Raw genomic sequence first — 277,188 nt, 5'->3', positions numbered from 1 at the left:
CTAGCTGCTTGGCATAACTGCACACGTATTGTTCACTGTACTTTAGATTAGTACTGATTTGCACTTCTCAAACCAAGACCTGAACTGAAATGGCTATTCTTTGAAATTTCCCCTTCACCTGATTTCTCAGTGGAGTTCTCCAACTAATGTATGTGTCCAAAGATGCATGCATTAGGAGGAAATGTGCACACAGATGCCTATTTTTGTGAGAATAACATGCAAAAATGCATTATATGGGGGGCGCTTGCTAAAATGTGTACTTTAGTCCAAACAGCATACAAAAACATGCATATTAAGAGAGCTGTGTATTTATTGGGAATTGTTCCCAGTTGCTGGGAATCACAGGTAGGCAGAATGCTGCTGTTGTGCTTGGGTCTTGCTTCTGGGCTTCCTATTAAAGCACCTGGTGAAAACAAGATGCTAGGCTAGTTGAGTCCAGCTGCAGTTCTGAGAAATTTGCACTTGAGTGTTGATGAATTGTCAAGAGGGTTTCAAAAATCAAAGCAAGCAAGGTCTTTGCGAATTGCTGCTGAAGTGTGGATAACTAACTGGGGGGCAGGAGAGAGTATGAGGAACAGTGAGAGCCAGACTGGACAGAGGCCTTCCATCCCTCACTTCCATTCCTTCCCAAAGGGAGAGATGTTCCCACACACCTTGGCCCTGCCAATTCTGGACTCTGTCTCTCTCTGCCTGCCTTTTCTCTCTCTGGGCTGTGCCTGGTGCTGCTGCTGCTGCTGCTGCTGCTGCTGCTGCCTCCTTCTCCTCCTGGAGCCTTGACTTCTGTTTGCTACTGGCTGGTGCAGCTGAGAGGAGGCGTGCGCTGCCTGCGAGGAGAGGCTCCCTCCGTGCCTGTGGTCAGTCATGAAACATTTCTCTTTTCCTCCGCAGATTACTAAGCAACTGCACAGCGCAAGGCACTCACTGGATTTGCCTGTCTGCCTGCCTCTGCCTTTCCAGAGCTGCTACCAGCCTCCCCCTCCCAGGCCAGTCCCTCCAAAGGCTCAGCCTTGCAGCACTCTGCAACTCTATAATGAGGTAAGCCTCCTTCCCTTTGTCTCTGGTGCAGTGGAAATGCTCTGTGAGGTTGTATGTATGAGAGAGGAGTACAGTAGGGACTGATGTTGCAGCTCATCTCCCCCCCCCCAGTATATGAGGTTTGGGGTTCTGTCCTCAGATCTTCCAGGTTTTGCTCTCAGAGTTATTTATTTATTGTAATTTTTTTACAAATTGTGGTGCAGTTATTATCCTCCTCTCTGTCTTTCTCTTTCTGCATTCTGCAATAAAAAAGTTGCATCAGTATTTTGGCAGGAAGGGGGGGGAATGAGTTGCTCTGTGCAGTCTGTTGAACTTTTTCATTCAGTCTCCCACCAAAAAAATGGGAAGGAGACTTTGCAGGAGTTAAAAGAGCAGAGCCAGGGGATGTGTCTCTCTCACGCACCCCTGAAATATTCGAGCTATTTGTGTCATCTCTCTCAGACCTCTGCAAGAAAGTAGACCAACCCTTCCATATGCCCCCTTGGCATAGAAGTGTGTGAGTTCTTGGAGGAGCTCAGGCTCTTGAGTATGGCACCAAGAGGAGCTTGACTTGTACTGCTGAGGTCTACCAGGAAGAGGGTTCTCAGAAATGCTTAGAGACCCCTCCCTTCTCCCCCCACCCCGTGGATCTGTGGGTGTGAGGTTGCTGGGAGGTGAGGAGTTAATACCTCATCTTTCCTCTCCTCCCTCCCCCTTCCCATCTCTTGGATTCATCTGTAAAAAATAAAAAGTGAAGATAGATCTGATCATCTGCTGAGCAGAGAAGCTGCCTTTGATCTGAGCTGTTCCTCCTCTTCTTTTTCTCTATGGGTGTCTCTCATTTTAACCCTTTTTCCTGGTGGTTTCTGGTTGTGTTTAAGGAACCACATAATTTGCATCAGTAATCTTAGATCACACAGGTGGGAGTAGGGTCCTAGTTTGCACAGAGCTGCCAGGGGACAGTCCTCTGTCTCAAAGCATCTTATATTGGAAGGGCTGTGTCCAGTCTGAAGATAAGGAACCCCAAGAAGGGAGAGCAGGAGGGAGTCTTGACGTTCCCCATCCGCAGTGGGTACCTGGGTGGCAGACAGGCACTCAGCTAGTCACCTGCTCACAGCCTTACCAGCCCAGCCCACCCTGGTGAGATGTATTGTATTTCTATTTCAATCATAGTAATTCTTTATAAATTTGCATCTAGACATACCTATAAGCATATACATATTTTATGCAATTCCATGTGACCTTTGGTTCTTTTAGTGGTTGGGCATTAGTGACTTTTTGGCTATGTGACGTTTTAAGGCTCAGTGTAATATCTTAGCACATAAATACATTTAAAGTGCTGGGAGTTGGTTTGGGGGCAGCAGAGAGGATCCAGGATGCATGATTCCTGCATGTTTCTTTACAGTGCTAAATAAGAGAATTCCTCTGAGCATGTACAGAGAGTGGACAGGCACTGCTGGCTGCCATGAACCTAGGGTTGGAGGGAGATTATTTTGATTAGCAAGCTCTAAGTATGTTTGAATGCCAGCACCTGTTTGTTCATGGTGGTTTTTAGGAACTAAACACTGTGACAATGAGATGAGTTTCCATCATATTGTGTTTTTCACAGTTCTAGAAGAAGCCAAATAAAATATACCCTTGTCATTGCAAATGTGTACAAACCTACTAGTACAAATGGTAGATTGACAGAACAAGCTTATATATGGCTGCTCAGAAGTGAGTCCCATGGAGTTCAACAGAGCTTTCTTCTGGGGAAGAGTGTATAGGATTGCACCCTAACTTGCTCTTTCATTCAAACAATCAGGGCAAATGAACAAATTGCTTTGTGCATTACTAGTCCCTCCCATTCACCTTTTATACCATTGAACTCAGTGGGATTCACTTCTGTTCTGAGTAGCAGGCACATCTAGTATTGCACTGTAAAGCTGTGCCTTTGCACTTTATTACATTTCTATCTCACCTTCCCTCCCTTTACCTGCACAACAACCCTGCAAGGTAGGTGAGGCTAAAACATCAGGTCACTAGCCCAAGGTTGCCCAGTCCTAGTCCAGCATTTCAACCACTGTGCTGGACTCACCCAGATCAAACTCGATCTTGTGAATAACCTGGCCACGTCTGTACCAACCTCTGTACCTCAAATAAAATAAAGTAAAAAGCAAAAAAGCAAAACAGGGTTGATGTGGAAGGAGAGCTTGCCAAGAGCTCCTCTCTCAATGCCATGCAAACACCAGAACCACCTTTTGATTGCCACAGCCTGCAATGTGGTCTCTAAAACTTGATGTCGGAGTCTTGTGGGCCACTGGGTAGCCCATGTAGAAGCAGCCTGTGTAAGGGCACCAATGAGTGGAATGCTGAAGGAATATCTATCCCACCACCCTCATCCAATACATGGTCTAGCTTATAGATCCTCATAGTGCTTCATTCCTAAATCAGGAGATGCCACCAAGGCCCCCACTGGCCTAGAATAGACTGACTCCCTTCCACAAGTCTGTGATTGCATCCCAGGTTAGGGTGGCCACTTACGCATCACCACCCCCAATGGAAATGCATCCTCAAAATGAAGAGAAAATATGGCACAGACTTGCAAAAAAACAAAAAACAAAAAGGTGTATATGAACTTAAATGTATGACTGTAGATTTAGAAATGCTCACCCTAATTTAGTAAGAAATGCTGTATATCTTACCATGGTGGGAAAGACTATGAGAAGCTGAGATGTGTGTGCTGGCTCAGTCCACTCTCCAGGTGCTCCCTGTTGATGGGCAACTTCCAGTTTTGCCTCCCTGTCCCCAGTGCTCTCCCTTCGTAGGAGTCTTTATTCTATAAACCAAAGTTAGACGGGAGTGGCCTTCAGATCAAGGATTGTCCTCTCTCTAGTTGGACACATATCTGGAGTTTGATTGCAGGGGGGTGGAAGTGGGAAATATGATCTGCACATGCTCAGGGATACTATCTTCCTTACTTTACGTGATCCAGGGTTGAACTTCTGCATTGGTCCAATGCTGGCTTTACATTGTCAAGGGCTGTGGTTTGGAAAGCACCTTCCTGGGTCAAGTTCTGAGGATGTTTGACAACCATCTGTATGCACCCCAGTGTGTGGTACAGTGTATTGTAGAGCCAGGATGGTGCAGTGGTTTGAGAGTGTCATACTAGAACCTGGGAGACCAGAGTTCAGATCCCCCACTCAGCCATGAAGCTCACTTGGGCCAGACACAGCCTCTCAGCCTAACCTACCTCATAAGGTGGTTGTGAGGATAAAATGAGGAGGGGGAGAAACATGCACACCACCATGAGTACTTTGGAGAGAGAGAGAGAGAGAGAAAGCTGGAATGTAAATGCAATAAGTGTGAAATGTGAAGCAGTGCTTCCAAGGAGACACCTTCCCTCCAGACCCTGCGTGGATGCTCATAATCCTGTAAGCCGTCTCCTCCTGCAGATGTCTCTGGATCTAGAGGAGCACTCAGAGAGATAAGATAGCAAAGAGAGGCAGACAGGGGGCTTTGGCACTGGGCCGCCGTGAACCTGTTTTGCCTTTGCTCATTGCAACACTGTGCAACAGTGAACCTGCTGTGGTCGCACCGTTCCCTGTTGCTGCACTTCTCCTTGACCAGGGAAACAGGGCCCTGCCACTTTAATGCGGAATCCCCCTTTAAGTGACTTTCCATTTGCTGCGCGCAGAGTGCTGAGAAGTGTGGTTTTACAGATATCTTTTGAATTGTGAGCTACGGAGCAGAAAGAAAGAAAGAAAGAAAGAAAGAGAAAGAAAGAAAGAAAGAAAGAAAGTCTTGCTCAACCACTGTTGTAGTACTCATAATCCTTCACTCCCACCAGGCTGGCGGGGAATGGGGGAGGCATCCTGGGGCAGAGGGATCCTCCTGACTAGTCACTTGGCATCTGTCCTTTTATGTGGGCCGAAGAGTAGATGGGAACACTGCGATTCAGAGGCCCTAGAAAACAGTTTAAACACAGGTCAAGCAATCTGTGCCTTAAACATACCAATAAGAAGACCCTGAAGGAGATAAATGGTCAGTTAAATTGTGTTTATTTTGTCTCCCTCACCTCCCCAGTGTTGTAAATTCCAGATGTTTTTACTTTGCTCTTACTGGTTCCCCTCTGTTTTTATTGCCTTGTTTGATAGTGTGACCTAGCAGTTAGAATTGTCAAGCCGGAAGTGGGGAGACCTGGGCACAAACCGTCACTGAGCCACAAACCTGCCTGGCTGATGTTGGGCCAGCTGTTAAGCTGAACCTACCTGACAGGGTTGTTGTGAGGAAAAAAGGGGCAAGGGGCCATGTCTGCAGACTGGAGCTCTCTATAAAGGACAGGATAAAAATGTTGGCCTGCCATGTGTCAGTGAAGCTGTCATTGCAAATCCTGTGCTGAGGAGCAGGGTTGGGGTTGATGACTTTAAGGACCCTTCCAGCTCTATAATTTTATGATTCTGTGATCATCAGCCCCTTCCCCTTTCCTGGCCAAAAGAGAAGTGGCAGAAACTGCTCACTGCAAAGGGCCCATTTGGGCCTGTTTCTTTTAAAAAAAGAGAAGGGTGGACTCTTTGCCCCTCATAGATCAGGTGTGCTTCTGCGGTGTTGTGTTTCGTGGTGGCGGCATGCACCCAGGGTTTGTGCGTTGCTGGCAAGAGCCAAGTTCCCACCAGCTGGAATGTGTCATAAATTACTTGAGGGTTGACCAAAATTAATTTTCATTTTATTTTCATAATGTCTGCTGCTGGAAACTGAGCAGGCAGCTCGGCAGAGGCAGCGGATGAGGCTGAGGGAAGGGTTCTGTTTCCTCACTTAACTAGGATTTGCCTTCCTCCCCCTGACAAACGGAAGGCAGCCCTTTCAGCCTCTGGATTTGTGAAACTTTCTCCGAGTGCCAGCTCTGCTTAGATGGGGGGACTTCTGAGTGTTAGTGGGAGAAATCTGAGTCTTCGGCTTTTTGCTTAACTCTTTCGAGGCTTGGCTGTCTCTGTGCACCACCTTTTTAAAGGAAGAATTGGCAACATGCTTGAGGATTTGGCAGGGAACACTTGGGACTGAATTTCACCAGGGTTAGGCCTGATCTAGCAAAGGATCAGACATTTTTATTCATTTGTTTATTTCAGAATTTATATGCTGCCTTTCAGGGCAAAACCCTACCAATAATGCAATAATGGAGAAATACGAAACTTGCTAAAACTGGTTGTTTTTTTGCTTTTAAAAGGGAAAAGGGGGAAGGGAAGGGCCATGGCTCAATGGCAGAGTGCCTGCTTTACATACAGAATGTCTCAGGTTCAAGCCTTGGCATCTCTAGGTAGGGCTGGGAAGGTACCCTGCCTGAAGTCCAGGAGTGCTGCTGCCAGTCAGTGTAGAAAATGCTGAGGTGGATGGACTCAATATACACCTGATATTTCACCTGTTTTCATTATAGGGCTGATGTGTTTAAACTTTTTGTTAGGTCAGGACTGTTGCTCAGTGGTAGAGCACCTACTTTGAATGCAAAAGGTCCCAGATTCAATTCCTGGCATCTTCATGTAGTGCTGAGGACAAGCCTGAACCTCTGGAGAGCTGCTGCCAGACCATGTAGACTGGGCTAGATGGACCAGTAGTCTGATTCTGTATAAGGCTGCTACCCTTTGTTGCTAGGCAAAGCTAATTATTTCACAGGTGCATACAGAGAACTTCCAGTGGATAGTGCCCTTCCATGTTTATTAAAGTATCTCTCTACCAAGAATGGGCAATGTTGGAGCAAGGAGATGCAAGCTGGCAGTCAGCTTGATGGCCCAGTAGGAGCAGCACATTCAGAGCCACCCTCCTGACACTGTCATTGCTGCTACTTACCTGGATGGGGTGGGGCAGCAGAGAAACCAAGGCCACGTGGTTGCACTGGAAGGAGTACTGGATTACCCAGCAGCAATCCTGCCATGCAACCACCTCCGTGGAAGTAGCAGCACGCTGGTGTTGGGAGGGCAGCTTTGCTCCACCCCCAGACCACTACTGAGATGGAGAAGAGTATGGCTCAGTGGTAGACACCTGCCTTGCATGCAGAAGGTCTCAAGTTAAATCCCTGGCCGCTCCAGGTAGGACTGGGAAATATTCCTGTCTGGAACGCTCGCAAGCCTAAAATCCTGACAATACTGAGCTAGATGGAACAGTGGTATAAAGCAACTCCCTACGTCCCAATGAAGTGCCCCTTCTCTGAATGGAAGTTCTTCTTCACACAGCACATAGATGGCTTTCCATGGCTTTTGATGGCTTTTAGACAACTTAATGGAGGAGAAGGCAACCAGTAGCTACTAACCCTGATGGCTGTGTCCTGCCTTCACTGTTGGAGGCAGCATGCTTCTGAATACCAGTTGCTGGAAACTGCAGAAGGAGAGAGCTGCTGTGGCGCTCAGGTGTAGCTTGTAGGCTTCACATTGGGGCACTTGGTTGGCCTCTATGAGAATGATGATGGGTATTTAAAATTCTGCAATTCACAATTTCTCCTTTAAAGAACATAAGATATGATTTTTAAATACCATGGTGATTTTTTAAAAATGCATAAAATTAACACTGAAAAACTTTTGCAATAACTGAGCTTTGTAAACTTCGTAAAACTGGGCAGGCCGGGCCTTCCTGTTTGGGATTGACAGGGCATCTGACCCTCACCTGAAACTCATAGCTCTCCTGACGAGTGCTTTGGTCTGTTAGAATCCCCTTCTCAATTAAGTAATCAATTTTAATCTAGAATTTAAATTCTCAAAACTTCCCTATTTGTTAATTCAAGCAAGTAAACTACGGCTCTCACTTCATTACAAACAGTATTTCCACCTGCAACACACTTGCAATTAACCAACTAGAAGGATTACTGTTAATAGCACCAGTTTTCCTATAACTTGATATTGCTGGATAGTTTTGATGAACTGCAAAAGCATTTTTAGTTTGCTTTCTGTTGCCACCCTAGAACTTTTCTTCATTACAGTAGTGCCACTTTGTTTTGTACGATTCCTTGCAAATGAAGGGAAACAACTTTTCTGCTTGTGTATGTCGATAATATAATTTCCGTTACTGAGGACAAACAATATTGTACAAAAACAAGATTGGGTGCAGGCCTGGCCAGGACATAGGCATCCTGACTGTGACAAAGGTGACCTGTGTGCTTTCTTGCTCAACAGCTGTTAGGAACTTCAAGGTCTCTGCTCTCCCTTCTTATGGTCTTTGTACTGGACATGGAGACTCCAATAGAGAGCATTCCATGTGAAGAAGCAGGGCAAGTGGGCATCCTATCAAATGACAGGGCAGGAGCTACACGGAGCAGGGCCTTTTCACTGGTGGTGCCCATTGTATGCCTTGCTCTTCCCAGACCTACCTGCTCTCTTTTGGCCTGTATTTTGGAGCTTTATAATTTAGGAAGACCTTGGAAGAACTGGTTGACAAGTCTTATCAATCGCTGACGTATGAGCAGATTTTATTTGCTGCTATTCTGGGCTTCTGGTGCACCAGGGTTTGCACCAGCGTAATAGATACAGGTAGGTAGCCTTGTTGGTCTGCCATAGTCAAAACAAAAGAAAATAAAAAATTCCTTCCAGTAGCACCTTAGAGACCAACTAAGTTAGTTCTTGGTATGAGCTTTCGTGTGCATGCACACTTCTTCAGCGTAATAGAGTTGGCCAGGATGCCAGAAGGGATACTATTTACGAGCTTTCTCCATTATCTGCACAGCAGGGGGTGTTCAGTCAACAGTGCAAAGGCTAAGCTGAAGCATTCCCTGCTGGTTACCTGCTTTCAGCAATAGGGGTCGCTGTTTGGTAGTACCCAATTGGTTAGCTGTCAGATTCTAGAGCTCCCTATTGGTGACTCTTAGGTAATTCACAAAATACAGAGTCCATTCATAAAACACAGTGTTTATTCATAAAGCAGTAACATAAATCTCCATTGCTACATATTGGGTGTATATTTCAGCGGTTGAACGTACAGGTTTATGGCCATGCTTTAGTGTAGTGCTTATGTGGCTGTGAATAAAAGGTGGCTGGGCTCATTGTCTCAGGGTTTGGGGGGGGGAGAGGTGACAAAACTGATTTCCAATAAGTGACCCCCCTTTATTTCCATAACAAGTCCTTGAGTCTGTACTATTTACAGTGACACCAGGGACCTAGAAGGTGCAGGGCTTGTCAGTCCAACCCCTGCACAGTCTCATCAGGGCTGACCTTAAGGCAATTGGAGCAATTTGGCCAAATTGGGCCCTGCGTGCTGCTCCTAAGGGGCCCCACACACCAGGGCAATCTAGATGGATTTTATTTATATCTATAAGATTTTGCAGACTTTGGCTGTGAACTTGGGCCCTACAAAAAAAATTCAAGTTGCGCCCCACTGCTTCAAATTGGGCCCCACTGGCTAGCCCTGAGTCTTATAGTTGCTGTACCTGAGTTGGCCTGCCCTTGCATGAAGTCTTGGGTTTACAATTTTGGGAGAGGGGAGACTGCAGCACTGGGGAGCGCGCAGGCTGGCAAGGCCCCCTAGATTTAGAGGCCCAAGTTGTCCTGCCCTCACATGAAATATTGGGTTTGCAATTTTGGGAGAGGGGAGACTGTGGCACTGGGGAGAGGGCTGGTGAGGTCCCCTAGATTTAGAGGCCTGAGTTGCTCTGCCCTTGCATGAAGTCTTGGGTTTGCAATTTTGGGAGAGGGGAGACTGTGGCGCTGGGGAGCAGGCAGGCTGGCGAGGCCCCCTAGATTTAGAGGCCCTAGGCTTCAGCCTACTTAGCCTATACATAAATCTGGCACTGACTGCCAGCCCCACTGTGGCTTTGCCCACACCACTGCTGTTGCCACCATTGCACCCTTGCCCTCAATGCTAAGGCTGCACCTTCACTGCTGCATTGTGGGGCCAGTCTAGCTGCGAGCAAGGGTGCAGTTGCAGCAACAGGGCCAGCAACAGCACAGGTGCAATGACAGGGGCAGAGTTTAGAATACCCTACGACATTTCCCAGACATCCAATGAAGCTGAATGTTGGACAGACAAGAGAAAGTACTTCCTTCATGCAGTGCATACTTAAACTGTGAAGTTTGCTTTCTGCAGGAGGCAGTAATGGCTGCCAACTTGGATAATAAGGTTCTCAAAGGGTACTACTAATGATGGCTATGCTATGCCTTCACGGTCAGTTGGAGGCAGTAATGCTTCTGAACACCAGTTGCTGGAAACCCCAAAAGGGGAGAGGCCTGTTGTGCTTAGGTCCTGCATGCAGGTTTTCCACTGAGGCATCTGGTTGCCACTGTGAGAACAGGATGCTGGACAAGATGGGCCTGATCCAGCAGACTCTTCTTACATTCTTAAGGTGTGTGTGACTCCATGTATCACTGTGTGGGCTACTATTAGGGTATGCTCACATGACCACTTCCACATCCGGTGTGCTCCCACTGTTAGATTCTGAAGCCGAATTCACACATATTGATCCTGTACAGTGGTACCCCGCTAGACGAATGCCTCGCAAGACGAAAAACTCGCTAGACGAAGGCATTCGTCTAGCGGAAGGCTGCCCCGCAAGACGAAAAAGTCTATGGGGCTGCCTCGCAAGACGAAAAATTTTCGTCTTTTTTTTTTCGTTTTGCAGAGCGCGGCTGTCATTGCCGCTCCGCAAGACGAAAAACCCGCTAGACGAAAATTTTCGCAGAACGAATTATTTTCGTCTAGCGGGGCACCACTGTAGTTTCTTGACTAATACTGCTGCTTGACGCTTTCTTTTCCTCAACCCAGCTTCAATCCAACTCGAAAACTAGACGCAGAGTAATGTGAATGTACCTATGCAGCTGTTGCACATGTGCAGATGAGCACACACCGTAGATGACAGCTCAATGAATAGGACTTCTGTGGGGAACAGGATGCAGGGGCAGGGAAACCCAAAATGTCATGCGTGTCAGGCGGAGACATCCCTGCCCCTCTCTGATGCCAGCAGTTCCATGCAAATGTGGCTTGAAATGCAGCAGGGGGAAACGTCCTTGTTGCATTTCAAGCCACATACCCTTACATGCTTATTTGTTAAGGGAGATGGGAATTGTTAGGAGGCTCCTGGATGCCTGGCCCCCTCCCAGAGCTAAAATTCCCAGTCCCCTGGGAAGAGGTATTGATCATTAATCGCCTCTGGGAATTGTAGCACTGTGAAGGGAATATGGGATCTCCTAAGAACTCTCAACACCCTTAACAAATTCCAGCTCCCATAATTCGTCTGTTTAAAGTGGTATCATAGTCCTTTAAATGAAAGGTGTGAATGTTGGCCCATATCTTTTTTTGTGTGTCCTTTAATCTAAGAACATAATAATAACCCTCCTGGGTCAGACCAGCACCCTGCTCTCTCATATCCAACCAGATGCCCTAGAGTGGTTCCCAAGTCTGTTTTTTATTATACCTAAAATCATTTGCTTATTAGGGGCTACCCCACATTTTGTTCAAAAAAATGCTTTGCAGAGGTAACTAGCATAAGAGTTAACAAAAATTTCAAAAGTAGGGGGTCTGTGCCATAGCTTTTGAAAAATTGGGGGTCCTCAGTAATTAGCTAATTGGGAACCACTGCCCTAAAGTGAAGCCCCCAAGCAGGAACTGGGTGCAATAACTCATTCATAACTTGTGATTCTCACCAGTTGTTATTCTAATTGTTGTCTTCTTTTTGCCCTTCAGCCTAGTGCAGTGAGCATGGTGGCTGCTTCCTTGGTGGTGCCGAAGGGGCAGCTGTCTGCTTTTCAGTTGCAGGAGAGGTCCAGGCAGGACACATGTCTACCATTCCATTGATTTAGAGACTTATAAGTAACATGAATGAGAAGTGAAAGCAAGCAGGGTGGGGGAAAGCAAAAATGCCTTCTGTGTGCATTTCTTTTCTCAAACAAGACCTAAGAGACACCCAATAAAAATCTGCAGACTGTAGAAAACAGGCCACTCGTTCAGCAACCAACCACCTCCTTTGTCCTGCCATGAACTCAGTATATGGGCTTCATTTGTCTTGGGTTGCTGACTAGCAGCTTCTGATTCAGGCAACCCAAATCCCACCAGCCTGGAACACAGGAAGAGGCCATATATTTTTCTGTATACCTCTTCACATAGCACATAGTTAAACTAGGGAATTCCATCCGAGAAAATGTACTGTTGGCCCCCAACTAGGAAGGCTTTAAAAGGGGATTAGACAAATTCATGGAGGGTAAGGCTAGCAATGACTTCCAGCCATGATGGGTATGTTCCATTGTTGGAGACTGGATGCCTTTGATTACTAGTTGCTGGGATTCACAAGTGGGGAGAGTGCTGTTGTGCTCAAGTCCTACTTTCAAGCTTCTCCCTGGGGCATCTGGTTGGCCACTGTGAGAACAGGATGTTTGACTAGATAGGCCTTGTCCTGATCTAGCTGCAGGGCTCTCCTTGTTTTCTTATCTAGACTAGATATTTCTCTTTTGACTGGCAGGGTTGCTACTCAAGAGCCTTGTAACTTGAGACACTAGGCAGGGATAGAACCTGGGACCTCTTGCATGCAAAACAGGTGCTCTGTTACACTGAGCTGTGGTCTTTAACTCCCCTTTCCCCTCTGCAGTGCCAAGGCTCTTCCTGTATTGTGCTGAATATTTGTAGAATGAGATTGCAGTGCAAAACCGTTCTCTGTAATCTCCCATGAAGGTCACTTATTGCCAGACAGCAGAAGCCTGATTGTGCGATACCAGCCGCCTTAATAGCTGCTTCCAACATTACCTTTTTCACTTTTCATTTTTCAAAAGTGTGTAGGGAGGTGACTAGGCATAACCCACCTTTGTAACCACAGGAATTATTCAATGTAGGTATGAAGCAGGCGTTAATTAGACCTTCTCTGGAGTTTGTGAACAGGGTACTTGGATCAGTTCTAGTCAGTTTCATTTGTCATCCACCGTGCAGTCAATGCAGGTTCCTCCAGCAAAGCTCTTGAAGGAAAGTTCCTGGAAGCTGGTTTGCAAAATGAAATATTAGCATACTGCTCTTTGCAAGGAGCTCATCTGTGCTGTTGAAAAGCTGCCTTGCAAGAGATCTGGCAATTCAGGGCTGCACAAAGTTCACTTCACAAACTGACTTCTCAGGAAGCCCTTGACTGTGATGGTTTAAAGCAGGGCCAGCCCAACACATTTTGGCACCTGAGGCAGACCCCAAAATGGTGTTCCTCTCCCCACCAGGGAAGGATGGAGTCAGGGAAAATCTACATCAGGAACAAGGGTGAGGAAGAAAGAAAGATTGACATTGGGATCTGCTGCCCCTGTGGACCCTGCTGCTTAGGGTGGTTGCCTCACCTTGCCTAATGGGTGAGTCAGCCCTGGTTTAAAGATAAAACTGCAAATTAAGACAAGTTAGTCTAGTTGTTTATTTTGCATACATGTATGCAGATTGCAGAGTTCAACTTTTTGGCACAGAATTCTGAGTGCAGAATTTGAATGTGTTCTATATGCAGTCATGTCCACTGAGCAGTGTTCAATTTTTACAGGGACAGGTGTTGCTTCCCTAGCTTTTGCAATGCCCTCTTTCTGCTAGTGGTTTAGAAGGCTATGGGGAACATGATGCGCCTGCTACCTGTATTCCAGGCTTCGGTGTGTGCCTGCACTCCCACTGCCCAGAGCTACACCATGTCTTCCTGTGTTCTTGCACCTGTCTGCATTGATTTCTTTTCTCAGGTTGCCAACTCAGAATTCCAGATCCACCCAAGTTCAGTCAGTGCCTGAATTCCAAGGGAAACTGTCCTCCCCCATTACCTACTTTTGAGAATGCAACGAAGGCTCAAAATTTTTCTAAGACCTTGAACAGCCAGGGGTTGGAGTTTGTAGATTTCTCTAAGACCTTCCTCCACCTTTCCCCCACCCACTATTTAAAACACGGCTCTGGATTACTTCCAGTTGTATGTCAGTGGTAGAGCATTTGCTTTACATGCAGAAGGTTCCAGATTCAGTCCCCAGCATCTCCAGAGAGGAAACCCACATTTGAAACCCTGAAGAGCCACTGCCAGTCAGTGTAGACAACACTAAGCTAGATGGTCCAATGATCTGATCTGTATAAGGCAGCTTCCTATTTCCCTTTGCCAACCATTCCATTACAGTGTTTTAATGGGTCTGTGTAGGACGCAGCATAGAGGCCGTGTGGTCTCTGGGCCGTAGCACACAACGACCCAGTGGAGGTTTCAGCGGAAAAACCTTCCCTCAAATGAGCTGAGTTCCAAACAATTCTTCATTATCTCGCTTTCCTGTCGTTCAGAGCTGCAAATCGCTCTGGCTCTAAATCGTTGAGGATGATGAGTCATATTGCAAGATGGGGTTTGGCGTTTTTAATGATGCTCTCCGGGGTTTTACGCCCCCTCCCTTAATAGTGACTTCCTGGGAAATTTGATACAGATTTTGCATCTTTGTTATCGTAAATGAAACAAAGGGATTTTCTTGTGTTGGTGCGGGTGGGGGTGGGGGATGGTGAAACAAAACAGCCTCCTTCTTCCAACTTCCTTTTGGACTGAAGAACTGTGTTCATGAGCATCTCAGACTGATTCTCATCTCTCCACCCACCCAAATCATTTGGGCCCTACAACATTGGAGGTCTTCTGGGAATGTTTGGTAATATTTTTCCCTTATTGAACTCTGCAGGCTCTTTCAGGCCTTCTGACATTTTACAAATGAATCGCCTGAGCCATAAATGTTGAACCGGGCTTTGGAGGTCATCTTGACCAACCCGTTGCTCAGTGCAGAACCCGCAATCTCAGCGGCAACAGAGAACAGAGTCTGCTCCATCTTTTGTGAGAGGAAAGCTTGTTTTACAATGCAAATTGTAGTGATGTAGTGAGAGGGGCTCCACCTACATTCTGAAGTGACTTCAACAGAGGGCAAAGAGTTAAATTTCCCAACCTCTGTAATGGGGCCTGATATGCTCTCTCTCTCTCTCTCTCTCTCTCTCTCTCTCTCTCTCTCTCTGTGTGTGTGTGTGTGAGAGAGAGAGAGAGAGAGAGAGAGAGAGAGAGAGAGAGAGAATATGACCTAGCTTTCAAGGGCAAAACTCTGCACAATTAAGGCCACATGTAATTTGGCTCTAAGACTGTATACATATTCTCCCGTTCATTCTGCATCGAGCATTCCCACCACTGGCTTAGAAAGTAATGTATACATGGCGTTAGCTACAATCCATATCTATCTTATATCTTTCCTGCTGTTTCTTGCAGAAGTCTGAAGGATTTGGTTGAGATTCTGCCCTCTTCCTGACTCCCAGATATCCCACTGATATGACCTCTGTTGGTTTTCTGCGGATTGAAAGAGCATTGTGTCATTAAAGGATTTTTTATTTTGGTGGAGGGAATTAGGGCAATGGTAAAATGTCCCTTTGGAAAAGGGGTGTTTTCTTCCAGCTGTTTTTGAGTGGCAAGTTTATTAAGCCCCCTCTCCATTGCAAATAGCAATAGCATCTTCCTTTGTCACACCCCCAGGGGTCAACAGGCATTTAATTGCCAGCCTGTCAACCTGTCCTATTTAATGAGCACCCTTCTGACTCATGTGCAGATTTAAAAGCATATTTTGTCAAAGATGTAGTGGTAGATTTTGAAGTGCAGAAGCTCATCACGACAGCTCCATAGCAACACACTCCAAAGGAGTGTCCAAAAACTCTACCAGCTGTGTTGCTCCATTATTACGCACATGCATACAATCCTTAAAGAGCATCAGTACATATAATACCCAGTTTTATTAGGATCAGCATGGCTGCAATCCCATGCATAGTAAACTACTTTGGCTCTAACTTCTGGCTGCAGGGAGTCAGGGTACAAAACTCACCACGTTTTAAGCAAAGATCTTCCGCCAGTTGAAATCCAATCTGTAGCTTTTAATTAGAGATGTGAACAATTTTGCAAAGAAGTGTTTCCATTTCATCTGCTAGCATGGGGTAGGAACCCTATCAAAGGAAAGGAAAGAAGTAGCCAGCCCCTGCTTTTTCTCCTTCCCTGACATCCTCTGTGCTAATCTGTCATGAACAGTAGTCAAAAGTGAAAGCCTTACCATCACCTCATTCATTTGCCAGGGCACTGGAAGAGGTGTCAGTCAGTTACTGTGGCACTGGGAGGTAGCACTTTGCACACCTCTGCCTTCCCCTCCCCTCCGCTATACTCTTCTGCCTTGGTGACAGATTAGGTTGTGTTATTCTGGGGGTCTCTCACTTGGGCCTTGAGGAAATCCCTCCAAGGGCCATGGGATATAAGGTAGCACAGTACTTGATTCACCTTTTCAGCAGCAAAGAGAAGCCAGCAGTCCTCTAAAGGGGAAAGAAGCCTGCTCAGATCCACCCTTGCCAGCTGACCCTGAGCTAGTTGACTGCAGACCAATAAATCACTCATATTTGTGCTTCCCCCCTAAACAAAGTCCTCCTTTTTTTCCTTTTTAGCAGCAACAAAGCCTTGAACTGTACTTCAAAGTTGGGTTTTCGGAGAGAGTTGCATACCTTTTTAAAAATAGCTTCCACCCATTGCCAAGTGCTAAATGAGTTGCAGGGAGATGAGGAGGGGGTGAGGGAAGATGAGTTCTTTCACATGGCGCTTTAATACAACCAGTCTGGAAGGGGGCTGTGTCACAGTCTCTCTTTTTCTGCAACCTAAAGCTTAGAAAGTTAATGTTTAGCTGCCCCATCCCACATATAAAGAGAATTCTACAAATGTACTGACTTTGTCATTTCCATGCCATGGAATCATATGGTGGTGGTGGCTGATGGGGTGCCATCAGTTGAAACTAAGCCAACTAACCTATTGCAGCCCTTTGGTGTGCAGCTTCTGAATCTGGCTCTGACTTTACCTGTTGCAGCCACACACAGAGAGGTGCTTGTTTAGTAGGAAAACTACAGAGTAGTCTATTATAGGAAGTACATAACTTGGATAGAAAAAGGTTGCTAGTTCTCACCTAACTGATCTAGAGAAGGCAAAGGCACCAATGCTTGCTCCTTTGTTCTCAGAGGGCAGATCCAAGGTGACCTCTCATCTTGAGGTCTGGGAGAAAAGTGTGAGGAGGAGCGCCTATGCATGCCTTGCTGCTAAGTTCCTTAAGGGAAAAGGGAGTGCTGTTGGACACACTCTCTCTCATGTCCAGGGTGGGGCAGGTTACCAACAGAAGTGAATACTTCTGGCTTTGAATAAGGGCCTTCAAAACCAACACCGGCAAATTGCTATCTGCCCTCAGTGGAGCTTGGCTCCCGAGGAAGAGGGAGACTGCATTTAAGTCTGGGAACAGCTCTCCCAGCCTGCCGTCTGCTTTTCTTGGAAGGCTATGCTGTACTTATGTAGGCTAGTATGTTGAATAGTAATTAGAATCTCATCCTGGGCTCTCGGCGGATGGCTTTTCCATCTGAGATGTTGACAACTTGGACGAATGAGCTACCTATGCCCCTTGTAGCCAGAAGCTTTCCAAACAAGAGCAAGAACAAGCCGGATCTCCTGGGGGTGCAGATGACTCTTAAAGGGCTGATCTGGGCATGTGGGTGCATCCCCTGGCTTCTCATCACTTGGGTTCTTAGCATTTGATGACTTGTATCTGATGGTATAGCTTGTGCATCAATGGGGAAGGGCCATAGTTCAGTAGGGCAGCACATGCCTTACATGGAGAAGATCCCAGGTTCAGTCCTGTCAATCAGGTAGCATCCCTCTCTGAAACCTGGAGAGCTGCTGCCGCTGGTCTTCATTGCAAGCAGTTCTGTGCTTCATGGACCATTGGTCTGACTTGGGTATAATGCGGCATCTCCTAAATTCCTAGAAAAGTCCAGGCAGGATCTGTAAAAGAGATGATCACATAATGCATGGCAGTGGAGGAAGGGCCATAGATCAGTGGCTGAGTATCTGCTTCTCATGCAAATGGTCCCCAGATGAATCTCCAGGCAGGGCTGAAATCCTGGGAGAGATGCTGCCAGTCAGGGCAGGCAGTTACTGAGCCAGTTGTCCTAAGGGTCTGATCTGGTACAAAGCAGCTTCCTATGTAACTCAGGGGTGAGATTACAGTGGTACCTCAGATTACATACGCTTCAGGTTACATACGCTTCAGGTTACATACTCTGCTAACCCAGAAATAACGCTTCTGGTTAAGAACTTTGCTTCAGGATAAGAACAGAAATTGTGCTCTGGCGGCGCAGCAGCAGTGGGAGGTCCCATTAGCTAAAGTGGTGCTTCAGGTTAAGAACAGTTTCAGGTTAAGAACGGACCTCCGGAACAAATTAAGTTCTTAACCCGAGGTACCACTGTATTCCCTTTGTTCAGTTTCTGTTGTCTCAAAGGTTTGCTCAGCCTTGTGTTCCCAGTACTAATGAAGTAACTAGGAGGATTTCTTTTCATGAAATGTAGAGTGCACAGCTCTCCGTTCGTGGACATATTTGTTCTCTGCTGTATTACTGATACATTAATAAAAACTGCAAAGAGAGAGAAAGAAACATTCTCAATGGGATTGAGCATACAATTGTATAAGAATTATATTTTGTGTGGTGTTTTATGAATATGTACACACTATCCTGCACTTTGGTAAAGCAGCACAGAATTGTGTCATTCTTGCTTTCTCATTTGTTGCTCGATCAGTGTGCACAACTGTGCATGTGTAAAACTGTGCATCTGTAAACACCACACAAAAAGGACCTTGGTGCAGTTGTGTGTATCACTGCCTTAAGATTCCAGGCTGCAACACCTTGAGCCACTTGTGTGTCTGGTATGTGCGAAACTGAGCATGGATTAGTGGAGGACCTAGGGGTGAAAAGGTCTCCCTTGGCATGCCAGAAGTCTCCAGTCCTGCGTGGTGAGTGTAGTGGGTATTCAGGAGTGTACTATACCCACCATCCGTATATTTGTGGACTAGCTCAGAACCAGCTCTGTGCCCACTCTAGAAACACATCCATCCTTGATCTGACTTAGGTCTATAATCTGTTTGAGAGGAAAATCTAGTGGATCCATCTGCCTCCTTTTAACAAGAATAGAGACCCAGTTTTCATGGTGCTTGCTGTTAGTGCAAGTTGCTTTTCTTCAGGACCTCATTTCCTCCTAGGATCATACCTTGGGTTACAACCGCTTCAGGTTGCGCGTTTTCGGGTTGCGCACCGCACCAAACCCGGAAGTACCGGAACGGGTTACTTCCGGGTTCGGCGCTTCGCGTATGCGCAGAAGCGCTAAATCACACTTTGCATGTGCGCAGAAGCAGTGCTGTGGGTTATGGATGCTGTGGGTTGCGAACGCGCCTCCCACACAGATCACGTTCACAACCCAAGCATCCACTGTAATTTTTTTCCTAGTCCACATGTAAGACCATGTAACATGCACCCTAATATTAGAGACACAGCTGCCACTGAGGCATATTTTGAACTGAGTACTAACATACTGGAGGCAGTAGCCTTTTTACATTGTGGCATTTTTAAGCAAAAAAATGAAAGCCCCCTTGGTTTTTAAATCAGAGGAGGGCAGGGTGACTGCAGAATAAATGAATACAGCAGGCAGAAGTTAGAACATAGCCTCTGATGTTATGTAGTATTGGGGTACAGGGCTTGGGCCCTGCTCCTGGGTATTAGAATTGGTAGGTGTTACAGAAGTATGCCCCCATTGTTCATTTGTGAACTGTCACAGTGTCTGCGCATCTGTTTTCACATGCACAATCTCAACATCAATCAGCTAGGGTGAACACTTATGCATTGCCAGAAAAGTGGAAAGGTATCACCCCCCCAAAAAAGAGGGCACAGATTTGCATAAAAAGTGTGTGTGTGTGTGTGTGTGTGTGTGAGAGAGAGAGAGAGAGAGAGAGAGAGAGAGAGAGAGAGAGAGAGAGCAGATGTACAGAGGCAAATTTAGAAATAACAACTATAATTTAAATAGGAATACAGGACATCTCACTGTACTTGAGATTACTCAGGGACCTGGTGACCGGTCTCTGCCAGCTCAGTCTGCTTCCAGGTGTTGCTAACAGTTGATGTGCAACTTCAATGCCTCTGATGGTCTCCCTTCTTAGGGATTTCTAAACCAGACTTGGATCACAGACCCCTTCAAATAGAGGACTCCTTTACACAGAGGGATTTCTACAGTGAAGTAGGCCGCAGAATAAAAAGAGCAGCATTTTAGGTGGTAAGCTCTAATCATAGAATCATATAATTATAGGGTCAAGAGGGACACCAAGGGCCATCTAGTCCAACCCCCCACAATGCAGGAATCAAACATCAGTACTTCCTGAGTTCCACCCACAGGACAGAGGGCCACGCAGCTGGCTGAATATCAGGTGTTAACCTCAGAATGTGCTGATGAAAAAAGCAGTTCTACTATTGGGGCCATGTGAGTGTAGGAGGAATCAAGGAAGAGCTGGTCACAGGAAAACTTGACGTGCACAAACAACTGCTTCTCCCCACCTGCCATACTGATGGGGTGACACCCTGGCCTGTATCTGTCGTCGTCATCCTCTCACACTTTCTCTCTCACTCTCCAAAGGTTCCCCTTTGCAAGCCCACAGGCTGAGGCAGGATGCCCAGATGGAATGTATTAAACATCTGTTCTGCTGTAGCCTCTGATTAAGACAGTGTGCTGATGGGGGGCTGCGGAGCTGGAGGAGAAGACAGTAGCTTGATGATCAAAACAGCAAGGCAGGCGTCTTGGGGTGGAAGAAGGCAGCTGCTAGAATGACCAGGTTTGCCATCACTTGAAAACCAAACTTCTGGTGCCAGCATGCAAGGCATGTGCACAGAATGCGTAGCTTTGGGGCAGGGAAACTTTGTAATTTTGATTGGTCTAGGATAGGGGTGAGGGAGAGCTTTGATTCAGTTCACATTTCAAGGTGAAACCAACCACATGTGCACTTTCCATAACAATACAAGAACCAAAATACAGTCATTTCTGGAATTTTGCGCTTCTCCAGATTTGGCAATGCAGTTCTGCAGCCAAGTAATATGTGCATTAAACTGTATATATTCATAGAATTAACATGCAGAAATGCATTATATTAGGGGGAACTGCTTGACAAAAATGTGTATATTAGGAAAAATGCACGCTAAAATGTTAATGAATTTTCACAATGGGTTTTTTAAAAAAACAAAAACAAAATCACAAACTGCTATGGGGATCTGGAGAACTAAACTTAAGACTGGAAAAATGAGAAACAGAGAAACCAAAATTCTCCTAACACTGTATGCACATTTTTGTATGCAATTGTGCCTAACAAACACATTTTGTAAAGCAATGTCACCAAATGTAAGCCACTTTTGTATGTTATTTTCTTATCTATTTTTGTATGCATTACTTTGCTGTAGAATGGCATTGCAAACTTCAGAGAAGTGTGAAATTTTGAAAAAGGGCTGTGTTTCAGTTGGCACATTGTGTCAGAAAGTTTGAATTATGAAGGTTCTCCTTTAAATGTAAACTGAATCAAATGTCTCCCCTTCCCTATGCATGAAGCAACTACCTCTCTCTGCCTCATAGTAGGGGCAGCCCTCTTCCTCTCCATCTCCCCCACCCTCCCAGATGAATACTTTTATGACTCTGTACTATTTCCAACTCACTCCATCACACTTTTTGGAGGGGAAGTTCCAAAGCCCTGAATGTTCTTTTGTCTTTCCTTTTAGGGAAGGTGCACTGGTCATTTGGGTTGCTCTTTGCTGCATCCACCTGCCTGCAAGGGCAAGAGCCTGATGTATGTATGTCATCTGAGCCAACTTGCAGTGCCTACCTGTGGCCAGCAGGGGATGTCTGCAGTGGTCCAGCAACCCTTGTCGAAGCCCAGTAATAAGTGCAATATATACCAACAGCATTCTGTCTTTTTGAAAAATCCTTGTGCTTTTTTTTAAAATAGGTGATACAAAACTCACTTTTATTGTCATAGATCTGTAATTCCCTGAAGGTCATGTCCTTTTGTGATTCAGTGCTAAAAAACATTGTGGCATTTCTCTTAGTGGGTATTTTTGCAAGGAGAGAGTTAGATTCTGATTGTACGTTAGCGTTTCTCTGTCAATTGCTGGTCAGGTCTTGCATTACTAATGGAGGTCAAAGAAAGTTCAGGAAGGGTGGAGAACCCAGGATTCTTTTCTGTTTTACCTGGTGAAGTGTCTTATGTGACTCACAAATGTATGTATTCATATTGCAACAGAAAGAAATATATAAGGTATCACAACAGCCATTTTGCATTGATTAGTTTGGACAGTGGCAAAACTAGCAAATCTTGCCTGAATAGACTGCTTTCCTCCATGCCTGAAATTTAGCCACCGTAGCATCCTGCCTGACAAAGACTTCTGTGTAACTCAAAAGCTTGCAATGATCAGTCTACCTAATGATAGATATTACCTTCCTCCTCTTTCCTCCAAGGAGCTCAGGATAGTGTACCTAGCTCTTCCCCAACTCATTTTATCCTCTCCATTTCAACCACAGTGGGCTTTGTGCCTAAGCAGAGATTGAATCTGGGGCTTCTTGGTCCTAGTCTTACATTCCAACTTCCACACTATGGATTTAAGGGGGTTTTCTTTCAGTTTTGGGATCTAATAACAGACAGCTGTTAATTTATAGCCTAGGAGTGCACTTTTCATATATCTTCTGTCTCCCCTGCCTCCTTAATAATGCATATTTCAATCAGCGTCTTGTCGCCACTGCTCATGTCTCTTTACGTTGATTTGGTGGTTTCCTTGCGCTGACCTTCTTCCGAAGTGTAGCGGTTGAGATTTTAATAAGACCAAGCGAATTATAGATGTCAAACGGAGGGAATTGGTTAAAATATTAGTCCTTTGCTTTCATGGAATTGCTTTTATGCTGCAGACAAGGTCCCTGTGGGGCTATAATAACTTGGTTCTCAGGACTTTGCTTCTCTTCAGAATCTGCTCTGCAAGTTTTCTCTACTTGCCAACAGGCTCCAGTGGGGGAAAGTTGACCTGCCTTGCACCTACTGCTCATCTCTTGCTGCAGAAGCCCAAGGCCGAAAGGCTCTGCATCTGGGGGCCCTTTATCAAAAGCCTGATCTCAAGGGCAGCTTGCATTTCTCGTTTGCATTGTACCTATGTTGAGTAAGATGCAAAGTACAAATTTGAACCCAGGTCTTGCCAGTCCAGATCCAACGATGCTGGTCTTTCATGGGTGGATCATCGCCTGACTTAAGGTGGGCCAGGCTCGGGTAGGAACACCAGTTTCTTTTTTGTTTGTTGGTATGTTTTTAAAAAGAAGCATCAACATGGAGAAAGGTGAATGCAAAAGAGAGAGAGAAAGGAAGAGGATTGGACACTAAACTCCTTTACTAAAAAGAGTTTAAGCAGGGGTATGGCAAACAGCGTCAATTAACTTGTAGAACTCACTGCCACAGGAGGTGCTGATGTATTTTTTTAAAGGGTTAGGCGTATGCTTGGAAAAGGATAGTCAAGTCAATCATCACTTGATCGAATGACTTATATGATCAATCAGTTTCCACATGGGTTTCAGACATGCTCATCTCTTTTAACAAATATGACAAGCGGGTTTACTCTGATTAGAACATTCTTTGATACAACTGTGGCATAGTTATTACAGCAAATGTGTTTGTGAACAACAGTCTTCTTCATCAGATGCATAGTGTGAGATCCTCAGTTGTGCTGGCTATGTATACAGTATAGATAAGTTTTTGTGGGGTGAGGGGAGAGACTGTAAACAGTGATATCAGAGGGCCTTCTTCGTAGCTGCCCCCAGACTTGGGAATTTTGGAACTCCTCATGAGGCTCGACAACTCCCTCCTGCATTGTCCTTCCAGTGGCAGGGGAAGACTCTCTTCTTCCAACAGGCTTTATGTAATTAACAGTGGCCATTCAAAACAACAACAACAATTGTTGGTAACGCAGATTAAGGTATATTTAAACTGGTGGTGAAAAATTCAAACATGTCAGCAGATATTTAAGCCATGTCAGGCGTTCAACTCAGGCTGCAGTCTTGTAGGTCAAACTGTTGAATGCCTGCCTGCATGAGCTTCTTGTCCTCCACCCTGGTCCTCTGAAAGTTGCATCTTCCCACCTCTGGTATCTTGCCTTGCAGTTTTAAAGAAATTCTTTGAGCAGTCTTCTAACTTGTAACGCCTTGGGGGAAACTCTGTGGAAAGGTCAAGTATTTATTTTGGATTATTTCATTGCAAATGCCCCAGCTAGCTTGGGATGGCAAAGCTTCTCTACTTTTTCTTCTTCCCCTGAGAGATTACCAATTTACCCTTGTCACTGAACGTTAGCATTTGCTTTGTCATCCGTATCATCTCACCAAGTTGACAGTTCATTAGAGCCTCCCCACCCCCCACCAAGCAGCCTGCCTGGTCCTGCTGTTCATTTGCTGCTGGGACTTGGGAATGGGGCAAGGAGAGACTTAGGAACAGCTTTTGCTGGGAAGGTGGAATGGCATGTCCGAAAATCCTTTTCAGTAGCGGCTCCTTGCAATCGGAAACATCTGTTTAAAAGGCAGCCGGTGATAGCTTTTAGGCTGACGAAAACGAAAGGCTCCCTAGGTAACCGCTCTGTATGCAGTTATCATTCCTACAGCATCTAATGTGAAACATGAATTATGTGCAAGCGTCTGATTATTGGCATTTCTCGTGGGCTCCTGTCAGGCAGTTCCTTTGCTTGGATATACAGAAGGCTCATTCAATTACGGAACCGCCTCCCCAGGGTGATCTCCACAGTAGCCCCACTTGAAGGAATCCATGCCTTCCCTTAAGCTCCTGAGTTCAACCCTGTGTCCCGTCCCCCCCGCTTCACCCCCAGCCATTGTCAGCTTTGATTTGCAGCAAGATTCCTGGCATCTGTTTTTCATATGAGGTATTTTGAATACGGAGATACTGTCTGCTCTCACTGCTGCTGCCACAGCTGCTACTGCCCAGATCTATTCAACTGGGCAGTTGGAGCAGGGCTCGCACCAAGGTTAGGGATAGCCAGGCATCTGCCAAGGGGCCACACCCCAGTTCCAACAGTCCGCCCCCCCGGAAACCGAATCCTGCTTTTCACCATAGCAACCTTCTGGCTTGTTCATCCACCTCTCACCTTGACTCAGATAAGGATGGTGGGGAAAAGGAGCAAAGTGCCTATGTCCACTTTGGTTGAAATGTCTCTGCCTAAGCCAGGACCTGATGGGGATGCAAATCAACCCTTGACAGCCTTCCTAGCTGATTTGTCCATATCAGCTGAGGGTGGTGTGTGTGTGTGTGTAAGAGTATGGGGTGACCAGAGTCACCACTAGCATGTGACCCCTGGAAGGTTTGAATGTGGCCAGAAAAAAGGCTAATCACCTCTGGACTATGGCTTCAAAGGCCAACAGTATATGGTAAAAAATTAAGAAAGGGGTCCCCAAATGCACGTTTGGGTTAAAGGTGGTCTGTTTATTTGAAAATGTTGAAGACTACTGTTCTGTCTAATATACCATGAATGTGGCTCACTGAGTCCTTACTGGTAAAGAGGTAAGAGGTAGTTTCCATTCTGACCTATATTCACAATCACAATCAGCACTGTTTCCATTCTGCTGCAGTTCAGTTTCCACCAAATTCTACATTATACATTTCGCTGTCTGCTTTGTAATGCAATTTACGTACCGGTAACTATTTAGGTATCTTATGTAACTTATATCTATTGCACTGTAAAGGAAACATCAAAACAGTGTAAGAAAGAATAATTAATTACATACCATCTATGAATTTAAAAACAACAACAATGGTGTGAATGAATACCAATATTTGCTAGACCAATTTTCATTCCTGATCACAGACAAACACCCAAACTGCAGCAATTTCCACTTCCTTTTCTGTTTGGGTTGGAATTCTCTGACATCCCTATTCATCAGCTTGCTATATCGAGGTCATCAGCAGAGGCTTGTGTCTGTGCACCTGCCTGAATGCGCCTTGCATCTTTGGGGTTTCCCAAAATTGGCAGTTATGCAATGCCTTTGCTATCACAGCTGTTAACAACTGCTGGAGAGGGAACAAGCCAGAGAGAAAAAAACAGTGACTGCCCCAGCAGGAAAGGTTTGCTTCTTCTCTTTTTGGGGGAGAAAATCCCTGTTTTTTGACACTTTAATTAGTGGCCTGATCCATGTGGCTGCAGCATTGTGAGACTTACCCCCTTGCAAAGCACTGGATGAGTAATACTGGCTCTGCCTATGGAGCAGGCCTCCAATTTGTCCAATTTGTCATTTGTTATTAAAGGTCAGATTCCTTAAGGAAGCCTCTCCTGCGCTGAGGCCCTCTTAAGTGAGGCAAGAGTCTACATTATCCTGACGATAATTTGCAGTTGAGAGTAGATTTCCCTTGCGTGTGCAGAACCAATTTCTTCAGATCTTTTCCAACCAGGGCAAAATGCTCAGAATACAGAAAGCTTCTCCAGTCTGATCTTACAGCTGAGCCCCAACCATATGTCCAGATTAAGTGGAGAGGCTTCTGGGAGTACATTCACTCCCCTTTTTTTTTGGAGAACCAGGCTGAGCCGAGGGCCAGCGGAGGTAGTGGTGCAACAAGCTTTGTTGACAGTGCTGCTCTGTTTCCTCCTCAATATGGGAAGTGTCTTCTCATGGTTATCTGAGTAACAGAGACCGTTTTAGTTCTCCTTATGATGGTGTCAGATTGTTTCATTGCCTTACCTGGGAACCTTCCAAGGTGATTGTAATCATTGCTGGGTTGAGTTGCTCAGTCAGAGCAAATGCTTTGTATGGCATAGTTAACCTATGACTTTTGCTTCCCAAAGCTATTGTGATGGCCACAGCTTTAGATGGAGGACAAATCTTATCAGCAGCTACTGGACATGGTGGTTGTGTCATACTTCCAGTATGAAAGTCAGCCTGCCTCTGGATGCCAGTTGTTGGGGAGCATGGATGCGGAAAAGGCTAATGCGCACATATCCAACTTATGGGCTTCCCATTAAACCTGGGCAATTGGAGTATCTGGCTGGCAGTTGTGGGAACGGGATGCTGGATGGGATAGGTCTTTGGTCTGATCCTGCATGGCTCTACTCAGGGTTCATATGTACTTGAAAAATGTGAGGTTAGTAATGCTGCTGAAATCAAACTTAGCTTGTTTGTAAGTTGAATCTAATACGTTTGGAGTTCTAGAATGTATAATGAGCCATGACTTGGATCCAACTTCATTATTTTTATAATTTTAACAGAGAATGATTACGAATTAACTTACCATTTAGGCGAGGTCTTGGTAAAGTTACAGAAATACAGGACATTAAAGGGCATTTAAACCATTTCTCACTTATTTTCCTTCACCTTCCTTAAACTTGGATTGCTTTAAAGGAGGATTAAACAGATTTAGGGAAGACAGGACTGTCCATAGCTGCAAGCCATGATTGTTATGTCTACCTTCACTGTCAGTTGCCTCTGAATATCAGTTTCTGGGAATCACAGGCAGGAAGAGTGCTGTTGCTCTCAGGTCCTGCTTGTGGGCTTCCCATTGTGGCATCTGGTTGGCTACTTTGAGAGCAGGGTGGGCTTTAGGCCTGATCCGGCAGGACTTCTCTTATGTTCCTATGTAAGGAGGAGCATTCAGTCATGCAAGGACCCCACCTGTCATCTGCAAGTGACACAGTCCAGACACAACTTTGCCTCCCCATTTTCTTTTTGTGAAAACCTCAGCCTGAGATGAACAGCTTTTCCTGGTGTGTTTTGACCTGTGCTGTCATCACCATGCTTTGAAAATCAGTAGGAACACTTCACCTGATGAGTTATGGGCTTCAAAGCCAGCAGCCAATCTGAGCAGCTTATCCGGTAGGCCTTGGCTGTGGAGTTTATTGCATAATATTGGTTGCTACAAATTATTGAAAGTATGCACACTGGAGACGGGAGTATAAACAAAGCAATGTTACTCTTAACCCTGACATGCCAGTTAACTTAGCTCCTGTCTGATGTCGTTCCATTTACTGGAAGTTCACTTAGGTCCATCTACCTGTACTACTAGACACTTTAATTCTTATATTGCCAGAGCAATCCTCAATGTGTTTGCTCAGAGGTACGTCTCACTGAGTTTATTTCCCAGTAAGTGTGTATAAGTAGGTGTGGCTTAGCAGGCTCTTAGCAGGATCTGCTCCCCACCTTCTCAGTCTCTTCCTGATTCCAGGGACAAGTAAAGAAGGAGCCGTTCAGAAAGAGCAGAAAGAGAAAGGGTATTAGCTTCCCCATCAATGGAGGAAAGGGCACCACCACCACCACACCCACCACATTCACAGAGAAAAGTGTGTTGCCCCTCTCCTCAGATTAGAAGGGAAGGTGGGTGCCCAGTCCTGGCATCCACTGAAATGCAAGCATGTTTAAGGGGACATGTTTTAATGTAGGAGAGGCCAAGCCAGGGCAAACAGGAAACTGAGGAGGAAGAACAAAATGCCCCTCATGCACTGTGAATTTTTGAGGAGATAATAACTGAGGACTTTTGTGGAAGTCATCAGTGCCAAATTTAGGGTGGTGTGGGTGGTTCACCTCAAGAGGGCGCTGAGCTGAGGGGGCACAAAATAGTAGTAGCAGCAGTAGTAGTAATACCTACATTTACATGAGTACCTGATGAGAAGATCCATATAAAGCAACTGTACCAAAAGGAATTATTGTGGAAATTGAAATATTTGCGGGGGTGCCAAATTTTGTGTTCGCTCAGGGCACCATATTACCAAGGTCCACCCCCAGAAGCCATAGGGAAGTACCAGTGGGCACCTTGGCACCTGAGGGCCCTGTGTTGTCAACCCCTGTCTAAAAATACAAATGAAAGTGATTTGAAATAACTGATCCCTCGTTTTTAAAGTACAATGAAAAAATAATAGGAGAGGTTGATTCAAGAGATGTCTACATGTCGGTATCTGTATGGGCAATGACCAATTGATAATCCTGTGATGAGAAAGTGGGACAGATTTTGACACCCCGGCCTCCTTTATTTAGGCCTGTGCTGTCCTTTTTGGCCAACTGGAGAGCTTTAAAGGAACAGATTTTATTTTTGGCCTTTTCCTCTATTGGGGCCCCGAGAAAGAAGCCTTTGATTCTACCTCCTGATGTTATCGGGTAGGAAGCTGCAGTTCTTTGAAGTGGTTCTATTTAAGGGATTCTCATTATTATCTTTGAACTATCCGGGGGCTTCCAAGGCTTCGGTCAAAGGCATGTTCTTCCAGGAATATCCTTGCGCCATCAGATTTTGTTTGTGAGGGGGACCCAAACTGGGACTCAGGGGGCAGACTTGAGGAAGGGGCCTGAAAGAGGTTGGACACCAGCCGGGGAAGATGGAGCTTAGTCTCTTTAATTGAGCCAAACACCTTGAAGAAGATGAGAGTTCATTTGTAATTCTTCAAGGCTAATTACCATAATGTACTCTATGTGGGGCATTTTTTCAAGGCAGGGAGGAAACATTTGGGAACCACTGCTCAGCACCACACTGGAAAGACATGCTGCCCTCTCAATGTGCCTTTAGCAAGCCTGAGATCAGACCACACCGAGTCACCTCTGGTCAGAGTATACGTCCCTAGTCTAGATGGACTAATGGTCCCACTCAGTCTGTCTGTTTCATCAGTTCACATGTGTCTCCAGTTGCAGATGTCCCTGGGGGAAGGTGAACACATGACTGGAGAATAGAGGATGATCAGCACATGGCACACATTCCTTTCTCCCAATGTTTATTGCACAGACAATGAAAAGAGTGCTCAGGTAGCCTGGTTTTCAGGGGGCCTCCCGCTGTTTGCAGGGCTCCCTGGTCGAAGCCTGGTTTAAATATAAAGGATGCAAAGAAGGATGACATGTTTTGGTTCGTGTACTGTTTCACAAAGTGTGAATTAAGTAGGTTTGATGCAAACTGAAGCGAAATTCTCCTCCGCGGCACATGGCAGTCTGGATAGAATGGGTGGGTCTCTTTGGGAGAGGGCTGGCAGCAGGTCTGTGCCTCTTCCAGGCAGCTCCCTTGTTCTGTGAATTCTGTTACTGACCTCTCTTATGGCCTTCTTATTCTCCCATTTTACCCTCACAACAACCCTCTGTGGTAAGTTAGGGAGATAGTGACTGGCCCAAGACCACCCAATGAGTGATTCACAGATAAGATGTGTGATTAGAACTCGAGTTCTTCCCTAACCTAAACTTCCTCTATCTAGAGCCCTCCAAGTGCTTTGAACTACAACTCCCATCAGCACCAGTCTTCATGGCCATATGATTCTGGGGCAGATGGGATCTGTCCAAATCATTTGCTCTGTAGACTGATAGTTGTTCAAGTGAGAGCTTCCCTTCTGCCAGCATTCTGGGCTTTCCATTGAGTACTAAGTGGAAGCAAATGGTTTAAGAGGAAATTAAATTTACAGCTCTATTTTTTTCTTCCTTTCTTTAAAAAAAAAATGCATTTTATTGCTTTGCCTTTGTCATTCCATCAAGGCCGGGAGATAAAGGAATGTTCTGCATTTGTTCCTCATTTAGCAGCCCAGAGGCAAAAAATGAAATAAAAAAGTTTTTTTTAAAAAAAAATACCCACCCCACCCCCAGTCACACAATGATGGGGGCATTGCCAAAAACGCAATTCCGAAAAGGACAATGGCTACTCTTTGTTGACTAAGTGCTGTGATTTTCCAACTTTGTAGCTTCAGGGTATGCTTTCCACATTGATTTATCTGCTGACATATATCTGCGGGTCTTGGGCGGAGGGAAGGACTCTGGGATATGGTCCCAGGGTCATTCTCATACCATGTGAGGAACTAGCCTGGCTTGCGGAGCCTCACGACACCTATCTGTGGCCACGTTCACACCACTATGATACCACTTTAACTAGTCATGGTTTCTCCCAAGGAATCCTGGGAGCTGTAGTTTGTTACAGGTGCTGAGAGTTGTTAGGAGGCTCCCCTATTCCCCTCATAGAATTACAATTCCTGGAGTGGTTTAACTATCAGTTCTTGTTCCCAGGTAACTCTGGGGATTGTAGGTCAGTGTAGGACTATGGGACTCCTGACACCTCTTGGCACCCTTAATAGACTGCAGCTCCCAGAATTCTTTGGAGGAAGCCATGACTGTTTAAAGTGGTAGCATGGTGCTTTGAATGTATAGAGTGAATGTGGCCTGTAACAGGACTGGGTAGCTTGTGGTCCTCCAGATGTTGCAGCAATCCATCTCCCATCATCATTCCTGACCACTGGCCATGCCCCTGGGGCTGGTGAGAGTTAGTCTAGCAGCATCCATATGGCCAGTGTTGGTTCCAGTGCTTTCAAAGAGCTAGCTTCTTCTTTTCTGAAGAAAGGAGCCAATGCTTTGAATATGCTTTGCATTTATCAACTATCCCTTGATTCTGAATGGGGCACCTATAATAAAGCTACTACCTCAAATTACATTGGAGGCAGGGAGCGAGAATAATTATATACAGAGCACATTTTTTATTCATTTTTAGAAGGGAATCTAAATGTTGCCAAATGATAGATGTCTCCTATTAAAATGTCACAGTATTCATAATGCTTCTTCAAGAAAATAATGATTATTTTATTTTTGCTGGGGTGGGGGGTTGATAATGTTAGGAAGCCACAGTGGTAGGAGGCTTGTTTCACTTGCAGACAGGTGGAGGATTCCTACCCCCCCCCAAAAAAAATCCCTTTGTGGAATAAGCTACTGGATGCACTGCCAGACTCCATGGGAGGTGCTTGTTCACACTGCTGGGGTGCTGTACCCCACTCTAAAGAGCTTCTCTCATTCCTGTAATGCAAGCCAGGTGTGCTTCTTTTCATCTGGTCAGCCTTGGGAGGGTTATGCATGCAGGCTATGGTGCAGAGAATGAACATCTGGTTGTTTTCTGTCATCGGCATCCTGCTGTTCCAGACACAGACAAAGATGAGACTTAAGGGCAAGGGTTAATTTGAGCCAGGACTCACCGGGACTTAGACCCATCACATTTTCCCCATGCTTGCAAAAAGAAGAAGCCCTTAGCCCCAGGATGTGCCTGAGCATGTGCAAAGTGCATTTTTTTTTACACAGAATGAAAACACAACCATGCATTTGGGATGGTAGATTGTTACCACAGCATCTGTTTTGCATGCAAAAGGTCCCAAGTTCAGTACCCCAGCATCCCCAAGTAGGGCTCAGAAAGAACCCTTTGTCTGCAACCCCAGAGAGCTGCTGCCAGTCACTGTCGACAGTGCTGAACTAGATGGACTCATGGTCTGGCTCTGTATAAGGCAGCAATACGTGAAAGGGAAGGGCCAGAGTTCAGGGGTAGAACACTTTCTTTACTTATAAAATTTCACTTCTAGCATCTCCAGTGAGCCAGTGTGGTGTGGTGGTTAAGAGCGGTGAACTTGTAATCTGGTGAACTGGGTTTGTGTCCCCGCTCCTCCACATGCAGCTGCTGGTGACCTTGGGCTAGTCACACTTCTCTGAAGTCTCTCAGCCTCACTCACTTCACAAGAGTGTTTGTTGTGGGGGAGGAAGAGAAAGGAGATTATTAGCCTCTTTGAGACTCCTTCGGGTAGTGAAAAAGCGGGATATCAAATCCAAACTCCTCCTCCTCCTCCTCCTCCTCCTCTTCTTCTCTTCTTCTTCTTCTTCTTCCTCCTCCTCCTCCTCCAGGTAGGACTGGTCACCTAGCCCTGATCCAACAGGATTCATCTGGCATAGACCACCATATTCGCACCATAAACACTATGATATCACTTCAAACAGTCATGGCTTCCCCCAAAGAATTCTGAGACCTGTAGTTCATTAAGGGTGCTGCTGAGAGTTGTTCAGAAATGCTTGTTCTCCTCCCAGAGGTATGGTTGCCAGAGTGGTTTAACCATCAGTCCCTCTTTGCTGGGAATTTTAGCTCGGGGAGATAAACGGGGGCCTCCAAACTTCTTCCCAGTGTGCTTTGGGGAAAATCATGAGTGTCTAAAGTGGTATTGTAGAGCTTCAAATATATGGTGTGAATATGGCCACACTTAAGCCTGGTGATGGCATTGGCTTAGATCTAAGAAGGAACAGCATGGTGTTTTCCCCATTCCCCAGCACACTTGGAGGTTCAGATCACCTCCCAGTCCCCTTCTTTGATGAGGAGGAAGAGGGAGGTCTTCTGGGTGCATTATACAGGAGAGCAAGAGAGATGGGCTGCCGTACAGAGCAGCTGGGCGTGGACGCCCACCACGTGGGACGAGGAACGCCTCTGCCTCAGCTCCTGTTCCTCCTTCCCAGCTGTGTCAATAGACTCGGAGGAAACAGAGCACTCTGTCTTCTTTTGTTTGGATGGCGGGGCGGTTGGGTTGTGACATTCGCTGGCCAGCAGAGCCACGCGCTGGAGTTGGCCTGGACAGCTGCGTCCTTCGGGGAGCCCTCGAACAATGGGAACCATAGCTGTGCCGTATAAGGGGAGGGGGAGGCCCACATATGTTTCATATCTTTAGTGCAAAGAGAGGCGATGCCGGGACATCAAAAGGAGTGCCAGGGTGCAGGATAAGGGCACCACCGCCTCCTACGCATGCACATGCAAAGCTTTCAAACTAACCACAGGTTGCAGCTGGGTAGGAAGCAGCGGGCAAGGCAAACTTTATAGGGCAGCTGCAACATCGGCTCTCACTGGCCCCTCACCCCCCGCTGGTGCTGTTTCACCCCTCCTGTTGTTGGTTCTGGCCTCAGATGACTCGGGACGGTTGCGGGCTCTATTGCCCCCTCCCACAACTGATGCAGCAAATTGTTTTTGTGTCTATTTAAAAATGGCCATCTTTTTTCTTTTGCTTCCAGGTTACAGCCATTTGAACTTGTGCATCTAACCCAGAAGTAATATGTTGCATGCTTTGGGTAGTGGGCTTATGCATTAGAATAATAAAATCATAGAACTGTAGAGCTGGAAGGGACCACGAGGGTCATCTAGTCCAACCTCCTGCAATGCAGGGATATTTTGCTCACCGTGGGGCTTGAATCCACAACCCTGACATTAAGGGTCTTGTTCTCTACCAACTGAGCTATTAGTTTGTAGGGTGTGCTGGTAACATGGCCAGTCTTAATTTGTTTTTGTGTGAAGTTGTGAGCAGTGCTCAACATTAGAAGAAATTTCCTAAAGGCAAGAGTTGTTTGACAGTGGAGCAGATTGCCAAGAAGGGGCACCTTTTCCAGAGGTGTTTGTGCAATGCCTGGCTGGCCACCACTTGGGATACTGGAGTTGCAAGGTTCCTTCACTGAGCCATGGGCTGGATCAGAGGACTTTCATGGTCCCTCCCAACTCCAAAATACTATGATTCTATAATTGGAGGGGAAATCTGTTTTCAGGACTGATAACCAGCATCTTGCACTTAATCCACAAGTTTACAAATCCATGGTTTGAATGGTTTCCCGTGTTTCCAGATCAATAAGTTATTATTCAGTTTTAAACATGGGTTGTTTAGAACATGCAAACATGACCAGGACCATGCATTTTCAATCTTAGCAGATATGTGTGTGGAAAGCAATCTAGGATTGAAAAGCAAACCTGAGCAAACTGCTATTATCACGTCAGTCTCTCCTGCAGAAGCTCTCCATAGCTGTTTGGACACCTCTGTTTGGACACCAGTCTGTTCAGATTTAGCTATAATCTCCAAATCAGCTGGGCATGCAACATGGCTGCAATCACGAGCCCTCTTCCCAGAACATAGCACTATACCATGTACTTCCTCTGCTTTCTAAGTTTGGTGTCTGTAATTGCAGCTGAAGGATCCAGGGAGCATCTGGGCTCTGCTGCTGGCCTTTCAGGGATTAGGGCTTGGCTGGCTAAGTCTCATGCTGAAACCTGGCACTCTGCACTAAGAAAGGGAAAAGGCAAGGGAGAGTGGGGAGAGAAAAAGAGAGATGTTGTATTTTGGGGGCTGTAATTCCCTGCTGAATCTCCTCCAATGAGTCTGCTGTGCACTGCCCAGTCACAGGAACATATCAAAAAGGGCAACCCTAAATGACCGAGGGGATGGAACAACTGCCCTACGAGGAAAGGTTGCAGCCAGGCTCGTGCAGAGTGGAGGACAGCTGGGTACACTTGTCCCAGGCCTTTGAGGTAAGGTTACCAGACGTCCCCATTTCCCGGGGACAGTCCCCGGATTTACAAATCAGTCCCCTGATAAAATCCATCTATTTAGTAGGAAGTTGAAAAGTGTCCTGGATTCATTGAAAAAAAATCTGGTAACCTTACTTTGAGGGCTACACCAGCCAGGGCCCCCTGCCATGCCTTCTAGGATGAAACTGAAAAGAATCACAGTGGAAGATATAGAACTCCTACCCTGGGCCTCAGACAAGTTTTGCACAGGCCTGGTTGCAGCATTTGGGACTTTTTAGTTTAGAGAAAAGGTGAGCAAGAAGTGACATGATATAAGTGTATAAAATTACGCATGGCACAGGGAAAGTGGATGTAGAAAAGCTCCCCCCCCCCAATAATACTAGTACTCATGGACATCCAACAAAGCTGAATGTTGGAAGATTTAGGACAGATAAAAGAAAGTGCTTCTTCACGCAGTGCATAGGTAAACTATGGAACACTCTCCCACAGGAGGCAGTGATGGCCACCAGCCTAGGTAGCTTTGAAAGAGCATTGGACAAATTCATGGAGGATGAGGCACCAGGCATGATGTCTGTTTTCTGCCACCATGGTTGGAGGAAGTGATGCTTCTGAATATCAGCTGCTGGAAACCACAGAAGGGGAGAATGCTCTTGAGCTTGAGTCCTACCTGAGGACTGCCACAGCCATCTGGATGGCCTCTGAGAGAACAGGATGCTGGACCAGATGGTCCATTGGCCTGATCTAGCAGGCTCTTATGTGATTATGAAACTGGCCAAATGACCAAATGGGAAGGCATGAAGGTAGCTAAACAAAGCTGAGTGGGAAGTGTTTGAGCACTGTTAGGACTTTTTCCGTATCTTCATTGTTTTTTAATGGTGTTGTTGTTAGCCATCTTAGACTCTTTGGGGTAAGGTAGGCTTTATATCTTTTTAATTTAGCAAAGCATTGGGGTGCTTCCATACCTTTGTCAGGTGGGATCCAGTCATATAACGGCAAGTTCAGGTTGCAGAAGATTTTGCTCTCTTGTGTGAGAAAGCTGCTTCCTCAAGAAACGGACTTTGTTCTACTACAATGTTGTCTCGCCTCCCTGCAAACATGTCAATAAATATCCAATGCTGTTTAACCTCCATCACCACCCCAAAGAAAAACCAACAACTTTTGGACAAACATGTCAAAATGAACACTCAATAGACAGGTCATCTGGAAGTGACTATGCTTGTCCTCATGAGAGTGTGATGGTGCCACAATTAATTTGATCGCCTACAAAAAAGTTTTTGGTCTTCATGGCTGTAAGCATGAAAGAAAAATTTGCAGCTGTCAAAAAAAGGGAGGGAGGCAGGGAGGGAGGGAGGAAGGAAGGAAGGAAGGAAGGAAGGAAGGAAGGAAGGAAGGAAGGAAAAGATTTTGGTGCTATCTCTGCCCTGGTTGCTCTTTGTCAATCTCAATTTAGCAACATGCGGAGAGGAAGATTAAAGGGTGCTGTGTGTTGAGGTTGAAGTCAAAGGAGCAGCAGGTCTCTCCAACTCTATTCCTGCCCCAACAGCTGTTGCTCTGAGCAGCTACTTCCCTTCCTTTTCTCTGGGGAGCAAAAAAAGCTTAATTGAATAACTGCCTCTGAGCACTCTTGGCTTGTTGTTCCGGAGACCGTGTGTCCTTTTTATGTTTTCACAGCGGGGTGTGTGTGTGTTAGGAATGAGGGAGAAATTTGTTCCCATTTCAGCACAGGCCTTCCTAATTAGCACTTCCTGGACCACAAGTGAGGAGAGTGCTTAGATCCTGTTTGTGGGCTTCCCTTTGGGGCATCTGGTTGGCCAGTGGGACTAGATGGGCCACTGAACTGATGCACCAGGATCTTCTTGTACTGTTATGTTCCCATAGGCATCCAGGTGGCCACTGTGAGAGTAGGGTGCTGGACTAGACAGACCCCCCCTTTGGCCTGATCCAGCTCCAGAGCTCTTCTGATGTTCTGGCAAATAACAGCAAAGGAGGGGCTCTTGCCTTTATGCCCTATTGTTGGGCTTCCTATTTAGGCATCTGATAAGCTGCTGCACAAACACACCGCTGGACTAGTTGGGCTCACATTGACCTGGTCCAGCAGCCAGGCTCTTCTGAGAAATATCTCATCTTAAGAGGCTTCTAGACTTTAGCTCAGCTTTTAATACTATTGTTCCATCTAAATTGTTTTCTAAATTAATTCATCTTAATGTACCTGCCCCTGTTTGCCAATGGATATACAGCTTTTTAACAGACAGGAGGCAGCAGGTAAGGTTGGGGAAAATTATATTGAGCAACAATACCATCAGTACAGGTGCTCCCCAGGGGTGTGTGCTTTCCCCACTGCTTTTCTCTCTATACACAAATGACTGTACCTCAACTGATCCATCGGTTAAGATCTTGAAATTTGCTGATGACACAACAGTTATTGGGCTTATCCAGGAGGATGATGAATCTGTGTATAGGCGGGAAGTAGACCATCTTGTTTCGTGGTGCACCAGAAATAATTTGGTGCTAAATGCCAAAAAACCCAGTGGAAATGGTAATTGTTTTTAGAAGGCACTCTTCCGTCCTGCTGCCACTTTCCATCCTTGGTAACATGGTTGTAGTAGTGTCCTTTAAGTTCCTGGGTTCTATTATTTCTCATAACTTAAATTGGTCAGGCAACATCAACAGTATTATTAAAAAGGTCCACCAGGGATTGTATTTCCTGCATCAACTAAGGAAATTTAAATTGCCCCAGGAAGTGTTGATCCAATTTTACAGAGGCATCATTGAAACTGTTCTCGGTTATTCTATTACTGCTTGGTATGGCACAGCCTCCAAGATAAACAAGAAAAGGCTCCAACGAGCTGTAAGAATTGCAGAAAGGGTAATTGGTGCTAGCTTGCCTTCAATAGAGACACTCTATGCTACCTGAGTTAGGAAGAGAGCAAAGGGAATTGTCGCAGATCCTTTGCATCCCGGTCATCATCTGTTTGATTTACTTCCATCTGAACGTTGCTACAGGACTTTATACACAAAATTGACCAGGCACAGGAACAGTTTTCCCCCCTTGTGCCATTAAATTGTTAAATTTGTAGTTGTGTAGTGGAAGGGGAGGTCAGTTATGGTGGGGTTTCTTTGCTGTGTCATTGGAACAGTGTTTGCATAAGGTATGTTTACATTGCAATGTAGCTGAATCAAAATTCCAAGTATGTTGGAAAATGTACTTGGCCAATAAATTATTCCTTCCTTCCTTCCTTCCTTCCTTCCTTCCTTCCTTCCTTCCTTCCTTAGAAGACAAAGATCTTCTCAGTAGGCTCTGAAAAAGCAGCAGAGATTGCATGTGTCTAATATTCAAGGGGAAGGAATTCCAGAGGGTAGGTGTCGCCACAATAAAGGCCCAATTCCTACATTGTGTGGAATAGGCCGTCTGAAATACTGTGTCTGCAGGAGGACCTCAGCTGCACTGCACAGTTTGACAGGGCATAGAAGGAGTGAGACAATATTTCAGGTATGTTTCAGATATTGCACATTTGTTTGAGGAAGTTAGAAAGTAAAGAGGAGACTTTATTTCTGCAGAGAGAGATTTTGGGCCCTTCCTGTGCTTGTTTTGCTCACTTTGTTTACTTAGGCCACATTCACACCATTGCTGGCATTCGTCTGTCTTGAGAAACAATGGAAGAGTACACCATCAGGGTTAAAGTCAAGCCATTGGAGAGTTACAGCTCCTGCAGCATGGCGTTCCATTTCTCTGGACTCTTAGTCACCGCTGTGGATATATGACCTGTCTGTCTGTCTCCAGGTACTGCAGTTGGCTGCAAGGGATTCCTACATGGCGGGGTTGATGTTGTCAGCATTCATGTCTCATCTGTAGACATCTTTGTTGCACAGAGTTGGTCTGCCAACAGGCTTGGTACCTGAAGCCAGCTGCCCATACATACTATGATACCAATTTAAACAGTCATAGCTTCCTCAAAGAATTCTGGGAGTTGTGGTTTGTTAAGGTCTTGAGAATTGTTAAGAGACCCCTATATTCCCCTCTCAGAGCTACAGTTTCTAGAGAGGATTGACAATCAATTCCTCTTCACAGGGTTCAATCCCCGGGCTCTCCGGTTCAGCCGAGAGGAAAAGACCTGTTGCCTGACACCACCGGAGAGCTTCTGCCTGTCAGAGTAGACAATGCTGGGATAGATGGAACAATGGCCTGACTTGGTATGAGGCAGGTTCATATGTTGTGAGATCCAAAGCTTATGAAGAAGGTCCCAGGTTCAAGGGTCAAACAGTAACAAGTGGGAAAGGCTGCAGACTGGGACCCGAGAGAGCTGCTCTTTATTCAATATACAATCAAAAGTTTGGCTAGAAAGCAGAAGCGGGAGAGTTAACTTTTAATATAAAAAACCACCCCCTCCTTACCTCCCCACACATCATTACGACACCCAGCCTCCTTCCCCCAACTCTGCTTTGCTACTAGAAATTTTGGGCTGTTTTTTTTTTTTTTTTTTTTTTTTTTTACAGCAAAGAGGTACTTAGGGGTCGAGGCAGGTTTCCCAGAGACTAGTTTGGTTACGTGTTACTTTGCCCAGGCAGGAAGCATCAGGAGGGGAAAGCGATGCCTCCTCCCAGCCTAGTGATATTTTTCAGACACAACCCCCCTCCCATTCTTCAGCCTGACAGCTGGCAGGCGATTAACTAATGACATAAACATCTCCTTTGCGGCAGCCTTGGCAGCATGTGGGGAAGTGATTGGTGACGAAGTCTCCATGGCAACCAAAGGAAGCCTGGTCGGTCAGATTCTGCTCCCTGACTGTTGCCAGAATCCTTCCCAGGGTGATCCGTATCAATTCTGGTAGCTTTGCAAATTCGCCTTTAAATCTTCATCCGGCCAGCCACAGAATTTCAGGACTTGAGCTTTTCTTTGCTGCAAATGAGTTTTTAGAGAGAGGGAATTCTAACCCCATTGGTAGAGTTCAGCTTCAGTTGTGTCACAGACATGAGCCACACTTAAGCATGGAGGAGGGATTTGTTTGCTCTAATTTGCAGTTCTGGAACCCAATTGATGAACTGAAACTCAGCTATCCTCTGAAATTTGCACTTCTCCGACTTTTGTGATGCTGTCCTCCAGTCAAGAAATGTGCATTGTACTAGGAGAAATAGCTTGCAAAAATGTTTTTAGTCAGTGAAATGCACGTGTAAATGTGTACAAAATGTTGTCTAAAAAAACACCCAATAACAACTACTACAAACTGATGTGGAAATGGAGAGAATGAAACTTAGGATTCAAACTGCGAGAAACTGCGAGAAACCTGAAATGGCAGATTCATCCATCCATAGTCACAGTGTTGGAAGAAGGGACTTGTGGAAGCTGGCTCTGACCACCACCATCCCATCAAGACCCTTCTTGAGGGCTTGCTATTATGTATTGCCAGTGCAGATTGGTAATGCCTGCCACAGCCCTTCTGTCCCAGGATTGATTGTCATCTATATAGTGCCATCAATGTGCTTTACAGAACCCAAGAAGACGGATCCCTGCCCTGAGGACCCTGCAAATCTATAAATTTGAGACATGATAGGTGGCAGGCTACATGCGTGCTCTTGCATGATACAGACATTGTGTGGTAAAGGCAAGCAAGCAGCTGTCAGTACCTGAGTAGGCCTGGACAATGGACATAGAGATCCTCTTTGGTGAGGCTGGAGTTCTAAAACAAAAGGAGTCAGGGATTAACCCTCTGCCATGAAACCCTTCCTCCAGTGTGGTTGTGGAAGGAAGGAAAGCACTCTGCTCATGCTCAGAAGCATCATTATATCACATATTTTCTAGGATATCAGGTGGGGGGGGTAGAGACCCCCAATGACCATTCATTCATTCATTCATTCATTTAATATACCACCTTTTTCTTCAAGGAGCTCAGGGTGGCATACATGGTTACCCCCTTCTATTTTAACCCCTACACAGGAACTCTGTGAGGTAGGTTAGGCTGAGAGGCAGCGCCTGGCCTAAAGTCACCCAGTGAGCATCACAGCCAAGTGGAGATTTGAACCCTGGTCTCCCAGTTCCTAAACCAACACTCCAACCACTACACCACACTGGCTCTAATTATATTGCATTCTTTCAGTTACCAGGACTTAAGGCCAGCCTATTGGCCTGCCCATCTGAGTGGGGAGGCATGGGGGAGCCATTCTGAGAGTTGGAGGGGGGGGTGGTAGAGAAAAGCAGCACACAAAATCAGAAGCAGCTTGCCAATTGGGGCAGAGCCACTACACTAGCTCCCTGGCAGGTGGGTCATTGTTGTTTATCAGCAGGGAGAGGGGCCAGGGAGGCCAGTGTAGTGCAGATGCACCAGCAGAGCCAACCTGCTGCTCCTTTCAGTGTCTTTGCACCGTGCCAGTATCCCCTTCCCTGTAAGTAACAGAGACCCACCGGCCGGGAGACGAGCACTTGGTGAGCCATTTCAGCAGAAAATCCTCCATCCTCAGAACAAAGAAGCAGTCCAGAACATGACCCCAGAGGCGTGTGGCGCAGGGTCAGGAATGTGCCATAGTCCTGAGATCACCCTGAGGCCTCACAGAGGGATGTCACCCTGAGCAAAGACAGAACACTCTGGCAACTAGCAGACATGTGGTGGAAGCCTAGTTGTGGTCACTTGGAAGCAAATGCCACCCTGTTCAATGGAGCTTATTCCCTGATAAGCACCTCTGTGTGCACAAGGGTACCTAAGGTTGGGCAGTAAATCTCGTGAATTTCTGGTCCTCAAAACTCTTCCCAGGCCTCATCCCTTGCCCCTCCCAGGCCAGTGGACCATGGAAATGGAATTAGCATCCTGTTGCCACAGTGGGCAACCACAAGTAAGTAAGATTTGAGCACCAGAGCCCTCTCCCCTCATGTGGTTTCCAGCAACTGGTATTCAGAAGCATTGCAACCTCCAACTGGGGAGGCAGAGCATAGCCATTGTAGCTAGTAGCCATCAATAGCCCTCTCCTCCATTAATTTGTCTAATCCATCCAATTGGTGGCCATCACTACCTCCCATAGGATCAAACTCCATGGTTTAACATTGTGCTGCACAAAGAAGTACTTTCTCCTGTCTGTCCCAAATCTGAGTGTTTTTGCCATTTTGGAATGTGTCCTTGCACTCTGAAAATGCATCTTGCTTGCCTGGCTGGAGGAGAGAGAGGGTTGTGTGTGAGTTTGTGTAGAAACAAACCAAGAGTACAGAAGTAAAAATCTGCATTTGTTGCTTCGCCCACTTTTGCCGCTGGCTCTCTGATCTAGAGCTCGAATGTCCAGCTGCAAAGCCCCTACAGGGGAGCAAATGCCCAGCCTGTTGCCCCTCTAGGTGAGATATGAGGACCCAAGGAGGAGCCACTAGTAGATGCGGTTGACTGTTTGGCCTTTTGTGGAAGCCACAAGCAGCAGCCACAACTTGTCAGGAGGACTTGACTTTAGTGGGAAGATGCAGCAAGGAGGGCAGGAAGAGTCATGACATTGTGTGAGCATCGCTGCTGACAACGGTCAGGACCTATTTTTCCTTGGAGTTGCTTTAATTCAGCCTTTTAAATCATTTCTAGATTGACCTCTCCTATTCTTCCTCCCTGCCAGCTCTCCCTCCCTCTCCCCCCCCCCCACACTATGCTTTTCAAAAGGAGGAATGCAGAAGCTGACCTGCACTGCAGCCTCCCGAACAGTGGCCCTTACACAACGCCTGGCGCTCACAGGCCTCCTGCCCTTTATTATCTAACGTCAGGCTTGGCGTGCCGGAATAGAGAGAGTCATCATTGTGCCGAAAATACTTCTTTGGCTTGCGTGGTGGCAGCGCAAGGAAAATATTTTCACAGCCCCCTTTCTCCAGGCCCTCTGAAATATTCCATTTTCATTTTTTGAACCGATGGAAGAAAAATACACAAGGCTGCAAAGGGAGGGGACTTTGATTTGCTAGAGAAAGTAGCCACCCAGCCAAACAGAGAACGGGCTTGTCTGGCTGATGAATATCGGTTTTATTCGATCGCCCTCTCTTGCGGACGGGGCCTGTTTTCAGAAACCCCAGGCATCTCCAGCATTTCCCTTCCTCGGGATCTTTGGGTCTGTAGCGTGCCATTGTTGGGAGATAGTGATTTTATGAAAGGCTGGGTCTGTGCTCGCCTGGTCTGCTGCTGGCAGCCGGGGCAGTTTATGAAGTGTGTGTTTACTTGCCGCGAGAAATGTTTTCCTAGACAGATCTACGATTCACACTTTATTTCATTGATGGACAAGGCGAGTGGCTGGGAGAGAAGGGATCCTTTCCTTGGAAGGGGAGGGGAGGAGGAAGGGCTGCTTAATTGCTGTCACATTTTCTGTTGGAGGAATGGTCTGTGTGTGCTTTTTTGTTGTTGCTGCTTGAGTTTTTGTAGGCTTATGAACCGGCTGGAAGGCACAGAGGTGACTTTTGTGCCATGTGCTCATTGGCTTTGTTTCGATGCCAAGCAAATTGCAGTCTGTAGCCGATTCCTGTCATGCTATGCCCAATGGGCATTGGCCTGCATAGGTTTTCCATGGCCTAATAACCACTAATAAGACTGGGGGGGTTGCTAACTTGGCTACCTATGGCCCCAACTTCCAAGAAGAAGAAGAATAAGCAGGTTGCTGGAGAGCAGGCTGGTGTTTCTGTTTCAGAGGGATGTGTATGTGCCCTCCAGAGAAGCCCCCATTGCCCTTGGGCACCTACCCTTGCTGACTCATTTGGAAACTTGAAACTGGCCACCTGATGTTTGCCCAGTTGCCTTTGCTTTCTGGCTTTCGGTTTTTGGATGCAGTTCCATCATACTTCTGTCCTAAACACCCTTACATTGTGGCACATCAACTGAAAAATGATCCCATTTTGCTAGACCTTCTGCCCTTGATTCTGCTTTGCCTTCAGCTTGGGTCTGCTCATTGCTGGGTTACTCACTGAGGAGCCAAAGCAGGGAACCAGCAAAGCAGGGCACAAAAAAAGAGATTTTTTTTTTTAAGAACTTGACATTTGATTATTATTTTTAAGCATCAAAGTAGTGATTATGGGAAAAATCAAAACTTCGTTAGATTTCCTTACCCCCCAACAACCCCCCCATTTTCTGTTCTCTTTTTGTTACTTATCCCCACCTAAACGGGGGAGGGGGACTCTCACTAACAACGAGGGAAATAATATGAGGAAATCAGATCCTGTCTGTGTTGCACATTTTCAGCATACTCGGAACTTTTGCGTCATTTCAAAGAACAAAATTTTATTTTATTTATTGTTTGTATTTTTAATGATATCCAGGGCAGGGGCACCATAAACCTTTCAGTGCTTAGGCCCTCTAAAGGTCTGAATCTAGCCCTAGGTCTGCTTTTGCACAAAATATGATCCTGCCCACTTTTCTCTGGCCCTGGATTTGTAAAAACCCTGGAGCTGGTTCCCCTAAACCCACCCATAGCACCACATTTGCCAGCCCCATTTTTGGCATGTATTCCCCTCCCCTGCACATTGAAATCATTCCTGTTAACCTCCAGTGTCCTTTTCTGGGATGCTGCTGAAAGGCATCACTGCCTGGTGTTCAGAGTCAGAGTTTGGGGGTTAGGGCTGGATGGCACAGAGCCTGACACTCCATGCTTGTTTTGGACACTGGACTGAGATTCAGCTCAACGTGGGCAGGGCTGCTGATTTGAGGGACCACGTAGGAACCATCAAGTTTGCACAACGGACTTGGCAGGGGCTGCAGCATTCATGGCTAAGCAGGAGATATTGCCCAGCTGAGCCGGCCGTGCAGTATTAATTTTTGGCAGAAGGGGAAAGAGAATTCGACAAATTGCAGAGCTGGAATAGTGTGTGTGCGTGTGTGCATGTGTGAGAGAGTTGCATATAGTGTGCCCTCTTCTCACGCCAGATGATGGTCTGGATATTGTACATAAAAACAGCACAGCAGGGGGGGAAACCTTTTTAAGGGGGAAATGCTCTAAAAGGAAAGCATTGCTGGATCACGTCAAAGCACCTGGAAAACAGACAAAGCTTTCAGGTAGTTCTTAACTGTTAAAATGGAACGAGATTGAGATCTGGAGGAGGAATAGTCTCCAGACTGGGGAGTCTTCTGTAGCAAAGGCCTGATCACTCACTGACTGATAGCATAATTGCACACACACATACTCTCCAAAGTCCAAGCTTTCTAAGAGAGGGGCAAGGAGACCAGAGCATGCCTTAGAGGTGGGTTTGCTCTTTGCCAGGCTAATACTATGTTCCTTCCTTCATAAGAGCTACCCTGTTGAACTGAGCTTCCTGTTTCCTTCCTTGACCTACTAGAAGCCCCCAAAGACCCCACTGATGAAGGCAGCAGTCCTTTCCTGATGCTACCTGCTGGCAAATTGTATTCAGAGGTATACATCTTCTGAACATGAAGGTTCTATTTTGCCATCACAGCTTTCCTCCATGCATTTATTTGCCTGATACCCTTCTAAAGCCATCTCTAAGAATAGTCAGGGATTCCAGTATGCCAGTGGTGAACTTTTCACCAGCAGTGGACTAAACCAGCACACCATGCCAAGAAGCTATTTATTCATTGGTCACAATCTAATAGACACAACATAAAAGGAAAAAACGGAGTCCAGGGAGGAGGGACAGGAAATGAAGGACTGGAGCAGTGATTCTCAAAGGGTGTGGTGCACCACATTGTTGTGGCAAGAGAGGATGGGAAGTGTAGCATGAAGATTCAAGGACAATCAATATCATATTTTGAGAATGATTCATGTTCTTATGTATTTGCATTGTTTTATACTTTCTGGATGCCTCATGATCATATTATAAAGTAGTTGTGTTCTATGTTATAAATCAAGCACTGCTAGGAGTTGTTTCTTTTTGTTGCCCAAGGTATTTCATATCAATTTTTTAAAAAATCAGTGTGGAGCAAGCCATTTTTTATTCTGAAAGTGTGGCCCAGAGAAAAATGTTTTAGAACCACTGGAATAGAGAAACTGTTGTTTCAGTGGCTGAAGGCTGGTGAGCGAATTCCTCTCCATCCACACCATATATAAACTGTGGAACTCACTTCCACAAGAGACAGTGACAGACACTCGCTTGCATAGCTTTAAAAGATTGTTCATGGAGGATAAGGCTATGAATGACTACTAATGATTGTGTTCTCCCTCCACTGTCAGAGGCAGTGTGCTTCTGAATACCAGTTGCTAGGGAAGAGTGTTGCTGTGCTTTTGAGAATAGGATGTTGGACTAGATGGGTCATTGGTGTTATCCATCAGGCCTCCTTTCCTCGTGCAAAACCCTGTTGGAGGTATCCCCTGCCTAAAGTGATCACGCAAAGCGAGAGAAGATAGCAAGGTGCAGGGAGAGGCTGGAATCCAGAGCATGACTTCATTTCCAGTTTTGTATTGTGCCATGGCCCTCCTGCAAAGAAAACAGTCTTGAATTGCTGGGGATTGTCTTTTTGAGAAGGAGCCAGGGAATCACTGGCGAACTCCTAGCATTTACTCCTGCTGATGAGAAGAAAAGATAGCCAAACCAGTTTGTTTATAGCAGGGATGTGGTTGGCCAGTGGCCCTCCAGATGTTGTTTGACTCCAGTTTCCAGCATCCCTGACCACTGACTGCACTGATGGGAGTTGTAATCTAATAACATCTAGAGAACCACAGGCTTCCCACCCCTTGTTTAGAGCATCAGTACAAGTTGGAATGAAGAACAGTAAAGATGGACAGATCATTCTGTCCTGGCCCATGTCAGTTTTGCTTGTGCATGATTCCATTCCTTGGGGAAGGAGCTTAGCTCAGTGTGGTGGAGGAGCATCCACTGAAGGTCCCTGGTTCAATCTCTAGGTAGGGCTGGGAGAGATCCCTGCTTCAAATCCTGGATAGCCTCTGCCAGTCAGTGTAGACAATACTGAGCTAGATGCACCAATAATCTGATCCAGTATAACACACTTTCCTACATTCTCACATTTCTGTTTCCATATCACTCTTTGATTGGAAACCAAGTAAAAAAAAAAGTGTAATTTTTGATGGATTTTTGTCCTACAACATACATTTTTGTGTGCATTTGAATTTAAAATACCCATTTTTATTCATATACTGTACACATTTTGCTATGTTTTAAAGGCAAGAACAGAGGAGTATGAAAACTAAAGGGTAACTGTTCTGATCTGTATTTTAGTCCAGGAATTGTAAATTAGGTCAGTTTTCTTAAGGTTTTAGACCGAACAAAAGCCTTGAATATAGACGAGAACTCCTGCCTCTTGACACCCACTAGGTGTGTTCTGCTTCTCCTCCAAATTCTCCACTCAGCTGAGTCTCAGTTGAAACTTCTCAGAAATGTCTAGGCAGAATTTCTCCTCGCTTTGGTCTTTGGGCCACGGTATGCCAGAGACCACCAGTGTGAGGCAACCGCTGTCAGCCAGATGAAATGAAATGAGATCTAGACAGCCCAAATGAAATGGCAACCCTGTGGGTTTTTTCTGTTTTTCTCTCAGTTTGGGAATTATCTTGGTCTGGATAAAGACCTTGGTTCTTTATATGGAATTCAACAAAGTCCAGCTGGATCTATTATGAAGGAGTGTGCATGGCTTGTGCTGGTGTCAGTGTGCCCCACCAGCTCTGACTTGATGGGAAGTAAACATGTGTGGGGTAGTTTGAGGCTGCCTCAGCAAAAATAATACACATGCTCTGTCCTGCCCCCTATCTGCATATAGAGGAGGAAGCACGGCCAGGGGAGGAGGGGGGAGGAGGGGGAGGGTTAAGCCTCAAACACAACAGTAGGGAATGGCCTAATAAGAAGACCCTGCTGGATGGAGGATGGAGAGACAGAGACAAGAAACTAGACAACTGTACAAAGGGAAAGTGTACATCTGTTGGTCCACCTGCTCTTGCCTCTGACCCTGACCACTACTCAAAAGGTTGCCAAGAAAGGAATGCGTCGCTCAGGCTGAGAAAGGACCCCCACCCTTAGGCTAAATATTGTTCATGTCTCTTTTCAGCACTGACATATTGGAGTCCCAAAATAAAGCCCAGAAAGTATGGGTTTCACCAGCTCGTTTCACCAGGTGCATTGCTGTCATCTGCTCTGACGGCTGTTTGGTGGCAGGGGGCGGGGTAGATTCTGAAGACCTGCTCAAACATCTTCTGCAATCTAGTTTCTTCCAACCCCATGGGCAGAAGGGCTTCAGTCAGGTGCGGAGGCCATTCAGAGGGGCTTGATCTGCAGGGTCCCTGCCTCCACACTTCCCCATCACCTGGAGCGCAAATTCCTTTCCGCACACTCTGCTCTTTCATGGAGAGGGTGAAGTGGGGGCACTGGAGCCATAAATCCACCAGCGCCCAGGCAGGCTGGCCTCACATTCCTTTCAGAAACGGTTGTCATTAAGAGCTTTCCTTCCAGCTGTGACGTGTGCGCTGGCCTCGTGTGGGGCTCTGCTTTCCTTCCTTGCAGAGTTCCTCCACTCTTGGCGCTGTGCTTGCCTAAATGCAGGAGAAATTAGAAGAAGTAGGAGGATGCTAACTGGAGAAGCGGTTAGAAAGAAAAAAAAATCTGAGGACAAGCTATTGGTGGTTGGGGAGTTATTATGCCTTCCTTCTGGATACCTGATTTTTCTCTGTGTGCTACAACAGCAAGCTGCCTTATATTGTGTTTGCCCACTGTCCCATTTAACTCAGTGCTGTTTGCACTGACTGGCGGCTGCTGTCCAGGGCTGAGCTTGAATTGGAGGCCTTTTGCAGGAAAATCAGACTCTTATCACTATCCTTTAACACAGGAAGCTGCTTTGCCCTGAGTCAGACTGGTGGCCCATACAGCTAAGTATTGTTGACACTGGCTGGCAGCAGATCTCCAGGGGTTCTTTTCCAGCCCTGTGTAGTGATGCCAAGGATTGAACCTGGAACCTTCTGCCTGAAAAGCAAGTGTTTTGCCACTGAGCCACGGCCATTTCCACAGGGAGGGGGGTTAAAATTACTTACTCCCACTGAAAGGACCTTTGTGGGGCCACCCCTACCATTATGCAGAGTAAAGTGGTTGTGTCAGATGGAAGGTGCAAAGGGGGTGGAGGTGGTGAGTTGCTGAAGGAAAGAGAGAGTTACTGGAGGACAGAAATATGCTCTCTCGCTCTCTCCTGTACCGAAGTCAGATTAAACACCATTTGTACCATGGGAGGGAGCATCATCTTCCATTGCCTCAGGAAGCAAAAATGTCTTGGGCTAGCCATGTGTGTGCAGCAGAGGCTGTGACTTATTGCTTGTGCATAGTGGCTAACCGCATGGATTGCACCTTTTGCACCAAAAGAGTGTCTATGCCATCACCAGCTGCTGCAGGGAACATCCTGTGATGGAGAGGAAACCAGCAAGGATAGGCAGCATCTGCCCAACAGCTGTTCCATGAATGACAGGCCTGCAAATCCCAGTTGTGTGGGTTTCTAAATCATATTTGCAAAGCACATTTCAGACCATTGAGGCAATGTGAGGAGGGAAGGTGAATACATTCTCCACTTTGCCCAAATGTTCCCACGTGTTTTTGAGACTATGCCTTGGTGGATGTCTTGAGACCACAGAGATCATTGCAATCTGCCCCCCCCCACTTCCTCTGGGTGTGTGTGTGAGTGAAAATGCATAGATAGATAGATAGATAGATAGATATAGAAAAATTCTTTCCACAATTTCCCATAGTGGGAACTTCATTTCAAACTTTTATTGAGGAGTTCTGATTAGTTGATTTGCTAATTGAGTGACTAAAAAGCGGATTAGTGAAATTTCATAGGTTTTCGAAGTTTGCACTAAGAGCAGGAAATTCAATTCAGCTGGCTTTGGTGCCATCTGCTGGAAATGTGTATCAATTGCAATGCTATTCTCCCCCCCCCCCCCCGGCCAAATTTTCTGAGTCTTCTTTATTATTACAGTACCTTCTTATACCACTTTTTCCTTCAAGGAGCTTAAGGTGGTGCATGTGGCTTTCCCCCTTCTCATTTTATCCTCACAACAACCCTGCAAGGGAGATGAGAGCATGAAAGAGTGACTGGTTCTGCAGGAACTGCTGATTCAGTTTAAAATGTGTTTTTTTTAAAGTCAACTTTTCTTTTGTAGACTAAATTATAATCATATTAATTGATTTCCGCCTTCCTTATTTTAAGCTGATAATGTTTTAAGCAAAATTTCTGGGTCAGAATAATTAATGGGGTAATGAAACCACAATTGAAATGCTCATTAATCGTGCTTTATAGAAACAAGTTCTCGAAGAGAGAAACAAAGAAAGCTCACTTACAAAATTGGCAAAAATTATAGGAGCATAATTATGATGGGCATAGCTTGGGATGGGCGTAGCTTAGTATCAGAGGATCTGCTTGGAATGCAGAAGGTCTCTGATTCAATCCTTGGCATCTACAGGAAGAATCACAGAATTGTAGTTTGAAGGGACCCTGAGGGTCATCTAGTCTAACCCCCTGCAATTCAGGAATGAAAGTAGTGCAGAGAAACTCCCATCTGAAATCCTGGCTGTTGCTGCCAGTCAGTGCTGGCAGTACTGACCTAGATGGGAAGGGCTGTAGTCTCGTGGTAGCACATCTACTTTGTGCTGCAGATCTAGCTGGACACAGCCTACAGATCCAAAGGATTGTTTCATCCTCACTGTGACCCTGTGTTAGAATGAGGGTGACTGGCCCAAAGCCCACTAGTGCACTTTATGGTGGAGAAGGGACCTTAAAAACAAAAAACCATTTGTCTTCTTGTATACATAAAAATGTAATGTTGCCGTCATGCTGCTGTTTGTGTGGCTGCCAGTTGGCGGCTGTGACAACTCCAGTGTGATGACAGAACAGCAGGCAGGCGGGTGGCAGGCCGGCCAGGCAAGCTCTTTAACAGATGTGGGAGAGACCCTTCGCAGTGTCCAAACTTTTTTCAAAGAGGGCCAGATTTGATGAAGTGAAGGGCCGTGAGGGCTGACCAACAGGTTGAAGTTGTTGAGGGTTTTTTAGGATTTTACCCCAGGAAATAAACTGCCACAGGGGCCGGATTAAACTGACCAGCGGGCTGGATTAGGCCCTTTAAACGGACTTTGGACACACTGATGCTCCTCCTCCTTTAAACATGGCTATAAAGGTAAAGGTACCACTGACTGTTAGGTCCAGTCACAGATGACTCTGAGGTTGCGGCGCTCATCTCGCTCTATAGGCCGAGGGAGCCGGCATACAGCTTCCGGGTCATGTGGCCAGCATGACTAAGCCGCTTCTGGTGAACCAGAGCAGCGCACGGAAATGCCGTTTACCTTCCTGCCAGAGCGATACCTATTTATCTACTTGCACTTTGACGTGCTTTCGAACTGCTATGTGGGCAGGAGCTTGGAATGAACAACGGGAGCTCACCCCGTCATGGGGATTTGAGGAGCTGACCTTCTGATTGGCAAGCCCTAGGCTCAGTGGTTTAGACCACAGCGCCACCCACGTCCCGAAACATGGCTATAGAATGGTTTAATGGGGGGGGGGGGTTGCTTCAGAGAGCAGTTTGGGAGACTGCTCTCTGAAGCAGCTGCCACCCTCCTTTAAAGGGGGTTGGAGGTTGATGTGAGCTGTGAGAGGATGAGGGTCTTGGGTTACCTGTGAAGGGCAGGGTGGGACGAGATGTGAGCGGTGGGTGGAAAGAGCTGTGAGGGAAGAGGTGGCCAGGTATAAAGGAAGGAATGTTTGACCAGGTGTGGGGAAAGGGGGCTTGGCAAAGGGGTTGGCAGGTAGATGGGGCTGGCCAGCAGAGCAGGCAGGGGTGGCATCCCCTAGTTAAATGTGTAATTGGTAACACAAAACACACCTGAAGCAAAATACAGTGGTACCTCGGGTTACATGCGCTTCAGGTTACATACTCCACTAACCCAGAAATAACGCTTCAGGTTAAGAACTTTGCTTCAGGATAAGAACAGAAATTGTGCTCTGGTGCCGCAGCGGGAGGTCCCATTAGCTAAAGTGGTGCTTCAGGTTAAGAACAGTTTCAGGTTAAGAACGGACCTCCGGAATGAATTAAGTATGTAACCAGAGGTACCACTGTAAAAGAAACCACTACGGGCGGGGGGGGGGGGATTACCCACATGTTTAGCCTTTTCCAACAACGATAACTGAAGAGAAACTCGGTACGATAAGTTATTATTTTACGTCTTATGTGCCAAAGTGGCTTCTAATGGCATCTGAAAAGTATAAAATACAGTGACATAAGCTCAAATAATAGATCCCAGGTGTAGGGGCCATGTTATCCTCACAACAACCCTGTGAGGTAGGTTAACCTGAGAGGGATGGTGACTGCCTCAAAGATACAATGTGAATTTCTTGGCTGAGCAGGGACTTGAACCTCCTTGGTAAAAGAACCAGAGCATATCCTGAGCTGGTACTGAGCACAGCCCCTCTGGTCCCCTCCCAGCACACTCCTTGCTATTTCCCACCCTTGAACTCCACCCGGAGGTCCCCCCCCAACCCCCACCGAAGTCCTGTCCCTTTTATCTCCCTTAAATGATCTCAAATATGTGATATGATAAAGACAAGCGCCCATTCAATTTAACTCACCCTAATGCCAGATTCTACTTTTACCAAAGTAATTAAGATAAATGCAGCTGATAATTTAGGAAGCATTCTTAAATGTACCTTTCCTGGCAGCATCTGAGATATACTTTTACCTTAGAAGATTTATCAGCATACTTAGGTAACAGATAATTCCTTAGCGAATGGCAACATTTAGAAGCAAAATGAGAGATAAATATTTCTTAAATAAATGTCAAAATAACTCAGTCTTTATTACAGTCCCTCAAAGGAGCTGCAGTCAATCCTGCGCCTCTAGACAATTTCTGTACGATATCGAAACCTGCAGCGGTTGGGTGGTGTCATTCGTACCAAATGTAATTGTTTGCACACAGTTCTTTATGGTTTGGGGTTCTGAAATAAATAAAGGAATTAATTTAATGCTGGCAGAAAGTCTTCAAGCCGAGAGCCCTGAAAAATGATCTGTGCGCTACAAACCCTTTCATAATTGCCCTGAGCCAAATGAATTGATCTAAAGTTCAAGACATACCTAACAAGAGAGATGTGTGTTTGTGATTAAAGAGCAGATGACTGTATCGAGGAGGCGAATTAAGCTGCTACTTAATTTATCGTTGAGTCCCAACGTATGTGACTCATTTGCTCACATCTATCCCACCTTCCTCCTCCCCACTGTCAAAAAAAGTAGATGTGAAGTTCCTAAACATTAGGAGGAACTTTCTGACAGCAAAAGCTGTTTGGCAGCAGAACAGACTTACTCAAAAGGTGGAGGACACTCCTTAATTGGAGGTTTTTAGACAGAACCATCTGCCAGGGATTTTTCAGCTGTGGTTCCAGCACTGCACAACGTTGGACTAGATGACTGCCACAGGCTGGTTGGATGCAGACGAATAGTTGGGGGAATGAGCTGGGGAACCCCCAAGGGAAGATGGCTCTGAGCCTAGGAATTGGTGGTGGGACGACGATGAGTGGTCAGAGGGAGAAGAGAGAGCAGACTGGGAGGAGGAGGTCTTAGAAGCTGAAGTGGTAACAGGACTTAGTGAGTGGGGAGAGTCTGTGGCAGAGAGAAGTCCAAAATCAGAGGCAGAAACTGAAGTAGTAGAGTGGGGGGAGATGACTCAGTGTGGTGAAGAGGCACAGCTGTCTCTCCCTCCTGCTGTGAGAAGCTCCCTTCCCCCTGTCTACCAGAACCAGGAGAGGCATTAAGTGTGAGGAGCAAAGACTGGCATACATGCTCAGTCTCAAAAGTCACCCATCCTCTGAAATTCCTTCTCTGAATTTTGTAATGCAGTTCTGCAAACCCTTCCTCCAAAAAAGTGAACCAAAATACATATAATATTAGAGGAAAGGGTGTATAAAAGTGCATATAAGATATAAAAAATGCAAGAGGTGATTGGAAAAGATGTATACACTAGTTAAAATCGCATACAAAAATGTGTAAATTAGGAGAAATGCACACTAAAAAAAACCTGACAGATTTTCATAAAGACTGAATCTGAAATTGACAGCTTTGCCTGTGAAGGACATCCCTCTCTCTGAGCTGGGACAGCCAAGGCTGCCCTGATTTCGCTCTAAAGACTTTGGAAGTGGCTCTGGGAATCAATCAGTACTGTACTGTAAGGTCTCCAGGTCTCCCTTGCCTGTGCTGAAGACAGATGCTCTGAAATGGCAGCCACTGTCAGATTTAAGGGAGAATGGGCAGCCAGCACCTCTGAACTGCCCTGTGGAGTGTGTGCTGAGAAGCCAGCTAAGCTGAATCACTCAGAGCCGGCAGCCGAGCACATCTGTACATTAGTCTCCCGGGAGCACCCATTCCCCGCACGTCCAACAGCACAGCCGGAGGAGAACGCGCCTTTCACGTCCAGCTCTGGCGAGGTGCTTGAATGAGCTTGTGATCTGTGGCGGCCATGGCAGCCAAGCCAAACAAAAATTCCTGACATATTTTTCACTTTTCTTGCAGCCAAGAAATTCATATTTCATGGGAAGTTAAGCCGAGACCAAGCAGTAGCTGAGTGACGGAAGTTTTCCAAGGTATGGCCAGTTGACAAGTAGTGGCTGTGGGAGGGGAAGGGGCTGTTTGACTTTTTAAAGCAAATGTTCTGCATTTCTTTCTTTTTTAATCCCCCAGCAAACTGGAATAATCCCCTTGCGTCTCTCACCCGTATATTTCTCCTTCTAGGGCCCATCAAAAAATAGAAAACCCCATTCAGGGCCTGTTAAAGGATAGACTGATTTAAAAACACACACACCACCACCAACAACAACAACAATTGAGTGTATTTGTGGTGGAATAACCATTTCACAAGTGATTTCCCCCCCCCCCCACAACCATAGCCAAGCTTCAGTTTAACCTGCCTGGATATAATTAAAATCTTGATGAGGCACTCAAATAGTCTTCTGTATACTTGCAATGCACAAAATATAAGGGTTTGCTTCATTATTAACCCTCCCTCCCTTCCTTCCCCCCCCCTTGGGGAAATTGCTTAAAACTAATAAGTTGGTGGAGGAAGTCAAAGAGGCACTCAGAGGCAGCTTTGATTTCAGTGGCTACTTTTCTGCCGCGTGGGATCTGTTTTTTCTCTGCTGAAAAGGCACTGAGCACCTTTTCACCTGGATGGCTGAAGCCTCCTGCCATCTCCCTCCTCAGCATGCTGGCTGATTCAAGCCCCTCCTTGAATCTATGGGGAATGTTTTAGAATCATTCTAAAAGTGCCATTGTTGGAATCAATGGGGAATACTTTCAGAATAATCGATGGGTGTCAGGTTTATCCACCCAGCTACCAGGCTTCTTTTTCAGCTTCCAGAGTGGCAGGTGTCTTAAGTCTGGTGCAGTTGTCAGAGTGGAAAATTGTTCAGAAAAGGGCAACTCGAAATGATCAAGGGGATGGCAACTAGGCAACCGGCAGGCAGGGCACGAGCTCAAGAGTCCTATCCCCTCCTGTGGTTTCCAGCAACTAGTATTCAGCATTACATTACATTACAGCCTCTGGCTGTGGAAGCAGAGCATAGTCACCATGGCTAGCAGCCAGTCGATAGCCCTCTCTTCCATGGATTTGTCTAATCCTCTTTGAAAGCCTTCCAATTTGTTGGCCATCACTGCCTCCTGTGGGACTAAGTTTCATTGTTTAGCTATGTGCAGTGTGAAGAAGCCCTTTCTTCTGTCTGTTGGGTGTCTTCCAACATTCAGCTTCATTGGGTGCCCCAGAGTTCTAGTGTTATGGGAGAGGGAGAAAAAGTTTTCTCTATCCACTTTCTGCATGCCATGCATAATTTTATACCATTCCATCATGTCGCCTCTCACTTCCCTTTTCTCTAAACTAAAAAGTCCCAAATGCTGCGGCCTTCCTTTGTAGAGGAGTCGCTCCATCCCCTTAATAATCTGTGTTGCCCTTTTCCAAATCTTTCCCAACTCTACAACATCATTTTTGCGGTGAGGCAGCCAGGAGCATGCATCATCACTCAGATCCTGCCCTATGTTGCCATCTTTCCCTGTGTTTCTATTCCACATACCCTCCACTTACCCGTTCATGGAATCAACTGCTTGAGTTGGAAGCCAAGCATTTATGTCTTCTGGCTGCCTGCAGAAATGCAACCGTCAGCCTAGGCCCCAGCAATGCTAATGTTGCAAGTTTTATTGAATCCCCACGAGAAGACTTTTTTAAAAAAAACAAAAAGAATCCTTCCAAAAGGCCTTCTTTATGTGGCTGAGTGAACCCAACTGTGATAATGTAACTAACTCTGGTTTTGTTGGTTGTTTTATCTTGGCAAGGTACCTTTGCAAATTTCAGCAGCAGTAAACAGGCTTGCCCGTTGTGGCTCCAAATGGCATATAAGTGGCACATTGTTGGCTGGCAGAGAGGGAGAGTAAAAGGTCCCTCTAAGTCGGGCTGGGATTTATTTTGCTTAGCCAAGTGTGAAACTGTGTGTGTGTGTGTGTGTGTGTGTGTTTTAAGGCTGTCAAGGCTGCATCAGGCTCGGTCCTGGTTGATGGACAGGGCTGATAAAATGGGCAGATCAAAGAGGCAGTGGCCAGTGACCTCAGGCAACCCCTTCTGCAACATTTTGGTTCCCAAGCTGGGAGTAGAAGCAGCAGGAAGGAAAGTGGCCAAGGTTAGATCTCTTGGTGGAGTACTTGTCCATCAGCCCAGTTGCCTAGCTAGAGATTTTGACAGCCCCACATAGGTTCCCCCTCCCACCGAGCTTCAAAATGAGAGCTGAAAGAAAATCCAACTTTGCGGAGAATACACTTGGAAATAACCGATCTAAGCTGTTTTGGCACCTTTGCTTTACACTTAAAGTTAATGTCAGCTGAGGAATTAGCACCAAATTACTCCCGCTCAAATGCTGAGCCTGTAGTAAGGGCAAATGAAGCAGTTAACGCCCACTGCAAATGTCCATAGGAAGTTCTCTTACTGATTTGGACCATTGCTCTATCTAGGTCAGTACTGGCTACACTGGTTGGCAGCAGCTCTACAGGGTTTTAGGCTAGGGACATTCGCAGTCCCACCTGAAGATGCCATGGACTGAATCTGGAGCCTTCTGCATGAAAGGCAGATGCTGTACCACTGAGCTATAGCCTTTCCCCTTCAGCTGTGGTACCCTTGCTAAGAGGAAGCATGAAGTACTTTCCAAATAGCTGTGGGTTCAAGTTGCATATATTTTATCATCATCACAACATGTGACCTCACAGTGCAATTTCGGCTGCAAAATTTAGCATCCTGAGCATCCTTATTTATTTCTTGTTTTAAGGTGCTAGTCCTTAAGATTGCAAAGTTAAGCTGAAAAAGTGTGGGCAGACCCAACCCACTGACAACCAGAAATCTTACTTGGCAATCTCTTTGGCTTCTGAGATTTCACCGTACAGTATCTACACATTGTTGAGTGCCTCCTCAAGACCCTGCTTTGTGCTATTTCTGGGCCAGTCAGGAGCCTAAGCCAGAGACTCTCACAAGATTGATAACAGGAGCCTTTAGCAAAAGAGAATAAATACATTTGAGAAGGGTTACTTATATCTCAAAAAGCAGGCCTTTCGATGCAGTGGGCAGGACTGCTTCGCTCAGACAAAAGCCCTCAGCTGGCTGCATGATGTAAATGCATGTGCCTGTGGTCAAATCCATGCCATACATTCCATACACTCATATGCCACTTCAACAGCTATGGCATCCCCTGGGAACCATAGCTTGTTAAGGGAGCTGAGGGCTCTTACAAGACCCAGAGTAGCTGCCATTCCAAGGATATTTTGGAGGAATACATGACTCTGGTGTAAGAGCTTTAAGTGCATAGTGTAGATGTGACATATGAGCACAAGAAGCTGTGGTCTGCTGAATCAGGCCTTACATCTTTTGGTCTACACCAGAGGTTTTCAACCTTTTTGAGTCCACAGCTCCTTTGATCAACTACATTCTTTCTGTGGCACCCCTGTGGGGCTCAGGAGCCCAGTTATATCACCCCTTGCCTGCAGAGCTGGCAGCCCCTCACCTTTTTTCAAACACCTTTCCTTGTGGAGTGTTCCCTTAGCCTCCTCTCCTCGGGAGTCTTCTGGGCAGCCACAGCTGCCTCCCGGTCTCTGATCTGCCCCCCCCCCCGCCCCAAAGAGAGGTGCCTCCTCACAATGCCCTGCAGGTGCCTGAGAAGCTTCCCCTGGCCAGCCCTAGAGGCACCATTTGCTTGGGGAGCTTGTAGCCAGGGCCCCTGCAATAAACAGCCATGCAAGCCTTTGGGAGCCAGAGATGCAAGAGGGCATCAGAGAAGGGAGGGAAGAGGGACAGAGGTCAATGTTGCCCTTGGCACCCCTGACCATTGTTCAAGGCACCCCAGAGTAAACCAGAAGGAAGCCTTTCCCATCTCCTCCTACCTGATGGTTTCAACCAGAGATGCTGGAGATTGAACCTGGGACCTTTTGCATGAAAATCATGTCTGTCACTATGGGACCCTCCTTTGAGCATCAAACATCAAGGTGGTTGTGGCTTCCCTTGTGTAACCCAGCTGGCTTTTCAACAGCTGTCACCCAACATCTGGAGGTTACTATGTTGGCTAATCCTGGAAAAGAGGATGGCTTTAGGGGAGGCCCCAAATGACCCCCCCAAAAAAGTCAACAGGCAATAAAACACATTATATGCCCCTCTGAGGCCCCATGTCCAGATGTTTGCATTTGGGGGCCTGCCCATCTTTCCGCACATGGTTGTCCAGTGCCCAAGACTGGCACATGTATTTGAGCCAATCCCACAGTCGTAACATCACAGACTAAGAGTCCCTTGGTGCTCATGTGCTGCTTGCAGGCACCCCATTGGAGCATTCCTGTGAGAACAGGATGCTGGACTAGAGGAGACCCTCTTTGGCCTCAGACAGGTGCTGCCGGGCTCTGCAAGTGTCCTTCGCTTTTGCATGCAAGTCAAGTCACCTTGTGCGCAAGGCCTTGCACCAATGGAGGCTGTGCTGCCATTCAGCTGCCAGCAATAAAGCAGAAGAAAAGGGCAGAGCAGCTGTTTCTGGACATAAAACGATGATCAGTGCCAGGAGAGAATCTGGGGGGTGGGGTGGGGGTGAAGGGAGAAATCCAGAGAGCCCAGCTTAAGAAATCAAAGGTAGAGCTTTCCCCTGATTATAAGCCATAGGCGGGGCACTTCTGTCATCTGCTCCTGCTAAGAGAAATATCGTTTTAAGGCAATAAAAATGCCACCCTCAGCAGGTTTTAGCCAGAGGTAAATTACTTATAATAACCTTTGAAGTGCTGGAGGGATGCTGGTGGGGGTGGGAGTGGGGGGCTGATTGCCACAGCTGGATTTGTCTGTCAGGAGTGTGGACTCCCCCCCCCCCTGTAAGGCCTGTAAACAGCTTGGGTTTCTCAGAGGTACTTTTGCACAAAAAAGCTTGGTCCTTCCTACTGTTCTCACCTGGGCTGGATGGAGAGGCCCTAAGCGCTGAAAATATTATGGTACACCCCCCCCCATAAATAATTCAAAATACAAACAATAGTAAATTATAAAATAATCCCCCCCCCAAAAAATGACCCAAATAATACATGTATGCTGAAATGTGCATGCATATAGTTCATGTGCAGCACCTGACAGAATCTGATTTCCTGGCATTATTTCCGCCTATGTTAGTAGGACACCCCACTACTGGTTTAGGTGGGGATAAGTAATAAAATAGAACAGAAAAATGGGGAAAGAATGTGGAGTATAAGGAAGTCTTAGAAAGTTCAGATTTTTCCTGTGATGCTTAAAAAAACCCAAAACCTATTGTCAGATTATTGAGCTTGTGCTTTTTCTGCCTCTTGGGTAACACAGTTCCCTGGTTCTCACCCAGGATGGGGCCAGTGCTACCCCCAGTAGGCAGTAAGTGACAGGTGACTCTGTCCATTTCCTGACATGGCCAACTCTTCCCTCAAAGCACCATGCTGATTCCTGGAATCAACTCATTCCAATCTCAAGCAAAGATTTCAGTCTTGGACATGAGTTAGATATGTTTTTGCTTACATTCTGCTATCAGGGAGAAGAAGCCTTAGTCCTTGGGTTTTGTCACCAAATATTGTAAACGTTTAAATATTTGAGCATTGTAATATAAGACTGCAGAGCTTCTGAATCTCACGAGGCCTTTCTCTCTTGCAGGTCCCATGTGGAATCCTGAGATGAACCCCCAACAGGCCTCATACGCAAGTCCTGCCCCATAGCCAGGATGGAACTGGGAGCTGTCCGAGAGGTTGAGGTGCCTCACAGCTGCTGGAGAAGAAGGGACAATGGTTGCCATGGAGGACTCCTGTGCTGAGGGGCTGAGGGAAACCAGTTCCTTTTAGGCCTGGTCCTTAGTACCATGATGGGAGAGACACAGCATGCTTATGCCACCAACGATACTGAGCCCAGCGCCCAAGACAAAGATATTGGCTTTGAGCAATTTGGCAAGAAAGACGTGGGCGAATTTGATGGTCAGCTCCAGGAAGGCTCAGAGTCATGTCTCAACACTGGGACCGAGAATGGGTCCAGCTTCACTGGTGTCAAAGACAAGGAGCCGCACAATCAAAGGGAAGCTGTGATCCGGCCTCAGCAAGCAGGCAAGATAGACTTCAAGTCCCTCCAGAACAGGCCCAAGTTCCTCAGCGATGGCCCTTGGGGTTCTGTCAAAGGAAGCCCCCAGTCTCCCCCTGGAAAGAGCAGAGCGAGGGATAAGAACAAGCGGTCTGGAAAAGGAGAGCGTGGCCACCAGCAGCTCTATAGACTTACTATCAGCAATGCCAGACCAAACCCCACCATTGGTATTGCTTATCCCCAGCAGAAGGTCACCCCACCCAAGAAGGTCGAAGTGGGCCGGGGACCCATCTCGGGGAGCTACAGGTTCCACGTCCCCAGCATCCCCGAGAGAGAGGTAGAACTGCAGCAGGAAGACCTCAGTTTCACACGGTGTTTTCCTGAGGCCCCCTCAAGCCATATCTCCAGCAACTTTACCTCCCCGACACCAACCGCGCGCCCAGCCCATGGCGCAAAGCTTCAGCTGCCAGCCGGTGTTCCCCACGAAAACTTTGGCACCAATGGGCAGCTGCATTATGTGGAGTTCCAGGGTAATGGGAATAGCTCATGGCCTTTGCCAGAGAAAAACCTCCCAGGTGCTAACAATGGACTCTCTGCCCCCAAAGCTTGCCCCTTGTTCCCCGAGAGCACCAAACCTAGCGCACACTGTGTGGGGCCCTTGTCATTCCAGTACCCCTTCCAGACATTGCACAGCTCTGCTGCGGACCCTTTCCAAGGCGACATTCATGCTCAAGATTACATTGATGTGTCGCTGGCCGCCAGTCAGGCTTCTCATGGTGCTTTTGCCTTCCATCCTTCCTCCAGGGAATGGAAAGAGGAAGTTCTTGCCGGTGGCTCCTATGACCACGGCCCAGAGGGCAGGATGTACGGGTTGGCTCCCCAACCAGCTCCCTTCCTCCCGTCACAGACTCAAGGGCATTTGCCTTGCTACAAAGGAAGGAATGAACATTCCACTGACCACAATGGTGCTATCTCTCCTTCTGGTGCTATCAACCAAACTTCAAGCACTTTCCAAGAAAACCAAGGCGTTTTCCCACCCAGTTTACACGTCTCTAGTTTGCCAAAGCCGATCGGGAAGAGGCAGTCCTTGTTAACAGACAACGTAGCTAGTCAAAGGATACTGGATCCCGGTGGTGCTCTGAGAAGGAACATGCCACAGGTCTCTCTACCCCAAGTGCACTTTCAGAACAAGCCTTATGGCGACCCCACGGCCAGTGCTGCCAGCCTCGGCTCAGTGCCTTTCGAGAAGAGCCTTCCCACTACTGTGCAGGCCCAACCCCGGCTCTTACAGTCCTGGGAGGGAGGCAAGAAGGCTTACCCTCCCGTGGAACAAAGCTCAACTGTGTACCCAAGCCCTGCTGGGAACCAGCTCTCGTTTGGGTGCCACCCAGGGGCAGAACAGAGGCAGCACATAAAGAAGGCCTGGCAGCAGCTGTGCCTCACCTCCACAATGCCCGGCCAAGACCGAATTGAGCTGTCAAGGAAGCTGGCCAGCCAGAAGCCACCTTTCCCCCTTGGGGCATCAGACTGGGACAGCAGCAGCAAGGTTCAGAAGAACTCCACTCCCAGCTATCCGAGTAAAGCCCTGCTGACTGGGGAGGGGGTTGTCATGCAGCAGCATGATCCAGGATCAAAGAACTGCACTCCAGCCAATGCTTTGGGCTTTGATGGGGCAAAGGACACAGAACACCCTGGCATGTGTGTTTCCAGGGGCAAGCCCCTCTTCTTCAGCATGAGCCAAGCACTGCCGCTAACTTCCTCTCGTCTCTCTTCCAGCCCAGCTTTGGTGTTGCCACCGTCAGCCTTGACTGCCTCCCCAGCCGATTCTCCTCTCCCATCGCCTGCCCCCCATCCTGCCAGCAGCGGCAGCACCTGCTCATCCCTTTCACCCACGTCAAGCAGCCCAAACAGCCACAGTTTTGAAGATGGCGCTGTGCTGACCACGTCACCCTTCTTTCACCACCAGTCCCACCCAAAGGATGCCAGTGAGTCTTTCCATGCCTCTGACTCACTGAGCTCCACCGCAGTCCACTACCAGGCAGCGGACCCTCTCAAAGGCTTTCATCTCTCCCACGGTGCCTCAAAGGATGAACTCCTCTACAGAGGCGTCCCTGTGGACAACCACATCCACAAGCCAGAAGCAGATGCCTCCAAAGGGTGTCTGGAGGGTTTTGAGGCTGAGCTGCCTCCACCGCCTTATTCCTCACATCACTTCCTGGCAAGCACACTGAGCAGCACCAGCCTCGACCAGCTGGACGTCTTCCTGACCTGCAAGCAATGTGACCAGAACTTCAGCACTCTCTCCTCTTTCCTGGACCACCGTCAGTTCTGCAGTTCTCACGCAGCTCTTCAGGGCCCATCGAAAGGCTCTTCCCGGGGGGCGGAGATCCGGAGGCAACATCAGGTGCCTCCCGAGTCTGCAAAGCATCCACATGCTGGCCTGGGCCTCCTGCTGCCTCCTGTTGATTTTGCAGATGGAGAGGGCAAAGGGGAATCCAAGGAGGACCCTCTGAAGGCAAGCCAGCTTAATGGCCTTGGCACAAACCCCATGCCACTTAGCGCTTCTGACTTGGAGATAGACGATGCCAAGCTCGACAGTTTGATCACGGAAGCTCTGAACGGACTTGGGTACCAGTCAGATAACCCTGAGATTGACAGCAGCTTCATTGACGTGTTTGCTGATGAAGAATTGGCCTCTGTGAAGGTCACCAATGGTGGGACCACTTACAAAGCAAAAGAGAGCGTTGCTTCAGGGAAGAAAATGAAGCAGCACCCAGGGATGGAGGAGAATGTGAAAATGTTGAGCTGCTATGATGATCATCCCGGCATGGACCTGGCAAAAAGGAAACCACCCGGGAAGCAAAATGGGCATAAAGAGAGAGTAGCGAGCTGGTTTCCAGACCAGGGAGACGAAAGGCTCGAAACACAGAGCAGCAGGGAGTCCGCTCAGAACAAGCCTAGTGACCTGGCAATGCAGGGTGAGGCCAACCTTGATGCAAGTGCCCAAACAAAGGTCAGAAGGAAAAACTGCAGGAGCTCCTTTATGCCCCTGAAGCAGGAGGCCAAAACCATGTCAGAGCTGAAGCAGTCCAAGAGCCTGAACCGCCCTCCTTCTCCAGGGAACAGCCTGCTCTCTGCGAAGGATGCCAAGAAGCGCAAGCTGCGGAGTGGCACCTGGAGCAAGGAGCTCATCCACAAGATTGTCCAGCAGAAGAACAAGCTGCACAAGCTGCACAGCAAGGGCGGCAAAGCCGTGCCGCTTTCCTTGCTTGCTGAGCGGATGCTCCCTGAGGCCAAGGACAGCAAGTTTGGCGAGTACGAATACATCTCGGAATCGGATGACGAGCGTGTGGAATACGCCAAGCGGCACTGCAGGAGGAAGGCGGGGCAGCGGTTCAACGGGAGGCTGAGGAGCAGCCTCAGTCGGAGGCGCCAAGGGAGAGCGGGGAGGGAGAAGGACAAGGAGACAGCGTGGAGGTACGGTCAGAGGAGGGGCAGAGAGGAGCCCCAAAGGGCTGCCAGCAAAGAGCCTGGAAGTAAAAACGAATGCACGGGCAGAGTGTGGCGCAGGTGCAGCCGCTCTTCCACCAGCAGCTGCCAGAGCAGCAGCCTGTCCAGTGAGACGAGCAACAGCCCTCAAAGCACAGAGAGGGCCGATTCTGACACTGAGAAGGAAAGCGAAGAGAGGAAGAAGTTGCTGCATGCCGCACCACATCTACGAGAGCAGCCGGACATTCCTGAGAAAGAAGCGGTAGGAGGAAGAAGCCAAAGAATGACCTCTGAGTTGTCCAGAGAGCGAGGCAGCGTCAACTCACCCCCAGTTCAGGCAGCAGGTTTCCAGGTGCATCAGAGCCCCAGCATGTCCCCAGTCCCTTGCACAAATGGAGACGAAGGTTTGCGCCGGGCCAAGAGGAAGATCTATCACAGCAGTGGCCTTCTTAACCAGAACCCCACTGGGCTCTTTGGCACTGAGGATGCAGAACAGTCCCATGGGGGATCCAGACACAATGATGATAAGCCCCTGGCTGCACCAAAAGATGCTGAGCAGTGTTCGCTGGAAAGGAATCAGTGCTGGCCCCAGTTTGCTGCCTACAATGGAGAGGCCTTGAAATACCACCTGGACGAGCTCAGTGGCCCATCCTCTGATGGCAGCCATGACATTCCCAGTGATAAGAGCAACAGCTATGAACAAGTAGACCTCAAGTGTTCAAAGAAACCATTGATTGTGGCTCCAATCAGCTGTTTCCGAGACAATCCCATGGACATAGGGATAGCCAGGAAAGGAGCTGCTGCACTCGTTGATGCTGCTAGTGCATTTTATGACTGCAAAGGGTTATCTAACAGCTTTGAGTCATCGGGCCTTTTCTCGGATGCCCCAGGTGTGGAACCACCACACAGCAGCAATGTGTTCCTGTGCCAGGGGGGCATTGACCTCAGCTCATTCAAACAGAAGCACCCTGAGATCACGCCCTATGAAGGTGATAATCATGAACAAAGCAAAGTCCCCTCACCTCTTAGCTTTGATTCTTCATCGGTATTCGGGGAGCTGCCTGTTGCTGAGTTCGACGCCACCTTATACGATGGTGTGGTATCGAGCAAGGACAATTACGTGGCCTTTGAGTGTGCTGGCCATCATCAGCTCAGCAAAACCATCCCCTTTGACCAGCAGTATTCTCCATTCCCACAAGAGAAAGACTGGAATCTGATGGAGGAGGCATCCCCAGTTTTGCCAGAAGACATTGCCCAGTTTCACAGCCTCCCTGTTGAAAAAACAGTTGCTAAAAGGTACCCTGGCGAGATCAACCAAATCCCTTTGCCCGAAAGGATGGCTGATTACAGTATGGCTTTCATGAGCACTATCTCAGATGACGAGCTTGAGATCAAAAGGTTAGTCACTGAGTTGGAAAGCCAGCTGCAAGCAAGCAAGCTGAACATGGAAGTATCTGATGAACACCAAGCCCCCGGACAACCTACCAGCACAGATAAGAAGGAAGCCACTCACCAGTTTTCACTCTTAACCCTCAACCAGGAAAGCAATGGGAAAGGGCTGTTCCTAACAGAGGCCGAGTTTGAGAAAGCAAGCCTCCTTTCTACAAAAGCCTGTGTCTGTGAAAACTCAGGGAATGAGAAAAGTCTCCTTGCAACTTTAGATAGCAAGTACAGAAGCCACAGGGACCCTTGGCCATATCCGGTGCCCTTCAGCCCAATACACTCCACCATGCACACACCATCTGCCACTGATCTGATCTTGGGAGGTCCTTTTAGCTCCAAAGAGGACCAAGACAAGCTTCATGACAACCTGAAGGGTATTGAAATCTCCGAGGAAGATGACTTCAGTGAAATGCAGGCTGCACCTGCCAGAATCATGCCAGATCCATGCCATTCAGACATCTCTGACGATTTGCGAGTTCCAAGCTACACAGAGCATTTGATACAAAGCCCTGATCCATTGTTCCCTAAAACTCTGGAGGCAGCTGAGCTAAATGCGCATGAGCCTTTGCCTCTGAGTGGGGAGGCGTTTGCAGAACTGCCACCAAAGGAAAAAACTTTTGATGGTGCTGCTGAGTTGGAAACGTACAGGCAGCAAGTTCTGTGTTTGAAGCCAGATTTTGGACTACAAGATGTTGGTGGTCCAGAGCTTGATGGCAACTTGCCATCTAGTGCCGAAAGCATCAAGGACCCAGAAGGAAGAGCCTTTCCTAAGACCAGGTCTCCTGAAATGCTGGAGAGTATCACACTATTCCCAAGGGATGAGGATGGGTCTGCCCTTCTGGATAAGTCCCAACAGACTGTTTGTCACTCTCCAGCCCTACACGATAAAGCTGGAGATGGGGAAATGCTGGTTTTTGACACATTGCCATTTTCAAAGGAAATGGATGGGGAGGTAGAAGATGTGTCCGCTCCCCAGGAGAAGGCAGGCAACCCATTGCAGCAGCTGCAGTTGTTTGTGGCCAGGACAGCCAAAAGCAATGAGGAGGACTTGCTGATGCCATGCTTCCCAGCCCTGCAGCCCACCTCCCACTTGCCTGCAAGTGTTGACATTCAGTCTGAACAGAAAGAGGCATCTATGGGCCCTGTTGCAAGTGAGGAGGTGGCTGAAAGCTCCACAGTGAAGGAAAGGAAGAGCTCCCTGGCAGACGAATCTGAGAACAGGACCAAGGCATCTGATTCAATTGAACTATTTTTTGAACCAGACAAACAGGCGGAATATCTTGGTGAAAGGGCTCCCTGCACTACAGAGCAATCAGCCCTTCAGAGCCCTGAAAGACACAATCCCATTGCAGAAGAGAAGGAGCAGGAGCAGCACCTAAAAGATGACATTAAACGGTGTGCAGGTGGCATTTCCCTAGAGCACAGTCACCTCTCACCACTCAGCGGCTCAATGGTGACCTCATTGCTAAGGGAAGAGAGAACGCAAGGCTGTCAAAGTACAGGAGAGGTGGTAAAAGATCAGCAGAATGCATTTAGGAGCCACAGAAAATCCCCCCTAAGCTCTGGATCATTTGAAAATGAAACACCAGGCTGTGCTTTGCCAGCCATGCTCAAGGGACTTGTGGCTCACTGCACATCTTGGGGTGAAGCCTGCTGTGAGGATCAAGTGTTGTGTGCTGCAGAAGTCCACCAGATGGAAAGGAGTGGTGATCAGGTGGGACAGTTGCAATGTCATGTGACTTTGGCTCCCAGCAACTCACCTGAAAATCAACATCAGGATGATTACTCCTTGCATGGGAGAGGTTTCTGCTTGGGAACCAGCCCAGTTTCAGAAGAAGGCCAGAACTTGAAGGAGCAAGCCAGCCACTGTGCAGAAGCTTTGTCTCTGGAAGTCAGCTTGGCTAGTCAGAAAGAAGTGCTGAAAAGTGACACAGGCAGTGTTACACTCTCTGACTTTGGAGTACCACCATCTGAAGAGAGTCCGACTGCTGCTGGGGAGCAGCAGATTCCCCTTCTTGTGTGCAGGTGCTCCTCTAGTGCTGAGAAGACTCTTGTTGGGAATCCTATGCAGGATTATTTGGAGCACCAAGAATGGACAGAAGCACCACAATTTTTACCCAGCATGCTCCCTGTGCTGTCAAATATGATCAGTAGTAGTCAACAGCACATTGAAGAAGATGCCACCAGCACCTTGGCAGAACCTGAAAAGGTTGTCCATACACCACCTGACTTTTCCTTGTGCTCTGGTGACCTAGCAGCTCCTCCTGTAGAGATACAAATACCCTTGAAATTACAAGCCAACAGCTGCACATCTCCCAGCCTGCTACCTTCTAAAAATAATGATATTCCCGAAGAACTATCCAAGCATCCAGGTCATGAAGACAGTGACATGTGCTCTGTGACGGATGTGATTACCAGTTCTCAGTCAGCATCCTTGCAAAACATTGTGCTTGACCAGCCTGCATCAGAGACAGATTCTGCTCAGCTTACAAATACAAAGACGAATCAAAACAGGGAGTTAATGTCAAAACCTCAGGGGCCAAAGAAGGCTCAGATTTGCCTCCAGAAAGGCAGCAAAGATCAAGCTCAACCAGAGATCCTTAATGATCAAGAGATGGCCGCTGCTGACCTTGCAGGAACAGCTAATGCCAGTGATGTTCACCTTAGTGCTGGCAAGTTTCCAGAGACCACAGAAACTGGGCTCAAGAAGGCTTCACAAGACATGGACAGCAGAGGCAACAGTTTGAAGAATGAAGGCTCTGAGAGTGTAAAAGGGTACACTAGCTACACAGAACAAGAGGAGGGCAATGATGAAAGTCTGAAAGATGATTTCAAGACCAAGCAACCAAAAGAAAAGAAGGGGAAAGGACTGCAAGTCACCTGTGATATTTGCACAGTTCGTTTTAGAACCAAAACTGGGTTGATGAGGCACAAAACTGTGAAACATCAGGAGAAAAAGACCACTCCATTGCAAGGCCTGGACTGTGCTCCACTGGAAAAGGCATTCATGACAAGCAAGCAACTCTCTTGGAGAAACAGCAGGGCTTCCATCAAAGAGAGAGCAGGCAGCTCACATCTGTCAAAAGCAGGCGTTAGCCAACCATTTCCCAAATCCTGCAGGAGCCAAAGGAAAGATCCCAGTCCAGAGATCCAAGAAGTTGTTAGTAAGGTGCTCAGTGACCTAAGTGTGATTTCATTTGATGTAACCCAAGAACTCCAAAGTACAGATGGTCCAAATGAAGACATGAAAATGACATCGCTAAGCACAGAGGCAGAGAGATTGGGCAACTCAGCACCTGGCTCTAAACCAGGGCCAGACACAGGAGGGAAAGACAAAGAGACTGGTGCTGGTGGGTTGGGCAGTTTTGCCAGGAAGAAATTTAAGGGAAAGGCAAGAAAAGCCAAAGTATTTCCCAATGAAACCATCAGATCTTCTCATCTAGAGAGTGAGATCCCTGAGCTTCACTCCACAATGATTCCCTGCACTGTCAACCTCCTTCTGACCACTGTCTCTAAAGAACTAGAAAGCAGCACTCCATCACCTGGCCTCCAAGAACAGGCCAGGGCACAGTCACCATTGCCACTTCACCCTCCAATAGTTAAGGACTTCGAAGAAGTTGGTGAAAAGACATCATTAGCCCAAGAGATGGCTGGGCAAGAGCTTCTTCAGGATGTAGGGAGCTGTAATGAGCAGTTGGTGGATCCAGGGTTGAAAGGACACTTGCCAGAGAAGTGGATGAGCAGGTACCCAAAACAAGTTGAGGAAAGGTTGAGCAATGTCTGTGAAGAACCAGGTGATGATATCAGCATGGAAAAACCAGAGTCATCTGAAGAGAATCCACCCAAAGAGATTTGCTGTAGAAATCAAAAGAGGGCGTCAATGTATACACCAAGTCCCAACAGCCTCCAGCAGTCCTGCCATGCCAGAGCAGTTGAAGAGGACTTCCCTGAAATCGTATCAGAAAAAGCTTCCAGTGGTGTCCCTTATCCCACAGAGTCTGAGCCTTTGAAGATGGAAGAGCTTCAGATGAGGAATAAATCTCAGGGGGATGAGGGGGATGCCATGGGTCCAGACCTGCAGAGTTTGTTTGATGATGACTCCACATTTTCACAACTTTTCCCCAGGAATGACCGGTTTGCTCGTCGGAAGTGCAGGCGGGTGTATGGAAAGCGGACCAAGAAGCCCAAACCTGTCATAGAGGTGAACCACAGGCCAGAAGGCATGGCGGGTCTCTTTACAACCAGGATGGCTTCAGATCTTGGAGAAACCAACTCTTTCTGTGTCACCAGGGATGACCCTTGTGAGTATGACACTATCTCCATTGATGATGCTCTGACTCTCAACATGTGTCATGGCAGCAAAGCAATAGTAAGTGATGTCAATTCCGGATCTACCAAAAATGTTCTGCAGCCAGACAATACCAGGCAAAGGGAGGACATTACTGATTTGAAGAGCGATGGCACAGTAAGGAGTCCAACAGAGGATCTTCCAAGCTTGAGTAGTTGGGGTAGTCTTGAGAAGAAGACAGAAGGTATTTCTGCTGACAGAACATTGCTCAGCCCATCCATGGAACTGACAAATGGGCAATCATCAATGCCTCCCAGTCCAGAACCTCCTGACCTGGAAGAAGAATCCTATGACACTAGGATGAATGAAAATCCTGGCTTGTCTGAGTTTCATACAATTGATATGGATATGTTGAACACAAAGTTTGAGATGAGAGATGTGTGCTTCTACAGCATTGGGGAAGATCATCTCAGCCACACTGAAGATGAATGCACCTCAGGGTTCAAGCCACCATCACCAGCCCAGCAAGGCAGACCCATCAAAAATAAGCTAGGAGAAGGAAAGCAGGGGAAAACCCGTAGCGACTTGAATCTCAAGGCTAAAGACAAGCAATACAAGTGCAAGGTGTGTTTCCAGTGGTTCCTCACTTTAGGGGAGCTGGACTTCCACAAGCTCACTCACAACCCTTCTCCTCCGCCAACATGCTACATGTGTGTCCAGAGGAAGTTCAGCTCCCGGGAGCAGCTAAGGGACCATTTGAAGGAGAAGCATGCCAAGAACAAAGCCGGCTTGTGGGCCTGTGGGATGTGCCTGAAGGAAATATCTGACGTCTGGATGTACAATGAGCACTTACGAGAGCATGCCACTCAGTTTGCCCGGAAAGGCCAGGCTCAGAAATCTGTCTTGGGTGGGTTGCCCAGCTGCTTCAGTGATGATGATGATGCTGTCACGCATTTCCTGAACTCTATCATGTGCCGGAAACCCAACAAATCAGCCAAGCATGCTGAGCCTGGCAGCAAAGCACCTGCTTGCAAAGAGAGCAAAAGTCCCAAGGAGCCCCAAGGAGGGCAAGAAGTGACTGTCAACAAGGACACCTTGGAGGTCCCACTAAGAACCAAGCCACCTGTTGCCTCTCCCAAAGCAACAGCCCCATCTCCCAACCTTGCCCCTAAAGCTGAAGGGGCTCCAAAATTGGCTCCCATGCACCCAGAATGCAAAGATCCCTCTCGAGATTGCCATCACTGTGGGAAGCAGTTCCCCAAGCCCTTCAAGCTCCAGCGCCACCTGGTGGTGCACAGCTTGCAGAAGATCTACCTGTGCCACAAATGCCCGATGTTCTACCAGGAGACGAAAGAGCTTCGGAACCATCTCAGCCAAGAGCATGGAACGGCCGAGGAAGCAGACATCAAGCACACCACGCTCTACGCCTGTGAGCTCTGTGCGGATGTCATGCATGTCATCAAGAAGTCTTTCATCTGCAGCACCTGCAACTACACCTTCTCCAAAAAGGAGCAGTATGACCGGCACATGGAGAAGCACCTGGTGGGGAGCAGCAAGACCTTCCGGTTCCGAGGAGTGATGCGGCCAGGAGTCTCAGCCAAGGATGGGGATAAGAAAGTAAAAGAGGAAGGACACCTGCGGGAAGACATACCAGCAGCCAAAAAGAAAAAGATGGTCCATCGCAACACCTTGCTTGCACCAGGCTTACCTGTGCAGTCAGGTTGCACCTGTGTCCCCCAACTAGGGAGTGAACCTCTGCTGTCTCCAAATGAGCCTCTATCCACAGCAGCCAATGTGGCCACAATGCCTCGACCCCAGACCTCCATAAAAACAGAAGACCTGGTGGGCCGCTTCTCCAGTCTCCTGGGTGAAATTGCAAAAACCCAGTGTGATTGTCTGCCTCTGCCTCTTCCAGTTTTGCCCCAGGATGAATCAGGTGGCCCAGAACTCAAGCCCACCACTGAACTTTCTACAAGACAGCTGGTGAAAGGAGACTCCCTCGGCGACACTCCACCTCCTTCCATAGACTCTCCTGATGCAGTTAGTATTGATCTGGCCAGCTTAACACATAAGCAAACAGCAGCAGCAGCAACACAAAAGCTGCCTCCAATTCATCTCTCTGAGAAGCACAGCAAGGAGGCAGTGGCCCCAGAAAAAGACACCTCTAATGGCAAACATGCCATGGGAACCTGGGACAGCCCACATTTCCAAGAAGAACCCGTGAGCAAGATGCCTGACCTTTCTGCTGCAAATCTGGAGGCGACAGAATGCAAGGGTACTCCCAAAACAGAGTGGAAAGGCAATCCTGATCTAAATGATACAGCTCCTCAGGAAAGTGCCACCAAGATGCACTTACCTGAAGCGACCTTCCACATGTTCCTGCTGAAGGACAAGACCTCCTCATCTGCCCTCAACCGGTCTGCCAAAGAGATGCCTTCAAAGAAGGTCACAGGTGGGCAGACCTATGCCGAGAATGACCCCAGTGTCCATTGCTCCCTGGGCAGTGCAGAAGAGGCTCAGAAGCCACCACCCTTAAAAGACAAGGCCCTCCCAGAGATGGGTGCTGCTTACTCCAAAGACAACGGCACCAGTGTTGGCATCAAAGAGATGGGAAGCAACCCTGTCAAGCCTGTGAGCGGCCACCTCCGGGGCGAGGCAGGAGGTGCCCAGGCAAAGCACAGCCACCCTGACCTGAGCAAATGCCCAGAGAGACCCATTGCTAATGGGCTGACCAAGCTTCACCCAAAAAAGCGGAAAGAACACAAATCTGCTCACAAAGGAAGCTCAGCCTCCCGCGAGAACATTGAGGGGGATGGCAACAAGAAGAAAAAGGCCCGGACACCGGATGCTGGGAGGAGCGATAACACTGGAGGGTTCAAAAGGGCTGATTGGCCCAACAGCGATGCTTTTGCTCTTTCCCCCCGGAGGAGGGACCCTCACTGCAACAAACTGAGCCCTACGCTCAAGGTGTCCATGGCTGGCGGCCAGCTCAAAAAGATGGTGCTTGACCAATGCTTTCAGAAGAAGGCGGAGATCCGCCACGCCAATGGAGACCTGAAACGCAAGAAGGACCTCTTGGCCAGCAAGGCCTTCCACCACCCCCTTTTAGCCAAAGACCCCTCTGCCTCCCTGCCAGGCTCTTTGAGCCGGCACAGAGCTGTCCAAGGTGCTAAGCTGCCCGACTCTCACAATTACAGGACAGCTGAATCCCAGAACAATCTCCTAAGCCAACTGTTTGGGCAGAAATTAAGTAGCTTTAAAATTCCTTTAAGAAGAGATACTTCTGAGTAATTTATGAAAGTGACTTATGGTGATCCTTCGCTGCTTTCATTGGGGTTTGCAAGGGGGGGGGGAGAGAAATTATCAAAGCATTAAATTCGTTTGTGTAGCGTGATTTCTCTGTCTAGCTTAAATGAACTTGCACTGCAGCCTCTGAAATAGTTTTGCTTTGTGTCTTGCTAATCTACTTTAATTCACCTGATTTATCATGCAAATGCTAGAACTTTGATGTTGCTGATGATGTTCATGAACTAAAACTGTAATCGCTTTGGGCAGAGTGAAGCGTCAAGAGGAAATGCTTTATTGGAGAAGTGCTGAGGTTATAAGGATACTTGCAAATCCCAGCCCCTTTTCAGACTGTGTCTCTGTTATCTTTGTACAAAGTACTTGAAGAGATGAACTTCATTCCAGAGACGTCTTATTCATAAGGTGCAGCACACTGTAGAAAGCATTTTTTTTCCTCCTCCCAAAGATTTTGCACAAATAATCCCGAACGATTTCATTTAATTGGGAGCCAGCCTAAGAAATAACAATTTTAAAAAATTAAATTAAGAAGAAAGCAGGCCACAGTTTTGACAGACAGACATTTCCAAGAATGTGGCATTAAGAACTGCCATGCAGCATTTGGAAAATTACTGCCTTTATTAGACCACTGTAGATGTTGCTAAAAGAGGGTTATATTTTTTATTTTTGCAAAGAGAAATGTACACGCCTTCCCCTCTAACCTAGCTAAACTGCACCTTGAAGATTTGTGACATAGTTTTTTATTATTGTTTTTAATTATTAATATTTTCCAGTGACAAAACTGCCAACTTACATCTTCCCCACTCCCCTGCAGTACTGTGTCTCAAGGACCTGTAAGGTATCATTTTTATATTAAAAACAAACCAACAAACTCTTACTGTATTGAGGTAGTTGCTAGACTTGGTATGGGCTTTACACTATGCAGTTAAACTGGTGCTATTTTTATTTTCATAATGTGAATACAGACAGGAACGAACACACACACACACACACACACACACACACACACACACACACGAGTCAAGGAAGAGGGGGAAACTTGTGAAAGAAGTAAACAGTTGTATAAACCTAACACGGAGAGTACAGGATGGTGTTCTGACAATGCTCCTCCTGCGACGCTAATACTCTGCAGTGTATGCAGCAAAGGTTACATCTTGAGGCTTGAATCTCAGGTGCAAAAGGGGACTTGGAGGATAATCAGCTGTTAATAGGGACCTCCATGTTTGAGAAAGAGGAGGAGACAATGCACTGAAGGGGTTAATGGGGGCACGCTCTCAGAGTACTTTGCGTGTGTCTTGCAAACTATATGTGTTTCATTTTTTTAAAAGGAATTAAATGGCTTTATCCTGTTAATATGTACCTTTACAGTTCTTTGTGTAAAAAAAAAAGTAGGTTAATTATACGTTGGGTGCAATGCATTATGTTAAAAGTTTTTATTTTGATATTTGTCAGAGAACAGAGAAAAGTACAGAAGATGCCATTTTTTAAATAATAAAAAAGATGTTGTAAAGGTGCTATTTGAGCGCCTCTGCCTCTTTTAATATTGTTGAATAAAGTATGAGATGAACATAATGCTGTGGTACTGTAAAATGGGGCCCAGTTTATCTTCTCAAATATAGTTCAATATTTTCACAGAAGCTCACTGGTCTGTGTGGCGTTTTTCAGACAGTCTGCCTTCTATTCATTTCTCATCCTTTGGGGATGCAGTGAGCGTGGGAAGGTGGTTGCCTGGTAGGCGGGACTGGATTACCATGTAACAACTGTATTACAGGGGGTTGGACTAGATGACCCTTGGGGTCCCTTCCAACTCTATATTTCTATGATTTTGTGAAACCATTCTGGGTTAGTGTTCTTCTGTTGACAAAGAGCAGCCAGCACATGACTTGGGATGTTGTGATGCCATTGTCAAATAATAGAAAATGTTTTCAGATGACTTTGTGACACCTCGGTTAGCCAAGAGCAGATCTTCCATTTTCAGAGACAATGGAAAGTTGTGGTGCTAACATGTCGCTCTGAGCCCTAAGAGGAAGGGCAGCCTGGTACAATAACCAGCCCTCACTCCCACTTGCATTGCTAGTGTTCTCCAGCATGCTTGGCCCACAGTTTATTTGTGCTTCTACAACACACCCCAGCATTTCTGAACACTGATTGTCTGGGCTTTGCTGTGTGAGTCTTAATCCTTGCCTGCTTGGCTCCCTGATGGACATCACCCTGACTCCTGTTTCCTAACTCCACCCTTCAAACATCTCTTCCTATCCCTGAAATGCTGTACTTAAAATATCCCCAAATCTGCTTCCCAGCATCCCAAATGCAACACAAGAATCTGCCAATTAATCACATGTGTCCTAATTCTGTCCGTGAGCAATCCCCTGCACAGAGAAGAGAGGAGCAGCTTTGGCTTCCCTTGGTGACTGTCCACTCCCCTGTATTCTCAAGGGGGCATCATGAGCCACTGTCTCATTATTATTATTTTTTTGCTGAAAAACACAAAGAAAAACCACACCAATGCTTCACACATGCAGCTTGTAAAGTTTAGCGATAGGAGCATTCTGTTGCATTAGTGGAATGCAGAAATAATAATAATAATAATAATAATAATAATAATAATAATAATAATAATACCAGCACTTGGTAGAGAAAAGCTTGTCCAGGGCCCTCCTGGTCAGTCTGCCTTTGTCCTCAAGATGACCTCTGTGTGAGTCTCCCTGCGTTCCAAAGACACGGAGGCCGCTGCAAAGCGACGGGTATATTATATTCTTTAATTACTGTTGCAATCATAACATTTAAACACTGTCAATGAGAGATAGCTCATAACCGCAGGCTAGAATCCTGCCACTTGGGGCTTGTAACTCAAACTGCAGGATTAATTTGATTAATTGATAGAATTATTTTCCAAACCACTCTTTTGTTTATGGCGGCTTTAAATGCTCACCGCCCGCACCCTCCCTGAGTGTTGCGAAGGAGAGATAAAGCCAGCTGAAAATAATTAGTATGGCTTAATTTAGGGAGGGGGGGGGGCGTGAGGAAATAACCTCAAAAAGAATTTTGTCAGGAAATTTACAGTGGCGCATATTTTGCAAGCGGGTGCCGGGAGGAAATATGACGGGCTTGAAAATGGAACTCTGGTGCCGCGTCTGTGATATATTTCGCTGTGGATACAAAAGCATCAGGCAGAGGCATAGTTTGTACCTGCTTGTTCCAGATTTCTCCCTCCTCCAGATTAATAGCATTAAGTGCTTTTGAAAACAACAGGCTCCCATGGAAGGAAGTCCTCTGGCAGGCTTAGAAAGAGCCACTTCCAGGTGGCCGGTGACATTTGAAAGCAGCTGGGATCTCATGTTCCTTATCTTATCTGATTATTTTTTAAAAAAGAAACAAATATACTAGGAGAGTGGCAGCTCAAGCTGCCCTGTAAGCCACACCCAACCAATGTTTCTTGTGAGCACCAGCTGGGATTACTCAGCAACAAAGAGAAGGCACTCTGTGTGCGCTTTGGCGCACCCTCGGCTATTACTTCACATTTTCCCAAATTAAACAGGTTCTGGGGTTAAGCCCCGTCAAGTTAACCCTCCTATTGTCTTCATGTTGTGTTTGCAGGGCTCCAACAGGAAACGGATGCTGGCCTAGTTGAGTCCTTGCTCTGATCCAGCGTGGCTCATCTTTCAGTGGAGACTGGCCTCTTAGTCCTAACAGGGCCCTGCCCCACCAGTGTCAGCCTGCAAGTCAGCCAGCCTTCACTTTCCTACCTTCTTGCTTTAAACCAGTCCAGGCAGTGGCACTCCCTGTCCTACCTCCCCATTCTTAGTCTCACTATTGCCCTTGTAGAACTCAGCAAAGAGAAGGGTGGAGACAAAACCTGAATGAGTTGGCTCTGCCTGTCTTTGGCTCTGGTGCCACCCAGTGCCGAGCTCCCTGCCTTCTGCCCTCCCAGTTGCCAAAACTGTTCTTATGAAGGGTCACAGGGAAATCTCAGCACCTATGAGCAGAAAACACCCTAGAGAGCCCTTGAGGAGACACCCAGGAGAACCAGACCATCTTTCATCTCATTGCTGTGTAGCTGTGCAGTTGAGAGACAACGTCCTGGCCCTTGTCACCAGCCGACTAACTCATGCTCAGGTTTCTTCTCCTGCCAAATCCTTTAATGCATAAAACCGAGTAATGGATAGGCAACAGTTAAGGGCACAGCAGGTGGGTTGCATGGCTAAGCGGGAGCCAAGATGTTTTTTATTTCATAAAATGTATACATCTCTTGGTTGTTGTTTTTTTAAAACAACAACAACAACAACAACAACCCTCAAAGCAGTTGACCAACAAGCTCTTCCTTTTGAAGAGTGGGGAAGATATAGTGGTTAGAGTACCAGACTCTTACCTGGTATCTGAAGAAGTGTGCATGCACACGAAAGCTCATACCAAGAACAAACTTAGTTGGTCTCTAAGGTGCTACTGGAAGGGATTTTTTTACTTTTTATTTTGCTTTGACTATGGCAAACCAACACGGCTACCTACCTGTAACTGGGAGACCACAGTTCAACTCCCCTCTCTTAGCCATGAAGTTTACTTGGCGACACAGAGGGAAATTTACCTCATAGGGTTGCTGTGGGATTAAATGAGGTAGGGACAGAACCATGGTTGCCATCTTGAGCTCCTTGGTGGGTAAAGGTGAGCTATAAATGCAATAAAATAATAAACGACAGGCATCTCTTCTCTGGGTCAGCAAGTAGACACTTCTGGGAGTGGACTGGGCCTGTGAGGTTTGTTCACACCAGCACCAGCGTTTCTGTTTCCTTGGTGACAGGAGGTGCCAGCTCAGTATCCTGCTCACTCTCAGGTGCTTCCCATGGAGGAGGCTCCTTACCAACAGGAGTGATGGGGGAGCTGGCAATAGTTGAGGCCTCCTAGGAAATGCCTGGCTAGAGGGTCCAATACCACAGGGTTGGGACACCTCTCTTGACGCTTGAGCCTGCCTCTCCCCAGTTCCTGACTCTTGATCACTGGTCCCCTGCTCCAGCTCAGATATTTATTGGGCCCCAGTTTCGCCTCCCTCAAACCCTCCCCCCAGCTCATTTAACTCCAGCTCTCTGATCTCTCCCCCCCCTTCCTTATGATCTGCGCATCCCCTCCATGACATCTCCACAAGACCCATAACAGACGAACATATCACACAGGTCTGGAAGCATGGTCTGGGGATGTCTTTTGAAGACAGGTGGAGCTCACGGGGCAGGTAGGGGAAGAAACCCTGTGAGACTGTGCAAGACAGTCTTCACCAACCTGCTGCCCTCCAGAAGTTTTGAACTACAACTCCCATCAGCCCCAGCCAGCATGGCTATATGGTGCTGGGGCTGATGGGAGTTGCAGTTCAAAACAACATCTTTGCCATTGTCTTCCCTCCTGTGAGGACCTTGGGCATGTCTGAAAGGCCAGGGAGGTTGCCAACCACATCCCATCTCTTACAGGCCTCAGTAAGTCTGGACACCAAAAAGGCCCCGAGGCGGCTCACAAACAATAAACAAATAAATGCAAATACTCTACAAAAAGAATGCCAATGCAAACCATACAAGTAAGGAACATTCCCAACAAGGTCATGACATTTCCAAAGTAAAAACCCAATACAGCCATGTTCCTGCCAAAAGGACATAGAGCGTTCCCCATAAATATGTTAAGAGAGGACAAAAGTAAATACTTAAACAGCAGCTCTACCTCTTAAAGAACCCAAGTGGGGTTGGGTGGAGCAATGCAGGTGGAAAAGGTTGTCCTTGATAGGTCCAGCACTCCCTGCCCTCTAGTAATGGCTGCCAAGCAGCAGCTGCTCCTTATAAAGTCCAAGTCAGGTGGAAATATTTGTCCCTTGATGGTTCCAGCAGTCTCTTCCCTGCATTTTTGGATCTGAACACCACTGGGCCACTCTTTCCTGATGCTTGAGGGTGGCACCCGGCCACCAAAGGAGGTAAGTGCTTTTGGTACTTATTTCTTACTTTAAACAGCTGTGGGGGGCCTGTGTTGGTGGACCCACCCCCAGCTTCCCTCTCCCCCAGTCAGCATGGCTAGCTATTGGGGATGGTGGCTACTGCAGTCCAGCAACTACCCACTGGTTTAAAACCTATATATCACCCTTTGCCCTTAACCACAGTTTGCATTCACTGTAATTTGTGGTTAACATTAGCTAAGGTTTAGAAACCAGCTACAGACCTTGGTTAATGAGCAATATTTAACCATAGCAAAGAAGCCATAGTTAAACTGCTGGGCTTTGTTCACGCATAATGCTAAGTCATAATTTAGTAAGCCATAGTTTAATAAACCACCATTTAATGTTAAGTCTGAACTGTGCCCCCATGTGCCTTAGAGAACATGCAAAGGCTCCATTGCAGGCAGTAAAGCAAGGAGTTCGTTCGTTTCTAAGGTGCTACTGGAGGGAATTTTTTCAATTTTTAATTTTGTTTTGACTATGGCAGACCAACACCGTTACCTACCTGTAACTTTAAAAACTAAGACACTCTCTTGGACTATCTATCACACTGATTTGGGATGGCTGGGTATTGCCAGCCACTTCCACGGAAGCAGCATACAGGTTTGCATGGAGGCCTCCGTCCATTACTGATGCTACTGTTAATATAGTTTTTGGCTCCTTTGACATTGCTTTGGTATGCCAGACAAGATGATATTTCCAGACTGGGAGCTACTTAGCCTCCCTATTTTCTCTCTGTGCCATTTTTCTCCCCCTGGAAGATATTGATGATCCACGTCTTTTGCAGCTTGGCAGAAATCTGTTGGCGCATAATAAGGAGATTTGCAGGACCTCTGCCAGAGCAGGTGATCTGCCCAGATTGAGCTCTTGCCTGGGAAAAGAGGAAAGGAAAAGAAAGAGAGAGAGAAAGAAAAACCCCTGTCCATCAGTCAGACTCAGCTCCGCAAAGCCCTCAAGTTTGCTGAGCCTTGCTTTATCGCTGAGCATTTCGGGCGCTTTTGACACTTGGAAGATTGCAGGATGCCGCCGTAATTCCAACGAGGAAGGGAAAGCAGGATGGCTTTGAGCGGCTGCAGATTAGCATGAGTTGCGCTGTGGGTGTGCAATGGCCAGGGAGAGAAGAGGAGAGAGAGAAAGTGGGGAATAGGGCCAGGAAAGAAGAAATGGATGGGGATTATTTGGGGTGATGGGGGAGCCACAATGCAACTTGTATAGCAACCAGTGCTCTGCATGCAATAAGAGAGGAGCTGGCCTGGAGCTGAGCCTGACTAAAGATACCCTATCCAGATGATACAGGAGGCCAGAGCCCAAGCTGAGACCTCAGTGGTCTGGATCTGGCCCCTGGGCTGGAGGATCTAAGTGCATGCCCAAAATACAGAGCCTCACAACTGCACCCTGGGTTGATCAGATTGTTTGGCTTACAAATTGTTCAGGCCATAAATACCACTTCCTGCATTACACTACAGTATCTAAGAATTCTGGGCAATATCTAATGCTTATCATACTTAGAGTAGACCCACTGAAATGGATGGTTGTAACTAACTTGGGTGCATTGATTAAATGGAGTCTGGTCTGAGTGAAACTTTGCTTGATACAATCCATTGTTGTTGTTGTTACCAGTAGTAGTACATTTGTAACATTCTCCACATGCATTATGTACAGCAGTTGTAATTCAGACAACAAGCCTGTAAAGTAGGCCAAGTTCATTATCCTCCTGTATTGCAGATGGGGGCACTGAGGCTGAGAGGGACTTGCTTGTCTAACGTCAACTAGTGAGTTCAGGCTGGGTTTTTGAAGCAAAGACTTCCTGCATTCCTGTCTTTTAGCCCCTGCACCAACAATGAGGAACCTGTGGTCCTCCCATCGACCCCAGGTAGCGTGGCCAGTGGCCAGGGGTGGCAGGAGTTGTAACCCAGCAAAAGAGAGTTCTGGGTTCTCTTTCTATGCGCTGCAATTTACCAGCGCACTAGCAGTGTAATGCATGGATTTTCACTCCAAAAACCTCCAGCATGGAGAGGGAATTATGCCATTGCATCTGGCCATTCACACTGGTGTCCTCCAGGGGTTTGATACTACACTTCCCAGAAGTGCTGCTTGCTGGGGATGATGGGAGTTGTATTCCAAAGCCACCAGTTTGAGAAAGGCTGTGGGGCTTTTTTTCAGCAAGAACTCAGTTCCGGCACCTCTCTGGTGGGCACCATTGCCAGGTGGGTGCCATAGGAGAACAAAGGAGGTATTCATTGAGATTTCCAGCACCTCTTTTTCAAGAAAAAAATACTGCTGGAAGGCTGCATTAAATTATAGCTCAATCCTCTAGGCTCCTGTAGCTTCAGCTGAAATCTGTTGTATTGCAATGCCTTCTTGGTGGTGGGGCCCCAGCTTTTGAGACTCTCCCTCCTCCACTGCTCTGAGATATGGCTGGCACCTACTTTTTTCATTTTTTACATCAGCTGAAGACCTGGTAATTTGCACCAAAGCTAGAATTTCCTGGTTTCCAGATCATTCGCTTAGCTACTGTACCAATAATGGGGGTCCTGTGTCCCTCCTGGTGTTGTAGGGATGTAATTTGCCCAAACGTTTAGTGGATTCTGATGCCAGGTTAGCTGGCAGGTTGAAAAATTATCTGCTGCACTTTTAAAATAATTGTTATTATACATGTTAGATTTGTTTTAATTGCAACCCTCTTTGGGATTGCATTTGGAATGAAGAGCAGGTAAAAATGCTTTGATTGAAATATTAATTTAAATAAATGCAATGCTATAAAGAGGCACCTTATACCAAGTCATGCAATTACCTGCTTGAATGAGCAGTATGTCTCCATGGCCTTTTCTAGGCTGGCACCTTCCCAGTAGCTCGGAGGTAGAGAATCTGCTTTACATGCAGAAGGTCCTAGGTTCAATCCCCAGCATCTCCAGGTGGGGCCAAGAGAGACTCCCTTTCTGAAACCCTGGAAAACTGCTGCCAGCCAGTGTAGGTAATAATGAGTTAGATGAATCAATGGTAATGCATGTTTCCTATGTTCAATGCTGCAGGATCCACACATTCCCAAACATGGGCTTGCCATGGTCTTATGTTGCATTTTTAAATGTATGGTACATGTGCCACACATTAAAAAGAAAGGTCATGTGGGAAGAGGCCCAGAACCGCCCTGTGATCATTGGATGAAGGGTGGTATACAAATTTAATAAACAATAATAATAATAACTTAATTTCCCCAGAACTCTGCATATCATTGTCTTCAAACAGTGTAAGAGTCTCTGCCCCAAAAGCTTACAATCTGATTCCCCCCCCCCCACGTAGGGGAATAATGATAGAAATGGGCAGAAGGGGGCAATGAGGGTAACCTGGGAGGAATCCGGAACTTTCAAGTGTTCAAATGAAATAATAAACAAATAGCCAGCCTCAAAGGCAGGTTCCTGAGAAATCACACATTGAGACCTAACCAGTAGGTGGCAGACTAAACTCCTTAACTCCTAACCATTCCCCATCCCATCCTTCCTTTTAAAAACATAAAAAATTCTTGGAGGTGTTTCAAGGATCCTAAACTGCAGCTACACACCTCTGGGTTTCAGAGTCTGTGACTTCCAGACTAAAGAGATTAACTTGAGAACCCCTCTTTGTAAACTGAGAGCTGAATTTGGGCACCTTGTGCTATTCTGCTTATTTTGTATATTTACTTGGAAGATTTGGCCCCGCTCTAGGGGGCAGATATGCGGGCTCTCTGGATTTCTTCCACTGACCAGTGTGCTGGTAAAGACCCCCCCCTCCAATTTTATGACAATAATTAATGAAGGAATAAATAACTATTTCCACATACATTATTTCAGTAGGCCTTACAGCAGCCTTGTAGTGTGTTATTTGTTTGTTTGTTTGTTTATTCATTTATTTAATGAGTCTGATTTCTGCACTCCAGTGCCTCAAAGTGATTTACACAGTAAAAATAAAATAACCAAAGACATTAGAATCAGATAAAACCAGCAAAAAAACTACAACCACAACACTCATCTGACAATACATTTGAAAGGAACAAGTCCTACCTACTCCACTTAACGGAGGGGTGGCTATATTATTCCATAGTTATTAGAACTGCCTTGTCAGGTAGGCTTTATTCATCATCATCATCATCATCATCATCATTATTGTGTATTTATTATTACTTAGTAAATCTTTTTCATCCTTAAGTGATTTTCTGTCCAGACTCCCTATGTCATTAAAAAAAAATCTAATGAAACATCATCTAGTCCAGTGTTATTCAAGGACGGGTCCCAGATGTTGTTGGACTATAACTCCCATCATCCCTGATCATTGGCTAAGCTAGTTAGGGAAGATGAGAGTTGGTAGTCCAACAAAAACTGTTCTAGACCACAGTTCTTCAACCCTGGGTCTCCAGGTGTTGTTGAGCTACAGCTCCCATCATCTTCAGCCAGCTTAGTCCCTTTCCTCAGCCAATGGTCAGGGATGATGGGAGTTGTAGTCCAACAGGATCTGAGGATCCAAGGTGGAAGGGTTTAGACACATACCACATGGCTCCTCTCGGCATATACCGGTAACCCTGATCATATGGCAAATGCCTGAGTGGCTGAAGCCAGCCCTGTTATGTCCTAAGATATCTGACCAAATGGTGTGTGTGTGTGTGTTTGTGTGTGTGTGTTTTGTAGCAGGGCATTCCATCAGAGCATCTCTGGCTTCCAGCTGCCCCTTCCTCTATCTCTCCCCCCCCTTCCCCTTCCCCTTCCCCTTAGCCTTTGGAGCCTTGCATTCCTCTGCTCAGCTGCTCCTTGCCACCCCCAGCCTCCCCCAGCCTCAAGGCACCTTCTCTCTGCGTTGCTTCTAATATCGCCCCTGATTAATTGGCACTAATACAAATGTACACAGCTCCATAAAAAGATGTCACTTTGCACACAATGGGAGTCGCACATTATCTCTCCACTGCAGGCATGTAATTCAGTCCGCGGGAAAACATTCTATTTATTCTGGGGCGTTATGACAATCTCTCTGCAAACACAACTCAAGCAGGGGGACACACACACACACACACACTTTCACATGCTTACACACACACACACACACACACACACATGACAGAGCTATACTAAGTCACTTAAAAAGTGTCATTAGTAGTGGGAGGAAGAACATTCAACCCCACCAGGGATCAGAAGTGCACCACATCCTAGGGATTAAAAGAGTAACCAAATGGAGCAAACAGCCCTGTGGTGATGGTGGGCTCTTGCTGCTAGAAGCTCTGCACAGCAGTTGTTTAAAAGGAGGTGAGTGTGTGGGGCTCATGATGGAAGGGTAAGGGTTCTCCTTACATCAGAACAGTAGAGTCCTCTCCAACAGCGTAGTGGCAAATTCAGACAAGCCACTCCCCACCACCACACCCCCTTCTAAGATTATACAATACGCTCAAAATAATACAATAATAATTATTAGGGATGTATTGAGACGATCAATGCAGATCTTCACGTGTTGCCTTTCAGCTAGATCTACTATTTTCTGTGCATGTACCTGGGCAAATGCTTTGATTGCGTCCCCCTCCTCCATGAATTTGTTTAATCCTCTTTGGAGGATTTCCTACCTCATAGCACACGTTCTTGAAGCATAGTGGTACATCAACTCCAGACCCTCCAAGTGTTTCTCTTTTCCAGGGATGTCCCTGATTTAGAGAAGCCATCCCGGTTTCTGATTTGATCTTGGAATGTCCCACTTTTCCTTAGGATGTCCCTATTATCATTGGATAAATGTTGGAAGGGTATATGGAGTTATCCAACCCCCGAGCCTCCTGAAGGCAATCCTGTACTGTATAGGGAAGGGTTTTTTTAACGTTTAATGTTTTATTATGTTTTTATATATGTTGGAAGCTGCCCAGAGTGGCTGGGCAACCCAGTCAGATGGACGGAGTATAAACAGTAAAATGATCGTTATGGAATGGGACGTCCTTATTTTCATCAGAGAAATGTTGGAGGGTATGCAATTCAAAAAATGTCCTCCTTTCCCTGCTGTGCAACTCCCCAAACAGGATACGGACCTGAAGCACTAAAATCTGGTCCAAAGTTTTATGCCAGTTTGTGCTTTTCTGTCCCTTCCAAAATGGTGGCCATTGGTTTGTCTGGTTTTTTTCCCCACAGCACAAGGAGATTCTTTTCAGATAGCAGCTGCTAAGGAGACCTGCAGGCTGTCATTTCTTTCCAGGAGGGATTCAAGTGCATACCAGAGATTTAGATTTGTGCAATTAAACTTGCTTCAAGGGCTCTGCCACCCTAGCCAATGCAACAAATATACAGTACTTTTTATATTTAAAAAAAACCAACAACTTTTTGTGGTTAGGGAAATGGCAGGGAAATGCACTGAAAAGGGTGAGATGAATATATGATTCATGAGAAGGCACACAAACATTGCAGAAACAAATGAGGGTGAGTGCTCATTGACCCACAATGTCCCCACAAACAAATCAGAGTGAGTGCTCAGTAAAGGCTGGGCATTGTCTAACCCAGGCATAGGCAAACTCCGGCCCTCCAGATGTTTGGGACTACAGTTCCCATCATCCCTGACCACTGGTCCTGTTAGCAAGGGATGATGGGAATTGTAGACCCAAACATCTGGAGGGCCAGAGTTTGCCTATGCCTGGTCTAACCTGTGCATAAGCTTTGTGCAATCAAATCAGGATGAGTGTGTAATGAACAGGTCATCTGGAGGGGCCCTAAGAGACTGTGGACCTCAAAGAAATCAAATGTTCTCCACTGTGTATAGTTAGGCTCTCGGGGCAGGACTTTGGGGGCAGAAGTCCAGTGTTCCACGTAGCAGAATGAGCAGAAAGACTCCTGGACACAGCAGGGCTGACTTCCCACCTGTTGAAGGCATACCCTGCAACATTTCTCTGATGAAAATAGGGAACCCTATTCAATAATAATAATAATAATAATTTACTATGCTATGGGTAGCTCAATGTCAGAGCATCTTTGCATGCAGTAAGGTCACGGGTTCAATCTGCAATGGCATCACCAGGTATGACTGGGAAAGACCCCTGCTTGAAACGCTCGAGAGCCATTGCTGCCAGTCAGTGGAGGCAACACTGAGCTAGTTAATGGTCTGACTTAGTGCAAGGCAGCTGCTATCTATGTTCTAGGCTTGAGGTCCAGCTTCCTGTCTGTTTGCAGAAGGGGAGCGGGCAACATCCTGTCCTTTGCCTCGGACAGCAAAATGTCTTGTGCCACCTCTGGCCTCAACGCCCCTGAAAGGAAACTGTAGGGACCTCTTAAATCTTCTTGGTGAAGGAGGGTGACGAGACTCCCCAGCAGCCTGAGAGCTGGCTCCATTTTGAAGCCTCCTAGCTGCTCCTCTGTTCCTTTTCTCAAGGAAGACGCTCGCCTCCGCAAACGTGCAAGGTGTTCAAGTAAATAATGCTCCGCTCATCTGCATTTATTTATTTATTTATTATGATAAAATGATGGGAAATTTATATGCAAATAGGCCGTAGCCCCTGGGGTTCTGGCACAACGCCAAGGCAGACTGCCTCTCTCCCACCACCTGTCATTCTAGGATTTTTTAAACCTTTGCTGCATTAGCAAGATTCCAGCCTCATCCAAGAGAGACGAACACACACACACGAGAGAGAGAGAGAGAGAGAGAGAGAGAGAGAGAGAGAATATATCTGCATTTCATTTACCCCTCAAAAAGTACCACTGGTCCCTATAACATTATGTCCTAGTCAAGGCAGGGCTATAGCTGCCTAGGAGAGCGCCTGTTTTCAGCCCTTTACATCCCAGAAGGTCCCAGATTTGATCCCTGGCATCTCCAACCACAAAAGATCAGGTGATGGGGAAGGCATAGGAATCTGGGAAGCTGCCTTATACTAGGTCCTTGAGACCAGTATTGGCTGTACAGACTGGCAGCAGCTCTCCAGGTTTTCAGGCAGGGGACATTTCCAGCCTTACCTGCAGATGCTGGGAAGTGCACCTTCTGCATGGAAAGAAGATGCTGTTCTCCCTGGAGAGAGACAGATTGTTGGATAGACAGTACAGGGCTAGGTGGAATAATAGCTTGATCCAGTAAAGGTCCGGGATGTTCATTAGGCTTCTGAGTGGTGGTGGTGGCAGCAGCAACAACAACAACAGCAGCAGCAACAACAACAACAACAACAACAACAGGGGTGTTACCAGTTTGAAAATGAAAGGATGGCCTGGTCTTTGAGGCCTGGAAGCCATTGCCACCAAATTTGGAAAGGGGCTTTGCTTTCCACCAAGAGACCCCTCTCTTGCGTTGCTGCACTTCTCTGCTGGAAACTTTCCCCCTGGTTCCTAACTTAATTTATGTCAAAATCCTCCCTGCGTAGCTTGACCTCTTTCCTGGAGTCATGTGGTGCTTAAAACTCATTATTCATCCATTGAAACAAGAAGTTAATTAAAAACCCTTTATATGTTTTTTTTAAAAAAAAGTTTTGATGAGTTGTCAGCAGTCTTGCCTTGCTGGACTAGAGATAGCACAACATGCAAAAGTTTAGCAGGCGATCAGGAGATGCCTGCATTTCCCGTTGCTTTGCAAGAGGAGTGCTGAGGGCGCAGCGTGCAAAGCCATTTTTGCAGCCGCCATCAGATCCTTGGGCCCATCTCCAGCAGTGCAGATCTCTCAGCTTCTTGCCGTTGGGTGAAGAGCTCTGCTCTCCCTTTCCTCTGAGGTGCCAAGTTCCTAGAGGAACTTCCCAGAGTGCAAAGTTTTTATTTCTGCATCTTTCAGGGTTTTGGAAAGCCAGAAAAACAAACCAAAAATCTCACATCAGGCAGGGTAGCCAGATGTGGTTGGATTGCAGTACCCATCAGACCCAGCCAACAGATACAATGGTCAGGAATGATAGCCCAGCAATGTCCCGGGGGGGCACCACGTTGGCTATCCCTGTGTTACATGTGAGCCCACTTTCCATACCGTTTGCACCTGCAGATGTTTCAGGGTGGACATACTGCTTCATTTCCATGCAAGTCCCAGAACCTGTTGCTGAAATCCTGTAACTTTTCTTACTACAAATGTCCCAGGAGGTTTTTTTTCTTCTTGTTGGGGGGGGGGGTTGTCCCTCTTTCATTGCACTATAGCACAAGAGTGCCCCTCCAGATGGCAAAAATGTGGCAGCAATGGGGAAGCATTGCAGAATGACTCATAAAGCAGAATGATGTGTGGCTGGCCTTTATAAATCCCCTGCTAATGCACTGTTATGGTGTCAATAACGTTGCAGAATATCTCCATTAAGAAGCAACAACCTCTTGAGTCGTTGCTGAGCTTAACCCCAACACACCCAGTGTTGCCTGCTTCTTCCAGCTCTCAGAGAAAAGGGGAGCAGGAGAGTGGAGTGCTGGCTGGTTTAATTTGCACGCCAGCTACCCAGAACCATCTCCAGTCCAATCCACAGCTGTGATTTCAGAGCAGTTTGGCTTCCCAGCTCTGGAAGCAGGTTGTTTTCTTGGCATTGCCTGGAGTTATCCTTCTGTTGCATTATTGCCTTTCTGCGTGGATTGTGTGTCAACAGAAGGCTGCGGGGAAATAAAACATCACACCCCGCCATAAGGAAGAACGTGATTGTTCAGTGTGTCGATCTGGTTGGCAGGAGTTGAGCAGGTTTAGGGTTAACTTTAAAATCTTATATGCAACAGAAACAGCAAGTATAATTTACTGAATTTGGGATTCACCCCAAAGGTTTGAAAGAACTTGTCACTTTAAATCAACACGCTATTCTTTCTTTCTTTAAGCACTGTTTTGATTGTGTGCTACACATGCCAGGTGGCTTGGGAAGCATGTTAAATGAAGCTCAAATTATTTACATTGAACTGATTCCACCTAGGCTCTTGTGATGCCCAATTGCACTTTGGTTGCTAGGCAAAGGCTTTCCCAACAGATTAAGGTGGTGGGTGCACAGCACCCCGTGGTAACTCTTAGTATGCAAAGTCTGTGGGTTTGGGAGCAAGCCTGTCTACTGAAATGATCCTTCCTAGCAGCATTTACCCAGAAAGGGAAGCCCTGTTACTCCAAAGGGATCCATATAAGTGGTGCTCTGTTTATGCTTCGTGAGTATATTGTGATGGGAGGAGCCATAGCTGAGTGCTGGGGCTTCTACTTTGCATGCAGAAGGTCGCAGGTTCAATCCCCAACATCTCCAGGTAGGAGTCCTCTCTCAAACTCCAGAGAGATAGGTAGGGATTGAACCTTGGACCTTCTGCATCCCAAGCAGATGTTCTACCACTGAGCTTTGACCCTTCTCCTCAGCCATGCCAGTATAAATGCAGACTGGGAAAGATACGTCATTGGGAGTATTGAGGGAAGAGGAAGGTCTTCAGCAGGAGTCCCCATTCCACACACCCGGACCATGCAAAGCTGATAATAGGCCCAGACCAGATGGGAGATGGGGACCCCATTTCAATAATTGTAGGCCCATGCCAATTACGCCCACCCAGCCACCCCGTTGTTTTGCCACACACTTACCAGTTTTCTGTTTGGAGGGTGGAAATGAGAGAACTGGCTTCCTCTCTGGTGGTCTTCCTGATTGTGGCATGCCTTCCCCATCTGGCAAAAACCTTATCATCCTTCCTGCACCAGGCAAAGCTGTTTTGATTCTCTCTGGTATTTGGACAGTGCTAATGGTCTGACTTACGAATGTTTATATTTTAATGCTTGTGCAATTGTATTTGATATTTGTAAACCACTTAGAAGCCTATTTCGGCATTCGGCAGTAAATAGTAATGATTTATTAAATCTCTATACCGCCCTTCATCTGAAGATCACAGGGTACTGTACAAATAATAGTAATAGTAATAATCCATAAGAAAATCTTCTGGTTTTATTATGTGCTGAATACGTTTTCCCAAATTGCTCTATAAGAAGGGGAAATGTTCATTCTGAATGGGCAGTGAGGGAACTCTGATAAGGAAGACAGAGAAGAGAAGTGAGTTAGAGAAGAGCTAGGGCGGTTTGCTTTGGTGCATTTCCATTTTGATTCAGGTTGTTCCTCCTCCCCCTTATTTGGTCCCATCTCTAACATCCACATTCTTCTTCCCTTGGGTTAACTCAAGAGTAACACAGCTTGGCAGGCTTGGATTTCTTCACCTGTCCTCATCCTGCCAGACGTCTGCTTTGAGATGTATTATTAATATTAATATTTTGCAGAAGCTGCCTGCACACTTTTGTTTTCTTAAGTCAATGAGGACTAGAAAGCTGCTATTTAAGCTTCTGTGGGTTTTGTATCAACAGGCTAGATTTTAGCATGCAAAAGGGCAATCAGGAGTTATGTGGAGTCCTAAGTGCCTTTGAGCTTGACAGAATATGACTCATTATGATGATTCCAGAATTTCTGGCAATTTTATGATGTCCTTGGGTAGGGTGGAATGACAGATTTTGTTTTGGAAGCAGGTGACTTCCTTCCTGAAATCTCCTGGGCAGTTCATCAGGGCCATGGGAACATTTGCCAAGAGGCATTACTCCATCTGTCCCTGCTTGGCTCTCAGGGGGCACCATTTTTTGCTTGCAGTTTTTGTTTGCTGCTGTTGTAGCTTTTGAAATCACATTTTGTGCTCTTTGAATTTGCCTGCACAAGGCAACTGGGTCACACTCAGCTCCGTTTATTTATAACAGCATCCAGGCCATCTTTAGGTCTCGTAACTGGACTTATTAAGAGTTTATTGAAATTCCTTGCAGAGATGGAGCAAATGAGGGGTGAGGTGAAGTCCCCAGATAGAAAACAGCTTAACGGGGAACATGATCCCCAGTGTCTCTAGGTAGGGCTGGGGAAAGATCCTGAGGCCCTGGGGAGCCCCTGCCCGTCAGTGTAGGCAATGCTGAACTAGATGGACCAATGGACAGTATAATGCAGCTTCCTATGTTTATATCCAGAGCACCAGTTTCTTCAACATACAGCTCAAGATTTTCTTTAACAAGAGAGACCTTTGGAGATTGGGCAATGTTGTATTAATTCAGATCTATTTCTTACCCAACACTTGTTCCTGTCTCCTATTTAGAGCAGCAATCTTTAATCCATCACTTTAATTGGGGATCAGGCAACACCTTTCTAAACAATGTTAATATGTATTCAAAACCCGTAGCTGGGTTGCCAGACCTCTAGGTCTGACCCAAAGTTCCCAGGTTAAGAAGACTGTGTGCATGCAGTTTACAGGCTTCAGTCTGGCTGAAAATTATAGCATAAACACTCAGGCAGGGGGTTGTCCTCTCTCCACTTCCCCTCCTGCCCCTCTCCCAATTAACCTCCATCTCCAGTAACTTCCCCCTAGGTCTGAGTTTGGGATCTGGAATATCGGGGTCTGAGATGCTCCTGACTTTGAATCCCTTTGCATAGCAGGTTCCCATCTTCTTTCCTAGGATTAAGGGTTCATCAAGAGGTTCAGAACCTGTGGCTTGAATCAGGAGGGTAAAGTGTTTAAAATAAGTAATGGCAAACTACAGGTGGTGACCAGTGGGGTGTATGAACTGGGAAGGGGTGGGAATAACCACAGAGAGGCCTCCTTTTGTCCTGTTCTTCCTTGAGAAAGGGTGTGTACAAAATTAAGCCTTGTTCCATTTCCTTTAGGGAGAACAGAAAGGAGGAATGTGTTGCTAAAAGCTGCACTTCCACAATTTGTCTGCCCCATAAACTGGTTTTCAAGAGCAAGGCTCTTGATTCCACTTTTTTTTATTCTTAAAATGATTTTTATTTAAACATTTATTCCAGTTTAAATCCTTCAAAAAAAAAAAAAAAAAACAGCAATAAAAGCACTCTAGCAGAGAACGGGGGGGGGGGATACAGAAAACAAAGGAATATGTAGAGGACAGGAAGAAGGAAAAATAGTATATTAAACATCACAAACCAAAAATGATCACACTGTGAATTAAAACTACCATTCTCTAAGAGATTTTAGGGCAGATGTGGGGAACGTTTGGCCCTCCAGATGTTGGTGAACTACAACTCCCATCACCCCTAGTTTATTGACCATGCTTGCTGGGGCTCATGGGAGTTGTAGTTCAGTAACATCTGGAGGACCAGAGGTTCCCCACAACTGTTTTAGAGAGGACATTTTTACTGATAATTTTATTGGGGTTTTTTGTAAACCATTTTGAGGTTTTATTACAATCAAGGGGTGTATTAATCTTCTGAAACAAATTTGGCTCTATGGAGTCTACATTGGAATGAACAGGTACAGAGCTGCTTTGTGGGTACCCCTCACCTGTAAAAGGTTGTTGGAGCTCCAGGTAACTTCAGTGGCAAAGAGTGTTTGCCCAGCTATACTTGGCTCACCAGCTAAGGCCATTCCCAGATTTGGACAGACTGGTCTCTGTCATCTGTCAATTTCAATGTGTCTACTGTGGGTACAATTTAGTTGGATACAAGGGGGGGATTGTTTGTTTTTGTTGATTGCTTCAAAACTATAGTGTATTGTTTTACTCATTTGCAAATGCATGGAATTTAATTAATGGACTAAAGCATGATTAATCATGTAATGCACAGGTGGGCAACCTGACAGCTCCCTGAAGCTGCCCCTTACCTTCCATCCTATCAGCGTCCCTTCCGTCTTGAGCATTTCCTCATTTTTCCTGGCTTTTAAAACATGCCCCCCCCCTTTCTGTGCAGACCTCAGACACATACACACAATATTTCTTTGAGAGTAACTCATCAAACCCAGAGAGGCTCATTTCTGAGTTGACCTGCACAGGAAGGGGAATTCTCATCTCAGCTAACTGTGGAACAGCTGAAGTGGGACACTCAGTTAATATGGAATTGCTACTTGTTTGCTTTGACTGTGTACCCACAGTCGGCATGTGACGCCAGAAGGAATGCAGCCCTCCACAGAAAGAGGTTCCCTATTCTTGGACTAGAATTTTTTTTTTTTTAATGGTGAAAGGCTTATAGACTGTGGCACTACTTGTTGGGGAGCCAGTGTGGTTTAGTGGTTAGACTGTCGGACTAGGATGTGGGTCAAATCCCGTCTACAAAGCTCGGTCACCATTTCTCAGCCTAGCTAGCCTACCTCACAGGGTTGGTGTGAGGATAAAAGGAGAAAAACCATGAAAGCCAACTCTGATCTCCGCGGAGGAAAGGCAAGATATAGAATGCGAGTAATGAATTAATCAGATGGGTTGAATCACCGCGGAGGGTAGGTCATTCGGGTCCTCACCTCTCCCCAATCCCTAATTTACTCCCCGCGCGGCTGTAGCTCCGCCCACTCCCCCTTCTTGCATCCACCTTATCCGGTGGGCGTGGCTAGGATCCGAGCGGCTGCCCTATGAGCGGCTGCGCCTGTGCCCTGCTCGCCCCGAGACCACGCCCTTTTGGAACGTTCGGCGGTTTTGATACATTTTCAGGTTCCATTGAGAAAAAAACAGGCACGCGCGCAGAAGCCCCCGTAGAAATCTTGCAGAACGGGAGCCGGGAGGGGAAAGAAAGAGAGCGAGAGAGCGGCGCTGCGGGAAGGAAGCCGGAGCCCGCCGAGTGCCGGATCGTCAGTGGGGGACGCCGTCGCTGGCGGCGGCGGGAAGCACTAGAAGACGACGCGGAGGAGAGCGACGGAGGCGCCACCGCCGGGCGAGCAGCCCTTCTTCTCCTTCTCCTCCCGGCCAGCTCGCCCTGCTTGCCCGCCGCCCAGCCCTGGGAGCGCCGGGTGGGCATGAGAGCCGCGAGCCGGCCGCCCCCCGCCAACCTGCCTCTGCAGCCGCCGCCGCGAGAGGAAGACGAAGCCGCCGCCGCCGCCGCCGCCGCCCCGCGATGTCCAGGAGGAAGCAGAGCAAGCCCCGGCAGATCAAACGTGAGCAGCGCCGCCGCCCCGACAACTTTGCTGTCCGCCCGCTCCCCTCCCCCGTACACCCGTTCTTTGCCGCTTCCCTCCCGCCACCCGGGCTCGGAGTAACGTCCCCCCCCATCCCGCTAATTTCTTCCTTATTTGCTTTTCTGTGTCCTGCCCCCCCCCCCCCTGGCCAATGCACCTAAAGTTGGTGGTCGCTGTCAGTTCCTTCACCGCTCCCTCCCCCCCCTTCCCTATTTCCAGATGTACTCAGAGTTGGTGCTTCGAGACTTCTTCCTCTCTCCCCACCCCGCCAAACTCGGAAGGGTTCTCCTTCCCCGGAGGTTTTCTCCCTCCACCCTTCTTGTATATTTGACTGGGAAATACTCCTGCCTTGCGGCGCGCTTAGACCCCCCCCCCCCCGCTGCTGCCAATTATCCAAGAGTGACAAGGCGTGTGTCTGGGGGGCTTTCTGTCCCCAACCCTTTCCACTCGGGGCTAATTGCCAGGGACCGTCCTCTTTTCTGCACTTCCACGCTTCCACCACTTTGGTCTTTGCCTTTTCCCGAAGGCTTCGGGCCAGTTTCACGTCCCACTTCCTTCCATGCAACTCCTGGATTATCGGGTCCTCCCCGCTCCATCCCCCTCCCAATAGTCTTCCTTGCTGGTTTAGGTTTTAGGTCAATCCTAAGAGTCTCAGGGCCTGGAGGGGGGATTGCGCGAACCTATTCCAGTCCCTCCCCCGCTGCTCAACCGCCTGCCTTTTACTTGACCCTCGTGGGAACGAACTTGGCTGTCTGCGGGGTGGGGGGGTGGGGATGAGGCGTCATTTTGACAGCTGCCCTGTAGATGGAAGGGGGGCGGCGGCGGCGTTGTCGCTCCTTGTTTGTCCCCGGATAAGAGGAATTGATACCACCCCACCCTCGCTAGCAATGCTTCTTATTTACACAATGACCATTCTTGGAAGCTCCCCCCCAGCGCCTCCTCAGAAAGCGGCAGCCTGCAAGCCAGACTACCCGGTGAGGGGGTCTCTCGGGCTCCGCGGCAGCAGAAGTGCCCCCTTTTGGGGGTTTGGCAGCGCGATGTCCTTTGCCCCCCCCCATCTCCCTGCTCCATCCCCGCCCCCTCCTCTCCTCCTTCCCTGGTGCGATCGCCAGGCCGATAGAGCCGCCCCTGATGAGAGCCGAGATAAAGGCTTTAAAATATTCCTTTCTGCAAGTCCCGTCCTGATAAGATCGCCCTGTCGGGATGGGCTGAAATTGCGATCTTATCTCGCGCTTGACTCACTCCCATCTCCTCTTGCATTAGGAAGCCTCATCTTGAGGGACTTTTGCAAATGTTGGCGGCGTGTTTTTTTTTAAGGGGAGGGGGCTTGGGAGAGGGTCTTCCTTAGGAAATTTCTTGGAAGGGGGAGAAAGTTGAGGGGCTCAGACCCTCGTTAAGTTTTAACTAGGACATTTGGTGCCTTAAAAATACATGCCTCTTAGTGTCTGCAGAGTGCATTCTGGTACTCATCATTTATATCCTGATGAGCTTGTTGTCCCTGGAGGAGGAATAACAGAAAAAGGAAGTGAGAAGATTATATCTTCTGAACTAGGTGGGTGTAGACTTGTGAGTTTCACAGCACACTTCATCAAAGAAAATGCTTTCGCATGTGCATTGTTCAGGCATTGAGATTTGTATTTGTGGCCTTTGGAGGTGTGGACAGTTGAAGTGCATGCTGTGGAGGTGGTGCTTATTGAAGGAGGACCCCTCTGCATTTGATAGTGTCCGGTACAGAGAATTGTGTTGCTGGAAATCACTGGAAGCGAGGCCCCTGTGAGAATGTACAGTATCCACATGCATGGGGCAGGAGCAAGCTCGCTGCTGACAATGGGTTCCCAACCAGGTGAAGAGTTATGTGAAAGTTGGAAGTTTGCATAGGCCATGCTTGGACCAATCATGGACATTTTCCTATTTTACATCTCCTACTTGGTCATTTCTTAGTAACTATTCCTGCTGCATCCCAACTCTCCCCCACTTTTGTTTTCTCTTTTTTTGCAGTTGTTATATATTGGAAATTAATAAAACTGTTTGTTTTTTAATGGTACATTTTAATACTCTGCTAGGTTGTGGGAAGGGTCATAGAACCATAGAGATGTAGAGAGCTAGAAGGGACCCCTCAAAGGTCATCTCAACACACACTGTCCCCCATCCAATTTGAAACAATACTGGACCCTGCTTAGTTTTGCAAATGCGCCAGCATTTTTTATTGCTGCACCACCAGGGGGTGCTTGCAAGGTTCCAGGTCCAATCCCTGGCACCCTCTGCCTGAAACCCTGGCGAGCTGCTGCCAGTCAGAGTAGACAGTACTGAGTGAACTGGACCCATGTTCTGCTTTCGGATGAAGCACCTTCCTGTGCCCCATTCCCCCAAGTTCTCTTTATGGTTCTTTCTCCTCCTTGCTCTCGTGCTGCTGGTTATCTTGCCCTCCCTGATGCTTCCGCTCCACATATCCATAACCCAAATAAGTTTTGGTGATCCTTGATGATTTCCGTATCCTGGAACATCACTGTTAGGCACCAACCTCTCCGCAAGTTTAAACTGGGCGTTCATATTGGTATCTCTGGATCAAACGGTTCTCTTGAGGTTCTCAAACTGATCAGTCCAAGGTGGTCTGGATTGAGGTCAGCCATCTATGAAAGTGATTGTTTGTTTTGTGTTTTTTTGGGGGGGCACGGGGGATTTTAATATCAACTACTGGAACATTCCCACTGGCAGGTTTGACTGCTTTTTTTCCTGCTCCCTTCCTTCCTGAACAGATCTTAGCCACTGATAAGGCAGAAAGAGAGAGAGAGATGTGTGTGTGGATAGGGAAGCAGGGCCCCATGTGATAATATTGCTTTATCTTCCCCTGGAAATAATTGCTATACTAAGCTGCATCTACCTGTTTGCCTGCCTGAGGTGATTCCTTTTACTGATAAGAACAAAGCAAACTTTTTAAAGGGTGATATTTACCCCTGCGCACACCCCTGCAATTTCCATCAAGTTTTCTGAATATCCAACTTCTTCCTTGCCTCACAACTTTTTTTTTTTTTTGCTTTAGCCACTCCCCTTGTTTGTGGGGGCGGGACTTTCATGCCATCAGCTACTTGTTATTTTGGATGTCCTCTATTTGGGGGAAAAAGCCATAGCTCAATGGGAGAGTATCTGCTTTGCATGCTGGAATTCCCAGGTTCACTCCCCTTCCCAGCATCTCCAGGATGAGAGAGACTGGTGCCTGAAACCTTGGAGAGCTGCTGGCAGTCAGTGTAGACTGTATTGAGCTTGGTGGGGCAACACTTGTTCCTATACAATAATAAGTTTGTAACAATCTGAGATCCTGCTGGGTTGAAAAGTGGGTTCTAAACCCCTTATCTAAGGGGAGTTGGCTCGATTTGACAGATTTCCACCCATCGCAGTGGAAAACCAATGTGAGGAATTTCCCATGTTCAATATGAGCTTAGCTCCCCTCCCCCTTCCCCAGTTCTTCAGTTTCCCCAGGTTTCAGTCCAGGAACATGAGTGCTTTTGCGCACATGCAGAGTGCATCTTTCCCTTGAAATATTTGGGATTAGGCATATGAGCTCCTAGTTAGAAGGAATGGGTTGCAGGTGGGATTACTGTATATCTGGAACGCTGAAAGAGAATGGGAGGGAGGCTAAGCCCCAGGGGTTTCTGCGATGATGTTTTTGGCATTCAGCTGTGCTGTGCGAAATGCTCCCAGATTCCCTCAAATGATCCGGTGACGTGCGCAATGTGTACACGAAGAGTGAAGTTCACGAGGTGGTTGAGGGGCTGGTCACGTTCGCCCATTTCTTTTTCTGTAACCGGAGGATTTGTGGGTCTTTGTGAATTATCCGGTGTTGGATGTGAACCTTTAAAAAAAAAAAAAAGAAGGAAGAGGGAAATTTCTTAATGACAGGCAGGCTGAGGGACTGCAAGGAAGGCCAAATGCTGCTTCAGTTGTGGGCTTAGGAAAGGCGCAAAGTGATCTGCATGCTTCTTTTCTTTGGCCGAGGAAAGTGGCGCCATCCAGGACTGCAGGCCTCTTAGCCGCCCTGTGGCACATGCCTAGCAGAGATCCTGTGGCTTCCATCTTCCGGGAGATGCCGTTTGTTTGGGTGGTGTGTCTTCCTCTCTCTCCTCCCCCCCCCCCGCCCCTTCTCCTTTCAACTTTCCACCCTGTTTTGTCTTGCCAGGAGTTGTTAGGTCTTTGTGAGCTGCTGTTGTGCATTAATTTTCCAGCTCCTTTCTTGTCACCCCCGTGCGCTGTTCTCCGCTTAATAAGGAGCCAAAGGTGATCCGAAGATGGATTGGGATGTTTGCAGGGATGGGCAGCTCTGTGAATACATTAAGCTGACTTGCACTTGAAAGCTCCAGGCTGCTGCTGCGGCTCCTCCTCTGGTTTCTTCAGAGATGCGAAGGGATGATAAAGTGGAGGGTGTTGATGGGAGGCCAGATAGAGATGGCCAGAACTGATGAAGGGGTTGGAGATGGCAGATAGGCACCCTTTATTGTGCCCACCCCACCCTCCGTTGGCATGAAAACGGCAGTCAGCAAGTACACAGGGCAGTGAAATACGTGGGTGTTTAGAAAAAATTGTTCTTTTTGTTACTTTGCTTTCTCTCGAGGGGGAGAAAAGTATGCATGAGTTAAGGCTCTTGTAACTGAGCTGCAGACCTTTTTTTTTCCTTTTCCTTTAAGTAGATGTCAGATCATCTCTGCCTTCCTGATTCATATCTGCTGACTTGAGTTTGCTTCACTGCTTCTTGGCTCCATTTCTATTCTCAACCCCCCCCCCCCAAATGCCTGATGTGAAATGCAGATAAATTTGAAAGAAGGGGGGGATCTACAAGGGGGAGGAAGCCTGGGAGATTGACAGAAAGTGATTACGGTAGATGAAGATGAGACCCTGGATTATATTTAACCAGCTAGTTGGTGTATGTTTTTTTTTATTGTTGTTGTTATTACTATGATAATGAATTGCTTCTCAGGTCACAGATATGCTGCCGTTTGTTTGCATTTTTTTAAATAGGAGAAATACTATACTAGTGGTTCCCAAACATTTTGGGTCCTCTACCTTATTAAAAACATTATTCAAAATAGCAATTTGCCCAGCACACTAAGGAAGATGATAACACACTAAAATTGATTAATTGCACATTTATTCAAAATTCAGTTATAAAAATATTTAGTTTCATTAATTCAACCAAATTCGTGAACTTGGTCCAGTGATGCCAGATTTAAAATTCTGATAGTCGTTTACACCTCCAGCACCCCACTCCAAGCACCCCCTTGCCTCTTAGCGCCCCCTAGGTAATTTCAATGCCCCCAGGGGCTGGTACCACTCACTTTTGGCTTTGCTGCAGGCTACACTTTGCCTGCAGGTCATCTCCAGTAGGACCGGGAGCGAACCCTGCCTGAAGCCCTGGGGAGTCGCTCCTAGTCAACCTGCCGAGGGGAAGTCAAACATTTAAAGCACACAATTTCATTCCAAAGACTCCTGGGAATTGTAGTTTACCCCTCACAGAGCTACAGTTCCCAGCACCTTAACAAACTGAAGTTCCTGGGATTCTTGGGGGGGGGAGGGGGCAGAAGTCATGTGCGTAGGGTGTGCTTTCAGTGTATGGTGTGGATCTGCTCCTATAGATGGCCCAGTGGTCCGACTCATTCTAAGTCACCTTCCTAGGAAGATGTCAGTCAATCAACCTGGTGGGCTTGTATGTGCAAGGCGTCTGTTCTCCTTCTGTCCCATCCTGTGGAGGATGTGCGTGCCTTCCGAAGCACCACAGCAGTTGCTTAGCACCCTTACCACCAGCGGTATGAAAGTCACTCTGATTGCCACTGGAGTTTAACCACATCTGTCGTTTATGGTTTGTTTATTTTGGGGCCACCCCTCAGCTGAAGTGCTTGTGAAGGGAGGGCAGTGCACAATAAAAAAATGATAAAACAATAAAAAGTAAAAGTGCAACCTGAGAAGGGCCCAGCCTTGGAACCAGAGCATTTTCTTTCTTATAGCTCTCAAGAAGAAGAGCAAAGGCTTGTGTAGTGTAGCCTCCCACTTCCCAGGAGTAGCCAAGGCGATGCTCACAAACAGGTGCCAAGAAGCCCTGTTCCTCCTCAGCAAGAGGCTTTTTAAAAGCGTACTGACTTTGATTTTGGAGGTAGAGAATAGCCTTCGTGGCTGCAAACCACCAGTAGCCTTACTTGTGCTGTCTAAAGGAACACTTCCCTTTGTCTGCTCCAAATCGCCCACCACCCAGCGTCAAATCCAAACAGCGGTAAAAGGCCAGCAGAGTGGTTTGAAAGCCAGTGTATGTTATGTGCTGGCCAAAGAAAAACTATTTTGGAAAGAAAATCGTATCACAGCTGACGCCAGGCAGACCCTCTATCTACCCTTATACTGCTCCTCTACCGCACTGTGGCCTTGTAGGGTTCGGGAAGCTTTGACCCTCCAGCGACAGCTGGATTCCATCTTCTTTCAGCACCAGGCAGCATGGACAGTGGTCAGGGATGATGGGAGTTGCAGTCCAGCGTCATCTGGAAGGCTGCAGGTTACCCAGCCCATGCTGCACTGACCGGCAGAAGACCGATGGCTGGCAGAGAGATTATGCCCCTGAATACCAGTTTGCTGGGAGTTGCAGGTGGGCAGGGTGCTGCTGTGCTCAAGTCCAACTTGCAGGCTTCCCACAGGCATGTGATTCACCCCTCTGAGGACAGGATGCTGGACGGGTCACCGGCCTGATCCAGCAAGCTCATTTTCTGTTCTTAAGGAACTTCTAACTAGTATTTGCTGAATGTCAAGAGGTACTAATCTGCCCCTTATTTTTCCTCTGAAAAATATTTCATAAGCTATCATTCAGTTATTGAAACGTTGCAGTCCGATGTGCATAATCCTTTTGGGAGAGATGTCATGGCTTTTGAGAGACAGGTCCCTCCAGCTGAAGGCTGCGGGGCTTGGCTGCTACAGTAAATAGGATAGGGTAGATCACATTTCCTGGACCCTTTTTATTTTTTAATGCCATTTTTCTGCCACAAAGCCCTTTTGAATAGTTCACTGTCTAAAGTTTAAATGTTTGTGAAGGGTTTGTTTAGAGCTCTTGCTTTGTATGCAGAGGGGCTCAGTGTCCAACCCCTGGCATCTCTGGTGAAAGAGGATTCTTGTAGCAGACTCCCTACTAAAAAGGCCCAGACTGTGGCAAAGGATAATGTCACTGTGGCTTGTGGCAGCAGCTTCTTTTCAGACATGCTTTTGTACGTCATGTGTACATATGGTGATACACTTCCGGAATTATCATGGGTTCATAGCATTTAGGGCAGCCTCCCCCAGCTTAGTGTCCTCCAGACCTTTTGGAGAGTTTGGGCTTTCAACTGGCATTTGGTTGACCACTGTGAGAACAGGGTGATTGATGGATTAGGTGGCTCTTGGGTCTGATCCAGCAGGGCTCCTGTTATGTTCTTACAACCACAACTTCCATCATCCCTGTCCATTGGCCATGCAGGCTGGGGGGGGGGGATTTAGGCTGTTAAAGGTGAAGATGCAGGGCCTTCCACTTGACTCAGAAGCAAACTAGAGAAGATCAAAAGGAACTGGTGTGAGGTGAGCACCTGGGGGAAGTTAACACCCTCATTCCAGACCAGCTTCTCACCTGTTTTCAGTGACAAGCCTTGTGTGTGTGGCACATGGCAATGCTCAGGTTGAGAGACACCCAAAGCATGGCTTTGTCAAAAAGCAAGTCCTCCATTGTACAGTGCATAATTAATTGGATAGGTTAGATACATCAAGATGGCATTACCTAAAAGGGATCGGACAAATTCATGGAGGAGGAAAGGGGCTATTGATGGCTACTAGTCATGGCAGTATGGAACCTCCAGGTGCAAAGGTAGTCTATCTCTAAATACCAGCTGTGACCAAACATTTGTAGCTCAGTAGCAGAGCATCTCCATTGCATCAGACGGTCCCTGGTTCGTTCCCTAGCATGTTTAGGAGGGAGTGTAGTGCCCCCCAAATGAAGTCCTGGAAAGCTTCTACCACTGTAGGTGATACTGTGCTTGATGGACCAATAGCTTGATTTGGTAGAAGGCTCTTGTGGTCCTAGCTGCTGTCATGCCCTGCTTCTCCAATTCCTGGAGGCTTCTGGTTGGCTCCAGTGGAAGCAGGATGCTGGATTGGATGCACTTCCTTATTTTCTTCTTCAGAATATGGCTGTGTCTCTAAAAGCCAGAGTATGGTGTGAAGGCGCACAAGGCCACCACCTTGCTAAAACCTGGCACATCTGGATCAGTGTTAGGGTGGGTGACTGCTAAAGAACCATATGTATGCCACCACAATGAGAGGAAGCAGTTAGTGAAAAGCCAGACTGCATCCCGGAGCACTCTTCTCACATTGCAACGTGGTTCTTTGAGAGTGTGCTTCCCGGTCGCACATCCCTGCCCCATATCTAGGTCAACCAACCTGTATAGCATTTGCATCGCTCTCCTGTCTGTCTGGATGTTGGGTTCATCTGTCCTCATCTTATGCTGACTTTGGGCAGTCCATTTCCAGAGCCAAACCAGATGATGAGGGTAAAGGAGAAAATAGAGCTCAGTGTAGGGTGTCATCAGCATAAAGATAAAGGTAAAGGGACCCCTGACCATTAGGTCCAGTCGTGTCCGACTCTGGGGTTGCAGCGCTCATCTTGCATTACTGGCTGAGGGAGCCGGCGTACAGCTTCCGGGTCATGTGGCTAGCATGACTAAGCCGCTTCTGGCAAACCAGAGCAGCGCACAGAAACGCCGTTTACCTTCCTGCCAGAGCAGTACCTATTTATCTACTTGCACTTGACGTGCTTTTGAACTGCTAGGTGGGCAGGAGCAGGGACCGAACAACGGGAGCTCACCCCGTTGCAGGGATTCGAACTGCCGACCTTCTGATCAGCAAGCCCTAGGCTCTGTGGTTTAACCCACAGCGCCACCCGCGTCCTGTGTCATCAGCATACTAGCCCCCTAAATGACCTTGCACAGCAGCAGCAGCCACAGCAGCAGCATGTGGCTGTTGAAAAGCAGGGGAGACAGGATGTGACTCTTCAAAACTCTGTAGGACAGTTCGCACCAGGAACAGGGGAAGGCTCCCAGTATTGCCTTCCTCCGAGGTAGGAGCTGAACCCTGGCCAAGCATAGGCTCCCATCCTGTCCCAAACTGCAGAAGGATACTATGGCTGTTGGTTATTAAAAAGCCATCAAAAGACCCAGGAGAATCAATAGTGCCACAGTCTTTCTCCTGGCCAAGGTCATCTACCAAAGCAAGAAAGGCAGTTGGTGCCCCATAGCCTGATGGAAATAGACCCAGGTAAACAGTTTCCTCCCAAAGTGCTTGAAGATGATAACAACCTAAGAGCTGGTCTGCTGGGGGCCCATATAGTCCAGCATCCCTTGCTGACAGTGGCCAACTTGATGCTGTAATGGGAAGTCCAATTGTGATTCCCTGCAAGCTGGTATTCAGAGGCATTTTGAATCCTCTTTTAAGGTTATCTAAGTTGGGATGCGGGTGGCGCTATGGGTTAAACCTAGGGCTTGCCGATCAGAAGGTCAGCGGTTCAAATCCCTGCGACGGGGTGAGCTCCTGTTGCTCCGTCCCTGCTCCTGCCAACCTAGGAGTTCGAAAGCATGTCAAAGTGCAAGTAGATAAATAGGTACCCAACCCCAGAGTCGTCCGCGACTGGACCTCATGGTCAGGGGTCCCCTTACCTTTAAGTTGGTGGCCACCACTATGTCCTATGGCAGCCAATTACATATTTTAACAAAGTGATGGGTGAAGTATTTCTTTTCGTCTGTCCTGAGTCTCCCACCACCCAACTTTATTGGCTCTGGTATTATGAGAGTGGGAGGAAAATTTGTCTCCGTTGCATCCACTTTTTAAAAAACACAAAGCGCCTAATTTTACAGAACTCTATTTGCCTTCTCCCCTTTTACTTGCCTTCCCAACCGCTTTGGCCACGAATGAAGCCCGTAAAACACAAGGCAACTTAGACCCAGCTAGCTGCTGGATGCTCTTCCCCCCTGCCCCGGTTCAGCCAGCGGTGGCAAGCGCCCTGTGGAGGTTTGGCACGTAATTGCTTTCACTATTAAGGGTTTTCAGAGAGCAGCCTTAAGCTCTCTCTCTCTCTCTCTCTCTCTCTCTCTCTCTCTCTCTCTCTCTCTCTCTCTCTCATTCCTCTTCCTTTTTGGCTGGAGCGTAGATGCTGCGTTGAGTTAAGGCAATAAAAGCTTGATTGTAACTGGGAGCTGATGGTGACTCCGATAAGGGGATCAGAACATCCAGCTATCTGCCCATGCCGGGGCTTTAATTTTTAAACCCACTTTTCTGTGTTCTCCTGGGCTTTTGCCCTGGCAATCGGCTAGCTAGTTGTTGTTGTTGTTTTAGTCCCCCCCCCCCAAGGTTGCTGCAAGTCAATCAGATAACTGCAACCGTAACTATAAAGACTATTTTAATACCTTCGTCCACCCTGCATCCTTCATTTTTGTTTTCTGCTCCTCCCATCAGGTTTTTATTTTCTTTTATGACAAACCTACATAGCAACCTCAAGGTGCACCCTGGCACCAGTTGTTTTGTTTCTCTCTCTCTCCTTCTCTTTTGTTCTGCTGTTTGATAGTTGTGGACAGCTGATAATAAAATAAAAGAGAGGAGAAGTCAGGGAGCTGATCCCTAGCCGAGATAGCTGGTTACATTTATTAACTTCAAACACGGGAGTGTGGGCACACACAGAAAATGATCAAACCTCTTGGCAGCTGTGTATATGCGTTTCTGCAAGCAGTTACAGTCCTGGGCTCTTTAGATTGAGGGGAATGATAAAAGCCTGCAGATTGATCTGGTTGCGATTGGGTGGTTGTGCACATTTAATGTTCTTTAAAAAAAACAAAAACACGCACGCACGCACACCTCTCCAAACAAAGCAAAACTCTCTTGTGAGAGCACGGAGGCAGAAATAGTCTGTAAAGTTTTGTAGGAGCATTTCTCGCCTCCCCACCCCGTTCCCCGAAACCCTCCCCCCCCTTTCCGTTTTTTGCTTTCTGCTGAAGCAGATCTGAGCTGCTGATAAGCAAGGGACTCGATCTCTCCTCTGATAAAGATTGCCAAGTAAGATAAAGGTTTCCTTATCTCTACCAAACAGACGGCAGCAGGATTCGCCTACTACAATAACAGACCCTGGAAAGGGGAGGCAGGAGGGCTCCAACGATTTGTTCCATTGCAAATGTGATTAATGCAGGCATTTTAATTATCTGATTGAGATGGGGGGGGAGAGGTTGGGCCCTTCCCCACACTCCTCTTGCTGTAGCGCGCATATATATATATATGTAATATAATGTGTCCTTTTTCTTTTCTTTTTAAACTTGATTTCTCTTCTGGGTCTGTTTATCAGCCCCAGATGTTGCTTCGTTCGAAGTAAGCTTTTAGATCCTTATCTTCCATTCTGCTAAGTGTAGCAAATATGTCTTTTTAATAAACTCGAAAGGCGAGTCTTAAATGCTTGTGGATAGTCCCTGAGCTGTGGTACGGTGGTGTCGCTTATCTGGCACTTAGGTGACTCCTGTCCTGGGTCTGACCTCTCTGCTGCATTGCTTTAGAGTGGCTCTTGCTTATGGGTTGAGCTTAATCTCTTGCACCCTTACTTGGCTGCCTTGCTGGTAAAGGGTAGTCGGGCAAGTCAGCTTCAAGGAACCTCGGGCAGTTTAGGAGATGAAATATCCCAGATTCTACCACCTCCCAAACACAAACCCACCACATGGTGTAGGATGCTTGTTGAAACAATTTGCATAGTTCCTTTCCCCCACCCCCCATTAACAGACTCTTAAAGCAAACATACTTTTTGGAGGGTACTGCTGAGTGTGGAGCATTTAAGGACATGGGAAGCAGCGACATTTTATTTATTTATATGTTATTTATGAAATTTCTGCTTCAAGGATCACGGGGTGCTTTACAACACAAAAATGAATAACATAGTAACAAACAAAAGCAATATCCCCCCCCCCCCCGCAGTTTAAAAAGCCACAGGCCAAAGGTCTAGAAAAGAGGAAAGTTTTTGTCTGATATGCAATGAAGGTGCCTGACAAGCTTCCCTGGGGAGAGCATTCCACAAGCTGGGAGCCACAGCAAAAAAAGGCCCATTCTTGAGTTGCTACCCTTCCACACCTCTTGCCAAATTCTGCACCTGCTGAAGTTTCCAAAACCGTCTTCAGAAGCAGCCCCACGTATAACACATTGCAGTAATCTAACCTTGAGGCTGATGGAGCATAGACAACAGAAGTTAGGCTATCCCTGTCCAGATAAGGGCACAGCTGGGCGACCGGCCAAAGCTGATGGAAGGCACTCCGCACCACTGAGGGCACCTGAGCCTCAAGAGACAGCAATGGATTCAGAATTACCTCCAAGCTGCGTACTGCGTCCTTCAGAGGGAGCATAACCCCATCAAGAGTAGGCAGCCTCCCATCCATCCAGTCTAGGGAACCACTCATTAACAGTGCCTCTGTCTTAACCTGGATTCAGCTTCAGTTTGTTGGCTCTCCTCTAGCCCATTACCGAGGCAAGACAATGGTGTCTATGTGGACATGCTGGGACCTTCAGCACACCAAGCTGGGGCTACATCACTAAACTATGGAGCCCTTCCCACATGCCCTAAGGGTGTCTGTCTTACATGTACCCCTATGCAGCTGCCTTTTACTGGATCTGACCATTGGTCTTCCTAGCCCTGCCTTTCCTGCTGTGGCTGTCAGAGGCTCTCCAGTCTTTCCTGATCCTTTTTACTTGGAGATATCCGAGACTGAAATTGGGACTGCCTGCCTGCAGAGCATGTACACAGTCACTGAGCTGAGTCACACATGGGCCCTGCCAGCTCCTGAATTTCTTGTTGGTATGAATGTAACTACTTCTTTATTTGATTCCTATTTGATTTATTCTGTCCTGTATATATATGTCTACTCCAACATTAAGTCCTATTTGACTTCAGTGGAGCTATTAGGCAGCAATCTTATTGATTAGAACAGTGTTCATTGATTTAAAAAGATTCTGCCAAGGAGAGTGTGTGTGTGCACATGTATAATTTTTAAAGGAAATAGTTTTAGAAGGTGCAGGCAGGAAGCACCCTCATTCCAATAGGCATTCCAAATTTCCCCTCTGCTTTCAAGATGACGTTCGCTATGAAGCATTAGTAAAATCTCTCACTACATCCATTTCTTCCCCTTCTATTTGCCAGGAGGTGATGGGACCAGTGGCCATGATCTTAGTTTTTTTTTATGTTGAGCTTCAGACCATATTTTGCGCTCTCCACTTTCATCCTCATTAAAAGGTTCTTTAATTCCTCCTTACTATCTGCCATCAAGGTTGTGTCATCAGCATATCTGAGGTTGTTGATATTTCTTCTGGCAATCTTAATTCTGGCTTGGGATTCATCCAGTCCAGCCTTTCGCATGATGAATTCTGCATATAAATTAAATAAGCAGGGAGACAATATACAGCCTTGTCGTACTCCTTTCCCAATTGTGAACCAATCAGTTATTCCATATCCAGTTCTAACTGTAGCTTCTTGTCCCACATAGAGATTTCTCAGGAGATGGATGAGGTGATCAGGCACTCTCATTTCTTTAAGAACTTGCCATAGTTTGCTGTGGTCGACACAGTCAAAAGCTTTTGCGTAGTCAATGAAGCAGAAGTAAATGTTTTTCTGGAACTCTCTAGCTTCCTCCATAATCCCAGCACTTCTGGGAGTTCTCGGTCCACATACTGCTTAAGCCTGCCTTGTAGAATTTTAAGCATAACCTTGCTAGTGTGTGAAATGAGCGCAATTGTGCGGTAGTTGGAGCATTCTTTGGTACAGCCCTTCTTTGGGATTGGGACGTAGACTGATCTTCTCCAATCCTCTGGCCACTGCTGAGTTTTCCAAACTTGCTGGCATATTGAGTGTAGCACCTTAACAGCACCATCTTTTAAAATTTTAAATAGATCAGCTGGAATATCATCACTTCCACTGGCCTTGTTGTTAGCAGTGCTTTCTAAGGCCCATTTGACTTCACTCTCCAGGATGTCTGGCTCAAGGTCAGCAACCACACTACCTGGGGTGTATGAGACCTCCATATCTTTCTGGTATAATTCTTCTGTGTATTCTTGCCACCTCTTCTTGATGTCTTCTGCTTCTGTTAGGTCCTTTCCTCTTTTGTCCTTTATTATGGTAATCTTTGTACGAAATGTTCCTTTCATATCTCCAATTTTCTGGAACAGATCTCTGGTTTTTCCCATTCTGTTGTTTTCCTCTATTTCTTTGCATTGCTCGTTTAAGAAGGCCCTCTTTTCTCTCCTTGCTATTTTTTGGAAATCTGCATTCAGTTTCCTGTATCTTTCACTATCTCCCTTACATTTTGCTAGCCTTCTCTCCCTCACTATTTGTAAGGCCTCATTGGACAGCCACTTTACTTTCTTGCATTTCCTTTTCATTGGGATGGTTTTCATTGCTGCCTCCTGTATAATGTTGTGAGCCTCCATCCATAGTTCTTCAGGCACTCTATCCACCAAATGTAAATTCTTGGGTTTCATGATCACTGCAGATGGTGACAGCAGTCATGAAATTAGAAGACACCTACTTCTTGGTAGAAAAGCAATGACAAACCTAGACAGCATCTTAAAAAGCAGAGACATCAACTTGCTGACAAAAGTCCGTATAGTTAAAGCTATGGTTTTCCCAGTAGTAATGTATGGAAGTGAGAGCTGGACCATAAAGACTGATCGCCATAGAATTGATGCTTTTGAATTATGGTGCTGGAGGAGACTCTTGAGAGTCCCATGGACTGCAAGAAGATCAAACCTATCCATTCTTAAGGAAATCAGGCCTGAGTGCTCACTGGAAGGACAGATCCTGAAGCTGAGGCTCCAATACTTTGGCCACCTCATGAGAAGAGAAGACTCCCTGGAAAAGACCCAGATGTTGGGAAAGATGGAGGGCACAAGGACAAGATGGTTGGACAGTGTTCTTGAAGCTACCAACATGAGTCTGACCATACTGCGGGAGGCAGTGCCATACAGGAGTGCCTGGCATGCTCTGGTCCATGGGGTCACGAAGAGTCGGATACGACTAAACAACAACAACAAATGAAACATTAGTGCATGGTCTAAAAACAAAGGGTGGTTTGTGTGTTAGGAGAATTGTTTTATGCTGGTGCACATTTGACGAACAATTTGACTAAATACCAACTAAATACCAACCAACATTCCTTTAATAAGGTGACAGCACTAATTAAGAGGGAGGTCCTGAGATTTTGGGGTAGGGGAGCAGCGAGCCTTGTTGTAGTTGAGGAAACATCCCACTTCTGGCAGATATTGGGGGAGGAATTTGGTTCAGTTTGTATTTAAAGGCAAACCAACATAATTCACACTTTCCGAAACAACCTGTGAATCGAGATGCGGCTCTCCTTTGAAATTCATACTCCTACAAGTTTTGTAGCAGTTCCCCAGTCAAGAATACATATGGAAATACATACACTGTGATAAAGTGTGCATTATTGGTGAAAATCACTTACAAAAATGCAATCCGTTTGAGAAATTAGGAACATTTGCATATAAAAAGTGCATGTTAGGAGAAATTCACACCAAAATGCAAATGAAATACCATGAGGACTTAAACAAATCTAAAACTGATGTAGAATTATGGAGAAGACTGAAAAAATGAGAAACCGAGAGAAGCCAAAATTGTCATTCTGGCCCAACTCCACCAGTGGGGCCATCCAGAAGTTGTTGGACTGTGATTCCCAGCTTCCCTGATCACATGACATGCTGGTTCTGGGGGTTGCTGGGAGGTGCAGTCCAACAGCATCCAAGGGGCCACGGGTTCTCAGTCAAAGTGTCAGGTGGCACAATGGGTCAGTGTTTCTGGCTGCCCACCCAGGGAGAGCTGTGGGCATTGCAGTGGGTTCCACTAGCACACCCTCAGGGTCCCTTCCAGCTGTATAATTCTATGACAGGTTTCAGCCGAAGAAAATGGGGAAAGGGCTGGTTCCTGCAGCAATTTTTTGCTTAGCTTTGTGGTGCACGGAGGGGTGGGGAACCCCAAATACGTTGCGTTTTCAGTTCTTTCAGTTTCCAGAGCTTTCCTTCTCTCCCCACCCAGCCTCATTGCCATGTGCTCACCAGTTCCAGATTAGCATTTGTTGCCTCGATGCAAATCTGATGTGAGTCTTTGCTTTTGGTATAAGTGTCAGCTCCTGCTACAGACAGACCTCAAGGTCCTGTTTGCTCAGAGGGAGTTTGTGCCGCTGGGGTGAGATGCCTGGAATGGGAAGTTTGGAGGAATAAATTAGGAATCAGTTTGAGAGCATGCTGCTTTCCCCAGACGCTTCATCCTTCAAGGCCTGACCCTTAATTTCACAAGTATAAGAGTGCCATTAGCTGGCCTCATGGTCAAGATGGGACACTTGGTGAGCCCACATTCCCCTGAAGTTTAGCTGACTCTGACCAGGGATCAAGAGTTTAGTGTGGCCGGCCCTGCCCTGTGGAACTCCTTGCTAGTAGAAGTTCAGCAGGAGTCATCCCTGTTGCCTGTCCGATGTCTTCTAAGCACTGTATCATTCAGACAGGCTATTCAAACCTGAGATTATTTGCCAACTAGCTTTACTGATGACTTTGACCCTTTAAATGGTTTTAACTGTAGGGTGGTTGTTGTTTTAGATAGTATACATCCTTGTAATGTTTTACGTGAAAGCGTGGCTTATAAATCTGTAAATAGATAAATGCACACTGCACCATGCATGGGACACCCTTCTTTAATACTACTGCATAATTTCTGAATTCACCTCTGCTGTTACTCTCTCACTCAGTTTGGGGCTACTTTTCGAATCCTGCTTGTGGTCCTAAAGACTGCCACCAGTTCACGTTCAAAATGGCTTTGCCTGTGATTTATACTGGCAATGTTTCTGAGTTCCGTGGTCATGATTGCGTGTGTATGTAATGCCATAGCTCAGTCTAGAGAGAAAGTAAGCAGGGTGGCGTTTTTTCTTCACCCACTCTTTAAAGGCTGCAGTAGCTAGTCTGGCATCTATTTTTAGCTTTAAATTCCCCCTTTGCTCCTTGCTTGCTGCCTGTCACAGGCAGTTCGAGCATTTTCATAGTGTGTTCATGCATGTCCATCCCCCCCCCCCAGTGACCTATCACTTGGCTTGGAACCTTTTATTTGCTTAGGTTAGTTACCTTTCGCAACAATGTGAACTTTTAGACTTTCAAGTCGCTGCATGATACTAGTCCTCAAAAAAGGAAACAACGGGGGGGGGGGAAGGAGGGAGGAGGGAGGGAGGGAGGGAGGGAGGGAAGGAAGGAAGCAACTTTTTCTCAACTAGGCTAGAGAAGGGCCGTAACTCAGTGGTTAGAGTTCTGTGCTCAGATGGACCCAACGGTCTTGAGTTGGTACAAGGCAGCTTCTGATGTTTCCACCTCTTCTTTTTCTTTGTGAGCATGGAGTCAAAGGGAGGCTGTGGGGAAGCATCCTCTATTGCTGCACAATCTGGCTTTGGCAATGCCTGCCTGGTAGCAGAACCCGTTCTGCAGAATTCCAAGCACATGCCCACTGGCAGCTTCTCGGCGCATAAGAGCATTGCAGGGATGGCTCCAAAGTTAATGCTGCTGGTTCCTGATTTGGCTACAACAATGCTGATAGGTACAGTTTCCTGGATATCTTTCCTGGGGGGCCAGAAAGATGCACGCTCGAGCTTTCATTTCTAAACATGTGGGAGGGTCTATTCTATATTTTTAAAAGTGACTTTAAGGATGTACAGAATCCTGGCTGTGCCCTGAATTTTTTGCATTGCCAGCAGGAGGAGACCCATGTCTAGTGTCTTTTCCCCCCTCCCCATTCCTAATTTTCCTCCGCTGCCATTCCCCAAGATCTGGGCAAAATTATTTCTCTCCCATCTACTGTTAGCACAAATTGCCTATTTCCAAGCAGTAGGGATAGGAGAACCGCTTGGAGATGGGTGGAGGGTAACTTGCTGTTTTATGTAGGAAAAAAGATTCTCTTTCCTAAACTCAGGGATGGTGATGTAGTGTAATCTGCCTTCGATAATTTGGTATGAGCCCTCCCCTCCCTTCTCAAAATGTATGAAACCTGTAGGTCATTAAGCAGCTGCTCTTCCATTCATTTACTCCTAATAAGCAGGGGTGCTATTATGGCGTGGCCCAGGAGGACCCTCCTCTCTTTTCTTTTTAATCTCATTTTTCTTTTCTTAGCGGCCAACTTTCCTACTGCCAGTCAGCCGAAACTGGAATCGGCACATATAAATTAGCGCGTGCTAATTTTGTGGCTATGCACAAAGTCTTCCAAGGCTCTAGCAAGGCCCTTGCTAATAAATCAAGTGTGAGTGATTTACTAGCCACAGCAGTCCAACTGTTCATTCAGGAACTGTTCATTCACGAAAGACATTAAAAAACAACAACCACCAAGCCAAACCCTATGCCCTGCCTATTGGGAATCCTGCTCAAATCTGCCTCCCTCTCTCCTCCAGTTTCTAAATTTTTGTTCAATACTATCAAAATGCTTTCAAGTTTACGTGCCACCATAAATTGCTTTTAAATATGAAATTGGGGGTATTGGGGCAATGCAGCCGCTGCCAGGTGATAATTTATGCCCTTACTAGTATGTCCAGAGACTACAATCAACAGTACAAAATCCGGTTGCCCCAGAAACTGTACAAAGAAGCGTCTCTCTCTCTCTCTCTCTCTCTCTCTCTCTCTCTCTCTCTCTCTCTCTCTCTTGTTTGGTAAGAGAGCAGCCTTCTTTTCTCTGAGTCAGCGGCCACCTAGGGAGTAAAAGATTCCTCCAAGGCATATTGCAAGCTGTCCAGGTGAGCTGCAAAGGACTTGGGAAACAGCAAGGAGGGAGATGTTCTGATGGTGCAGAAATGGCAATTAGATTCTTAACTTGCCTTTTCCAGAGGGGAAGTTGGTAGTTTGATCCTCCTCAGTGCATCAGTGATAAAGAGGGCCAGTTACCGGTATTTATACTGGTGGGGTTTCTGGGGAAGCCAGGCTGGTTTTTAGGAGCCTCCAGAAGCTGCTTGGTGCTGTGTTTCTCTACTTGGCACCGTAACTTGACCAGATTCTAAGAATTGCATGGATGGGTCCAGCAGGCCGATGTTGCAACGAGAGCCTTGCGTAATGTACTTTGGCCTCCAACTTGGTTTGTTGATATTTGGGTTCATGAATGGACCCTTTGTATTGGTTTCCTTTTCCAGAGCGTGAGCATGAGCTTCTGTCGGAAGCTATGCGCTCAGAAGGTTCCAGTTAATCATGCTCGACAGCCGTTTTGCATTTTTAAAACCAGACATTGTATCCACAAGGGTTTCTTAATTGGGCCGATTTTGACAATCAGAAGTAGCAGGTAAAATCCTGCTGTCTTCTACTCATGGTAGACCCCAACGGCATTAATGGGCTGGGCTGAGTGGGCCTAGGTTAGTCCTGCCTATTAATGCCAGTGGGTCTACGCTGAGTAAAACTTAATCTGGATGCCACCCAATTATGTGTGCATCAAAGCAGACCTCAGCATTCCAAGGGAACCCTGCCAAGGAAATTTCACATTGTAGATTAACCTGCAGATTTTGTAATGGAGATTGATCACATCTCTGATCTGTGGGAGTCAATTTTAGGATTACAGCATTATGCTACAAGCAAAGTGTTCCAAGTAGTTCACACGGCGTGCTGCAAAGTTCAGGACAGCACCACATTTAACATAATCCCAGACTGTTGCAAGGTTGCACGCTAGTTTCTCAAAACTGGCATCTGATCACTCAAGCCAAAAACTATATTCCAGTAACATTATCAGGGCAGGTATTAAGCTACATCTTAGCAGCATCTGATCATCCTACTGTATGTGTGTGATTTTTGACATTAATTCTGTATAATCTTAAGTCCTGTCTTTAAGGATAACATTAACTTTTTCCTTCCTGGGTGGAAACGAGGAAATGAAGCCAAGGTGTGGGGGCGAATAAATCTCTGTATTGGAATGAAGTGGTGAACTTGTGAAGGGTGAAGCTGGGTATAAAATAGGAGGGGGTTCTCCCCCCCACTCTATATATACAGTTTCAAAGCTCCCAGTCTTTTATTATGTGATCCATTGCTTTTAAAAATGCATCCGTTTGTTTTTAACCACTGGTTTTCTTGGTTAGTTGACCTAGGCCAGGGGTCACCAACTTTTGGACAAGTGGACAGATTTTGAAATTTGAGAAGGTGCTGGAGGTGCCTGTCATTGAAAAGCTGCTGGGAGGGGGCAGGGCATAGCACAGGGGTCAGCAACCTTCGGCTCTCCAGATGTTTCGGACTACAATTCCCATCATCCCTGACCACTGGTCCTGTTAGCTAGGGATCATGGGAGTTGTAGGCCAAAACATCTGGAGAGCCGAAGGTTGCCTATGCCTGGCATAGCAGCACCAGAAGGGCCAAAGCATTTAGGCACCTAAGGCAAACCACAAAATGGCAAACACCCCCCTCCACCTGCCTGCCTGCCTGCCTGCCAGGGAAGAAGGGGTGAGTGACAATCTACATCAGGAACAGAGGGGAATAAAGACCTGGATTGGAAATGGGTGGGTGGGTAGTCAAATCAACCTTATCCGATGGTTGAAGTGGGAATCAAAGGCTGTTGGAGGGTGGGGAAAAAGGGCCCGTTCTGAATCACAGTGAGGTGGTGCAGAGCTCAGGAGACCCCAGAGGGCAGCCCCTGCCATTTCCACTTTAGAGGTGTCAGCAGTGTTCAAAATTAGCCAAGCGCATTTTGCACCTGCCTTTTGACCACTTGCTGCGACCAAGTGAAGATGCCTGGGCATGTGGATGGGGCCTGACATCTCCACCATCTGTAGCTGCATGCCTGCAGAGCATTGGATCGGGACTGTTTTCACACACTAATAAAAGGGGACAGCAAACTTTTTCAGCAGGGGGCCAGTCCACTGTCCCTTAGACCTTGCGGGGGGCCAGACTATATTTTGAAAAAAATAATAATGAACGAATTCCTATGCCCCACAAATAACCCAGAGATACATTTTAAATAAAAGGACACATTTGACTCATGTAAAAACACGCTGATTCCCCCAGGCCTTAGTTTGCCTAAAGATAAAGGTACCCTTGACAGTTAAGTCCAGTCACAAACAACTCTGGGGTTGCCGTGCTCATCTCGCTTTACTGGCCAAGGGATCCGAAGTTTGCCCGCAGACAGTTTTTCAGGGTCATGTGGCCAGCATGACTAAGCCGCTTCTGGCGAAACCAGAGCAGCGCACGGAAATGCCGTTTACCTTCCCGCCGGAGCAGTACCTATTTATCTACTTGCACTTTGACGTGCTTTCAAAATGCTAGGTTGCTAAGAACTGGGACCGGAAAACGGGAGCTCACCCCGTTGCAGGGATTCGAACCGCTGACCTTCTGATCTGCAAGCCCTAGGCTCAGTGGTTTAGACCACAGCACCACTCGTGCTGTTTGCCTACCCATGCACTAATGCCACCCCATCCTGTAGAATTCCATAAGTTGTATTTTATCTGCACAATTGAAACGAATTTCCAGAACCCAAGTGCTTTTCTCTGTGCAGCCTGAGCAGAAGCGGTGAATAACATTATAGTTAATTTTTGTAGCTTGACTTCACTCCCCCCCCCCAACTGCCCTGCTCACAGTTGTGAAGAACATTCTTGCATTATGAATGGTCTGTGTCACCATTAAGAGAAAGAGATAGGAATAGATGGACTGTCCCTGGATCAAGTGACTTTTCTTCTTTAAGTTCTTAAGGTTGTCATCTGAACTTGCCAGGTATTTACCGGTAACCGATAGTCAATCACAGTCATTCGAAAAACAACACTTTAGAGCCATCTTGCCCCCAAATGGCAACTAGACATTCCATTTGGCAACTGTAACCTTGGTTTAAGGAGCCATTTGGCATCTAGCTTATACCCCTGAGTTTCTAATACTGGGTGGGGGAAGGCCACCAGCAGCTCCTATTCACCAAGAGGCTGCTGTAGAACCGGCATGAGGGGCTGCCAAGGAGATCTGGCCTCCAAGGAGCCCACCACAGTTGTCGCTGACACCATAGTAGCAGCAGTGGGCAATGCGTTCCTTGGAGGCTGGACTTGCTGTTCTTATTGATCCAGCCACCTGAGGCAGTCACCTCACCTTGTCTCATAGGTAGGCTGGCCCTAGGCACCAGGTTTGCTAAGGCTAATGCAGATCATATTGAACTCAGTGGGTCCAAAGCTACCCTGAGCTAGATGGACTAATGGAGTGACGTCTTTTGGGGAAGGTTGCTTCCTATGTCCCTTTAGCACTTATATATAAATGTCCAATTTTTAGCCTTTATGACACATTTTATGGACTGTTTAGTTTTTGGGCCATTTGGTATAGCCTCACGGTGGCTGCTTCTTTTATTATTGTTGATCTATGATTACATTGGGACGCTTGCTGTATTTGTCATTAGCTGGTATGTTTTAATGCGTTAATGTGCTTTAATATATTTTAATGATTGCTAGTTTGTTTTATGGTGACTTTAAAATGTCATCATGCCCGCACATTATGCGAGTTATTGATGGATTGTCATGTTAGGCCTTGAAATGATTTAGTGATTGTTACTGTACTGAAGTATTAGTTTATTCATTTTGTTTTGCTGTGAAATGCTTTGAGAACATTTATATGGAAAAGTGGCATTCATATTTAAATATTGATAAATAACTTGAGGAGGGCAGGATCTTCTCAATGGCCACGCGGCCTGATTTGGTCCCATAGAAACCATGCCAAAGCATTCCCATTCACATCCAGCCAATGGAAATAAATTCTCAGAGCCATGTGTTGATTGTCATAGCTGAGAGCCAGTAAATAACTTCTTATTTTCTGATTGGTTTGTTTTGAAGTTTTTTTTTTTATGAAGGACTTTCTTTGCCCTGCCCCACCTGCCAAATCCGTTAGGTCCCTCCTATGGGCATCTTTTAAAAGGTACTCTGTGTATCCACGTGGCCCTCTTCCCTTTTCATTTGAGGAATCTCAGCGAAAGCATCCATGAGAGATGGCCATTCAACCTCTGTTTAGAAAAACTCCCAAGGAAGGAGAGTCCACCACCTCTTGTGGCAGTCTGTTCCACTGCTGAAAAGCTCTTACCATCAGAAAGTTTTCCTGACTGTTTTCTCGACTTTCTTGCAACTTGAAGCCCTTGGTTCGAGTCCTACTCTCCAGATCAGGAGAAAACAAGCATGCCCCCTCCTCTATGTAACAGCCCTTAAGATATTTGAAGATGGCTATTATACCTCCTCTCAGTCTCCTCTTTTCCAGGCTAAACATAACCAGCTCCTTCAAGCGTTCCTAATAAGGTTTAGTTTCTGGACCCTTGATCATCTTGGTTGCCCTCCTCTGCACACATTCCAGCTTGTCAGCATCCTTCTTAAATTGTGGTGCCCAGAACTGGACACAGTATTCCAGGTGCAGTCTGACCAAGGCAGAATAGAGTGGTGCTGTGACTTCCCTTCTGTTGATGCAGCCTAGAATAGCACTAGCTTTTTTTTGCTGCTGCTGCATCACACTTCTGACTCATGTTAAGCTTGTGGTCCACCAAGACCCCTAGATCCTTTTCATAGGTTCTGCTAGTAAGCCAGGTGTCCCCCATCCTATATTTGTGCATGTGGTTCTTCCTGCCTATGTGCAGAACCTTACATTTGTCCCTATTGAAATTCATTTTGTTAGCTTCCGCTCAGTTCTTCAATTTGTCATTTTGAATTCTGATTCTGTCTTCTGTGGCGTTAGCTCCCTCTCCCAGTTTGGTGTCATCTGCAAATTTGACGAGCATCCCTTCAATTCCTTCATCCAAGTAATTTATAAAGATGTTAAACAACAACAGGCCCAGGACAGATCCCTGTGGCACCCCACTTACCACCTTTTTCCAGGATAACGAGGAACTATGAATGAGTACTCTTTGGGTTCGGTCAGTCAACCAGCTACAAATCCACCTAACAGTAACCTTGTTCAACCCACATTTTACCAGCTTCCTTGCGAGAATATCCCTGATCCACCAAAATAGAAAATTCTTTCCAGTAGCACCTTAGAGACCAACTGAGTTTGTTCTTGGTATGAGCTTTCGTGTGCATGCACACTTCTTCAGGCATGCACACGAAAGCTCATACCAAGAACAAACTCAGTTGGTCTCTAAGGTGCTACTGGAAAGAATTTTCTATTTTGTTTCCACTATGGCAGACCAACACGGCTACCCACCTGTAACTGATCCACCAAGTTTGTAATTCCATCAAAAAAAGAGAGAGAGAGAAAAGAAATCAGATTGGTCTGGCATGACTTATTTTTGAGAAACCTATGCTGGGTCTTAGTAATCACAGCATCCTTTTCTAAACGCTCACAGACCGACTGTTGAATTATCAGTTCTGGGACCTTCCCTGTTATCGATGTCAAGCTCACCGGTCAGTAGTTACCTGGGTCTTGCCAGTCTGCCTCTTCTTTACTAAAGCCCTTCAGCCTTGGAAAGTTTCCTTGGAAAGCATCCTTGGAAAGCCTTCCCTCTGCACACTTGAGGGTGTGGGAGATGTGGGAATGCCAACTTTTGCCTTTTATCATGGGGATATTTTTCCTGGGCAGAACAGAACGAATTCTGCCTGAGTACTGCTATCCTCAACTCTGGCTGTGCTGCCTTTCTAAGGAAGGAGGCACTGCCTTTGACTTGCTTCGGCCAAGGAAGATTCCTCATTGTTATATATCAATGTTTTGTTATTGTTTTTTGAAAGGATGAAACACTGACAGGAATGTAACTGTTGACCTTGGGCTGGAATAGGGTTAAGGAATGAGTGCTTCTGAGTCATTTCAGATAAGGGCCTTCCACTGCCTCCCCCCCCTCCTCTCCTCCAAAATATCTGTTATCTCTTCTCTTCTCACATCAACATGCTTTGGTGACATCTCTCATTTGCCAGCAGAGAAAGGAAATGCTTTTTTCTCTAATTCGTTAATCTCCTGTTTTTATAATCTCTCTGAATATTGCCCTGTCTCTTGGTTGTTATGAATGCAAACACATTTACTCTCCCCACACAACTCGCCATGTCTGAAAATTAGCTCTTAATTCACACAAGCATCTACAGCTGTCACTTGATGACTGGCGGCTAAATGTGGGAACAGGCTTTGCTGTGAAGCCCTGTGGTATGTGAAAGGTCTGTCTGTCCAGAGCAGGAGTTGTTATTCTGTGGCCCTCGGGAAGCTTCCGGACTCCTGACCATTGGCCTTGCTGGCTGAGGTTGATTGCTGGAGTCCAACAACGTCTGTAGTGTCGCAGGTTAGTTAACCCTGGAGTAGAGCCTAGAATGGCAATAGCCTTGAGCTAAAGTGGAAATATACAACATGCCAACTGGGCAACTGATTTTGTGTTCTGTCAGTGGTAGCCCATTTGTATGGTGCAGTTGTCCCTTGATGTTGCAGTCCACACACGGTTGGCATATGTGTAATACGCAAATTATTAGAATAAGTGATTCCAAGCTTCATGAGAAACGGTTTCAAGTACTTAGGAACTAGCCCTTTGGGAACTGAGTTAAGTATTTAAATTTGTGCGTGCTGATGCCAGACTTTTATGAAATGCCCACCCCCAGCAAAACACACACAAAAGAACTGCAGCTTTTAACTCGTTAGATGGACTGCTTAAAAAAACCAAACTTCATTGCTGAAAAAGACACCCCTGGTTAACACTTTTTAAAGAACTATTTTTAACCCTGGACTTGCTGCCCACTGACTTCTGTCTTTGTATCTAGGAAGAGGCATTCTTCCTCTACTCTCTCTCACCAGGTGGGAAGCCTCTTCTGAAATGGCACCTGTTGAAACATTTACCATCTGCATGTACGAAGAAATGAAGGGTGTTTTTCTCTCTTGGTTTAGTTGCATGCAGACTTCTGCAGAATCAATTGATTAATTAACCAATTAAACTAATTTGATAATGAAACAAGATATCTTTAATCCAGAGGTAATGCCCCCTGCCCCACAAAAGAAGAAGAAGAGGAGGAAGAGTAAATCTTGTGGTGCCTCAAAGGCTTATAACTTGTTGTGGCATAAACATTTGTGGACTGGAGCCCAGATCGCTCTGCAAGATGGCAGCCTTTGGACTTGTATGGAAATATAATATACTAACTTGGTTAAAGGGTTCAGTTGTGTTTCTTAGCCTGGCATTGCTGCAAACTGGCAAATACCGAAAGAGCAATTTGAAGGGTGACAGATGTACACCCAGTTGGCGTCCCATTGCCAGTTGTTGCTGGAGTCCGATTTCATTCAGCCCCAGGAGCATGTCAGGGATTATCTTAAATGCACCTGTCGTGTGAGAGAGCCAGGGTGGTGAGAATGTTGGACTGGGTCCTGGGAGACCAGGATTCAAATCCCTGCTTGGCCATGGAGCTCACTGGGTGACCTTGGGCCACTTGGGTCACTGCCTCTCAACCTAACCTACCTCACAGGGTTGTTGTGGGGATTCAGCGAGAAGGATAACCATGTATGCTGACTTCAGCTCCTTGGAGGAAATGTGGGATATAAATGCAATAAATAATAGTCTCTCCCCAGGGGCGGAGGAAGCCTCTTCGCTGCCCAAGGCGGTGGTGCGGAGGCACCCCCTGGGGGGCGGGGTCACAATGTGTGTCGTGATGTCACAACGCACGTCGGATGCACTGCGCATGCCCGGAATTTTCGGGCATGCGTGGTACATCCGGACCCAAAAAAGCCACTGAAGGGGGGGGGAGGAGAGCAAAGCAGGTGGTTTCAAGCGCCTGCTTCACTCTCCTTCCCCCCCTTCAGTGGCTTTCTCTGCTGCTCAGCTGGCCTTTCCCCACCCCCTTTCAGCGGCTTTTTTCGCCGCTCGGCTCCCTGGCCGACATGGAGGCAAGGGGCGGGCCAGCTGGCCCGAGGGGTGTGTGTGACACTTGCTGGCCTGCCCCTTGCCTCCATGCCGCATCTCCGAAGGCCAGCTGAGCAGCGGAAAAAGCCGCTGAAAGGTGCATGGAGGCAAGGGGCGGGCCAGCAAGTGTCACCCCCCCAGGGCGGTACCCGGGGCGGCCCACCCCCCCGCCCCTTGCTCTGTCCCTGTCTCTCCCTGCACTAGACCCCCCTCCTGTGTGTCATGCAGTAACCAATGAACTGCAAGTCACAGGAGTAGCTCAATGGTACAACTCCCATTTTATGTGTGGAAGGTCCCAGATTCAACCCCTGACATCTCTTGGGTCATAGGGCTGAGAAAAAATGGAGACATGGAAAGCCATTTGTTTACACAGGCATAGGGAACTTGTGGCCCTCCGGTTGTGGTTGGACTACAGCTCCCATCATCCCTGGCCTTGGTGTCTGGGGCTGACTGGAGTTTGAGTCCAATGATATCTAGAAAGCCATTGGTGGACGAATGATGTAGTCCATTATAATGTAGCTTCCTATAGAAGCTGCAGCTCACATGTAGACTCGCCAGAGGGAGGTCTGCTTAGCCAGACCAGCCAAGGGAAAAATGGGTGGTTCCCTTCTTCCTCCCCCAACCCCTCAATATTTCTCTGATTTGGCCAACAAGGAGACTGGTTACAGTCTGACTTCTCAAGAGCCTGGTGTTCCGAATCACAGTTCTCGGCTTAGGGGCTGGAGTGAATTTGGGTGGGTGGGTGGGATGCAGTCTTGGCAGGTAGTTCCAGTTGTACTTCCCTTGTGATTGGGGGATAGTATTTGTCTTTCTTTCCCTCCACTTTCTTGGGCTTCTTTCCTGCTCACCCCAAGTTCATGTCCTTTCCCGTGGTGCCAAACGGAACACTTTTTTAGTGGCCAAAAGGGCGTGTTGAGTCTGCATGCGTGTGTTAAATTGGCAGCAATACTTCCAACTGACAATCTTTGGTAACAGGCAAGGTAAATAAGTTTCTTAAAACTGATATCGCTGGCTGTTGTGCCACGTATTAGCTTTTCCTCTGATCGTTAACATTATCCACTGATTTGCATGATGTTTGCTGCCTTCTTCCCTTCCGCCCATGTTCTTCATTATGGGCAAAATGGCTTCTCTGACTTCAGTGGCAATAACTTTATTCCATGCCCTCATCCAATCACACTTTTAGCAACTTGACAGGTGGCTTTTTTTGACCCACACATTTTGCAAGGGCTGCAGATTCAAATGGGATTGTCCAGATGCCCTGATCACTTTATAATAGGGAGGGGTAAGGAATCTCAGGTCTGGCTTGGGTGGGGAGCAAATGCAGCCCTCCAGGCCTTTCTATCTGGCCCTAGAACGTAATTCATAGTAACAATGAATGGATGCCAGTTATATGCACTGGAACTGCCATGCCTGCCCAATTGCATTTTTTTTTTTAGCTTTGTTTAGTGGAATCATAGAATTGTAGGTTTGGGACAGACCCGAAGGGTCATCTAGTTCAACCCCCTGCAATGCAGGAATCACAGATAAATACAATACTAAATACAGCTAAATGCAGTAATAAATACAAGTATAATAAGCATGCTAAATTAGATCACAATCTAGAGCATCAGAAAAGTTTCTGATGGAAATTAATTTTTCAATTCAAGGAAAATCTTCTGATTCAAATTATTCCTGAAACCCCACATCACTGATCATAATAACTGTGTTAGTTTTCATGGAGGCACAAGACTGTAATTGTGTGTGGGGGGGGGGTTGTATGTTTTGCTATTTGTTTGTCTTTTAATTTGAACTCTGATGTTATTTTTAGAAACTGTTTAAATTGTTATTGCAAACCTCCTTGAGAACTCACCTGGTTAAAAGGCACCCCGGTGGTGTCAGGCGCTGTACATCATGATGATTTGATAACAGCACCAGTTTGAAGGAACTTTGCAGCTGATGCTCGGTTGGGATTGTGGGAACACACACAGAGAGGGGCTGCAGCTCAGGGGCAGAGCATCTGCATTACATGCAGAATATCCCAGGTTCAATCCCTGCCATCTTCAGGAAGGACTGGGAATGTCCCCTGTTTGAAACCCCAGAGTGCCACTGCCGGTCAGTGTAGACAGTGTTGAGATAGATGGACTCAGTGGTTTGACTTGATACAAAGTACTGTAGCTTCCCAGCTTGGTATAAAGTTGCTCCGCCCACTTTTGTATCTGGCCCCGCCCACTTTTGCATTTGACATGCAGCCCCTGGAAGGTTGTCCACAAGAGAATGTGGCCCTCGGATTGCAAGGTTCCCCCACCCCTCTTTCGGGAATGTGGGACATATAAGTAGTCATACATACATTTTCTCTGCCAACAAGTGGGATGTTTGAACAGAAGAAACCAAAGGTGTCTTTCCCTGCCATATTGGAGTCTTCAGCATTGGGGTGTGTGTGTGTGTGTGTGTGTGTAGTGACTGACAATCCCCAGATGGCTCTCTGCTTCCACAGGAGTCAGTGTGGGTTGCTGTTTCCCCCTCTGCCGAGGGGCTCCTGTCGCAACTCTGCCATGGATGATGGCTCCTTTTGTCAATGCTGTCAACAGAGGACAAAATGAGTGGGCCCCAGAGACAGCATATCCCCCCCCATCTCTTATCCTGGAAGTCTGCAAAGGCCGAAATGTGTCATTTTGGCCTGGAGGGGAAGGGAGGGTCTTTTGCAGGGAGCAAAAAATAATAATTTTCCAGATGCCTCTGCAGAGTTGCTGCTGCAAGATATTCTTATTGTGTTCAAATCTGCATTTGCTGCACTGTTCAGTAAGATCCTCCTCCTTCTGATGATGATAAAGCCCATTAATGACCTCTTGGGGTGTGCTTGGTGGCTTTGTTCCCCATGTAAATCTCCTTGCTTTACATTGAACTTTTGGTTCATTGCTTTCACGTCCAATATTTTTAAAAAGAACTGTAACTGTGTTGCACAGCTGCTCCTGTGCTTGGCACAGCCACCAAATATGTAGAGAAGCACCTATTCAAGTTTGGATATGGATGAAAGCCTGGCCTTTAACCTTTTTTTTGGGGGGGGGGAAATTATTATTTTTATGGGAGTTGTAGTCCAAATAGCAGGAGGGCACTAGGTTGGACTAGATAGAGATACTTGGTTTTGGAACCAACTCTTGCAAAACAGTGACTTGCCACATGCACACAACTGAGCAAGTGATTGTTTGACAACTCAGCTGTACTCCAGCTCCTTCTGTTAGTGTTGGGTTAATATGCTAGAGAATCTGCTTCTTACTGGAGCACTTCCTATTTTTTTTAGTTTTATTTATTGAATTTGCATCTTGCCCTTCCTCCCACAATGGCACCTGCCAATTAATGGGGGAAATCCAACCTAGGAAGAATGATGGACTTAGTGGAGAGTTCCCTACAATCCAGGTTTCTTGGCTTAGCCACCTGGGATGCATTGCATAGGCCAGGGACTGCCAACACGATGCTAGACTCTAGCTCCCATCATCCCCAGCTGTGGTTGCCAGAGAATCCCAGACCCTGAGTTTTCAGAGTCCAGACCTGAGACCTGGGAGAGGCTCCTGATGGTGTCATGGGGCGGCCCCCAGTGACATCACAGGGACAGGCCTTGGAGACAGGTTAATTAGGAGAGGGTAGCAGAGGAAGGCAGACCTCCCCACACCCGAGTGTCTGTGCTATAATTTGCAGCCAGCTCCTGCCTAGCTGAAGCTTGTAAGCTGCATGTACAGGCTTAATATTATTATTTTAAGCAACACTTGCATGCCTTCCACCTGCTACTTGGAGGGGACTAGGCAAACCTGTAGACTTGGTTTGTCAGACCTGATGGGGGGGGGCTGATGGGAGTTGGAGTCCAGGAACAACAGGAAAGCACCACTTTGGTTATGCCTAGCAGTAGGACCTTTCTGGGAATTAAGCTTCAAACAGGGCTCTGAGATCTGGGATGCTGTGTGCTGGTTGTGTGAGATGTTTGAAAGTATGGCTTTGGGTGGGTAGTGGAAGCAATGATGTGTGCTCTGGGGTTCCTTAGATTTGGGTTCCTTTTAGGAGCCCACAGTGTCAGTTTTGCTAGCACTGGTAGCATCATCCTTACTGTTCTCTTGGAACCCCGGAATTGGCAAAACCAGCAGACTTTAGGGCACCGCAGGTCTCTGGTGCGCACCACTCTCCAGAGAAAGGCTCTGGGTTTTGCACCATTCAGGGAAGGGCAACAAAACAGCCAGCCGCTCTGCATGCATCGCCTCCTTCCCTAGCTTCCGCGAATCTGGATTGATTCATCTGGCATTTTTCTCATACCACCTCCCCCAAATAGCCCCCATTCCCGTCCTCTCCTCCCTCCCTCCCTCCCTCCGTCTTTCTTCCTTCCTTTCTTTCTTTCTTTTTTTTCAAACGTGGAGTTCAGTCGCTCGCTCACTCCTCTGTCTCCCAGCTGAGGCCTCTCATGCAGGTTTCAGGCGGATATGATAATGCGGGAAGTTGAACTGGCCCCATTACTGCGCCACTGATGGTTGAATTGATAAGGGCTTGATAATGGTGGAGATAGCCAAAGCTCAGTAGCCAATCGCTCAGCCTCTTCTCCCATTAACATTCCCCACCACGGGCTGGCTCTGGAGCTGCCTATCTCCTCTCCATTTCCACTCCTCCACTAGATAAGAATGGAAATACTGACTTCATAGCTCACTGATTAAAGTGTCTGGATTTCTTGATAATACACAGATAAATTATGTTTTTCAAAAAAGAAGGTAGGGATGGGAGTGTGAGGGCAGGGGGGGGGAGGAAAGAGCGGTGGGGGGGGGGGAAAGAGAGCCTTGAGTCGTCGTGCCCCCTCCCCATAATATTTCTTGTGTTCTGCCCCATGTTTCAACAACATAAAGGCCTGGCTCTTCCGGAGCGCTCTAAAAAATTCATTGTGGCCCAGACAATTAAAAAAAATGCAAGCATGCGTTGAGTGAGCCTGATGCCTTTTTAAGCGATGGTGCTGCAAATGAGACGATTGGAATTTGCTTTTTTTCTTCTTAAGCTGTTGGAGGATTTTGTCCTTTTTTTCTTTTTCTTTTTGCTGGGGATGGAGCAACCTTGAAGTATGTGTGCATGTGTGTGTGTGTGTGTGTCTCAGAGGAAAGGGTGGGCTGGTGGGGGTTTGGGGATCATGTCAGAGAAGACATTTCTCCCCCACAGTGCCCAGTGAAAGAGTTTTATTGTGGGTTTGTGTGGCTTTTGAGGCCTCTGGGCGGAGGAAGCAATTTAAATGGAACAGGACAGACAATTTTCTCTGGGCTGTTGATCCCAACTGCTCTGGCAAGGAAAGGGTGCACTTTATAAAGGGACACCCTATATTGTTGCTTTCCTTTGTAAAGAAAAGATCTGGGTAGCCCAGTGGCTAAGAAAGCGGGCAGAAAGTCTCAGGTTCAAATCTTTCTTCCTCCACACTGGCCTTGCCAGGTGAACTTAGAGGGACTCACCGGTCTCTGCTTTCACCTCCTGACTGTCAGCTGTGGATAATAAATAGCCCTGGCCTTACAGGCTTCTTTAGTGATTACAAGTGAGCACGAAGTTCTTTGACCACTCTAAGGCGTTCATAAAGGCCACATCTGCACCAGCAGATAACAGCACTGCTATACCCCTTCTAACAGCCATGCCTTCATTCAGGAAAGAACCCCAAAGACATTCCCAAAGAATCCTGGGAAGTGTAGTTTGTTCAGAGTGCTGAGAGTTGTTAGACCTCCAGTCCCCTCACAGAGCTACAATTCCCAGAGCTCCCTGGGAAGATGGATTTGAGGGTTAAGCCACTCTGGGAACTGTAGTTCTCTTAGAGGAATAGGTGTCTTCTAACAACTCTCGGCACCCTTAACACTTAACTACACTTCCCAGAATTCTTTGGGGGAAACCAATGACTGTGTCTGAAGAAGTGTGCATGCACACGAAAGCTCATACCAAGAACAAACTTAGTTGGTCTCTAAGGTGCTACTGGGAGGAATTTTTTTATTTTTTATTTTGTTTTGTCTAAAGTGGCCATAGGCTACTGCTACTATTGCAGAGTTAGTGACCTCGGGCTCTTTTTGCATGTGCAACAGCAATTCCTCGAACCAAGATTCCTTGGTTGCGGTACCCAAGTCCGGTCTCATCACAAGCTCTCCCCCCACATCCCAGGGGCACTCTGCGTGCCATTGCTAACACTTTCTACTGGTCTATGGGAGGCTGTAACCATTTTACATCTCCTGAAATAAGGCCCATCTACACATGATGTTAGTCACATGTTTAAATGAGCATCCTTGTTTAACCTAGCTGCTTTTAGTGTGTGTGTGGGGGGGGGGGTGCCACTTGGATTGTAGCTCTGTACTCTTGGGTACTTAGAGTTTAGGGACTGCCACAGAAAGAGCCAGGGGGTCTGATTTTGATGTGGGCTTTGTGCCAGGAGATATTTTACTCTCCTTTTCAGCTCACTTTTGTCCTTGTGATGATAAGGGGTTTGCCCCTTAATCAGGTTGACACAAAGGTCATTTCCCCCATTCCTACAATGGGTGGTCCAAAGCATGGCATGGGTAGATGTCTGTTTCCCCCTTTTTGAATGCACTGGCATGGGAGTATTCAGGATTTGATTCAAAGAGAAGTTCTTCTGGATAAAGCTGCAGAGCATTGATATGAACACTTGTGGCACACATAGTCCTTGTAAAAATGAGGATGTGTCTGAACATGTCTAGAGATTAATTTTTAGCTGTGAGTATCCACAACTGAGTCTGGGATTAGAGGCAAGACTTTCATTTACAATCCTATGTTAATGCATAATTAAAACAAATCCCCAAAATACTTTGTGGAATTGCCCTTTTAATCGCTGTTTGGCAGGATGGGAATAATTTTGCCCCTTTCACTACTCTTTTAAGCATCCTGGTTTTTTTACATGAATGACTGCAAAGCAGGATTGCAAGGTAGCCTCTTGTCCATTCTGCCGGGATAACTTTTATTTATTTATTTGCTTGTTTTTACACCTCTATCCCATCTTTCCTCCAAAGGGCTCAAGTTCTTCCCCCTCTGCATTTTATCCTCAAAACAACCCTGTGAAGTTGGTTAGGCTGAGAGACAGGGACTGATCCAATTTAACGGATTGAGCTTCCTGAGTGAGGATTTGAACCCTGCTCTCCGAGATCCTAGTCTGACACACTAACCACTACACCACACTGGTTCTCCAGTTCCTTGTGGAGCAATAAGTTTACAGATCCCCTGGGGAACCTCTACCCTAGCAAGACGATACATGTACAGTGGTACCTCGGTTTTAGAACAGCCCTGTTTATGAACGACTCAGTTTACGAACTCTTCAAAACCTGAAGTAGTTTCCTGGTTTGAGAACTTGACTTTGGTCTAAGAACGGAATCCGAACGGTGGAAGGGCACCAGTTGCAGGCGGCCTCATTAGGGAAAGTGCGCCTCGGTTTCAGAACTGACTTCTGGAACGGATTAACTTTGTAAACTGAGGTACCACTGTATATGGATTACTATTGGGATCTGGCAAATGTCCAATTCTTATTTGCACTGCAGGACTAAAGATGCAACTGTCTTCATTTCCAGTTCAACACCTAAACATTTTTTTGCATGTGTTCTTTCAGTACATGGAAAATAACCCATCAAAGAGGGGGTGAATTCCAAAATCCATAAATAATCACCTTTTTTAGGGGCTGCATTTTTTTTAATAAATAAAAACCCTGTGCAAAATAAATGTCAGCCCTTAAGTGTTCTGGGTTTACTGACCTTTGAAGTTATCTCTCTTTCAAATCTCAAGTTTTCTTCCCTCTAAATTTTCTAACTAAAGACCAGGCAGTATAAAGTTCATTTTCAATGAGCTTGCCCCATTCCAGTTGGGCTGTTCTCTTCTCTTTATTTTTATTTTTTTTAAAGGAACTGTGATAAAAAGCAGAGATAAGTCCAGGGCTGTTTTGTGTAGGAGTTGATATCTGCGTTATCTATCTCCCTTTTTCACTCTCTGAGCAACTCTGTTGTTTTTTACTCTTATCTCGCTCCACCAAAATGCCAAGAACAGAAAACACACAAACCCTGGTGCCTTGATAATTCATGGAACTGGTGATAAAATGTTACCATTAAATTAAAATTGCACATTATTTTATTTTTTATTTTTTTTGCAAATGAAGTCAAAACACAACCCCAGGAACAAAAAGAAAAAAGAAAACCCACAAAAAACGCAGGAGGAGGAGAGAAAGAATCCTGCTCATGAGAATAGAATAGCTGACTCTTTCTCTCCCCCGCCCCCCCACACTTTTTTTTTTTTTTACTCTTTGGTCACGTAATAAGATCTGGAATAGGACTTACTCACATGTCTACATGTTTCAGGGTGGGGTTGGTGGGATGGGAGACTCCTTTCATTCCAGGCCCACTGTGCAAGATAGCAAGGAATAATTAATTTGAGCAAATTGGCGTATGGCCTAATAGATTGGGAATAAGGGTCTGATCCACCACAATTTTCTCCAGTGCAAGCCATGCTGAAAATGAAAACTTGAAATGTGTTCGAGTTGGAAAGGAGGCAGAGGGTCCCTCCAGATCTTTTTATTGAGCAGGATTTGCGCTTATGATAGTACATGGAACAGTTTTACGTGAGCCTGCTTTCTCTCCTGTTTGTGTGCCATGCAAAGGTTTTGGGGCAGACACACTGCTTTGTTTCCAAAGCATGTTCCTTAGTTTTCCTGCTAAAATCGAGTCACTTTTCACACCACAGACTGTTGTTGTTTGCCCTTCTTTTGTTGCACAAAAGTGCTCTTCCATACTACTGCTACTACTGCTACTACAACAACAACAATTTATTAAATTTAAAAATAAATTTATAAATAATAATAAAAATCTAGCAGACAGTCCTTAAAAAAAAGACATTGAAATATCCCACCCAGCGACAAAATGCAGCCGCATTCTGGAGGGGCCTAGGTAGGATACTGTTTTTAGTGTTTGTGTGATTTGGGGGTAGGGGATTGCTTTCTTCAGTGATTTACTCTGCTGTAGCTCAGTGACAGAGTACCGGTACCTGTTGGAGTGCAGAAAGTCCCAGATTCAATTCCTAGCATCTCCAGTTAGGGCTGGGAGAGACCCCAATCTAGAATTAGGAAGACAGAAAAGCCTTCCTAAAACAAAAGGTAAAGGGGGGTGAGGATGGTATTTCAGACCAAAACAAACAAACAAACTCCTGCGCCATCAAGGGTACTCCATTCACTTTGGTAGCAGGATGTGATCTGAAATTTGCATCTTTCCATGCATGGAGATGCCTCTTCCATTTAAGTTCATGGGGAAGCCTGTGTGCAGAAGAGCTGTATTGCAACGCAAGAAGGGGCCTGAATTGAAAAGATGAGCTAGTCACAATGAGTGAAACTAAGGTAGGCAAGTGGAGAACGTGGATAGAGAAGTCCCCCCCCCCCAATACTACTGGAACTGATGAAGCTGCATGTGGAAGATTCAGGACAAACAAGAGGAAGGGAAGGGCCAGCACCTGCTTTTCACTCGGAAGGTACCAGTTCAATCCCCGACATCTCCTGGTAGGACTGGAAGAGAACCCTGCCTGAAGCCCTGGAGAGCCACTACTGGCCAGCACAGACAATACTGAGCTAGATGGATCAATGGTCTGACTCAGTATAGGGCAGCTTCCTATGTTCCTAAGGACTTACTCCATTCATTAAACTATGGAATTTGCTACCACAGGTTGCTTAGAGGCGGTATGCCTCTGACTACAAGTTGCTGGGGAGCTCAAGTGTGGAGAGTGATGTTGCACCTGTGTCCTCCTTCTGGTCTTCCGAGAGGCATCGGATTGTCCACTGTCAAGAAACTAGAGAATGGACTAGATGGGCCTTGGGACTGATCCAGCAGCCAGTCTCTTCTCCCGTCTTCTCAGGGAGATGCTAAAGCTGTGAAAAGTTTTTAGTTTGCTGAAATTGCTATGTTTGAGGGAAGTTAAACCAAGTTACTCTGGCTCTGATCTTGCTGTCCAGCCTCTTAGGAGATTTCTTGCTGCTTATGTGTTGTCATGCACAGCTTTCCTCACTGTCTCCCCCTGCCTCTTCCATGGGGTAGCACACTCCATGTGACTTCCACCTTGCCTAGAATTCTCTCCCCCCACCCCGCCCCGGTGCATATTGAGGATACTCCATTTATATTTTAACCTTGATCATTCACCGTTGCCCTAAGATGGTATACTTCTGCCTTGACGTATCTCAGCTACAGGATTTGATCTGCTTTGGAATCCTGCTTAATACCTTATTTTCCTTGGAGATGGCATCTGTTATCTGGAAAATGTTACATTATGAAATTGAAGTGATATAGAAAACCAATGTTGAAGGAATCACTTTTTTCAGGGATTGGAAGTTTACCGGTATATTCTCTGCCCCACAAGGAATGTGAGAAGACCCGCCATAATTCCCTGTATGTCTATATAGAAGTTGTTTCCATTTAATCAATGGGGCTTACTCTCGTGTAAGTGTTTATAGGTACAAGTCTTCAGGTACAAGTAGTGGAGCATTGTTATGGAGAAACAATCGTGTTTTTAGCAGACAGACCCACTGTATCCTGAGGCTTTGTCTGCTCTTTCCTGCCAAGGCCATGGGTTGGGTTAAATGTCAATACACTTCACTGCGGCTGAACAAACTGTAAGGCAACATTTCCCAAATGTTTGAAAGCTGAAACTAAAATCTCCCACCATATTTAAAATGGCATGTTTCACGTGGTTTTATTTTTTGGGTATGAAAGTGAAATAATGGCCTCACTTCAGAGGAGTCTGTTTTTATTCTATGCCTATGTGTGTCAGTGTTCTGAGTGTGCCTCCAGACTGGAAGAAGAAAAGGCCAGAACAGTTAATTACCGGTATATAGCGGTGCAGTGGGGAACCTCTTCTGTGTTGGAATCACTGGAGCCTTTGACTTAACTTATCTCTCTTTCTTTCTGTGTTTCTATTTATTTATTTATTCATTGAAGCAATTTGTTGGCAGTTTGGGAAATATTGCCTTAAATCAAGGGTGGCAAACCTCAGGGCTGTATATGGCCCTCTAGGTCTCTCTGTCTGGCCCTTGGGACTATCCTCAGACCACACCCCTCCTTGGCCTGGGTTTTCTTGCCAGACTAGAATGTGCCCCAGATCTCTTATATTGCCTGGATGGCAGAGAGGAACTAACCTAGCTGTACAAAGGTCAAATTCACATTCATTGTTCCACTCACTTTTGCTTCTGGCATTGTCCACTATTGGTATTTGCCCCCCGGGAGGTTTCTCAGAAGGAAATGCGGCCCGTAGGCTGATACAGTGGTACTAGTTGATGCCTTTCTGGGGAAACATTGAGCAGGGAATTCTTCAGAAAATTCTCTTCAAGAGCAAGGAAGACCTTGAAACCCACACTCACACCCAACTGCCATGCGGCTTGTGTAACATCCCCGTTCTGTGGGCTGCATCTGATTTATTTTATTTTTTTAACCACCACCTGAGGAAACCACAAAGGAATAGAGCTCATTCTTTTTTTATTATTATTTTGTGTCTCTCAGAGAACTGTTTCCTCCAACCTCAAAACCACCTTTGCAGCAGAAATGTTTCCCTTCCTTCCACCTCTCGGATTGACTGCACAGTAAATTGGGGCCTCTCTTAAATTATATTTGAACGGCACCAGCATGTTTGTCCCCACTATCACATAATATAACATGAGGCATTTTAACTATAGACTTGATAGTGTGCAAGCGCAGTAACATGTAGAATTTGCAAATGCACTGGGTTTTGCAGATGCACTGGGTTCCAGCCCCATGTTGTGTGCCTTCTCAGTAGCAAGCACAAGTTTTGCTTCTGCACGGTGTGTGAAATGTCCTTTTGCATATGTAACAATAATGCAGTGAACTCACTTTGGCTGCTGTTGAGGGTGGTAATGAAAGAGATGCTCTGTGCAGGCTGTTCATTTCAGTCCTGAGTTTGTATTTCCTCCTGATGCTTCTAGCAGGCGGATGGGGAAACCTTTGCCAATCTGGTGCCAGCTGTGTTGACCAGGGTTGATGGGAGATAAAGTCCAAAACATCAGGTTGGTAAAGGCCAACACAGAGGCAGTAGGTTCCCATCTGCTCTGCTCTCTCCATATCCCTGTTCTTCACAGAGGAGAGCTATAGCATCATGCAGTCTCCTGTAACCCAAATTAGGGTATCCTTGCTGAACACTGGGGCCAGTGCATTTCACGCTTAACCTAGAAGTGTTGTTGCCTTTACTGCAAATGAATCAAGATGTTGATTTTACAACAACAGCAACCCCTCCCCGACCTGCTACCTTCCAGATGTTTTGGACTACAACTCCCACCCAGCTGCATATAGTATGGCCAATGGCAAGGGACTATGGGAAATGCAGTTCAAATTGGACGCCACCAGTACAAATTTCAGATAATTCTAACAAAAATGGAAATGGGAGCAGAAATAACCGGTCCATTCCATGTCTGGAACAAAACCAGTCCAGCAAATACAATCAGCATTCACTGTTGTTGTTTTCATCATCTGCTAATGATGCATAATTGTTTGTGCCCCCGCCCCTTTAATCCTTTGCGTTGAAATGAATGGAGTAGAATAATGGCAACGTAACTTATACAGTTTATGTAACCGATTATGTAATTTTGCCACAATGAGCTGCAAAACAAATAACACAGGTAGTTTCTGCCAGAAGATGAACCACAGCAGTACAGAACCGCGCTGCATGAGACAAATACAAGGCACAACAACAGAGATGGCTCCCAGGTGGGTGAGTCAGTGGACCCGAGGAGGGTGTAGACCCATCGTTCTGTACCAATAGGAAATGTCTCATGTTCAGATTATTTAGAGAGATTCCTGCTCCTCCTCTGCTGGAGGTCAGGAGGCTGACTGCCTACAGATCCTAATCTTCCCTATTCCAGCACTGCACCTCTGTCCTCTTGCCCACACCTCCAGTGCTTCAATTGTGGACAAGGTTTTCTTTATTAGCAGTCTGAAGATCAAACACTTTTTGTGCCAATGTTGATCCATTTGTTGCTTTCTTTCCCATTTCTCTCCCACGTTTTGGTCTTGCCTACCTATCTTTATGTGTAGCTCTTTGGTAGCTCAAATGGAAATAACAGGAAAGAATTTGAGCCAGGATGATTTCCCAAGGCCCCTTTGATTGCCTGCATGTTCCACAAACCCAACTGGTGGATAACGCCACCATTTTCAAATTACAGAAGTGGAGAGAAGCTTCATGCCAATTTTGTTTGGCTTTTCATAGGGTAGGGGATTTTGGGTAGGGAATCCTTCCCTTTTATACCAGCCTTCCCCAAGCTGGTGTTCTCCAGCTGGTTTGGACGATGACTCTCATTGGCTTCAGCCAACAGAGACAGTGGGCAATGATGATGGAAGCTGAAGTCCAAAATAACTGAAGGGCACCAGGTCAGAAAAGGCTGTATTAGATACCATTCCCTGAGCAATTTCAGTTCTGCATAATATATGGAGCAAGATATCACACCTAATTACTTGTAAACTGCCTTCCTTCTTACTCTCTCCTTGGCATTGGATGACTGCTTCACCCTCCCATCACACAGAATTGATTGAGGTTTTTATTTTATTTTATATTTCGACAGTCAGTCTAGGAAACCAGGTTGTTGTGAAGAGACCCATTTTGTGTTGAAAGTATTCCCGACAATATTCTTGGTTCCTGTTAGGGATATAATCAGCGTGAAACCATTTTGAATGGCAATGCAAGTGCTAAGCCCAATTTTATTTAGTAATTATTACACACGTTACTGTGTTGAAATGCAATCTTCCCTCCTCCATGGAGCTTTTAAAATGTTAATTTTATTTTTTTTTGCAATATTGAGCGATGGAGAGAATTCGAGTCTGCGTCTCTCTCCTCACCACCCACCTATGAACACACCCCAGCCCTCTGTTCCTTCCCTGTTCCAGACTCCCCTTTTCCCTACCCCTATCAGATGAAAGGCTCAGCATTGCATTAGAAGTCGCCGCCTCCTTTTTGCAAAGCAATCTTTTCCTATCCATCTGATGTGTCTGAGAACTGGGGATAGCTCTATTAGAATCTTCCCCCTCTCTTAAAATCTATCAGTGCGTTATCGGCCCCCAATCTGAAACGTAAAGTCACTTCATTGCTATTGCCCTCGTATTTTCTTTCTCATTATTTCTCTTCTTTCCTTCTCTCTCTCTCTCTCCCCCCTTCTTAGCTTGATATGATGTGTGAGAGAGAGAGAGCGTACACACACACACACACACACACACACTCTATTAGTATTAGTAATCGTGTCCCCTGAAGTGAAACAATCTTTTGTAATCTATCAGTGGTTTATCGGGCCTATCTGAGAGCCGAGAATGGCCGGCCCCTGAGATGGCGCCATACTCAAGAACTGATAAAGTTACAGAGTTCAGTCCGTGATGAATGTTAAGTAACTGCACCCGCCTCAGATAGGATATGGACTTGGCAGAGAGAGGAGCTCTGTCTGAAACCAATCTCTCTGATAGCGGCAGCAGAGCTGTTTTTTCTCAGGCTGTGACTCTCCTCCTCCTCCTCCTCCTCGCATACCCCCCTCTTCTCTTTCCTTTCCCAAGAGATTTGGGGAACAGGGAAGGGGTTTTTTTCTTTTTCTTTTTCTTTTGCTGAAGTAAAGCCAAAAAGTTCGGATGCTCTCTTGACCTTTGAGCAGCCATCTTGTCGTGAAGGGTGTCTTCAAAAACGCGTTTTGAGCATTCCACTGGCTTTCTTGCCTTCCATCCTGGATATGTTCAGCTGAGAATAAATGTCATCAATTAGTGCTAGCACCCAATGGGCCTTCTGCCCCACTTTATTTTGTGGGGGTGGATTCCTGTTTGCTCCATCAGCACAGGCTTACCAGGATACAATGTTGTGTATATGTGTGACCACGTATAGGTGAAAAAATGAGTTTTTTAATTGTCCCATTTACATCTTGTCAGCCGTTAAAGACACAGTTATGATTTTAAAAGGCGAAATCCCCTGGCCCATGACCAATTGGGCATTTGAGCCTGATCTCCCAGGTTCTAGTCAGAAACTCGTAACGCTAGTGTAGTGGTTCTTTAGCGTAGTGGTGTTGTTTAGTGAAAATTATATACAAAATGCATTATATTAGGAGATATTGCTTGCAATGATACATGCTTTAGTCAAAAGTACAGGGGGAAAAACCTTAGTTATTTGGAGAAATTTGCACAAAAATGCTGATGAATTTTCATGAGGATTTCCCCCCCCCCCCGCCTTCGTTTTTTAAGTGCAAATTGCTGCAGAAATGTGGAGGACAAAATTTAACATTGGGACAATGAGAAACTGCGTGAGTCGAAATTGACAGATCCTTCCATCTATATCATGGGTGGGCAAACTAAGGCCCGGGGGCCGGATTCGGCCCATTTGCCTTTTCAGTCCAGCCCACGGACGGTCTGGGATTCAACGTGTTTTTACTTGAGTAGAATGTGTCCTTTTATTTAAAATGCATCTCTGGGTTATTTGTGGGGCATAGGCAGGGTCGGCGCGCCCATTAAGGCGAACTAGGCAATTGCCTAGGGCGCCAAAATGGAGAGGGCGCTGGCCAGGGTTGGGCGGGGGGACAGGACGGGCTAACAGCAGCTTCTCCGCTGTGGCGGAGAGGTGCTGCTTGCCCCCTACACCACCCCCGGCTCCCGCTACAGCAGGCTTTGGCGGGGGGCGGGTGGCGGGACGGGTGAGCAGCAGCTTCTCCGCTACAGCGGAGAAACTGCTGCTTGCCTCTCCTCCACCCCCACCTCTCGTTAAAGCAGACTTTGGCGGGGGGCGGGGGGCACCAGAAGGTGGTCTCGCCTAGGGCGCAAGAAACCCTAGCACCGGTCCTGAGCATAGGAGTTCGTTCATTATTTTTTTCCAGAAATATAGTCCAGCCCCCCACAAGGTCTGAGGGACAGTGGACTGGCCCCCTGCTGAAAAAAATTGCTGACCCCTGATCTATATAGTCTCAGTATTGTGTCATGGAGAATTAGTTGTTTTTTTTGTGGCACTGTTTGTGTGAACAAAGTGAGCCATGGAGCATTTTCCTGATGCTTCTTAGGAACAGCTCTGCCGGATCAGACCAAAGTCCTATCTAGTTCAGCATCCTGTTTCCTGCACTGGCCAATTGCATGCCTCTGGGAAGCTCACAAGCAGGGCTTGAAAGCTGTAACCCTCTCTTGCTGTTCCTCCTTGTCAGCTGGTATTCAGAGGCAGGCACCACAGCTGTCGTGACTTAGTAGTCAGGGGTAGCCGCCTCTATTATTATTATTATTATTATTATTATTATTATTATTAGTCACTTTTCAAAAATTAACTCAAAGCAACATACAATAAAAGACACATACATTAAAATTAGCATAAAGCAAAACAGAGAAAAATCTAAAGCTCGTTCATATTTTTAAAAGGCCTGGCAGAAAATAAATGTTTTTGCCTGGCACCTAATGATATGTAATGATGGTGCCAGGCGAACCTCCCTGGGGAAAGAATTCCACAAACTGGGAGCCACTGCTGAAAAGGCCGGTTCTTGTTTTGCCACCACCATATCTCAAATGGGGGCACATGGAGAAGGGCCTCGCTGACGATTACAGGGTCAAGGTTAGTTCATATGGGGAGGACTGGTCCTTGAGGTACTGGGGTCCTGAGTCCATTAATTTGTCTAATGCCCCTTTTAAAGCCATCCAGATTGGTCACCATCTTGTGGTAATGAATTCTCACATTTTAACTATGTGCTGTGTGAAGAATCAATCATTTCTCCCTCCTCCCTGAAACTTGCAGCATTCAGCTTCATTTGTTCTCATGTTATGAGAGGGAGGAAAAGTCCAGTTTGAATGATTGTAGAGAATATTTATTGGCTGTTGCTTTCAAAGCAGTGCAAGATGTTCAGATTGTGGACTTATGTACACTGCAAACTCTTAGCTGTCATGACTTTACCCCAAAGGGTCCTGGCAATTATCAGATTCTTCCTTCTCCCCACCCCACAAAGAAGCCCATTTTCCCAGGGAGTGACTGCTAAGCCAACGGAAACTTCAATTTGCAGTGTAGTTTAGCAATCCCTCTTCCCGGAAACTCTGGGAATTGTAGCTGTGGAAGTGGATTAGAGGTCTCCTAACAACTCTTGGCAACCTTAACAAACTACAGTTCTCTTATAATTATTTGGGGGCAGCCATGCCTCTTTAAAGTGCCATAGAGCTTTCAATGTATGGTATGAATGTGGCCTTTGTATAGTCGGGACCTTATATGTCTCGAGGAGGTAGAAAGAATCAGAGAGACCTCTATCAACCACACTTCCTGGCTGAATCGTGTTGTTTTTAAATTAGGCAAAGAGCTCTGAAGCAGAGCAGGGAGAGAAATAGTAGAATTATTGGACTGCCACCTCTTCCCTCCCCAGTTCTTAGCATTTTTAATCACTGGGGGCGTGTGGAGGGCATAACGTGCAGAGGGGGCACCTGTGTTACTATGGAGACTGAAGTGGAAGGTCAGGCTCAGTTTATCATCTTGGAGCAAAATGGAGAAGGACTCCTCATTTAGAGAAAGAGAGAGGTTCCTCTTTGCTGCTGGGCGTTGCCTGCACACTTATCAGCTGCTCACACCAGACTGATATTAAACTTATCTTTGGACAAGTTTTTAAGTTGTCAGGGGAGGGCTGGAGAAAGAGAGTACTAGAAACCAGCCCAGACTGAGGCTTTTGAGTCTGGTGCGGGGCTGATTGTGATATGATATGGGGTCTCTCTGGTGGCATACACACCATATATTTAAAGCACATTTCACCCACCCAAAACAAATCCCAAGAACTGTAGTTTGTTTGGGGTTATTTGTGCTCGTGATTGTATTGGAGCGGACAAACTGCTTTGTTTGCAATCAGTGGGTGTCTCATCAATTTCTGCTGAAATCCTGTAACTTTTCATACCCCAAACGTTCCAGGGTTGTTATTTTTTGGCCCTGCTTTTCTTGCACTCTCTAGTCTAGCTGGCAATAATAGAATAACATTAGGGAAGCATCAGAGAACAGCTAATAAAGCAGAATGATATGTGTACAGTCCAGCAAAATCTTCCCCACCATTAATGCACTATGATTGCATCAATGACATGTTGTAGAATACATACATAAATCCCCACCACCAACTTTGCCTAGTTTTTATGTGCCAGCTGAAACCATGCATTATGTATGCATGTACGTATGTATGTATGTATGTATTTGGTCAGGCCTTTGATGGATAATTTCCTTGGACCACAGAATATAGTTAATGGTGGACTTTGAGAATAGTTTTTAATTGGTTGTTGCATTTCTTATTTTGATCTGCCCTGGGCAGTCTGCAGATGAGGGAAGGGATATAAACAATGAACAATACATTAATAAACGACTGGCAATATTTAGCAATGATACAATGTGCTTGGTGAATACTCAAGGTGCTTCATGTATCCTAGAAATACTTAAGAACGACCTTGCAAGATAGACTGCCGTTGTCACCTTTGTGTTAGGAAGTGGGGGGTGGGGGTGGGGGTGGGGAAAGAAGGTGAGTTTCATAAATGAATTACCTAGGGAAGACCTTACTTCACACTTACAGTTCTGAGTTTAAAACCAGCCAATGTCATTGAGTGACCCCATCATTCCTAGTCATAAGGGGGGGGGATATTTTGTTCTCCTCCCTGTACATACCAGCTTCTTAGGCTCCAGAGGGAAAGGAAACCCACTATGGGCAGTAGGTTTCTGATTAACGATTTTGGCATCTTTGTGGGCCTTCTATCTGTGGCTTGCGTCTGGCTGAGGGCTCTTCTTTTGCTTTTATCTGCCCAACATCCTCTTTGGTGGTATCCACCGCTATCTGCTCGCTCACCCATCTTCCCCTTATGCAGATAGGAGCTTGTTTGTATAGCTTTCCTTGGGCATATGTCTCCTCTGTGTGGAGAGGCCTCGTCCAACCAACAGGCAGGTAGCTTTGAGGTGAGATCCTGTAGTCCACTTTGGTCCCCTCCTGATATCTTCTCAGACAACAACTCCCATCAGCCCCGGTCAGCCTGGGAGCATGGTCATGCTTGCTGGGGCTGAGAGGAGTTGCTATCTGAAACATTGGGATAGCCTCAGGTTGGGGAAGCCTTCTGTACCTCCCCCTTTTGGTCTGAACGGGGTTTAGCCTGACGGTGGGGCTTCTTTTGGTTGAAAGCTCAGCGTGTTTTTCTGGAACTTTCAGTCAAGTGTGGAGCAAGATCCTCTGTCCGTGGCTATATGTGTTCCTCATTAAGGGACTTTTTATCAACCTAGCTCTGAGCCCTGATGTTGATGAGGTTGCAGATTTATCGAAAGGTACACTTGAACCCACCTTTTCAATACCCCAGCAGTATAGAGCAGAGCTGTCCATTCAGCAAAATCCACATAGCATGAGACCTTTCTGGACTGTACTACTGTGGGGGTGGGGTGCTAATCTGATTGTGTTTGTGTTTAAAACCATTCAGTTGGGTGGGGTGAGGGAATGTTTTAGAGCAATATTTCTTGTTTCTATATTTCAGAAATTATTACATGGTAAAGCATCCAGACGTAGCATCTGCCACCTGTAGGGAGACAGCGGTATAGGTCAGGAAGAGCTCTAGTGAATAATGTTTTTTTATCAGTGCTTTTCCTCACTTTAACCTGTCCCCTGTCCTGTTCATGCAACCAAACACTTGGTCTAGAACCAGATTTAAAAGCCCTATACCCCCACACGCCTTAAATGGGTACAGAATGAAGAGAGAACTTGTCCCCAACTTCCAGACTGAATTGAATTTGTCCTCCATGAATTTGTCCAGTCCTCTTTTAAAGTCATCCAAGTTGGTGACTATCCCTGCTTCCATAGTTTAACTGTGTGCTGCATGAAGAAGTACTCCCTTCTGTCTGTCCTGAATCTTGCAACATTCAGCTTCACTGGATGCCTACTAGTTCCGGTGCTATGAGAGATGGAGAAAACCCTTCCTCTACCCACTTTCTCCAGGCCCTGCATAATTTTATAAACACCTCTCATTCTCCCCCACTTACTCGCCTTTTCTCTAAACAGCCCCAAATGCTGCAACCTTTCCTCATAGGGCAGTTGCTGCATCTCCTTGTTCACCAGGTTCGCTTTTCTCTGGTCAAGCAAACCTGGTCCAATCTATCTGTCTCGGGAATTGCACAGTGGACTCATGCACCCCACAGGGCATGACTAGCATAGGGTTACAAGACGTCCCCGGTTTCCGGTGAGAGTCCCCAGATTTGCAAATCTGTCCCCGGACAAATTCCGTCCCTAGAATGTCCCCAGATTTGCAAATCTGTCCCCGGGAGACGTGGCAGCGGCAGCCTCAGCAACCCACAGCCAGCCTGGTAGCGCAGTTGGCTCTGGCTGGCTCCAGGCTGTTGACTGCTGCTGCCGCCGCCACTGCCAAAGGGAAACCGGGACGTCTGGCGGTACAGATCTCCTGCCCCCTTCCCCCTTTGTTTTGACTGATGGGGGAGGCTCAGGTGTTGCGGGCAGCTGGCCGTTGCCCAGGAGGGGGTGCAAGGCGCGTGGTTTCTCTGCCAGGCAAGGTGCAAAGCCCTTCTTTCACACCCTGTGAAACATAAATGCGCAGTTTAAAAAAAAACTGGGCAATGGCGTGCCGCCCGCCCATGACTCCTGAACCTCCCCTGATCTCCTGCTCCCTTCTCCCTTTGGTTTGACAGATCAGGGGAGGCTCGGGAGCCGCGGGCAGGGAGCCATTGCCCAGTTTTTTTTTAAAAAAAAAATCTGCGCATTTATGTTTCACAGGGTGTGAAAGAAGGGCTTTGCACCTTTATACAATATGCATGTGTGCTTGGGCCCAGGGTCTTTTGCCTCACCATCCTCACTACTGACTCCCTGTTGCTATTCAGCTTAAAAAAAAAAATGTCCCCAGATTCATTGAAAAAACTCTGGTAACCATAGACTAGCATCCTTAGGGGAAGAGCATCCACCTTCCCATGCCGTCTCCAATTAGGGCTGGGGAAAGCACCAACCTGGAATCCTGGAGGGCCACTGCCAGTCACTGTAGACAACAGTGAGCTAGATGGAGCAGAGTGGTCTGACTCTGTATAAGGCAGCTTCCTAGGTTCTCTAGAGCTGAAGCCAGATCAAAAGCTGCTGGCAGAAACAGCAGTGACTGCGGAAAAGTTATAATGAGAAAACGTTAAAGCAATAGGTGCTGGGGTTTTTTCCCCACCCCACCCCCTTATTATAGATCATGTCTAAGGGCTTTATTATTTACACAGCTATGCAATTTATCCTCACAAAAGCCCTGAGAAGTTAGGTTTGAATATTCGCATTTCACAGATGAAGAACTGAATTGGATGTGTTTGAATCGCATTTGTATCCCACTAGTATTCTAAGGAGCCAACACCAGTATTCTAAGGGCAGCCAACTCTCTCTCTCCCTCTCCCTCCCTCCCTCCCTCCCTCCCTCTCTCTCTCTCCCTCTCCCTCTCCCTCCCTCTATATATGCACATTTTATCCTCATAACAACCCTGTGAGGTGGGACAGGCTGAGGTAGTGCTGTGCCCAAGGCAGCCCAGGGAGCTACTTGGCTGAGCATGGTTTGGAACCTGTGTTTCTTTAAGACCTGGTAGTCTTTTACCGGCTTGCCAGACAGAGGGAGAAAAAGACTAGCCCAAGGCCACGCATCGTAAATCACTTGGCGGGGCAGAGATTTGGACCCAGATTGTAGACCACACTGAGGTCTCTTGTCTGCCTTGTGTTCTCCTCCTGAGTTTCAAAGTGTGTCTCTCCCTCTCTGTGTGTAAAGCATCCTGCCTGTTTAGAACCCTGTTCTATTGTCTGGTGGGAATGACCTCAGTTGACTGCAGGGGGGAACAAGCCTCCTCCCCAGAGATTTTTGTATTATCTCCTATGGGTGGGTGTATCTATCCTATCCTGCTATCTTTGCTGCTGCAGAGCTGTTTGTCCTCATTATGTTCCCCTGCCAGAGAGCTGCAGGTTCCCTTGGAGGAAGAGTTCATTACAAAAGCAGGAATAGTTGCAGGAGTGAATGCCCCAGCAATGTACCTTTAACTTTGCAAACTCCCCCACCTCGCTTCCTTCCTTTCTTGCAAGTCCCTCTCTCACAAATAAACTGATCCAAAGGACCAGGTGTATCCCACCTCTCCAGATAGGGAGCCTGTTCCTCGCCTCTGTCTCTCCCACTCCCCTCCCTCCCTCTGTGGGTTTGATGGGTATGTGGAAGGGAGGGAGAGGGAACAGAGAAACTGTCAGTTGTGCTGCCGAATCCCTGCCTCCCCTGATCTCCAGGCTGGTGGGAAAGTTTGAATCTGTTGCTATTTTCTAGCTGTTATCGCAGCTTGTTATCGCTAAGCTCTTGTCTACATGCCTACTTTCGGATAGTCCAGGGTCTCTCTCTTGGAAGGCTTGGGGGGGGGGACTTCTATATATATATATCTATATATAGATAGATAGATCTAGTTGGGTTTTTTTTTAATTTACTGGATAAATGAGAAGGATCAAGAAAAGGTTTATTGTTCAGATGCTGAAAGAAGTTTAATTTGAGTGCAATGATCAAATAATTACTCATCTAATGGTGATTTGTGCTGACCCATGTCTCTCTGCTTCCTGAAGCAAATGTTTCACATGCCTTTCCTCTGGCAGCGTTTTATCCGTGTGGTGCCATTGTTCATTGGATAGTACTTTATTTTATTTAATATCTTGGGGGGTGTAGAGTCGAGTAATGCCTGGGAGCTTAATTTTGCATGGGGGGGGGAGAAGGCAGACTTGGTGCATTCACTGTCACATGTTCAGTTAAAATATCAGCTGAATATCCTTGCCAGATGGTCAGTTTATAGCACAACAAGGGGTTGTTGCTGTTGACTTATTGCATGGGGTCCAGATGTGTATCTCAAAGGAGTACTTCTGTTGCAGGAATATCACATTTCCCTAGCATCTGACATTGTAATGCCGATCCTGGGGGCTATGCTGTGCTTTCCTCAGAAAGCAGGGCTGTTGTAATCTGGAAGCACTTTTTGGGATTTGGTCACACATGTGATGGGCACCTGTTGATGGTGTCTGCACTGTCATGAAAGATGAGCCTCACAGCTTTCTCTTGCCCCCCCCCTCACCATGTGGCTGCCCCTGCTCAGACCGCAAAGCTGTAACCCACACAGGTGCTGTAAACTAAGCAGCCCCTCTCTCCCTTTCACATTGTGTGTCTGTCTCTGACTTAGACTCTTTGGGTGCTTCCAGGGTTCTGAATATCAGTGGCTGGAAACTGCAGAAGGGAAAGGTGCCCCCCTGCTTGGATCCTGTTTGCAAGTTTCCCACAGGCATCTTATTTGCCACTGAGAACAGGATGCTGCATTAGATGGGCCATTGGCCTGATCCATCAGATCTCTTCATATGTTCTTATTTTTCCCTATGTTGTGGGAGGAATTCAAGTGCATCCTGGAAATTTAGCTTTGTGCAATTAAAGAGGAGTAATGCGCTCTTTCACACTAGCACAACAAATCAACTTTAAAAGCAGAACAAAAGCACCGACTTTTTGCAGTTGAGATAGTGATGGGAAAGTGCATTGAAAAGTATCGGATGAACAAATAATGAACAGGAAGACTTGTATATGCCCCACAAACAAATCAGAATGAATACCCATTATAACAGAACCACCCTGAAAACAAATCAGAAATAATGCTTAATAAAGATCATACATAATCTAACTACTGCAAAAGCTTTCTGCAAGCAATTCCCAAGAAAGTTTACATTCCTTTGTTGTCTGTCTCCCCCCCCACCTCCCCCAGCACATTGCCAACCTCACCTTGAGGTGGAAGGTGCTTCATCCAGCCTTTTAAAGTGGAAAGGGGTGAAGCTCATTTCTCCTTTCCCTGCCCTCCAGGATCAATGAACTGGACCTTGTGCTGTTGCCTTTGAATTGGGACTTGCAAGGCTATAATAATGATTGGAACTGCAGCTCGTACAGCAACGCAATCCTATACATGTCAAAAGTAAGCTCCATTAATGCTAGAGCAATCTCAGTGCAGGAAAGGGATGCTTTTAACAGATCATCTGGATAAACCCAGAGAGAGACAGAGGCCAGACTTGATGGAGCAATAGCTGGAGTGCTTAATCCCTATTAATACTTTATTGTTGCATCGACCTTGCAACAAGACTGTGAGGGAAAGGAGCAGAAAAACACCCTGGAGAGGTTGCAGTGAACTCATTGGGAGCTGTACCACTGGCATTTCAAATCCAGGGCCTCTAATCCTTCTGCTTTGTTGACCTTCATGTCTCTGGAGATCCCAGCCCTCTTCCCAAGACAGGTAAATTGAAGGTCTTTCTGTGAGGCAGTGGGAGACCTGCTCACCCAAGATCATTCTGGCACTATGACTACTGAGGATTGGGGCGGGGGAGGGAGATCACCTTGTAGTCACCTGGCTGCTATACTACTCCAGGATCAGAAGCCTCCAATATTGGTTTCTGGGGAACAGCTGTGGGAGCAAGCTATTGCCCTAAATCTCTGATCATGGGTTTTCCAGGGGCATCAGAACACTGTGGGAAACAGGATGGTAGACTAGGTGGACATTTAATCTGATCCAGAATGGGTCTTCTCATGGTCTTATGACTCCAAAATGAAACAAACACATTTTGTGAAGCTGACAGGTTACAACCCTTTCCTGAATGGGCATTGCTGTAGCTTAGAGACTAAGAACAGGAACGGTAAAGCCAGGATGCCTACAGTTCAAGGCGTTGGCAGGAGCTCAGTTGAGTAAAACTGGGCAAGCCCATCTTTTGTTGACTTGATGGAGCTTCTGCTCTCAAAATCACCCTGTTTGTACAATGAGGTCATCTGCTGAAGGCCATCTCTGAGAATCCCTGCCAGAGGCAATGAGAGCAGTGATGGGAAGGGAGCGCATTTTCTGAGGGTCTCCTGGGGCCTGTGATTCTTTCTCTTCAGTACCAGGCAAAAGCCTTTTAAAAAAAATTATCCCAGAACTTTGAAACATCTAAAGCTTAAAAATTCTTCAAATCTGCTGCTGTTCATTAACTGCTGTCATCATTTTGTGCACGCACACGCACATGCACACACATTCTTTTTTAGCACAATATTTCAAACATTCAAACCTTCATTCCACAATTTTGACCAAGATTCATACTGGATATTGTACCCAAAGTCTATAGCCCATTTTGTCATCACTTCTTTAATTTCTTCATATTTTGTGTGCCATTCTAACAACAAGTTATACATCTTTCACAACAATTTAACTTTGCCCTCCAACAATTCGGTTTGAAATCTGGATTTTTTTTGTTTTCAAAACCAAGATTTCTTTTGTCTACACTAAATATATCGTTTACTTGATGATATTGCAACCAACCAGTAAATACTTCCCCTATTTGATCATACGGTTTAAGTTCATCATTTTGCTTTTTGTAATGTCACTGCTTATATATTTTTAAATTGCATGCTCACCTGAAATCTTATAGCAAAGGGCGGTTATGTATAAATCCAAGGTGGAGGGACATGTGGTCCTCCTGAAGTTACTGGACTACATCTCCCATCATCCCTGGCCACTGAACCATGGCTAAATAGTCTGGGATGATGGTGAGTGTAACTGAGGAGTTAGTGGGCATTAAGGGGCACTACATCCATGCTAAACAACATTGAAAATGCCTTCTAAGGGTCTGTCCACACTTCTGCTTCTCCCGTTCCTAGAAGATGTGATTGCCTCTTGTTATGATTCAGTGCTAAACTGTAGGTTTTCTTGGGGGAAAGTGGTGGTGCAAACAGAAGTGTGGGTGAGCCAAAAGTGTTGATGGAAGTCTTCCTTGAGCACAGGGAACCTCCAGCAAGCGCAGAGATGCAACAGGTTCTTTGTGAGTTATCTCCCACCGCTGCCTGCCAGCCAGCCAGCCCTGTAAAGCACCCAACACGGGCCCAGCTGTCTCTCAGAGGTGGTAATTAGACACACAGGGTAACTGATGAGCTAAATATGAACCTGACATCCTCCTCAAAATGGCTATTTCAAGGATTTGTCAGGGAATTATTTCAGCTGCCTTGAGCCTGAACAAGTTGACTGACAGCCCACACATTTTAGTATGTTGCTCCCTCTGTTCATGGCGTGTTTTGGAGAAAGAAAGAGAGTTGGCGATCCAAAGTTCCTTTGTGTGAGTTTACAAAGAGACTGTGGCAAAGCGTTCACAAAGCTGGAAACATTCTTACTGTTTATTGTGGAACTGGTGTATGTAACCTCTAATGCAAAATTTGAGCTTTAGCTTTAAAAACAAAACATGCTTTTAGGGTGAAAATGTGTTTCCTTTTCATTGAAAGCATGAAAGCACGTGGGTAATTTCTGTTAAATTTTGAAATGAGAAAGGGGGTTTCTGGTTGGCACACTTTGTACTTCCTAAATTGGTATAGTTCCTTTCCTGGTTCTGTTATCCCTAAAAAAAACAAACCCTCATTTGTTCTCTACTATCCTACTGACCTTTATTCTATGAATTCTATGAATTTTTCATTTCATGTTACAAGGGAACTGTAATTCACAATTGCTTCAGTTATTTGGGGGAAGGGGGAAAAAGCAAAACAAATTGGTCAGCAAATTTAAACCAAGCAAGCCTATGCAGATCCGAATATCATGCAGTCTGTTGCAGAATTCTTGTATTTCAGAAAACCTGGGGTGGGGGATAATTTTTCATACAGCATTTCAGATCTAACACTTTCATACAGCATATCTGATCTGCTGAGCGGGAGTCTCTCTTGGCCGATAGCAGCAGGAGATCTCATACAAAAAGACCCAAGATTGCCAGAGCTTGTGGAGAGGGGAGGAAGACCCCCAAACTAGGATTTGGGATCCATAGGAGATCTGCTGGTGTGTGTGGCTGCATGTGTATGTAATGGTCTGTCGAGTGAAGTGCCTCATTGATTTGGCCCAGTTCAATCCCAGACAAATCCTAGTATTGTCTACTCTGGCAGGAAGCAGCTTTCCAGGAGTTCAAGTGGAGAGAGGTCTCTCCCACTAACCCGACTACCTGCTTCTTTTAGCTGGAGATACCAGGAACTGGCCAGGGTCCTCCTGCCTGCCTGCAAAGTGTGTGATTTTACCCCCATGAGCAATGGTCCCTTCCTTGAGATGTGTAAGAGTGCATTTTGCTGGAGCTTTTTACATGGCAGGATGTGAGCTACACGTGTGCCTCTTGCATTCTAACTTCACACACACACACACACACACACACACACACACAATAAAACACCTGGTATTTTATTTTTATCTGTTAATGGAAGTGAGGTGGTGAGAACCAGTTAGTATCTGCACATTGAAACTTTGTCGCATCATCTCAGATTTGCGCAAGTTCTTCCTTACAGTAGTTTTCAAAAAAGAGAGAGAGAAATCCTTCCTTGTTATCAAAAAAGCGGGGGGGGGGGGGAGAGAGGAGGGAGGGAGCCCCAGTTAATCGTCTAAGCGGAGTATCTGGGAAGTGAGTGGGTTTCTGGGCTCATCCTCTCTCTGTAAAGCCAGCCTTCAGTAATTCAGTTTTAAAGCATGAAAAAAGGGAGTTGATGAAATTCCACTATCAGCACTGAACCAATATGCAAAATATCTCGCCGAAAATCAAATAGCTATTATGTTTTCATTTCCATTTCAGCGTATTTGCTTAATGAAGAATAGACAGATCAGGCCGACTGAGGGAGCCTGCGTGAGGTGATAACTCCGCTAGGCTTCCAGCAATCCCGCAGAAATGAGGCTCTGTTTGCTGCCTTGGCTTCTCTCTCTTCTCTTCCATCACCCCCCTCAGTTTTCTTTCTTTTTTTCCTTCCCCCCTCCCTTCTGCCTAAAAAAAAAAAAAGTCTACTAGCTCAGTTAACCCACACTGCTTGGCATGGGAAAGATGATGGCATGTTTCTGGCTGTCAGTGTTCTGCAAGAGCAAAGTATATGTTCAAAAACTAGAGTATGCTTTTATTTCCTCCTTTTTTGAGAAAGAGAGGGAGGGGGTATGTATGCAATAGATTTGTGGGTTGGGGTAGGGGTTCAGCTCTCCCCAGAGTACCACCCCTACTGCCCTAGAAGCTCTGTCTGCAAGCCCTGCGAAGAGAGTCGCTAAAATAGCAAATTTTATGTGGAGTCGTCTCCTGTCTGCATTACAGTCGAGTCACTGAAGCCAACACAATTCCCCACGGGCGACTGGATTAGATCAAAGGTGCAGGGCTCCGTTTCCACAGCAGCCGTCAAGATGCCTCCTGGAAGCCCACAAGCAGGCGTGGAAGTGATTTCCCTCCTGTAGTCGCTCCTGAACGCAGAGCCCTCACATGACCGTAGTGGCTGGTGAGATTGTAGTATGGCACAGGGATTAGAGTGGTGGGCTCAGATTAGAGACATCCAGGATCGAAACACCAGTTAGCTGTGAAGCTCGCTAGGTATCCTTGAGCCACTTGCCCCCCTCATCCCGCCCCACTGTCTGCCTCACCAACCTTGCAGGGTTGTAGTGCAGATAAAACTGTCTTGGTGGCAATTGTGATGTGACTTCCTTTTGTCTATATTGAACCTCCTTCCGGTCAGTTTCTTTAGACCGTAATCCTAAGTTCTCATATTATGAGAGATGGAGAAAAACTTTGCCCTGTCCGTTTTTCACCACACCACAAAGCACACCTCCCCTTTGCTGAGTGTATAAGAAGCCCCCAGCCTTTCTTCATAGGCAAGCAGCTCCAGTTGCTGGAAACCACAAGGAGGGGAGCATGCTCTTGAACTCGGGTCCTGCTTGTGGGTTTTCCATGGGTATGTGGGTGGCTAGTGTGTGAGAACAGGATGCTGAATCAGCAGGCTCCTTTTATGCTCTCTAGACCCTTGATCATTTTAGTTGCCCTTTTTCAGCTCCACAGTGTCCTTTTTAAGAATTAAGGGTTGGGGGCACAGGAATTGAGAAAGAAGGGGAAAACCTTCGTTCTCTTGGAAGGAGCCCCCATAACTGTCGCTCATCCACTAGGATTTGGGTGCCCACAGTGAAGTTATGTCAGGTCCAAGTAAATGTGTTCCAAAAAACTAAAGCTTTTCATATTTAGCACAATTATTATTCATTATTGAATTGTTTTTTTAAAAAATGTATAGCCCACCCTGCATCTTGAAATCCCCTGGTGAGAAACAATAAAAGCAATACTTGTTCAACAGCTGCTTCTTCCTCCTCTTTCCGTCCCTCTCCTTCTCTTCCCTGATCCCCAAAATATCTGGAGGTTTTATCCAACCCTCCTGGATCCCAAGATTTCCACAAGCATTGTGCACATATTTTCAAGGTTGCCTCCTTGGCCAGAAGGACTAGAAGCTTGTTTTTTATTATTAATATTACCCTATTAATCATAATACAGTGGTACCTTGGTTTAAGAACAGCTTAGTTTATGAACAACTTGGATTAAGAACGCTGCAAACCCAGAAGCAGGTGTTTTGGTTTGTGAACTTTGCCTTGGAAGCAGAACATGTTGAGTGTGTTCCATTTGTAAATTGAGTGTGCCCCCGCTATGGGAAAGCATGCCTTGGTTTAAGAACGGGCTTCCGGAACGGATTAAGTTTGTAAACCAAGGTACCACTGTAAATAATAATAATAATAATAATAATAATAATAATAATAATAATAATAATGGAATCTTAGGTTTCTCAGGTGGCTGTGCTGTGCTGTGCTGCACATCGGGCTCGTTCAGGGCACATAAATACATACATACAGCCTTGCTAATGCAATGGACACCTGCCCCAGTGTTGATTGTTTTCTGGGGGCCTCTAAAAAAGAGAAGAAAAGAGGAGGTCTTGCACCACTGCAGGGGTCAGTCTGCCCTTCCTGGGAGCTGGCAAGTGCTGCTGCTGGGGGTACAGCACCCGCCTTCACCCTGAAAAGGCAAACATTTCAATGACAAAGGAGAAGTGGGCTGGCACGGGGTGGGGGGGCATTGCACGCGGTGCATTTCCCCAGACCTCAGCCACTCTCTATGACTCTAGGCATGTATATTTACGCTGGGAGAACAAAGGGCCCATAATCTATACAAAGCAGACAACAATGAGCGTGAATAAAGAGGCTGACGGAGAAGGGAAGGCAATTTATTCTAATTCTACTAATTTCAGTTCCAGCACAATTAAAAAGGCTCTGATAATATTCAGAAACAATCGCCGGCTAACAAATCGTTTCACTCGCTGTAAATGAAACATCGTTAGGCTAATTTTTTCTTTCACGCCTTCACGGCTCTCGGGTTCTGATAAAGTTAACCCCCTCCTCTTCCATCTCCTCCCCCCCTCCACGCACACACAGAAACTTATTTCACCCAGATGAATGAGGCCGGTGCGCGCGCGAGAGAGGCCAGAGAATGGCAGACTTTGCACCACACAGAAAACCCACTGGCTTCTCTCATTCGTTTTTGTGTTGCCCTCTTGGCCAATAGGGCTGGCCCAGATGTTTGGGCAATGTCAGCATTGGCCATGGGGTGCACAATTAATAAGGGGGTTCATCATTCCAGCTGCTGGTGTGAAGCAGCCGTACACCCAAAAATTCTCAGAGGTGTCCAGGTGTACTTTTGGTGGGGAGTGGGGGTGGTGAGAGAGTCTTCCCACCATCCTTCATACTATCAATAACAGTTGGGCAGGGACAAATCTCTCTTAATCCACACATTTAGGCAATTTCCTCTAACAGAATGCACTGGTGTACGTTATTTTTGTTAGTAACTGCATTTTTGCTCACATTTTTTTGGGTTTGTTTCCCCCCCAATATTTGGAGAAGTGCAAATTTAGGAGAGTAGTTCATGTATTTTGGTAGGGAAGAACACAACTCCCCCACCCCACCCTTAGTCTCTAAAAAACAACAACCCTGAAGGCAGCTGTGCCAAGGAGAGCCTAGGGGAGGGTTTCTACCCTATTCTTCCAATCCATTGCCCCAGATATGCACGCACCCGGCACCATTCCTCAGTAGCATCTCCCAAGTAGAGCTGGGGGGAGGATTCCCTGCCTGAAACACTGGAGAGCTGCTGCCAGTCAGTGTAGACAGTACTGAACTGGATAGACCACTGGTTTCATTTGGTATAATGTAGCCCCTTAGAGTCACACCTTTGAAGCATACTGAGCATTTGAATTTCTATTGCCGTTACTGCTTTTATTTGTAATTAAAACCTGTAATTTGTTTTATGCATGTTTGATTTTGGTTTATATTTATATTGCCCATGGTTCCACTCTCGGACCTTTTGAGTGGAGGCAACTTAGAAAGACTTCAGATGAATGAATACAAGGACAATGCTACGTCCGAGCTATGACAGATCTCGGGAATTCTAGCACAAAGCTAAAACTAGCCAACATGGTTGCCCAGAGGCCAGGTCAATGCCAGGAAAATAGCATTAAGAACAAAAGAAGAGCCTGGCTACTGGATCAGGTCAAGGGGGCCCATCGAGCCCAGCATCCTGTTCTCACTGTGGCCAGTGAGATGCCCCAATGGGAAGCCCCCAAACAGGAGCTGAGTGCCATGACATCACTCTCCCTGGTCGTGATTCCCAGCAACTGACATTCAGAGGCATACTGTCTGCAGGAGTAGAGATAGAACATCTCCATCATGAATTTGTCTAATCCTTTTTTAAAGCCACCCTAGTTGGCCAATGTTGCTACATCTTTTGGGCCAGGGAATTCTACAGTTTAGCTGTGCAATGTGTGAAGAAGTATTTTCTTTTGTGTGTCTTTAGTCTTCCAGTACTCCACCTCATTTTCTGTCCCCGAGTTCTAGTATTATGAGCACTGGAGAAGAATATTCCTGTTTTCCTGGTGAGCAACATGGAGCCTAAGCAATTAGCACAAGGGCAGTCACGGCCGAGAGATTTACTTGCTGTTGTTAAATTATTGCGACTCAGTGCACTATAAATCACCCAGGGAAACAATTCTGCCTTCTGCCCACCACATCCCTAGACAATTTTATGCTTGCGCCCTGATACACCTCTAGAGAGAACTTTTCCTCCTTTTCCAAACAAACATGCAACCAGAATCCACCCATATGTGACAGAAGAGGCTGCTGTTTATTGCCAATATCCTCTCAATGCGCTATTGATTTGCCCGGAGACCTCAAACTCTGCGGATTGTTAAGTGCACTGTTCTTGGTGCATTAAAAAAACAAATGCAGCATGTTATTTGACTGTCTCTTTTAAGTTGGGCTGCTGGAATGCCTGCATAATTTCTGACCTAGTTTTGCTCTTGCAGGCACCTTTGGTGAGATGGAAGAAGGGGACGAAGTTCCTTTGGAGGACCACAGCCATTCGGAAAAGGAGGGAGGCGCTTCTGACCGTGAAGGCTCTGTGGAAGGCGATTTGTCCAGCTCCCCTTGCAGCGAAAGTAAGTTCCTTTCTTGTGCTGTGCCTCAACTGCAGGTGTTGTTGGGGTCCAGCTCCTATCAGCCACAAGCCAGCAGGGCCAATGGTCAGGGATGAAGGGAGTTGTGGTCCAGCAACATCTGTGAGGCTGCAGGTTTCCCACCACTGCTCTGATACGTGAAAGGATTGCTGTGGTCGTTCTGTAGAGAAGGAAAGGCAATCTGCCCATGCTCAGGGGTGCAGTCTTTTATTACTCCTGTTTCTCATATGGGAACTGAAAAGGATGCAGGTCAGTGGTGGTGCCATGGCTCAGCGGTAGAGCATGTGCTTTGCACACAGAAGGTTCCAGGTTCAATCCCCAGCATCTGCAGATAGAGGTGGGGGTCCTGGAGAACTGCTGCCAGTCAGCGCAGGCAATATTGGGCCAGGTGGACCAAGGCTATGACTCTGTGTAAGGCAGCTTCCTGTGTTGTTCCACTGTCTGCAATCCTACTTCGGGTTTGTAACATTTGCAAAGCAGATTGTGTACGTTAACTTGGAATCCTTACAAGAGACTTGTAAGATAGATCAGTACTATTGTCCCCATACTGCAGATGAACTGCCTACCCTAAGGGCTGCTCACGGCTTCGTGGGAGAGGCAAGACTTCAACTGGGGATTTCGTAGCTCTGCTTCTTATAGCCTCTGTGCTGCTGCTGCTGCTGCTGCTACTGTTGTAGCTGCAGCTCCCTGCTCTGGCTCAAATTTCAATCAATAAATTCTGCTCTCTCTCCACAGCAATTTGTAATCTAATTAAGGGTCTGCGTTTCTTGCTACTGCGCCGTGAAAGACTGCAGACCTGGCTAGGTAAATGCTGACCTAGAAATGTAAAACACACCCACCCACCCCGCTTCTGTCTCCCAGCTTTTTAGAAACATGAATTGGCCCAAACAATAGTGACTGTCTTATTTGTCCATAGAAGCAGCAGGAATATTGAGGCTGTAATACTATGTGTGCTTGCATGAGAGAAAAAGTCCCAAGAAAAGAGCAAGATTAACTTCTGAGTGTTAATGTCGACAAGATCTAATTGGACAACTTTTACCTCTGCACACCTCCCTCCCTCCCCCTCCTCTCTCGTTTATTTATCTGTAAAGACATTATTATTATTTTAGACTATTTTATAAATGGTTAAATGTTACAATTGAAAAATACAATTGAAAATAGAATTTTTTAAAAAAACATTCTTCAAAAAAGAAATCAGATAACTGCCCATGAGTCAACTCATCCTTCTGGGGAAGGCTAGACAAATAAAAAAAAGTTTTGTGGCATCCAACAAAACGTGTATAAATGTTTGAATGTTACAAAATAGCTTAGCCACATGCAGCAGGAAAAATACAATTGAAAACAGAATTTAAGAACACATTTTTCAAAATAAAGAAATCCGATAACTGCCTATGAGTCAACTCATCCTTCTGGGGAAGGTTGGACAGATAAAAAAAAAGTCTCTGGCACCAAAAAAAAGTGTGTACAGTGTTGGAGGCTGTCTTAAGATCCCGTCTGTGTTAAACATTTAAAGTTAAGAGACCACTCTAGAAATTGTAGCTCTGTGAAGGAAATAGGGGTCTCTTCTCAGCACCAAACAGGCAAACTACAGTTCCTGGGGTTCTTTGGGGGAAGCCATGACTGTTTTAAGTGGTATGACACTGTGTTGAAAGTAAAGTGCCTGCGGTGACTACCTCCCAATGCACAACATGTGCTCTGCCAGGTAGGGTCTTTATCCAGGACACGTTCTCTTTTTCAGCAGTAAAATTTAAGACAAATTGCATCTATTTGCTTTGAATGGCCGTCATGATGTCCTCTTTTTTGCCCTTCAATATAATGGCAGCCCTACCCAGATAATGTGCTCCTGTGCCTTTTAGGCCATAACAAGGTTCCCTAAGAAAAGAAAATGTCATAGAACCAAACTTGGATGATGATGATTATATTATATACTTTTTTCGTTTCGTTTCTTACTTATTTGTTGCATTTGTACGGCAAGGCACCCAATGGCGTTTTAAAGCACTAAAACAAATGATACAACATGTAAAGTTGGCTCCAGGGGGCATTCGACTGGAGTAGGCCCTAATGTTGTTTGTGCCTCCTTCACTCGTCCTCTTCTTCCTCCTCGCAGGGCAGAAACAGGCAGAAAGGGCCTGCTTCGTATCCCTGCCAACCGGTTTCCATTTGGCAGTGGCACATAACCTAGAGCCTAAGTTGTGTGTTTTGGTTTCATTTTCTGCTTCTTAAATGGTGGGTGTGCTTGGCTCCTAAGCAGGGGGGTCAGCAAATTTCTAAAGCTGTTTTATTTATATATTATTTAAAAAAAACAAGGGAGCATAAATAGTAATATTCATAATTTGATGATCTCCCTGATAAATGCCAGGCATTATTTGGTGACCCTTGGCCACCTAATCTTTCCTCTTTTCATGCACACGTATGCACACACATCGAGCGTTGTCTCCCGCCCTCCCCGGCACATTAACTGACATTATCCACGCACAACTGCATGGATGTCTGTTAGGAAGCTGTTCATCTCTGAGGGACTTGCAGGATGTTTGGGACCTGGGGCAGGGGCAGAGAGGCAGTTTGTGGGTGGGTGGGTGGGTGGGAAGCCAAGTGTTTCGTGGGATGGCAGACTTTGACCCACCGAGCTGGTCTGTAGAAAAGGAAGCAAGAGATTCCTTTATCTGATTTTTAAAGCTCTCTACAAGAGCCTCAGGCTGAGGGGTGGGGGTTGTGAGTTCGGGTGTGTGTGTGTGTGTGTGTGTGTGTGGAGGTTAGGGAGAGCAGAGAGCTCTGAAAGCTCCAGCCTGAACAGTGCACCTGGCACTAGCGCGTCGTGATAAAAGGAGGCGATAGCGCATGATAACGCACCGGCTGCAATAACTGCTGCTCCTGTGGCGCATAGCAAAAAGCTTTCAGCGCGATGGATAACAATCAATATGCCAGCCACTTTGATTTATAGCCAAAAATAATGGGACTTTTATACCCGGCGATTGATTTATTTGATGTTAATCATCCACCCCACCCCACCCCCCATTCCCGCCTTATCACCTGTATTAATAATCACCAATCGCCGGTGACGTCACCACCCCCCAGGCGCCCTTTATGGCGCCAATTGATTGGGCCATGGTTGTGGGGCCTTTTTTTGGCGGTGGTTATTGGGGGCCTGGGTGCAAAAAGCAAACATGCCCTCTGCCCGCTAATCTTTCATGCTGTCTTATGCAGATAGGCTTATCGGCAGGATCTCAAACAGCAGTTAATGGGGAAAATAATTGTCATCAAGTTGCTATGAGTCTGCCACCGGGGGAGTTGGCCCAGGGAGTAAGTTCTCTTTCCCCACCCAATTTTCTTTTCTTTTTTCTTTTTTCTTTTCGTCAGCCAGCTGGAGCTGGGGGAAGGAGGAGGGGAGGTCTGGAAAATAAGGAAGCAACTCTGAGCCCCCCCCCCCAAATCACCCAGTCACGGGTGATGTTTGTATCGCACAAGCTTAAAGTGAAGCATCCTAGGAGTGTTCTGGGATTGCCAGCTCAGTGAGCTCTTCAGCGGAGGCTCTCTGTTATGTGCCCTTCCTACATGGGCTGCGTTGGGTTGGGGAATGGCCGCAGCTTGATGGAAGAGCTCATGCATTGCTCGCAGAAGGCCCCAGGTTCAAACCCCAGCATCTCCCTGTAAGTGTGGGAGACTCTGGACAACTGCTGCCAGTCAGTGTGGACAGTACTGAGCAATGTGGAGCAATTGGCCTGGCTTGATATTATGCACTTTGAATGACTTGAGAGAGATCCTTCCTGAGCACTTGGCATGCTCATTCTGTTGGCTTATTTTATTTTATTTTATTTTGTTTTGTTCTATTTTATTTTATAAAAAAGCATTCATTGTCTGGGAAGCTCTTTTTAATCTCTTTTTAACAAGGTGTGATTGCCCCTCCTGATATTTTAGTGCTTAAACAGCTTGATAGGTAATGGTACTATATGACATCTTTTGTTTCTAGACTGCTTGATACTGATTTTATCTGTTATATTATATTATATTATATTATATTATATTATATTATATTATATTATATTATATTATATTATATTATATTATATTATATTATTCTTCTTCTTACCTTTTTTCAAACTGTTGTTAGCTGACCTGGAGGTTTTATGGAAAGGCAAGGTATAAATGTCGGCTGTGGCTTCTTCTTCTTCTTTGTAGGCCTTACTGGCTGCAAATAAGCTTGAAAATAGATCTAGAGTGGCTGGTAAAACCTGATGTGCCCAAGTGAGTCTTAGCAAGAGAGGTAGTGATTAGCACTTTGCACAGTTCCTTATTCCTGCTTGTTGCCCAGCCTTCAATTTGAACAAATTTTAATTTGCACAATTCATTTGGATTTTAGGCTTTGCCTTTTCTTCACACGGAACGCAAGCTTCTTTAATTATTAGAACTTCATTGAGGTGTTGTTGTTTTTTTTTTAAAAAAACTATTGAGCACCAGTGCAGCGTAGTGGTTAGAGTGTCAGACTAGCACCTGGGAGACCAAGGTTCAAATCCCCGCTTGGCCATGAAGCTCACTGGGTGACCTTGAGCCAGTCCCTCTCCCTCTCAGCCTAACCTACCTCACAGGGTTGTTGTGGGGATTAAATGAAAGAGAGGGAGAACCATGTATGCCCCACATTGAGCTCCTTGGAGGAAAAAGGTGGGATATAAATGCCACAAATAAATAAAATATTGCAAAGTATATCTGGTTTGTGGGCTATATCTCCAAACATCAGGTACGGGGAAGATATAGAGATAATACACAGGTAGGGGTACCAACTTAAATAAAATATTGGGGGGGGGAAGGTAAGCTTCAACATAATCACAAGATGCAGCACACACCAACCATTTGAATGCAGCTGTGTGAATAGCTATCCTGCATCTGGATCACCTGACTTGGCTCATAAAACCCTGGTGCACCTGAATGGCTGGCCATATTTTCTTCACAGCTCTCAATGATTCTGAGTGATGATTCAATGATTTTATTATTTTAATTTTCAGAGACTGAACTCAGAGAGAGCTTGGAGAGCCCAAAGGAGCCAGATAAACAAGAGATTCTGGAGAAGCCCCAGGAGCCGAAGCTTTGGAACGGGCCAGGTAAGTCCCCCCCCCACTCCTCCTCCTGTCTGCCCTTCTAAACCAACCCAAACTCCCCCAAGTAATGAAAAAGATCTCATGCAGGTAGGGGCAGGCTTCACTGCTTCTGCTCTCATGGAGCTGGTATCTTAACTAAGTTCCAAACTGAGCACAGATCTCTCCAACCAAAATTGGTTTTTAAATGAAGGCAATCAATCAGAGACTTTTAATTCTTTTCCCCTTGATTGATTGACACGTTTTGCGGAATCCTGAAGGACAGTGTCTTTAAGAACGCGAAGACTTCTTTAATACAGTAATTCGAAGCAAAAATTGCCACTCTTAGGGAGGAAGTCCACCGTTAATGTTTCCTTTCTATGTCAAATGTGGGGATGTTACAGACAGAACAGAGCTAAAAAAGCTTCTGAAGGCTAGTAAGCTCATGAGCCCTGAGTATTGTGGAAAGCCGTGAGTTTTAGGAAAGCCGGGTTCTGCTCATAGCCCCCCCTCCCCTGGACTTTCATCTGTAAACCAACAAGGCATGCAGAGAAACAATTGGGTGTGCCAGTCTCCATCTGTCAGTGGAAAAGTCTGTGAGTGTGTCATCAGCAGCTTGGTTATATATGATCTGGGGTGGAGGGGGATGGATGTGTATTTAGAGTGATAGGGAAGGATCCTTAGCTAAGCACCTGCTTTGCATGGTCCCAGGTTCAATCCCGGGCATCTCCAGGTAGGGCTGGGAGAGAACCTTGCCTGAAACCTTAGAAAGCTATTGCCTGTCAGTTTAACTAATTCTGAGTTAGATGGGCCCATGATTGACTAAGTACCAGGCTGGCACCCATAGGGATAACTCCCTTGACAGTGGAGGTAGAGCTTGGCCATTGTGGATTGCCTTTCTCTCCATGAATTTGCCTAATCTTCTTTTATCCAGGTTGGTGGCCATTACTGCCTCCTGTAGGAATGAGTTCCATAATTTAACAATGCGCTCTGTGGAAAAATGTACTTCCTCTTGTCTGCCTTGCATTCTCCCAACATTCAGCTTCATTGGAGGTCCATGAGTTCCAGAGTTATGAGAGGAGGAGGGACATTTCTCCGTCCATTTTCTCAATGCCATGCATCATTTCATGAACTTCTGCCATGTCGCCTCTTACTCACCTTCTCTCTAACCCAAAAAGTTTCTTCAGAGGAGAGTTGATCCCACCCCCTCCATCATTTTGATTGCCCTTTTCCGAATGAAGCCAGTAAGCTCCCTCCCTCCTCCTTAGTGTTGCCCTTGCAGAACTCATCAAGGAAGAGGATGGGGACGGATCTAGAATGAGTTGGATCCAAATGGGCACCAGGCATCACGCTGTGTCACTGAGGATGGCAGCCTCCGTGATCTCCTAGAATGGATCAAGGATGAGAAATCTAGTTCCACGTCTGTGAGACTGCCTCAGGTGTCTTTAAAAAAAAAGTTCGTCATTTCTTACTTATTTGTGAAGGAGGGTCCTTTGTTTTTTTCTTATCCTTCCTCCTTTTCCAAACACATCTCATAACTCCAGCTTTTGCTTTACGGCTTTTGCTGCTTTTATTGAGAGGATGACCAAATTCATCCTAGCAAATCCACAAAGACACCCCACCCCACCCCACCCCACATATACGCACAGTCTCTCGGTCACTTTGTAAAGAACTCCAAAGTCCAGGCTGCCTTGAGTCTTCCTCCCCACCCCCCGCATGCCCTGAATGCGATTCCCAGCTCCCTCTGCAGCAGCAGTTGCTTGTGAGTACTATAATATTATTAAAAGGCTTTATACACCGCCTTTCATTTCAAGAAGAAATACTAAGGCGGTTCAAAGAAATGAATAAAAGCCCAGCCAACAGCAAAATAACAAGAACAAAACCGATTCTAAAAATGCAGCTAGCTAGAATTAAAAGGCACAGTGAAGCAACAACATCATAACATCCATAATTAAAGTATATAATAAACAAAGCAAATTAAAGCAGTGTATCAATAAAGAGAAACCATTAAAGCAACAATGAAAGCAGAAGATTCAAGGCAGGAGATCAGGAAAGTGAGAGTTGCTTCTAAAAGTGTTTGTCTGCTTTCTTCTTCTCTTTCCCCTGCCCCAACACACACACACACACACACACACACACACACACACACCACTCCCAGTTCAGGAAGGGAAATGTCTGTTCACAGCCAGGCTGATATCCCCAGCCCTTCCTAGATGCATTGGCCGGAAATATATCTGCAGGACTTCCCTCGCCACTACCTTCTCTGTCTCTTTCTTGGTTATCTGCTCTTTCCCACCCCAGACCTTTTGCCCTCGATGGACGGATGTGAGGCTGCTCTGCTCATCCTTGGCTGGCCACATGGCACAGCACCCCCTCCTTCCTCCCACCCACCCTGCCTATGTCTGCTCTGTCCACTGCTGCTCTTCATTCATCTCAGAACAGCAGAAGGGAGACTCAAGATGCCCAAATCCCTTTTGCCAACATACTAAGAGCAGAGTAATAGTTTATATCCAGCTTTGCTTACGGGACCCTTAACCTTGATTTTGTCCCTGGCTCAGCCCCAAGAACTGGGTTGTTGTTGTCTTTTCAAGGGGTAGGATGCTCAGCTGATGGCACAACAACCAGATAAGACAAAGTACTCCTTCAACACTTTATATTGTTTCATTGGTAACGTAAGGGGGAAAATGACTATTACTCATACGTAATCTAAGCACCACCACAAGGGATCCTGATTAAGCATTTAGCTATTTGATGCTGAATGTTATCTGTTAATTCTCTTCTATCCTGTTTCCCCTTTATTTTTCATAGAATCATAGACTGCTAAAGTTGGAAGGGATATTTTGCCCAATGTGGGGCTCAAACCCATGACAATGAGATTAAGTGTCTCATGCTTTACTGACTGGGCTATCCATCAAAAACTCTCTTTTCATTTAATCCAATTCATGAACCAAGAACCTATACACTGACCGCTAACAATACACCCGTATATGGTAAATATTAGTGCAAATTTATTATGGTTGTTGTGATATACAAATAACATGAGAAGACTTGGTCTGCTTATTTGTATCCTTTATTATTCCTATGATCCTTGTTGATAAAACCCAATAGAAAGTTATTTAGAAAAAATGACGACAAGGTTAAACTTAAACTGTGGAACTCACTCCCACAGGAGGCAGTGCTAGCCACCAACTTGGCTGACTTTAAAAGAAGATTAGATAAATTCATGGAGGATAAGGCAATTGATGGCCACTAGCTATGATAGCTATGCTCCGCCTGTCCACCGCTGGAGGCAGTACTCCTTCTGCATGCCAGTTCCTGGAAACCACAGGAGGAGAAAGTGGATGGCCACTGTGAGAACAATTTGTTGGGCTTGATGGGCCATTGGCCTGATCCAGAAAATTCTTATCATGTCCACATATATTAGGGGTGGTGAATAAATTTGATTTAGTTTGCATTTAAAGGCGATCCCTCCCTAATTTGTGCTTTCCAATACAATGCACAAACCAAAACACAGCCCTTCTTCGAAATTCGCATTTCTCTGAATTTTGCAATGTAGTTCTCTAGCCAAGCAATATGTACAAAGATTTGTATACTAGCTTACATAAAAATGCATGTATTGTTGAAAAAAGCACATACTAAAATACATTATATTATAGAGAATTGCTTTACAAAAAATGTGCATATCAGGCAAAAGTCATATAAAAAGGTGAATGTTATATTATCCACCTGGAGATATTGATGAATTTGCATGGTGATTTTTTAAAAAAATGGTAACTGGTATATAATGTGGAGAACTGAATTTAAGACTGGGAAAATGAGAAACTTGGATAAACTGAAATTGACCCATTCATCCATCCCTTGCTCTTGGTTTATTTGTTACATTGATATCCTCCTCCTCCTAGGAGCTCAATGTAGCATCAAAGCCCCCCCCCTTTTAAATCCGTGGAACAATTCTGTGAGATAGGCTAGGCTGAGAGAGTAGTGATTTGCCCATGATCACTCTGTGATTTTTGTCACCCAATAGGGATTTGAACTCAGACCCTCTAACCACTACAACCACTGCAGCACATTGCGTCCAGCTGCACTGGTCCTCAGTCTTGTCTGCAGATGGTGGGTGATGATAGGACCAGCACATGAGGAACTGTGTACACATGGTCAGGACTGGAGCAACTTGGACACAAGATTTCTCCCACGTCTCTTCTTTTCTTGTGTTCCCCAGGGACAGCATATCTCTGTACTAGGAATTTAGAGGAATAGAGTGTACAGCTCTGGGTACCCTGCATGCCTTAAGACCATGTCTAGGCTGAGTTGGGAGATGCGTATCAACCATAGCTCAGTGGTAGAGTGCACCTGACTGAGTGTGCAGAAGGAGCCAAGTGTTGGGATATTTGTACACGCCGAGCTGCAAAAGCAACAGCGAGGCCGGTGTAACATGTGTCTGTTTGCCAACACCAAGCTCTATCCCCGGTGTCTTTATGAGATCTGGTGGCAGTGGATGGGAAGAAGAAACCTTTGAGAATCTGGAGAGCCACTGGCGGTCAGTGTAGACAATGCTGGGCTTGATGGACCAAGGGCCTGACTCAATGTAAGGCAGTTTCCTATGTTAATGTGCATAAAGCGCCAGCCATGGTGTCATAGTTAGACCAAGGTTCAAATCTCTACTCGGCCATGAAGCTCACAGCATGACTTTGGGTCACTCACAGTCTCAGTAACATAGGAAGCTGCCTTATACTGAGCGAAACCAATGGTCTGTGTACCCCAAACTTATCTACACTGACTGGCAACAGTTCTGATGAGTTTCAGGCAGGGTTCTCTCCTAGCCCTACTTGGAGATGCCTGGGATTGGACCAACGACCTTCTGCAGGACAGCCGCTCTACTACTGAGCTTACGGCTCTTGGTCTCTCAACTTGACCTACCTCGCAGGATTGTTGTGAGGATAAACGGGGAGGGGGGGCGTAGAGTCATGTTCCATCTTGAGCTCCTTGGCAGAAAGGTGGAATATATACAAATGTAACAGTAAATAAACAAACTGCAGCCACTAGTCTTCATATCAAGCACATCTTGCAAAATATACTTTTCCCATCCTGTTTTAAGTTTGGCACCATGGAGGCTCCTCAGGTTGCTGGCAGAGCTTCCTTAGAGCCCCCCTTATATTTCATTGCAGCCTTCGTAAAAGGTCAGGAAAAAAACCTTTTACTGTTTTCTGTCCACTCTCTGCAGAGAGACTTTTGAGGAGGGGCTTCCTTGCCTCTGTGGAACCCATGCAAGTCTGAATCTGCATGGTAGGATCTGTTGACGTTATGTGAGCTGGGACTCCAAAGTTCTGGCTTCCAGTTGTGTGAGGGAAGTGCACTCTGAACATGCTCATATGCACCTTCCTACCAGAAAAGTCCCAGGTGTTGCAAATGTTGCAGCCAGTGTTTTGCTTAGTTAAGTTCCCTGAAGTTGAAAAATAGGTCCTGACACTGTATCCTGGATCAAATTTATAAGCAACCAGAGTAAGGGTGGCAAGTTGCTTCCTCTTCCTTTCCCCCTTGTTCCTCCCTCCTCCCCCCGCCCGCCCCCACTGGAGTTGGTTATTTGCATTCTTTATGTAAAAGAGATTTTATTATCGCCGCCTTGCAGCCCATCTCCACTCTGGTAATTGGAGTGATATTAATTTCTGTGTGGCTGGGAGTTGATGTGAGTCCGGCGATGCTGCGGCGATAGGCTTTTCCTTTCTGCGCTAACCGCCGCGATAGGCCTTCTATCAGTCTCTGTGCAGGCACCACACTTATCAGGAATGGAATGGGTAAAAAAAAAAGGGAAAGAGGGGGAAAAAAAGGGAAACTTTGAGCAGCCTGAATTTCTTCTTTATCTGGCAGGATCCGCCGTGTGTCAGCAGTGGCAGGCTAGGAAGATGCTGTGTGGAGGCCAGGCCAGGCGGGTGGGTGGGGGTGGAGAGAGTTGTGTTTTTAAAAGCTCCTGGGTGCCATCCAGTTTTGTCCCTCCCAAATCTTCTTTTGCCAAATCTTCCTGCAGAGGCTCGCTGACTTCTTGAGTGACCAGGTTGGCGTACCTCAAGCGCTTTCCCCAATCAGGCACCTGTCGGCATCCTACGTGAACATGGGGTGCTGCCTTATAATGAATCAGACTGTGGTCCTTCGAGCACAGCATTGTCTCTAGTAGCGTTTCAGGGCATGGCTTGAACCTGGGACCTTCTGCATGCAGAGCAGGTGCTCTGCCACGGAGTTGCAGCCAAGGTGAAGTGCTGTAGGTGCAACTTCATGGCCATCATTTATTAGATGGGGCTTCCATGACTGGACCAGGGGCCAAGCCCATCTCCCCTTTCAGGTTCCTAACTAGCAGAGCTCCAGAATCATCTGTGGCTTCTTTCCATGTTCTGTGTTTCCTTTTCTTCCTTTGGTCCCTGGAAAGGCATGGCTGAGTGGGAGATCAGTAGAGGGTTGGCTGGTGGGTGTGGGGAAATCCTTCCCATTCAAGCATGCAAACAAAAAGAAAAAATGGATTGGGGGCTGATGAAGGATCTGAGCATGCCTTCTACCTGTTGCGGGGCTGCTGCACGGAACTGAGAAGCATAGGGGGAAAGCTCACTTCCATGTACTCAGTGCACTAAGGTTTTCTTGGAATGTTGCAAAAACTTCTCCTTTGGACCCCTGAAAGAAAAGCTTGGCTGGGCACTTCTGGCAGGGATGCCTGAGCATCTGAAATCCTGCGTTGGAGGAAGACAGGGATAGGGAACATCTAGCCCTTCAGATGTTGCAGGATTACAGCTCCCATCATCAGTTTGTGTTTCTCTCATCTTACCATTTTTCCAGTCTGAAATTCAGTTTTCCACATTTCCACATCAGTTTCAGATGTTCTTTTTTATTTTTAAGGCTTCATGAAAATTCATCATATTTTAGTGTGAATTTCTCCTAACGCGCACATTTTGCGTAATTCACACATTTTTGCAAATGCCAATATGCATTTTTGTATGTCACTTTCACTTATATTTTCATTTCTATACACACTTTACCTTAATATACAGTCATACCTCTGCTTACGTCCGCTGTCGGTTGCGTTTCTTCGTGTTACGAACGTGGCAAACCTGGAAGTGCTTACTTCCGGATTTGCTGCATGCGCAGAAGCGTTCTGCGCAGGTTGCGCATGCGCTGAGGCGCGATATCGCCACTTGGGTTGCGGACTTTTTGGGGTGCGAACGGCACCCCGGAACAGATTGTGTCCGCAACCCGAGGTACCACTGTATGCACTGTATGCACATGATTGCTTGGCTGGAGAACTGCATTGCAAAATTCAGAGAAGAGCAAGTTTCAAAATGGGGCTCCATTTCCGTTGGTGTCTTGTTGTCTTTAAATGCAAACTGAATTAAATTTCTACTCCGCCTCTGTTGGCTATGCAGGCTGATGGTGTCATGGGACTCACTACATTGTTTCCCCTTTCTGATTCTGATTCTATTAAAAGTATTAACGAAAAACCAGGACTGAAGTTTTCAAGGTCCAGTTCTTGGAAGAACCCTGGCTACTTAAGAAGCTGGCAAAGGAAGTCCTTCTATGCTCCTCCTCTGATTTCAATAAGCCAATCGCCATCTTGGATGGGCAGGGCCAGGCCTGCTTTGGAAGCTTCTTCCCTGGAGACTGCAATCACGTGGCTCGCCACATGGGGCAGTGGTCATCACTTCCTGAAATTATGTTGATCTAGTCCAGGGTCCTGCTTCCCACATGGAGAGCAGAAAGGCGCAAGAGCCTTGTCCCTCAGTTGCACCCCCCATCTGAATATAGAGGTGTTTACTGCTTCTGAACCTGGAAATTTCAATTGTCTGTACTGAATGGCGTGGGTGAGGTCCGTTTGTGAGGAATCCTTCCTGAAGGGCAAGGGTGCTCTACCACATTTCTTCGGGGATGTGCTATGGGGCTTGGTGTACCCCATTGCTCCTGCCCAATATTTTTGCACCACTCTTCCTCCAGCACAGGCCTCAGCAGGGCAGGCTGCCAGGCGCGGTTGGGTGGGAGAGGATGAGCAGCCGTCCATCACGTTCCTGATAGCCCCGCGCATGCATGCGCCTCACTGAAATGAGAAAGTCAAGGGAAGGAGAAGAAAATGAGAGGGAATTTTTTCCTCCCCTCTCTTTCTCTTTTTAATCTTTGCTATGACCTTGTTCGCTGGAGGGGTCTTGGCTGCTTTAAAATTCTGATATGCAAATAGCTGATAGCTATAATCTATAATCCTCAACTTGGGAGCGTTTGCAGATGTAGCTGCCCATTCTGTTTGACTTCCTGTTCTTGCAAGTCTGGCTTGTGGTGTGTGTGTGTGTGTTTCCCCAAAATATTTTTTTTAAAAAAACCTCCTGAGAGTTTCTAGTTGCTCCCAATAGAGTGGGTTGCCATTTCTGAATTGTGCCCCAGAAGTAAGAGAGAAGGGAGGAAGTGGGCAAAGTCACCCGAATTTATTTCTTGGCAGATCCCATTCTGTAGCAAAGGTGGCCTGGACTAGTCATTGTAGAGTGGCTGGCTAGTTGTAGCAGGAGCTTTCAGTCTGCAGCAGCCAATCACAAGGAGTGTTGGTGGCTGAGATCCTACGGCTGCAGTGGCCCTGTGAAAATGCTATCGGTGAGAACAGGGAAGATGGTGGGTCATTATATTGTTGTGCACCACCCAAATCTCCAAGCAGTGCAAGTTTCCAGGGGTCCTAGGTGCTTATCCATGGTTCCTTTTGGGGATGAGGCACAGTGGAGACCGAGTCTTTTTGATATATTGTTTATTTACACCAGTGTTTTTCAACCTTTTTTGGGCAAAGGCACACTTGTTTCATGAAAAAAATCACGAGGCACACCACCATTAGAAAATGTTAAAAAAAATTAACTCTGTGCCTATATTGACTATATATAAAGTAATTTTTCAATTTTTCCCACGGCACACCAGGCAACATCTCGCGGCACACTAGTGTGCCACGGAACAGTGGTTGAAAAACACTGATTTACACATGTATGCAAGCTGAGCCTATGATGGAGGGGTCCACAGCATCGACACCCCAAGAGGTTCTGGCTTCTCCCATAGCTGCAGCCTTGGAATCAAACACAGACCACAACCATCATGCTCTGACCCTCTCTCGATCTTGCTGCCTTACCAGCCTGCAACCTTTTTTCTTCTAGACCACATCACAGCCAACTCTCAATTCTGCTTCAAACTCTGGCTTCGTCTTCTAACCAGCTGCTTGAGCCAGAGGAGGGCCCCCCACTCATTTGCCACCTGACCCAGAGTCCCTTCTCTTTCTTCATGGCCCATCACCTTTCCCTTTGTTCTTTCTTAATGGTTCCACGGTGATGACCCTGTGAGGAAGCTAGCCTGGCCTATGTTTTAATCCTTGCTGGAGGCTTGATTTACTTCCAACAGTGACTGGGTCTAGGAATTTAGGGGAGTCTGGCACCGCCGAACTCACAACACTATTCTTCCTATGTGGAATTCTTTGCTGTAAGAAATGTCTTCCCCCCAAAATTTGTACCCTCCAGTGTTTTGGGCTACAACTCCTAATGCTGTCTGGTCTGATGGGAGTTGTAGTGCAAACTTCCTAAAAGGAGTGCCAGGTTGCATTGGGTTGGGGGGACAGCTGCCATAAGAGCTGGAAATAACTACTGGATTGGATGCCTTTCAGAGGGAACTGGGCAAGGTCAATGAAGTCAGGTCTATCTGCTGCTATCAGCGCCTAAATGGAGTCCTCATGTCCAGTAAGTTTTTTGTGTTGAGTTTTTTTTTTGCTCCAGCCCCTCTGGCTTTGTATAACTTGAGCCCTTGTGTTCTTTGTACCTGGTATGGGGCCCCTGTTCTCTTTGACCACCTGTGTGGCATTAGAATTTAGATGTCAAGTATTTATCTATTTATTACATTTATATCCCAGCTTTCCTGCAAGGAGCTCAAGGTGGTATATACATACTTCTCCTTCCCATTTTGTCCTCGCAACAACCCTGTGAGGCAGGTTAGGCTGACAGCAAGAGACTGGCCCAAGGTCACCCAGTGAGCTTCATGCCTGAGTGGGGATTTGAACCCCGGTCTCCCATGTCATAGTCCAACATTCTAACCATGACACCACCCTGGCACACTGATGGCACAGACACAAATCAGGTTGATGTCTGCAAGTGAGAGTCTTTTCCCATTGCCCTGAGTGTTGTCGCCTGCACACACACACACACACAGGCTTTGAAAACTGGGCTGAAGATGCTCTGTGTTGCTCTGTGCTAATAAGCCAGGCACAGCTTATTATGGGCCCGCATCCAGATCAATATGTGCCTCAGCATCATGGGATTAGCAGAGAGGGCCCTCCTTCCATTGCAGCTTCTCCTGTGCTGAGTGATATCCGTGCCTTGTGGATAGATCAAGCTCCGCAAGCATATTTAAAAGAAGCGGGGGAGAAATAATTGGGTTGTGACGGGGCACCTTCTCCACCTGTAACTCAGCCTTGTGTTTTACTGTCCTATTTCCTTTTTATGGGCTCCTTTATTTTCACACCCTATCGAATATTCAAATGTATCTGCGACCCCTGAGCCTTTTTATGGGGGGTCGTTTGTCACCTTTTATTTCTTTTTTTGTCTCCCGGTAAGGAGAAAAGGCTGCTGCATTCAGATGCCTGAAGCTTTTGCTTTTTCACACACACCCCCTCCACAGAAGCTGCTAACGTCCCCTTGCACCTAAGCCCACGGGCCTTACCTTTACCTGCTCATGTCTGTTTCTCACCTTTCTGGGACTCTAGGTGGCAAAGCTAGGGATTCCAGGGAGGTCTCCTATCCAGCCACTGGCCTGACACAAACCTTCAGCTAGGTTTGCCACATAGCATGCCTTCAGAATATTCCCCAAGACCACATTCCTGAGCTAGTCCTTTGGATCTCAAAAAAGGGGTGGGGGTGAGGGGCCAGAAGACACAACTTCTTGTAAATTTTCTCTGAATGATCTGTAGGTGGTTCTTGACTTGCCACAGGCAAGCATCTCTTTGTGAGCCTGCACTCTTAATTAGCAGACCTCTTCAGTATTTCTGGCCATAGGTCAGCTAGCATTAAGCGCTCTCAGGTAGGCATGTTGCTCACGAACTCACTCAATTTAAATACATGAGGGAGGAAACAATATTTCTAAAAGAACAAAAGCAAACATCCTTTCATTCTAAATGGTGCTCATATACGTCACAGTGGCCATTGACATAGAGTTATCCCCTCCCCTTGTCTGTCATGTAGAGGACATGCCTGTTTTAAGATGCTTTCAACCTGCAGGGTTGTTTTTCTAAAACATATAGTGCTGTTTTTTTAAAAAAAACAACAACTTGTTTTTGAATTTGCTGACCAACAGGTGTAAGCATCTGCTTAGCTTTCCCACCAAAATATGAAGGAGATCAAGGTGTCTAGTTTTGGCTGGCACCCTCATACTGTCTCTGTTGTGAATGCCATTATTTTATCAGTTTTACAGAGGGGAAGGTAAGGCAGGGAAGGAGATCCGTTTGCTAAGGCAAGATGATGAACCCATGGCAGCAGAGATGGGACACAAACCCAGATCTCCCAGTCCAGAGCCAGTGATTTATCCTTGAGTGAGTTTGCTTTCCAAAGGGCCCAAAGGGGCCACCCGCCCACTTCTGTGATAATAGGAACATGAAGATCAGCCCACCTGGATCAGACCAAGGTGAGCTTATGTATCCCAGCTTCCTGATTTCCACTTTGGGAAAGCCGAAAGAAGGCATGGCAGAAATAATACTGTTTTCCCAGAGTTGTCCCCCCAACAGGCACACTGCATTTGAGCATAGATTGCCTCCAGCAAAAGTCGTCTTCTGGGATTGAAGATGTCACTTCCAAACAACCTTCAAGTTTCAGCTTTCTCAGTGTTTAGGAACCAGCTGCTACATAAACAGTTGCCTTGCTGGATTGGTAAAATCTACCCCGTCCACCTTTCTCTTTCCAACTGCGGCTGGCCAGGTGCCCTTGGGAAGCTTGTGAGCCGGGCATGAATACTGTTGGCTGATTGGACCAAGGTACCCTGCCACTGGATTTGGAGGCTCCATTTTCCTGTTACAGCCGATGATCATGGATATTGTCTGAGCCACAGCCAAGGGGCGACTGTTGCTATCGAATTAAAACAGTACACACTACCCCCCCATTTCCCTGGCCTTTATTTTTGCTCCATCTCCCACCCCCAGCCCAGCTCTTTTCCCTTTCCTTTCCTTTCCTTTCTTTTTTATCTGTGCTACGACTCCTGTCTGAGTAATCTCTCCCCGCCTGAAGTTTTCTCTGCAAACCTCAAGGTTTATTATCAGTCAGCACAGGGCAGCGCGAGGCGGGACGGCCCATTCTGATGGACAGGGCAGGGTTGGCCACCATCTTCCTGATTATCTTTTTGTGCTGTGTGTGTGTGTGTGTGTGTGTGTGTGTGTGTGTGTGTTTCTCTTCCCCTTCACATTGGTATGTGTGGGTGGGAAAAATTATTCCAGCTATTTTTCTTTATCGCTCATAGCAGAGTTTTACACTAGATAGTCCTATTTGTTTTAGATTACCGTGCTGGAAGGGAAGGGAGGGCTGGGCTGCCTGTTGCATGCTGGGGCTGAGGCCAGCCTTGATCCACGAAGCACATGATGCTTTGCAAAACATCCCAGGCGCTGGTGTGTTCCTCGTATGGAGGACTGGTGTGGTACTGAGAGTCTAGTGCTTATAGTGTGTTGAACTGAGACCACCCTGACCTGGGTTCACATCCGTTCTCCGCCACAAAGCGTGTCCTTAGTCTAACCTACCTTGCAGGGTTGTGGTGAGAGGAGAAGGTAGGTAGCACCCCTTAGGCTAATGAGAGTTCCTGGGAAGGGAGGGCAATCAGGATAGCAGAAATAAATCTGCTTTCCTCTGTACTTGCTCAGGAACACCCTTCCGATGCCGCATCAGGTGTTCTAGGGTTAAATGGCTCTGGGGTGACACCCTGTGTGTGCTGCCGGACTATTTAAGCAAAACCACTTAGGAAGGGGATTTTTGATTTTTTTGGGGGGGGCAGAAGCAAGGTGGGTCATGCTGGCGCTGATAAGGCAGGCCAGCATAAAACAGAAGAAAAGGCAGTGAAGAGTCCCTCCTTTTATGAGACACAATAACCCACACCCTGGCGGGGGAGATAGGATCACGGTTCATTCCAGGCCTGAATACACCGCCCTTGCCTCCAGGATATGATCAGACCCTCCAAAGCCCATCTCCCTATTGTCCCTTCTCCTTGGAGCTGATGGTATCAGGGACCAGCCGGCCAGGACTCCGGTTTATGAGAAATTCTCTGAAGGGGTGTGTGGGGAGGCTGGAAGCAGGGTGGCGAGGGGGCAGGGTGGGTGGGATAAAGAAATAAGACTTGATAATGGGGGTGGGGAAATGGCAGGATGTTGGGGCTTTGGGCTGATGGGGCAACCCAAAAAAAATAGGTGTGGGGGTGCGAGTTGAACTATTAAGGCAAGGTTACGACAGCGTCGGAATAGAAGGAGCTCCCTTCTGGGTCAAACCCGTGGCCCAGCTAGTCCAACATCCTGTTCTCACAGTAGCCCCAATGGAAGCCCACAAGCAGGACACAAGAGCAGCAGCACCACCACCACTCTTTCCTATTCGCAATTCCCCTGTATACTTGTGAACACTTGGCTAGCTGGCTGGCTGTTGCACCTGGAGGACACATGTAGGTGCCCTTGCACACTGCCTTGGGTCCCCACACTGCTCTAAGGAGAGGGGTGGATGTGAAAGGAGAAAATGGCAATGTACATGTAGTGGTAGCTTTACCATTCAGAAGTGGTCCTCTGAATCCTTCACCCATTGGCAAGGGAGGATCTTTTGATCTTGCATGCTGTCCTCCCCTCCGGAGGCTGGCTCCACCTCATTCTCGCAACGGCAAGCCACAATTTTCTTTGGGGATCCAAGGGCAGCTGTTTAGCAGGCTGCTGTTTTGTGGCAGATTCGGCATCATGGCCAAAGGTCTCTTGTTCCTTTAAGTGGTGCTTGCAAGGCCTGTGATTAAGGGTAGAGAAGTTGGAAGAGTTTGATCAGGAGCGGAAATTGCCAGTGTTCCCTTATTCGTCCAGAACGGAAACCAATCCAGTGAGTATGATTGGTATTCACTGTTGTTTTTCGGTCTTCAAACAATATGGAATCAATGACCTCGCCTCCTATTTACATTGCATTTCCTTTGCACTGAGACAAGCAAAGAGATAATGCAGCATTAATAAAATAGTTAATTATGTCCGCACCGGACAGCAAGACGGAAAACAGAAGCTAAACTGCAGCGTAAGGGAAATGGTGCTGCAATGAATGTGGGGCAGAATGCAATTCAGTGCCTTTTTGCCTCTCTAATTAGGGATAAGGGTGGCACATTGGATACCTATGAACGTTTCCATAGGTGATGAGGACAAAGTACGTGTCCGGAAGGGAAATGCTTGTACTTCCTCTTTTCCCATTCCCTCCCGTCTTCCTCCGCTTCCTCTGCCACCTCCCCCTGTCAGATTTCAGATTGAAAAGCTCCACAGGGCAGGGCTCCACCTTACTCCCCGTTACGCTGTAAAGCGTCGTGCATGTTGATGGGTCTCCATAAATAATGATAGAAAGAGCAGCGATAATAACAACGGCGGCAGCTAATATCCCAGCGCCAAAAGTTCTGGCTAGGTTCTGTACTCCACAATTAAACCACTTTGAAGCTGCTTTGAAATCTTTGATTGCCTCTGAAGAATCCTGCGAATGGTAGCTTGGAGAGGAGGTTCTCTGAAAATTGTATGGGATTTTCCCCAGCTCTTTTTCCTCCCAAAATTCCTCGTTGTGACGGCTTTGAAACTGGCTTATATTTGAAGTATAGGCACGGCCTTTGCTGCTCAGAATTTGGGTGCTCCACCCCTGCCAATCATTGCACAGGGCAGCCGCTTTAAAAAATTTCCACCGCCCACCCTGGTATAATCCAAATCCTGATGTGTTAAAACTGTTGCCTCCATTGCCTTGAGCCTACAAAGAAGAAAGAGAGTGGAAGGGGGCTGTGCCTTAGACGGTCACGAAACTGCCTTATTGGGGAAAGGGCTCCCCTCTCGTCCTGTAACTGTGACCCTTTGCCTAAAACTCCTGCCTTGGAGGTTGGGGGTGGGGAGGGTAGACAGGTCCACGTTGCTATACAGGCTTGGTAAAAGCCTCCTCCACTAATGGGGTCAGGGTTTGCAGAGATAAAGATTTGCTGTTGTTAACTGTGTCAAAAAATCAATAAATCCCCAGTGATGCTTGGCTGCGATAGGAGAGGAGAAATCCCCAATAGCCAGCTAAGTGGCGGGGGCTGGGCATGTGCTGGCAGTGAGGTGGGGGTGGGGGTGGGGAGTTTGGCGGTGGTCCGGATAAGAGGAGACCCTACAGAAGAAGAGAGGGGACTTGGGGGTATGTGAATCGCCAGCCCCACACTTCCTGAAATGCAGTCCTCAGTTGCCAGGGTGCCATTTTGAAACGGAGAGGGATTACGGTGAGTGGATATCAGCAACCCAGGCGCAAAGGTGAGGGGCAGAGCAGAGCTCTGGAGACTGTTTCTGCCGAGGGAGGGAAGGAGGGCCACGTATCGGATGGGCTGTACCTTGCCCCATCTTGCCTTGCTGGCAGGTCTGAGCCGCTGCGGCTTGAGCGTACAGGGCTGTGACAGGGCTCTCTTTCGGCGGGGAACTTGCATTGGCAAGCTGGAGAAACCTGCTCCCTGAAGCCACCATTGGCAAGGAGCACAAGCGCTTGAGTTTGGTGGCGCAATTTCATCACCCAAAGTGCATTTTCTGTTCACAGTTAACAGGCAAAGCCCACATTTAGTCCCGGGATTGTGAGCAACAGGGCTAGAGGGGAGGAATGTTTCTTTTTAAGGTGAATTTGCCTGGTGTGCAAGAGTACAGATGTGTGTCTCTCACAGAGAGGTGTCAGAAAATTATGAGGAAATGAGAAACGGGAGCGGAAATTGTCAGTGTCTGTTTATATGTTGTGTGTCCAGAACAGAAATCAATCCAGCAAATGTGAATGGTATTGTCTGTTGTTGCTTTCAGTCCACAAACAATATGCGATTGATTCCACACCCACACCCCACACCAAATTTGCACTGTTTCCATCACACTGTAACAGAAGGAGTAGAATAAGGAAATGACACCGTAATTTATGCAATGAATTATGCAATTTACGTAACTTCAGCACGGTGGACAGCGAGACAGTGTAGGTTTTGGCAGAAGACCAACCGCAGCAGAACAGAAACGGTTCTGCGTGTGATGGATATAGGGTGTAATGGAAAGCAATGTGTTCTTACAAGTTTGCTTCCCCTCTTCTGTGGGCTTCTGACTCCTTAGTTTCCACTAAAAGACAATTGGGAATCTGTCACAGACGTGGTGGAATGAAGGCAGGACCCCTCAAAGCCCCTCCTCTTTGTCTAATTTTAACGCCCAACAGCTCCTTTGTTATTCCCAAGGCTGCCCCTGATTACTTGAGCATCGGAGCTGCCAAAGCTGGGATAATCTCCTTAGCCCCTTTAGAGATATTTTCTTTTGTATGGGAAGGTGAAGTGTAAAGATGTTGCTTGTACGCAGCTTTAAAATGCTCCCCAATCACCCCCTTCCATCTTATCAGGCTGGTGCTATCACACATCATTTTGCTACTTGAGTTGTCAAGTTTTAAAATATGTATAATTCTCTCTGCCTCGTGTTTGAAACCTCTCAAAGGAAAATCACCTTTTTCACAAACATCCTCTTGGTCCGTTTCATCGGCAGCCCCTGCCCATCCGAGCCGGGGTATGATAGCACTGGCCAGCCTTTGTTTCTTGTTCCCAGCTTATGGTACGCTGTCCCCAAATGTGGAGGTGGGCAAAAAGCAAGTCCATCTTTGCACAGTGCCCAATTAACTGATGGAATTCCCTGCCACATGATGTGGCGGCCCCCACTACCTTAGATAACTTTAAAAGAGAACAGGCACACGAGTAAGAAGAGGAACAGGCAGTCAACCGTTATTAGATATGATGGCTAAACTTATATATTTATAATAATTTACATCATCCTTCCAGGTCCCCTCAGCTCCAGCCAACTGAGTTTTTTGTTGGAAGATTCAGGACAAGACAAAAAAAAAGTACTTCTTTGCACAGTGCATAGTTAAACTATGGAACTTGCTCCCACAAGAGGCAGTGACGGCCGTCAACTTGGATGGCTTTTTAAGAGGATTGGGCAAATTCATGGAGGACAAGGCTATCAATGGCTACTAGCCATGGTAGTTATGCTCTGCCTCCATGGTCAGAGGCAGTAATGCTTCTGAATACCCATTCCTGGAAACCACAGATGGGGAGAGTGCTCTTGTGCTCAGGTCCTGCTTGAAGGTTTCCCATGGACATCTGGTTTGGCCACTGTGAGAACAGGATGCTGCTCTCTTGTGCACATTGACCCCTTATAGGTCACCTAAGAGACTTACCTCTTCCCTTGAATATCTTCACTGAGAGTCACCACTTTGGAAAGCAGGAAGCTAGGCTACATGAGTCCATCTACACAGCTTAGGTTTAAGCCAGTGATGGCCAAACATGGCCCTCCAGCTGTTTTGGGACTACAACTCCCATCATCCCTAGCTAACAGGACCGGTGGTCAGGGAGGATGGGAATTGTAGTCCCAAAACAGCTGGAGGACCAGGTTTGGCCATTACTGATTTTTCCCTCATAATAACCTGCCCTGAGTTTTGAGATATTCGGGGAGACCCTTCTCTCGGTTCCGCAACCTTCACAGGCATGCTTGCTGGGGTCATGGGAGAGAGTATTCTCGGTGGCTTCTCCAGACTTTTGGAACTCCCTCCATAAAAAAGCTACACTGGCTCCCTCCTCGCTGACCTTCCTTCGGTGAAGACTTTCTTGTTTCAACAGACCTTTGGGAATTGACTGCTTTCAGTTAAAGGGATGGTGCCATACTGTTTTTATTGTAATAAATTTATTTTATTGCAATACTTTATTATTATTATTATTATTATTATTATTATTATTATTATTATTATTATTATTATTATTATTATATTATTATTATTAGTAGTAGTACTACTAGTAGTAGTAGTAGTAGTGGTAGTAGTATGTTTTAAACAGATTTTATTTATGTACAGTCGTACCTTGGAAGTTGAACGGAATCTGTTCCAGAAGTCCGTTTGACTTCCAAAATATTCAGAAACCAAAACGTGGCTTCCGATTGGCTGCAGGAGGCTCCGGCAGACAATCGAAAGCCACGGAAGCCCCTTCAGATGTTTAGCTTCCAAAAGAACATTTGAAAACCAGAACACTCACTTCCAGGTTTCAATAGTTCAGGAGCCGATTTGTTTGGGAGCTTTCGAGATCCAAGGTACAACTGTATATACTGGTAGTTTTGATTCTGTCAATGGTATAGTTTTAATTCTATCAATGTTTAATTGTGTTTTAATGATTTTTCTGGTTCTTGCTTTTATTGGTAAGCTGCCTTTAGTCCCATCAGGTAAAAAGGTGGGGTATAGAGAAATAAAATAAATAAATAAATTTTCTTGATCTGAACCAGCAGGGCACACACTCTGTCTTTCTGCAGCCTTTGAAATGTTGACTGCCTACGAATCTTACAAGAATGCAAGTCCTTCCAGTGTGGGTCAGTTAGGTACCAAGCTGGAGTTGGATCTGGGTTGAAAATCCCATCTTTTCCATGTGGTGGGGTAGCCTACCTCACAGGATGGTTGTGCAAGTGAATACAATGAAATTTTAATGTCCTGGTGAATCACAATGTGGATAATCCTGGACCTTTCTTTCAGGATAGGATCTTGGCCCAGAGAGACACTACCACAGTCAGGAGAAAGCAAAAATAAGAATTTTTGCTTTTGCTTGCATGGGTGAGGAGGTGACATTAGCAGAGAATTTCTTATTTCTATTCTAGAGGAGCAAACTCAAGCTAGCACTTTGGGGAGTAGTGGGGTGGCAATCTCCCTTTGTATTTTTCCCATTTCTGTTTTAATAATACAACTCTTACTATCTTGCTTAAATAGAAAAATAGAAAAAAGCTTTGTTGTCATCCTTTGAAAACTCTTTATCCTCCACATTGTAGTTAGGGGCAAGCAAACCCGAGGGCCACTGCCTACCTCTACATGCTTCCTAGTTCCTTTCTCATTTTCTTAGGCACCTTTCCCAGCAGTGCTTTTTCATCAGCTTATGATACTAATAGTCAATATCCTCAGTATAAATAGTGCTTTGTAGAATAACACAAGGTTGGGGTGTCTTCTGTGTTCATGTTGCTCACAGTCTAACCTTAAGCAGCGAATAAGACGATCAAGGGAGAAGAAGGAAGGAGTAATGAGACTTTTGTCATTGCAACTTGACAATGTTCCATGTGGCAGTTCTAATCACATGATAGGTTGGTTCTCTGTTGCTTCCAGGTTGAACACTGAACTCAGCACTGCCATGTCACTTCCCTTTATCCTTTCCTGAGGGATGCATTCGGCTTGGTGCTACTCTTGTGAACCAAGTGTGACGAGCCCTTTCAGTGTCCCACCAAGAGCCCTCACAACTGTAAAACGTTTCCCCTGACTGTGTCTCTCCCTAGGGTTCACCGACGACTAAAATGAAATCCCCACAATGAAAGTTATGAGAGAAGTCCTCGGGGTACCTCAGTTCTCCACGTTCTTAAAGTGAAACTCCTGCCACCTTGGGATTCTCCCACCCTGGGTTCCCAAACTGCTGCAGCTTGCCCTTTCCTTCTGGCAACTGTGTGGCACCTTTGGCTTCCCTGCCCAGTCCTCTGTGTGTTAGGGAAATAAGCCACCCGTCCCCTCTCCTCAAGGAAACCTCTACGTGCTTTTCCCCTCAACCACACCTCTAGAGGTACTGACGCACTGCCAGAGTCCACTAACGTTTGAACAAACAAAATATGTTTATTGAGGTAACATTTAAATCAAGGATGTTAAGGTAGAATGCGGTTACAATGTTCTTCAATTAGGTACATAAGCTTGGATACAACTTTAAACAGGAATAAACGTTTTCCTTTCCTAACCTAAGCCTAACCTCCAACCCGCTCTCCCTCTCACCCTCACTCCCTGACCCACAACCCAGAACCAACCGCCCCAACTGCCATTCTCCCCTTTTAAAAGGAGGAAAAGACCCGCCTCTGCGATTGTGCTGCCAGTCATCTAGAGTGGGTGTTAACTCTTCGAGTGCTGGGCACCTGCCCACACCCAGGCACAGGGTTGGTCCGTTACATTTCTCCCCACCTCTGAGAATTTGCATAGGCATTCACTACCTAAAGGATAGTAATGCCGGTGCAAATAGTCACAATCATAGGGTTACTATAAAAACACAATAAACTTTCACCCTTAGGCTTTTGCCATCTTTATACCAGCAAATGATCAAAATACCTGTTTTATATTTGATATATACACAAACAAATAACTCTCTTCTTTAAAAGAAACGAGATAATGCATCTGCGAATACATTACTTATTTAAATACCTCTGTTAAATGCATTAAATAAGCATATTATTAATAAACAATTGCTTAATGCACCAACAGTCTTCTTCCTCTGGTCTCCTGGACAAAGTAACAGCCACGATGTTCAAGGTCCCTTTTACTATCTTTAACCGCCACAAGAAGTGTCTTTCTCTGGGCACCAGTCTTTTCTCTGCCACACGTGATGGGATGCAGGTTGTCTTCCTCGGCCGGATGACACAGTCCCAATCCGGTCCCTGCAGTCGACACGTGTGTAACGATTGTGGATTCCAAGCTGTGTAGAGTCTTTGTTTCTCTGGGTCGAAAGTTCTCTTGGATCCACCTCTCCCTCTTTCAGGATCTCTGTTACGTGCTCAAGCTCGATGCCTTGCACAAACATCTCCATGTCATCAAAAGCTGCATAAGAACTGGATGTCTGGCTTTTGAATTCATTGGGAACTGCTTTCAGAAGTTTGTGGATAGCTGCTTTTTTAGTCAGCTTGCTGAAGCTTTTTGGACAACCGGGTTTACTTAATGAAAGTAGACTAAAAAGCTCTCTTTGCCTACTGTTGTTAGCAATCTCCCTTGCTGTCAGTCCATATTTGGTCTGTATTGAATTATCAGTTCCTACTTCAAACAATTTGAAGACGACTTTTTTATGTCTTTGATGTGGTGGCCACGTTAATGCTGTGTAACCACGTTCATCTTGGGCATTTATTTGTGTTGCATGGTACCCATCTTCCCACCACACAACCTCCAGTGTAGGAAAGTCTCTCACTTTCATAGAAAGTTGATGGGACACCAGGGCAACTATAACTATCAGTATGTTTTTCTTTCTATATTTCCAACTGATAAATGGTTTATCATAACTTTGAATAGTTGTTCTAACTGATCTCACAGATAGTTCACTTTTTAAAACAACTCTGACTCCTTTTGAATGGGCGTAACCCATAAGCTCTGGGTCATATTTTCCAAAAATCGCCACTGTGGTGATATGTGACCAGTCATAAACTATCCAGGCCTGCCCCTCAATGTCAAATATAAAAACCTCGTATTCCAAACATGGGGCTTCCCGTTCCTCATCCCACAGGATCCCGGAATTAAAACTGTTTACTAAATCCATATACTCCCCAGTTATTCGATAGGGGTTTATTATTATTGGCTTGGCCTCTCCTGTGTCTATACAACGCACTACTCTCATGGCTTTTCCTGGGGGGTTACTGAAAGTTCTGGCATATTCTGGCAGGATTGTAAATGCCTCTTCCTGCTGCTGTTGACAGTTCAAACATGACCTGCAATATTCTTTGATGTTCTTTCCCATCCGAGGCCAACAAAATCTTGCCTGGATTCGATCTCGGGTCTTGTTTATGCCCAAATGAGCTGCGGTAGGGGCATCATGCGCCATCTGAAGTACCTGCATCCTGTACTTCATGGGCAATACTAATTGTTTTTGCTCCTCCCACCTAGCAGCTGATTTCCTTCGTTTGGCTACCCTATAAAGCTTGTCCTCAATAATTTTAAAAACACAGGGGTTTTCAATGGATACTTCTGTGTCTGAGGTTTGGGCTTTCTCCCATAATTCTTTAAGGGTAACATCCCCTTCCTGCTCCTCTAAGAACTGGGCACTGTGTTCTTGAGCAATGGGTATCTCAAATAGCATGTCACTCTCCTCAGCATTCAGAGGTGTCTCAGAACAGGCAGGTGTTTGATTAGCCATTTCCTGAGCTTGTGCTCTGGTAATGACCTTAACTTGTGGTGTGGGGTTTGCCAGATCGTTCCCAATCAAAACTGGATTTTCCAAACGATCCCATACACCCACTTTCCACTTGCCCTGATAATTCTTGTACTGAACTAAAACCTCTGCTGTGGGGACTTCGAACTCAGGACCCCATATTCCTCTCAGACTGAAATTTTGTCCTGGTAAGTACTGATGAGGTTCAACAAATTGGGATTTGACAAGAGAAACCTGCGCGCCAGTGTCTCTCAACCCAAACATATCTTTGCCATTTAATCGTATAGGCTCCAAATAATCTGGAGTCGTATTTGGTTCAGCACTCCAGACCTGCATGACTCTGGAGGCGGACTCGGACAAGTTATTTGCCTCCTCTGAAACGGACTGAGGGCCATTTCCAGGCTCTGCCTGCATTAACAATTTTACTGGCTTTGCTGTAGATGGTGTACTTTGCGCTTTGGCCAGTAGAGGGCATTTGGAGCGAATGTGCCCCTCCCTGTTGCACTGATAGCAAACGATTTTTTTGTTCCCTGTCTTGTCAACACCAACTTCTCTGACAGGAAAATTTTCTGGTTTATTTTTGCCTTCACCAGATTTCCACGGTTTGAACTTCTGAGGTGATTTTGTGTAAGGTATTTCATTAAAATCAACCTCTAGTTCATCTAGAACCTCGGCAGCTTGAGAGACTGTTCGTAACTTCTTGTCCCTCAAAAACCAACGTAAATTGGCTGGAACCTGTTTAAAAAATTGTTCCAAGCAAATTAACTGCCTTAGCTCCTCAAACTTTGTTACTCCACTCCCCTGGATCCATCTGTCCAGCAATCTATCCAGTCGGCTGGCTAACTGAGAGAATGTTTCCTTAGGGTTGCGTTTTACCTCACGAAACGCCCTTCGGCTTTGTTCGGCCGTTAACCCACATCTCACTTTTACCAATTGCTTAAACTTATCATAGTCCGATAACTCATCCTCCCTCATGTCAGAGTAGATTTCACTTAGAATCCCACATAATTGTGGTCTGAGGTACATCATCCAGTTATTTTCACTAATCTTGAACTCAGCACACACTCTTTCAAAACTAAAAAAAAAGGCTTCGACATCGTCTCCTTTCACAAACTTAGGAAAACGTTTCTGGTTAACCGAAGCAACGTCAGTTGAGGCTTGACTTTGAGGCAATTCTGACCTCACTCTCAATTCCTCAACCTGCAATCTACGTAACTGAAGTTCTCTTTCGGCATCAATTTTAAATTTCTCTGACTGCATTCGTTCCTCAGCTGCCAATTTCTCTTTTTCTTTCTCAGCTTCTAATCTATTTTTCTCTGCTTCTAATTTATTTTTCTCTTTTTCTGCCTCCACTTTCGCTAATTGTACCCTCTCTTCTGAAGCTACTCGTTCCTTTTCAGCTTCAACTCGGGCCAACTCTAATTTAATTTTCATCATCTCTAACTCTGCGTTAGGATTTTCTCTGGTTTCTGCCTCATCGGGTCTCTCATCACCCTTAGCTTCCCTAGCTTTCCTTAGGTGAGCCATTTTTCTGACAGAAAAAATACAGTCGTCTGATTCTCAACTAAACAGGCGTGTGGGTGTTGAATTCGATATCGCGACGCTGCCACCAATTAATTGTGACGAGCCCTTTCAGTGTCCCACCAAGAGCCCTCACAACTGTAAAACGTTTCCCCTGACTGTGTCTCTCCCTAGGGTTCACCGACGACTAAAATGAAATCCCCACAATGAAAGTTATGAGAGAAGTCCTCGGGGTACCTCAGTTCTCCACGTTCTTAAAGTGAAACTCCTGCCACCTTGGGATTCTCCCACCCTGGGTTCCCAAACTGCTGCAGCTTGCCCTTTCCTTCTGGCAACTGTGTGGCACCTTTGGCTTCCCTGCCCAGTCCTCTGTGTGTTAGGGAAATAAGCCACCCGTCCCCTCTCCTCAAGGAAACCTCTACGTGCTTTTCCCCTCAACCACACCTCTAGAGGTACTGACGCACTGCCAGAGTCCACTAACGTTTGAACAAACAAAATATGTTTATTGAGGTAACATTTAAATCAAGGATGTTAAGGTAGAATGCGGTTACAATGTTCTTCAATTAGGTACATAAGCTTGGATACAACTTTAAACAGGAATAAACGTTTTCCTTTCCTAACCTAAGCCTAACCTCCAACCCGCTCTCCCTCTCACCCTCACTCCCTGACCCACAACCCAGAACCAACCGCCCCAACTGCCATTCTCCCCTTTTAAAAGGAGGAAAAGACCCGCCTCTGCGATTGTGCTGCCAGTCATCTAGAGTGGGTGTTAACTCTTCGAGTGCTGGGCACCTGCCCACACCCAGGCACAGGGTTGGTCCGTTACACCAAGCAGGCATAAAACTCCCAGAAGTTTTGATGGTGTTTCCTGCTTGGCAGGGGGTTGGACTGGATGGCCCTTGTGGTCTCTTCCAACTCTACGATTCTATGAGAAGGAGGCAGTCATGTCCATGCCAGCAAAAGGGAGCCCTTTTCCTCACCTTACCAGAAGCAGTCCTTTTCAGGTTTAGACAATAAAGATGGCCAATGCTGGATATATGCAGGATCAAAGGTAGTGCAGAGGGAATGTGTAGGGGAAGGTTTAGTAAGTCAACTGTCCCCTGAAAGCTGGTTGGCAGTGAGGTAAAGGCAAGTACAGAGGAAGGACCTGTGGAACGCTTGGCCGCAGGATGTTGTAACAGGCTAAGTTAGGTGGCATACATGCTTAAGCAGTGGGAATTGGCCACACTAAGCCAGAAAAATGCAAAAGGACACACACACACACACACACACACACACACATTTATTGAAATGTGTAAGGAGAATTTATTTCAGGCTGCCAAAAGGCCTGTGCCCTTTTGACTGGCATCATTTGGCCCACTCTCGAAAGACACAATTGCTGAGCTATCTGGACCCGGAATGGCAGGTTTGAGTTGCTTCTCATCTCCCCCAACCCCACCATTGTGGCTGAGATCCTTCTTACTCTGCCTGAGAGGCACCCCCAGGGAACGGAAGCGTTTTCAGACGGCGTCCCTTGCCTTATTTTCCTTTTTTCCTCCATTCCTTTTGTAACTTTATTATCACAAGCGCGCAGACCGATACCAGCCCAATTTGGTTAATGATCCCGGAGATAAGAATTATTCTGATAACTTCCAGGCCAGCTGGCTTGCGGGAGCCAATCGGATGCCGGCTTTGCCAGGAAACTGATGGGGAGATAAGATAAGGGAGGAATTGTATTAACCTGCAGGGTGGTGAAACTGAGCGCCAGCACCACCGATCCCAAGATTAGGGGCAGTGAGACGCATGCACACAAGCAGAGCAGGCAGGAGGGAGGGAGGGGGAAAATGGACTTTGTTCCTTGCGATAATCTGCAAGATTGTTCTGACCATTAGCTAGGCTGGGCTGGGCTCTTATTAATAGACACGTCATGGCTTCCTTTTCGTCCCGGATGGGGCTCAGAGAGCTGGCGTGTGTGAACAAGTGTGTTTGAGGGTCTCAAGTGACTCTCAAGACTGTGGAATATCCTGCCTTTCCTGCCCCATTGTAGTATTTCATGTCCCCATGCTCAACCTCCCTCTCCCTCTCTTGTGCAGTCTGCATAGGGCTTTATTGGTAGACCCAGATATGCTCACTTAAGCATAAGGATGGAGGAGAGGTTTGGCGGAGTTCACCCTTTAATTCAGTCCTACCTAACCCTAGCCTTTCCCGAAACAATACATCAGTCACCTCCAAACTTGGCCCTCCAGCTGTTTGGGGACTACAACTCCCATCATCCCTAACTAACAGGACCAGTGGTCAGGGATGATGGGAATTGTAGTCCCAAAACAGCTGGAGGGCCGCGTTTGGGGATGCCTGCAATACATGAACAGAACCACAGCTGCCCTTCCCTCTCTGAAGGTTGCAGTGTAGTTCTCCAACCCCAAAATGTCTAAATTAGGAGGTGTGCATAAAAATGATTATTAGTATAACAACAACAACAGCAGCAGCAGCATCAGTGGGTGCATTTTATTAGCAGAAAATGCTTACAAAAATTTGTTTCTTAGTCAAAATTGCATAGAAAAATGCCTCTTTGGGGGAAATGCACACAAACTACAGTCGTACCTCGTGTTACGAACGCTGCGTGTTGCGTTCGTCACGGGTTACGAAACTGGCAAACCCGAAAGTACCGGAACAGGTTACTTCCGGATTCGGTGGTTTGCGCATGCGCGGACACGTCAAATGACATCATGCGCAGAAGCGGCTCGCAGGATGCGGACTGCTCAGGATGTGTAGGGGCTCTGGAACGGATCCCGTTCACATCCAGAGGTACCACTGTATTGTAGAATTTTCATGAGAACTTTTTTTTTTTAAGGTACATATGTTGTGGAATGGTGTGGAAATGCGGTGAATGGAGATTAAGACTAGAAAAATGAGCAACCAAGAGAAACCAAAGCTGACAACCAATTTGCTGTCCTTCCCTCTGTCAGCTTCTATGAGTCCCTAGAAACCTCACAACAATTCAGCAAAACCTATTGCAAAGATGGCAGCAGCAATGTTGTTTGAGATGATGATGGCAGTCAGGAAGGGTTTCTTATAAGTGAGACACTAGAGATGTAAAATTTCCGGAAATTTTGAAGCTCGGAAAAGAACCCGGGTTTTTTCGGGCGGAAACTGAAATTTTCGGAAAAATTGAAAAAAATGCTACACTAGCACTTCTTTTTTCTTTTCCATATTGAAAAGCCATTCTGTTACTTTAGAAACATAAAATATAACTATGGACAATTTTAATGGGCATAAAATTATCACAACTAGCATATTAAAAATATAGTGTATCCAAACAAAATTCACTTTTAAAATAATATTTATTTGTATTTGTAGCAAATGGAGCAACAATCTCCTGAACTGTTTACTAGTTTATGTGGAACAAAAAAAACTCCACAAAACAATTTTTAAAAATCCAGAAGTAACAATTATTCATATTTCCTCTCCACAGTATTTTAAAAAACATTCTCATAAAAAGAACTGAAGAAGGAAGTGGGACTAAGTTTCAATGAATGGGCATGAAATTTAATCAGAATCATTTTCTGAGCTGTAATTAAGTATATACTTTCAGGCCCTTTTTGTTGCTCTATATTTTCTTCCAATGGTTTGAGGCCTAGTGAAGAGGAACAGAACCAATACATGCATGCAAAAACAAAACTGAAACCTTTTTCTTTTCTGGTGACAACAGCACCTCCTAAAGGAAGAAATGTATCTTGTTCTTGCATTGGAGAGTTCAGTTTGTAATTTAGGACTGACTTGTCCTCACAGAAATTAGAATAATCTGATACCATACATATTTTTTTAGGAATGATTTATAAAATATTTGAACCCCTTATCTTAAAATATTTTATTCATCATGTTAAAATAAAACATTCCATAATCTATTTTTCACAATTTTTCAGGAAAAACCAAAAAAGGCTTCAGGGGAAAAAATGGGGGGAAACAGTTTCCCCTCGAATTTTTCTGGTATTATTCCGGGGCTTCACATATCGAGAGAAGACCTTCATTTGGTGGGTGAAGGAGTGCAGGAGGTGGGTCTTAAGACAAGGGGTTCTATAGGGCTTAAGATCTTAAGAGCCTGGTTTTTGGATCAGGCCAAAGGGAGCCCATCTCCTCCAGCATCCAGGTCCCAACTAGATGCCTCTGGCAAGCCGGCAAGCAGAACCTGAGCAGCGCAGCAGCACTCTTCCCACTTGCAATTCCCAACAACTGGAATTCAGAGGCCTACTGACGCTAAGTCTTGGTTTTTTTAGAGCCATATACACACAGCCAACCATCGTCCATTCTCTGAAAGGCTACAAGTTGCTCTCTGGCAGACACAAACATGAGTTGGGCACACTTTACTTTGCTCATATGTTGTGTGCGCCCTTTCAGCCATAACTCCAGCTTTGAGGTACTGTTTACTATAGACATCTCTCTACAAACGGGCCCCAGTTAATCGGATTACTGGCAGTTTCTGCATTGCCCCCTAGCAGCTGGAGGTTGGCTGGGCTATTCCTGGCCAGGTGGCCCAGTGCTGGTGGGCAGGGAGGTGGGAGAGCAGCTGGAGAGCCTCCTGGCCTCAGTGCTGCGGTTGGGTTTCTGCTCTGCTGTGCCTCGGTTTCCACCTTGCTTTCCTGGAGCTGCCCTTCGGCATCCGCCTTGGCTTTCGACGAGGGGAGTAGTTCCTGTTATGTCCTTTTTAGCAAAATCCGGCAGGGACGGAGGGAGGGAAGTGGCTCAGCTTGCCCTATTTTCGTCCCCTTGTGTCTGGAACGGTTGCTTTCTTTATCAGTGGCTGTGTGTTTTCTCTGGTGGGGATTGATACACAGAAGATGGAGTGCTCTGACATGGAAAGTGTCAGGCAAAGGCTCTTATCTTGGAGACATGGTCGCCTGACCCAAACGCAACTGATTAGCCAGCAAGAAGCTGGAAGAGGAGGAAAGGGGGCAGGAGGAAGGGTGGCAGTTGGGCACAAAACAGGTTTGTTTGCTAAGCTGGACAGAACTTGCTCATTACTGCTCACTTGGCTGCGGCTCTCCTTGAGATTCCCTAAAGGGAGGAACCTTTTTTGCGGAGGGCTGACTGATCAGAAACGGGATTTCACTCCCTCGCTTCTTCCCAGACGGGAGAGATGCATTTCAGTAGAGGCTGTCCTGCTTTAAGGGAGGGGCCATACCTCAGCAGCAGAACATCTGCTTTGCATGCAGAAGGTCCCTGTTTCAATCCCTGGCTTCTCCAGCTGTGGCTGGGAATGGTGTCCTACCCAACACCCTGGAGAAAACAGCCATGGATGTTGGGAGTTGTAGTGGGATAGGTGAGGTTCTACCATACTGGACCGGCAGAGGCACACCTTTTAAAAAATGCTGGGAATTGCACGGTCTGTGAGAAGCCTCCAGAATGGAGGCAAGATCAAGGGCAGGGTTTCCTATTAGTGTGCTCTTTCTTGGGACAGAAATGTCAATGAGGTTTAGTCTCAGTAAGATGTTGCCAAGTGCACAGAAAAGAATTTAAAGGAGCACTCCACAGACGGCAGCTCCCCAGTGATCTGCCACTGTGCACAGGATGTCTCTGCTCTTCCACATGTTGTCTCCCCATGCGCAAGGCTGTTGGGTCTGGGGATCAGTTGCCATGGCTAAAGAACAGGGGTGAGGAGTTGGCTTCACCCCTTTCTTCTGGGTCTCCTGGAGGCATCTGACTGGCTGCTGTTAGATACAAAAATGGCCATAAATGGCTATGTATGTTACCTTCAGCATCAAAGGCTGTATGCCATGGAATACCAGCTGGTAGAGAGCAAGAGAAAGTGCTGTTGCTTTCATGCCCTACTTGTGGGCTTTCCGGAGGCAGCTGGTTCACTGTTGCCCAAAACAGGATGCTGTACTTGGGCCACATTCTCACCATGCAGTTTATCACTATGATACCACTTTAAATGATCATTGATCCCCCAAATAATTATGCGTTCTGTAGTTTGTTAAAGGTGCTGAGCATCGTTAGGAGACCCCCATTCCACTCATGGAGCTTCAATTCCCAGAGTGGTTTAACAGTCAATCCATCTTCACAGAGAACTCTGGGAATTGTAGGGAATAGTGGCCTTTTGACAACTCTCAGCACCCATGAGAAACTACAGCTCCCAAAATTCTATGGCTGTTTAAAGTGGTGTAATAGCCCATTGTATGTATGTTGTGAATGGGGCCTTAGATCAGTCTTTGATCAGAGCCAGTAGGGCTCTTGTACAGGTTGAATCCTCCCACTCCTCGTGTGCACAAGGCCACCTTGGGAATTTTGCTGAAGCTGCTCTGAGCACAGAAACTCTCCAGCCATGGTCTCCCCTCCCTTCATCTCACCTCTGCCCTGATAAGCTTTAGCACATGGGGACCTTTGCCTCCCTGTCCACCCCAGTGCCTTTGATGTGTTTTGGTGGAACGAGCAGTCTGATTCCAAGGCCTTGTTTCCCACGCAAGGAGTTGGATCTGGACCCTCGCCAAGCCTCCCTCCTGCGCCTCTGTCCGTTGCTCCCTCAGAACACCTCGACTGCAGGGCTTTGGGGAGGGAGGGAAAGAGGGAGAAATGCAATGCCTACCCCTTTCTCCACTTTCAGATGTACAAAGGGGGACTGCTGGGAGTCTCCGTTTAACATCCATCTGAGTATTGCTTAGCTGCCATCTTATCTGTCCGCTGAAAGATGAAGGTGCAGCTAAAACATTTTAGGCTGGTCTTCCCAGCCGATTTACATGTTATCTAACCCATTAAACTGAGAGGCTTATCGGACCATCAAGGCCATTACAGCTCAAAGCCGTCTCAACCAAGGGTCCTAATGAAGCAAAATAAGAGGCTCCCTTTTTGATGGAGGGATGCCAGCAAGCTTTGATCCGTCCCCTGTGTTGCAGCTCCTTGCAAAGTAACCAGAGAGGGGCCACAGTGGGTTGAGGTGATGCCAGGAAGGGTTGGATCTGTCCATTTTGGTTTCTTTCAGTTCCCTGTTTCTTCCCATCTTAAGTTCAGTCCTCCACATTTCTGCAGCACTTTTCAGTTTCTAAAGGTCCTCATAAAAATCCATAAGTATTTTAGTGTAATTTCTTCTTTGCATTTTTGCCTAACATGCACACATTTTTGCAAAGCAATTTCCCCTAATATAATGCATTTTGGAATATTATATTTACTGATATTTGCAGTTTTATAATGCTGTACTCTAGCACATGCATTTTTTTACATGTTACTTGGCTGAAGAACTGCACTGCAATATTCGGAGACGAGCAAATTTTGAAAGATGGCTGTGCTTCGGTTCTTGTGTTGTTTTGAAAATTGCAAACCCGGTAGTTTCACCTTTTAATGCAAACTGAACTGAATTCCCCCCCCCCCCCAATCCCTACATGATGCCCAGACAGGGAAAATCCAGTGCTTTCTGAGTCATCTTACAAAGGTGGCCCTGAGTCATAATGGGGATTTGTCATTGCTACAAACATGATCTCTTACCTTTAACCATTGTTGTTATTGTTAAAAGCACATTGATGGATTTTGTGTAACTCAGAAGCTCACCAGACAGAGTAGAGTGGTGGGAATTAAACTAATATGCCATAATGTTGACGTTCTAGAAAAGTTAAGTAGGATAGCCTACACGAAGAAAAGATCTGTGAATCAACTGAAGACTATTTGCTTTCAATTTAGAAGGTCCCAAGAGAAATCAGGTAGAGCTGGGACAGACTCCTTGCCTGAAACCCTGGAGAGTTGTTGCTGCCAGTCAGTGTAGATAAAGTAGAGGGACCCTATGGTCTGACAGTGTCCCAAGTTCCTATTAAATCAGCTATTTACCCTGAATAGGTAAATAGCTGGCTTATTGGGGCACACGCCCTGGACACCCAGGTGGACAGAGATGCCACTCACAAAACAGGCAGGTCCTTGAGGAGGTAAAAGGTGACTTGCCCAGTACCTCTCACTTTTGTGGGAAACACGTGCTCAATATTTTGTTGGAAACCCTTTTGGATACACCCTACAGTTGCTTGATGCTGCCAGAGCAACCTGAAAATCTTACCTTAAGCAGGTGCTGCCATCTTGGACCTGGCTGTTGAGGTGCAACTTTCACAGGGGGACCCCATATTTAGCTGAAGCACCAATTCCACCTTTAAACTGAGGCAAAAGCAAACCTGTTCATTGAAAGCTCTGGCTTCAGAATGTGGGTAGCTAATCGCAGTAGAAGGCCACAGGTCGAAGCTGGGGGGGGGGATTCTCAGAAGCAACAGGTGAGGGACAGGTGAATATCTGAAAGAAGAGCTGCTCCGGTTCTTGTTCAGTAGGTCATTGGCAGCAGTGATATAGTGGTCAATGGTCATCATGGTGGCTGGCATAACCACACTCCCCAAACTATAGGCAGCTCTGCCAATCCTATATGTGCCTCATATTCTCCTCCAGCTTATTTGGAATCTGTTGGCAGAACACGGTAAAACCATTGCAAACCAGGTGGCCACCTTTGCAGTAGCAACTAAAAAAAATCCCTTGCGTTCCTCTTTAACCAGGCCTTTGGCTGATTGACACCCAAAGCCCTTTTAAAAGGTGTTGGGGGGGGAGGGGTTGTTGGGTTGTTTTGGTTATGTATTTTGTGTTGTTATATTGTGTTTTTATGTTGTAACCGCCCTGAGACCTGCAGGTATAGGTCGGTATACAAATTTAATAAATGACAACAACAACAACAACAACAACAACAACAACAACAACAACAACAACAAAAAGGCTTTTGTCGTGAAATTCAAAAAGGGCTATTCACAATAGTATTGTGACATTGTTGTTCATCTCGGTTTGTGCCAGTTATTATTAGTGCTGTGCTTTGTCCTTGTTTCTCTGGTGTTTGCAATTGTGCCACACACATATATATAAGTGCCATATATCAATGCAAATGTTTTTTTTAAATTAAATTTTGAATTGTAACAAATAAATAAAGAACATACCAAGTAAAATATCAGAAGTCAGTGAAATCATATACAGCATGAAGTCCAGCATGAAGAAGAAGATGGTTACAAAGTTTACTATGCAAACAATAAACCCACCAAAGTGAAACCTCACAAGATCCACACCTTTGTATAGGCAGGAGACACTGCCCAGCCATCAGCTTTATCATTTGTAAATGAAGTCATGCTATATTGCAAAAAAAGGGGGGGCGTGTCTCTTGTACTATGTTCTTCAGCAACTTTTAATTTATGGGAAATATTTTCTAGAAGAGCATTTGCCATTCTAGATCTTTGATATGTAGAACTGCCACTGTTACAGGTGACACATGATATCCAATTCCACATCTGTAAGAAAATGATATTTCAGTGTGGTGGCACCTACACTTGGGAATTCCCTGCCTGTTGATACAACGAAGCAGGTGCCTTCGGTGTATTCTTTTGGCTATCCACTAAAAGCACTTTTCTTTAGACAAGTCTGCTCAGATACATAGAATCTGAAGTGCTTTTAGTTTATTGCTACTTTTACTTATCTCAATGTTTTACTTGTCTTTACTACATATGTTATCGTTTAATTATTTTTGTAAACCACTTTGATGGTTTGTTTGTTTTTACAATCAAGCGGTATATAAATTGTATGAAATAAATAAATATCATTTGCAAATAACATTTCCTGCCCCCAGTGGCCTCGGGGCTCGCTCAGCTTGGGGGCAGGAGCCTTTCCGCCCCCCCTCCCCCCTGCTGAGTAGCAGGCTAGGGCCAGCTGTATTGGCCACAGCCTGTGAGGTGATGGGGTCAAAGCGCCTTGGTTCCCACGATGAGAACTGTGGCAGTTTCATCTGGCATCTCGCCCGCTGGGGCCAGTGCAGCTTTTTTCAACATTCCAGTATATCGCCAAACCGCGTTGTTTGGCTGGTGATACACCATGTTGTTGAAAACCCAGCATCGCCCAGCCCTAAGACATACATACCTTCACTGTGCAGAAAGCAACAGCACATAGTATAATTCCAATTGATTATGATCGGCCAACAGCCACAGGAAATATGTTTGTAGAATTAATTCAACTTAATGAAGCATATTGAGCTTTAAAGGAAGATCTCCCCCCAACCTTTATCTTTTAATCAGGAAATGTGAACAATTTTGCAAAAGAAGTGCTTCTGCTTCAACTGCTAATGTGAAGTAGGAACCCCATTAAAGAATAAGAAATAGTACCTAGCCTCTGCTCAGTTATTTTGCTCATTCACCAAGGTCTTCCATGCTGTCACAAGCAAATTTGAAAACCTCATTTTGCACCTCGTTCTCTTGCCAAAACAAGGAGGGTCCATCTGTCACCCTTGTGTGCAATCAGACGGCACCCTCTCTTCCACTCCATTGGTTGATAGATTAACATCTATCCTTGTAGTCTGGCCATTTCAGTGTTTTTAAGAAAGGATGAAGCCCACCCCATCTAGTAGGGAGGTCTCTCCTTACTGAAGAAGCTTCCTTGGAAAGTTTATGTATGATCTCATCTCATTGATTTCTGCTTCTCTGATCTCCCTTTTTTTTCCTTCCTGTCCATCAGGTGAACTGGAGCTGATGACATCAGAGGGCGAGAGCAAAGTGCGTGCCAGGCAAAACGTGCCTGAGGGATTGTCCTGGGGTCCGTACCAGGGGAATATCCACAGTGAGCCTGCTTCTCCGGGGAACAGTGAGCCAGTAAGTAAAGAAGTCAGTAAGTTGGCAGAAATGAAAGCAAGCACCCCTCTCCTCTTTTCCTCTCTCTGCAGAAAACAGCTGCAATGCCCTGTGGTGGGTGGCATCATTTTTATCCCACCTTCCCTCCAAGGAGATCAAGGGAGTGTCCATGGTACCCCAGTTTTATCCTCTGCGAGTTAACAGACGGGCAGTTGTAGAGCACCTGCCTTGAATCGTCTGCATCTACAGGTGCCACTGCCAGTCAGTGCAGGCAGTACTAAGTTCCATGGACTCTTAGTCTGGCACTCTGACCACTACACCATCCTGGCATTGGGGCTGAGCTTGCACCAGATGGCATTCCTAGCCTGGCTGTCATTTCAGACTACCTTCCTGCACTTTTGAGGCAGTCCCTTCCACTTCCTGGGACTTTAAAAAAAACACCATACAGGTGTAAGCATGGATATCTCAGTTGGTTAGAGCAGTGTTTTTCAACCACTGTTCCGCGGCACACTAGTGTGCCGCGAGATGTTGCCTGGTGTTCCGTGGGAAAACATGGGCTGGCGGTTGCGGCACTGGCGGGAGGTGGCGACGCTGCTGCTAGCGGCAGGTGGGCTGGGCGCGTCTCCCCCTCGGCCCACGGCGGCGGCGGGCGCCTTTGACTATGAGCTGCTCCTCCTGCGGCGGAGCCCGCGGAGCGCCTTCCTGCCCAGTGCTCACGTCTTCGCGGGCGGCGTGGCGGACGCGGCCGACTTCTCGTCCGACTGGCTGCAGCTGCTGGCAGGCGGGCCGCGCTGCGGACTGGGCTCGGTGCGGGGCGAGTGCCTGAGGGCGCCGCTCTTCGCCGCCGAGCGCCCGGAGCTGGGCTCGCCGCTGCCGGGAGACGTGGCCTTCCGCCTCTGCGCCATCCGCGAGGCCTTCGAAGAAGCCGGAGTCCTCTTGGTACTGCCCGGCCCGGTGACTGATGCCGCCGCCGCCGCTACCACCGCGGGCCCGGCCCGCCTGCTGCCAGCCGAGCGCCTCCCGCCGTCCTCGGGACTGGCTGAGTGGCGGCTGCGGGTGCAGCGGCAGCCCGGCAGCTTCTTGCAGCTGTGCCGACACCTGAGCTGCGTGCCCAACATCTGGGCACTGCGCGAGTGGAGCAACTGGCTGACCCCCGTGGGCCGTGCGGGGCGAGGCGGCCGCCGCTACGACACCGCCTCCTACCTCTGCTGCCTACCTAGCATTGGGGCATCTGCTGCTACCAATGCTATTTTTCTAGAAAAAGAGGTGCTGGAGCCTGGAACTCATCACGGACGCCTTCCCTCGTTCTCTTATAATGGCGAAGGCTCCCACCTGAGAGGTGCCAGAACTGAGTTCCTGTGGCTGGGGGGAGAGTCCTGACTAGTACTATAGTTGTTATTTATTATTATTAGCCTGGTGGGGGCGGGGCAAGGTGCGCCATCTTCACATGCTCAATTCAGACATGAGAAGAATTATCATTTTTATTATTGCTACTACTACTATTATTGTTATATAATGGTGGTGTGCCTCGTGATTTTTTTCATGAAACAAGTGTGCCTTTGCCCAAAAAAGGTTGAAAAACACTGGGTTAGAGTGTGGTGCTGATAATGCCAAGGTTGCAGGTTCAATCCTTGTATGTTACAGCTCTATATTCCTGCATTGCAGGGAGTTTGACTACATGATCCTCAGGGTACATTCCAACTCTACAATTCTATGATTTTATGATTCTAAGCCAATGTGGTGCCCTCCAGATGCCTTGGGACTACAAATCCCATCAGCCCCAGTCAGCATGGCCAGTCGTTGTGGATGATGGGAGTTGTAGTCCAGGGCATCTGGAGGACACCACCTTGGCTAGCCCAGACCTTGCAGCATGTCTCAGGCACTTCCACAGGTAATAAGTGTTGGTCATCATAACCACTCCCCAAGGCAATGCTTCTGATTCTTCCTGTTTCTCACTTACAAGCAGCATCCTTTTAGCACAGGCCAAGCTACGATGCTGTGTCTAGCACCGCACACAAAGTGCCCGTCAGCAGGATGCAGCTTTTCCCATGCAGCTAATCTCATTAGTGCAGCTCATGGCAGGGCTATATCCCATCAGCATCAGGTTCTTAAAAGCTCCTTTCTGCACAGGCCTGTGGTATGTTTTTGAAATCCCGGCTGGAAGGCCTTTACCCTGCTGGGCTTAATTTCTGGTTTCCCCAGTTGTCTTGCCGTTCTGTCTCGGAACTGGTGCTGCTTCGCTTATTCATCAGCGATCTGGAGCTGGGCTGAGCAGGGAGGTGGCCAAGTCGCAGGTGACCCCAAATTGTTCAAGAGGCCAATGAACCAAGCAAGGCTGTGAAAAGCTTCAAAAGGATCTCTCTAGGCCCTGTAATGAGCAGGCAACAAAGTGGTAAGTGAGGCCCAATGTCAATCAAGTAGGAGCGAGGCTCATTGCAACCAAAAATAATTCCATGTGTATCCCATGTGTTTCATGGATGGCAAATTGCAGAGCCTGTAATTCCCCCAGAACTATTCTCCCCCCCCACACACACACACACCAGTGCCTCAGCTTGGAACATAATATGAGCACCTTTGAGGATGTGCAGAGTGTTTTCCTTCTGCTGCTGAATACCTACAGCCAGCTGCTGTATTGGAGGTGGCTAGCCAGATGTTGTTGGACTTCAACTCCCAGCTGCCCCAGCCAACATGGCAAGTGGCCCAGGGCATGGTGGGAATTGTAGTTCAGCAGCATCTGGAGGGCCACAGCTTCCACACCTGCATCTCATTTGGGTCTTCATTACTCTGAGAGCAGGGGTTTGCTGTCTGACCCCACTGCGTTCATGTGTGCAGCCCCACCACCCTCCACACTGGTGTCTGCATTGGGGAGATCTCTGACTGGCCAGGAAAGAAGTATTGGGGTCATTGTGGACAGCTCCCAATGGTGACAATGGAAATGGGAAATTCCACGTTAGTGATGATTAAGGAAAGGGATTGAAAGTAAAACAGCAAGTATTACAATGAAGACAGGATATAAATCTTAAAGTGGACCTGCCTTTGGAACAACTGGGCCCCACCTGTACTGTACATTTGAAGCAATATCATACCACTTTAAACAGTCACAGATTCCCCCAAAGAATCCTGGGAACTGTAGTTTGTTAAGGGTGCTGAGAGTTGTTAAGTGGCCCCTTTTCCTCTCACAGAGCCACAGTTCCCAAAGTTCCTTGGGAAGAAGGATTGGTGGTTAAAGCACCCTGGGCGTTGCAGCTTTGTGATGGGAATGGGGGTTCTCCACAAGGCATCTCTTCTGTAAGCATCCCAGGTCACGAGGCTGGGTAAGGCCCCTCTCAGCCTGAAGCCATGGAAAGCTGCTGCTAGTGAGTGTAGGCATCCCTAAAGTAGCTGGACTTACGGTCTATCGCAGAAGAAGGCATCATAATATGTTGTTTGTGCATCTTTGGCTTCTATCCGTTTAGTTTGTTCCATTTGTGCTCCTCTTGGGTGTCCAAACCTGGGTTGCGTGTTGACTTACAAACCCAGTTTCTCATCCTCACAACCTCTTTTGGCCCTGCTTCCTTTTCCAGTGTGGTGTAGTGGTTAAGAGCGGTAGACTCGTAATCTGGGGAACCGGGTTCGCGTCTCCACTCCTCCACATGCAGCTGCTGGGTGACCTTGGGCTAGTCACACTTCTTTGAAGTCTCTCAGCCCCACTCACCTCACAGAGTGTTTGTTGTGGGGGAGGAAGGGAAAGGAGAATGTTAGCTGCTTTGAGACTCTTTCGGGTAGTGATAAAGCGGGATATCAAATCCAAACTCTTCTTCTTCTTCTTCCTCTTAAATTTCTCAAGTTTCGGCAGAAGGGGGGAAGGACGTCAGAATCAAGATTGTTTTGGGGGGTTGTGTGTGTGCATGAGTGTCTCAATTTGTGCAACAAGTACACGTCTGATTCCAATAAAAATATTGCAAAACCTTTTAGAACAAATGATAAGAATAATATAGCAATGTGCATGCCTCCAAAAAACCAGCTATGGACATGATTTATAACTAGGCTCAGGGAGTTCTGAAATGACTTGGAATTCAGAAAAGGGGAAGAGGGTGGGAAACCCAAAGGATTCACCCTTCCTCCTACAAGAGAGGAGTTGGGCACTGGAGAGGAGCAGCAGTTCGGCCCCTTCCGCCCTCCCTTTGCCCCCCCCCCCCCCACAGGAGGAGGCAGGAAGAGCAGAATGGGAGCAGGTTGGTGCTAACTTTCTTCGGAGGATCTTGTTCCCTAGCTCTGGGTTTTTCTGTTTGAGCCCTGACTGTATTATTGCCATTGCTGTTGTTAGATTTATTATCTGCCTTCAGCAGAAGGAACCGGGGCAGGTCATGGCAATGTAAAAATACAACAGTCAAAGCAGTTTGAAACAAATTACAATCACAACTAGAGTGGGTCCTAAAAATAGACATCTCAAGTGGAGGAGGTGGACAATGTCAGTGGCTACTAGCCATGATGGTGATGCTCTACCAACCTGGACAACGGCAGCTATGTTTATGTATACTAGCTGCTGGAAACCACAGGAGGGGAGAGTGCAGTAGTGCTCAGGTCCTACTTGAGGGTTTCCCACAATCTTCTGGTTGGCCACCATGAAACCCGGATGCTCAGCTAGGCGCGGGACCTTTTCAGCCTGATCCAGTGTCCTTAAGTGCCAAAAGGTCAGGGCAATGAGGTGCATCTTCAGCATATGCTGAAAGTCGCACTTCTTCTGTGGAGGAAGGAATTTCCAACTTTGGGGTGCCTGGCACCCCCCCACACACCCGCAATGGTTCATGCCCTGCTCTATAGGTGGTTAGGCTGCCCCCAAGTGCTATCCAAGGGACCTTGGCCTGGGCAAGACCCAATCTCTGCCGGTGGGAAAAGGAGGAGGCGGCGGTGGCTCTTTTGGGATTTCTTCCAACTCTTTTTTTATGGGGCTTTGTGAAGGATATGGGACAGAAAGCCCTGGCCTCTCCTCTCCCTTCTCTCTCTCTCTCTCTCTCTCTCTCTCTCTCTCTCTCTCTCTCTCTCTCTCTCTCACTCTCCCCCCCCCTCAGCTCAAGCCTCCCCGTTTATCTTTTTTCCTCTTTTTTGCCAAATTAAATCCTTGATTAACCCTTATCTTGCCAGTTTGGCGGCTATCTCTCCTGTGGCGCCGTATGTCCAGACAACCGGTACGGGATGATTGATTTCTTAAAGATATGCCGCTGCTTTTTTCTGATACTTCATTTATTGTCTAAATATTTTTGCTCCCATTTCAGCAGCTTCCCTTATCAAGTCGTGTTGATGATTCCCAGCCCTGCCCTCTCTCTCTCTCTCTCTCTCTCTCTCTCTCTCTCTCTCTCTCATCCTCCCCCCCCCCGCCCCAGTTTCTTCCTTTTCTTTATATTTTCAATTGCCTCCCTTCTCTGTTTTTTTGTTTGTTTGTTTGTTTTTAAAAAACCCAGAAGACAGAGGAAAGGGTTGTTGCTCTGTATGGCTGAAAGTGACTATCAGTCTCTTTTCTTGCCTGGGGAGAGGGAGGTTGGGGAAGCACAGAAAAATGGGTCTCCCAACTCTATCTTTTCTTCAGTAACTGGTATGAAAAACCCCCAGTCTATGATGGCCATTAGGGAAGGGAAAGCAGGAAGCTGCCTTATATCATCAGGCTATTGGTTCATCTAAGACAGTATAGTTGTCTCTGACTGGCAGCAGCTCTCCAGGGTCCCAGGCAGAGAAACATTTCCCATCATCTGCTGGCTGACCCTCTTAACTTGAAAGTGCCAGGATTAAATATGTTCAATATGTTGATTATTATATTTATTATCCGCCCTTCACCAGAAGGCCCCAGGTTGGGTTACAGCAATATAAAATGCAGCATTCAAAACAGTTTAAAATAGCTCACAATCACAGCTGCAGTGGGTCCTAATAGAGACAAAAAGAGAAGCGGAGGGGTGTGTGTTGCCTTTGCACTCTGCTTGTGGGGGGCAGCCAGGAGGCACATTGCGGGAATCTGGGTTGCTGGACTAGGTAGATCTTTGAACTGATGTAGCTGCCCTCTCCTCACACTCCCATGCCATTGATGGGCAGCAGAATTGAGTCTGCCAGGCCCTACTACCGGTAGGAATGAGGGAGGAATCTACTTTTTGCAACAGACCAACCCGACCTGATGGCTCCAACCTTGCTTGCGGATCATAACACAGCTCCCAGTTGGATGGTGGATTTTGCAATGCATTTGCAGTCTGCAAAAAGTGCACACCAAAATCCGCATGTTGTGTCAACGGTGCATATAAAACGCGTGTTTTGAGGTGAATGCATTGAAGAGTGTGTGTTTACATTAAAAAGTGCACACAAGATGCATGGGACAGGACAGAATGGGATAGGCTCATGACTGCGTGGCAGCGAAGCTGAAACAAGATGGAATTAACTGCTCAGCCCGTCCCTAGTCTTTGTCCATACAAATGCAGCTTTCTAAACAAATATTCTGTGTCCAGCTTCATGCTACAATGCCATAGGCATATAGGAAGCTGCTGTGTTGTTGTTGTTGTTCAGTCGTTCAGTCGTGTCCGACTCTTCGTGACCCCATGGACCAGAGCACGCCAGGCACCCCTATCCTCCACTGCCTCTCGCAGTTTGGCCAAACTCATGTTAGTAGCTTCGAGAACACTGTCTAACCATCTCATCCTCTGTCGTCCCCTTCTCCTTGTGCCCTCCATCTAGGTGGACCAATGGATTTGACCCTCCATACTGTGTCAAATCCATTGGTCCACCTGGCTCAGTGCTGTCAACTCTGGCTGGCAGCAGCTCTCCAGCTTTTCAGGCAGAGTTCTCACTCCCAAGCCTGCCAGGGATTGAACCTGAGACCTTCTATGCGCAAAGCAGATGCTCTGCCTCTGGGCTATGGCCTTTACCCAAGCCAGGCATGTGGGAAGATGCCATTAGGACACATTGGCTGCAACCTTGCCCCTCCCTGCAAGACTGGCACTCTTTGCCGCAATCAAGTGTCTCTCCCCAGCCTAAAAAAAAAAAACAAGCAAAAAAAACCCAAACCTTCCTGTGGGGAGGGCCGAATCATCCTGGAGGTTAATGATTAACCAGCGTGACGGTTCTCCCTTCCCTTGTTTGGCAAGGGGTCCGGCTGCCCCAGATAAAAAAAAGTCCCAAGCGGATGTTGCTCAGATACAGTTTCTGATGGTTATCTGGGCCGCTGCAGATTGGAGACACTGACCTCTTTGTTAAGGGGAAAACAAGGAGGGTTTCTCTGCCTTGCCTTCCTGCCCGGACCCACTTACCACGGAGGGGCTGGCATGGAGAGTGTCCGGGAAGGAAGCCACACCTTGCTTGCCAGTCTGTCTCTCTCACAGCCCCTTTATGCTCCCAATGGGGCATTGTGGGGAAAGGCATAAAAGGGGGGGTGTTTTGGGGAGCCAGGTTGGCGTGGATGCAGACCTTTGGGAGCTTGTCGCCTGCAGTTATTTGTAAGAGACAGTCTTGTTACTTGACTCCAGGACGCTCTCGAGAACCTGGGGGTGGTGACAACAGGGCAGGGCTAATGGAGCAACAGAATGAGCCACTTCCAATGTGTCTGTCGTGGTTCGTGCAGGCATCTTTTTACACCCATGCATATAGCACCATAAGCCTGCAGGAAGCTTTGCAGAGCAGAAGGTGGGGGGGGGGAGCTCCTTGCCCTCAAAGAGCTGTGAATAGAGTTACAGTGAATGACTGACTTACAGAAGGGCAGCCTTTGCCAAGCTGGTTCCCATCCTGGTGCTCTGGACTACAGCTTGTGCCCAGGGGGCCTGTTGGAGAATTGCACAAATATTGCAAAAGCTGCTGCTTATAGTAAGGGGAACGTTGCACAAAGCCCCTGAATTTTCAAAGGAAATTTGGGCTTTCAGGAGGGATGCAGGGAGAGGTGGCTTTGTGCTGGGTAGTGATTCCAAATATATGGGGCAGCAAAGGAGAAAGGCTTTTTTTTAATGGAAAAAAAACACATTTTATTGAAAATTTGGGATTTATATGCCACTTTCCGGTCAAAAGCAAACCCCTGAACCATAATGAAAATACCAAACATACAAACAGTTGAACTAAATTATAACAGCAAGCAATTAAGAACAAGTTAAATAAATAAAAGTATTTAAGGACGTAAGAAGCCAAATGCCCATGTAGTCTAGCAACCTGTTCTCCTAAGGGCCAACCAGATACCCTAATGGGAAGCCTGCAAGCAGACACTTACTTCAACAGCACCATCCCCACCCACTATTCCCTGCAGCTGGCAGTACACAGACTCACTGCCTCCAACAATGGCAGCAGAACATAGCCATCCTGGCTAATCGTCATGGATAGCTTTATCCTCTGTTAATTTGCTTAATGCTCTTTTATAGCTACCTGAGAGTGGGTGGCCATCATTGCATCTTGCAAGAGAGAATTCCATAGTTTATTCACTGTGTGAAGATGTCCTTCCTTTTGTCTGCCTTGCCTCCTCTAACACTCAGCTTCATTGGACGTCTTTGAGTTCCAGTACTATTGAGAAAAGGAGAAAAAAAAATCTGTCTACTTTCTCCACACCATGGATCTTATATGCCCCTGTCATGCCCCCTTTACTAGCATCACCCCCCAGCCAAACTTAAAAGGCCTTAATGTAGTAAACTTCCTTCATTCTAGGGTTGCTCTAACCCAGGGGTTGGCAAAGTTTTTGTGGCTTGGGCTGGTTCACGGTCCCGCAGACGCCGTGGTGGGCCAGAGTGTGTGCATGCGCAAACACTATTTCCAGCGCGGAGGAGGCATGCACAGCTTCCCACTGGCTGCAGTCCTGCAGCCAATGGGAAGCCGGCCAGCATCGCGGAAGGTGGTCCACACTCTGCTCCGCGCCGGTTTAGTGTGGTGCACAGGAGCCGACCAAGCAGGTGGCACTGGCGGGGGTCCATGGGCGGTTAAATGACCCCCATGGGCCACTTGTTGCCCATGGGCCTTAGGTCGCCAACCCCTGCTCTAACCAGTTGATTATCCTGGCTTCCCTTTCGAGGATGTAAATCAATGGGTGAGAGATGCCAGTTTGCCCACGGTTTCCTATGGATGCAGCTGTTTGCAGTTCTCTTCTCCCTAGTTTTACTGAGCAAGAGCCAATTGCACCCACTTCACTCATCGCTGGTAGCGTGCAGAGGAAACAAACCACAATCCCTGGCTTAGCATCACATCCAACCCAGAGACGATGGTTTGTTTCGCTCATAGCAGAGCACAGTCAGTCAGGGACATCTTAGCCATTGAGGCTACTGGCACAAGGTACCACGGCCTGAGGATGGCGCCTGCGCCCTCCAGCCCCGCCAGCAGCACTGCTCTCGCCCACCTCTTCTCGGGCTGCGGACTTGGGGAGGCTGTTGGCGAGCTTCCCGTCGGCGCTGCAGCCAGAGCTCCCTGCACGGCAGCGCCACACCGCCGCTTCGACCGAGGAGGCAGAGGTGGAGCACAGCTGGCAGCGTCCCCACCCGCCCCACCCTGCGGTCAGTAAGCCCAAGAGCAAACCTTTAGCTACAGATCTTGGCTTGTTGCAAATGTTGCAACCAAAACAAGCCGCTCTCCCCATTTCAGATGTGAGTCTAAGCCAGGGATTGTGCTTTGTTCTGCCCTAGCAGAGAGGTGCATAGCAGGTGCCATTGGGTCATGTGTGGTAAGCCATGATGGCCAAATGTGGCCAGTGAACCTGGTGAACACTGAGAAGCCAGAGGGGGGTGGGGTGGTCTTCATTGGCCCCCTGCACAGCTCATTAGGGAAGAGGGCTAAAACCTTTGAAAATTTTGCTTACGTTGCACAGTTGATTCATGACATCTTCGATTTAGTTGTGCCAAAATGTTATACAGTATATGATATGGTAAATTACTTTTAAGTTTACATTATAGAGGAGGGATCTAAAAGAGAGTACTGTTTAATGGAGGAGGATGGCATGGGCCCCCATCTCTAACTTCAGTGAACCATTATCAGGCGGTGGGGAGAGAAGTGTCCCATACTGAACTGAGGCTTTGGGCATCTTTCCTCTCAGTGAACATGGCCATTCACGGTGGCCCCTGTGTACTTTTCATGGCTGTGTGGCCAGCCAGGAGCAGAAATGCTGAATCAGCAGATTGGAGAGAATCATTCCCCCTCTTTTTTTAAAAAAAGACCCAGGCACGTGGATGTGTCTTCAGTGACACACTTCTCTCCCACCCGCAAGATATATCTTGCTTGCGCACTCTCTCTCTCTTTCTCTCTGAAGTTAGGAATGTTTCTTTTCTTGCAGCATCAGCAAAAGTGTGTGCGCGTGTGTGTGTAAATGAGGGGGGGGGAGTTTGTGTGTGGTGCATGTGTGTGCGTTTTATCAAGCCGTGAGCACTCTGCTCCTTGGAGTGATAAGCTCTAAACCGACCAAGACTGTCAGTCTGAGTTGGAGGGTTTAGAAATATTGGGACGAATAATTAGATTTCATATCGTTACTGCTGCAGCCATCGAAGGATCAGGCAGATTAATTTTTCTCCTCTCTCTCTCTCTCTCTCTCTCTCTCTTTCCCTCCTCTGCTCATTAATATTCATTAGCGGCACATGAAGGCAGAGAGGAGCCGAGGCAAAGTTGCGGGGTGGGGTGGGGTGGGGAGAATGAGGAAGGCCAGCGCTGCTGCTCATCTCAAATAAAGTGTCTCTCTGCCCAGAACATGGCTGTAAACCCTGTGGGTCCTCCAGGTGTGGTTCAGGCCAGCTTCCAGGCACACCTGGAGGGCCACAGCTTCCCAACTCCTGACCCAGAGCTGCCTCTTCCTCCATCCACACTCCCTCCAGCCTTTTCTGAGCCTTTTCTCATTGCACACTATCCTTTGTAAGGTGCAGCAGTTAAGAGTTAAGCACAGTATTCCAAGTATGGTTGCACCTTCTTTGTTTTTGCACCTTTGTTCCTGAGATGGAGCTCCCATACGTACCTAATGCTGGATTTAGGGCACTGGAGATGCACATGTTCCATGAATTAGGCTGGGTGTGTGTGTGTTCTTCTTCTTTCGCCAGAGGCAGTGTGGATGCTGGATTGACAAGACAGAGAGCTTTGCACTAACCTGCCACCTTTTAAAGAGGGGGACGTAGATCTGTGGGTCGTTGTCAATTTGTTATTTATTTATTTATTGCACGCTGGCAAGCATAAATGTGAGCGAGGCAATTTGCATTCATTAGAGCGTGTGTCTGCCCTGGAAGGTCTCATAAAAAAAAAACACCTCCCTAGGCTTCGGCCAACACTTCTTCCGGATACACCTTTTTTGTTGCTGTACCAGTCAGAGGTTGTGCTCAGGGCAACCCTGTTTAGCTCTGAGGCCTTGCCATTCTCGATTCACTGGATCTTTTGACTCTCGCAAGCCTCATTTGGTCTGGGACTAGCCCCAAGATCAGTCTCATACATGCAAAAGTGAATGTTTCACCATTTTCTTCTTGGGCTCAGGGAACACCTTTTACGTTGGGATCAGGGGAGAGAGGGCTCAGACCAGACACCTGTCAGATCTAGCCAGTGCTTACAAGTGCCACTTCTTTCCTGGGGTGGAAAGAAGCCTCACGTGGCAGGCGGGCTTCTTGTCATGGCTTTGGGCCTTGTGGCTGGCTTGGCCTGCCCCAAAACAGGGTGCTCTTCCCATCTCTGCTGACCATCTGTGGCTGCGTCAGCAACACAAGGATTGTTTGCCCGGCCCAGGACACCGCCGAAGCCCTTCCTCTTGTCTCCCCCAAGCAGCGTGAGGCTGCGCCAGCCCCGTCCCATCCCTCCTGCTTCCCTCCCTCCCTCCCCCAATCTCTTTTCCTCTCTCTGCATGGCTGAGGTTAGGGGTGAAGTGGCTGTTTCCTCCCCAGCCGGTGATGGTCGGCCCTCAGGTTAAGAAGAAGAGGAAATAACAAACTTGTTGTGTTCGCAGTCACGCTCCGCCAGCCGTTGGCCGTGCCACGGGGTTGTCCAGGCAGTAAGCAGTGGGCTCAGTTTCCCCATTGGGGGGGGGGTATCCAGAGGCGGAGGCCTCTCTGTAGGAGGCTTGCTGGGACCCCTTTGTTAGTGCCACCCCGAGGGGAGTTAAGCCTGGGCTTTCTTTCTAGGAGACCCAAGGATGGCAGACTGACCGGTGCGTGTGAGAGATCGAGGGAGGAGATGAGAGCAAAGTGGTGTTCCCAGTTGTGTACTCAACCAGGCATGCAGCTGCTACGACCTGTGCCACATTCACACCATACTTTTAAATCACTGTGATGCCACTTTAAACAACCAAAGAATTCTGGGAGTTGCAGTTTGTTAAGGGTGCTGAGAGTTTTCAAGAGGCCACTATACCCTTCACAGAGCTACAATGCCCAGAGTTCTCTGTGAAGAGGAATTAACTGTTAAACCACTCTGAGAATTGTAGTTCTAGAAAGCCAATAGGGGCCTCATAACACCCTTAACAGACTACAGCTCCCAGAATTCTTTGGGGGATGCCATTTCTGTTTAAAGTGGTATCACAGTGCTTTAAATGCATGGTGTGAATGTGGCCTTGGTCTTGTCATCTTTGACCTAGATTTGGCTGTGATCGTCAGTTCCCTCCCTTGCTACGTGACCAAACTGATCTTGCCACTAGGCCAGTGAAAGAATGAATCAGCTGCTTGGAGGTCAGCCATCTCTGGATGGAAGCAGCCATACAGACATATACCACTCATCATCTGCGCACATTGTGCTTGCTTTCTCTATCCTCATGACTCCTCATGGGAGGAAAGGCTCCTTGCACATGTGGTGGGAGGACTCCTTCAAGGGTTCATGTGCCACATGTTGGGCTGGACCATATGGGAAGGGTGGGGAACTTCAGGGCCTGAGGCCATATGTGGCCCCCCCATCCTTCTCCAACTGGCCCTCAGAACTTTGCAGGCTACACCGGAAGCGTTTTTGCCTGACTGAAATGTGCTTTTCACATGTAAACCCTGGTAATGTAAACCCTGGTAATACCTCTTGTTTATCTGCATGGAGGATAAAGAGGGATGAGTGTAGGAACTAGCCTATTGTACAAAGGTTAAATTTACATTTGTTGTTCCACCCACTTTTGCCTCTGGAACCTCCACCACTGGCATGTGGCCCCTGGAAAGTTGCCCATTCAACCTCTCTATTTCTCTCTCTCTCCCCCTTCCATCCCCCCATTTATGAAACTTATGCAAGTGTCTATTTTAGAGGAATTAGCTCGCTGAGACGTTCACACAGGGCATTTCAGTGGCTGGTGTGTGTCTTCTGTTCTTGAGTTGTAGCCCAAAATATTTGGAGGGCCCCTGGTTGACAAAGGGTGTTCTGTATATACACACACTCCACGCAATGTGGAACCAGGGTAACAGCTGAAGTGAAGAAACCACAATGTGCTGGTGAGGGTCCGGTTGTGTAAGTGACACATATGTTGTTGTTTTTTATATTTCTGTCTCTAGCCAAGCCTACCTGTGACCCTGGTGCTGGAAGATGACAACTGCTGGCTGTTGAAGCTGGCCTTGGTTTCTGGAGAAGGCGATGCCAACTCCGTGATCTACAAGAAGGGTAGGTATTTGGACAATGGCCTCTTGGCACCTGGCAGAAGTTGGAGGCATTTGATCTGTAGTGTTTTCTCAAAACAAGAACAGGGTTGCTTAACAGAGCCAGGTTTTCTTTTATTGGCACTTAGGGACAAAGTTGGATTCCTAAGGGTTTTCTAAAGCCACAACCTAGTGTTTCTGTAATTGGTCCATTCTCTGGGCAGAGGGATGTCCAATCCCTTTTCATCTTCTCTGAACATCTTCATCTCCTCTCTCCAGTTTCCCTTTGATTAAGCCACACTTCGGCCAACCCTCAGACCCTGTCTGCAATACGAGGATAATCAAACTAGCCCACCTTAGAGGGTTGTTGTACATATTACAACACAACAGTGAAGATGACAACACAGTTGTGTGTGTGTGTGTGTGTGTGTGTGTGTAGCACTTTGAGCTCACAAAAGCACTCTGTAAATACTCAAGGTGATGGTGATGATTATCGCTACATATACAACACCATTAGCGTACCTAACTGCCCTTCAGATTATCATAGGCAACAAATTGGCCTCTGCCCTATAAGATAAACAATATGGAAAATAGCAGAGGAAAGGAGAGACAAGAATAGCAAGGAAAGAAGGTGTGGGCAAATTACAGTAGTATGTACCCAGAATATAACTACTGTTGGGCATGAGGGTTTGACAGTTAAGCCAAAGCCCAACATGCGGCACATGAAGGCAGGCAGATGTGGTACTGTGGACACATTTAGGAAGGGTGTTCCAGCCTTAGGGGAGGTCCAGCATAACAGGCAAGGGACCTTCAGGTGGCTGAGAGTAAAAAGAAAAAAAGATTGAGACGGCATAGCTATGGGCAGCAGAGTGGCAAACAGGCAGGGAGAAGGAAATGGTTAATGCTAGCTTTTGACAAGCTGTGGACTGATGCTGCCACCTCTGGGTTGTTTTATGTATTGCATGCATCAGCTGCTGCTACAACATTATTCTTATTTATTCAGTTTATTTGGTCCCACTTACATCCTATCCTTTTGCCTCCAAGGGGACTCAGAGTAACAGTTTAGCTGCAGCCTAACCCTGCAAGGTACATTAGGCTGAGACAGCGATTTGCAAAAGGCCACTTAATGAACTGTGCATGGATTTGAACCTCAGTTTCTCTCAGGTTTTAATTGAGAATTTATTTCTCTGGTACTCTGATCTATGTGCACCAAAAGCCACGATGCAGTGTTAAGTACCCAAACAGGTTTTTTTTTTCTGAAAACCAAAAAAAGATCCTGGGACAAACAAAACAAAAGAAGGAATCTATTTCTTACTGTCACTCGGCTGCCTTTTCATCCTGGCCAGTGTTAACATGCCCCGTGGCATTTCCCAAACAATATCTAAGCTAAGCAAAGAGCCTTAACTGCCCTTCTTCTAACCCAACAAGCATGGCTTTCTTTTGGGACATTTTACTACTCTGAAGATACACTGGAATTTAGCTCAGGGTGGAAAATGCCCCCCCCCAGCCAATTGTGTTATGCTTTTCAGGGTTGTTGTTTTTTTCAGAAGTAGGCATGAAGGAGAAATTTGATTCAGTTCACATTTAAAAGCCAACCTACCAAATTCACACTTTCTGAAACAATACATGAGCCAAAACTCAGCAAACCCTTCAAAATTCACACTTCTCTGAATTCTACATTGCAGTTCTCCAGCAAAAGGCACACATTAGAGTAAAGTGCACATATTATGGTAAACTAAGAAGTTGGAAGTAGAGTAGGGAGAGAGAGTGCTGCGAGTGGAGGGCTGTCCTTTTTTCCATCCTTGGGACCCGCTCCCAGGAAACTCACCCAACTTTCTGCTGCCTGGAAGTGGGTGGGTGCAGTGGAGCTGATTAACTGCTGAACAGGACAGAGCTCTGGGTAGCCTGAGGAAGCTCCACCCACTTTGGTGCCTGACCATGAAAGCAAGCCTGGAGTGAGAGGCTAGGATGATGTCAGAAGTTTCCAGGAAGAACCCTCTTCTTTGTCAAATTATGTGGGTGATCTGTGAGCTTGTTTGGGCCCTGAGTTAGAGTCAGAGTAGATGGGTGGAGTCCTGCGTAAGAGCAAAGAGATGGCGTGGGTGTGTCAGATGGAGACATGATTTATATTGGTCTATCTTTATTAGCCATTTGTATTAATGTAACATTTTTGCATATGTAACACTGTGTATTTTTGTAATATTTGTTGTTTAAGTTGTCTTTGCTGTTGCTGCTTTAGTTTTCTGTACACCGCATGGAGATACTTTTATATATTAAAGTGGTACAAGGATGGTGCAAAGAAAGGTAATAAAAAAAGGATATAGCAGTTTAAAAAACAGCATGCAAATATGCATTATATTAGTGGAAACTACTTTGCAATAATGTGTATATTAAGAGAAATTAGCTCTAAAATGTTGATGATGATCTACATGAGGACTTTAAAAAAAGAAATAAAATAAATTGCAAGTGTGGAGACCTGAACTTAATACTTGGGTAATGAGAAACTGAAAGAAACCCAAATGTGACCATTCTTACTGAGAAGTGGCTAATCTAATTTAATGGTCTTCCTCCCCATCCACTGCCATATCTGCAGATGATTCCATCTGGTGCAAAACCACCAAAGCCATCTCAGAAGGAGACATACTGAGCGCGTTTGTCATGGCTGAGCCATTGGGGATTCCCAACCACACCGTGAAGACTGAGCCTGAGGGGCCTTCTTACCCAGCGGCACTGGCCCCTGAAATCCAGCTTCTGCCACAGCAAGCGGGCATGGCAGCCATCTTGGCCACAGCAGTTGTGAACAGTAAGTACCCAGGGTATGGCCCATGCTTCTTATGCCCCCTGGATCCCAGATTTAGGGCACCTCCAGGTGGTCATTATTGTGTGGAAGGGCAAAACAGACATTGAGGTTTGCACAATTAAAGAGGATGAAAGTGCTTTGTCACCCTAGCACAATAAATGCGCTCACTTGAGTTTTAAGCCAGCAATGTGGACACAGCCCAAGTCTTGTAAAGAGAGGTTGAAGGAGTTGCTTATATTTAGCCTGGGAAAGAGACAGCACAGAAGTGATTCTATCTGAAGGGCTGTCACACACAGGATCGAGCAACTTTCTTTTCTGCCACTCCAAAGGGCAGGGCCCAAGTGGACAGATTCATACTAAACAATCTCAAAGACATCTGGTTGGACACAGGATGCTGGACTTGATTGGCCACTGGCCTGATCCCATAGGTCTCTTCTGGTGTCCTTATTAGAAGGAATTTCTGGAGGCTACAGTCTGTTCAATAGCAGGAGAGACTGTCACTTTGGGAGGTGGTGGACTCCCCTTCATTTGATGCTGGAGTTGACAAATCCAGATGGATTCAGCTGGTGCTTCCTTTATTTTATTTTCTCCCTCCCCCCCTCTCCCCGACTTTCTCCCTTCTGTCCAGAGGACGTCTTTCCCTGCAAGGACTGCGGAATTTGGTACCGGAGCGAAAGGAACTTGCAGGCTCATCTGATGTACTATTGTGCCAGCCGCCAGAACGCCACATCTCCCACGGTGGATGAAAAGCCCAAGGAGGCCTATCCAAATGAGCGCATCTGCCCTTTTCCCCAGTGCAAAAAGAGCTGCCCCAGCGCCAGTTCCTTGGAGATACACATGCGGAGCCACAGTGGTATGAGGGTGCTGCCTCCTTGCTTCTGGGAAGGGGGAGGGCAGTGGCTTTGGGCTTGTTGGAGGAATGAGGAGGTGGTGCTAAAGAAGGCTAAACTAGTTGGATTGCAGGAGAAGGGCACCATTTCAGAAGGTGGGGGTGTATGTGTGAGTGAGAGAGAGGGAGACAAAGAGTGTGGGCATGCAAAAGACACAGCAAGGTTTAGAGCAAAGGTCGCTAACCTCATGCCCTCCAGATGCTGTGGGGATTTGGGTTGGCAAAGCATTTTGGCAGGGGGTGCTTTTCAGCTGCATCCCAGAAACATTGCAGAAGATCCTGATATGTTTCTCTGGGAATAGTCTACTCAAGTGTTGGGAATCTTAGGTGAAGTTGTAGCAGAAGTTACCCCCAGTTCCAGTCACCACACAGAGGCAGCTTAAGGTCCCAAATTTTTACTGCAGCAGAAGATAAGGCTTCAGTAACACAGTTCCAGATGTTATGTACATACAGTTTGTAGGCTTTGCAGATACAGATACATACAAGTACGAAGTATTTCTGTAGCTCTAGCCGTTTGAAGCATAACAGACTCTGATTCACTTCTCAAGACTGACCCTGACACACAGCACAAGACCCACTCGCTGACTGATGAGCTGCCACACCTTAATCACTTACATAGACAGCACTGGGCTGTTGGCATAGCAGCTGGCTTGGCTGCTGGCTTATCCCATACATGAGGCTATTTGTGCCTCTGAAAAAAGTAACTCCTTCCTCTATGTCCAGTTTCTCCAACATAAAGGGCATTGGAATGCTCTGTGCCCTTCCCTGCTGTTTGGGTGATGGAACAAGTCTCGTGGTCACCTTTCTCATGCTGTTGTCTCCTTCTGGCTTCTCTTTCAGGAGAGAGGCCATTTGTGTGCCTTATCTGCCACTCTGCCTTCACCACAAAAGCCAACTGTGAGCGTCACCTGAAGGTCCACACAGACACACTGAACGGTAATCCCCAATCAGTATTGGAGTGAGAGATCCATCTCACAAGCAGTGCTCTGTAGAGGTAGACCACTGGCAGTACTGTTTAGCTAGAGCACTGTTTGGTTTCAGTGGGGACAGGCTTTTTAGAAGTGGTTCAAACAAAAAAGTGAGATGGTCCCCATCCCAGAGTAGCTTATCCTATGTTAGCCAGTGTGGTGTAGTGGTTATAGTGTGTTGGACCTAGAACCTGGGAGGCTCTGGTTCACATAGACATGAAGTTCACTGGGTGACCCTGGACCAAAGTCTGCCTCTCAGCCTAACCTACCTCGCAGGATTGTTGCGGGAGCTGAGTGAGGAGAGGGGGAGAACCATGTATTGGGATTTTTGTTTCTTTATTAATTTTTTATACCGCCCTTCATCAAAGGATCACAGGGCAGTTTACAATATAGAAACACAAAAATGCATAACAAAAACAATACCCCTGGATCCAACCACAGTTGAAAAGGCCATGGATTGTTTAATTAGCCAGTGGCCTGGGACAAGAGGAATGTTTTTGCCTGGTGCCTAAAGATGAGTATTGAAGGTGTCAGGGTGAGCCTCCCTTGGGAGAGCATTCCACAAACAGGAAGCCATCTTGAGCTCCTTGGAGGAAAAGGTGGGATATAAATGAAATAAATAAATAGACACAAAAGTGCTGGTCCTCCTGCCCGCTCAACAATCCAGTGGCAACTCACAATGGCATTATACCACCTTGAGGATCAGAGACAGTATGGGTGGTATTCAGCTCAGCTTTACTCAGAGGAGACGTATTAGAACTAATGGACCTAGCTTAGTCATTCATTTACATGGGTCTGTTTTGAGTTAGACATAGTTGAAAACCACCCAGTGACTCTGAGCACCAGCAGCTGGGAATTGCAAGTGGGAAGAGTTGCTGTTGCACTCTGGTTTTGCTTCTGAGCCTCCCAGAAGGGGCATCTGAATGGCCACTGTGAGAACAAGATGCTAGACTAGACAGGCTGGGGTGGTCTTAGGTGGCCTTGTTCTGCATGTAGCGTAGCAGAGCTGTATGGAGGTCCTCCTCTTTGCAGTCAACAGTGCTTCCCACCATTAGCTGACCTCACACCCTTACTAATGTGTGGAGCTCTTGCTCACCCCCTTCACACTCAAAACCCAACAAAATATTGGGCCATGGTTCAGTGGTATAGCACCAGCTCTGCATTCAGAAGGTCCCTGGGTTCATCTCAAGCATCTTCCATTAGGGAAGCAGTTGAGTATCAGGGCTCAGAAAGGACACCTCTCTGTCTCTTGAGACCTGGGAGAGCTGCGGCCAGTCAGACTGGATGGTACTGGATTTAGGTGGGCTGGTAGACGGTCTCTTGATTTCTTAGCGCTCTCCTTTGTTTCTACAGGTGTCTGCCACAGCTGCGGATTCATCTCCACCACCAGGGACATCCTCTACAGTCACCTGGTCACAAATCATATGATCTGCCAGCCAGGTTCCAAGGGGGAGGTCTATGCCCAAAGCACCACCATTGCTGCCCCGGCCACCAAGTCCCTGGCCCCAGGTAAGTCAGGCACGTGACATGGTGTGGTTTAGGTCTAGAACTAGGATCAGGGAGAGATCAGGTTCAAATCCCAGCTAGGCCAGCCTCACAGGGTGATTGTGAGGATAAAATGAGAAAGAGCTATGCACACCACTTTGAGCTTCTTACAGAGGAGTTGGGATAGAATTATTATGCTGCGGTTCTTACCATCATCATATTAATAATTATTGTTTTAATGAATATATTTATTTATTTATTTATTTCATTGAGTCTACTCTGAGTAGGACTTAGTTGTATGAAATTCATTACCATTAATTTTTATTTTATTTAATAATATTAAGGGGATGGCCTGACATAAATTGTTTTAAGAAGACAGGAACTTGCAGAGATTTGAGTCCGTTTGGGGGTTGTGTCCACAGAGGGGCTTATCTGTGGGTGCCACATAAACATCCAAGCATTTGTGAAAGAAGCATGCTTGGGGAACTAATGATGGGATGAACGCACCTTGTCAGGCTCAGAAAGCAGAATTCCTGCTGAGTTCAATTCCAAGCTAATTCATGCCCCTCATTATGGGACTGTGGTAAAGCAACAGGGTCTGAATCTTCCCATTCACCTGCCTGTCTACATGACTTGCTGCCTGGGCCAGAGGAGCAGTGGAAGGGGGAAAATCTCCCTCCCTGCTGCCCCCACGCTTCGGTTACCTAGGAGCTTGGAGCACTGGGCAAAGTAGTTTTCCCAGTGCTATTGGTGGATGCCAGTAGTGTTGGGAAAAGTACATTTCCCAAAGTCCCTTCCATTCCACTACTGTCCAAGCATTAAGGAAGAAGGTATGTGGCCAGTGTTGAGGAGGAATTGGAGTGGAGCAGGACTTGTTCTTTTCTAGATAGGATTTTAATCTGAGCCTGAGAAGAATCTGGGCGGAATAATTTCCATTTTGCTTCCCAGGCAAGCTTTACAAGCAGCCAGAATCCATAGATCTCTGAGCCAAAAATTACAAGATTCAGTGACAAGGCTACACAGCCAGCCACCTCAGGGCTATGAGGATATGGCCAAGCCACTACCTAAGCACCTCTCCCTTCTCCCTACAGGTCTGAACACGCCGGGCCCAGTCTCCACCTTCAAGTGTAGCTTCTGTGGCTATGTGGCTGACTGCTTGCCCAGCCTCCAACAGCACGTGGTCCTGCACAGCACCGCTGCAGCTGTACTGCCAGGCCTGGAGCCCAAAGCTGCCCAGAGTCAGCTGGACACCCCTGCCAAACTGGCAACACAGGTGATGGCGTCCCCTATGGAGGAAGTGGCAAATGGCTCCCCACCCCAAGAAGGTTTCTCCTCCACACTGGGGGATGGGGTGACAGTAGTGCAGATCAAGGAGGAGCCTGAAGACGAAGGGGAAGTCCTCAAGGGAACCTCCCAGACAGGGGCAACTGCTGGTCCTGAGCTGGAGCCAGATGCCTCCTCTCGAGCATCCTCTCCACATAGCCTGCATTCAGTAAAGGTGAAGTCTGAAATCACCAGCCCCACTCCTGGGTCCAGCCCAGTGCCCAGCGAGCCCGGGTCGAGCACACCTGGTGGCACAATATTTCTCCCCCAGTACATGTTTGGCCACGAGGCCACAGTGGTGCCCCAAGCTTCAGAGATCCTGGCCAAGATGTCGGAGCTGGTGCACAGCCGCCTGAAGCAAGGTCACACCGTGGTGCCCCCTGTCCTCTTTCCAGGCACCCCAGTGCCCAAGGGCGCCACCTGCTTTGAGTGCGAGATCACCTTCAACAACATCAACAACTACTACGTCCACAAGCGGCTGTACTGCTCCAGCCGTCGCTTGGCAGAGGAGAGCCCCCCTGGCCCTCGCAAGCTGAAGGCGGCTCCTTCAGTGCCCCCCAGAGGCCCTCCCACACCTGGAGTCCTCCTCTCGCCCCCACTACCGGGAGACAGCAAGGCCACACATGAGGGGGAAGCTGGGTCAGGCGCCAGCCCACCCAGTGTCCCAGAGGTCAAGCAAGAGATCAAGGTGGAGGAGGGTGGGGCTAAAACCAGCCCCTCCCCTGAGGCCGATGGGACTGGGCGCATCAGTGAGGACAGCCGGAGCCCTGGGGGCAGCTCCATGGAGGAACCAGACGATGACCCCAGCCGGACTGTGTGCGAAGCCTGCAACATCCGCTTCAGCCGCCATGAGACGTACATGGTGCACAAGCGCTACTATTGTGCCTCCCGCCACGACCCGCCGCTGCGTCGGGCTGGTGCTGCGGGCAAGGTGCCCTTCCTCCCCCAGCCGATCCGTACACGCAAGCGGCGCAAGCTGTATGAAATCCACAATGCCGCCAACCAGCTCAGTGGTGCCCCGGATGCCACCCACCCCGAGGTGCCCCCGGTGGTCCCAGCTCTCATTCCCGTGGTCAAGGCTGCCCCCTCCCCTAGCTCGAGCCCCGACACGGACGGCCCCATTGACCTGAGCAAGAAGCCCCGCCTCCACAGCGGTGCGGAAGTGCTGCCGGCCTCCCTCCTGCCGCTGGCCGACTACCACGAGTGCACGGCCTGCCGCATCAGCTTCCACAGCCTGGACAGCTACCTGGCCCACAAGAAGTACTACTGCCCAGCCACACCCTTGCAGCCCAGCACGCTTGAGCAGCTGCAGAAGATCAAAGGGGCCGTCCCAGCTGTGCTGAAACCTCGGGGCAGCCCTGAAGGGCTGAGCGAGGAACCTGAAGCGGCATTAGTCAAAGCAGAGAAGGGGGTCCCTTCTGTGAGCCCTGCAGCACCCCCGGCTGCCTTTCCCGGCCTGGACTCGCTTCCGCAGCGCTACCTGGATGCCAAAACCCTGCACCTCCCAGGCGCCAAGGTGCCCCTGGTGGTGTGCCCCTACTGCCCGCTCAACGGAGCCATTAAGGGAGACTTGGTAGAGCACTTCCGCAACGCCCACGGCCTCTTTGTTGCCAAAACGGTGGCTGGAGCCACGTTGATAGAGGCCACCCGGACGCTGACGGAGGGCAGCCTGCTCCCGCCGCTGCCCACTGCCTCCCCGCCACAGCCCCTCCCCAGACTGCGCAAGGACAGCTTCAATGGCAAGGAGCCTCCTGCTCCTTCCGTCTCCAACGGGAGCCCGCGCCCTACTGTCTCCCCACAGCCCCTTCTCCCCCTCTCCCCTCCTGCCCCCTTGCCCATCTCCCCCTTGCCTGAGGCGACACCCAACGCCCCTCCCGGGTACACGGACAAAAGCATGCAGACCCCACCAGGCAAAGGGCCCCCCACCCCTGTGGCCAACGGTAACCACAGGTACTGCCGCCTCTGCAACATCAAGTTCAGCAGCCTGTCAACCTTCATTGCCCACAAGAAGTACTACTGCTCCTCACACGCTGCCGAGCACGTCAAGTAAAGCCTTGTCCTGGGTGTTGTTTGCCAGCCCGGAATCACAGCCTCTGGCCACTCATAGCTGGGGGGGGGGCAGGGACGAAGGGCTTGGGAGCAGCCGATCGTGATGGACTCTCCTGCCTTCGAGAGCGTCACATGCCCCCTGCTCTGGACCTGGGGAAGGGTTGTTTTTGCACTAGGGCTGTGGAAAGGGGGCAGGTTCTTCCTTAGGGCACCAGTGGAGCCCTGAATAGGGGGCAGCCAAGTTGCACGCAGGGGCTCGGGAGGAGCTGAAGGAAGCCATGGGGATGTCTTCCTTACAAAGTGGGTGCCCCAACTCTCAGGCGCTAATAAGAGTTCAGGGATCATTCTACCCCACCCACCCCCTCCTTTTTCCATCTGGCGGAGTTTGAAGCCAGTTTGCGGGGGAGATGCACTGCTCCACCCCTTCTCCAGCCCTGATTGTCTAGAATGAATTGACCTGAAAGCGATAGCAGTGGCGGCATTTCAGAATGGGCAACAGCTGCACAGGTGAAATCTTGGGGCAAAGGGCCAGGTTGCCAGCTTCTGAATGGGAGCCTCTCTGCTTTTCTAGTGCATCCGCCAACCCCTCTGGAGGCCCAAGTTGCTTCCTATCTCTGCTTTCTATTTCTCCTTCGTTTTGGGGACTTTTCTTCCCCAGGCGTGTTTGGGAAAGACCTCCCATACCCAGAGAGACCCCCAAGATGTCTCCTTTTTATTTTTTCAGGGCTTCACTTTAAGCCAGGGCTCCTGGACAGCAGTCCCCCCCCCATCTCTCTCCTTTTCCTGCCCCCACCTTTTTTGCTTTTGGCATATGAAGTACTAAGATTCACAAAATGTTTAGGGGTATGCGTACCCCCAGAAAAAAGCACTGCCATCACCTGGGATTAGGGACCAGGTGTTTCTAAGGTAGAGGGGTGTGTGAAACAAATCCCAACGTTCCAAAAAAAGAGTCCTGGGATTTGGATGTTAAAGGAAGAGCCAGCACTAAACGCTGACAGGCATAACTCTTGTTCTTCCTTTTGGAACATTTTAGAGGGCCCCTCGAGGTCAGATTTATATCCCAACATGATAAGTTACCCTTAGGTTTTTACATTTCAAGGAAATGTAGCACATGAAATACAAATCTGACTGCACAGCATCTGTGGGGGAAAGGGTGGAGGAGAAGGGCTGCCCTTCCTTCCTACACCCTCTGGCTTTTCCAGCTCTTTTGGACACCTTGATCACTGCCTCCCCTTGTTGCCTCCACACCTCCTGCTCACAAGGAGGCTCTGTAAAACCTGCCAAAGCAGAGAAAGCTAGAGTGGGCCCAAAGCCCCCAAACCTTTCTTTTACAGAAACCCATAATGAATTTCCTAGCAAAACATCCACAAACCTTTCCTTTCTAGAAGTCCCATAATGAGTTTTGCATCAAAAAGCCCTCAGACCTTTCCTTTCTGGAAACATGTAATACATTGGGGCAAATCAACAGACCTCAAAACACGGGTATAGGGCAATATATAAATTCAATAAATAATAACAACAATAGCCTCCTCTTTCTTTTCCCACCATCGGGCACACATATCTTTCTCTGTGGGGAACTGGCTCCCCATCACCCCAAAGGCTTATGAGAGGTGGGAGAGAGCAACTGTCTTCACTTGGTGGTGAAGGAGCTATTCTCTGGGTATGCTCAAAGGAGACCCTGATTTCTTGACATGCCTTGATGTCTGAAAAAGTTACGGGGTTAAACCGTGGATCAGTGGGAAGCATCAGGCTTTCCATTGCAGAGGCATAGCTGGGGGGGGCACGTCATTGGGTGTCACACTGTGGGGGGGCACTAGCCATGCGTCTCTCCTGGGAGTGACACGGGAGCTCCGAGACTGCAAGTGCCTAACAGGGATCGAATGACATAACAGGCAACCAATAGGACCTTGGGATCAGCTGGCTGTGCTTGTAGAGCAGTCAATCAAGAGTGAGGCACAGCTCTGCCAACTAGAAAGGCCCCAGGCCCAAATAACACAACTGGGTTTATTTCTACTTCAGTGGACACTGTGCAAAGAATGGGGCTGGGCTGCAGCGCACTGACCAGGCAAAAAGCACCTTATGGTCCATCCACACTTGCCACAGAACTCTTTCCCACTCCTTTTGCCCATTGACATCTTATGATAGTGGCCTGAAGGCTCCAGGTGTTGCATCCCTAGGCATTCCTCAGCCAGGTAGCTTGAACAAGATGGGTGGGTGTCCATCCTCTTAAAGCAAAGCAAAGGAGCTCCCTTGCATTGTCTGGTGGTCCCTTTCTGCAGAGGCAATGGGGTGTAGGAGGGAGAGTTCCTCCGCCTCTGGCTGTGCATTTCTCCCTTTCCCTTCCCAAATTGTCGTCCGGTGGGTTTATGTAGAATCGATGTGGACTGGAACTGAATTGCAAACAAGAGAGCACTGAAGAGGGAAGGCAAGGCCTCTCCACTTGGGAACCGTGTGTATAAGTGTGTACATAAATAAATGTCTACTAAATCTGTGCCTCTGGCTTCCATTGGTGTGGATACACGTGAAAAGCTAGGGGCCCTTTTCCCAGAGGATTTGAAGTCTTGGCTGCCAATGAATGGAATCAGATAGTCGGGGGGGGGGGGAGAGAATGATCACAGAGCCATCTTTTGCAATTGTGATGCTTCATTTGCTTCCATTTATTGCTTAAACTCCACTTGAGTGGAGTGCCACCTTGGCAGATCGAAGCCTTAAAGGCGGTGGAGCAGTGTAAGGCTATGTGGCTAACAAGTGGAAACACTCCTGTTGCTGGGTGTAGGCAGTATATCCACACGTTCAGTTATAATTAATAACCTGCTGCCTGCTGTTCAATGTGAACAAAGACAAGCAATAGAACAAGTGAGCCTGTTAAACAGCATTTCCCGCAATGAGTGATTTTGGCCACAGGGTGTCACTAAAACACTGCTAGTAGCCACAAGTTGTTTCCCAACCTGCATCTCATATTTGCATCATTGACACCACAGTAATGCCACTGCAGGGGCTCATAGGGCCTTAAATAATCCATAGTATGTTAGGAAGGTAGGAAGCTGCCTTATACCAGGGGCAGACCACTGGCCCATCTAACTCAGTATTGTCTGCACTGATTTGCAGTTGCTTTCCAGGGTTTCAGGCAGGGAGCATTCCCAGCCCTACCGGAAGATGCTGGGAATTGGACCTGGTTCCTTCTGCATGCAAAGCAGATGCTCTACACCTGAGCTATGAAAAACAGGAGGAATCTTGGAAAGTTTTATAGTGAATCATATGATTGGTCCATCTAGCTCATTATTGTCTACAATGAGCAACAGCCACATGCAACTTGATATGAGCAAGAATTCAGGCCATGAAACTATATTTTAGTGCCATGAGTCAACCCCTGGAACATGTGGAGTTAGAAAAGGACATACTGCTCCTGAGCTTGTGCAGAATGCATTTCTCTCCCAGTGAGCACCCTTATTTGTAGGGTTTGGGATAAGGCTTTCAAAATTGGAATGCATCATTTCCAAACGGGGCTGGGTGTCAGCATCTCTTCCTGAAGGATTTATGCCCCAAGGCCTCTGGCACTGGAAACTAGGTCTGAGACCAATATCTCTTCCAGGTGGCCTGTTTATTGAGCATTCATCCTGATTTGTTTGTGGGGAGTTTAGAAGATGTTGCAGCAAAGCAAACATTATCCACACTTTTCAGGACATTTCTGTCACGTCCTTTGGGGGAGCAAGCTTGTTTCGCAAGATCTCCCAACTAACTGCACTACCTGCATGTGATGGAATCCTACCCCAAAACAGCAAAGTCTGAAAGTACCCGAAACCAGTCTGTTGGCTGGGGCTGATCAGAGATGTGGTTCAAAATATCTGGAAGGCAGCAGACTGGCACCAGCTGGATAAAACTCTAGATGAGGTCTGGATGAAACTCAGGTGGAACTCCAGCTTGGCATTGCCACAAAGCCACGTCTGCTGCGCCCTCACATTTAAGATTCAAAGGTCAGTAGAGGAGTGGGTGGAAACCACCCTCTTCCTTTGTTGCATCCAGACACTGTTCCCCTAGAGCTGTGGTCAACCTTTCCAGATCCAGCCCCCACCTTTAGGCACCACCTCCCCTTCCTCCTGCTGCTGTGTTTCATCTATGGATGTGGCACTTTTTATAAAGACTATGAAAACAGATCCCTACCTGAAGGAGCTTGCAATCCAAAGTTAACACGAGAGAAGAAGGGGTTTGCTTTTTAAATAAGAGCCATTCATCACCATCATCATTACTGTAATAGGGGCTCCTGCCCCTACTCTCATTGACTCGACAAACATCCATTTCCTCCTTTTACACTTCACTTAAACACCTCAAATCCCATCACAGTGCCTTCAGCCCCCGCCCCCATATCCCCTCACAGCTCCTCTGTGTTTCTCCATCCCTGCTTTAATCAAACCTTGGCTGTTGGTTCAGGCCAACTTTTTAAAACCTCTCCCCTGCTCCTCTCCCTGACTATGCAAATCCATACAAACCCAACGGGGGCTGTGTGATGACAGCCTTACATTTTTATGTATATAGGAAGGTGGTGTTTATTACATAAACCAATAAGCATGAAAAATGTCAGCAGCTCACAGCCATGACCATAGATATTACCAACCCTGTAGTTCATCCATTTCCAAAAGGGAGATGTACCTCAGTGGCAGAACACCTGCCTTGCATGCAGAAAGTCCCAGGTTTAATCCCTGGCATCTCTAGGTAGAGCTGGGAGAGACCGACCAAGAGATCCTGACTGAAACTTTGGAGAACTGTTGCCAGTCAGTGTCAACAGTACTGAGTTAGATGGACCAATTCAGTAGAAGTGCAGCAATAAAACTGCTAGCACATTTGCAAAGCTAAGCAGGGTATGGTATGGTTTCCAATTGTATGGGGTACTGGGTGGGATTGGGTCCCTTCTAGCTCTGTGGTTCTGAGATTCTATAATTCCCATGTTCCTAAAAGCTGGAAGGAAAACAGTCATCTTCACATGACATCTAAAAGCACAAGTGGCTGGTGTGCATTGGGATTGGTGGGGTGTAAGGCAGGGTGGCCACAGCCAATGGTAGGCGAAGTCAACTCTTTCTGACAGCCAGGGCCACCCCATTGGACTAGTTTGACGTAACAAGGCAGGCAGGTGGAGGTGAGCTGAGGTTGGAGGGGCAGTCACGGTTGGATTAAGATCTTTAGAGAGTACTGAAAAGATGATGGTGCCCCCATCATCATCATGTAATTCAAAATAAAAAACTTTTAAAAATAAAATAAAATTGCACTATGTGAAATATTTTTACACACACAGATTCAAGTATATATAGCTCAGAAGCACATACGAATAATAATAAAACTTAGATTCATTGCAACACATGACGGGATCTGTTTTTCTCACATTATTTCCATCTATGACAGTTGGACACCCCTCTGGTTTAGATGGGGATAAGTGAATAAAAAGAGAACAGAAGAAAGGAGAGAGCGTGTTGAGCAGAATGCAAGTTCTATTTTTCCATGGTAAGTGGCGTAGCAAGCCCAGATTGTACCTGGTGTGGATTTTTTTTGGCACCCCGTACAGACTGTGCATGTACACACTCCGTACGGAATGCCACACATGCACAGTCCATACAGGGTGCTGCTCATGAGCAGTAGCTCGTAAGGTTGCCACGTGCGAGCAGTAGCTCGTACAGACTGCGCATGTGTGGCATTCCGTATGGAGTGTGTGGGATGCTGCACATGCGCACTCTGTACGGGGTGCTGCTCACAAGCGGCAGCTCGTAAGGAGCTGTACACCTGGGGGGGGGGCAGGTGCCATCCTGGCACCCGGGCTGGTCCACCCCCAATGCCCCCCTTCCTACGCCACTGTCCATGGTGACTACTTTGATACTTAAAAAAACAAAACAAATGTCAAGCTGTGGTCCTGAGATGTAAGAGTCCCAAGAAGCTTAAGGGTAACTTGGAAGACATGAATATTGTCCTGGAATGAGAGAAGGATGAGGAAAGGGCTTCTAAAAGCTGCCCAGGCATGTTGGTGCAAGAAGAGCCTTTGGATCAAGGCATTGCCGCACGCAAGAAGTAATTACTTTTCCTGCAAAACCATCTCTGCCAACTTCCGGAAACCCTCCCCTCCTGTGAAATCCTCCACGCTTCACCCACGGTGGCAGCAAAGCAAGGGAATCTTTAAATAGTCTGGCTTTTAATAACAATGCTTATTCAAATCCTATTCCTAAATATATGCCAAAAAAAGCAACCATGAGAGCTTTAAAGATGTGTCAAAACCTGAGAGCCATCCTTTTAAAGGGAAGGGCGGTGGGTGGGAGTGGAGGATAAATTTATCTCCATTTTCTGCAAGGATGTAAATTCCAGGCATAATTGATTTGCAATTGACCTTTTCGTGAAGCGGCTCATGTGTAGCTTGATGGCCAAAGAGCTGCCAACATCGCAGGGGGAACTCCAGCAGAAAGCACCCAAAGCGCCAGTCACATATGACTTTCCCAGCCCCAGTGATGGTGACCCACCACACAAAAAAGCAGCATGAGCTAAATCCACCCACTGGCAAGTCCAGAACCAGGACTAAGGCAAAGGGTAAATTCACTGCCTCACTGAATTTATTTATTTTTATTTATTTAATTTATTGTGGGAATTAAACTCTAGTTCCCATTTACAGAGTTATGCGGAAGACAGCACAAGTCATTTGACCCTTTTGGTTCCCTTTCCCCTCCTATAAAAACTATGCAGTACACTCTCTTTTAAAGTTTAAATAACGTAACTTTTACTTAGTGTCATAGGAGCCAACTCCTAGAGGCTGAGGGGTCTTCACCCCCCCTATAATATTTGAGGGGACCAGGAGCCCCCAAAGTTGATGTGTGTGCACATCATGGTGTGTGCACATCATGTCATGTGATCAATTATGTGGGGCGGGGCTTACCTTAGTGTACTTGCACTCGCAGATTAAAACATACAATGCAAGCAGGTGCTGCTTACGTTACTAATACATCTTACATAGATTTTTATCTAAGATAAATACTATTATGGAATGACTAACTCCGAGGCAGATAGCAGCATAACAGAACAGATCTGCTACCTAGCTGGCGACTCACTGCCAGAAACTTGGAAATCGTTGAGAATTGTACTATTTCCTAAACCACACAAAGATCATTCTCTGGTGGAATCTTATCACCCAATTTCTCTACTTAATCTTGACTATAAAATCTTTACAACAACAATGGTTAATAGAATGAAAGCATTTATTGGGAAATACATCCACCTGGACCAAGCAGGGTTTGTTCCAGGACGCAAAATTGCAGACCCAATTAGAAAATTATTGAACATAATATACCACAGCAAGCAGACAACTTCAACACTAGCCTGTCTATCATTGCATGTATTTAAAGCATTTGAATGTGTAGAACCCAAGTTTTTAATTGAAGCGATAAAGAAAGTTTGGATTTAGCCCAAAATCCACTGGATTATTAGAGAACATTTATGTCACTGCATTTGCCACAATTAGGGTAAATAATATAGACTCGCAAAAATGTCAAATTGACCGTGGCAAAGCAATTATGCCCACTGTCACCTTTATTATCTGCCATAATCTTGGAACACTTGGCAATTAGACTGCACCAAATTCTGACAGAAAAGGACATAATCATCAATGGAAATGAATATATTCTGCGACTGTATGCAGATGACATTATTTTATGGACATCAGAGCCAATCAACACCGGAAAACTATTGAGTCTGGAATTGGAGAACTACTATAATATTTCTGGACTTACAAGTAAATTTTCAAAAATCAGATGTAATCATTCTTTCATACCCCACCCCCCAGCTTCAAAAAACCTTCTCTAAATCCCAATAGCTAAGAAAAGTTTCGGATACTTAGGTGTTCTGATTACTTACAATTAATCAACTGGCCACAACCAAAATGATGATTGTTCCAAAGTTATTACAGTCATACCTTGGTTCTCGAACGCTTCGTGACTCGAATGTTTTGGCTTCCGAATGCTGGAAACCCGGAAGTGAGTGTTCCGGTTTGCAAATGTTCTTTGGAACCCGAACATCCAACGCGGCCTCCATGGCTTATGATTGGCTGTAGGAAGCTCCTGCAGCCATCGGAAGCTGCACCTTGGTTTTCAAACGTTTTCAGAAATCGAATGGACTTCCGGAACAAGATATGACTGTATTTTTATTCCAAACCCTACCAGTGTGGATCCCACCAGCCCACATGTCCAAGTGGCAAAGAAAAATTAATAAATTCATATTTCAATCAGATAGAACACACATTTAAAAATCCCTGCTTTATCAGCACCCAACTGTTGGAGGATGGGGACTTCCAAACTTATATAGCTATTATAATGCATGTCAGCTAAGCAATATGATAGACCTAATGTCTGGTAATGATGGAATCCAATGGAGTAAGTTGGAGAATGTGGAAATAGATGGTATCCCCATAAAAGTAATACCTCTTTTAAAAGATAAACTAAATTCCTTACACAGATTCAAAACTCTTAAAATTTTGACGAAATGGGCAAAGCTCTGTCCCGGGCACATCACCCTTAATGGCAATACAATTTCACCCAATATTTACAAATAAATATAAAACCTATAACATAGAAGCGTGGAAAGAAAAACAATTGTACTACCTGAAATTAATAAGATACAAACCCAATTGGGGTATCCTCAAATACCATGGCTATTAGGAAATCAACTAAGGTCTGCCAGAATTGAAATTATATTATGAAGCGTCTTGCCTCTGTTGGTTAAAGGAATGGATACTGTTAAAAAATACTGATTTGTTGGATTTAGAAGGTTTTGATAATACGTTTGGTTGGCGCGCATATTTATGGTATAATAAAACAAAGGTTCATAGAGGATTAGGTAACCATATATTCCGAAGATCTCTGTTTGAAATTTGGGATAGGTATAAAAACCTTTTAGAACGTAAAACACCCTGGTGGTTGTCACCCTTGGAAGTTATGAGTGTGAAAAAGACAAATATGAAAGAAAATTGGGTCACTTATGAGAAATTAATAAAAGAGGAAGGAAATAAATGGAAAATGAAACCATATGAAGAAGTGAAGGAATATGTAAACGATTGGTTGCACCTCGCCAAATCAATGAAATGTTTCAAGAAAATTTAAAGGAAAATGGTTTTGATAATAATAGATCAAAATTTGAAAGTGAAATATTGAGTAATAATTGTAAAATATTGTCTAAAATGTATAAATTGCTGTTGGAATGGCATCTGAAAGATGAGGTTACGTCCGTCATGATACACTGGGCCAAAGATTTTGGATATAATATACATTTAAAGGATTGGGAAAAGTTGTGGAAAGAAGGGATTAAGTTTACAGCTTGTACTGCATTGAAAGAGAATATAATGGGGACTTCCGGTTGAGCGCCATTCTGATCAGTCGGGAGAAACCTCGACTCCGAGGTTTCTCTGTCGCTGTGGGGGAAGGGGGAGTCGCAACTGCCCCAGAAAAACTCCAGGAAGGGCGTCCTGGAGACATGGGATCCGGTGGGCATCCAGAGAGCCTCCCCTGCTCCCCGGTAAGCCCTAGTAAGGGCTGCTGAGTGCGAGCGGGGTAGAAGGCGGGGGTGCTGTGGATTTAACACTACCCTCGCAGCAAGAAGTAGCGACTGCTGACAGAGAGAGCGCTCAATTTCTCCTAAATTTGGACTGCATTTGGACTTCGTGAGTAAAAACTTATTAAAAAGGCTTTAAAAGAATTCGGCAAGGGAAGGGACTTAAAATAACGGAGGTTGGTCCCTGACAGTTGAGAGAAGGAACAGTGCAACTTTGTGAGTTGTGTTTGGGGTGGGTAACATAGTTTGGAATACTTGTGCATTTTAACCTTTCATATTGTTGCAAATATAATATATCCCTTCCTTTTAATGAGATTGGAGTACATGATGTGTTGTTTTATGGTTTTTAAGATTATGAGAATGTTTGAAATGTATGCTGTGGCAAATAAACTACTGTATTTTTAAATGAAAAAAAGAGAACAGACCTGCTGCTCTAACTGTTAAGACTGTAAATAACTGCCATAACTGAACCAACTGAAAATAACTGCCTCGGGCACATGACATCACAGAGTTCTATAGCCCTTGTGAGCATTAACCCTTTACTTAGCATTTGGATGCTTTCATCCCACATTTATATGCCACCTTTCTCCCAATTTGGGATTCAGTGCAGTTTACAATTAAAAACAACATTACTGAAAACAGAGTAATAAAAACAAATGAGTTAAAATACAATAAAACACATCTAGAACAAGCATTAAAATACTGATTGCTTTGATAGCAGTCCACTGGTCAACACACAGTGTCTGCATCTTAGTTTCCAAAGGCCTGTCTGAAGAGGACTACACCAGCAGAAGGATAACAAGGGAACCAATCTAACCTCTTTTGGGAGGGAGTTCCACAAGACGGGAGCAGCCACAGAAAAGCCTCTCTTTCATGGCACCACTAACCATAGTGTTGTTGTTGTTGTTGTTGTTGTTGTTGTTGTTGTTGTTGTTGTTGTTGTTGTTGTTGTTGTTGTTGTTAAAGATTTTATTGGTTTACAAAGGCATGTGCAATGTCTCTTGTATTTTTCCATATAACATTTTTACGGATCAATTTTGGTTGTTGAGACATTAGGGAGAGAAGGGGGACCACTAACCCTAGTTGATGGGACCAAGAGAAGGTGCTCACCCAAAGATTTTAGCACCTGGTGAGTTTCATATAGGGAGAGATGATCTTTCAAGTAGCAGGGACCAAGCCATATAGGGCTTTATAGGTCATAACCAACACTTGGAATTGTGCCCAGAAATAGACCAGGAGCCAGTTAACAGGGGACTAGTCCCTGTAACTGTTCCCTGTAACCAGTCCCAGAAAGCAATCAGGCTGCAGCATTCTGGACCAGCTGAAGCTTCCAAACAACTTTCCATAACATCCCTGCATAGATCAAATAGAGAAGAGAGGGCCTGGAAATGAGAGATGAGAGAGCCATTGCTGCCAGTCGGTGTCGGCAGTCCTGACTCAGTATAAAGCAGTTTCCTTTGCTTCTCTGTATAACAGCCATGCTGCAGGGCATGGTCCAAAATGTCTGGAGGGCACCAGGTTGTGCTGTGGCTGCAGTTATTTGACAGTCCCATCTGCTCTGCCCTCCCTTAAAAAATAAAACACCTGTAACTCTGGTAACTGCTTTGATCACCTGCAAAATGCTCTATTGGTGCGAATTACGTATTAATTAGCTGTTCTGGAGAGCTAAAGTGTTTCGACACAGCGCTCTTTGTGATTTATCACTGGCAGTTGGTTTTTCCTTTCTTTCCCCTTCCAGCTGGCTGACTGGCTGGCCCAGTGACTCAGAATGGGCACACAGGCAGCTGGCAATGGAATGAAAGAGGGAGCACACTGCAGCCGACAGCAAAGGGAGATCGTGGCAGCAGTGCCAAGCAGCTCCGAATCAGCTCAGCTGTGCCAGGAATCACTGTGCTCCTTGATGAGGGCAACCATACTGTTATGGCAGTGCAGGTGAAACCCCTGGAAGGCTGGAAGCAGAGCAACTGTGAGGAGGGAGGGGGAGGGGAGGGGTTAGGTTCTCTGCCACCTGAGACAAATGGCTTCATCCCTCCTCGTGGGTAGTCCACCCCTTTGTAACTACCCAGTTCTACTGACCAGGTGCGACCCGTCCTGTTTTGCCACCTGAGGCAAAATGGAAAGGTGCCTCCTCTCTCAGCTGAAGCCTCTCTTGGCATGGTCATGTGGTGGTGGTGGCTTCCAGTGAGATCTTACAAGATCTCGCTGGAAGCTGCCAAAGCTCCTCCTCACTTGTGTGGCAGGGGTGGGCAGAGTGCCCACAGGGGCACCACCACATGGGACTCCAACACCCAAGGCAGCTGGTTCAGTCCGCTACTGACAATCTGGGATGTAAAATGTGGGACAAGAACGGTGCGCATTCCCCTGCGCCATGCTCAGAGCACACTTATAGATGGGGTTTTCTAATCTCATTCTGAGTGCAGAGCCAGTGGGCAGGTTAACCTAAAGTAAAAAGCTTTGAGTCATATAGTGAAAAGTGGAGGGTATTCCAGGCTTATGGGCATGGTGATATCACCATAAGAACATAAGAGGAGCCCTGCTGGATCAGGCCAATGGTCCATCTGGTCCAGCATCCTGTTCCCACTGTAGCCAACCAGATGCCTGTGGGAAGCCGGCAAGCAGGACTCCAGCACAAGAGCACCCTCCCCTCCTATGGTTTCTAGCAGCTGGGATTCAGAAGCACTGCTGCCTCCGATTGAGGAGACATCCTGGCTAGTAGTCAGAAATAGCCTTATCCTCCAGGAATTTGTTCAATCCTCTTTAAAAGCCAACCAAATTGGTGACCATCACTGCCTCCTGCAGGCGTGAGTTCCATAGCTTAAACAGAAGTACTTTCTGTTATCTGTCCTGAATCTTCCAACTTCATAGGATGTCCCTGAGTTCTAGCGTTATGAGAAAGGGATAAAAAACGTTTCCCTATCCACTTTCTCCACACCACGTATAATTTTATAAACTTCTACCCTGTCACCTCTTCTCTATATTCAGGTAGGTAGCCGTGTTGGTCTGACGCAGTCGAAATAAATAAATAAAATTTAAAAATTGTTCAGTAGCACCTTCGAGACCAACTAAGTTTGTTCTGGGTATAAGCTTTCGTGTGCATGCACGAAAAGGTATCTGAAGAAGTGTGCATGCACACAAAAGCTTATACCCAGAACAAACTTAGTTAGTCTCTAAGATGCTACTGGACATTTTCTTTTTTAACCTCTTCTCTATATTCACTCAGAGCTCCTTTCGGCTGAAGAAGGCCTATAGGGATTGTGACTCCTGCTCACCTTTATAGAGGACCAGACTCAATGTGTATAGTGTGTGTGTGTGTGTGTGTGTGTGTAAGAGAGAGATTTTATTTTACATTGCCCCATTCCATGCCTGTTTTCAAACAGTTTTATTATTATAGTATTGAAACAAATTCCAGTTGAAATAAATTCCAGGACAAGGCCCTGTTTCGCTAATTCTTCATCAGCTAGACTTTTCCTTTAAATACTACAAACAGTGTGAGTTGGTTAGGCATACAGAGAATTGGTACACCTTGACCATGAAAATCTAGCTGACGAAGAATTAGCGAAACAGGGCCTTGTCCTGTTTGAAGACTTTAAAACTGATCTTCCGCCTGGCCAGAGTTCTTGGATTCTTTATTTTTGACTTCTGGATATTACCAAGAACTCCAATTTCTACACCCATTCCATGCCTAGCAAACTTCCAAATGCATCACAATTTTACTTCCTGAATAAATGATACAGATGACACAGTTTTGCAAATACCTTTATACCCTGCCTGCTGAACCACTATCTCTCAACCTATATTTGCAGCCTGAAAAGGACTAGACTAGAAACTTCCATTAGAGGGGAAAACATTCATAATCATATAAAACTGAATTCCCTGCATATGCAGGTGTGCCTGCGGAAAAGCAAGGTCCAAACAGAAACCAACCAATATGAGTTTTTCAGTGCTGAATAATTCACTCTGTTTGGATTTGTTGGTCTCTGCGGGCAGATTGAGATGGATATTCTGTGACTGATATTTTTTTTACAAAAATAAATCATAGAATTAGCTTTTGAGATCTGTGGCATGCCCTCAGAAAAATCTGGAGTGCCCTTTGGCCAAGAGAAAAACAGCAGAAGCACACAGGGAGGCTGGCTGGCTGGCTCAGTCTGTTGTAAGACTGTGATAACTGAAGGGCTCCCCCTGCCGTAAATTAGCTTTAGGAAATAACAGTCCACAAATTCAGATTAGAACCTGTGGGGTTTGTTGTTTTTTAAAAAGACCCACAAGGATAACAGAGATGTCAGCCATCAGGCACCCGGCTGAAAGAAAAGGGGTGTCTTTGCGTGACACAAAAAAACCTAAACATATTAATGGAGGTGTCAATATGCTCTCTTTGGGGAGCACATTCCTCAAAGGACGGGAGCAGGAGAAAGCGGTGCACTGAAAAGCATCAGGTAGCAGATGAAAAAGCTCTCTCTCTCTCTCTCTCACACACACACACACACACACCCATCCCCCTGGGACATTGGAGAGCTAATTGGAATAAAGGCAGTTCTGGGCTAGATGGCCAAAAGTGTCTGACCTGATATATGACAGATTCCAATGTTCCACAACTGCTCTTACTTGGGGTAAAGGTTTCTGTTGTGGTTAGCACCCAGTCACTCCATGTAAAAACTTTCCATTCCCCCTTTGCCTTTCCTCCACAGTCTGGGTCTCTGACCTCTTTTTCATTGTTCTCAATTAGGCTGCATCACTTTTCTGGTGCCCCCAGTGCTGTGCTGGAGCTTCACTGCTGCAGCCGGCTTGCTTTGAAATGCCCACTTCCTGCATTATTCTGATTTGTGGCTGTTAATTCTGATGCCTTCTTGCCAGAGGGCATCTCCCCCCCCTCTCTCTCCCCACCCCCCCCGTGTGTCTCACACACACACACACACACACACACACACACACACACGTCAAAGAATAACTGGAAAGGTAGATGTTTTAATGCATCCCCTTGATGGCTGTGTCCCTGTAAGCAACTGAATCCCACACCAAAGTCAGTTTGAAAAATCCTCCTACTCTCCACCTCTGGCTCCATCACCACACGTTTGACAAGAGTATTTCATTTCCACTAGTTTCACAGGAGGGGTTGCATTGTTTATGTATATGGGGCAAGCAAAGGTCTCCAGCACCCCGTGCAGAGCCTTTCAAAGAGGATGTTGAGCGAGGCTGCCGGGGTCACTTAATGGTTGGCAGGGGCACAGTCTGTGGACTGCCAATGAGGTCCTGTGGCCTCTGCTCTCAGTTTTCTCTCTCCATTTCTGCAACCTTTTCTAAAGGAGAATGTGAGAGAGCTATAGAATTCACAGCCAGGTGTTCAGCGTGGAACCATCTCACTGAAACACAATTATCCCTTCTTTTTTAACTTTTATGGGCTTCACCTCCATTGCCCATCTTTCATACTACACAGCCAGCAGGTAGAAGCTGGGGAAGTGCTGGGGGCTCCCAAGCAGGGGGGTCAGAGAATTCCAGCAAAAATGGAAAAAGGAAGCAGAAATTGCTGCAGTTTGTGGGTTCATCTGTGGTCAGGGACAGAAATCAGCCAAAATAACTGGTATTTGTTCACATAATTGTTGTTATCAATTTAGGTCCACAAATGATGCATAAGTTTAAAAAAACAAAAAACAAAAAACACTGCTACACAAGTTATATAAAAAGTTACGAAAGTTAACATTAAAAAGCAGGTGGCAAGGTGGATGAAGTAATACTTGGCAGAAGCAGAGTGGAGCAGAAACGGCACTGACCATGAACAAATACAGAATGAATTACAGAGATGGAAGGGACCCCAAGAGTCATCTAGTCCACTCACTGCAATGCCAGAATCACAACTAAAGAATCCCTGACAAATGACCATCCAATCTCCGTTGAAAACTTCCAATGGAATGCAACTGACACCGCCTGCCATATGACACCCCTGGCCCAAGCTGCTCCTTTGCAGGCGCATTTAGCCCTAAAGTAAAAAGATAACCACAGCAAACAGCCCACGGACAAAATATGCATTTCGAAGGACATTGCCCTGCAGTCGCAACACAAATATAAGCAAATGCAAGCAATTATTTCCCACTGTTTTGCTAATTAATCACGCACATCCATATATTCAGTTGACTTTATCCAAATTATCAGTTGCTAAGGGTTCTAAAATATTATTCAGCTTCCCAACAGAATTCGTTTCAGTCATGAACCGACAGGACAGCGGGGAGGAGGAAGAGGAACCCAGTGAGGGGCGTAGCCTTGACTGGGACATACTGGGGCAAGCTGGGGATGGGGAAGGAGAGGTTGATGTAGAAAGTACTCACAAGGCAACAGAGGGTGGTGAGGAGATGGGCATCAGTTCACAGGAACCAGAGCAGCAGGACCCATCACCAGAGTCAGAGGGGCTTCTGTCTCCTCAAACACAGCAGGCTCTGAGGCGCAGGGAGCAGAAGGTAAACTCTAGGACACTGAAGCAGACAAAGGCCCACAGCCCAGCTCACTAGCTGGCCAGGTGGGGCTCATTAGCTCTGGGAGGATGTGTGTGATTCCAAAGCTGGAGTAGGCTTGGAACAGGTGAGGGTCATCCTGCCTCGTCAAGCCCAGGTGCTGCAATCAGCATGCAAAGGGAAGCAGAGCAGAAGGGCTGGGTCTGCTCAGCTTCCCATGGTAGTTGGATCACATCTTGGATCTTCCAAGACTCTCTTTGACATTGTGCTTGTGTGGGACTGACCTCCAGGTGCTCTGACCCCTGGATCAGCTGCAGAGGCAGGAACCTGGCCTGACTGGACTTTGGACCTGTTGGCCTGCTGGACTACATACTAGCATCTGCCATGGGATTGTGGACACCAGTGGGTCTTGCCGCCAGGTACCCCGACCCCGTGGTTCAGGACACCTACACCTGGGATGGATGATGATGATGATTTAATTTGTATACAGCCCTATATCTGCAGGTTTCAGGGCGGTTACAATATAAATTCACAATATAAAAACACAAAATGCATAATAAAAATAAACACAAAAGAACCCAATAAACCCCCTGTGACAACCCAATAAACTAACCCATTCGTGGGAGTTCCATTAAAGCCCTAAAGGAGGCTGAGGCAATCCATGGCAACTATCCATGACAGCTGTGTTCTAGCTCCACTGTCGGAAGCAGTAATGCCTCGGGATACCATTTGCTGGGAATTGCAAGTGGGGCAAGTGTTGCTGCACTCAGGCCCTGCTTGTGGGCACCTGGTTGGCCACTGTGGAAACAGGGATGCTGAGCTAGATAGGCCACTGGCCTGGTCCAACAGGCTCATATTACATTATTGTGTTGTTCTACTTTTGTAAATGTTGGTCTGCCTGATTTCTCTCTCCCCTGCTACTCCTGTTTTTACTGTTGTGCGTATATCCCTGAACTATATATTCGCGTTTTGCTTTATGATATCGTAAACTGACTGGAGTGGGTATTTTCTTTAGTGAGGCAGGATATGAATAGGAACTTAAATAATTCAAACAGGACTGTCGACCTGTTGCCTTTTATGATGAAGGCATGAAATATATTTATTTTATTTATACAGTACTAAGAGTTCTATCCCACTTCCCCTCCCCTACCTTTCAATGGCGATGCTCAAAACAGCTAACAATATAAAACAGACAATATCAAAAGTTAAAAATATCAATAATCCCTCTTTTGGTTAATCGAATAAATAGCCACACACCAGCAGGAGGGAAAAAATATATCACACAGATGAGAAGAAGAGGAGGAAGGAGAACGAGCCAAAGTAACAGATGATAACTTACTTTGTACTAGTAGCAGAATTAACAGAAGGGGAATGTCTCTCCAAGTCTGTTATAATATTTTCATCTTCCCATGCTGAAAGGGCTGGCACATGGAAGATGGAGCAAGCTTGTTTTTTGCTGCTCCAGAAGGGAGGACCCAAGGCAATGGATTCAAAGTACAGGAAAAGAGATTCTAAGTAAACATTAGGAAGAATTTTTGGTGGCAAGAGATATTTGACAGTGGAATGGTGGTAAACTCTTCTTCGTTGGTGGTTTCTAAGCAGAGGTTGGATGGTCATCGGTCAGGAGTTCTTTAGCTGTGATTCCTGCATTGCAGGACGTTGGACTAGATGGCAGTAACCAAAGGGATGTTTTTTCCATTTGGATGAATGAGCAGCGGAGTGTCCTTGTAAAGTTTGCTTTATTTATAAATATACACATTAGAGCATAAGGGGAGGCAAAAATCAGATCCTCAGGAGCAGTGCCGGATTTACGTATAAGCTAAACAAGCTATAGCTTAGGGCCCCACTCTCTTGGGGGCCCCCAAAAAATTTAAAGGAAAAAAAACTGGATGTACATTTCCAAAACATAAGATAAAAAACTGAATAAAATAAAACCTACATACAGCACCAGTGTTTTGTGTTGTGTAGGCTCCTATGATGTAAGTAATGGACACCACCTGCTATATAAAGGGCCGCATTACCTTCAGTAGCTTAGGGCCTCATCAAACCTAAATCTGGCCCTGCTCAGGAGTGACCTGAGCAGCATGCAAGTGTTGGAAGTGTGGGTGCAACTAAGCTTGCAGAAGAGGGGTTTAGGGGGGTTAAGACAGGACCTCCAGATTCCCAAACTATTCCTGTATCTTTAACCTCCTGAGCTGAACTCCCCACCCCTGCATTTTTCAGACTGATATTCTCAGGGTGCACCCTGTTTTGTAACTTTATCCTCCCGTTTCTCTCTTGGACCTCAAGATGAGAGGTCATCTTTAACTATCCTATGTGAGAAAAAGGGTTCAGGCATCGCTGGCTTGTTCTTCTCTAGGCTAGAACTAGAAACTTTTCTATCCAAGGTATGTATTTCCTACAATAAACACCTTTATTATTTTCTTACCTACAAGTATGTGTGTGTGATTGCAAAGTCTAACCAAGATTCACTATCTGAAACGCTGCTCACTCTGCATACTCAAAAGGGGTTCAGTGGGTAATTGACCCTATTATCCTATTAGCAAGACTGCTTCCTCCTCTCCATGAACTCCAGCAAAAAACCCTGTTCCAAGGGCAGAAGTGCTGTTTTGAAAACACACACATTGCCCACTTTCCTCAGCAGAAGGAGAGGGCCCTTACTTAAAGCACTGGTGGGTATCTCATTTAGTGGGTATCTCGTTTAAAATTGCAGAGAGAGAGTCCCAGCCACTGGTATAGGAAGGGCGGGGTGTAGGGGCGCTCTGCCCCATGTTCCGGGGGGGGGGGTGACACTCCCCAGCCCCTCCCCCACCGCCCGGCACCCCGTCCGTCCTTCTTTATGGATGGGGCAGCCCCACGACCCGCCGCTCGCTCGCCGGCTCACTGCGGGAGCAGCAGCGCCGGCTGGATGCAGTATGCATGCCCGGAAATTCCGGGTATGCGCAGTGTACCCAACGCGTCGTGACGTCACAATGCACGCGTCGTGGCCCCGCCCCCAGGGGGCGCCTCCGTGCTGCTGCCCCGGGCGGCAAAGAGGCTTCCTCCGCCACTGGTCCCAGCTATCAGGAGGCCATTTCTTCACCATGAAACTGCCAGGGATGAAACTTCCACCAGACAGTTCTAGGCATTTAACCAGAAATCGCAAACGACAGAAGAGTCATCTAGTAGCTGTAACCATATGTGTCATCGAGAGTAGGGGTTTTTGTGATTGGAACCCCCACATTCTTCAAATCCCTGCTGGAAAGGGGGAGCAGCTTCAGATAAGTCACAGACTCTGCCTGTAGCCTTATCAGAGGCTTATTGTGAAGATAAGTACACATTGCAAGCCCTTCATTATATCCTGAACATAGCACAGAAATGTTTTTTCCAAAGCATCAAGATTGTAGGGACGTTAGTGACTCTTCTGCAGCGAGGCACTTCTCGCTAACCCCCACCCCGTCTTCCTTTCTGCAACAAACCTCGGTTTCCTCCTGTTTCCCCCCTCCAGGCCTGAGCAGAAGAATTGATTTCTAGTACAGCCCACCCTCTCCTTACTTTCCTACACATCAGAAGAAGCGTCTGTTCTTCGTCAGATCAGCAGGGCCTCCTTCCACACAGCATGATCATCTCCATTTTTTCCTACATTTATCGGTATCTTTTCTGCTGTGCAGCCTCCGATCCTCAACACCCACTGATGTTTTTTGTGTGCAGGCTCCAAGGAGGCCATTGTTATCAAAAATAATTCAGCCCATCCTTGCCAGATGTCTCTCCCCCCCCCCAATTCCTGCTTTTTTCTTTTTTTCTTTTCCTCCTTGCATCACTCTTCTGATGATGAATAATTGCACAGCTGAGCTTTCTTCCTGTCTTTTCAGGTGAAGTTTCCAGACTGTTCTGGGCTGCTTCTACCTCCTCCTCCTATATTTCCTCAGAAGACACTAGAGCAGGCCACAGACATAATCATTCTTTTTTGAAGATGGTTCACCCATGTTCAGACTTGCTCCTAAGTCATATAGATCAAGCCAGAGAGGGAAGCTTTCTTCATGTGCAATAGCTAGATAAAACCTTCACATTTCAAGGAAGTGTGTCTATGAATACCAGGTGCTAGGGGAAAAATAGCAGAGGGTTGCATTTGCATCATCAAACATTTATATCCCATCTCTCTCTAGGGAGCTCAATAGCATACAAGGCTATGCTGCTCCCATTTTATACTCACAACTCTCCTGCAAGGTAGGTTAGGCTGAGAGATAGTAACTGGTCCAAGGTCACCACCCATTGACATGGGCTGGTTGGATGCAGAGGAATAGTGGGAGAAACCAGCTGGGGAACCACCAAGGGCAGAAGGTGCCAAGGGATGATGATGAGTGGTCAGAGGGAGAAACCAGGGAGGAAGAGGTGTCAGAAGCTGAAGAGGTAACAGGGCTTAATGAGCTGGGAGAGTCTGTGGCAGAGAGAAGTTCAGAATCAGAGGCAGAAGCTGAAGCAGGAGAGTGGGAGGATGGAGGCCAAGGCAGGAATGAGTCGGACTGGTAAATAGTCAGGAGTGTCTCCCCTCCTGTTGCAACAAGCTCCCCTCCCCCATGTCTCCCAGAACCAGAAGAGGCATGAAAAGGGCGGAGGAGAGAGTGATTGCAGGCAGGTGTAGTCTCTGATTGCTTGGGAAAAGTCCTGATGAGGAGGCAGGGACATTCAATCCTGGCAACTGATTTTCATGGAGGAAGACCACTGGGAATGAGCTGCTCTGCTCATTAGGCCAGACACACAACCAAGGTGGAATCTACACACATGTTTAAAACGTCGTGAAAATGCTTTTTTGAAAATCATTTTGAAAAATGCATTGAATTTACTATAGCTCATCTAGTGTCATAATTGTATATTGCACCTTACAACACATTCAAAACATTTTATTTGCAGTTGTATCGCTGAGTCCCACTCCTGCCAACCTAGCAGTTCGAAAGCACGTCAAAGTGCAAGTAGATAAATAGGTACCGCTCCGGCGTTTCCGGCTTAGTCATGCTGGCCACATGACCCGGAAAAACTGTCTGTGGACAAATGACGGCTCCCTCGGCCAGTAAAGCGAGATGAGCGCCACAACGCCAGAGTTGTTCGTTACTGGACTTAACTGTCAGGGGTCCTTTACCTGAGTCCCAAGTCTGTGAAGATTGTGTTTTTGCTGATAAAGGGTTCACTCCATCTTTGAACTGTGTGATTACCGACTGGCAGGCTCCTGTGACACCCAGAGAGCTTCCTGGTTGAGTAGGGATTTAAACCCTGATCTCCCAGGCCCTAGGCCAATGCAACAGCAAGTGTGCGGAACATCTGGCCAGGAGCCGAATGGCCTTTTTTTCTGTCCTTGGAATTCTCAACAGGTTGCACCCTTCATTGGTCCTGCTGTACACCCTCCCAGACCCTCCAAGTGTTCCTATTTTCCAGGGACGTCCCTGATTTAGAGAAGCTGTCCTGGTTTGATCCTGGAATGCCCCACATTTCCTTAGGATGTCCCTATTTTCATTGGAGAAATGTTGGAGGGTATGGAGTTATCCAATCCCCGAGCCGTCAGAAGGCAATCCTGTATAGAGAAGTTTTTAAATGTTTAATGCTTTACAGTGGTACCTCAGGTTAAGTACGCTTCAGGTTAAGAACTCCGCTTAAGAACAGAAATCGTGCTCTAGCAGCACAGCGGCAGCAGGAGGTCCCATTAGCTAAAGTGGTGCTTCAGGTTAAGAACGGACCTCTGGAACGAATTAAGTACTTAACCCGAGGCACCACTGTATTATGCTTTTATATCTGTTGGAAACTGCCCAGAGTGGCTGGGGCAACTCAGTAAGATGTGTGGAGTATAAATAGTAAAATTATCATTACGGAATGAGACGTTCCCATTTTCATCAGAGAAATGTTGGAGGGTATGCCCTCCTTGAGTGTCTTTCCCGGGCTGGAGTGTGCCCTTGAACTCTAATAATTTCAATTAAGAGCCTGCATGGTCCTTGCCGCAAGTTATGCTTCACTTCCTTGCCCTACTGGGTTGCTGAAGGGCAAGTCTGAAGCCAGATTAGATCACCAGAGCAAGACGCTGCATCTGCTCTCTCTCCCAGCCATTTTATTTCCAGGTAAAATGTAATTAATCCCACCTGTCGGGACAGCTCAAAAGCATCTACACTTAATCAGCTTCAATTGTCCCAGTTTCTTCAGTGAAATTGGGACAATTGAAGCTGATTAAGTGGGGCAGCTTTACAGCGAGAGCTTCAGACCTGCCTTTCCCTGTCCTGGTTGCAAGTGCTGTTTTTATTTCACACATTTGCAGGTCACAAAATCCCCCTTTATTGTCATTATTTTGACAACTACAGTTTTCCGTAGATTTGGACAGATGGCTGCATGTGTTGGATTTTGGTGCCCATCCAGAAACTAAATGCTGGAATATTGACAACTCCTCTTTTGAAAAGTTGGTCTGCCTTTATTCTTGCTACGTCCTGCTGAGGAAGTGTCAGAATGAGTGGTGAATCTTGCTGATAGAAATATTCCTCCTCATAGAAAGATGATAAAGGGAGTATAACTCAAATCTAGACAGCTTTCATAATTTGCAGGGTCCTCTCCCAAACCTTCCTCTGAGCCTTCAAGTCCCTTTTTAAGAAGGCAACTCTGCTTGGCAGCAGCTGCTGCAATGGATTCTTTTGATTCCTAGCTTGATGTGACAGCAGCAGAAACTTCCAGTGGACTTTGGGAGTTACATTTTGACTCTGGGAGCAGTGAATGTGCCTGGTGCAATCTCACAAGAACCTAAGTACGGTGGAACCTTGCTGCATCAAGCCAATGGCCCATCTTGTCCAGCACCCTGTTCTTACATTGCCCCGCCTGCAGATGCCGGTGGGACAGTTCTGTGGCTCACACCTGCCCAGAAGCTGTATCACCTGAGCTGGATTCTCTGCTCTTCATCCCAGGTATATGAGATAGAGTCCGCTGTGTTTACTTGCTAGGAAAGGAAAAGTACAGCCAGGAGCTCAGGACAGATTAGAGGTGTCTTTAAAACACACACACACACACACACACACACACACACACACACACACACCATAGACATGAAATGCACAGGGTGGAGAAGAGCTTTCCCCCTCTCCCTTTCTTGCAATCCTAGCACTCCAGTGAAATTGATTGGCAGTAGATTTAGGACAGACAGAAGGAAATCCTTTTCCCCACAGTGGCATAAGTGGACTACAGAAATTGCCACAAGCTGTGGGGCGGTAGCAGCCACTCCCATGGCATCAGTGTCTTCAAAACGCTATTAGACAAATCCATGGACAAGGAGAGTTCTATCAATGGCTTTTAAGTGTGATGGAACATTCACATTCAGGGGCAGTCTACCCCTGAATCCTGAAACTCTATGTTGCTCTTATATTAGGCTGTGGTTTTATTCCCCCACAATGTTAGCAGAAGATGGACATTTGGAGTGGTCGAGTTGCAGGGCTCCTCTTATGCTTTTGAGCCTATCCTTTTGAATAGTGTCATTTTGGCCTTTTAAGGGTATGCACTCACCCCATGGTTCAAGGCTTTGAAACTCTTCTCTGTTCAAAACTGGCAGTGATGTTTGCTCTAACATGGTGCTTGGCTTTGCTTTGGAAATGAGGCTTGTTGTTCACCTGATTAATTAGGGCTAATTAACAAGTTTGTTCAGAACGTTGGAGAGCCTCTCTGAAGAGGCTCTCTGTGCATGAGAGATTCCAGGAAATATTTATATAACCCCATCCAGCCTTGGAAGCTTCCAGACCTCAGGGAGAAAGAAGCTAGACCTATTGAGGGACTTGCTTCTAAGTAAGGACTCACAGGACCTATTTATCCATCCTGCTTTGCTTGCCCAGAGCTTATGCGGAGATTAGATAGATTCCGGTTTCTTGAACATTCCTCCTGATTTGCTTGCAGGCTGTTGATACAGCTGCCCATTAATCATCTGCCCATTCTGCACTCTTCAATGATTTTCCTCTCACTTTCTAAACCACAAAAAGTCTGTTCTGTTGTTTATTTGTTTGTTTGTTTTTGTGGATTTGTTGCTCTAGGCCAGGGTGACAGAGCCCTTTCATCCACTTTAATTGCAAAAACCTAAATTTTCCCTTCCACAAATCCCTTCTACAAAATGCTGAAAGTCTAGGGGTGCCTGCCATAAGCCACCTAGTGGAAAAATAATGGAATCATAGAATTGTAGAGATGGAAGGTACCCAAAGCATCATCTAGTCCAACCCCTGGCAAGGCAGCAAGCACAGCTGAAGAATCCATGACACGGCCATCCAACCTCTGCTTAAAAACTGCCAATGAAGGAGAGTCCACCGCCTTCTGAGGTAGCCCATTCCTAATATTTGTTCTTGTAATTTGAATTCATTGGTTTAGGTCCTACCCTCTGGAGTAGCAGAAAGCAAGCTTGCTTCATCTTCCACGTGACAGCCCTTCCAATATTTGAAGATGGCCTCTCTGCCTTTTCTTCTCCAGGCTGAAAATACCCAACTCCTTCAACTGTTCCTTGTGAGGCTTGGTTTCCAGACCCTTGATCATCTTGGTTGCCCTTCTCGGCACACGTTCCAGCTTGTCAACATCCTTCTTAAATTGTGATGCCCGGAACTGTACACAGTACTGCAGGCATGGTCTGACCAAGGCAAAATACAGTGGTACTATGACTTCCCTGAATCGGGACACTGCAGCCTAGAATTGCATTAGCTCCTCCCCCCTTTTTTGCTGCTATTTTTGAGGGGAGGTTATACAACAAGCATTCCCAATTTGCTTATGAGATGTTTCCACATCTTCCCACTAATCATTTGTTCATTCCACACTTGATGCATCTCCCCATACTTTCTTAACTGCAAAAGAACGTAAGAAGCACCTGCTAAATGAGACCAGTGGCCCATCTAGTCCAGCATCCTGTTCACACAGTGACCAGCCAGGTGCCTGTAGGAAGCCTGCAGCCAGGATTGGAGCACCAGAGCACACTTCCCTCCTGCACACTTCCAGCAATCGGTATTCAAAAGCATTACTGCCTCCAAATCGCACAACTGTGACCTATACCTCCTTACTGGCAGTTGTGACAACTTTTCCTTTTTTATTTTTTTAACTCATTTTTCATTCTTTCTTGTTACGAAAATTCAATTTAAAAAAGAGGATAATCAATTAAGAGTTTAAAAATGTGAAGACATCAGACACCACCCAACAGGTTGGTTTCAATTCCATCAATTAAATGAAGTGTTTAAGGAGGACAGGGGAAAAGGATTTGCAACAGAAGAATCAAAATTGGCAAAATAATCAATATATAGTAAGACAAAATGTACAAACTCCTACTTGAATGGGAGGTTAAAGAAGAGGAAGTCAAAGAAGTCATGACTAAATGGGCAATTGATTTTTTTTGGGGGGGGGGAATATACCAATGTCAGCATGGGAAAGACGATGGAATACAGATTGGAAATTTCCAGCCTGTTATGCACGAAGGGAAAATGACATGAAAATGTTCTACAGGTGCTTTATAACTCCCAGCAAGTTAGCAAAGATGTACAGAACATGCTCAAACACATGCTGGAGGTGTAAAGGGGCTGAAGGGACAATGATTTGTATATGGTGGGGCTAAGATAAAATTTAAAAATTCTGGGATATGATATACGAAGAAATAAAAAAAAAAATTCAAGCCAACTTTTACAAAAGAACCAGAAGCCTTCTTCTTGGGAATATTGGGACCAGAGTTTTCCAAGGAAAAAAGAAGAATATTCTTATACACTGCAACAGCAGCAAGAATACTGGTCGCCACAAAATGGAAAGGTGCAGTGATACCATCAAAAGAGGAATGGCAGGAGAAACTTTACCAAAAATGACTGAGACAATTAGGAGACAGCCAACCCAAAGGTATAAAAAAGAACGTGGAATTTATAAAGAATATTTAATTAAACATTATCCACAGCTGAAAACCTGGACGTGCTTTGACTAAACTCTGCAATCTGTAAGTTAGATAAAGAATACATGAGATAAAATAAAATAAAATAAATGGAGATAAGGAATATTGAAACAGTGATAATAAAAATGGGGGGGGGGGGGGTTGAACCCTCAGTGAGGAGATTGGAAATCATATGGAGAAATTAAGAAATTGTGAATTAAAGAATTCAAGTCTTCTTTAGGAATTTAAGGATTTATACATATTTGGTAATTTGGTGTTTCTTTTGTATTTTATTTGGAATGTATAATCTTTACCATGTAAGAAAATCAATAAAAAGCATTAAAAAAAGAAAATTCAATTTAAAAATGGGGTGGGGGGGGACACTTCCCTCTTGGCTGGCTTTCCTCCCCTCTGCTCAGCTTTGATCCTGGCCACACCCTTCCCCCTCCCTCTCCTCTCTCCCCCACCCCTGCCATTTGATTGCCATTCCAATCCTGTCTCAACAAGGGAACTGCAGCCCAGCTGCTGCTGCTGCTCTTGCTGCTGTCCCAGCAGGGCTCTGCTGTCTCGCTAATTTGGGCCTTGATTAGGCCACTGAAGCATTGCCATTTTTTTGCTGCTCCCGGTGGCTTCGGCTGTGCACACCATACAACTTTACACGGATGGCAGGAGCAAGACAGGCAGATTAGCCAAAGCTCTCCTGCCAAATTGATTACTCTCATTAGACCATCACCTGGAGGGCAGGGGAGGGGGGTGGAGTTGAAGGCTTGCTATCTCTCTCCCCCATTTTCCTTTTAAAAGAAGATTGAATAGAATCAGGCCATAGCAAAGTGGTGGAGCACATGCTTTGAGTGCAGAAGGTCCCAGGTTCAATCCCTAGCACCACTCAAGAGCAAGGCTGGGAAAGAGGGGCCTTTTGTCTGCCCCCAGACCCCGGAGAGGCCCTGCCAATCAGAGGAGGAAATGCTGGCCTAGATGGGCCAATGGCCCAACTTACTGCAAGGCAATTTCATGTGTAAAATATCTACTTGCATATTGAAAAAGGAGGGGACAGGAGAGGATGCAGATTTGAATAAAATTTGCATGTACAATTTAATAGGTATAGGTGCAAACTGAGAAATAATAGCTAAAATAGAAATGGAGAACATCTCACCATCATGGAAAAGACTGTGACCAGGGCCACATTCACACCATACGTGTAAGGTCCTATGATTTCACTTTAAGCAGTCATGGCTTCCTGCAAAGAATTCTGGGAAGTGCACTTTGTTAAGGGCGCTGAAGAAATGTTAGGAGACCCCAAACCATGAATGAAGGGGAATGATGGCCGAATGGTTCAGTATAAGCCCACCAGTAATGCAGTATGATTGCATCCATAATATGCTGCAGAAGACACCTGCAAAGATTGTGCAGGGAGCTAGAAATGAGCCTTTGGTCTGATCCAGCAGCCAGGGGCTTCTTATGCTTTGCAGCAGATGAGGTGGGCCATTGGTTAGAGCAGGATTTCTGCTGCCACTCTTCTTCTTCCACCTAACAAGAGCTTACTCATGCTGCTTCCTGTTGCCAGCATGGCTCCAGATGGGCACAGGCTGCATCCTGCCTCATGCAAAGCCTTTCTTGCCAGCTCATCTTGGGGTCTGGATGCTCCGGAGCACCCAACAACACCAACTCAACACATGTGACTCATGACTGCGGGAGGCGCTCTCAGGGGACTTAGCAACCAGATTTAGCTGTGGAAAGAACAAATACATATCCGTGGGCAGACTGGCTCATATTCTGGCAATCAGGAACGAGATGTCTGGATCACCCACTTCTTCTCTGGGATTAGCTGACACTAACAACAGAGAGGTTGCCAAAGTTTGAGACTGCTTTTGTGTCATCTCATCCAGAAATGTAGTCCTTTAATTCCATTGATGCAACATCAAGGTGTGGCTGTGTGTTGCTGATAGAGGGGCACCTCTCTCTATTCTCTTCCTTCCTGTGATGTTCTATGTCAGAGCACAGGTATTCAAAGAGTCCCAGGCCTGAAATTCAGCCATTGCTCCTTCCAAAAGCAACGCTGTCAGGTGCTTCCTTAAGCTTCTGTTGGGAAGGAGAGCAGCTCACAGGTCATAGCTGTTCTCAGGAGTGTACCACTTCAGATTGCAGCTGGGATAAGCATGTAAGAGCCCCTGCCCTTAAGAGACAAAAGAACACAAGAAGAGCCCTGCTGGAGCAGGCCAATGGCTCATCTAGCACAGCATCCTATTCTCACAGTGCCCAACCAGATGCCTTTAGGAAGCCTGCAGGCAGGACCTGGATGCAACAGTATTCCTGTGGTTTCCAGCAACTGGTATTCCAAGGCATACTGCTTCTACCAGTGGAGGTAAACACACAGCCTTCACCTGGTAGCCCTTGATAGCCTTATCCTCTGTGAATTTGTCTAACCCCCTTTTCAACCTAACTATTTGGTGGGTATCATTATACCTTCTGAGAGCAAATTCCGCAGTTGAACCACATGCTGTGTCTCTACCAGTTTCTCAGGGCTATGCATAGTTTTATACACTTCTTTCATGTCACCTCTTCCTTGCCCACATGGGTAGGTTTAGTCCATGGAGAACTTTACCATGCAAGTTGCTGCTCATCTTGGCATGGGACTTCTCCCAGGTGACCTGCTTACTGAGCATTCATCCAGATTTGCTTGCACAAAGCTTACGCAGAGCAGAGGCTAGGTTGTTTCTGCTCTTTACTGAGCATTCCTTCTGCTTTGTTTAAACGGGCAGTTGTAGGGCAATGAGCATTCCTCCTGTTTCCATCCTGATTTGCTTGTGAAGTATTTATCCATCTTCCCACTGATCATTAGGACACAAAAACAAAACAAAACAAAATAAAAATTCCTTCCAGTAGCACCTTAGAGACCAACTAAGTTTGTTCTTGGTATGAGCTTTCGTGTGCATGCCTGAAGAAGTGTGCATGCACATGAAAGCTCATACCAAGAACAAACTTAGTTGGTCTCTAAGGTGCTACTGGAAGGAATTTTTATTTTATTTTATTTTGACTATGGCAGACCAACATGGCTACCTACCTGTAATTAGGAGACCAAGTTGTTGAAGACTTTTTAAGGGGTTGAACAAGGTATTTCTCTCTAGGTTTGCCAGCTGACCTTCCCCTTTTGGCCACCTCTCTGTTGCATTTTGCTAGCTTGGCATAGAGCAATGTTTTTTTCCTGAGAAGGAAGTTTGGCTGAGTGGCAGAGTGTCTGCTCAGCATTCAGAAGATCCTGTGTTCCGTTCTGCCTGAAACACTAGAAATCTGCTGCTGGTCAGAAGAGACTTTTCTTGTATAAAGTCTCTTTTTCTGTTGATTCACTTCCTCCAGACACTGGCAGCTATTTGCTCTGTCAGCCTCTTTCTCCCACTCAACACTTCTTTGCTTGCACCACAGCAATGTCTGGTTTGCTTGAGTTGATCCGGTAGGTGGGTGCATAATTCTGCCTTTGGGATGGCAGCAGGTTGACCAGATAAGCCTGAGTCCTGCATTGTTCTATGCTCTTAAGTGCACAGATCTGTCTAGACGAATTAATTTCTTCTGTTCACTGCTGGGGGAGTCCCTGCTCGCACAAGAAGTAAGAATAAAATAAGAGATTCCTTGTTCCCTCTACTTTCCCTTCCCCCATCTCCCCTGCTTTTCTTAGTGGGGGGAATGTAATCCTGACTTTTTCATGCTGCCCTCCCCATTTTCCAACTGTGCTTAAGTAATTAATGTAGACAAAGGACCTGTGTACCAGAACAACAAAAGGGAAGCTGCCTGTTGTTTGTTGACATGCTTGTTCAAAGATTGAAGACAGACACACACACACACACACACACACACTGCAGCAGCAGCAGCATTGGTACACAAATCAAGAGCTGAAGAATAGGAAAGCTTTCAATGCTTTTCATTGCACAGTCCAAATAAAGGTCTCTTCAGAACATTAACTCTATTGGGGAAGATGAGACAGGGTGATGAAAAGCATTTTTTCCTGTTGTTGAAAAGTGAAGGAAGCCACCAGATGCACTTTCAACTCCTGTGCTTTCAGAGCTACAATGCCATTTCCATGCAAAGCTTAGCAGGGGGCCCCAAGATTCTGGGTGGGTGGAGGGGAGATAATAGGACAGAAAAGGCAGAGGAGAGTAAATAGCCAGCTAGCGGTGCAGTGTGCTTATTTCTGTTCAAACCCAACAGCATTTCAATTTGTGATGCAGAATGCATTTTCTTTTGTAAGCTGAGCTGATCCATTTACAGGGTTTTTCTTCCTTTCTTGACTTAAAGGTGGATGGTCTGTTGTTGTTTTCCTTTGCTGCACCAAATATTACCCTCAGGAAATGGACCTGCCTCTCATACCTTGGAGAAAGAACAGCCAAGCAAGCCCAAAAGCAATGCATACAAAAATTATTGCATGCTAAATTTCCTTCCTGGTAGATGTGGTAGACTTTTGAGCTAAGTACAAATGAACATAGAGATTTCTCACCTCTGCTGTTCTCGCTTTCTCTGTGTGGCATCCCCACATCATGTATAGAAGTGCACGTCTGAAGCACCTGCATCTTAAGATACCTTTAAACCCTGCTGGCAGATCTCTTACTACCAGCATAAACCCACCCCAAACCTAAGACACAATGACACACACACAGGATCCTTTCCAAATTAATGCAACAGGAAAAGGTTGCTGGCATCCATCTGTCTCAGGATGCACCTCTGAGTGTGAAGTCAGACTGCTAGAGAATCACAGTGCATGAAGTGACCTCTCCAGGGCAATGTATAGGGAGATTCTGGGCTGACCAGATGACAAGACCCCACTCTTGACCTATCTGGTGATGCCAGAGATTGAAACTGGGACATTCTGCATACAAGCAGATGCTCCACCACTCAGCCACAAGACTCAGGCTCTGTGATAGGAGCTGGTCTGGACACTTTCACCTGCTCTGCTACTGGATCCTTGGGGAAGAGACAGCTTCCAGGTTGGGGGTGGGGTAAACCACTCTGTATGAAGGGTAAGACACCCAGAACCACCACTGGCAGGGGTGCAGAGTTGCTGCTCTTAACTGCATTATAGGAACTGTGTCTTGACGACTTTTCTTTGAGCTTGCTTTATCCCCCTCCTTCCTAATCCATTTTTCCTTATATGTCATGTCTTTTCAGACTATAAGCCTTGAGTGCAGAGGCAGCCTTAATATTGATTTCCACAAGCTGTCCTTTTTGGCTAAGGGCAGGGGGCTATAGATTCAATAAAGAATCAAACTCAGAGTTCCCACAAAGATGTGGCCAAACAGCCATGGTAAAGGAGACCTTTTTGCATCACCCTTCAGGAAAAAACAGAGGCAGTGATTAAATACTAGTGTGCTAGTTGTGTTTTTTAAGAGTGCGTGAAGAAGTGCTTTCCTCCCTGCATTAAGTGTGCTAACTTGGAAAAGGGTACAATAGATGTGTACCCCCTCTTTAAAAAAAAGTTATATAACTACTTTCATTCCTTCCCAATGAGTGCCCCCCCTTTAACTCCACTCTCCTTTTGTCTCTTAGTTTTTTAAGAGTGTGGCTTGTGCCCTACATTTCTGTACAGCCCCTAGCACATGTTGGGTGCTTTTACGAGTAATAAATAATGCTGGTGATGTATGTTGACTTAATGCATAGTTAAAACAGTGGTATAGAAAAACTCTTAAGCCTCCATCCTTGGCAATTCAGTACCATGGACAGCAACCCACAGAGCTGCCTTTTGAAGCAGTATGGTGCTGCAAGCTCCCTGTGATCTTCCATTAAGCTATGCTTTCATCCTTTGCAATGCTAGTGAGAGTCTGATGTCAGTACTTTCCATATGAATATAGGATCAGATGGCTATACCTGTCTTTTGCCCCTTAATGTTCTTCTTGGAAAGTTTTATTTGCTCCATTTGTGGCCTTTTGCACAATTAGAAAAACAGAAAAGAAGAGTGCTGAATAAATATGTGAAGGGCAATTGCACAGATCATCCCACCACCCACACCTCCAGCATTAAAGTGAGAGGTTCAGCCCCAACTCAGAAAAAAAAATCAGACAATGAAGAGAGAATGATCTTCACTAATGATGGTTAGCATGCATGTTTAGGACTGTCCGTGAATTTATTATGACAGTGAAGAGTTGGAGATTGATGGGAGAATTTGGCATAGAATTTAGGGAAAGCAAAATTCCAATCCCCTTCTCACCCTAATTAAGAAGGCAGCTTGGCAATGTTTTGGCAATATCAGATCAGGACTTCGAGTCCACCAAGAGGTTCTGGTGACTTCAATGCCCTCCAAGCCTCCCCTGCTCCTCATCCATAGCTCATATTCTGTGCATCCTGTCATCCAAGCTGCTGCACACCCACTTCACAGATGCTTTCCTTTCCCTACATTTCCCTTTTGCAGACCCAGCCAAATATCCTACCAATCTTTAAAATCCTGAGTTTCGGAACCAGAATAACCTCTCTGTCTCTCTCTTTTAAAGTTGTACCTAATTTGCAAAGCGTAGGTAAGCATTGTTTGGGGTGCAGCACTGACAAACACCCCTACTCCATTCTTAAGAAGAAATTCCAATGTGCAGATGAAAAGGAGAATCATGAGGAAGTACCACAACTCTTTTGGTCTTCTTCTGGATGTGACCCTGCCGGTCAACCAGTCAGTGCCACTGCTTCAGCCCAGCTTTTTCCAAGAGCCTTGAGCCATGCTAGGACAAGACAGCTCCTGGGATGCAAGACGCAACCTATCAACAGCCTGTGTGTGCCCAGGGACTGGCACTTGCTTCTTCCCCTCACTCTTGTCTTTCAGCTGGCCAGCCAGCCATCCCTTCTGTGCCCATGCTGTCTGTAGCTCCCAGGCAGGCAGTCTGAAGTTGATTCTGAAATGGCCTTTTGCAAACTCCCAAACATTTTATCTTTTCCCTGCAAGAAATGGAAGTCTCATGTTGCATTTAAATACCACTTTGCTATACACTGCAAACCCGAGGCAGCTTGTGGCAATTTAAGAAGGAAGTAATATAATAATAAAGCTGATTTAAAATACAGTAAAATAGCAGGTGCTGAGCAGTAAAATAACAGAAGCAGTCAAAGAAATGTAAAGACTTTAACTTATAAGAGTCTGACTTGATATGAAGTCGTGTGTGACAACCTGATATTCCTGATATCTGGTGATTATTGCCCAAACCCAGTCCATTTGGCTATGTTGGTAATTAAGTACAATAAGTCAGACATAATTTGCTAGTCCAGGCTTAGACCTGACCCTCTGTTGTTATGTGATACCTGGGATGTGGGTGGTGCTGGGGTCTAAATCACCGAGCCTCTTGGGCTTGCTGATTGGAAGGTCAGCAGTTTGAATTCGCGCAAATGGGGTGAGCTCCCGTTGTTCTGTCCCAGCTTCTGCCAACCTAGCGGTTCAAAAACATACCAGTGCAAGTAGATAAATAGGTACCGCTGCAGCGGGCAGGTAAATGGCATTTATGTGTGCTCTGGCACTCATCACAGCCCTCCATGCACCAGAAGCGGTTTAGTCATGCTGGCCATATGACCTGGAAAGCTGTCTGTGGACAAACGCCAGCTCCCTTGGCGTGAAGCGAGATGAGCGCCACTCCCCACAGTCACCTTTGACTGGACTTAACCATCCAGGGGTCCTTTACCTTTTACCTTTTAATGTGCTACCCCATTCTCCAAGCAGTGAGAAATTCCAGGGGTGCCTGTGCTTACCTGAGGTTCAGTTTCCTTGAAATGAGGTCAGTGGAGATGGCAGTGTAGGATAGATGGTTTTATTTACACATATATAAAACCTCAGTACAGGATGGAGGGGCTCACAGCATTAGCAGCCTCATAGATCTTGCTTCCCCTTTAGTTTTCCAGGGTAGGCCCAAAGTCCAGTGCAGAGCAAGTATCTATGTCTCTCTCTCCAGGTTCCAGCATCTATCCTCCCCTTCCAGCATCCAACTCTGGCTGTTGTTCTTCTGCCTACCGGCCAGGTGAGTGAGTGGGGAAAGACCCACCCATTTGTTTCTGTGGCAACCACTTTGGATTTGTTAATCATGGTAGTCCAAAGTCATTACCTTAGCAAAGGAAATGGTTTGGCTGGTTTTCTTTTATAAACTACCCCCCTGCTCCCCCCCCACAGGATCAGTCTCCCCTTTGCATTGGTAAAAATGGGAACAGCCCGGATCAACTGCACACAATTGTTGGGAAGGAAAACACAACAAAGGTGATGAAATACAGAATTTGATTTGCTTTAGACTTGGCTTTGAGGTTCATTTCTGCCAGGAATTCATGGTGTGAGCTTACATTGTCAGCCTCACTTGTGTTGTCAGTCTCACTTCCCTCGAGAATAGGGACAGCAGGGGATCTGCCTCACAGGGCTGTTGTGAAAGAAAGCAACCACAGACACTTTGGCATCAAATGTGAATGTGCATTCTTGCATTTCAGTCAGGTTTGTTGTTTCATGTGCTTTGAGGAGACATGATGTGCTTGGTTCAGGTTCTTATTCTGTCACTGGAATTCTCTGGGGACTGAGACATTTCCCTTGCCATTGGGTCAGTTCCAATCTCTGATTCAGCTTTGAAAGCTCCCAGGAATAAAAGCTGAACCAGTTGATGGGAGGGCAACAGTCACAGCTGCCATCAGGATCCCTGAGGAAATCCTCTCTGGGTCACTCTGCAAAGTTATTGAATTCAGAATAAGAAAAGTCTTCATAAGCAACGCTCAATACTGAGTTACAACAACCTGTCCAGCTCACACAGGGGCTGGTTGACATGAATCTATAGCACCCCTGAAGGCCAAAGGATGCTGCTGTTTATTATTGTTTGTTGTTGTTGTTGTTGTTGTTGTTTTACCATTTATATACCACCCTTTATCAAAAGGTCCCAGGGTGATATACAACATTAAGAACACATAATGGAGCATCAATAATAAAAACACAACAAAAGGGACATTCTCTTTTCAATGCAGATATAAAATGTACCCCCTCCCTTAAAGTTGTTTGTTGTATGACACAGCAAGGAATATAGAGATCAGACCTCCCAGGAATCTGATAGTTGCTGATGCAAATTGACTTGATCCACACCATCTTTGTCCTTCCCACATACCACCACCACCAGAGGCCTTATAGTGAAGGGCAGGTAAGAGGAAGGAAAGAGCAGCAAAATACGAACTTCTCTCTCCACCAGAATATTATCACAATGCATGTAGGTCAGCTAAACTCATTGGGAAGCAATGCTTCAAGAGATATGAAGCATCAAATCACAGCCTGGTCCCAAGCTCACAAAAAAAATGTAAGGACATAAGGAAAGCCTGCTGGATCAGGCCAAGGGCCCATCAAGTCCAGCATCCTGTTCTCACAGTGGCCACCAAATGCCTGTGGGAAACCCACAAGCAGGATCTGATCTCATAAAGTGATGCTCCCCGCCATTCCCTCCTGCTCCCGAGCATCCTTGACCTGAGATGACCCCTGCCTTTCTGCCTTCTGCAGCCAGCTAACACGGGAAATGATTATCTGAGTGCACTCAAACTTCGCATGAGAGCCACGGCTCAGGCGGTGGTGACAAGCAAATAATTACACTTTGTGAGGGGGTGCCATCCCTGGAGCGGACACATTCAGAGCTGGCTGATTCTCTCTGAGTGATGAGGGGCCACTTTCATCAACACATAACAACCCTTCTGTCTGGAAATCAGTTTTGCTGCAGACCACCCACCCTCTCTGTCCCTGCCTCTACTGGATGCACCACAATACAACTGGGCTTACCTCTCTTGCCATCCTCAGCAGCTGCTAATTACAGTTTTCATCAGGAAAAGCCACTCTGCTTAATTGGGGTTGTGAGACAGTATGACAACTCATTTTCTCTTGCCTGTTTCTGGCTGTAAATAAAAAGCACACACAGCCTTGTCATTTGCAGCTTTGTGCCAGCACCTTTGGGCAGTAATGCACAGTTCTGGATGTTCCAGGCAAGCATTATGCTAAGCGTTGGGGTGCAGAGTAGAGAACCAGACAAAGTGGAAGACCTTTTGATTATATTATTCTCTGGCCTGTTAATACATGGGATGATGAAGGTATTTGTGACTACCTTATGAAACAGTCACAATCCACAGTAGGATTGATGAGAAGGCAGCAGATTCCAGCTGCACCTCAGAAGGCTGAGGCCCCACTCTGTGAGGCCAGCAGCTTCTGGCTGCATTACAGTCACTTCCAGGAACAGATGGGTCAACACCAGGCTGTGTCTCAAGTCCTGTTTTTTTCAGCTATGAAGAGCCCATTTCCATCTGAGCTGGTTGTGAAATAAGAACCTTGTAAAATCAGTAATTTGGTAGCCAATTTTGCTTGTATTCCTCTCCCCTCCTCATCCCTTTTTTCTTTCATGACATGCCTTTTCAGATTATAAGCCTCAGCGAAGGGACCGTGTTGTTTTTGTTCATCTGTAAACCACTCCGAGGGGCTTTCTGACTGAAGAACAGGGCATATATTAGGAGCAAGCCAGCTGGAATTTCTTTTTGACCTACTGAAAACGAAGCACTAAATTACAGTATTTAAAGGGTTGGTGAGGAAGTGGTGGGGAAATGTCTCGAAATGGTTTTTAGCTTCAAGTAAATACTTTCTAGTTATTATTTTTTAAACCTTTTCAGCCTGGAACATTTTCCACAAACATATCCTGCCCAGCTGCTGGTAATTAGAATGGTTTTGAAAAACCCTTCTGTGAAAGAGTTGTGTGTCTTTGCTGCTGTGTTTCAAGGAGAAACATTTCCACCAACTTTTTTAGCAGTGTTTTTGAATGCTCGTGGTAGGGAATTGTCTTTTCAAAAGCCTGCTTCAAATGGCAGATCTTGCTATAAAAGCGAAGTTTGGTATCGTCCTCATTTGGTAGGGAAACTGTGTTCTGGATCAAATGGAATACACCCCCTATAAGCTCTGCTGGCTGTGGCAGATGGGAATTGTAGGGCAAAGCATCTAGGGCAGGCATAGGCAACCTTCGGCTCTCCAGATGTTTCAGACTACAATTCCCATCATCCCTGACCACTGGTCCTGTTAGCTAGGGATCATGGGAGTTGTAGGCCAAAACATCTGGAGAGCCGAAGGTTGCCTATGCCTGATCTAGGGAGTGCTAGGTCAGGGGAGGCTGCTCTAGGTTAATTGCAGAAGAAGATTTGTGCATCCCACTAATTAACATCCAGCAAACAGGAAACCCAGCTTGGCGACATCTCAGAGCCTGTAACTTAGTGCAAAATCCCCCAGAACAGCTTTTCTCAGCAAAGGATTCTGTTTTTGTCAAACCATGGCAAAGCTTTTTCAAAAACACTCCTTCCACCTTTCGAAATGCCAAAGGAATAGTTGCTTGCTGGCCTTCAGGCCCCGGTGCCCTTTGCCTGAGCTCTCTGACTGCCAATGTTTACTGCAGTAGCACCAATTTCTCTCCCCCGTCTCCCTTGAGCCCACCTGTGCTGTGCGGATGTTCTAGAAGGCAGTGTAAAAACCCTTCATTTTTAGAATGGCCTTTAAGAAATGTGATGCACTACTTGGCAACAAAATGTCATGATGGCTACCAAACCAGATGGCTTTAAAGAGGGATTAGACAAATTCATAGGGGGTCAACCTATCTGCAGCTACTAGCTCTTGGAACTCAAATACCAGAATGCACACGTCTCCTTGCGCCAGCTGCTCTGCGGTTTACGATCTGGAGCTCAACTACCTTCTGTTGGGAGAATAGTATTAAGCATGGACATATAATAGGACTTCCTGTCTGATGGAGCCCCACCTGTGGAACCCCCTTCCCACAGAGCAGTGTTCTTCAACCATGAATTTCCAGATTTTGTTAAACTACAGCTCCCATCATCCCTGACCATTGGCTAAGCTGGCTAAGGATGATGGGAGCTGTAGTTCAGTAACATTTAAGCCCCGGCTGAAGAGCACTGCCCTAGAGGGACGACTGGCACAGAGAATTTTGTCATTTTAGAGCCAAATGAAAACTCATCAGTATGCCTGTGTTTTGGGCAGGGGGCACAGTTAGGAATTCTGTTGCAGCTACAAGTGATGAGTTCTGGTTGTGGCTCCCCAGGTGTGTTTAATGATGTTGGGTTTGTATTTGCTTTTATGAGTTATGTTGATTTGCTTTTATTGCTGTGTTGTTGTTCCACTGTTCTATTGTGTTGCAACTTGTCCTGGGATCATATGACAAAGAGCAGGCTTAGAAATCGTCTTGGAAACAAAATAAAATATTTATGGTGGCTATGTCATCTCTAAAATCAGAAGCAATGTGCCCCTGAATACCAATCACAAGTGGGGAGAATTGCTGTTGCAGTTGGGTCCTGCTTGCAGGCTTCCCATTGGGGCCTCTTGTTGGCTGCTGTGAGATGCTGAATTAGAGGGGCCATTGGCCCGATGCAGCAGACAGGATCTCCTAACATTCTTCTATCATAAGTGGTGTCATCTGGCATGCCTGCAATCCTGTAGTTTCTTGGGAGTAAGCTCCATTGGACTCAGTGGTCCTTCTGGTTGTGTATAGTTTCAGCTTGTAAAATGCATTGACCTTTAGCAAAAGGTCTTCAGCCAACTGAAATGCAACCTTTAGCTTTTAATTCAAGATACTGTACAGTCTTACAAAGAAGTGTTACCTTTTAAGCTGTGCTAAAGTCAGAATTACACTGAAGAGAAGTAGTAGTACCCAACCGCTTGATTATTTTCCTTTCTCTTCCTCTACATGTCACAAACAATAGCAAGATTTGTGCATCCCACTAATTAACATCCAGCAAACAGGAAACCCAGCTTGGTGACATCTCAGAGCCTATAACTTAGTGCAAAATCCCCCAGAACAGCTTTTCTCAGCAAAGGATTCTGTTTTTGTCAAACCATGGCAAAGCTTTTTCAAAAACACTCACACAATAGCAAAACACAATAGCAAAACTTGAAAGCCTCATTATCCCCTCATCTACTTGCCAGAGCAAGGAACATCCATCAGTTACCTTGGTGCTCCTTGTTCCTGTTCCTGCTCCACCACACCACTGGGCTAACCTATGTGTATTGCCATAGTAAGCATATTTATTAAATTTATTATACACCCAATTGCTATTATACACCCAATTACTCTCTGAACTTGCTGAACTTTGGGGGCTCTGCTGAGTCTGACATGGGGCTGGCTCAGCTTGTGCTGGTTCTAGCAAACTTAATATTCCTCTTCCTCCTGCAGATTTTCACACAGGTGTTGTAGATTCCCCTGGCATTCTTCCCAAGACAACACTGACCCTGAAAACTAGATTTTCTATATGCTTTCCCTGCCTTCCCATCAGATATTGAGGCCAGTCTCAGTTGTGCATGCCTTATAGCTGTTAGAGAAAAGCTACAAGACCTTTGGGTATAGGGTGGTAGATAAATTCAATAAATAATAATAATAATAATAATAATAATAATAATAATACAAAAACAAATTAGTTCCCCTGAGGAGCTACTGGTGAAAAGACAGGGTAGAAATCTTTTCAAGCAAGACAAAATAAGCATTGGTGAGTAAGACAGGGCCTTTTCTGTTGTGGCCCATGTCCTAAAGATATGCCTGTAGCAGTCTTGCTAGTGGGTGGTATATAGCCATTGAAAATGGATAGACAAAAGCAGGATGTCCACAAAGCAGCCATAGTGATGACTTTCAGATGTTGTTGGACTACAACTCCCATCTTCCCTGACCCTTGTCCATGCTAGCTGGGGATGATGGGAGTTTGTTTGTTTCTTATTGCATTTATTCCCCACTTTTCCTCCACAATAATAATATTTTTTTAAAAAAATAATACTCCTCGTGATCTTGAGGTTGTTCAGATTTCCTGGTGGCTGATATTTACATGACCAAAAAAAAAAAATGTTAACATTCATTACACTCATCTAATTAACCACAGCTAACATCATCATATCTAGTTTAGCCCTTAGCTACAATTTTGGCCCTGATTTTGCTGGAGCATTCCTAAAGCCAGGGGAGATTTCCACTGCCACACAACAAGCTGCACACCTCCCTTACATCCCCACAAATGGAGCAATAAAAAGCCAATCATACTGGTCATTTCTAAGAAGATATGTTCATCTGTGCAATAAGAAGAGAAAGAGAACTCACTTTGCATATTTAGTGTGCATAAATCATTTGGCCTACAATAACCAAGATTAAAGAGCATTATACATTTTCGATTAAAGCTCACGCACGAGTGTGGCAACGGAAATCAACTTTGAGCTGGAGACCATAAGCTAGCACTCTGTCTCTTTCCAGCCTTGTGGGAGGGAGGTGTAAATAAGTGATTTTTCTTTTGAACTTCCATACTGAATTATGCCTGGGAGGAATAAATTGCTCATCAGCTCTAGCTTCTGAGTTGGAGCCAGCATGCTTAATGCTGTTTTGATTCGGTAGGTTTGAGGACTGACATTTTAGAAACCGTTGGGAGTATATTTCTGAGAGTCTTTGGATTTCTTTGCGTGGGGGCAGGGGATCCTTACCAAAGGACAGAAAGCAGACAATGAGAGATGAACTTTTCTGTTTTGAAAGAGGTGGGGAAATCCCATTGACAAAGAGTAGTGGTTAGCAAACTTAAAAAATAACAACTGTTCTCCCTGGCATCCTTTGATGCTTTGCTTCATTTTTCACTCTGCAGTGTTACTCTTTTGAAATTAAGGAATGGGACAGGTTGTTCCCAGTGGTTCCCTAGTTTTTCTAGAACATCCACCTTCCACTTGTTGTTGACTGTGATCTCAAGACAGGGTGGTCATTTAGAACATAAGATGAGGCTTCTGGATCAGGCCAATGGCCCATTTAGTCCAGCATCCTGTTCTGACAGTGGGCACCCAGATGCAAGCAGGACCTGAGCACAAGAGCCCTCTCCCCACCTGGGATTCCCAGCAATTCGCATTCATAGGCAATGGCATTCTGCCTCCAACAGTGGAGGTAGAACATAGGCATCTTGGCTGGCAGCTGTTGATAGCCCTCCCTTCCATGAACTTGTTTGCCAGTTTAACTTTCTCTTTAAGCAAATTGCAAATCCAGTAGCACCTTAGAGACCAACTAAGTTTGCTCTTGGTATGAGCTTTCGTGTGCATTCACACTTCTTCAGATACACCGAAACAGAAGTCAACAGCCCCTTATATATAGTGAGAGGGTGGGTATTACTCAGAAGGGTGGTGGGAATGGGTGATTGGCTGAAAGGTGTGGTAAACTAGTTGACGGCTGTTAGTGACTGCAATTGGTCTTACAGCAAAAAGCAAGGGGTGAGATGGCTAAAAATAGCTTTAGGTTCCTTCAGAATCCTGAGTCTGCCTCTGGGTTTTAGAGGAGACCCAGTGAGGATGTTATTCCTGCACAAAGTTCCAACCTCTTTTCAACCCCAGAAATGCAAGTTTCAAACGATAATTGTTTTTCCACCTCATTTAATTAAGTCTTAATATAATAATAAACTTTATTACGGTCATAGACCAGCAAATAATTAAGTCTTATACACTCTCCGCGGTTCCCTTCTCTCTTATCCACCTCTCTCTGTGTACAGAGTTACATCACTCACAGTCTTTGCCTGGTGTCTCTCTCCAAATTCTGAAATATTTATCTATTTTGTTTAGCTTTCCTCCCATGCTATACGAAGGGCTTCAAAGTTTCATGGGCTGTGGAGCTTTCCAATTACAAGGCTGCTGCTCATGTTGGTTTGACTGTTTATATAAGGGTGGGGCCAGCGCTTCCTTCCCTGTCCCATCACACACACCCTACTCCAGGCAACTTCCAGCCTGGGCATGTTCACATTATCATTATCATCATCATCATCATTCTAATTATATTTAATTTTATTACCCTCCCTTCACCAGCAGGTCCCAGGGTGGTCATATTTCCAATCCAGGGACTAGGACCCTGGGCAGACATCAGCACTGAAAACACCTGCTGCCCCAGCTAGGTTTGCACAAGCTGCTGGGGCAGCTCTATAAAGCCTGCCTGTCCTTGGCTGGATAGTTCCTTTGCTGTGTCCTACTGGACAGCTCCAGTGTCAAGGGGAACATAGCCACATAGCTCAAGGCAAGCAGAAATGGGTCACTGGCAACTTGCACAATAGAGTTTACTTTCCAGAGGCTACTTTGCCACCATCATGTGTACACCTTCCCCCGATCCAGAAAAGCCAATGTGAGGACGTACAGATGTTGGACTACGATTCCCATCATCTCTTGCTGAGACTGATGGGGGTTGTGGTCCAGCAATATGTGGATGGCACCAGGGCACCTGTCCCAGCCCCCAATGGATGCTACAGTCTACCACTGAAGCCTTGTAACATTTTATTCTGTGTCTGTTGCCATGCAATGCCATGCCATTAGTTACCCAATTCAAGTCACCAAATATCTCAGAAAACATGTGGGAATCACAACTCAGCCCTTTGATGCAACTGTGTTTCTGCCCATTGTAAGACCAGCAAGATAATTCCAGCCCAACCCGTCTGCAGCCTTGAGAGCAGCTTTTTCCAACCTAGGATGCCCTCCACACATCACTGGCATCCCTGACCACTGGCTATGCTGGCAGAGACTGATAGACACTGGAGTCCCAAACCTTTGGAGGGCGCCAGTTTGAGGGAGATGGGAGCAGAGAGAGTTAAGCACACCTTGTCCCTTGCTTCTGGAGCAGCAAGGTAATAAAAAGGAGAAATATCTATCTATCTATCTATCTATCTATCTATCTATCTATCTATCTATCATCTATCATCTATCCATCCATCTATCTGCTGTATATCAAAGAGGCCAAAGCAAAACAAGTCATGGTCAGTGGACTGTAGAGTGACCCTTTTCAAGGAGGGGTTTGTGCCTTCTTCTCCCCCCATTTGCAGCTCTCTCATACCTGGGCAGCAAGGGGAAATGTACTGTCTCTAGGTACTCAGCTCAGACCTGTGCACAAGCTTAAGATGCCAGCTTTTTATAGGGGTCCAAGAGCATCAGCTGGCTTGCCCTGGCCTCTCACTGCCAAGAGGCTTCCTTGGCTGGTGTGGTCTGTCCCCTTGCAGCTCTCTCTCATTTGCCTGGAGCTGGGGTGGGGCTGGTACACAGTCCTGATTCTGGCCCAGCATCCTTTAGGTCCTGAGTGCAGAACTTGTAGCAGGGCTCCAGCCCTGACAAACTCCTTCCCAGAGTCAGAAACACAATTCTGTTCAAAATGGTGTGTGAACACTGATTTGGACTCCTGAAATATAGCTCGGGGGTTACTCAGAGCACCAGTTTTGCCTGCAGATCGTCCCAGGCTTGATTCTGGCATTTCCAGGGAGGGCTGGAGGAGCCCCCTGCCTCATGCCCTGAAGAGCCACTGTCAGTCAGCATAGAGAGGACCGAGCTAGATGGGCCATGGGTCTGACTCAGTAAGGCAACTTCCTATATTGCAGTTACCATAGCTCACCTGCTTGGCATGCAGAAGGTCCCAGGCCCATTCCCCAGCATATCCACATAGGGCTGGGAATGTCGCCAGTCTGAAATCCTGGACAGCCTCTGCCAGCCAGTGAAGACAATCCTGAGACAGATTGACTCAGTAGAAGGCAAATTCCTCTCTTCCTATTTAAACAAGAACCATGAGATCTTATTATATTTAAAGGAAGTGTCATGGCTCAGTGAGATCACTTGCTTTGCATGCAGAAGGTTCAATCCCTGGCATCTCCAGGTAGAAACCACGTCAGTGTAGGCAATTCTGAATTGGATAAACCAGTGGTTTGACTTGGTCTAAGTCAGCTTCCTCTCTTCCTATGGATCTAGTTTACTAGGAGAAGTAAAGCAAGTCCTTTACTGGGAAGTGAGAAAGGAGCGAGGCAAGGGGAACTGGGGCATTTAGAGCACGCTGAAATACGGCTCCTTCTCTTTCTCAGGTGCAGGCACCTGCTCCAAAGCAGGCAAGTCCTCCTCTTCACCTCCTCCTGGGGACGGTGGCCCCTTAGCCTTGATGTCCCCATGCGGGGGAGCGTCAGGTTCCTTCTTCATGCTGGAGGCTGCATAGAATCTGTGCCTTGGCTGCTGCTCCACCTTCCCGCACTTGCAGAGCTTTTTGAAGGCCAGGCGGAACTTCTGGGACATGAGGTTGTAGATGATGGGGTTGATGGCGCTGTTGGCGTAGACGCAGACCCTGCAGAAGAGGATGAACCAGCGGTTCAGGTAGGGGCGCTCCATGAAGGAGTTCACCAGAACCAGAGTCCGGTAGGGCATCCAGAGGAGGGCAAAGAGGACTACCACCACGGCCAGCATTTTGGTCACCTGCAGAGGAGCCAAAAAAGAGAGAGGTGGCATGGGTGTATTTCACAAGTTGCAGGTTTTCAGCTGCTTTTTCCATTTGCTTGCCTGCTTGGGGTATCATAGATCAGAAAACTCTACACCAATTCTACATATTGCCAGGATCTGTTCCAGAAAGGTGTAGGAATGAGACAGATAGGCCATTTTTATATTGCATACATTTTCTTTGTGTTGACAAGATTTATGCAGCAAAAGTAAATTTTCTGCCCCCTTGAATGTTTAATGGGCATCCTGCATTTGGCAGGTGATGGATATCTGCACAGTAATTGAGCCGTACTGAGACTGAGAACATGCCTTTATATTAGAGATCGGGTTTGAAGGAGATGGTTGCACTTCCCTTGCACGTGATACAGATTTACTTGTGCTGCATAACTGCAAGATAACCAAAGTGTATTGTGGTCTCAGGATACTCTTGACACTTAATTTGACTCTTACACCTGGATTTTAAATGTTCAATAAATGCATGAATAAATCTGCTTTTTGGCTTATCGTAGATTTTAATTAGTTCTGAATGTTTTAAATCGTTGCTTTTACTGATAATCTCATTGTTTTATTCTTTTTGTAAATCACTTTCAGATTTATTTATTTATTTGCAATTAAGAGGTATATCAATTTTAATAAATAGATATGAGCAAATAAAAAGGGCATGGGATTGGGACAAACTCACAGAGAAGGACAGATCCATTGTATGACCATTTGCTATGAAATCTGGATGGAGCCTCTCTTTTCAGAGGCAAAACAAAATAAAAAATTCTTTCCAGTAGCACCTTAGAGACCAACTAAGTTTGTTCTTGGTATGAGGTATGGTATGCCTTTTCAGAGGCAGTCTATCTTACAATACTAGTTGCTGGGGAGCAACAATAAGGGAGATGGCTCTTCCTCTCATGCCTCTGCTGGAGGGTGTCCTGAAAGCATCTTTTGGCTATTGTGGGAAGCAGCATGCTGCAAAGCATTCAGTTAAAAAAAAAAATCCAAAGTAGGGCTGTTTCTTATTTTCTTAGTGCCTGGGGCCCAAATGCAGCTCTTGCACCACCATTCGACCATTGCTACCTTAGAGCACCCCTTTCCCGTGTGTAAACATGGAGAGATGGAACTGCAAAGTCTCTCCACTTGCTTACCTGGAAGACTAAGAACTTTTGGCTCCTCTTCTACAAAATGTTCCATTCCAGCTGGTCATTACAAGAGCTTTGCAGCTAAGAGCTTTGCTTTTTCCCCTTCTCCCTCCCAACCCTTCTTTTTGTGGCATGGAGGGAGTTGATAGAGAAACGTTAGAAGACGCAGCAAAATTCAATGAAGCTGAATTTTGGAAGATTCGGGACAGAGAAAGGAAAGCACTTCTTCATTCAGCGCACAGTTAAACTATGGAACTCGCTCCCGTGGTAGGCAGTGATGGCCACCAATTTGGACAGCTCTAAATGAGAATTGGGCAAACTCATGGAGGAAAGGGCTAGTGATGGCTGCTAGCCATTATGGCTATGCTCGGCCTCCGCAGCTGGAGGCAGTAATGCTTCTGAATGCCAGTTGCTGGAAACCAAAGGAGAGGAGAGTGCTGCTGCGCTCATGTTCTGCTTGAGGGCTTCCCACAGCTGTCTACCTGGCCACCATGAGAACAGGATGCTGGACTCAATGGGTCATTGGCTCTTCTTATGTCTCTTAAGGGCAGGGGATGCCCTATCACTGGAAGGCTTTTTTAACTGAAGTGTGGAATAAAGGTGCTTTAAATCAAACACATGCTTTTAGCATCATGACACCAGTTATCTGGAATTCTCATTTCAAAAGTGAAGCAAGCCCCAACATTGTGACATGTTCAACGTTTGTCAAAGGCTTTTCTCCCAAGCCTTCCCAAATTAGCTTGCTTTATTTCTGTCATTTTTAATCCTCATTGTTTATGATCTGTGTGTGTGTGTGTGTGTGTGTATACATACATATACATACATATATATATATATATATATATATATATATATATATATATATATATATATATATATATATAATTTCTCTAAACCACTCAGCGTTTCTCTGGATGTAGAGCAGTTTTACAAAACCACCAATGAACAGGTAGGAACAAGAGAAGCATTTCCCAGAGCCATCATCAGCCCTGGATTTGCAGGGTGCAAGTGGCACCGTCTATTGTACAGCTTCACTTTAGAATTCTCTTTTCAGCCTCCCCTTTTCATACCAGGACTCTTTCCAAAGCATCAAAACAAAACAGTGTCAAAGCCATTGCCACCGTGCAATGTTGATGAAGGCTCTCTGAGAATGCTTCTGGCTCCTTGCTTGGCAGACGGCAGTGGTGATAATTCAATGCAAATTCAATGGAAAGCCAACGTGTTGGCATGCCGAACGAGACAAATGTTGGCAGAGGGAAGGTGACACATCATAGGAGCGATTCTCTAAAAAGGACTTGGATCTGCTTGGAAATTCACATGTTACTATTTAGAAACCCTTTGTCCCTCCCTGCTCAGCTTGGGATTTATTTGTTTGTTAGTTGGGGAAGCAAATGCATTCTGCACATGCCCAGAAGCGCATCCTGATTCCTTATGCTCCATATAGGCCACTGAGATCTTCTGATGAGACACTTTTGGTGGCCCACTGTGCCCCTGAGTTTTGGTCAGCCAATCCTGACCAAAAGTCAATTCTGCTTTCTTTCAGACATGTTCGGATAGGGTTTTGGAATGTGCTGGGTTGTGTTTTTTTTTTTTAAACCAACTGTTTTTTATTGATAAGTTATTGATGTTTTTACTGTTGCTACTTTTGTATCATGGTTTTATGCTGTACAACACCTTCTTACATTTTCTCTGAAAGTGTGCTTTATAAATGTTAATATTAATCAGAGCATTGATATTAATTAAGAACTGAGAGGGGAGGTAAAATAAGCCAGGGAAACAATTGGAGGCTACAGCTGTGGTGTAAAGATGTGATCTGGATGCTGGGTCTGGCCACAGATTAGAGCTGCTAAGTTGGGGAGGATGGGAGCACAGGCCCCCCCCCAATCTTTAATAGATGGGTTAAAGAGGTGATTTCAGCAGGTGTATTTTGCATGACAGCTTCCTGCAGTTCTGTATCCCTACCTCACCAAAGATCAGGGCCAGGCAGACTTTAGCTTACAAGGCTATATATGGGTCCCTCCAAACCCCCCTTTTATTGCACATTCATCATGATTTGTGCTCATGATGGTATTGAGGTGGTCACATGCTTCTGAATGCCAGAACCTCTTTCCACCTGCAAAAGCTTTGTGCCAAACATACTGCTTGGTTTCCAGTCTGAGCAAACCCCATAACCTTCATTTGAAACCCTTTAACTTTTTATCTTATAAATGTTCCAGTTTATTTTATTTGCCGCACTTCTGTTGTGCTGTCATGCAAATATGCCCTTTTACATGGCAGTAATGAAGTAACGTATCTGGATGCAAAGATCCTCAGTTTAAGATGGTTTTAATTTTTGTTTTTAACTAGTTTGTTTTTATTTTTCTGTTTTATAATCAATATTTGTAAATGTAAGCTGCCTTCAATCCCAACTTGGGAGAAAGGCAGGATATAAATATATTTAATCCATCAATCAATAACACTGGGGGAGCATCGCACAACAACTAAGAGAGCGAAATGATGTGTGGACGGTCCAGAACAAATCCGCCACTAACACACTATGATTGTGTCAATCATAGAATACACTGCTGAGCTTCTGGACCTCTTGCCAGCACAACACTGTTCTCTCCCGTCCCCCTGAAAGCCTGAACCTGCCTGCTCATTGGCCTGAACTTGGCAGCACTTGGAAATCTCCAGAGGGCTCTGCGTTACCTGCTTCCTGGAGGAGACAGGCACTCTGGTTCTTGAGCCACTGGCCTTGCTCCGGCTGGCCTCTGTGCCATTCCTCTCTTTGCCGATCCTTACTTTGCAACTCTGGTCTTGCCAGCGTTGGGTGCAGGCAGTGGGCTGGTGTGGGATGGGGCTGTGGAAGAGGACCCTCCCGATGAGACCATAGAGCACTGTGGCGAGGAACAAAGGGGTGACGAAGAAGAGGGCGAAGTCGAGGAGGTAGATGGGCAGGTAGAGGTTGCGGGAGACCTTGTAGCCGCACTCCAGCTGCTGGCTTTTGTTGACAGCAATGTCCACCAGGAAAAACCACAGGGTGCAGTACACTGAGGTGAGGATCCAGACAAAGGTGATAATGCGCTTGGCCCGCGACACTGTGCACATCGCCTGCGCTTTCATTGGGTGGCAGATAGCAATGTACCTGGCAAAGATAAGGAGGAAGTTATTTGTGAGTAAAGACATAACACTGTGCTGAAACAGCAGTGGGGAAGCTCTAAGCCATGGGCCTCAGGAGGCCCACCTGGCCTCCCCTTTCAACATGCCAGGTTGCTTTGGCTAAGCCACACGGACTTGCCCTACATGGGATGCCACTTATTGTTTAACACTGATTTGGGGCAATGTTAATTAATTGCCTCCGCATAGAAACAGGAAAATTGGACCCATCCAAAGGGCATGTTTCAAGATGGAGAGAGAAGCTGGGCAGGCAGTAGGCAGCAGGCTGCCCAGTGATGGTCCAGTGCCACTGGGATGCCACTGGGGGCCAAGGACCACATCTGTATGAAGTGGCAGAATGAGGATGGAAATACCCTGAATGATGGGCAGGGATGTGAAGATCTCCTGGGGGGAGAGACTGGGAGAGAGAGAAAAGCTCCCAGGTGATACCTGGGAGGGGTTTTATTTTCTCTAAGGGTGGGGATCAACAACTACTTTCATACAGAGAGAAGATACTTGTGCATTGTTTTTTCATCTTAGACTGATTTCCTCCTCCCTTACTTTTTAGGCTGCTGCTGTTCAAGGTGTATCTGGGTGCACTGTTTAATTCTGTGTTGTTAACCACCCCATGGTGCTTTGACAAAGAGCGGCATATAGATTTATGATAGAAATAAAATAGATGGATATCCCTGCACCAGAGTCTAAATCAGGGGTGTGGAACTTGTGGTCCTTCAGATGTTGCTAGACTACAACTCCCATCATTCGTGGCCATTAGCCATGCTGGCTGTGGCTGGTGGGAATGGAGTCCAACACAATCTCAAGGGCAACACATTGGATACCCCTGGTCTAGTAGAATGGAGCTACTCCTAAGAATCTTTTCTTACCTTTCCACAGTGAAGGCAGTGATGGAACAGGATGATGCATTGATGCCCAAGTACTGAAAGAAGGTGATGCCAAGACACCCGGCAAACCCATAGATCCACGTTCCTGCCAGGCTGTCAGAGATGTTGGGCAGGCCAGCAGCCACCAGAACCATCAGATCAGCCACAGCCAGGCTAACCAAGTAGCAGTTGGTGGGAGTCCTCATCTCACGGGTGGTGATGACCACCAGCACCACCATGACGTTGCCAATGATGCCAACTCCGCAGATGCCCAACACCAGGAAGACGGAGATGACCTTGTATTCGAGAACATCCAGTGGGCTATCGCTGCCCACCAGGGATATGTTGGTGGGGCTGTCGAACTTGCTGCTGCTGCTGTTCTCCATGGCTGGACTGGAAGCAAGGAAGGTTTACTGGTTGTTGGGTCAAGAGAGGGGCAGAATTAGATTTCACAGAGCAAGTTCTCCTCCTTCCCATTTAACCCCATCAGCACTTTTCATCAGCCAGACAGGGAAGTCCTGAAAGTACACAGATCAGACAATTTAAAAAGGGAAACATACCACAGGGAAGGATCTACATGTTTGTTTGTTTTTTAAAAATGGTTACAAATATTGAGAAAACATAAAGAGACTAGGTAAAGGTAAAGGACCCCTGACAGTTCAGTCCAGTCGCAGATGACTCTGCGGTTGTAAATCTCGCTTTACAGGCCAAGGAAGCCAGTGTTTGTCCGCAGGCAGTTTTTCCTGGTCATGTGGCCAGCATGACTCAGCCACTTCTGGCACAATGGAACACTGAAACCAGAGCAGCGCACGGAAACGCTGTTTACCTTCCCACCAGAGCGGTACCTATTTATCTACTTGCACTTTTTTGGCATGCTTTCGAACTGCTAGGTTGGCAGGAGCTGGGACCAAGCAATGGGAGCTCACCCCGTCACGGGGATCTGAACCACCGACCTTCTGATCGGCAAGCCCTAGGCTCTGTGGTTTAGACCACAGCGCCACCCACAGGTATAATTAAATTAGATTCTATAATGCCACATTCACACCATACATTTAATGCACTATGTTAGCACTTTAAACATTATGGCTTCCCATCACCACCCAAAAAAATCCTGGTCGTTAGTAAGTTAGTTAGTTTATTACGGGTACTGAGAGTTGTTAGCAGACCCCTAGTCCCCTCTCAGAGCTGCAGTTTCCAGAGTAGTGTAACATTCAATCCTTCTTCACAGGCAACTTGTTGAACAATAGCTCTGTGAGGGGAATAGGGGTTTCCTAACAACAACAGCACCTTTAACAACCCACAGCTCCCAGGATTCTCTGGGGAAAGCAGTGACTGTTTAAAGTGGTATCATAGGGCTTTAAATGTATAGTGTGAATGTGGCCTAAGAATTCTGTTGGGGTACATGGATCTACTAGCAGGTATTATGGTCCCTGTATGTTAGTTGTTTCACTTTTATATTGGTGATGTGGTAGTGTAATAATTGTTATTATCATTATTTCGTTTATATACCACTTAATGCCAAAATAGGCTTCTAAGCAGTTTAAAAATAAATAAACAGAAACTAATTACACAATATTCTTAAAATGCACAGTAATTAAAAATACAACATTAAAATGCACAACAAAACACACCATGCCTAATTTTCACACCTCTATCATCACCCCTCTTCCACATTTATTTTGTAAATTCTCCTCATTGCGGAGTTGCTCCATCCCCTTGGTTATTTGGCCACCCTTCTCTGCAACCTTTCCAGCCTGCTGATTCTGTGTGGTTGGTGCTGTTTTAGCCAGATTTCACCCGCAGCCTGAACATCAGAAAAAAAGGGAATAATTCTCACAGGGCTTAACTCCAAGTAAACATTAAGAGGATTTCACTGTTAACTAATTAACTGGCTGGTGCTTTGTTGGCATTGTCCCATGACAGGGTCTTATTGTTGGCAGTTCTCTGTTTATGGAATGCCCTCCCTGGAGATATGTGTTTGTCTTCCTTTTTATTAACATTTAGGAGCAATTTTAAAACATTCCCATTCACCCAAGGCTTTATGGCTAAAATATACTGTTCCAAGTAACCTTCCTTGAAATTATTAGCTGTTGTCAGGGAACAGGCAGCGCCCAGTGGGGCAGTGCAGGGGCTGTCAGGGGATAGAGAGCCCCAGCACCACAGGGATAGCAGGGGAATCTCCAGCGGGAGCCACAGGTAGGAAAGCAGCCCAGCGGAGAGGGGGCTGGGGGATGCTCCAGAGACCCAAGACCCACTCAGTGGGCACAGACAAGAGGGAGCAACGACAGTTCCGTCGCCCCAATTACGTAGGGGTGTCAAGCGTAAGGAGGGTAGGAGGAGAGTGGGGGTGCCCAAGTTCTTATGTTGGGGGAGCTCCTGAAAAGCACCACTTCCGGGATCTGAAAGTGACTAAGCTGGTCGTGGACTTTTGAGCTCTGCACTGTACATATCTGCACAATAAAACCTGTAAATATACGGAACCCGAGTCGAGCCTCTTTACTCGCGAGAAACTTTACACGCAGAACCCTTACAGCTTACAGTTGTGGTGGTATGTGACTGGTTTTTTTAAATAAAAAAATAGATGTTCTTCACTATAATAATAATAATAATAATAATAATAATAATAATAATAGTTGTTGTTCAGTCGTTCAGTCGTGTCCGACTCTTCGTGACCCCATGGACCAGAGCATGCCAGGCACGCCTATCCTTCACTACCTCTCGCATATATTATTATTATTATTATTATTATTATTATTATTATTAATTACATATACTCCGCCCATCTGGCTGGGTTTCCCCAGCCACTCTGGGCTGCTTCCAACAAGAGATTAAAAATACATTAAAACATCAGTCATTAAAAACTTCCCTAAACAGAGCTGCCTTCAGATGTCTTCTAAACATCAGATAATTGTTTATCTCTTTGACCTCTGGTGGGAGGGCGTTCCACAGGGCAGGCGCCACTACCGAGAAGGCCCTCTGCCTGGTTCCCTGTAACTTTGCTTCTCGCAGTGAGGGAACCGCCAGAAGGCGGCGCTGGACCTCAGTGTCTGGGCAGAATGATGGGGGTGGAGACGCTCCTTCAAGTATACTGGGACGAGGCCGTTTAGGGCTTCAAAGGTCAGCACCAACACTTTGAATTGTGCTTGGAAATGTACTGGGAGCCAATGTAGGTCTTTCAAGACCGATGTTATGTGTTCTTGGCAGCCGCTCCCAGTCACCAGTCTAGCTGCCGCATTCTGGATTAGTTGTCATTTCCGGGCCACTGCTTTTTAAAGCTTTTAATGCTTTAAAAAATTGTATTGTTTTGCTATTTTGTTGTTTGCTAGCCTGGAAAGAGAAGATAGAAATCTGATCAGTCCATAAATAGACCTTTACCTTCATGTAATAATGGGGTCCATGACTCAAACACGGACTCTGCGATGCAGGGCTCTTAAAGGACCCCTTGCCATTCACACTTTATCAGGGCCTTCTTCTTTCTCCACCAGCTTCAATGGAAAGGAAACCTAAAGATGAGCTTTATACTTCCAGGGTATACCCATGATAACCTCAGTGTTTGCCTTTTTATAACAAAATGCCTATTCTTGCCTTCCTACCAGGCACGAACACAAAGGAACCCAGGGCAGCTGTGAGAAGCAAAGGTGAGCATGGAAGTGGTGGAGAGGCAAGAATGTGCCAGAAAAAAACGGCCAGATGTATAGTGAGCAGTGCAGCTCTTGACTGACCTAGTCAATCAGCTTGATTTTAGCAAGAGCCAGCAGAGCAGGGGAACAGGCTTCTGCATACTGATAGCCCTCCTGGAGATGCCCACTACTACCACCAGAGAAGGGAAACCCTGGAGCCGGGTGTGTGTGGGGGGGGGGGTCCATGCTTGGTGCTCCTGAGCTGGAACATTGCAGTGCATTGATGTGTTTGCATTTAATTGAATAATGAATTGATTAATCCATTTAAAAAAAAACAGGAAATTGACCAATTTAGAAACCTTCTGTCGGTTTACCGCCATAAGGTTTATTAGATTTTGATGCATTCCTTTGCTCTCTCTCTCTTTCTCTCCGCTTACTGCCTCTCCTTCCCTGATGCGCTGCCTTATCTGGAAAGATGCTACACTCAGTGTGTACTGAGGAGGGATTTGAACAGAGCGGCTGCTTCCCCCAATCTTAACTAAACCTTTTTCTGCTGCTGTTGAGCGTAAAGGGCACAAAACATGGCTGAAGTCAGTAGATGCCAGCCCATTCCAACAGGCACACCCTCTCCCTCTGGGCTTTCCCTTTTGATCTAATTTTGTGTCAGCGTTGCCCTTCCTCTGGTGCCCAGGTGACCGGCCACTTCACAGATTCTTACGGCAACCTGTATTATTCTCTCCAAGTGCCCACAATGTGAGTTTTGGACTTGAGATAACATGCCATGGCCGAGAAAGGGAGACACAGCCACACGAATCCTCACTGAAATCAAACCATTGCCTTGTCTTCCAGCAATTTATGTATTTATTATTAAATTTATATCCTGCCTTTCCTCCCCAAGGAGCCCAGAGTGGCCATCAGAAGGGTAGATGGACATGGAAGTGGTGGAGAGACAAGAATGGGATCAAAAGATGCCAAACATTTAGTTTCATTAACCCTTTATTGGCCTAATTTGCCCAAGTGGCATCCTTCCTGCTGTTGATGGAGATTCTTCTCTGTTCCTTTTCTCTCTTTTTTTTGGGGGGGGGCAGCCTCATCAAGACAGGAAAGATTAGGAAAGAAGGAAGGAAGGAAGGAAGGAAGGAAGGAAGGAAGGAAGGAAGGAAGGAAGGAAGGTTTAAGCAAGAAGCCTGGTTGAGAATGCAGTCTGGTTGCATTCAATGTGACCTTTGCAAAGTATGCAGGAAGGTTGCATTCAAGGTGTCTCTCACAGGCAAAGTGTCAAAGGGGAGAATTCTAATAGATTAACTCCATGGTTTGCCAAGGCATCTTAAAGGTGCAAAGCATGACAGGTTACCTTGCCAACTGAGCTTTACCCAAACATTTACTGCAAAAGGGCTGCTGCTGGATTTGTTGGCTCTGTGTCCTGTCACCTAAAACCTGTTTGCTCCTCCTCCTCCTCCTAAATATCGTTCAAGAATCCCCAGATCTTTTCTGCTTCTTTCTCTGGGATAGGCAAACTATACCCACAATGGAGCCTGTCCCTGCAGGTGCCTTTACACATTGAAATCTATTGGATCATCTCATTTAGGGAGAAGGGCTGTAGCTCAGCAGCAGAGCACCTGCATTGCATGCAGAAGGACGCAGTTTCCATCTCCAGTTAGGGCTAGGAAATGCTCTCTGCTTGAAACCCTGAGAAGCTGCTACCAGTCCGTGAAGACAATGCCGAGTTAGATGAACCAGTTGCCTGGCTTGGTATAAAGCAATTCCTTAAATGGTCTGGTAAAGACTTTCTCCAAAGCAGACAAGTAACCATCCAGGAGATCACCCTCTTTCCTCCCTCTTTCCAAAACCTATTGCATTGATTTTTTTTTAAAAGCAAAACAAAACCGGGAACTAACTTTTCCTGCAAAACTTACCTTCTTTTTTTGCATCATTCTTAGATCCTGGATGAAACTGGAGGCAACAGAGGAAGGAGAGTTAAAGGCATGCAGCATCCCTCACCTCCTCTCCTCTCAGTCCTGCTTTGCCGGAGTGCCTTCCTCCGTATCTCCTGCCTCTTCTACAGCATCTGCCTGCCTGCCTCTCTCCCTCCCTCCCTTTTCTGTGTGGCTCATGCAGTTTTTGCTGGCAGATATGAGGGGGACCCCTCGTCAGCTACCCCTGGTCAGCTGATGTAACTCCACTCTGCCAGGGCTGCGGTATGAGAGAAGAGACCCTCTCTTTGTTGCTTCCCTGGGATAAATTGCAATCAGCATTGTTTAACACACCATCAGGGAGTGCAGGAAGCACAAATGAAAAAAGTGCTGCTGCTCATCTGTCAGGGTTTTTATTTCTTTTTTTTTCTTTGCTTGCTCTGTTGGCCAAGTGAGGGATATTTTGACAGCTGTCACCAAGTGGAAAAGCACTCAAGTCCAGACAGGAGGCGTGACCTAGGGAGGGGAGGGGCCTGCTGAGAGTCCTGAGGGCCAGATAGTGAAGCCTTGAGGGCCACATTCAACCCCAGAGCCCCACCTCTGCTTTACAGAATTATCTTCATCCCCAAGTCGAGCATATGAAGCTGGTTCTGACTCAGACCTTTGGTAAAACTAACCCAGTATTGTCTACTCTGACTTGCAGAGATTCTCCAAGGCCATCTCTTTCCCTCAGACTATGCTGTCAGGAGCTGTCATCCAAGCTGAGGTCATCAGCTTGGTGGCGCCTGCTCTTGAGCCATCTCTGAGGGCAGAATTTTATCACCACTGGAAAGTCCTGATATGTGACCTTCTCTAGGACACAGAGCGTCAGTTATGTCTTCTGTGGACAATATGGGGTGGATTCAGTGTTTTGACCTCTCTGTAGGGTCTGGCCTATATAGTTATTTCAGAATGGATGCGTCAGCCAAAGGGCTTGAGTTCAGTTCCTTGTCCATCCACAAATTCTTTCAGTGACCTTGGGCAAATTGCCTAGGCTTTGCAAAAATAGTTACTCGGGCTCTGAAAACAATTCAGTGAGAAATGTGTCATTTTACGGCTTTGCCAATCATCCTGCTTAATATTTGAAAGCAAATTGTATCAATTACACACAGACAGACAAACACACACACACACACTTTCCTCTTCTTGCTATCAGCTCCTGGGTTATTCAAGGAGTTCCAGATCAAGTCTGCTTCAAAGAAAAGAAAAGAGCCCCCCCCTACCTGCCTGTACTCCTGCAGATCTTGTCGTTCCCCTAAGATACTGAGTGCTGATACCTCTCTCTGGCACAGGGGTGTCAATCTGAATAAAATATTGTGGGGGCCCAGGAAATCCCCGCCCTGCATAATCAATCACACGATGCAGTGCGCACACACCATTTAAATGGTAATGCCCATCAACTTTGTAGGGGGCCAGCCCCCTCAAATGTTTTTTTTTGGGGGGGGGGCAAAACTCCCACAGCCTCTAGGAGTTGGCTCCTATGCTCTGGCACCTGATTTGGGCTACATAAGAATCTACATTCAGAGATTGAGTCTACTAGTGGTATAGTATGACATTCAGCCTAGTGCCCTCAGATGCTTCAGACTCCAACTCTCAGCAGCTGCTGCCAACATGAGCAGTGGTCAGGGATGATGGGAATTGTAGTCCAGCTATGTTGTGGGGGCCACCAGGTTGGGGAACTCGTGTGTATAGAATGGTGATAGAGGTGAGCAAACAACACAGGGTGTTGTGCTCACACACATTGAATTACCTATGCACCTTTTGGAAGTACAATGGCGTTCTGTGTACAACTTAAGGGTAAATTCTGTTTGTGAAGTCAACTAGCCAAGAGGGGGATGGGTGCAGGTATTGCTTAGCAACCAGGTGGAGATGCATGATGTTTGCTGAAGTAGCATGTGTCCAATTGGCTGAAGGAGTTTTTCTTCTATATATTTAGGTGAATGTCTCCCTGCTATATACAAGGCCTAAAGTAAGAAAGACAAAACCTGAGAAGTATAGTTTTAATTGAATTTTTCTTAAATCTAGCTGACCCCTTCTAAATAGAATAGAATAAATTCAAATATATTCTCAGTAAGTTGGGAAAAATGCAGTGAAAGGGTAACATTTTGTTATATATGGTAGACCTGCAAAGTGATATCTAAATTTTGGACAGAAATCTTTGATGAAATTTATAAAATTGCTAACCAAAATCTTCAATCTAAACCACAATTAGCTTTATTGATAATATTTGATAACTCAGAACAGAATATAGTTTTTAACAGTCTTATTTTTTTTGGTAACAGCAGCTAGATTGGTAATAGCAAAACACTGGAAAACTTCTCATTCTAATTTATTTGATTTTGGTGCCAAGAAGTTTGGCAGATTTCCCTCATGGGAAATTTATTCGATAAAATGAAAGCACAAAGTAAAGATCCATAAGTTGACAAATTTCATGTTGTGTGGTATAAATGTATTAAATATGTGTCTATGTCAAAAAAAAAATCTTCAAAATCCAGCTCTGTAAACCCATGAAACATTTTGGACAGCTACACTTGGGAACCTGAAAATTTGAATAATAATGAAATGGACTTACATGCCAAAATGTAATGTCTCAAACTTTACAACTCCTTTCACTAGGTCTATTTATGTTATTGTTAATGATGTTGTGTGTTTTAATTGTTACACACACACACACACACACACACACACACAAATGTATGAGAAAGACAAAACTTCTCTGTTTATTTCTCCACATATTATACACGGATCTTGTTTAGTTTTCCTCCATAAAGTGTTACCAGGATTTCTCTCTCTGGAGAAATTGCTTACAATATTGCAAACAGTGTGGAACATTAATTCAACAGTCACAGTTCAACGGCAACACAACAGGAGATCTGGAGATTGCATAGACTCTCCACATTTCATTTTTCACAGGAACTAATATTTACATTGCATATGTGTAAGTATACAAGATTCAGGTAGGTAGCCATGTTGGTCTGACACAGTCAAAATAAATAAATAATAATAATAATAAATTGTCCAGTAGCACCTTAGAGTCCAACTAAATTTGTTTTGGGTATAAGCTTTCGTGTGCATGCACACTTCTTCAAGTGTGCATGCACATGAAAGCTTATACCCAGAACAAACCTAGTTGGTCTCTAAGGTGCTACTGTAAGTAAACAAATAAGATACACCCCCATACTTTTTGGTACACAAAAAGTGAGCAAGAAATTGTGGGATTCCATAGCCAGAAAATGAAGTTATTGCTTTCTGGGAATGATCCTAGCTCAACAACCTTGGGAACAGCCTGCTATCTTACTTTTACCTTCAGTGGTTCAAATGATATTGTAAAGCAGTGGGATAAAAATGCTGCACGCCCCTGATATTTTGGGGAAGAACTGAAGCTCAGGACTGCAGCACATACAGTATTTGCATACTGAAGGTCCCAGGTTCAGTCCCTGATGTCATCTTCAGGCAGGTCTAGGAATTCCCTTGCCTGAAACCCTGGAGAGCTGCTGCCAGTCAGTATAGACATTACTGAGCTAGATGGACCAACAGTCTGAATATAAGGCAAAGTTCCCTTTGGGTGGAACCTTCTAGGAGACACAATCACTGGTGGTTGGTGGAGCCAGAGACAAAAGTGGGTGTGGCCAGCATGATGGCCATGACTCTTACCTTTGTATGGTGGGCTACATTCCAACCATGCCAAAGTCAGAGGTTTCTAAACTCACGCCTGTGTCTCTATCCATCTTCCATCCAGACAAGCAAGAGGCATTCTCACAGTTCAAGAACTCATCCCAGCTCAGGCAAATGCACTTGAGCAGGGCTGGTACAAAGGGTGTAGACTTGGGAAATTTCTGAGGGCAAGACAGAGGTTCATATGTGGCTCTCGGGTCTGAGGTTGCCAATCCCTGTGCTATGGGAAATAAGGAAATAAGAAGCCTGCTTTAAACCAGTGGTGGCTTTCTACAAGTTGGGGTGGGGGTGGGCTTGAACTTCAACTCCTCTCGGCCCAGCCAGCATATTGAATGGCCAAAGATGGCAGAAGCTGTCATCCAACAACATCAGGAGGGTGACAGGTTGCTCACCACTGGTTTAAGCTCTGGTGATTCTTTCCACATTTAGCTCTGAGGGCAGCATGGGGTGGTGGCTGAGGGAAGGGGGGTCTCGTGCTTTCACCCACACCTTGTTGTTAGGGCCCACAAAGCAGAGAGGGTTTCAACCTGTCAGAAGACCAAAGACCAAGAAGTTGATTTTGTATTTCTGCAGCAGCCAAAGGAGAAGGAAAGACTCGACTGTTGTTCTGGGTAATAGTTTGAGCTGAGAGATACTGAGGCAATTCTGCCTTGGGAGATTGGAAGGGAAGATTTCTGTGGATTAACATAAAATCAGAGCAGAGCTGAGGTGGAAGTGAGGGTGACTCACTTACAGGCCTATTATGAGAGGGTGGAGAGAGGGGGAGAGAGAAGAGATTTTGTCTGCTTCCATGGTGGATCGCTCATCATCAAGCAACCCCCACCTCACCTCTGTCTCTGTGCAGTTTTCCCAGCAAGCGGCTCAGTCCTCAAACCATTAAGCCACAGCCATTTCATCTGCTCAGCCAAAGGTTTCAGAGATGCCTTAGTATGGTTTTGCACTGGGCACCAGTCCTACCACTAGGCAGGGTCCTTTCTATTGTGCATTCATGTTTATTTGAGTTGATGATTGTGTTGGGATGGCTAGATGCCATTCTATTTCCAATACTGTTTTGGCTGAAAACACATTTGCGTGGACATATGTTTCATTTTCAACCAGTGCATGTCCCATAACTTCCCACTGAAATACTGTCACTTTTAAAACCACAAAGATTCCAGTTTTTGGTTTTTTTTGTCCTTCTTCTGTTGTGCAATAATGAGGTAACATGATGTGTGGACAGTCCAGTATAAGTAAATGATTATTGCATCAATGGCATGCTTCAGAATACACACACACACACACACACAACCCACCAGTCTCAAGGGGCCCTGAGGCAGCTACCTCAGCTGGCAGATACTGAGGAACAGGGATCAGCAGCAAAGAATGAATCCACACTATAATTTTTAAGCACACCCAGAGCACATTTAAAGCACATGACTTCCCTCAAAGAATCCTGGGAGGTGTAGTTTCCTCCTCACTGAACTAAAATTTCCTACATCCTTAGCAAACTATAGGCCCCAGGATTCTTTGAAAGAAGCCATGTGCTTTAAATGTATGGCGAAGATCTTCCCAAAGTGTTGGGGGACAGAGCTGGGTCTGTCACATGGCCTGGCCACTGTGCCCTCAAAGCTAGCCTGATGTCAGGTGTGGTGTAGGGTGCTGTCCTGTCACCAGTGCTGAAGTAAGACGGAACTGCCAGTTCAGTTACTGGTAGTTTCTCTGCTTGGAATAGGAGGGGGTGCTAGATCTGGTTTTGCTTAGGCCTCAGCAATGTTTCCAGATGCCTCTCCTTTGTTGGAAGCAAAGGTTTATTAGGCAAAGTCACTGGTAACACGTAGATACCTATGAGGAGCTACACAAGCAGGGCTTGAAGACACCAGTCCTCCCCTGTGGTAGAAGGGCCATAGCTCAACGGGAGAGCGTCTGCTTTGCATGCAGAAGGTCCCAGGTTCAATCCCTGGTAGTCTATCAATACTGCTATTATTACTGCTACTAGGAAGACTTCTTTTTTCAAAAAGCCCTTCAACCATAAGATCCAAGGGCAGGTTATAGTAATATAAAAATACAACTTTAAAACCAGTTAAAAGCATTTCTGTTGTTGTCTGTGGGAAAATTCAGCATCATAAGGATGAGTTCAAGCATACCTTGTTAAATCTCAGGAAAATACTCAAGACATTGCAGTATCCAGTCTTCTGAAGCTGGTGTAAAATCAACATTCGTCTCAGGGTTGGTTTGTTTTAAGAATAAGAAGTGCCTTGATTGACTTAAGTGATGGATTTGGCTCTGTTTGTCTACATATTTCACTAACAAATTCATAATCTTGCCTCCCTGCTCTTGTACCTCATTTCATGCTCATCAAACCGCTGAAATGGCACTGCCATCCCAACCCCAGACACATTTGGGCTTGACTTCTAATGTATAACATTTTATTCAAAATGCTCATTTCAGCTTTTCTGGATGAGTCAGGAAGAGAGGCCTGTAGGTAATTCTCAGCAGGCTGCCTTTGATTTATGGTGGGTTCATTTGGTTTGAAGATTCTGCCTCTCTCAAGATGTACATTAAGGTCCCCTCACATGGGAAAAACCTGCATTCAGGGGTGGCCTCAATAACCCAGAATGTATTATTCTGGTTTAATAAATCTGGATTAGATGTTACCTAATAATTTTGTGGTCTCAGCTGATTTGGGAGAATGACTAGATCACAACAACCTTCCAGATCCTCTTCTTGATAGTTCCTCCTCCCTCAGAAGATTGGGAGGTGGTGGCTAGAGAGGGGTCATTCTCTATGGCAGCTCCTAAATTGCAGGACTCCATCCCCACAGAGGTGTGTCTGGCACTTTCTTTATACAGCTTTGGGCGAGTGCTGAAGACGCACCTCTTTTGACACCCAAGATGTATATTTTTAGGACCCATCTTATTTCTGTAATCTTAAATTGTTCCAAACTGTTTTTTAATATTGTGTTTTAATGGCTGCAACTCGCCCTAGGACCTTAGGATAAAGAGCTGATAATACATTATAAGAAGCAATGTCGTCGTCATCATGTTTATTTGTATGCCACAAAATTGTGCCCAAACTGGCTTGAAATGTTATCAAATAAACAGAAGTATGACACTTCAAGAAACATATTGGAAACAATTGGATCTAATATCATAAGGAAAAACAAAGAAAGCAATTGTATGACAAGCAGTCTCACCTAATTTAACAGTGTAAACTAAACAGATGGGGGGGGGGAGAATAACAACAACACAAAACATTGACTAGTAGTATGGAAGATATCACCATGCTCCAGACAATACACCTGGATCCACACAACGAAGGATCCCAGTTGGGGTGTTGCAAAAACCCACACCTTGGCTCTTACCCAGAGGGGCCCTATGTCCACCCTTGTTGTGGGCTGTCACACCACACGGCGTACAGTAACTTTCCTTCCACACTCTTCCACCAAGCAATAAACATTTGTCTAGGCTGGGGGACATAAACAAGTTCTTTGGGTAGTGCCCTCACCCTCATCATGACCCCTGAAGTTAAAAACCTGAAGAAGAAAAGCCCCTTTGGTGTCACTCCTGTGGGGCTGACCCACCAAGGTAGGCCCACCACCAGCAACCTATCATGCTGCCATAGTCTGCCACATTGTTTCC

General features: G+C 46.4%; 3 protein-coding genes across 6 annotated transcripts; 2 read left to right on the top strand and 1 right to left on the bottom strand.

The window, feature by feature from the left end:
* Positions 1–835: 835 nt before the first annotated feature.
* Positions 836–73,871, top strand: ZNF469 (zinc finger protein 469). Of its 2 annotated transcripts, XM_033157009.1 has the most exons (3): positions 836–1,035; positions 54,297–54,367; positions 59,947–73,871. In XM_033157009.1, the coding sequence occupies exon 3, from the start codon at positions 60,149–60,151 to the stop codon at positions 72,869–72,871; it is 12,723 nt and encodes a 4,240-aa protein (XP_033012900.1). In that variant the 5' UTR covers positions 836–1,035; positions 54,297–54,367; positions 59,947–60,148; the 3' UTR covers positions 72,872–73,871. The 2 variants fall into 2 exon arrangements, with proteins under 2 accessions (XP_033012900.1, XP_033012901.1); XM_033157010.1 differs by lacking the exon at positions 54,297–54,367.
* Positions 73,872–93,188: 19,317 nt separating this feature from the next.
* On the top strand, positions 93,189–215,091 carry ZFPM1 (zinc finger protein, FOG family member 1). 3 transcript variants are annotated; one of them, XM_033157006.1, is made up of 10 exons: positions 93,189–93,613; positions 152,614–152,745; positions 157,761–157,856; positions 191,982–192,115; positions 205,489–205,594; positions 208,163–208,372; positions 208,998–209,222; positions 210,150–210,194; positions 211,580–211,735; positions 212,803–215,091. In XM_033157006.1, exons 1-10 carry the CDS (start codon positions 93,574–93,576, stop codon positions 215,082–215,084), a joined length of 3,426 nt encoding a protein of 1,141 aa, XP_033012897.1. In that variant the 5' UTR covers positions 93,189–93,573; the 3' UTR covers positions 215,085–215,091. The 3 variants fall into 3 exon arrangements, with proteins under 3 accessions (XP_033012897.1, XP_033012896.1, XP_033012899.1); XM_033157005.1 differs by having other exon boundaries at positions 93,190–93,613; positions 210,099–210,194; XM_033157008.1 differs by lacking the exon at positions 93,189–93,613 and adding an exon at positions 104,984–105,031 and having other exon boundaries at positions 210,099–210,194.
* A 43,244-nt stretch (positions 215,092–258,335) lies between these two features.
* LOC117051000 (thyrotropin-releasing hormone receptor-like) lies at positions 258,336–264,818 on the bottom strand. Its single transcript, XM_033157003.1, has 3 exons — positions 264,328–264,818; positions 262,997–263,432; positions 258,336–259,160 (listed from the first exon to the last, which is right to left on the bottom strand). Exons 1-3 carry the CDS (start codon positions 264,708–264,710, stop codon positions 258,741–258,743), a joined length of 1,239 nt encoding a protein of 412 aa, XP_033012894.1. The 5' UTR covers positions 264,711–264,818; the 3' UTR covers positions 258,336–258,740.
* Positions 264,819–277,188: the final 12,370 nt, after the last annotated feature.

The sequence above is a fragment of the Lacerta agilis genome, chromosome 8, assembly GCF_009819535.1.
Source record: "Lacerta agilis isolate rLacAgi1 chromosome 8, rLacAgi1.pri, whole genome shotgun sequence".
In the NCBI taxonomy this organism is placed as follows: Eukaryota; Metazoa; Chordata; class Lepidosauria; order Squamata; family Lacertidae; genus Lacerta; species Lacerta agilis.
This window is presented reverse-complemented; position numbering and strand designations above follow the sequence as displayed.

What these genes read in the sequence shown, in the direction of transcription:
- ZNF469 (XM_033157010.1), top strand. Translation starts at nt 60,149, where the DNA reads ATGATGGGAGAGACACAGCATGCTTATGCCACCAACGATACTGAGCCC.
- ZFPM1 (XM_033157005.1), top strand. Translation starts at nt 93,574, where the DNA reads ATGTCCAGGAGGAAGCAGAGCAAGCCCCGGCAGATCAAAC. An exon ending in CAAGCCCCGGCAGATCAAAC is followed by an intron (nt 93,614 to 152,613) that starts GTGAGCAGCGCC and finishes TTGCTCTTGCAG; the next exon opens with GCACCTTTGGTGAGATGGAA. An exon ending in CAGCTCCCCTTGCAGCGAAA is followed by an intron (nt 152,746 to 157,760) that starts GTAAGTTCCTTT and finishes TTTAATTTTCAG; the next exon opens with AGACTGAACTCAGAGAGAGC.
- LOC117051000 (XM_033157003.1), bottom strand. Translation starts at nt 264,710, where the DNA reads ATGGAGAACAGCAGCAGCAGCAAGTTCGACAGCCCCACCAACATATCC. An exon ending in ACTGCCTTCACTGTGGAAAG is followed by an intron (nt 263,433 to 264,327) that starts GTAAGAAAAGAT and finishes TATCTTTGCCAG; the next exon opens with GTACATTGCTATCTGCCACC. An exon ending in CTGTCTCCTCCAGGAAGCAG is followed by an intron (nt 259,161 to 262,996) that starts GTAACGCAGAGC and finishes GCTCCTCTGCAG; the next exon opens with GTGACCAAAATGCTGGCCGT.